General features: G+C 46.7%; 3 protein-coding genes and 1 long non-coding RNA gene across 7 annotated transcripts; 3 read left to right on the top strand and 1 right to left on the bottom strand.

Moving 5' to 3' along the window:
• Positions 1-30,528: 30,528 nt before the first annotated feature.
• On the top strand, positions 30,529-160,523 carry ALMS1 (ALMS1 centrosome and basal body associated protein). Its single transcript, XM_074951947.1, has 20 exons — positions 30,529-30,748; positions 67,244-67,378; positions 72,313-72,508; positions 86,552-86,672; positions 91,960-94,255; positions 97,557-97,716; positions 98,833-100,098; positions 101,781-101,911; positions 119,386-121,147; positions 122,581-122,706; positions 124,837-125,007; positions 129,988-131,177; positions 135,819-135,936; positions 137,672-137,920; positions 139,120-139,364; positions 140,609-140,789; positions 142,232-142,295; positions 148,997-149,083; positions 151,466-151,565; positions 160,059-160,523. Exons 1-20 carry the CDS (start codon positions 30,701-30,703, stop codon positions 160,101-160,103), a joined length of 8,691 nt encoding a protein of 2,896 aa, XP_074808048.1. The 5' UTR covers positions 30,529-30,700; the 3' UTR covers positions 160,104-160,523.
• Positions 37,999-89,998, bottom strand: LOC141986897 (uncharacterized). Its single transcript, XR_012639388.1, has 3 exons — positions 89,888-89,998; positions 67,890-68,005; positions 37,999-38,849 (listed from the first exon to the last, which is right to left on the bottom strand). It is a non-coding gene; the product is annotated as an uncharacterized LOC141986897 (long non-coding RNA).
• Positions 77,978-86,449, top strand: LOC141986062 (uncharacterized). The gene is made up of 3 exons (XM_074950225.1): positions 77,978-78,527; positions 79,110-79,418; positions 86,442-86,449. The coding sequence occupies exons 1-3, from the start codon at positions 77,978-77,980 to the stop codon at positions 86,447-86,449; spliced, it is 867 nt and encodes a 288-aa protein (XP_074806326.1).
• A 14,154-nt stretch (positions 160,524-174,677) lies between the features above and the next one.
• Positions 174,678-249,432, top strand: ADAM33 (ADAM metallopeptidase domain 33). Of its 4 annotated transcripts, none has more exons than XM_074951943.1 (23): positions 174,678-174,820; positions 179,666-179,748; positions 196,043-196,119; positions 212,485-212,560; positions 217,291-217,367; positions 219,963-220,149; positions 220,773-220,838; positions 230,056-230,127; positions 230,704-230,870; positions 230,988-231,072; positions 231,822-231,964; positions 233,823-234,000; positions 234,588-234,677; positions 235,243-235,438; positions 236,847-236,955; positions 239,641-239,845; positions 240,735-240,812; positions 241,834-241,942; positions 242,608-242,755; positions 243,675-243,777; positions 246,161-246,394; positions 247,083-247,237; positions 249,248-249,432. In XM_074951943.1, exons 1-23 carry the CDS (start codon positions 174,700-174,702, stop codon positions 249,297-249,299), a joined length of 2,811 nt encoding a protein of 936 aa, XP_074808044.1. In that variant the 5' UTR covers positions 174,678-174,699; the 3' UTR covers positions 249,300-249,432. The 4 variants fall into 4 exon arrangements, with proteins under 4 accessions (XP_074808044.1, XP_074808045.1, XP_074808043.1 ...); XM_074951944.1 differs by having other exon boundaries at positions 212,482-212,560; positions 247,083-247,225; XM_074951942.1 differs by having other exon boundaries at positions 212,482-212,560.
• Positions 249,433-268,614: the final 19,182 nt, after the last annotated feature.

Raw genomic sequence — 268,614 nt, 5'->3', positions numbered from 1 at the left:
ATGGTGGAGAAGCACTGTGAGGTGAAGTGGCTTGACCGAGGTCACACACACGGTTAGGGCTTGTCTACACCAACATTAAGCTTGCAGCAAGCTGGGGTGTGAATCTACCCTGCCACAGACAAACGTATGGACCCTGCTGGTGTATGTTAACAGTCTATTAATGCGCTTTGATCTAGTCCTCTTTGAAACATGACTGAATCAAAGCGCATAACTAGCTGTTAATGCACATCAGTAGGGTGCAGGCTGGTGGGGGGTAGATTCACTAGCACCCAAGCTTGCTGCCAGCTAAATGTTCCTGTAGACAAGCCCTTAGTCATCTCCAGAGCTGACAATACAACCTAGAGGTGAAATCCTGCCTCCGCTGAAGTCAATGGGAGCTTTAATATTGATTTTAACGGGGTCAGGATTTCACCCCAGGTCTCCTGTCTCCCACTGTTGTACATGGTTGTTGTGTAAAGCTACTGTGTGGTTATTTTGATAACTACCTGGTCTGATAGTAATAATCTTTATGCATCTACCTATATCGCTATCATCTAGAAGGCTACAAAAGAGCTTTGCAGGTTATAGGCTACATTCTGTGCTGCTGTGGACCCAGCGTGACCTGATTCCTGACTGCCTTTCAGCCTCTGGGGGGGTGTGTGTGTGTGTGTGCAACCAGCTCTATTGTGGAGCATGTTAGGTTTTCTTCAATCTAAACAGTGCATAGTGATTTTTTTTCTTTTGTGAAGATCTATTCAATTGGTTATAATATAAGCTGTAATAAACATACACACACAAAATCTCTGCAACTGTGCATTTCAGAGCACAATGACATTTATTGGAGGGAGGGAATCGGTAAATTTTTGAAAAGCGTCTGAAAGGAGATTACGTTTTGCTGCTGTTGTTGTGACTTTTCAGGGTGATAATTCAGGCAATGCCCAGAACATACATTGCATCAGCAAATGTGGCTCCCCGCCTTCTTTTTATTCTTCTCTGTGATTATAACCTCTCGTTGGAACTGCTCCAGCTTCCTTGGTATTCATTGTACACGGTGATTAATATTATTTGATACTTTTCTGATGTGTGAAAAAACAATCCGTTTTGTAAATGCCAAACTCTTGCCTGAGCTGAGTTGGGAATATTTTCCTCCGTTTGTCAGATTTCACCATATATGTTATCATGATCGCCACAGAATAATTTTCTTTCCTTCTGCAACCATGAATTAAACTCTGGAGTCATGAAGTAAACTGCATTTCATTTGCACCTTTGACTTCCTCACTTGCACTTTGACTATTAAACCAGATCTGCTGGACTATTTTTTTCCTTGTAAAATGTTACCCCACAAAAATATGTCCTACTTAATCCCCAGAGTATGGAATCTTCCCACCTCCTTTCTGAAAATTATATTGGCCCAAGGTCTAGGGCTGACAAATTTCAACCCTAGATACTCACCTGATTTAAGATCCTGTAGCCCACAAACCAGACATTTTTGTCTTATCCTACTAGAGAGCTGGGATTCCACTTTTTCTAGGGGTTTTGTGTTTAGCTGCGACAGGATACATCTTGCAGTACCAAACCTTAAAATCTTGATACGTTGATATACAGAGACGCTATTTCAGATCAATCTAGAGGTTTTAAAATATCAGTATGATGTGCAGGCCTCTGGGTGACATCTTTGAACCAAAGGAACCCTGCTTCACCAGGTAGAGGGATACAAGAAATAGTGCTGTTCAAATGACTTAAAATTTTAAGGGCAAAGTCCAAGTTAATGGAAAGGCTCCTAGTGGCATCAGTGGGATTTGAATCAAGCCCCCTAAAACACGGGCAAATATGGGCTATCATTTTTCAGCTGCATGGTAATCCCGTAGCCAGCAAATGTACCTGGAAAAGCTGTCTCTTGCTACAACCTCAGAGGAGGCAATCCCTTCATATAACTTTGCATCGAAAAATAATGATGTGTGTCAGCACCATAGATATGTGCTGAATCAGCCAAAATGATTCAGAACCGTTGGCAAAAGGGAGGTGTTAGTTACTATGAAAGATCGAGAAGTGAATGTTGTCATACTGTGGGCATGTCAAGGAGAAATGGAGACCACCTAAGGAAGAGGGTGATGCCATAGAAGAGCAGCAAAGAAGGGGGCGGAAGTGAATGGAGAAGCTGCTTAGATAATGATAAAGTAGAGTCTGGACTATACACGATTGCAGGCAACACAAACAAGTCACTGGTACTGGCAGATCACGGCGTGACATTGTCTATGCTCAGAGGACAGGGGCAGGTGACAAGGACATGCTGGCTAACAAGGATGCATGCTCCTATGTGTCACAGGGCCCCTACAGGGGTCTTACTCTATGAGAACTGAACCCGGGACTACTGGACCTAAAAGCCTGAGCATCTCACTGCTTGACTTAAAAGAACAGCTGTGGTAGCTTTGGAGACAGTAGCACTCTCAGGCCTGGTCTACACTGAGGGGGGAATCGATCTAAGATACTAAACTTCAGCTGCGTGAATAACGTCGCTGAAGTCAACGTACTTAGATCTACTCACCGCGGTGTCTTCACTGCGGTGAGTCGACTGCTGCCGCTCCCCCGTCGACTCTGCCTGCGCCTCTCGCCCTGGTGGAGTACTGGAGTCGACGGGAGAGCTCTCGGCGGTCGATTTATTGCGTCTAGACTAAATCGACCCCCACTGGGTCAATCACTGCCCATCGATCCCGCGCGTAATGTAGACAAGTCCTAAACCTCTGTATCCTAGCCACTAGAGGGGGACAAAGAACCACACGGCATTAGCGTGGATCACATTTGCACACCACACTCGTTGACTTTTCTACTTAGTAGGGTGAGCTGATTGCTGTGCAGAGGGCCAGCACTTGGCCAAATGGACCCCTTAAGTCCTGTTTGAAGACTTAAGTGCTGCACAGGTATTGCCCTCTACATGGGGATGAATTTTACCTTCTAGACACTTCTACCTAATAAAGAAAAACACTCAGTGGATGGCTTGGGGGACTGCCAGGACAGCTGTCACTTCTAGGTTGCTGATTCATATCCAGTCCATATTGGGAGTGACCTGTAGGGCAGGTGTCATAACCAAGACTGGTACATTTGTGAAAAGATTTCTCTTTCGTGGACTACGGCCATGACTATGTGTTGGGGGTGGGGGAAGGCCTGGCAACAACAAAATACTAATGAGTTGACAATAAAATGTACTTTTACTTACTCATCTTGTTGTATTTTTTCTGTAATAGAAAGAGGAGGGGAAATGGGGGAGGAAGCAAAGCGGTTAAGAAGAAAAAAGAAAACAAAAATGAATCACTCCCCAAATGTGTGTCATTAGCTGGGGGTGGGCTCCACCTTTGCTCCTGAACTTCTCCTGACATTTTACCCAGCACCTGGCTGGGATTCTGGGGATGGCATCGTTAAGTAGCCAACCATCTTCTGGCACTTCTGGATGCTACAGCCACAAAGGCTATGTTGTGGGGTTTTATTTTGTTCTGGCAACCAAAAACTCCGTAATGATTCAGCTTTAAAACAATCAACATCAACAACATTTGAGAACAAACAGATTAGAGATATTTGGCACAGCAAATAGAACAGATGAGCTGGGGTTTTTCAAAGACATAACTGCGCCAGGTTCTGTGCTGATGTAAATTGGCAAAGTTCCATTAAAGTCAATAGAAGTGTCACCAAAACACGATCAGAGAATTTGGACCAGAATTTTTTAAAGGCCTGATCCTGCAAACACTCCTTGTTATATAGCTTCATAGATAGAGCAGTAAGCACTATGGCCAGAAGCCAGCATGCACAGGATGTAGCCCCGAATTGGTAGCAGTTAACTCTGAAATGATGGCTCAAGCCAGCTGCGTACTATGATCCATGCGGTGTAAAGCTATTTAATATTTTATTTGGAGGGCTTTGCAAGTCCTGTGCAAGGGAGAAGTGGTAAATTGCAAGAGCTGAAGAGAAGGATGGTCTTGGGGTTAACTGTTAAAGCCTGGGCAGCTGTGTTAGAGGACTGGGTTCTCTTCCTGGTGATGTTGCAGATTTGCTGTGTGGCCTTAGACAAGTCATTTCAGCTCTGTTGCTCCATCTCTGAAAAGGTGATGAGGCTAGTAATAGTCTAAGTTCTTACCTGCCTCACGGGGCTGTTAGGTTTAATTTATTCATATTTGTAAAGATCCACAGATGGAAGGTGCTAGACATGTGAAATTATTATATCATATTATATAATATGAGTCAACAGTGTGCCCTTGTTGCCAAGAAGGCTAACAGCATTTTGGGCTGTATAAGTAGGAGCATTGCCAGCAGATCGAGGGATGTGATCATTCCCCTCTATTCGGCATTGGTGAGGCCTCATCTGGAGTACTGTGTCCAGTTTTGGGTCCCCCACTACAAGAAGAATGTGGAAAAATTGGAAAGAGTCCAGCGGAGGGCAACAAAAATGACTGGGGGGCTGGAGCACATGACTTATGAGGAGAGGCTGAGGGAACTGGGATTGTTTAGTCTGCGAAAGAGAAGAGTGAGGGGGGATTTGATAGCTGCTTTCAACTACCTGAAAGGGGGTTCCAAAGAGGATGGATCTAGACTGTTCTCAGTGGTAGCAGATGGCAGAGCAAGGTCTCAAGTTTGCAGTGGGGGAGGTTTAGGTTGGATATTAGGAAAAACTTTTTCACTCAGAGGGTGGTGAGGAATCGGTTACCTAGGGAAGTGGTGGAATCTCCTTCCTTAGAGGTTTTTAAGGTCAGGCTTGACAAAGCCCTGCCTGGGATGATTTAGTTGCTGTTGGTCCTGCTTTGAGCAGGGGGTTGGACTAGATGACCTCCTGAGGTCTCTTTCAACCCTGATATTCTATGATTCTATGATTATTTTTATTAAAAGATTTCAAGAGGGTTACTGGGTGGCACAAGAGATTGTTAACGGGCTATAGCATATTTTACTTCTTGTGTGGTAGTCTTACTCCAGTCCTAATGGATAACATATCTGAAGGGTATATCATCCGATGGCTATCAGTGACTTAAGAAGGGGACAAAGTTTGATGGTCTCTGTCCGGACAAGCATCCATATTGCAAAACCTACCAGAACTCATTGATGACCTGGAGTGAAGAGGACTGGCTGATTTAGGACTGAATGTAAATGGAGTCTGCTTCCCATTAGTGAATGTGTTCACATCAGGGGTTAGGCGCTTTGGTGAGGCAGCATGTGGAAAGCTTGCATGGCAGCGCTGCCTATGACTGGACTTGTTGTGGAGAACTCTAGTCTTCAGGGCTTTCCCTTGGCACCTAAAATCACCTAATGTTTTTACAGAAAATGAGAGGCAAACTGCATGCAAGTTTCTCTGGGAAAAAGACCCCAAAGTTGTCATGCTGGGGATTCAACAGGAAGCCCTCTTCCCTGGGTCAGTGCTGAGCCAAAGCCTCAGCCTATGGCTGGTGATCAGTAGTGCCCCAATGGCACTCTTTGCAAGGGAAGGCATGTCCCAGCCAAACTGCAACGTGGATAATTATATTCTGCCTCCTTTAGACTGTAATGCCCTCAGGGCAGGTGATGTCTCTTTTCTGTGTTTGTACAGCACCAGGCATACTGGGCCCTAGATCCTGACTGGGTCTTTGAGCGTTACCAAAGTTACTGTTACTGCTAAAATCCCCTCCTGTGTGTTTCAGCTGGATAAAGTGTTCTTTTCACTCCCTGCCATAAACTGTCCTGTCATGTTTCTGTGGTCTGTTAAAAGGCTGCTACACTGCACTCCAGAGGTGGCTGCATTTCTGCGGTGGGGCGGGTGGATTGATTATCTAATACTTGAAAAGAACTTTGGGATATATACAGGAGTAGAATGAAAGGATTTGCATAGAAAGCACCCATTGATAATAAAACAATCACAACCTCTCTTCAAGGAGAATCCATTCTTCTGCTTAATAATGTGGAACTGACCAACAAGGAGAGTGGGATGCTACAAAAAAATACACCTGCTTTTGATAGTCATCTGTTGCTTTGACAATATCCTGCAAATCTCGTTGAAATTCTTCAGATGTCTGTTATTTGTTACACACTTCAATTTAATTGCTCTGTTTAATTTACTATGCTATTCCATTCTAAAATAGATAACCTGTTTGGCAGAATTTATTCTTAAAATAATCAGGGTTGGTAACATGATTAAGAGCAAAATCAATTAATGCTTCTGCTACTAGACAGTCAACTGAAGAATGTGTGTTTAAATAGACAGCTTCTCCTGTGTCTCTGATTTTTGCAAAGCATTAAAACATAGATCATTTAAATAAATCCATCCAAATATAGGAATGTTTATAAAAAAAACTTCCATAAAATAGGAAGAAACAGAACATAAGAAACGCAAATTCATAGGTATTCATTATGTGACTAATGCAGTAGTGATCAATTAGTCTGTTCAGAAGCCAAATATCAAGGATTCTATGTAATATCAGACTATTGGTGATCATGCAATAAACATGAGTGATGGTTATGATGAGTAGGATTTTGCTAAGATGTTAAACTTATATTACTAAGTTTAGATCTTTCCTTTCTTAAAATACAAAAATTGCTCTGTCCAATTAACACAGTTACCTACCCAACTCTGAAAATGGCCTACCCTGCTATGTCATTAATCTAAGTTTGGAGCTTTTTAATTGTACCTATAAATCATATAAGGATGCTCAGCCAATTAAAATTGAGAATACCGGTATGGATTTTAAACCTCCCACCACCTAGTGAAAAAGGCTTTGCAAATGGTTTTAGAATAATTATCACGATTAACACTTGCATAAGGCCCATTCACATTCTCATTGATGTCAATGGCCAGACTTTCAATGACGTCAGTGGTGCAGGATTGGGCCTTAGTGGTTTACATCTTCAGAGTGCTTTACACTAAAGCCTCGATCCTGAAACAGGATCCATGCAGGTGGATCCTTGCACCTGCATGGAGTCCCATAGATTTTCATAGATTTCAAGGCCAGAAGGGACCATTGTGATCCTCTAGTCTGAGCTCCTGTATAACACAGGCCAGAGACCTGCCCCACAATAATTCCTAGAGCAGAGCTTTTAGAACAATGTCCAATCTTGATTTAAACATTGCCCGTGATGGAGAATCCACCACCAACCTTGGCAAATTGTTCCAGTGGTTATTTACTCTCACCGTGAAAAATTGACATCTTATTTCCAATATGAATTTGTCTAGCTTCAACTTCCAGCCATTGGATCATGTTATACCTTTCTCCACTAAATTGAAGAGCCCATTATTAATTGTTTGTTCTTTATGTAGATACTTACAGACAGTGATCAAGTCACCTCTTAACCTTCTCTTTGTTAAGATAAATAGATTGAGCTCTTTAAGCCTTTCACTATAAGGCATGTTTCAGAGTAGCAGCCGTGTTAGTCTGTATCTGCAAAAAGAAAAAGGAGGACTTGTGGCACCTTAGAGACTAACAAATTTATTTGAGCATAAGCTTTCGTGAGCTACAGCTCACTTCATCGGATGTTTTCCAATCCTTTAATGATTCTCGTGGCTCTTCTCTGAACCCTCTCCAATTTGTTAGCATGTTTCAAGAATTATGAGCACCAGAACTGGACATAGTATTCCAGCAGCAGTTGAACCAATGCCAAATATTGAGATAAAACAATCTCTCTTTTCTTACTTGAGATTCCCCTGTTTATAAATCCCAGGATCACATCAGCTCAGGGGTTCTCAAACTGGGGGTTGTGACCCCTCAGGAGGTTGCAAGATGATTATATGGGGGGGTCGCGAGTTGTCAGCCTGCACCCCAAACCCTGCTTTGCAGCCAGCATTTATAATGGTATTAAATGTATAAAAAAAGTGTTTTTAATTTATAAGGGGGAGTCGCACTCAGAGGCTTGCTGTGTGAAAGGAGTCACCAGTACAAAAGTTTGAGAACCACTGCATTAGCTCTTTTGGCCACAGAGTCACACTGGGAGCTCATAAGAATGGCTATATTGGGTCAGACCAATGGTCCATCGAGCCCAATATCTTCGGAAAGTGGCCAATGCCAGACGCTTCAGAGGGAATGAACAGAACAGGGCAATTATCAAGTGATCAGTCCCCTGTCATTCAGTCCCAGGTTCTGGCAGTCAGAGGTTTAGGGACTTTTGGGGACACCCAGAGCATAAGGTTGCATTCCTGACTATCTTGGCTAATAACCATTGATGGACCTATCCTCCATGAACTTATCTAATTCTTTTTGGAACCCAGTTATACTTTTGACCTTCATAACATCTCCTACATAAGAACATAAAAACGTAAGAACAACCATACTGGGTCAGACCAAAGGTCCATCTAGCCCAGTATCCTGTCTTCTGACAGTGGCCAGTGCCAGGTGCCCCAGAAGGAATGAACAGAACAGGTTATCATCAAGTGATCCATCCCCTGTCGCCCATTCCCAGCTTCTGTCAAATAGAGGTTAGGGACACCATCCCTGCCCATCCTGGCTAATAGCCATTGATGAATTCCACAGGTCGACAGTGTGTTGTGTGAAGAAGTACTTTCTTATGTTTGTTTTCAAACATGCTGTCTATAAATTTTATTGGGTGACCCCTGGTTCTTGTGTTATGTGAAGGGATAAATAACGCTTCCTTATTTACTTTCTCCACACCAGTCATGATTGCATAGACCTCTATCATATCCCCACTTAGTTATCTCTTTTTTAAGCTGAACATCCAGGTCTTTTAAATCTCTTCTCATATGGAAACTGTTCCATATGCCTCCTCACTTTTGTTGCCCTTTTCTGTACCTTTTCCAATTCTTTTATATAAAATAACATATATATATTATTCCCCCATCTCAAATATATATATATGTATCTTTTGTTGCCCTATATATATACTGTACTTTTTCTGTACTTTTTCCAATTCTTTTCTATCTATCTATCTATCTATCTATCTATCTATCTATCTATCTATCTATCCTATCCACAAAAGAATTGGAAAAAGTACAGAAAAGGGCAACAAGAGATAGATAGATAGATATATTTGAGATGGGGGACCAGAACTATATGCAGTAGTCAGGCTATGGGCATACAATGGATTTATGTAGTGGATCTATGATATGTTCGGCTGATCTTTAAAAAAGGGAAGAAGGAGGATCCTGGGAACTACAGGCCAGTCAGCCTCACCTCAGTCCCTGGAAAAATCATGGAGCAGGTCCTCAAAGAATCAATCCTGAAGCACTTACATGAGAGGAAAGTGATCAGGAACAGTCAGCATGGATTCACCAAGGGAAGGTCATGCCTGACTAATCTAATCGCCTTTTATGATGAGATTACTGGTTCTGTGGATGAAGGGAAAGCAGTGGATGTATTGTTTCTTGACTTTAGCAAAGCTTTTGACACGGTCTCCCACAGTATTCTTGTCAGCAAGTTAAGGAAGTATGGGCTAGATGAATGCACTATAAGGTGGGTAGAAAGCTGGCTAGATTGTCGGGCTCAACGGGTAGTGATCAATGGCTCCATGTCTAGTTGGCAGCCGGTGTCAAGTGGAGTGCCCCAGGGGTCGGTCCTGGGGCCGGTTTTGTTCAATATCTTCATAAATGATCTGGAGGATGGTGTGGATTGCACTCTCAGCAAATTTGCAGATGATACTAAACTGGGAGGAGTGGTAGATACGCTGGAGGGGAGGGATAGGATACAGAAGGACCTAGACAAATTGGAGGATTGGGCCAAAAGAAATCTGATGAGGTTCAATAAGGATAAGTGCAGGGTCCTGCACTTAGGATGGAAGAATCCAATGCACCGCTACAGACTAGGGACCGAATGGCTAGGCAGCAGTTCTGCGGAAAAGGACCTAGGGGTGACAGTGGACGAGAAGCTGGATATGAGTCAACAGTGTGCCCTTGTTGCCAAGAAGGCCAATGGCATTTTGGGATGTATAAGTAGGGGCATAGCGAGCAGATCGAGGGATGTGATCGTTCCCCTCTATTCGACACTGGTGAGGCCTCATCTGGAGTACTGTGTCCAGTTTTGGGCCCCACACTACAAGAAGGATGTGGATAAATTGGAGAGAGTCCAGCGAAGGGCAACAAAAATGATTAGGGGTCTAGAGCACATGACTTATGAAGAGAGGCTGAGGGAGCTGGGATTGTTTAGTCTGCAGAAGAGAAGAATGAGGGGGGATTTGATAGCTGCTTTCAACTACCTGAAAGGGGGTTCCAAAGAGGATGGCTCTAGACTGTTCTCAATGGTAGCAGATGACAGAACGAGGAGTAATGGTCTCAAGTTGCAATGGGGGAGGTTTAGATTGGATATTAGGAAAAACTTTTTCACTAAGAGGGTGGTGAAACACTGGAATGCGTTACCTAGGGAGGTGGTAGAATCTCCTTCCTTAGAGGTTTTTAAGGTCAGGCTTGACAAAGCCCTGGCTGGGATGATTTAACTGGGAATTGGTCCTGCTTCGAGCAGGGGGTTGGACTAGATGACCTTCTGGGGTCCCTTCCAACCCTGATATTCTATGATTCTATGATTCTATGATTACCCACCACGACCCCACAATCTTTTTCGGTATCACTGCTTCCCAGGATAAAGTCCCCCATCAAATAAGTATGGCCAATATTCTTTGTTCTTAGACATATATATTTATATTAGCTATATTAAAAACATTGACAGGTTTCAGAGTAACAGCCGTGTTAGTCTGTATTCGCAAAAAGAAAAGGAGTACTTGTGGCACCTTAGAGACTAACCAATTTATTTGAGCATGAGCTTGAAGTGAGCTGTAGCTCACGAAAGCTCATGCTCAAATAAATTGGTTAGTCTCTAAGGTGCCACAAGTACTCCTTTTCTTTTTATTAAAAGCATTGTTTGCTCATGTCCAGTTTACTAAGTAATCCAGATCACACTGAACCAGTGACCTGTCTTCTTCATTATTTACCACTCCCCTAATTTGTGTCATCTGCAAACTTTATCAGTGATGGTTTTATGTTTTCTGCCAGATCATAGATAACATTAAATGGTGTAGATCCAAGAGCCAATCCTTATGGGACCCACTGAGAAACATACTGTTTGATAATGATTCCCTATTTACAATTACACTGTGAAGCCTATCAGTTAGCCAATTTTTAATCCAGTTAATGTGTGACTTCTTAATTTTATATCTGTCTAGTGTTTTAATCAAAATGTTCTGTTGTACCAAGTCAAATGCCTTAGAGAAGTCTAAGTAGGTAACATCAACACTATTATGTTTATTCCCCACCCCACCCCCCACCAAACTTGTAGTCTCACCAGAAAAAAATATCAAATTAGTTTTACAGGTTCTATTTTCCATACATCCATGTTGGTTTGCATTAATTACATTACCCTCCTTTAATTCTTTATTAATCAAGTATCAGCACCTCCATTATCTTGTCTGAGCTCAATGTCAGTCTGACAGGCCTATAATTATCCAGGTGTACCTGTTTGCCCATTTTAATAATTGGCACATTAGTTTTCTTCCAGTCTTCTGAAACTTCCCTAGTGCTCTAAGACTTATTGAAAATCAGCATTAATGGTCCAGTGAGCTTCTCAGCCAGCTCTTTAAAACTCTCTGATGCAAGTTATCTGGACCTGCTGATTTAAAAATATCTAACTTTAGTAGCTTCTGTTTTCCATTCCACTAGTATCTCTGGAATATGTTAGAGTGTTATCATAATCATAGGATGAGACTATAACATCTGTTTTTAACTCAGATACAGAAAAGAAATATTTATTTCACACTTCTGCTTTTTCTGCATTATTATCGATAATTCTACCAATTTCATCTAGTAAAGGACCAATGCCATTGTCAGAACTCTTTTTGTTCCTAATATATTTTAAAAACTCCTTATTGTCCTTAACTCTGCTGGCCACAGATTTTTCCTTGTGTCCCTTTGCTTCTCTTATCAATTTTCTACAATTCCTATCAACTTCCCCTTTCTTCCATTTGTTATATATATTCTTTTTTCAGGTGCCATCACTTCCCGTCTAAATCAGGTCAATGCAAGGTAGATTGATATAAATCAAAGTGATTTTAATCATAATTTAAATTAGCAAGGAGGAAAGCTTGATTTAAATCATTGCTTTTAATCTCATTGTTTGGTAACCATTAAAACATGTTAATTTGCAACTAAATACAGGTTTTACACTAAATTTGGTTCTTTTTGCTAAGCAGGAGGAGTCACTGTATCTATACACATTTATTTAAGCAATTATATAGATTAACATACACTTATCCAGACTATTTTTTCTACATTTTGTATTATGTTAGAAAATGGCGAATGATACATTTCTTATTTACTAGATGATTAATTTTTTACTCATGATTTGTGTCAGACTGTTTGTATGGAAATTGGAATTCAATTAAAACTGCACAAAACAGCATTTTAAAATTGTTTTTTATTAGTTAAATAACTCTACTTGAAATGTGTTGGAAGCATAAGGAAAACATTTGTCAACCCTGATTTGCATTTAAAACAAATTGATTTATCAGGCAAAGAAAGTAGTATCTGAGTTAGTGAATTGAGCTGTTGTTTCTGGTCACCATGTCCTTCAAGATATTAGAACCTGTAGATCTCATGCTCTTTCACCTAGTTTTATTGATAGATTTGGAAGAAGAAAACAAGCGTTTCCTATTCCCAATTGATTTCTTAACTTTGAACTAGTCATTGAACTGAACTAGTTGAATAAACTGAACTGAACCTGCAGAATATGCTACTGCTGTCAAAAGCTAGTTCAACACTTCAACAAAGGCCATGTCTACACTTACTGAGGATTGACACTGCTGCGATCGATGCAGCGGGTTTGATGCAGCAGGGGTTGATTTAGCGGGTCTAGTGAAGACCCACTAAATCAATGGCAGAGCGCTCTCCAGTCAACTCTGGTACTCCACCAGAACAAAAAGAGTAAGGTAAGTTGACGGGAGCGCATCTCCCGTCAACGCAGTGCAGTATAGACACCGCAGTAAGTCTACCTAAGCTACGTTGACTCCAGCTATGTTATTAAAGTAGCTGGAGTAGCGTAACTTAGATTGACTTACCGCGGTAGTGCAGACAAGGCCAAACTCTGGTTGCAAGTGCTTACCTAGTGACTTCCAGCAGGACAGTAGTTTGACTTTCTTTAAAATTTTGGCAGCAAACACTTACTGCTTAATATTATTTTTTTATTTAATTCAAATTAAATTTAGGCATTATCATAGGTTGTCATAAACCTATTTAAAATTAAATTTGAAATTATTTTTAACAAGAAATATGTATTTCATTTCAATTTAAAAACATTCAAATTAAATAAAAATGTGATTTTTTAAATGATTTTTTTTATCCATCATGCTTCAAGGCCTGCAAAGCTTGAAAACTGTTATCATGTCCCCTCTCAGTCTTCTCTTCTCCAGACTAAACAAACCCAATTTTTTCAATCTTCCCTCATAGGTCATGTTTTCTAGACCTATAATCATTTTTGTTGCTCTTCTATGGATTTTCTCCAATTTGTCCACATCCTTCCTGAAATGTGGCTCCCAGAACTGGACACAATACTCCAGCTGAGGCCTAATCAGAGCGGAGTGGAGCAGAAGAATTACTTCTCGTGTCTTGCTTACAACACTCCTGCTAATACATCCCAGAATGATGTTTGCTTTTTTTGCAACAGCATTACACTGTTGACTCATATTTAGCTTGTGATCCACTATGAACCTCAGATCCCTTTCCACAGTACTCCTTCCTAGGCAATCATTTCCCGTTTTGTATGTGTGCAACTGATTGTTCCTTCCTAAGTGGCGGACTTTGCATTTGTCCTTATTGAATTTCATCCTATTTACTTCACACCATTTCTCCATTCAGACCATTTCTCCAATTCCAGATCATTTTGAATTTTAATCCTATCACCCAAAGCACTTGCAGTCCCTCCCAGCTTGGTATCATCTGCAAACTTTATAAGTGTACTTTCTATGCCATTATCTAAATCATTGATGAAGATATTGACCAAACCGGATTCAGAACTGATCCCTGCGGGACCCCACTCGTTATGCCCTTCCAGCATGACTGTGAACCACTGATCACTACTCTCTGGGAACAGTTTTCCAACCAGTTTTGCACCCACCTTATAGGAGCTCCATCCAAGTTGCATTTCCCTAGTTTGTTTATGAGAAGGTCATGCGAGACATATCAAAAGCTTTACTAAAGTCAAGATATACCACATCTACCACTTCACCCCATCCACAAGGCTTGTTACCCTGTCAAAGAAAACTATCAGGTTGGTTTGACGTGATTTGTTTTTGACAAATCCATGCTGACTGTCACTTATCACCTTATTATCTTCTAGATGTTTGCAAATTGATTGTTTAATTATTTGCTCCATTATCTTTCTGGGGAAAAAGTAGTTAAGCTGACTGGTAGATCATGGCAGATACTTGCACTGCTGTTGCTATCCTTATTCTCTGGGTAAAGGAATGACTTCATCTTCCAGACCTGCCAATCAGACAGCTTTCACGTCCACTAAATTCACTTATTTTTTCTTTTTTTAAACTTAGTGCATAACCCAAAGAGTACCATGTTTTAGCTTGACAGGAGGTTTAGTAAGGCAACTGATTTACCAATTCACAGGCTATTCCCTAGAGACGCTTGCCAGAAATGTCAGTTTTGAGTTGTGAACCTCTGATTTCATTTCGGAAAAACTTATATCTTTAAATATTATCTCAGCAGGAAAATCCACAATAAGTTTTACATTTTCTATACAGAACTTTCTCCAATTCATGTGAAATCTGGAGAAAAGCTCTATAAATCTATCATAATTTCCTAACACTTTCTGCTTAAGCATTAGACATGTTGTGTGGGCAGATTTAATAGGCTCTTACTAGCATCCTGCTGAGGATAAAGATTGCATAATGTGTGACTCAAGATATCTGGCTTGAATCTGTCATTGGAACACTCACTGGAGCTGTGTTATCAGATGTTGGTTTAATGTCAATGAAGAAATAGCGAGCCTTTGGAGCCAGGATATTGGCATGCATATTTGGTCACCGGGAAAAACCTCTATAGAATCTCTTTTGCACGCAATCAGGGGTCAACATTTTCAATTCTAAGTATTATGCCAGCATTCATGATCATGGCCTGAGAATTCATCCCTCCAGCCATGAAGAAATCCAAAGCTTTGCAAATGTTAATTCTCATAGTATGAATGTGAGGGAGAGATTAGTCCTCCCTACATACAGGGAACTGAGACACAGATTCATGAAGTGAATTACTTAATTCCCCATAGTGAATCATGAATAAAGCTCAGAATAGAACCTAGGAGTTTTGGCCCCTGCCCTGTGCTGTGATCGCTAGACTACACTACTGCAATACATTTTCACTTATACTGGACAATCCTTTTTTGTATGTGTCTGAGAATAAAGGAAAACTCTTCAGAGAGCAAATTGTCTGTCATGATTTGTAAATACAGGAGATGCTTTGACCAATTTTGAGATGGAAGGTAACTTTACTTCTAAGAAATTCTGCTAAATTCCCACGTGAGGTTTTTATTTTATTTTTTTATGAGCACAATAAAAGCAAGAAAATGTCTGAGAATCAAGTGTCCAGCATTCAAGCCCTCCCTTTTGTCTTGACAGGTATCTTTGATCACTGTTAAAACAGGTTTCAGAGTAGCAGCTGTGTTAGTCTGTATTTGCAAAAAGAAAAGGAGTACTTGTGGCACCTTAGCGACTAACAAATTTATTTGTTAAAACAGTAAGTCAGTATTCTATGGTAATGTCCCAAAACAATTACCTCTTGGTTGCATACCTCACATGAATTAACAAGGCCTTTGTCACCTTCAGACTGGATTGCTGCAATGTGTTCAAGATTATTCAGAAACTTCATCTTGTGCTCGCTAAGGCTGTCTGCTTGCTTAGCATGTTTTTTCTCATATGGAGCAAATTATGCCTGTGCTCTGTTGATTGCATTGGCTTCCAATTTGTTTATAGCTGTAATTTCAGTTGTTGACATTGCTCTATTAAGTCCTATATGGGCTTTGGGTCTGGCTATCTTGTGCATTGAGCACCATCTTTCATAGATTCAAGGCCATTGTGATCGTCTAGTCTGACCTGCTGTATAACACAGACCATAGAAGTTCACCAAAATAATTCCTAGAGCAGATCTTTTAGAATGACAATCAATCTTGATTTATAAATTGTCTGTAACGGAGAATCCACCTCGACCCTTGGTAAATTGTTCCAATGGTTAATTGTTCTCACCATTAAAAATATATGCCATAGTTCTAGTCTGATTTGTCTAGATTCAGCTTCCAGCCACTGGATTGTGTTATACCTGTCTCTGCTAGATTGAAGAGCCTGTTATTAAATATTTGTTCTCCATGTAGGGGTACTTATAGACTGTGACCAAGTCACATCTTAACCTTCTCTTTAAATTAAATAGATTGAGCTCCTTGAGTCTATCACTATAAGGCATGTTTTCTAATCTTCTAATCATTCTCATGGACTTTTCTTGAACACTCTCCAATTTATCAACATCCTTCTTGAATTGTGGACACCAGAACTGGACAAAGTATTCCAGCAGGGGTCACACTGGTGACAAATACAGAGGTAAAACAGCCTCTCTGCTCCTACTTGAGATTCCCGTTGTTACATACTATACCTTGGGGGAGCATCTTGTCACCCCCATATTCCTCATTTGTATATAACTGTGATATTGCATATAAAGCATGCCATGTGAGATATCAGGGAAAAGGCTATGATCAGCTGAAAGTCACTGTTCTATCTAAATATGTATATCATTAATGCACATGAAGTTATGAGAATTTTGTTGTTTGGTTGTCACCAAAACATGCTGTAAATTGGGGAATTAGCCAGATATTAGCTCTCCAGAGGCAACAGCAAGGAAAGTAACCAACACCCAGGTGGGGTGTCAAACAACCCATCAACAGCCATTGTCCAGCAAGGGAGTTACAACTTAATGACTCACCTGCATAAGGCCACACCAGGGGAATTGCTCAACCTTGCTTTGGGATTCAGCAATGCCCACCAGACCTGCCTAGACTTGTGTTCTCCAAGCACATGGGACTGAGGGTATAAAACAGAACACGGGGCCCAACCTTGGCCTTTCTCATGCCTCCACCTATGCTGCAAGCAACAAGGACACTGAGAAGACTTAAGACTCCAACAGATGGGATTGGCCCAGATTTCAAGGGTGAAACCTGTATACTATGAACTGCAATTTCCAGTGGGGTGAGAAAAACTGCTTAATCTAGATATTGCCCAGTCTAATAGGGTTGAAAATTTAGACTGCATGCTTTATGTTTTCTTTTGGTAACTAACGCTGACTTTTTGCCTATCACTTATAATCACTTAAAATCTATCTTTTGTAGTCAATAAATTTGTTTAACTGTTTATCTTTACCAGTGAGTTTGCCTGAAGTGTGTGGTAAATCTGCTCAGGTTTGCAAAGGCTGCTGTATATTCACTTTCCATTGATGAAGTGGTGAACCAATTAATTAAGTTGTGCAAGATGGTATATTCCTGAGGTACAGTGATAGAAAGTGGGGGGATTTGGCTGGTGCCCTTCTCTATGTAATTCATGAGTGGCTCTGGGAGCATTCATGCAAACTAGCTGGGTGTGGGGCTCCACATGCTGTGGTGCTGAATGATCACAGGGCCTGGATGGGTTTGCTGCTTGTCACTAGCAAGGCATTGTGACAGACAGCCCAGGCAGGAGAGAGTTAAGGGGAAACAGTGGTCCCATGGTCCCACACTGCACCCTGGGGATCCCGTCACACCCCTGTTTTTGCATATAAGGATTGTGTTAGACCTTTTGGCTACACTGTTGCACTAGGAGTTCATATTCAGCTGATTATCCACCACAATCCCCAAATCTTTTTCAGAGTCACTGCTTTCCCATAGAAGGTGGTCCAATGTTCCATGAAAAGATGAAACCAAAACTCTCCACCACTTACCTAGCCAGCAGTTCACTTCCAGAATCTTCTGCCTTCTGTCTTCCTTTGCTTGTGGGATAGGAGGATCTCAGAGAAGATCGCTTAGACATTCTTCTTCTTCAGCACACTTCAAAATTCTCTGAAGTCCGCTACTAGCTGTGAGATATCCCACAATGTAGCATCTTAAGTGTCGATATGAACCATCACCCCTGGCTCCTTTTGCATCAACTTCAAAAGCCTATCCAATCTTTGAATGATGTCTCATGTCTTGGTTCCGGGGGTGAGTGGAGAGTTGAGATGAGATGGCATTGTCTTGCTGGCAGTCCACAGATTAGTATTGTCAGGGACAGGGTCAGGGGCTTCAGTTCTGGAATATGCGTCCTCTGTTTTTTCCTGCAGGCTCTTTTTTTCTTCTTCTTTTTCTTCCTCTCTAGGACACATTGGAGAGCACTCGGATCACTCAGTGATCACTCTCCCAAATGGCTAGATTGCAGGGGAAGATTTAGTGACTGTTGTGGGTTGGGGAATTCTTTTTGCTTATTCGCTCCTTTGCAAACTTCAGTACAGTAAAAGCTTTGTTATCTGGCACTTTACCAACAGGAAAGCTCTATAAACTGGCATTTCTGATTGTCACCATGCCTCCCATGGTTCACCTAATTCAGGACAAACTGCTGAGAAACTGGTGGTTATTCTCCCATAAGATATACCAAACCAGCAACAAAAGTAAACTTCTATTTCACCACACTGCCTAACAAGAAGTCAGAAAAGCAGTCTCCTTAGGCATTCCAGTCTTGTATCACCACCAAAAAACACTAGACTTAATGATGAGTGGTTATTTAAAACCAATTTAATCAAACAAAAGGGTTCTTCTGATCAGCCACATACCCAGGTCAGTATATAACTCAGGTCTTACCCAATAATCAGGCTGTTGCCAATCCTTTAGTATCTAAAATCTAAAGGTTTATTGATAAAAAGAAAGAAAGAAAGGTGAAAGTTAAAATTGGTTAAAGGAATCAAATACATACAACAATTGCAAAGTTCTTGGTTCAGACTTGTAACAGTGATGGAATAAACTGCTGGCTTGTTAAGTCTTTGGTTGCTTCCAAATCATTGGAAGGTTCTCAGTCCCTTGGTTCGAATGCTCCCATTAGCGTAAGTCCATAGTCCAGAGGTTTGAGCAGGAAAGAGGCAAAATGGAGATGTTTCAAGGGCCTTTTATAGCTTCTGCCAAGTGAAGGGAATCCCACTGTTCTCACTGTGGAAAATTACAGGTAACAAGGTGGTGTTTGAAGTCACATGGGCAAGTCACATGTCCATGCATGATTTTGCTTAGTCATAGCAGAAGCCATTACCCGTACTCCAATTAGAACGTTCACAGGAAAGTCAATTAAGTGTAGATAGGCATCTTCCATGGTCCACTGAGAGTCAAGTGTTTTTTGATGGGCCATTCAACTTGCATAGTTCCTTCACAATGTGCTGGCTAAACACCTTGTTGGTGTTTCCACATGAGCAAACATTTGAAATACAGGTACATAGTTAATACTCATAACTTCAGATACAAATATGGTACAGGCATAGAAATAGCATAAACATATTCAGCACATCATAACCTTTCCATAGACACCTTACGTGACACACTTTGTGTAAGATTTGTTGCAATTATATAACAGGGGTAGCAACAGTGATCTACATGGCCATATTTTAATCAGATAATGTCATAATGATCTTCACTTAAAGTCCGGTTTAAAGTCTGGGTGCCGCGGGGCTGGCAGGCTGCCTACCTGGCTCCGTGTGGCTCCCGGGAAGCGGCGACATGTCCCTGCTGCTCCTAGGTGGCGGAGCGGACACCAGGGTTTTGGAATGCGGGAGTGGGTGTGGGGCACGGGCTCTGGGAGAGAGTTTGGGTGTGGGAGGGGGCTCAGGGCAGGGGGTTGGGGTGCAGGAGCCGGTGTGGGATGCCGGATCCGGGCGGCACTCACCACGGGATTTGAAATAGGTTATTTAATTTACCATGGAAACTTAGTAATTTGTACTAATCACGTCAATGAAAAGTTCTGCTTCAAAATCAATGGCACAGTAAGGAGACGCATTTCAAATGACAGTAAAAGCTTTCTTATTTGGCATGTTGGGGGAATGTGGGGTGCCGGTAAGTAAAAAAATTCTGGTTTACTAAGAGGGAGTGAGTTTGGGTGTGGGAGAGGGCTCAGGGCTGGGCCACGGGAGGGGGTGCAGGCTCTGGGAGGGAGTTTAGGAGCAAAGTGGGCTCAGTGAATGATCCCAATGAAATATATGTTGGCGTCTCCTGGAGACAGAGGCTGGTTCCCAACGCCTGTGATGACTTTGCCAGTCTCTTGCACCCAGCAGCAGAGCCCCTGGGTCCCCGCAGGATCAAGCCCTTAATACAGTGCATGACCTATTGTGCCACATTTATTAAGCATGACCTCAAAAATTAGATTTTACCCTGATTCTTTCTTTATATACAAAGGGCAGGGGGCCAATGCCCCCTGTGCTCCTGCTGCGGGTTACCCCCCAATGCTGCAGATGATCTGGCACCCATGTCCCCAGGCCATACTCACCATGCCGGGTACAGCAAGCTGGCTCAATGAATACCTTGTATAAATGTTCTGCCTTGTACTTCAGTGGAGTAAGGGGAGTGATTTTTATATATCAACTGTGCACTAGACCTTGGTTATGCACTGACAATGATTGCTTTGTGCTTTCCATATTTTACAGCTGACAGTGTGGCCTTCACCTCATCCTCCACATCAGTGGAGAGGCTGTCCCAGATTAGAAGAAGACAAAGGAGAACATGTGATGACACGTTTAATGAGATTATGAAGGCCTCTGGGACAGCCGACACCAAGCAGAGAGTGTGAAGGATTTCTCTCTCTGAAAAACTGGACATGGATACTGCAAGCAGGAGAGAAGCCCAGGAGCAGGAGCATGGCCTGCAGCAGGAGATGCTGGAGTTTCTGAGGGAACAAACAAGACATGTTGAGACGTCTGGTCAACCTTCAGGAGAAACCACTTGAGACTAGACTCCCTCTGCAGCCCCTCAACAACAGCGTTCCTGCATCACCGTATTCCCCCTCTGGACAAGGTATTTTGCTTTGAATGTTTTGAGATACCTTAATAGAGGCTCACAGAAAAACCTCACACAGCAGTGTGACTACCTGACAGATTAGAAGGACCATAGACGAAACAAAAACTGAGTGCGAGTGGTAGATATAATTTTCTATCCATTAAAGGGTGCCTGAGTTTGTTTGTAAATAAAGCTTGATGCCTGTATTTGAGTGAGATCCACCCCATACATCCTACAACCGCTCGGCCAGCGTTTACAGGATGTTAAATACTAAGTGTTTGATATTAACTGTTAATTGTGTGATGGTTTTGGGGATGATGTGTATAAACAGGGACTAGGATAGGATGGACCAGCAAATTTATTTTCACTTGTTAAAAGAAATAGGTTCAACTGTAAAGATGAAATGTCATGTCAGCTAGTTCTATCTTTGTAATTCTTTTAAGGAATGTTGTCCTGTATAAAACTTGGTGTTTTTGGTCTACCCACTGTAGAATAATAGTAATGTCCAACTTATTCTAGGACATACATAAATAAAATGGACACATATTGCATTGGCAGGCATATCATATACTCAGATGCCAACATATACCAAGGGGAAATGAGATGATTCAGAAGACAGGAAGTGGGATTGGGAGTCTTTCACCTTTAAACTTTCTAGTTTAAGTCCAGTTTCTAGTGGACAGTTGCATACGTCACTTACATCAACATCACAGCCGGCTGCATAGGAAAAAAAGGCATGAATGCAATTATCTTGGAGAGTATGAACCTGATTCACAGCTCACTGAAGTCAATGGAAAGACTCCCATTATGTTCAACAGGCTTTGAATCAGGCCTAAACTACAGCCCTATACCTAGAAGAGATCCCTAGATCAGAGCTGAAGCACATTGGCAGAGTAGTACGAGGAAAGCATGCATTGCTATTTCCTGTGATGTACAAGCTCTATGGATAAAAAGAGGACTTAATTCTCCAGGGCTGTCAGGATAGAATCATAGGATTGGAAGGGACCTTGAGAGGTCATCTAGTCCAGTCCCCTGCACTCATGGCAGGACTAAGTATTATCTAGACCATCCCTGACAGGTGTTTGTCCAACCTGCTCTTAAAAATCTCCAATGGTGAAGATTCCACAACCTCGCTAGGCAATTTATTCCAGTGCTTAACCACCCTGACAGTTAGGAAGTTTTTCCTAATGTCCAACCTAAACAGCCCTTGCTGCAATTTAAGCCATTGCTTCTTGTCCTATCCTCAGAGGTTAGGGAGAACAATTTTTCTCCCTCCTCCTTGTAACAACCTTTTATGTACTTGAAAACTCTTATCATGTCCCCCCTCAGTCTTTTCTTTTCCAGACTAAACAAACCCAATTTTTTCAATCTTCCCTCATAGGTCATGTTTTCTAGACCTTTAATCATTTTTGTTGCTCTTCTCTGGATTTTCTCCAATTTGTCCACATCCATCCTGAAATGTGGTGCCCAGAACTGGACACAATACTCCAGCTGAGGCCAAATCAGAGCGGAGTGGAGCAGAAGAATTACTTCTCGTGTCTTGCTTACAACACTCCTGCTAATACATCCCAGAATGATGTTTGGTTTTTTTGCAACAGCGTTACACTGTTGACTCATATTTAGCTTGTGGTCCATGAAGAACATAAATCCACACCGTGTAGAGGTCAAGCACAGGAGTTGATTACGTACAGCGCTGTCACCTTGCTTATTAGGCTCAGAGACACTGTCGATCAATTGATTACAATGGAACATATGGATTTTCCATGGGCGGGGGCAAGTGATGGGGTAGGCAGTCCCACAACCCCGGACAGGTCTACCAGCAAGACATGATAGCACAGTAGCCAATGGTCAAAGGTTACATAATGTCTCCGTCCATAGTCTCAAGTTGACAATTTAACATTTAACTAGTAATTTAATAAATGAATTAGTATAAAATATATTGCTGAATTCTGATTTGGGGTCCATAGGAATGAAGTAGCTCCTTTGATTGTCCAACAGATACATATCTAGGGGTAAAAGCAAAGAAACAGTAAAAGTATATGGCAATAAAGATTGTCTTTCAAGTTGTTCATTTGTGTTTTAAGGCATGCATTGGTCTCTGGGAAAGGGAGATGGGAGGAGGTCATATCTTATACTGACATGCTTGAACCTTTCATAAACTCAAGGTTGGATGTGTGGGAAGAACATCTCCCTACAGAAGAAACTAACACAACAGAAACAGGGCTTCTTTGTTCTATTTGCAACTTTGAATAAGACACAATTATTGCCCCCAACATCTGGTGTTTTGCTGCCTAGGCATATTTTAGCAAAAGCAAAATTAACTTTGGTTATTCTGCTTTCTCTTAGCTATTCCTAGGCTTCTGACCTCTTGGCCAAACTCTGGACTTTGGGCCTGTACACAAATCCATATACCAGGTTATTACATCAGCAATGGATTTTAACCCTTCAGTCCACTATGACCCCAAGATCCCTTTCCGCTATGTCTTCCTAGGCAGTCATTTCCCATTTTGTATGTGTGCAACAGATTGTTCCTTCCTAAGTGGAAGACTTTGCATTTGTCCTTATTGAATTTCATCCTATTTACTTCAGACCATTTCTCCAGTTTGTCCAGATCATTTTGAATTTTAATCCTATCCTCCAAAGCACTTGCAGTCCCTCCCAGCTTGGTATCATCTGCAAACTTTATAAGTGTACTCTGTATGCCATTATCTGAATCATTGATGAAGATATTGAACAGAACCGGACCCAGAACTGATCCCTGCGGGACCTCATTCATTATTGCCTTCCAGCATGACTGTGAACCACTGATAACTACTCTCTGAGAATGGTTTTCCAACCATTTTGCACCCACCTTATAGTAGCTCCATCCAAGTTGCATTTCCCTCGTTTGTTTATAAGATCATGCGAGACAGTATTAAAAGCTTTACTAAAGTAAAGATATACCCTGTCTACTGCTTCCCCCTATCCACAAGGCTTGTTACCCTATCAAAGAAAGCTATCAGGTTGGTATGACACGATTTGTTTTTGACAAATCCATGCTGTCACTTATCACCTTATTATCTTCTAGATGTTTGCAAATTGATTGCTTAATTATTTGCTCCATTATCTTTCCAGGTACAGAAGTTAAACTGACTGGTCTGTAATTCCACAGGTTGTTCTTATTTCCCTTTTTATAGATTGGCACTCTATTTGCCTTTTTCCAGTCTTCTGGAATCTCTCCAGTCTTCCATGACTTTTCAAAGATAATCACTAATGACTCAGATATCTCCTCAGTCAGCTCCTTGAATATTCTAGGATGCATTTAATCAGGCCCTGGTGACTCGAAGACATCTAATTTGTCTAAGTAATTTTTAACTTGTTCTTTCCCTATTTTAGCCTCTTTTGATCCTACCTCATTTTCACTGGTATTCACTATGTTAGATGTCCAGTCACCACCAACCTTCCTGGTGAAAACCAAAAGAAAGAAGTCATTAAGCATCTCTGTCATTTCCACATTTTCTGTTGTTATTTCCCCCACCCCTTCATTGAGTAGCAGGTCTATCCTGTCCTTGGTCTTCCTCTTGCTTCTAATGTATTTGTAGAATGTTTTCTTGTTACTCTTTATGTCTCTAGCTAGTTTGATCTCATTTTGTGCCTTGGCTTTTCTAATTTTGTCCATACATACTTGTGTTAGTTGTGTATATTCATCCTTTGTAATTTGACCTAATTTCTACTCTTTGTAGGACTCTTTTTTGATTTTTAGATCATTGAAGATCTCCTGGTTAAGTCAGGGTGGTCTCGTTCCATACTTCCTATCATTCCTACGCAGTGGGATAGTTTGTTCTTGTGCCCTTAATAATGTCTCTTTGGAAAACTGCCAACTGTCTTCATTTGTTTTTCCCCTTGGACTTGCTTCCCATGGGATCTTACCTACCAACTCCCTGAGTTTGCTAAAGTCTGCCTTCTTGAAATCCATTGTCTTTATTTTGCTGTTCTCCCTTCTACCATTCCTTAGAATCAGGAACTCTATCATTTCATGATCACTTTCACCCAAACTGCCTTCCACTTTCAAATTCTCAACCAGTTCCTTCCTATTTGTCAAAATCAAATCTAGAAAAGCCTCTCCCCCAGTAACTTTCTCCACCTTCTGAAATAAAAAATGGTCTCCAACACATTCCAAGAACTTGTTGGATAATTTGTGCCCTGCTGTGTTATTTTCCCAACAGATGTCTGACTAGTTAAAGTCCCCCATCACCACCAAGTCCTGTGCTTTGGATGATTTTGTAGTTGTTTAAAAAAAGCCTCATCCACCTCTTCTTCCTGGTTAGGTGGTCTGTAGTAGACCCCCTACCATTACATCACACTTGTTTTTTACCCCTTTTATCCTTACCCAGAGACTTTCAACAAGTCTATCTCCTGTTTCCATCTCAACCTCAGTCCAAGTGTATACATTTTTAATAAATAAGGCAACACCTCCTTCCTTTTTCCCCCGCCTGACTTTCCTGAGCAAGCTGTATCCTTCTATATCAATATTCCAGTCATGCATATTATCCTACCAAGTGTCTGTGATGCCAACTATGTCATAGTTGTGTTTATTTACTAGCATTTTGAGTTCTTCCTGCTTATTCCCCATACTTCTCACATTAGTATACAGACATCTGAGATACTGATTTGATTCCCCCCCCACAAGTTCTGTCTTGTCTCTCCTTTTTACCTGCTATAACAGCCTATGCTCCCCTCAAATTCTGAAATTTTTCCCAGGTTTCCATGTTTTTAACTTACCTGTGGGCTTTGGTCACCTGCCCCCTTCTAACCTAGTTTAAAGCCCTCCTCACTACATTAGCCAGTCTGTATCCAAATATGCTCTTCCCCTTCCTAAATAGGTGGATCCCATCTCTATTTAGCAATCCTTCTTCCTGGAACAGCATCCCGTGGTCCAGGAAGCCGAAGCCCTCCTGGTGACACCATCTTCACAGCCAGGCATTCACCTCCAGGATGCATCTGTCTCTGCCTGGGCCCCTACCTTTGACTGGAAGGATTGAAGAGAACACCACCTGTGCTTCCAACTCCTTCACCCTTAGTCCCAGAGCTTTGTAGTCACTTCTGATCTGCTGGGGGTCATACCTCACATGATCATTAGTGCCCATGTGGATGAGTAGCATGGGGTAGTAGTCAGAGGGCCAGATGATCCTCGACAATCCCTCCGTAATGTCTTGGATATGGGCCCCTGGCAGGCAGCATACCTCCTGGGATGCCATGTCAGGGTGACAGATTGATGCCTCCGTCCCCCTCAGGAGACAGTCACCAACCACCACTACCTTACGTTTCCTCCTGGGAGTGGTGGCTGTGATCCTCCCAGCCTTGGGGGTACATGGCTTCTCCTTCTCCACCTTTGGGGGTGATTCCATATTGCTTGTCACCAGGGCAGTATATCAGTTTTCCACCATCATGGTGGGTGGGTTGGAAGTAGGGGTGGAGCACTGTCTGCTGCCAGAAGTAACCAGCTGTCCTCCGTGTGACAGAGCTATATCCTCCTCCCCGGTGCTGTGACTGCAATCCTCTGCAGCTGGATAGATTCCTCAGCCTTGGACGTCTCCATATGAATATTCTTGAGGAATTCCTCATGGGCACGGATGCTCCTCAGCCGAGCCACCTCCTCCTGTAGCTCTCCCACCTGCTTCCTGAGAGATTCCACCAGCAGGCACCTTTCACACTGGATGGTCCCCCCAGCCTGGCTTTCTGTGAGTAGGAATTATAGGCCACAGTCTCTGCAAATACATACCGGGGTAGAGGCATCCATGGTTATGTTGTCTGTCTGGATACAGGTGCAGGTGGAGGAGACAGGAGCAGTGTTGGCACTGGCAATGCTGCCCTTCCTAACCATAGCGATTATATTATGTCTCCCTCCCACAAGCTCCCCTGTTTCTGGTCCCCTATTCGCTAGCTCCCCTTGGTCACTTAGCCTCTGGCTTTTAAGGCCTTCTCTCTTAGGTCAGCCCTACCCCTCATTAATCACACGGGGTAGAGTGATCACAAGGCTGATTGAAGCTGATCAAAGATGATGGAGGATTATCCAGGGAACAAAGGCTCAAACAGTCCCCAGGCACACATTCCCAACTGACCAGTAACTGAAATAACTGAAAATAACTAAAATAACCTGAAAGAGAAGGAAAAACACAAACAGCCAAACAAACTCACATGTCACTGTTCACTAAGTTCACCTCTACTTTTTTTTAAAAGGTTATTATTAGGGATATTTGGAAGGAAAAACAGGGACTCCACTAAGGTTTGAGTTTGCTTAGAGGGGCATTCCCATGTTTTTCACCCAATATTGGTATATCACAACGAAGTGCGACTTTTTAGTGCAACATTGTCATGTAATGTCAGAACACCCCACAGAGATGTATGTGGGCTTCCTGGCAGAATTTTGCCACATTGCATCCTGGCATTATCTTGTTACATGATAGTAGTACAACATGAATGAGTTATATCAAAACATCATCAGATAGCATGAGGTAGTGTCTCTGGGGGCAATGAACTGTTATTTACTGTATCTTTGTACAGTGTCTAGCACACCAGGGCACCAATCCATGTTTCTGATTCTGAAACATCACCACAAAGCAATAATAGCAGTATGAGAAGACCATGTTGACAATGCCAATATGCAACAGTGTTGCCAAAAATTGTGATTTTATCATTGTGACAATCAGGATTGAGACACCCCAAGGGGAGAACAGGAGATCTGAATCCTAAAGAATAAGCAATCGACTCTCAACTGGTTTTATACAATGTTATCATGTATAATTATGTCAGGTAAGGACTTTTATGAAAGATTGTAATGTTCTGATAGGTTATGTTTATGAATGTATGTGTAGAAAATTGTAATTGTAACTGTGGTGCAACTACAGCATCACCTCTCAACTGGGAGGAGGAGGGAGTGAAGTAATCAGGCAGGGAGGGGCACCGCTCAGGCTAGCTGTTTGCAGGAAACTAACTGCAAGCAACTAGCATTGTAACCTAAGGAAAGACAATGGTGGACCATTAAAGATAATGAAAAGACGTTAAAACAGAAAAGAAACCCCCAGTCTTGGAGAATTAAGACTGTGTAAACATGAATTACCAGTGTGAGAAAAAGGGGAGGGGGAAACAAACTGGAAACCCTGTTAAAAGGGAAGAGGGTTTGTTGCATGTTTTTTTGTTCATTTCATGCTCAATATAGTCCTTATGATGTTTATCACAATGTTCTATGCACTTTTAGCTGTTTGTTATTACGTTTACTGTTATTAGTACATTTTAGACAGGTTACCGCATTTTCCAAAACGGAGTTCAGGTGTCCATCATGGCATCCGAGGCAAAGGATAACTCAGATGCCACACTGGGGAAGCTTCTTTACGGAACTTTGGCATGAAAGAAGCCAATGGACATTTGGAATTAGTTCCAACTGGCTCCTGTAGAGCTACTTACCTCAGAACCTAGGCGTGTGCGTCTTTAAAAAAATTAAATTAGTCTGAGCACCCGTTGCTAGGGAGCTGTCTGTTATAGAGACAGTCAAGGTGCAGTCTTTTTGTGTGGCGTCGGATCTCCGGATCAAGACCACTGGATGAGGCAATCGGATCAAGATCACCAGCAGCTGTAAAGACATTAAAGACTGTTAACAGCTAGCCACTTACCTTAAACATCGTGGTGTTCCTGAGTTCCAACATCTTCCCTTTGGGACCAGTCGCCAGGATCCTGAGGGCTCTCGCCTTTGGGCCCCACTACTTCAGCTTCTAGATCCTGTGAGCCCGTGGATCACCTGTGAAGACAAATGCATCTTAACCTCATTCTTGCTGGTTAAGAAAACCTAGAGACAGGAAAGTATCTTGGGGTATTCTTTTGTTCTCTTTTGTTTAGTTGTTGCCACAGTTTGGGTTAGTTGGGGCCTGAGTTTTATACTCACCTCCGTTAAACCACAACTCACTTGTTATCTGGTTATAGTTCATGATTCTTCCCTGTTCCTGGTGTTACTTCTCTTAAATAAATCTTCTGTTTTTGTTTTGGAAAAATCCTCTATCTCTTTTGTCCACTACACACACAAGGGAGGTGGGAGGCACACCAACTTCTATCTAACCCCAGATGATAGATCCTGAGGGATGAAAAGATCCTGCTGCTGAAACCAGAATTGTAGCTGGCCTATTTACTCTGAGTTTCAGGTTAACAGGTTTGGAGTGATGGCTGTCTAGAAACTGAGGGCCAGCATCTACGCAGACTGGTGTTTGTGAAACACTGGATCCCCCTTAAGGACAGAGGGCACACAGGGAAACTGTTCAGAGGCAATAGGCAACTTGTATTAGAAAAGGGAATTTAGCTACTATAGAAATGTGAAGCTGAGATTGCATCTTTGTTTATTTTCTCTGTACCTTGTATGTTTGCTCTTCCTTACTATTTCATCTTTGAATCTGTGATTTTTTCATTAAATTTTTTATTTTTTCCCTAAGCAGGCCACTGGTGTGCAAACTGTGGGAGTGTGTCCTCCAAAGTGAATTGATAATTGGTGCCAGGTTTTACTCCTTCGGGGGTGAGGATCCAGAAAGAAAAATTCTGTGTCTGGCAGTTGAGAACTCAGCGTGATGGATTTTGGGGTGGACTCAGGACCAAAGGGGCTGTGGGGTCACCCTGCAAGCAGCAACTAGGCTGCTGGAAGTTAGGGTTGAGAGACATTTATGCTTGTAGGCTGGCTAATGGTGTCAGGGATGTGAACATCAGGACATCCAAAGTTACAAGGCAGATGGTGCCAGAACCTCTTAGTGGTCTGGGTGATCCCAAAAATGTCAGTCACGAGTCTCACGCTATTTACTGCTTTTCTTAAAGGTCAAGCACCTAGTGCTGAGAATTTCAGCTATTGCTTTTTGGAGTAATATTTTCGCTCTAACACTTCTGGAACAAGGCCTGCCCATGTGACCTGAGAGCACCCTAACGGCTCAGAAACCAAAGACTCCAACAGTTACTTATTATTAAAATCTTATCATTTTTCTGCTGGCTCTCATGACTTTTTGAAGGTGTGGGGTTAGCCCGGCTGCACAGAATGTCGACAATCCCAAATTAGCCGGAGCTTGGGTGGAAAACGGTGACGTGCCTTTGTGATTTTTTTTTTTTAATTTCTGTGGAGAAAAAAATAGTTGACATTTCAAATTTTGTTGGCCACCTTGGAGTCGTCCCGTGGCGCCAGGTTAAGAAGCGCCACCATGTGGCACCCTCATAACCCAGGGCGAGGGCAGGCCGTGTCGCTGCCAGGGCGGCACTGGGCACGACACGCAGTCCCCAGGCTGGGTGCCCCAGGGCTTTGCGAAGGGGACAGATGCTCATTGGCAAGCAGCTGGAGAGGCCGACGGGGCGAGCGCCCTTGTGTCAGCAGGGCCACGGGCACTACCACTGCGCGCGGCCGCCCCTGACATCCGGGCATTTCAACAGCAGCGCCAGCCACCGCCGCCTCCGCACCTCGACCCCCTCAGCGGCGCGCGCACGCTCAGTCCACTGCAGGGACGGAACCCTCGCGCGCGCCCAACGGCTCTTCCTCGCGCTGTTGACAGAATCGCGCGCTCTTCTCTCTCTCTCTCTCTCTCTCTCTCTTCAACGGCTCCCGCGCTGACGCCGGCGCTCGCGCCGCTCGTCCCCGCTCTCCCCTTTTGCTCTGAGCGAGTCCCTAACAACGGGCTGGGGAGGTGGCCGCGCATGCGCAGCTGGTTGCCGCCTGCTTGCCTGTGTGTGGCCCGAGTAGCGGGCCGCTGCGTGAGGGAGCACGGAGCAGCATGGAGCCGGGCGAGGAGGAGGGGACGGAGCGGCCGGGCCAGGCTCCTGTGAGTACACGGCGAGCCAGGCTCGGCCCTGCTGGCCTGGGGGCAGGGCAGTGGTCTCTGGGCTGGGGGTCATGGCTTGCGGGGGCGGGGGGGTTTGCACACAACACAACAACCAGCGTCGCTGCCAACCGTCCCCTGCAAACGCTTGGGGCTCCTGTGTAACAGGGCAGCCTATAGCACTGACCCATGGCCTGAGCACTGGCCTCATGCTGCCCCTGCGAGGTGCCCCCCTGCTCAGCGAGGCTGCCGGGAGCTGGGCCGCTGGGGTGGTGTGGAGCCTCCTGGCCTAGCACGAGGTGGCGGGCTCCCGGGTGGTGCCCAGACGCTGTGAGGATGGGCCTGTGGGAAGTGCGGCACCCGCAGCTTCCAGGCGGGTGGATCTGGGAGGCCGTCCTTGCAACAGCATTATAACCAGCGGCTGCAGCGTGGCCAAAATGTGGCTGCTGGTTTGGGGCGCCTCCGTCTTTGGGCGCCCAACTTGCGACATCTGAGGCCTGGTTCCCAGAGGTGCAGAGCACCCACAACTCAAGCTGAAGTCAGTGGGGTTCAGAACCACAGCAAATTGGGCCCAAGGTGTCTCAGATTGGGCACCCATAATCCATAGGTGGTGTTGGAAACTTCAGCATCTGTGTTTGTGGATGGGTATATCCACATTTATTACTGTATGGGATTGTTATTGCACAGAAACTTAGCCTGCAAAGAAGAGATGTAAATGACACCTTAGGTTGCTACAATCCAAGGAACTTTTAAAAATCTAATTTACTTTTCACTGTCCTGGTATTTTACTTTTGATGTTCCTTTCAGCTTGGCCAGTACAAATAGATATGTGAATTTCACTTTCTGTCTCTCATGCACATAAGAGGATCACGTAGGGCCCTGTTCTGCAAAGACTTCAAACATTTATGCACCTGAGTAGTTGCATGCTTTTGCAGGCTCAAGAACCCTCAGTGTTTGGGCTGCAGATTCTGCAGGGTGATGTTTAAATCCTGAAGAAAACACTTTCTCTTAATGTTTGGTTTTGTAACTTTGTAAAAACAAAATCTAAATTTGGGTCCTAAGGTATCTGACCAATGTTCCTTTAATTTTAATCCCAGTGTAAACTTTGGGTCTGGGGGAGAGAGGAATGAGCATTTGCCCAAAGGAAGAGGGCAACTAGGGTAGGATGACCAGCATTATTTTTTAGTTTACGTGTGAGTGATATAAATAAACTAAAGAAGTTATAGGCTTGTTTCATTATGTAAAAAGGACAATGAACTCCAAGCATGTCGGTATTTGTGTTGGAGTTGTGATCTGAAGGACAAGCAATTAGAGGCTCTCTGAATGGGAGTAAAAATAACCAGCTATATCTGTCTGTCTGAAACAGGTAGTTTTAAAGTCCTAGGCAGTTTCTTTTGTTAAGTTTGCTTGTATCTGGAACAAGCAGAGATAAAAATAGGTAAACGGTTGGTTCTGGTTACCCATTGTTATACTATAGGATTGTGGCAGTTATGCCAGTGATGAGCAGTAGGGTTTCTAGAAAACTGCAGTAGATCTTCTAAAAGTGGAGATCAGAATGCTTGGGCTTGGATTAGTACAGCAGCAATCCATTCTCTAGACTGAGAGCTCAGTGCTAAACACCTATGGTTCATTTATTCAGAACTCCTTATTCAGTCAACTTTTTTTTTTTTTTAAGGTAGAGCGTTTTGAAATCGGTGAGTATGGAGCACTGAATAAAGCTTCTGGTCATACTTTGAGCATCAGGGCATATTACAGCAGTCAGCCATAGACAACCACAGAGTGAAGTAGACCAGGGGTCTGGCAAAGAACAGAGGCCAGTAAAGATAGGTAAAATTGTTGTGGGGCAGAAATATGTAACTTTTTGCCTGTTACTTTGGGAGCTTTCCCTAAACTATTCCTCCTAGAATGGATAGTGGGTTGTAATCTTAACTGTAGAAGCTAAGGCTGCTGCATATTTTTCTTTTAAGATATGAAATGATGCTCTTACAGCAGTTAGAATGTCAGTGTATATTGAATAACTATATGGATCTCTTTTCTGGCACTGAATAAATATTTGGTATATGTGTTAAGGTGTTGGGGGCATGCTGACTATGGCTTAATAGATTATGAATTATCTGTTGTTTCACCTGAGACATGCTACAGGGACCTTGAGTTAACTGATTAATTGACAGCTCTAATACTAATATTTCACAATTTATGTAATGCTTAATCCACTTGTTGGCCATAGTCTTCATGCCGTAAGCAAAGGTGAAGGGGAACGAACTCATATACATAAATACTTAATAATAATAAATAATAATAAAAAAAAACTTGCTTAAGCAGTGTCTCCTAACATCTCTGAGTAGTAAAGAACAGAGTTCACTATGATTCTGTTTGCGGCTTTATGAAGTTACTGTATCAAGAGGTTAGAGGCTGTGGTGATGGGTTATTTAGAGCAGCAGTTCTCAAATTATGGGGCGGGCAATGCAAGGAAGGTGCAGGAATGTGTCAAGGAGGCGTGAGCTTTCTGCTTTTTTTTTTTTTTTTTAAAAAAAGCTCTGGTTGTCAGCCCTGGATCACTGGGACTCGCGCAGAGTGGCTGTGCACATCCAGGAGGTGAGCATAAAGGCGACAGCCAGAGCCCCACTTCCCTGGGGCTGACAGTTGGAGCCCCGCCACCCAGGCTCCCCACTCTTCCCCCAGTCCATCACCTGGAGGCAGCAGGGCTCTGGCTGTTAGCCCCGGGTGGCAGCAGCAGCACAGAAGTAAGGGTGGCAATGGGGCACTAAATCTTCTGTGAAAAGTGATATTGACAAATACCACTTTTCACATTGCCACCCTTATTTCTGTACTGCTGCGTTACACTGCAGTGCAGCCATTTAGGTGGAAGCAAAGTGATTTCTCTGCATATATATAATCTGCATAATGTTTTTGGATGAAAGGTATCCCTAAGAAACTGACTGCTAGCAGGCCTTTAGCACCTATAACAAGACGGGCTAGGAAGAAAAGGAGTACTTGTGGCAACTTAGAGACTAACAAATTTATCCAGTGAAGTGCGCTATAGCTCACGAAAGGTTATGCGCAAATAAATTTGTTAGTCTCTAAGGTGCCACAAGTCCTCCTTTTCTTTTTGTAGATACAGATTAACACGGCTGTTGCTCTGAAGACAGGATAGGTAAAGCACTGTTGTAAAGATTTGATTTAAACATTTATTTTAAGTTTAATTATAAATATATATACATTCATAAAATATCTATAATTTTTAAAAAGTCAAGCTATTTTCAGTAATAAATGTTATAAAAAAGTGCAACTAACTTCTTCTGTTACCCCAAAGGACAGTTATTACCATCTTTCATACCATCTAAGAGACTGCCAAACAAGGTCCCCCCCCCCCCCCGCCCCCCCAAATATTCTCTCCAGCTGAAGGGAAAGACTAACTTCGTCTTCTGGAAAAGGAGGGACGATTCCTGAGGGATTGCCTGCAACCTGATGAGGGCCCTCATCCTCCCTCAATCTTCTGAGGCCTGTTTGCCAGTCCTAAATTTTCTTGAGAGTTAACAGCTGCCTGCTCCTTCATGTTCGTTCTTCAGAAAGGGGCTGTTCTCGCATATCCACAAAGATATTTTTCCTGTGGCAGTGGGATTCTGACCTAGTCTATTACTTAAATTAGATCCATGCTCGGGGTGTGAAAACTTTTGCACCCTGAGTGTTGTGGTTAGGTCGACCTAACCCCTGGTGTAGGTGCAGCTTCTATTGATTTAGCTCAGGGGTCGGCAACCTATGGCACGCGTGCCAATTTTTAATGGCACTCTGCTGTCTGCTGGACCCCGGGCAGACAGCAGCGTGCCACTAAAAATCCTGCCTGGCCCGGCCTGCTTTTTTCCGTCCCCCGCCCACTGCTCTCTCCTTGCAGGGCAGGCAAGCTTCCCCCTCCCCCCGCCTCTTCCCCCAGCATGCTGGGTTCCTGCCCCTCCTCCGCTCCCTCCCTGTGGCCGATCAGCTGATGACCCTTGCTACGGAGGGGGAGAGGTAAGAGCGGAGCCGCAGCGTGCTCTCTGCTCCGGGGACCTTGGGGAAGGGGCTGGAATCAGGGCATATCCCCTCCAGCCCCCTGCTGTGAGCCGCTCAGGGCAGGGGGCTTGGAGCACCCCCACAACCCCAGCCCTCTGCCCTGACCCCTGCACCGCCTCACACAGCCCGGCCCTCTGCCCTCACCCCTGCAGTCCCCTCACATGCCCTCAGCCCTCTCCCCTGAACCCTTCTCACACACTCCCTGCCCTGACTCCTGCACCCCCCACACATACCCAGCCCCCCCCACACCCCATGCCCTGACTCTTGCACCCCCCACATCCCCACTCCCACCCTGAGCACCAAACGGGAGCTCCTGCACATCTTCTCCCCCCCCCCCCCCCAACCCCACACATTCCCACCTGCATCCCTCGCACCAAATGGGAGCTGCCCAGGTAAGCGCTCCACACCCAAACCTCCTGCCCCAACCCTGAACCCCCTCCCTCATTCTAGCTCCTGGCCAAACCCTGCACCCCAACCCCCAGCCTGCTCCTTCACCCCCAGCCCTGTTCTCAGCACACTCCCACCCTCACCTCAGTGCAGAGAGAGGAAGAGAATGGCTAGAACCAGGGAGAAGGTAGGTACCTACTCTATGTGGACAGGGCCGGGACTCCGGGCCGGACTCCAGACCGGCAGCGGGCTGAGCGGGGCCGGCAGCCGGGACCCTGGCTGGCAGGAGCTGGCAGACGGAATCCCAGACCGACAGCGGGCTGAGCCGCTCAGCTCGCTGCCAGTCTGGGGTCCCGGCCGCCGGCCCTGCTCAGCCTACTGCCAGTCTGGGGTTCTGGCTGCCTGCCCCTTGCCAGCCGGGGTCCTGGCCACAGGCCCTGCTCAGCCCGCTGCCGGCCTAGGTGAACGGAACCCCAGGCTGGCAACGGGCTGAGCAGGCTGGCAGCGTAAGATCAGCATTTTAATTTAATTTTAAATGAAGCTTCTTAAACATTTTGAAAACCTTGTTTACATGCGACAATAGTTTAGTTATATAATATATAGACTTATAGAGAGAGACCTTCTAAAAAACGTTAAAATATATGACTGGCACGTGAAACCTTAAAGTGAGTAAATGAAGACTCAGCACACCACTTCTAAAAGGTTGCCAACCCCTGATCTAGCTACTGCCTCCTGGAGAAGTGAGTTTACTAAAGTGACAGAAAAATCCCTTTCATTGATGTAGGATGTCTCTCCAGTATGGCACTGTGGTAGCACAGATGCACCACTGTGCTGTAGTGTAGACATACCCTCTGCCTTGAAGTGATGAGAGTTCTGTATTTCACTTCTATATATATGCAGGTTTTCCCGGAACACTGCCAATCAGCTCTTCCCTATTCAGCAGGATTTTCCGCAGCCGAGCTGAAGCACTGTCATATTTAGAAAGTTTAATAAAATTTTTGAGTATGGCAACTTTTGATTTTTTTTTTAAAGCATTAAATAGAGTAGCAGTTAAGAAAAGTTCTGTTTTATGCTCAGATATAAATGGGCTTCTTTTTAAACTGCAGACTTCTGATAGGTTTAGTCCTCATTGAGGACAAGTGTCTGATGTACTGTAAATTGAAAGCAGGTAAATGGAAATGAATCACATTCACTCAGTGATCACACATTCAAAAACATACATGCTGGGTGTCTGTTTGAATTGAATTAAACATGAAAAGATATGTGCATATGCAAGATTGGTCCCTCCCTGTATCTGTGTTCAAATCTGACATTCCACATACATATATTTGCAGTAAATGCTCAAAATTTGCATTTATCTGAATGTGATTGTGTTTGTGATGTCACAATTAATATGTCCTTACATAGTACATGAATTCATTCTCCTCTCCCTCCCCCAAGCCTAAGGAAATAAAACACAAAATATTACATGAATGCATATTTCATTATAATAAAGCATAAAATTAACCCCATCTCCAGTAATGCAATAAAATCAAGGGACATAATTCCATATTTTATAGGAATGATAACTTTGGATTTCTAGATGTGGTTTTAAAATCCAACCATAGCACTATGCATTTAATAAAGACAAACTAAATTGAGTTCTTTTAGAGTCTTTCCTGATTTTTGATGTTCTGGGAGATGCACTTGTTTACTGTTTGAAATTTGAACACTTCACCTGGGAACTGTATTCTGGCTAGGTCCCTCTAGCTTTCTCTCTTTGTTGTGCTCTTTTCTGTTTGTTTGTGATTCATTCAGTAGACTCTGGTTCAGAACAAGGATATATACAATTTGTTTTATTACCTAACCAAATTGAATGAAATAGTTTCCTTGGTGCCATTTTTCCTTTTACAAAATATAGCAGACACTACAGATTTCCAACAGAAGTTGGTATATAAATCTCCCCACTGTATTTTCCACTGAATGCATCCAATGAAGTGAGCTGTAGCTCATGAAAGTGTATGCTCAAATAAATTTGTTAGTCTCTCAGGTGCCACAAGTCCTCCTTTTCTTTCAACAGAAGTTACTCTCCCTAGCAAACAAATCATCACAGATGTGATGCGTTAGTTCAGTTACTGAGCCCTTTCTTTTTTTTCTCAATGTGGAGAGAAAGGAAAATCATGAAAACTTGACAGTTTTTCTCCTCCACCCTTGATAACTATTCTAGTCTAAATTTATTTTCTGCTTGTAATTGTTTTGTGCATCACAGCTAAGATGACATTAGCTTTACACATTACTGGTATCAAATGGTAGAGCTTCTTGATCGCTTTAGTGTTGCTCTCTGGTATCTGGTATTTTTTGAAACAACCAGAATGTTATCTTGCCTGTTTCTTTTGATTTCTCCAGCTGCTACCCTATGAGACTATTTAATTAGCCTACTAGGCTGGGAGGCTTCTCAGGAAAAGCCTAATGCTGCAGGAAGTAGTAGTGATCAGTAGGCGGCGCTCTTCTCTGAGAGTGAATATTAATTCAATTCCCCAAATTTGATGACTCTATTTTTTTAAAGGTTTCAGAGTAGCAGCCGTGTTAGTCTGTATTTGCAAAAAGAAAAGGAGTACTTGTGGCACCTTAGAGACTAACAAATCTATTTTTTTAAAGCGTCCCTGTCTCAGTGTGATGTGGCTTTATTCTCTTCTCATTGAAGTCCTTCCTTAAAGCACATTTTTCAAGAAGAGCTGTGGTTTATGGGCCTTCTGCAGAAAAGTGTTACCAAACAGGTAACTGGAAATCATAAACATTGAAATTAAAGTGGAAGGGGATCGGAGCAGGAAATCCAAACAGAAACTGTGGAATTAGCAAGATGGGTGGAGGATGCCATTGTACTGTCAATTTTTTTTTTTTTTTTTGCTGCTCCCTTCCCTCCCCATCCTCCTTTTTGTATGTTTTGTATTTAAATTGGGAATTTTCAAATTGTTTCACAATGTGGATCATATCTTAATAGAGAATCATAGAGTCACAGAATCACAGAACTAGAAGGGACCTTGAGAGGTCATCTAGACCAGTCCCCTGCACAGATGGCAGGATTAAGTATTATCTGTAGTTCCCCAGGCTGTCCTTATTTCCCTTTTTATAGATTGGCACTATATTTTCCAGTCCTATGGAATCTCTCCCATCTTCCATGAGTTTTCGAAGATAATCGCTAATGGCTCAGATATCTCCTCAGTCAGCTCCTTGAGTATTCTAGGATGTATTTCATCAGGCCCTGGTGACTTGAAGACATCTAACTTGTTTCAGTAATTTTTAACGTGTTCTTTCCCTATTTTAACCTCTAATCTTACCTCATTTTCACTGCCATTCACTATGTTTGACATCCAGTGAAAGTTTGACTTGTGAACACCTTTTCTCCTATTCATCATTGAGCAGACCACTTCTTTTCCCATTCATAATCACATAACATCATGGTTACATATACAGTTATATATACAGCAATTGGGACATGCAATATTAAAGTTAAGGAACTGTTTTGTACACTTCAGCTATCTTTAATTCAATAAGTATTTTGTTCTTTTTGAAAAAAATTAATCACATTGTCTTCTGCTCATTTGATCTCCTCTTCCCATCTTATCCTTTCATCTCTTTTTGCCTGCTCCCAGGCTTCTGTACTGGCTTGTCCCCCTCTCCTGGACACCTAAGGCAAAAGGACAGACCACTTTTTAGAAATGCAAATAAGGAATACAGTACTATCTAATAGGTTTCAGAGTAACAGCGGTGTTAGTCTGTATTCGCAAAAAGAAAAGGAGGACTTGTGGCACGTTAGAGACTAACCAATTTATTTGAGCATGAGCTTTCGTGAGCTACAGCTCACTTCATCGGATGCATACTGTGGAAATTGCAGAAGACATTATATACACAGAAACCATGAAACAATACCTCCTCCCACCCCACTCTCCTGCTGGTAATAGCTTATCTAAAGTGATCATCAAGTTGGGCCATTTCCAGCACAAATCCAGGTTTTCTCACCCTCCGCCCCCCCCACAGACAAACTCACTCTCTTGCTGGTAATAGCCCATCAAAAGTGACCACTGTCTTCACAATGTGTATGATAATCAAGGTGGGCCATTTCCTGCAGAAATCCAGGTTCCCTCACCCCCATCCAAAAACCACACACACAAACTCACTCTCCTGCTGGTAATAGCCTATCCAAAGTGACCACTCTCCTTACAACCTGCATGAAAATCAAAGTGGGCCATTTCCAGCACAAATCCAGGTTTTCTCACTCCCCCACCCCCATACACACACACAAACTCACTCTCCTGCTGGTAATAGCTCATCCGAAGTGACCACTCCCCCTACAATGTGCATGATAATCAAGGTGGGCCATTTCCAGCACAAATCTAGGTTTTCTCACCCCCCCCCCCCACACACACACACTCACTCTCCTGCTGGCAATAGCTCATCCAAACTGACCACTCTCCCCACACTGTGCATGACAATCAAGGTGGGCCACTTCCAGCATAAATCCAAGTTTAACCAGAACGTCTGCGGGGGGGGGGGGGGACAAGGGGAAATAGGCTACCTTGCATAATGACTTAGCCACTCCCAGTCTCTATTTAAGCCTAAATTAATAGTATCCAATTTGCAAATGAATTCCAATTCAGCAGTTTCTCGCTGGACTCTGGATTTGAAGTTTTTTTGTTGTAAGATAGCGACCTTCATGTCTCTGATTGCGTGACCAGAGAGATTGAAGTGTTCTCCGACTGGTTTATGAATGTTATAATTCTTGACATCTGATTTGTGTCCATTTATTCTTTTACGTAGAGACTGTCCAGTTTGACCAATGTACATGGCAGAGGGGCATTGCTGGCACATGATGGCATATATCACATTAGTGGATGTGCAGGTGAACGAGCCTCTGATAGTGTGGCTGATGTTATTAGGCCCTGTGACGGTGTCCCCTGAATAGATATGTGGGCACAGTTGGCAACGGGCTTTGTTGCAAGGATAGGTTCCTGGGTTAGTGGTTCTGTTGTGTGGTATGTGGTTGTTGGTGAGTATTCGCTTCAGGTTGGGGGGTTGTCTGTAGGCAAGGACTGGCCTGTCTCCCAAGATTTGTGAGAGTGTTGGGTCATCCTTCAGGATAGGTTGTAGATCCTTAATAATGCGTTGGAGGGGTTTTAGTTGGGGGCTGAAGGTGACGGCTAGTGGCGTTCTATACCTTCAGATCAGCGGCACTGCTATGGGTACCCGCATGGCCCCACAGTATGCCAACATTTTTATGGCTGATTTAGAACAACGCTTCCTCAGCTCTCGTCCCCTAACGCCCCTACTCTACTTGCGCTATATTGATGACATCATCATCATCTGGACCCATGGAAAAGAAGCCCTTGAGGAATTCCACCATGATTTCAACAATTTCCATCCCACCATCAGCCTCAGCCTGGTCCAGTCCACACAAGAGATCCACTTCCTGGACACTACAGTGCTAATAAACAATGGTCACATAAACACCACCCTATACCGGAAACCTACTGACCGCTATTCCTACCTACATGCCTCCAGCTTTCACCCTGACCACACCACACGATCCATCGTCTACAGCCAAGCTCTGCGATACAACCACATTTGCTCCAATCCCTCAGACAGAGACAAACACCTACAAGATCTCTATCAAGAAAAAAGAAAAGGAGTACTTGTGGCACCTTAGAGACTAACCAGTTTATTTGAGCTTGAGCTTTCGTGAGCTACAGCTCACTTCATCGGATGCATAGCATATTGTGGAAACTGCAGAAGACATTATATACACACAGAGACCATGAAACAAAACTTCCTCCCACCCCACTGTCCTGCTCGTAACAGCTTATCTGAAGTGATCATCAAGGAGGACCATTTCCAGCACAAATCCAGGTTTTCTCACCCTTCCCCCCCCCCCCCCCACAGATACACATACAAACTCACTCTCCTGCTGGTAATAGCCCATCCCTCTTTGAAACGTCTCTTTATAATGCGCATGATAATCAAGGTGGGTCATTTCCAGCACTAATCCAGGTTTTCTCACCACCCCCCCCCCACACCCCCCTCCAAAAACCACACACACAAACTCACTCTCCTGCTGGCAATAGCTCATCTTACAATGTGCACAGCAATAATCCAAGTTTAACCAGAACGTCTTGGGGGGGGGGGGGGGTTTGTAGGAAAAAAACAAGGGGAGATAGGCTACCTTGCATAATGACTTAGCCACTCCCAGTCTCTATTCAAGCCCAAATTAATAGTATCCAATTTGCAAATGAATTCCAATTCAGCAGTTTCTCGCTGGAGTCTGGATTTGAAGTTTTTTTGCTTTAAGATAGCGACCCTCATGTCTGTGATTGCGTGACCAGAGAGATTGAAGTGTTCTCCGACTGGTTTATGAATGTTATAATTCTTGACATCTGATTTGTGTCCATTTATTCTTTTACGTAGAGACTGTCCAGTTAGACCAATGTACATGGCAGAGGGGCATTGCTGGCACATGATGGCATATATCACATTGGTGGATGTGCAGGTGAACGAGCCTCTGATAGTGTGGCTGATGTTGTTAGGCCCTGTGACGGTGTTCCCTGAATAGATATGTGGGCACAGTTGGCAACATCAGCCACACTATCAGAGGCTCGTTCACCTGCACATCCACCAATGTGATATATGCCATCATGTGCCAGCAATGCCCCTCTGCCATGTACATTGGTCAAACTGGACAGTCTCTACGTAAAAGAATAAATGGACACAAATCAGATGTCAAGAATTATAACATTCATAAACCAGTCGGAGAACACTTCAATCTCTCTGGTCACGCAATCAGAGACATGAAGGTCGCTATCTTACAACAAAAAAACTTCAAATCCAGAGTCCAGCGAGAAACTGCTGAATTGGAATTCATTTGCAAATTGGATACTATTAATTTAGGCTTAAATAGAGACTGGGAGTGGCTAAGTCATTATGCAAGGTAGCCTATTTCCCCTTGTTCCCCCCCCCCCCCCCCCGCAGACGTTCTGGTTAAACTTGGATTTATGCTGGAAGTGGCCCGCCTTGATTGTCATGCACAGTGTGGGGAGAGTGGTCAGTTTGGATGAGCTATTGCCAGCAGGAGAGTGAGTGTGTGTGTGTGTGGGGGGGTGAGAAAACCTAGATTTGTGCTGGAAATGGCCCACCTTGATTATCATGCACATTGTAGGGGGAGTGGTCACTTCGGATGAGCTATTACCAGCAGGAGAGTGAGTTTGTGTGTGTGTATGGGGGTGGGGGAGTGAGAAAACCTGGATTTGTGCTGGAAATGGCCCACTTTGATTTTCATGCAGGTTGTAAGGAGAGTGGTCACTTTGGATAGGCTATTACCAGCAGGAGAGTGAGTTTGTGTGTGTGGTTTTTGGATGGGGGTGAGGGAACCTGGATTTCTGCAGGAAATGGCCCACCTTGATTATCATACACATTGTGAAGACAGTGGTCACTTTTGATGGGCTATTACCAGCAAGAGAGTGAGTTTGTCTGTGGGGGGGGCGGAGGGTGAGAAAACCTGGATTTGTGCTGGAAATGGCCCAACTTGATGATCACTTTAGATAAGCTATTACCAGCAGGAGAGTGGGGTGGGAGGAGGTATTGTTTCATGGTTTCTGTGTATATAATGTCTTCTGCAATTTCCACAGTATGCATCCGATGAAGTGAGCTGTAGCTCACGAAAGCTCATGCTCAAATAAATTGGTTAGTCTCTAACGTGCCACAAGTCCTCCTTTTCTTTTTGCGAGTACTATCTAATAGTTAGACCAGGGTACTGAAAATCAAGAGAACTAGGTTCTAATACTTGCTCACATAGTGTCACATTAGGCAAGTCATTTACCTCCTTTGTGCCTCAGTTTCCTGATCCGTAAGATGAGGATGATAATACTCATACCCCACAAAGTGTATTGTGAAGCCTAATGTCTGTGAAACCCTTTGAGATCCTTGGATGTAAGGCTCTGTGTAAGTATTCTTTATTATTAATATCTTGTCTTAATGTATTACTAATCTCATTCCTCAAGTTAAAGCTTCTAAAATTATCGCCTTCCTTAGTTTTGGGCCCAGTTGTGACTCTTATAGGCTACTATGGGTATTTGTAGTAAACAAATAATAATTCACTGAGCTTTCTCCTCTATTTCCAGTTCCATGAGGAAGCAGCATGTATAAATTTTAAGTATCAAAGTAAACAATATATCTGATATTAGCTGACAAACATGTCAGTTTTCCATGGTGCATCTATCTCTGATTCAGCTTCACTCTATTTTTCCCCACTGTACAGGATCAAACTAACCTATTCCAAGTTCCATACCATTCATTTGAGATTAGTATGTCTCAGGGGAATAATGTACCTGGGGAATAAAAATTTCAGGTACTTTGGTTTTTGCTCCAAATGGAGAACTCAGATATGCTTCATCTTTCTATATTCTCTTTGTTTTTTATGTTGTTTTTGCATTATTTTGGGGCTGTCACAGTTTTGGGGTAATTGTACCTTTGACCCTCCTATTGTCTCCCTATTTGGTCTGTGCAAAGAATGCCCTTTCAGGCCTCCTACCCACATCCCTCTCCCTCCTGACCACAAGTTTAGGCTTGAAGTCCCTTTGCATGTTGCTGTGATTCTCCCAGCAGGTCTGACTAAGGCCTGGTCTACACAAACAAGGTAAGTGGATCTAAGTTACCCTAGTTAAGTTACATAAAATACATAACTTAAGTCGACGTAGCTTAGATTGACTGACAGCGGTGTCTGCACTGCGCTATGTCGACGGGAGACGCTCTCCCATCGACTTACTGCGTCTTCACCAGACCCGCTAAATCGATGCCTGCTGCATTGATTGCAGCAGGGCTGATTTAGTCCGTAGTGAAGACAAGCCCCAAAGTCCGGCACCTGTGCTTTGTTTTCTGTCCCTGGGCTGTGAACAGTGTATGCCAACAATTACAAATAACCAAACAGCTCTTTCAAAACAGAATACATTTATATTAGGGTAAAAGCCTTACAGAGAAAACATATAAAAAAAATAAAAAGGTCTAATCGTGTATTTGAACTTACCAGTGGCATACGCTGCAGGGTTAATTGATTTAAACTGATTGAAATCACAAAGTGGAAAACCTCGATTTTTAATGAACTTTTCCATTAGTACTTCAGTTATTTTCTCTGAAAGATGCATTCTCATTGGTTCATCTAATCATTAAAACTTGTTGATTTACTAAATATAGCCTTTATACAAGATTTGGTAATCTTTTTGCTACATAGGTGGGCACACTGTAACTATATATATTTATATAAGCAATTATATAGCTTAATATTTTCAGATTCTTGTACATTTTTAGTGGGTTAGAAAATGGTGAATGATACATTGCTTATTTATTACATCTGTGTCAAGCTACATTAGGATAGTTACTGAAATTTAATTAAACACAAAACAACATGTAACATTTATTTATATAAAGCAAAACTTAAATGTTTTGAATACATAAACGTCTCTTATCAAAACATGTTTCATATTCACAACTAAATAATTTATTAAAGAAACAGAGTAGTCAATTGTAGTCAGTGAATTAAACTGATTTCAGGTCAGCGTGGAAAAATATTCAAATATGCCTAAGTGAAAGTGACTGGAGCTTATTATGGTCCTACTCACCTCAGTCTCTTGAAAATGAGACAGTATTCTAAGTTACTTAGGCTGTTCTTCAAATTTTTAAACCTAGTAGATCTCATCCCCTCCTTCCTCCTTTTTATTCATAGACTGGAAGAGAGAGGCAAGTTCTTCTTTGAGTGCTGGTCCCTATGTGTATTGCACTGTGGGTACACGTGTGGTCCACGCACCGGGAGTGAAAGAATTCCTGAAAGCCATGTATGTTGGTCTGCACATGTGCCCCTGCTCTCCTCATGCCTGCAATTGAGGAAATAAAGGGTGGATTGGACCGACCACCTGTCCAGTTCCTTCTTACCACTGCCTGACCTGTGTCAGAGCTTTGTCTTAATTTATTCTTCTGTCTGTAAATACATGTGTACGTATTTTGTAAATAGTTTTAGAATTTTATCTGGTAATTTTTAGTTAAGTTTTTCTGGTTCGATGGATAGATAAATAGTTTTCCTATCCAGGGGAATCCCTGTGTTCTCCTCCTCCTCCTCCTCCCCGGTACACTGTTACGTGTATTGGACTATGCCCAGGACTAGGCTTCAAAATCTGTGCTTCTTGTCCATGCTCCTTGGTCAGCGACCATCAGCGCTATCTGTACTGCCTCTGGGAAGTGCATGTCATGCCAAGGTGCAGGTTCTTTACCCAGCCATACCTGTGAAGGGTGGGAACTTTTGCCTCAAGAAGCACTTGATAAGACTATGAATCTGCATTTGGCTTCAGGCCAGGGGACGACATCTCCCTTCCCCTTCCCCTTCCCTCCTTTACCCCCCGCCCCCAGCCCCGGTATGTCAGCCTGACTCAGGAGTGCATCTCCTGCCATGCGGTCCAACTTAGGAGTGAGGGAACCTACCCCCACAAATCCCCCTTTGGGGTTTTGTTGGGAGGTTAGGGAGCATTTTCATAAACATGATAGCAAATCCTCCTCTAAATCCACTTCAAAAAAGTTGTATTTAGCCCTGCCTAAGTCAAACAAGTCTTCCTGCTCAGCCCATGAGCACTTGGAATGTCCCAAGTCTCAGGGTCACAACAAGAAAACCCACAAATCCAGGGCTCTGTCAGTACTATGCTGTGCTCTGGTTGCAGCACTACCTCTGGCACCCACTGAGCCTAAGCTCCGAGAACCAACAGCACTGACAAAAAGGCAACCATCAAGAGCCTCAGCCATTGATGGTACTGGGTCTGCCTTGCCCTAGTGTGGTACAAACAGTAACTGATCCACTCCCTTCCGTTCAGGCAGACAGGATCTCTTTCACTCCATGGAGAACAGAATGTAATGCTCCACCTGATGACATTTTTGTTCTCCTGGATCCCCAATCTCCACTTTCATCCATTCCGTCCCTTCCAAGAGAGGTCCTGACCACACTAGAAGATTCAACTTTTGGAAGGAGTCTGGCTCCTAGTCAATTATCGAGCATTGGTTTCCCTCCAGTGTGACTATTGGTAATGTCGATGGATACAGCATTGGGGACTATGGGACCCGTACCACCTTGCAGAGTTGGCATGATCTACTAGGGGGTCAGCCCACCTTTCCTCTCCAAGAGGACAGCCAGAGCTTCCTCCTGACCCCATGGAAGGTGAAGAGTATGAGTCAGATCTGGCAGTTTTGCTAGTACTGGTGAGAATGTCTTTGTCATCTCCTGATGAAGCAGTTGCCCCAGTGTCTCCATCTCCCCCTGATCACCCAAGACAATTCCAGGAACTGTTACATGGGATTGCAGAGGAGCTACAGATCCCCCTTGAGGAAGTTCAGGATCCCAAACACACAGATGTCCTCCATTCCTGTGTTTCCAGCCAAGTAGCACTTCTTGTTAGTGATGCCATTTTGGAACAAGCTAGAACAGTCTGACATTCCCCTGCTGCTTGTGCCACTACCCATAAGGGGGTGAAAAAATGCTATTTTGTCTCAGCCAAAGGGGTGGAATTTCTTTTTTTTTTTTTTCTTCATCTTGCTCTGAAATTTTTGGTCATCCAGGCTGCTGTTGAGAGATTTAGACAGCAGCACCCTAGTTCTGCTCAGTCAATAAAGAAGGTAAATGACTTGACTTATTGAGGAGGAAAATACTCACTTTTACTTGCCTTCAGTTTTGAATAGCCAGTCACCAAGCACTGATGGCTAGATATGACTGCCTGAACTATTCTAAATTCACAGACTTTGTTTCACAAGTGGATAGAGCCCAGTTTCAGGCTCTCATTGAGGAAGGCAAGTTGGCTGCCAAGACGGCTTTTCAATCAGTGGTGGATGCAGCAGATACATCTTCTAGGGCAATGTCTACTGCTATTGTGCTGTGAATCATCTCTTTACACTTCAGGGTTTATCAGGGAGGTCAAGAACCACTCTGGAGGACCTGCCTTTCGATGAAACTCATCTGTTCAACCAGAAGACAGAGATGAATCTGTACATACTTTAAAAGACTCCAGGGCCACTCTCTGCTCCCTGGGAATATATACACCTGCCCTGAAGAGAGTTCCACAGGCAATTATACAAAACTAGGCTAATGGCTCAACAATTTTTACCACAAATGATCTTATGAGGCACCTCTAAAAGGCAAATGGTTCAGAAGTCCCATTTCCCTGTACCTTCTGTGGCAACATTATCATCCTGATCCCAGCCTCCATCAAAATGATGATGTCAGTGCCTTCTGATTTGTGCATATCCTTTGAGAGTCATCTAGCCCTCTTTCCACCTCTGGAAGTAACAGTAGTCAAGTGGGTACTAATCATCATCTATTCTGGCTATGCAATTGAATTACCTCCCTGGCTCCTCTAAATTCCCAACTCCACTCCTTTTCAGGGGCTATTCTCATGAGGAGATTCTCAAACAAGAAGTAGAATCCCTCTTGCAGGAAGGAACAATAGAACTGATACCTCTTCAGTGCTAACCTTCGATATGAAGGATGAGTATTTTTCATGTGGACATTCATCTCACTCATAAACACTTCCTCAGATTCATGGTGGGCCCAGACCATTTTCAATACAGAGTGCTCCCATTCAGCCCCCCCAGGGTCTTTGCAGTAGTAGCAGCTTGTATCAGACATGGTGGCTTCACAGTCTTTCCCTATCTTGGTGACTGGCTTCTTGTTGCCAGGACACATCAAGAAGCTCACAAAGCCATTTCGTCAGCACTCCAAGTCCTCTCTTCCCTAGGAATCAGCATAAATTTGGAAAAGTCTGTACTCACTTCAGTGCAGACTTTAGAATTCATGGTGTATCCCTAAATTAAATCATGGCAGGGGCCTATCTGCCCAGGAACAGATTCCACATGATGAACGCCTTCATAGATCAGATCATGAGTCCTCGAACTCCAGTTAGAATTTCTCTCTCTCCTGGGACATATGGCTTCAAGTACCTATGTCACGCTATTTGCCAGACTGTCTCTGTTGTCTGGAAGTATAGCTTCAGGCAGTGTACTCACCAAGCAAACAGTCCAGGAATGCTATAGTAACTGTGTCCAGCAAAGTAACCTCATCTGTACTATGGTATGCAATCTTTATGGATTCGTCCCCTTTAGCACAGGGCATTTGGACTTCTTGAGAGACCAGGATGCACATCAACATTCTGGAATGATAGGCAGTCTGGGAAGCTTGCAAAGCCTTTCTCCCATTAATTCAAGGTCACCATGTCTTCATCATGTTGGACAGTGTGACGACAGTCTTTTACATCAACAAGGATGGAGGAGCGAGATCCATTTCCCTTTGTGCAGAAGCAGTCACCCTGTGGAATTGGTGCATCAGCAATTAAATCACCCTGTTGGAAACTTATCTTCCAGGGAATCAGAAAATGCTGTCCGACTCTCAGCAGACGCTTTGCTATTGACCACGGGTGGGAGTTGCACAATTCAGTAGTATAGACAGTATTTTTGCTCTCTGGGGAATCCCCACAAGAGATTTGTTTGCCTCTCCAAAGAACAAAGTGCAACATATCCTGCTCCAGAAGGACTCTGTCTTCACTCTCAGGGCAACACTTTCCTCCTCCTCCTGTGGTCAGACCGTCTGAACTATATCTTCCCTCCCTTACCACTCCTACCTCGGGTCTTACGAAAATTTGTCAAGATAAGGCATGAGTCATTCTCATCACCCCCAACTGTCCCAGGTAGTTTTGGCACCCAGATCTTCTTCTCATGTCATCATGGTTGCCGATCAACTTGCAGTCCTTTTTTCAATCTCCTGACTCAGTGGAAAGACAGATTCAAGCATCCCAAATACTCCATCTCAGCGCTTGGTTTTTGGATGTGCATCAACTCTAGAATATACTTGTTCTGAATTTGTGCAAAACGTTGTTACTAATAGTAGAAAAAACTCTACTAGAAAATGCTGTGCAGCCAAGTGGAAGCATTTCTCTATCTGGGCACAACAAAAACTTAGTCCAGCATGCAGCCTCTGGAGATGTCTTCTTTCATTCAAAACAGTGGGTCTTTCCATCAGCTCTTTATGGGTTCACATGGCAGAAATCAGTGCATACCACCCATTTTCACGTGGTTACCCTGTTTTCACTCACCCACACAGTAGCAGATTCTGGAAGGCCCTAATCAGAACCTTTCTGCCGGTAAGGAAACCTATTCCTCAATGGGACTTAAACCTTTTTCTTCTGGTGTTCACTCAGCTTCCCTTTGAACCACTGGTTATATGTCTTTCCTATCTATGAATATTGCATTCCTGGTGGCCATTACCTCAGACAGGAAGGAGGGTGAGTTTGGAGCACTGATGGCAAATGTACTTTACACTGTATTCCATAGAGACACAGTCTCATTGTGTTGACACCCGAAATTCACCCCCAGAATAGTTTTTCAGAACTAGTGAATTAAATTACTTGTGATTTTTCCAAAAAGTCCACACATCTGAAGAAGAAAGGGGATTTCATTCCCTTGATACGCAATGAGCCCTAGCCTTTTGCCTGCAAAGGATGAAGCCAATCTGAAAGTCTGATTGTTTATTGCCATAGCAGAAAGAGTTTGAGGTCAAGCGGTATTCTCTCAGAGGTTCTCTAAATGGATATTGACAGATTTCAGAGTAGCAGCCGTGTTAGTCTGTATTCGCAAAAAGAAAAGGAGGACTTGTGGCACCTTAGAGACTAACAAATTTATTTGAGCATAAGCTTTCATGAGCTGCAGCTCACTTCATCGGATGTGATGAAGTGAGCTGTAGCTCACGAAAGCTTATGCTCAAATAAATGTTAGTCTCTAAGGTGTCACAAGTACTTCTTTTCTTTCAATAGATCTTGGACTGAATACTCTGCTGTAAGCTGTCTAACGTTCTTCCCCCACATGGGGCCAAGGGCTCATTCTCAAGGGCACCAGCGATGTCAGTGGCATCTCTCTAAGAAGTACTTTTGATTGACATTTGCAGAGGAGCTACGTGGTGGTCCATCCACACATTTTGGAAGGCATTGTGCTTTAGTGAAGGCTACTTTGCTGATGCATGCTTTGGGATGGCAGTCCTTCAAATGGCTCTGCCACCTGCATCCTCGCACCTACCTCCTACTTGACTACAGCTTGTTGGTCACCCCCAGTGGAATACAAATAGGGACCAGCACTTGAGGAGGAGGAAGAAGAGAAAGTTACTTACCTTTGTAAATGGGGGCAGTTCAAGATGTGTGGTCCCTATCTGCATTCCACTCCCCACCCTCCTTCCCCTCTGCTTTGGACAGTTCTTTGTGGTATAGAAGGAAATGGAGAAGTGGTCAGTCCACTCCGCCCTTTGTCTCCTCTGTTAGAAGTACAAAGAAACCAGACCAATGGACACTGCTTTCAAGAATTCTCCAACTCTGGGTGCATGGAGTGCATGCATACCTATAGTAAAATTCCAATAGGGACCGCACATCTCAAAGAACCTCCAGTTACAAAGTAAGTAACTTCTATTTTCCTATTTTTTCAACTCCCAATCGATTTCTCAACTTTAATGAATTAGTCCACATGAAGAAAATGTTCGTTTTGTGCCTGCAGAAGAGGCTACTGCTGTCAAAAGCTGGTTTAGCACTTCAACAAATTCTGGTTCTAGGTGCTTAGTTAGTGACTTCCACCAATTCAGTAGTGTGACTTTCTTTAAAATGTCATCAGTAAATGTGCTGCTTGAATGGTTCACCTCTAGCCTTGAAATTTATTATGGTTGGCATGATTTAGATGTCCATTAGTCATAGCAGCAGCATCTTCTTTAGCAATTGGGTATCTACCCTGGTACCTTGGGTTGGACATATTGGCAAAAATATGGGGTGGTGTAAGTGCTTCTTTTCTGCCTGCAATTTACCTTTGTTGTGGGGCATTTCGTTCTTCAATATCTCTTGAAGTTCTTTCCAAATTTCAGTGGTATCAGCAGTACAGCAGCAATCTCTCTGCAGTTTGTCCAAGGCTATGGAAATAAGTTTCGGTATATTCAGCATATCTTCTACATTTCTCTTCAGTCCCATGTTGACTACTTTGGCTGTGATAGTTCATCTATTTTCTCATGGTTTTCTTCAAAACTTGTGATCAGAATAGGCCAGTTCTTCATAAATATCAAAACAGTCAACCACTGAATTCCATCGTACATCTTGGGGGAGAAATAGTTTGGATCCTCCTGCTTTCTTCAGTGATGCTGAAGCAAAGTGATTGTTTATGGAAGTTTTAACAATTTCAACATTTTCCTTGATTTCGGGAGTTTTACTTAAGCCTTTGATTAAAAGATGCATCAAATGAGCAAACATAAGTTTTAGGTTCCCTCCATTATCATCGTCTAGATTTTCTCTTTGCTACATTTGCAGTATTGTGTGTGACAAAGCTATGCACTTGACACTTGAATTTTGCTCACAGTTTGTTCGAGCTTTTACTGCTACTTTTAAGTATTCTGCTGTATAGGCATTTCCTGATTTATCAGTTGTTTCTGTATGATTGACAACCCGATCTTCTGTCTCACTAGCATCCATTACTGGACTGGATCATTGTGTACATTGGATGTGCTCCATCTATCAAGATTCAGATTAACAAATTTCCCCTTGTGTGTTTTGCACTGTCGCAGGGTAGGCCCACTCCGTCAGGGGGGTTTTGAGTTGTGGAGGAATTGAAGTAGAACTGGGGTGGCCCAAATAGCCTAGTCTTCCCAGCCACCACAGCAGCCCTGGCTCCTAAGGCAGTGTGGCCTAATGGTGAGGGTCAACGTATAGTAGCCCTTTGATGAGGGTTCATGGGCTGATGGCCTGAGTCACTAGGGCTACCCTTGTAGGTATGGCAGTGCAGCCTAACAGCTGAAATCAGTAGAACTACCTTTTGCGGCAGGGCAGTGCGGCCTCGTGGCCAGAGTCAATAAAGCCACCCTTTGCAGCAGGGCATTGTGATCTAGTGGCTAGAGTGGGGTGGGCAGCAGCTGGGGCAGGGATATCTGCTACAAACTCAGTGTGCTTCGGAAGGATCCCCACTGAGTCAAAGCCCGGTACCTCAACTAAAGCAGTGCTTAGTCCCCCTGGCTACTACTTACCCCTTCTTCTGTGGCTGGTAGTCTCAGAGGTTCTGCAGTCTCTCCTCCATCTGTGGCATTGGGTGGCTGGGGTTCAACTGGAGCCGCAGCCTGGATGGCCTCTATGTCCTAGAGTGCCGGCAGTCTCTCTGCAGGAGCCTGCAATGCACCTCTGCTTCCTTCGGTGGTCAGCCCAGACTGAGCTGAGCTGCTTCATTTATATCCTGGTTCCAGCTGGAGTATGCCCAGCAGGCACGAGGGGATGTGGTCTCCTCGGTCCACAGAATGTGATTAACCCCGGCTGAACCAGTGCGTAGTAGGTACGCCCGATCACATGCACACTGTTCAGTTTCCTTCTCATACACTGTATCCAGCACTCTTCCAGCAGTGTGTGATCTGTCAGATGGAGTGTAGCCTGGTTGTAACGATTGAACTACAGTAACTCCTCACTTAATGTTGTAGTTATGTTCCTGAAAAATTGGTTTGAGTAACAGCCGTGTTAGTCTGTATTCGCAAAAAGAAAAGGAGGACTTGTGTCACCTTAGAGACTAACCAATTTATTTGAGCATAAGCTTTCGTGAGCTACAGCTCACTTCATCGGATACTTTCCACAGTATACATCCGATGAAGTGAGCTGTAACTCACGAAAGCTTATGCTCAAATAAATTGGTTAGTCTCTAAGGTGCCACAAGTACTCCTTTTCTTTTTCCTGAAAAATGTGACTTTAAGCGAAACGATGTTAATCGAATCCAATTTCCCCATAAGAATTAGTGTAAATAGGGGGAGTTAGGTTCCAGGGAAGTCTTTTGTCTGGTGAAAAAAATTACCTTGTATGTACAGTATAAGTATTAAACAATTTAATACTGTACACAGCAATGATGATTGTGAAGCTTGGTTGAGGTGGTGGAGTCAGAGGGTGGGGGATTTCCTGGGGAATGCCTTAGTGCTAAATGATGAACTAGCACTCGGCTGAGCCCTCAAGGGTTAACACACTGTTGTTAATGTATTTTCACATTCTACAAAGCAGCACAAATGGAGGGAGGGGAGAAAGCATGGCAGTCAGAGACACACATCCTGTGTGTGGGAGAGAGAGAGAAAGAGATGCGCATTGCCCCTTTAAGTATACCAACCACACTCTGTGTACCTTGCCTTTTTAAGTAGATCAGGAAGTTGAGACAGCAGCTGCTACCAGCAAGCTCCCTCTGCCCTGAGCCCTGTCCTGTCGTCCCTTCCCGTCCCCCTCTATGGAGATGGGGTAAGCAGGGTGCAGGAGCAGGGGGACATCCTGACATTAGCCTCTGCCCCCCCCAGCAAGCAGGAGGCTCCTGGGAGCAGCTCCAAGGCAGAGGGCAGGAACAGCACATGGCAGTTGGGGGAGGGACAGCTGAACTGCCGGCAATTGATAGCCTGCTGGGCGACTGCCGCATAGGGAACTTAGGGGAGCAGGGAGTTTATAGGGGGCTGCTGGTCCACCCTGTTCCAAGCCCCCACCAGCTAGCTCCAACAGGCTGCTCTTTCTGCAAGCAGTGGACAAAGCAGGCGGCTGCCAAACAATGTTATAAGGGAGCATTGCACAACTTTAAGGGAGCATGTTCTCTAATTGATCAGCAACGACACAACGTTAACTGGGACGACTTTAAGTGAGGAGTTACTGTATATCAATGAAATGTTTGTTCTGAACAAGATGAAAGGGAGAATTTTTTGCATAAATGAACTGAGCAATCTGTTTGTTTATGGAATCTTGCTGGAATTTACTGGTTCTGATTACGAACTCATCCATGGCTTGATTGGATGATGATGATGAAGAAAGTCTTTTTTTTTTTGGTATAGGTAATTTAATGTCTGATGTATATTAGTTACAGCATTGCTGGTGGTACCAGCAGAAGACTCTGAAGTTGTAGACATTGCAGATGTTGGACGTTGATAAAATACCTTATGTCTAAGCTTGATTCTGAAACAAAATGGTGGTAAAAAGTCATGGTGTCACTGAATATTATTCAGTGCACTGCTTTGAAAAAACTGAGACTGTAAGTGAAAGATTCCTTTTACTTCAGCTGTTTGTACCACTGTTTAAATGATGTAATTTATTCTTGACCCAGTTTTATAGGGAAAATAATAAATCGTAAGGATTGTTCAAATCTATTTAAATCCTTATCTCTAGCAACATACCAAACAACTTGAAAAAAATTTAAATGATTAAATTCATAAATACCTAATAAAATATTACTTTTTAACAGGAAATCTTGACCTAGGATGTTTGTTTTATTGTTCAGTGTAATCATTCATTTCAGAAGTCCAGAAGTAACAGTAAAAATGCAATTGATAAAGACTCCTACAACAAACTAATAGCTCCAGGGCTGACAGCTGACAGCATTTTTCACAATGTCGTTTCAGTACGACAACCAGGACTTACCTCTGTTTGTTGCACTGCGTACATTTGGCACGTGTTCCCTTTTTACCCAGAGGTACAAGAATTTCTTAAAAATATTCCCAAATAAGGCCCTTTTTACGGCCTGCGGCCATGATTTTTTTCCCTCCAGCTCCCTTGTGTTGATAGAGGCTTCACTCTGAAGAAAGTTGTCCCTTCCTTTTCCCCATGGTGTCCTGTTATGACTCCAGAGTTGCTCCTTTTTGGTTGCACATGTTTGTCTTTTTTCCTTGTTACATAGCTCCCCCACCCCCAGAAAAAAAAAGCACTAACAACAATCAAAGACTTCTGCTCGTGTAACTCATCTGCCTTTTTCACTGCAGTATTTTATTTGTTGAGAGACAGAGAGGGACTCTAATGAGAAATTAATGGGTTTCTGTTTATATTTCTGCCTGTACACGTGCAAGTAGAGCAAGGTCATTTACTTGGAGGCCCCAGAACCATCCAGAAGCATGTACTTGTAGTTACTGGGCCAAAAAGTGTTTTCCTCATCATCTGGAGTGTCAGTTTCCATCGTAGGTAGAGTCAGAAATATTCATAATTTGAGAACTGAACCAATCGGAGCTCAGGTAGGGAGAAGCTATAACAGCAGTTCAAACTTCATTGTACCATGACTCCCTTCTGACAACAAAAATTACTACACAACCCAGAAGGGGGGAGTGAAGCTTGAGCCGTCCGGAACCCCGCTGCCCCAGGCAGGTGGGGTCAAAGCCAAAGCCTTCAGCCTCAGATGGGGATGGCTGTAACCTGAGCCCCACTGTCCAGGGCTGAAGCCCTTGTGCTTCGACCCTGGGTGGTGGGGCTCGGGCTTCGGCTTCAGCCCCGGGCCCCAGCAAGTCTAACACCAGCCCTTGCAATCCCATTAAAATGGCGTCACGACTCACTTTGGGGTCATGAGCCACAGTTTGACATCCGCAGAGCTTTAAAATAGGAGTATGAGACTACCAAAGTGGGCTCAGTGGATGGTCCCAATATTATACATGTTGGTGTCTCCTGGAGTCAGAGGCATGGTGCCAATGTCTATGCTGACTTTGCCAGTCTCTTGCACCCAGCAGCACAGTCCCTGGATCCCCCACAGGATCAAGCCCTTAATACAGTGCATGACCTATTATAATTTTTCTAAAGCTTGACCTCAAAAGTAAGATGTTTTCCCCCTGATTCTTTCTTTATATAGAATAGCAGCCTTTCACTCAAGGCTTTTGATAGAGGCTCATGGATTCAGCATATGTATTTTTTTTATTTAGTATTTTAAGGGATTATAACAAGTTTAGTCTCAACATATTTTGTATTAAATTCAGATTTGACTTGAAACAGATATGTTTTTAAAAAGAAAAATGTATAATCATTTAAATAACAATTTAAAAATCTGATTTAAATAAGAAATCGTAAGTTTTTAACCACTCTGCTTTAGTCATGTTGAATTGGAATGTTCCCCTTTTCAAAACTTTTCCCAGGGGCGTGGTTGAAAAAATGAGTTGATGATCTTGGTCCAATTCTTAATGGACAGTTCTCCCAAAAGGTGGGGCGTGGGGGAAAGGGGCACTTACTCCCACTTATTCGAAGAGGGCAATGAATGAGTGGGCTTTGGAGACTCCTACCTTGCATTGATTTTAATGGAAGTTAGGATTCTAACTACCTTTGTGGATCTGGCCTTGAATTCTCCCCCCACCCACCCACCGTTGATTCCTCCCTGGTTATGGGTGGAAGAATGTGGAGGAAGGAAATCTGCAATTCCACAACTTGATCTATAGACAAAGTCTTCAAGGCTGCCAGGCTGACATATTTATAAATAATAAAATAACTTCAAAAAGTAACAAATTTCACCATAGACATAGGAGGTTTAAATTAAACAGAGAATCACAACCACTGCTCTTTTGTTTCATCTTACTCTATTCATTACATGCATCTTTAACACATGCCCTTGTTACTGATCTGTTCTAGTACCATTCAGAACACCCAGCCAATTAGACATACTTAACATATCTAAATAAAATCAATATCTATCACATTTAATGCTTCGTTAATTATTTGTACTATTTTGCTCATGTCTCATTACACTTTTTTTATTAGCCTCCTAAGGGCAGTATGTGTCCCATACTCAAGACGATTCATTTCCAGTGGGATTAATAAAAACTCCCCTGTATTGAAGATGTATATTATAATACCAAATTGTAACCTTTTTCAAAATCTAAATTTTAAATAAAAGGCCCCTTATTTAATTATCAAACAGCTGCTGGAATGTGTTTTTATTCAAAACCATTGTCAAGTACCCTAGTGTTGCTTCTTCTAATGACTGATTAATATGAATAATGGAACATATGCATACAGGATAAAATTAATTTCCTCTGCCCTAGCACAAATCCCAAGCAAACTGCCATGTAGGGGTGTTTGGAATGGACTTCAGCCCCAATCAGTAGCCAAAGCATGGAGCAGCTTCTCATTGTATCTGTTGCTGTGCTTCCGGCATCTGGACTGAACAGAGCGGTGACTGTTGCACACACTGCCGTGCAGAGGTTCATGGCCACTGGTCTATTTAATTGCAGATTCAGTGGCCTTGTCCTGGCCTACCTCAAAGTTCCTATGCAGGGGTTACACAGAATAATCATTCCACTGGTGTCAGAGAGTAGAGAGTCACCCTGTTCACCTACTTTCAGAGTAACAGCCGTGTTAGTCTGTATTCGCAAAAAGAAAAGGAGGACTTGTGGCACCTTAGAGACTAGCCAATTTATTTGAGCATGAGCTTTCGTGAGCTACAGCTCACTTACTGTGTTCGCTGCCCTTCCCCAGTGCAGCAGAACAGCTGCTGCAACAGCTGTTCTGCTGTTACCAGTTTTAAGTGGCCCCTGTTGTTGTGGGTGAATTTCATCCACACTTAAATACTGCTTTAGAGAATGATTTTATTGCATAGATTGCCTGCTGTCAGTTGAGCATATGAAAGTTTGATTTTAAAAAATTATTCAGTAATGTCTATGAATGCTTAAAAGTTTAAATAAACATTTAGATCTTGTTTTGAGTGACATGAAGCTGTTTGCCTTTATCTTAGCAACATTGTTCCATGCACAAGCACTAGGTAGCACAGCGCAGGTTTTCAAAATGATGCCATTAGCCTTTTACAAATACTGATTCTTTTAAACTGGTTTCAAGCGATAGCTTTGGAACAGATATTTTCAAGGAAGAGACCCCCTGTGTTGTACACCCACAGTTGTTCAGTACCAAAGAACAGCCACATCATGTATATATTTCAGTGATCTGATTTCCTGGAAGACTTGAGGAAGGCAAAATGAGCAATAGAGCAAATTTTGGTTCTATTGTTACGCCTCCAGAGCTAAGATTTCTGAAATTAATTCATGAAGTGGCTTTTTTTTAACTGGTGCTGAAGAAATGTGGGTGTAGGGTGCTGGTGGCATCTCTCTTTAAAATCAGCCATTTGGGCAGGCCGGCTTTTCTTAAAGGGGCCATTGAGCACTCAAAGCCCCAAATTAAATTTGCCATTCTTAAAATTGAAGTGGGTTGTGATTTACATCCCAGGAGAGTGACCTCTTCCATTTATTCACAGATGGGATGTGCGGTGTAGATGATCAGGTTTCCCAATGCTGTTTGCCATTGTGTCCCAATGCTAACCTGGGGAGAACACCATTAAGGGCGAGAGGGGAATTCACTCTTTATGATCCATTCAGACTTCATTGTGTCAGTTGAAACTACGGCCAATAACGTAATGAGAGTCTAATGTATTGGTGGCTTTTGTGATGTAGACCTCTGTCCATTGGGAGCTAGTTTGAGACCCTAAACTCATTTCTTATAGGCCAGCAGTCAGCCATTGGATGGCAACAAATTTCAATTTGTTAGCAGTTTGAGGCATATCTGGAAGTGTGACCTATAACTGAAAGGATCTTTATGCCATTATTGATCCCTGAATGCCTCTTTCATCAAGGTTGCCTCATCTTTATGCCTGAATTGATGGCTTGCCAGGAGCATGAGAAATATATAACTTGTGTATGCACTTATGTATTTTTATTATTAAAAATAAACAACCATCAAATGTGCTTGAACTTAAAATTCTTTGTTAGATGAACTGAAAATACTTGTTATGAGTGCCAGTATGAGAGAAATTAAAATATAAACAAACAACGTAAGGGAAAAATAGATTCCACTTTTAAGTTTTTCAGATCTAATAAATATAAGATGCAATTAGTTACATATTAGTTACATAGGTAAGAAAATGTTTATTTAATGAGTTACAACATAAGTTTCCTTTTAAGCTTGATTTTTGTTTTACTGCATTTATTACATTAAATTTTTTTAAAATTTTTTTTACTTTTTTAATTTTTATTTTAAGCATCAGTTAGGGTAAATTCTCAACCTTTGTATTAGACTGACTCTTATTTTATACTTACAGAATCTAAATAACTGAATTTCATGTATTTGTTTTTCACATCAAATCTTCATTCTGGAGTGGGGTCTGCCAAGATTGAATGGCTTACCTCGCATGTTGGGGTACAGAGACTCTCTATGAAATTGCCATAGCATTTTTTGCGATTCATATAAAGGTAAATGGAAAATACCCCACAATGTATGCAGATCTATGCAACTAAGTACAACTTTCCAAGTGAAGACCAGGAATAGGTTATGTATGACTATAGAAATGTCTATAAAAATGATTCACTGGAAGATTTTTAGCTATATTGTGCCCCTAAAAAAACTATTGTAATTAGTCTACAAGGAAGGATCTCATACGTAGTAGGTTTCGTGTCTTGTTGGTTTTACTCCTTTACCAATCCATTCCCTATTTTAGGAGAACCTGTTACGAACACCTCGAATGGAGGTTGTTTGTAACTCTGAACAAAATGTTATGTGGGTCTTTCAAAAGTTTAAAATTGAACATAGACTTAAACGTGAAGCAGGCTAGAAAAGCTGTATGTAAGCAGGCCTGGCAGTGCTGCTCCCCAGGCAGTTTCAGACAGAGATACTCCTTTATCCGTCATGTGCCAACACATCATGTGTCATGTAGTAGTTGGGTGGGAGAGAGAGGACTTTTCCCTGAAGCTGCTTGAGGAATGGAGCTACAAGACCTGCTCTACAGCTATCTTCTTTAAACAGCAAAGCACAGGTTTGCTACACTTTCCACAGTATGCATCCAATGAAGTGAGCTGTAGCTCATGAAAGCTTATGCTCAAAATAAATTGCCACAGGTACTCCTTTTCTTTTCAGGTGGAGAGAATGAGCATAGACCTGACAAGCCAAAGATGGCTTGAGGGCAGGGCAGTCCTTAGGCATACATGGCTGCATAGGGCACCTGAAAATTTGGGGCACCCCGGGTCTTCGTGTCCCCCCCCCCCCGCCTCTTCCTATCCCTGTTCTGACCCTTCCTGCAGGCTCCCGTCACAGCTGGCTGCTGCAGCCTGGTAAGTCTTCCTCCAGAGGGGATCTAGTACTTAAAAGTGAAAAAGCCACCAGCTTGCCAGACCTATTAGCACAACATTGAAACTGTTAAAGAGCCATTCAAGTGATGATAAAAGGAGTACTTGTGGCACCTTAGAAACTAACAAATTTATTAGAGCTGTAGCTCACGAAAGCTTATGCTCTAATAAATTTGTTAATCTCTAAGGTGCCACAAGTACTCCTTTTCTTTTTGCGGATACAGACTAACACGGCTGCTACTCTGAAACCTGTCAAGTGATAATGAAGCCATTTAACAGGCATTTGCCAACCCCCCCGGTGTACATGGTCAGTTTCTGAATTTACTGACAAAAACAGTTGTGCATTACTGTAATATTTACTCAGAACATGTTAGTCTACAGGACCTTAGTTTAAAACTTGCTTTAAAAATATTTCATTAGTGTATTACTGAAGATTATAAAATCGCATCTCTAAAAAATCCTTGCATAGATTTTTAAATGTACAGTCTGAGTATTCATCTTTAGCCTTAAATGCTTGGCTCTTCAGACATATAGTTTTTTAAATAAATCCTTCAAAAGACCACCTTTGTCTAAAATACACATGCGAGCCTGGGCTGCCATTGGGCATAGGGGCACCAGTTTAATAATACTGCATAGGGCCTCATAAATCCTAAGGACGGCCCTGCTTGAGGGTGTGGGGGTATGGCATAATTACAAGAGGATTATGGTTGGGGGTGGGGTGATAGGCAGAGATGACCTCCTTGATATACTCTTGTTATACTCTTGTTATACTTGATATACTTTTTGCGAATACAGACTAACACTGCTGCTACTCTGAAACTTGATATACTCTGTGGTGGTGTGAAATATGGAATGAACAGTGATTGGTGGTTAAGGAGGATGGAGATGCCATGCACAATTCCCTATTGCTGTAGTCCCTCAGACCCTCAAGTAGTACTCCTAACACTCAGTCGGGGTGCTCCATGCCATGCTGAAGATGTGAAACATTGGTTCTCTCTTTTTTTGAAGATCATTTCCTGGTGCCGAGGTGGCCTGTATCTGTGGCAGACTATGGATGAGAGAAATGGGGGAATATTGGGAATTTGGAAAGACATCCTTTCATTGATCCCGAGTGTGGATAGGGGACAGGTTTCATCTTCCACAAGCAGGAATCTCACTCTTGCAAGTTTTGTTGGAGCTGTTATTCCTCAGAAAACAACCAAAGAGGGTGGTGGTTAGAAGGAAAATCTGCTTCAATAGTGGAGCTCATGGTGTCACTCTAGAGTTGTGTCCAGTTGCTGTTGTGCCCATCTCTGCAGTTACAGTAAAAGGAGCCAGGGAGAAGAGAAGAACAGCATCTGAATATGGCTCCAGAGCAGAGCTGTGAACTCCACTGCAGAGTCAGTTACAAGCTTTTTCTCCTTGGTTATAATTGATTGTCTTAGTGTGGAGGTGTTTATCCTCCCCCCGCAACCCATTTCCCATAAATCTCAGTGAAGAGGCTAGGTCAGTTTCATCCCTGGAATAATTCTTTACTTGAGTTACACCAGAGGTGAATTTGGTCCTGAATGTTTACATAACATATAAGTTTCTGTAGGAGTTGCAATTTTCCCCATCTTTCTGGCACTTTCTTTAGACATTTTCTCACAAGGGCACTTTATAAGATTCCACAAGGTCATTGAGAGCTTGTGTTTGCGTTTTTATCTTACCAGTATGAAGCATCTGCTCTGCTGTCCCCTGGTATATCAGGTGACTTTTTTTTCTTCCTACTGTCGGTTGCAGAGAAAAGTCAGGCTTGCTCGACAGGGAATAAGTTAGTAAATGCTACTACGGAGCTTCACTGTCCCTCCCTACCTTTCAGCTGAAATGTTATGTGGCAGACTCACTTATCTCTTCAGAAGCAAAGAAAATCACTTTGGATATTGAAAGAGAAATTAAAGCCACAAAAGAGCACATAAGCCATCCCTGTCCATATGACCAGTAGCTCTAAATTAACATTGTTTTTGAGAACTGTTTCACAGACATTTAATGTAGATGAACTGCTCTTAGAATCGGTGTAACACGTCTCCATTACCTTTTCCAGGACTTAGGTCAGCCATAACTCTTGCTTTGAGATTAAGCCTATGTGATGTTATTGACAGAATCTCTAACCGTATAGATCACTGTTGCAACCACTGTTATATATTTGCAGCAAATATTGTACAAAGGTTGTTGTGTGAGGTGTCTGTGGGAAGGTTATGATTTGCTGTTTATGATTATGCTATCTGTATATGTGTATCTTTTTTGTAGTTGAAGTTATGAATATTGGCTCTAAACTGTCTGTATTTCAAACTTATTCTATGCTTCTGGGTGACACCCCAGACAAGTTGGTGTCAGCTCTGCCTAGCCTGCTTGATGGCCCATTAAGGACCATCAGCTATACAATTAACCCATTGAGAGAAGGCAGATACACGTTGTGACTCAGCAAGGTATGCAGGGCCTTGCCTGTGGACAGAACTCTACGGTATTTTTTTGCCATGTGCTGGAATGATTGATTGTCTTTGGAACAAAGAAAGAAAGGCCACATGACAAGAGACTATAAAAAGCTGCTGCAGCTCCTCCATCTTGTCTTCAATCCTGCTTCTTACCTCTGGAGGGACTTTGCTACAAATGGAAGCTCTACACAAAGGACTGATGACCCATCCCAGCTGTGGATGTACTCCAGAGATTTGATTTGAACCTGCAATTTATTCTATCACTGCTACAAACCTGAACCAAGAACTTTGCCATTACTGTATGTAATTGATTCCATTTAACCAATTCTAGCTCTCATCTATATCTTTTTTCCTTGTATGAATAAACCTTTAGATTTTAGATTCTAAAGGATTGGCAACAGCGTGATTTGTGGGTAAGATCTGATTAATATATTGACCTGGGTCTGGGGCTTGGTCCTTTGGGATAGGGAAAACCTTTTTTCTTTTATGGGGGTATTGGTTTTCATAACCATTTGTCCCCATAATGAATGGCACTGGTGGTGATACTGGGAAACTGGAGTGTCTAAGGGAATTGCTTGTGTGACTTATGGTTAGCCAGTGGAGTAAAACCAAAGTCATAGAATCATAGAATCATAGAATATCAGGGTTGGAAGGGACCCCAGAAGGTCATCTAGTCCAACCCCCTGCTCGAAGCAGGACCAATTCCCAGTTAAATCATCCCAGTCCTCATAAAGTCCTTTGGGATAGGGAAAACCTTTTTTCTTTTATGGGGGTATTGGTTTTCATAACCATTTGTCCCCATAATGAATGGCACTGGTGGTGATACTGGGAAACTGGAGTGTTATATAAATCATAAAGTCCTCTCTGGCTGGCTCATTTGGTTTGCCTTGGTGTGCAAAGGAACCTCAGCCTTGAGCTGTAACTGCCCTGCTCTGAACAATTAGTCCTGAATTGGCACTCTCAGTTGGGTTCCACCAGAACCAGCATCGTTACAGCCTACTAAGGAGAGAATCAAATTCAAACAGTGTTATTTCCTTTTTGTTTTTGGAATGTAGTCTACATGGCGTGCTGCATCAGGAGCCATTTATGTTGCATCTTTTCACGGTAGCTCAGTCCTATTGATGTTTTGCTCACACTCATTCAGCTAGTACCAGGGGTTTGGTGACATGGTGCTGTTGGACAGTTTCTTCTCCTACTCTTGAGGATGGGATGAATTCTTTTTTCACTGCTAAGCCATGAAATGACCACTTAGCATTTTTCAGCCTCTTTGCAGCCTTGGGTACCAGTTGTCACTCATCTGGCAGCCCTATTACTCAAGCCCTGGCTTAGCCTGAATGTCACACATTTGGCTAAATCCAGTGGTTCTCAAGCTGTGGGTCAGGACTACGTTTTAATGGGATCGCCAGGACAGGCATTAGACTTGCTGAGGCCTGGGGCCAAAGCCCAAGCCCTACTGCCCAGGGCCAAAGTCCGAGCCCCACCGCCTGGGGCCAAAGCCTGAAGGCTTCAGCCCTGGTCAGCGAGGCTCAGTTTACAGTCCCACGCGTGGGGCTGAAGCCCTTGAGGTATGGCTTTGGCACCCGCCTGCCCAGGGCTGTGGGGCTCCGGAGGGCTCAAACTGTGGTCCCCTCTCCTGGACTTGTGCAGTAATTTTTTGTTGTCAGGGGATCATCGTGCAACGAAGTCTGAGAACTGCTGGGCTAAGCAATGGGCAGGACCTGCAGTTGTGCATTCTGGAAACTAGAGACCACCGTGACATATGGTTTTTGGACACCCTTGGATGCCTGTGTGCTTCCTCTCTGGTTACTGACACTGATGGATTGAAGCATCAGCGGCAACAAAAGGAGTTGCTGGCAGTGTCTGGTGAGGACAGTAGGTGAGGGGTCTCAGTACTATCCCCAAATTTGTCTCCCAGCTGAACCTCAGATCCCTTATCTTAGTCCCAGAGAGACCTCAGCCAGACCCTAAACCCCCAGAGACATGCCCCACTCCTCCACTGGGAGTGCCTCCTTCCAATCCCCAGTCCTTCAGAGATCCCAGCTGGACCCCAAACAACTGCCCTTTTGGCAGAACCTTGCTTCCCAGACAGACCCTAGCTCCCCTCCCAGATGGCTTCTATCAACCTACACTAGCTCTCCCAGATGTCTCAGCCCCTCCCTAACCCAGAAAGAACCCAGCAACACCTAGACAGCAGACATGCACTTCAGCTACCCCAGACACTCTCCAACAGCACTCCCCCTACACTACCCCAGCACCCCAATACACTGTCTAGATCGGCTTGGGTTTGATGCTTCTCTTCTGGACTAGTGCTTTTCTTGTCTTAAGGAGTAATTTTGTTTCAGTTGAATCTCTGTATAATACACTACAGATTTCATTTTACACTTTCATGCTGGTGTGATTGGAACTGGCTGCCTCGCCTGTGAAGCTGGCTCCAGGATTACTAGGAGCTTAGACAACTACATGGATTCCCTCTTTATACTTGGTGTACTATAGAGAAGAAATGTGACTCCAACCACAAAATAGCTTCATCTGATGTCTCATGAAGGCAAAAGCCCTGTGACAGGTGTCTTTTGCAGGCGCAAGGCAAACTTATTTTTTCCCCAAGAAATACCCTAAACATTTTTCAGGGTCCTAAACTTACATATATAAACTTCAAAAAGAACAGGAATATTTGTGGCACCTTAGAAACTAACAAATTTATAAGAGCATAAGCTTTCGTGGGCTACAGCCCACTTCTTTGGATGTACAAAATGGAACATATAGTAAGAAAATACACACACGCACACACACAGAAGGTGGAAGTTACCATACAGACTGTAAGAGGCTAGTTAATTAAGATGAGCTGCTATTAGCAGGAGAAAAAAACTTTAGTACTGATAATCAAGATGGCCCATTTAGACAATTGACAAGAAAGTGTCAGGATACTTAACATGGGGAAATAGATTCAATATGTGTAATGACCCAGCCACTCCCACTCTCTATTCAAACCCAAGTTAATGGTATCTAGTTTGCATATTAATTCAAGCTCAACAGTTTCTCGTTGGAGTCTGTTTTTGAAGCTTTTCTGTTGCAAAATTGCCACCCTTAAATCTTTTACTGAGTGGCCAAAGAGGTTGAAGTGTTCTACCAGTTTTTGAATGTTATGATTCCTGATGTCAGATTTGTGTCCATTTATTCTTTTGCGTGGAGATTGTCCGGTATGGCCAATGTACATGGCAGAGGGGCATTGCTGGCACATGATGGCATATATCACATTGGTAGATGTGCAGGTGAACGAGCCCCGATGGCATGGCTAATGTGATTAGGTCCTATGATGGTGTCACTTGAATAAATATGTGGACAGAGTTGGCATCGGATTTTGTTGCAAGGATAGGTTCCTGGGTTAGTGTTTGTGTTGTGTGGGGTGTAGTTGCTGGTGAGTATTTGCTTCAGGTTGGGGGGCTCTCTGTAAGCGTGGACTGGTCTGTCTCCCAAGATCTGAGAGAGTGAGGGATCATTTTTCAGGATAGGTTGTAAATCTTTGATAATGCGCTGGAGAGGTTTTAGTTGGTGGCTGAAGGTGACAGCTAGTGGCGTTCTGTTATTTTCTTTGTTGGGCCTGTCCTGTAGTCGGTGACTTCTGGGTATTCTTCTGGCTCTGTCAATCTGTTTTTTCACTTTAGCATGTGGTTATTGTAGTTTTAAGAATGCTTGATAGAGATCTTGTAGGTGTTTGTCTCTGTCTGAGGGATTGGAGCAAATGCGGTTGTATCTTAGAGCTTGGCTGTAGACAATGGATTGTGTGGTGTGTCCTGGATGGAAGCTGGAGGCATGTAGGTAAGTATAGCGGTCAGTAGGTTTCCGGTATAAGGTGGTGTTTATGTGACCATCGCTTATTAGCACAGTAGTATCCAGGAAATGGACCGCTTGTGTGGATTGGTCTCAGCTGAGGTTGATGGTGGGATGGAAATTGTTGAAATCATGGTGGAATTCCTCAAGGGCTTCTTTTCCATGGGTCCAGATGATGATGATGTCATCAATGTAGCACAAATAGAGTAGCGGCGTTAGGGGACGAGAGCTAAGGAAGCATTGTTCTAAGTTGGCCATAAAAATGTTAGCGTACTGTAGGGCCATGCGGTGTTTTCTGGAAGATCACCGATGGATTGTAGTTTCCTCTACACCAACATTCCACACACAGATGGACTATAAGCCGTCAGGAACAGTATCCCCAATAATGTCACGGCAAACCTGGTGGCTGACCTTTGTGACTTTGTCCTCACCCATAACTATTTCACATTTGGGGACTTTATATACACCTTCAAGTCAGCGGCACTGCTATGGGTACCCGCATGGCCCCACAGTATGCTAACATTTTTATGGCTGACTTAGAACAATGCTTCCTTAGCTCTCTGTGAATTGCACAAGGCTGCATGAATAGGGAAAGATAATCTCCTGACTCATGCAAGTAATCATCTTATGCACAGAACATGATATTTCATTGCTACTATTTTAGCATGTAAAACTAGAAATGTTATGCACAAATTAACTTTTCCCCCTTTGCACCTCCAGCTACAGCATGTGTTTCTTATCTCATTAATTTGGGCCAGCAACTATCTGCTTTTACTGATATTGCATAGTACATTACAACTTAAATGGCTCTGTACCTCGAAGGATCATGAAAATAAATTTTTACTTCTCTCTTTAAAAAAATGATTTTAGCCTATTGCTACAACACCACCACACCGTGGATGGAAGGAAGAGTTGTTAAGCCAAAGCAGCAGTGGGACCCAGATTTCAACTGCCAGTGGGATCTCCTTGGGAGAAGCAATCCGACAGAGATCTGCCGTTAATCAGGTATTTCAAATACACCTTTAGTAGATCCTTGTTTATCCCAATAGAATCAGACAAGGGGTTCACTTACCTGAAATCCTGTGTATCCAGGTGAGAGATCTGTAATGCAATTGATAAATGTTGGGAATACAGCCAAAGACTGTGATCCTGCAAACATTTATGCATGTTCTTAACTTCACATAATGTTAGTGGTCCCATTGAAACTAATGGTCCTCTTCACTGTGTAAAATTTAGCACATGCATAAGTATTTGTAGGATAGAGGCCCATTTTTGGTTATTGGGGGTTTTCTGATGAGAAAATCGTTAATTTTTAGTTTTTCGTTATCTTAAATTAGTTTGTAAGTTCTTCGTGTCAAGCATGATGTTTTTAAATGTTTGTTGAGTACCAAGTACACTCTTGATTGGTTCCTCTGGGTGTTCCACAATACAAATAATGAGAAAATTAGTTTCCTTACTTACAGCTTTTATTTCTCACAAAGGAGAGCATCCACTGGTCTAAATATGACTTACTTACTCATTCTACCACGATGGAATCAACTTCAGCTTTTTCCCCTCTGCTTCTTTCCTTCTTTGAGTTCAGACTTTTGCTGGTGGATTGATGTAGCAGCACACTTTAATGCCATATGATGACTTCCAAAGAAATACATGAACAAGTAGAAAACAGTTAATAAAACTGTAGTAAATTATAAGATAAATAGAAAGAAAGGAATAACACCAAAAAAACTCTTAATTTTTATCAGGGGCATTTTGATTTATAAGGCAAGTCTGTAATTTTACTTTATTAAAATAAATTACTCAATACATTAGCCTAATACTTCTATTAGAGAAGGTATGGGGAGTATTACATTAAAACACAGCAATGTCTTAAATATCTCTGTCAAGTCCCTATTTTAAATTTAAAAATAAAACACTAATTTTTCAAAAGCAATAATTTTTTTCCAATGTTTGCCATTAGAGGTATGATCTAGATAGCCATCCAAAAATATTTTTTCCTACTTTGTTGATTTGTGCATATGTCAGTCATGATCCTACAGATGTCAAAAGTGGCTCTGGAGTTTCAGATAGGTCAGGTGATGACCAGCTCGCACAGTTGAGAGATCATGTGGAATTTTTTTTATTACAGAGCTGGCTGTTTGTTTCATGCAACATATTACAATAAAAGCTGTTTTATCTGGCACTTTGCCAACCAGAAAGCTCTATAAACAAGCATTTCTGATCTTCATTGAAATTCCGGTTTATAGTCCGGTTGGTACAGGTCTGGCAGAGTTTTAGGGCACGGGAGGGGGTGTGTAGCGCAGGCTCTGGGAGGGAGTTTGGGTGTGGGAGGGAGCTCAGGGCAGCGGGTTTGGGCACAGGAGGGGGTGCAGGCTGTTGGATCTGGGGCGGGGGCGCTGACCTCAGGCGGCTCCCTGCAAGTGGCGACCTGTCCCAGCTGCTCCTGGGCAGAGGCGTGGCAGGTGGCTCTGCACGCTGTCTTCGCCCACAGGCGCTGCCCCCACAGCTCCCAAGGCCATGGTTCCCAGCCAATGGGTCCTGTGGAGCTAGTGCTTGGGGCAGGACGGGGGCACTGTGCAGAGCTGCCTGCTACGCCTCCACCTAGGAGCAGCCAGGACAGGTCGCTGCTTGCGGGGAGCTGCCTGAGGTGAGTGCCCACCGCATCTGGCACCCCAACCCGCTGCCCCGAGCCCCCTTGCGCACCCAAACTCCCTCCCAGAGTTGCACCCAAACCCCGAGCCCCGCACTCAAATTCCCTCCCTCTTAATTAACTGGCATTTTTCACTTACTGGCACCCCCCATTTCCCCAACATGCCAGATAAAATAGCTTTTACTGTAGTATGTTTCCTTAGCAAAGCCATAGTGGTATTCAGGTGGGGGAGGTTTTTTTGTTGATTCTGTGACATACCCAGTGTACAATCCAGACTAATGAGTACCTGTGTGTCCCCTGCCCTCTAAACTGGGGTGCCCTTTACACGGCTTTGCTGCTGTAACCTCCAGTCTGGAATGCTCACAAACAGCCTCCCGCATGCAAGTCACTCCCAGCTATGTCAGAGTATGTGCTGTAGCCAGCCAGCCACACCTTGGTTCTTACCAGCCTTTGGTTATAATATGGGGTGACCCCAACACACCACCAGTCCTAGATTTCCCCCCAGCAATGTATGTCCTGTATTGCCCAGCCCTCTCCTGGACAATACAAATTCATATAAAGTCTGTATTTCTTTAATAGAAATAATATGCACACTTTGTTACCCCAAATTGAGTTTCCCAGACACTTCCATTCAAACACATTGGGTTAGATAAAACACTAAACCAACTTTATGAACTATAAAGAGAGAGATTTTAAGTGTATACAAGTAATAAGGCATAAAAATCAGAATTGGTTACAAGAAAAATTGACGAGCTAGTCTAGTGAAACTTTGAAGTGGATTCTTCTGAAGATTACCTCTCAAAGCAAAGTTCATTCAAACAGTGAGGAAGGCGACATGGAGTATGGTGATCAAGGAGACACCGTGCTCTTTCTCCCCACTTGTTGCTAAAATGCATATTTGATCTGCTCTGCTTCCCCTGCTGTCTTACTGGCCATGTTTACTACTTATATGTAAATTGAGGTAAATACACAGTACTTTGTTTAGGACAGATCTGATTTAACAACGGTTGGCGATGTAGTGTAGTTGTAGCCGTGCAGGGCTGTGTGGTTTTCAACATGTGCTAATAACATCATACAGGGGGATTTAATTTTACATATAATGTTGCTATATATATATTTCATCATGATATTATTTACCAGTGAGTTATGAGTTTTCAAGTGGTACCTCACAAGGCCTGTTTTGTACAAAGATGATTACGGTAGTCTGTAGGATGTGAATACAGGGGTGTGTTCAATCACAGGGGAACTTTAGCTAGCCTCTAACAAGAAGGAATCCAGGTAGTTCCCCAAGGCGATATAATCTTCCATCACTTACTGCCGTCCTACCTGATTTACACTGCAAACTTAACGTTGCCTTCCAATAAAATATATCCAAAACTATATACCAGGGTCAAATAACAAATTATTAGAAATTGATGTCTTGAATAAGAACTAAGATTTATAATCCCCCAGTAATTTATTTTTTGACCTTTTGCATATATTTTTTTTTTTTTCAAAATTTTATTTGGAGGCAGAGTTCAGTTTGGGTGGCTGATATTGAGTGATGAGAGACTTGTGGTAGTGGGGGAAATGACTGGATACTTCAACTGTTCATTTGCAGGTTTTGTAACTTTTTTTAAAAATATTTTTGTGTAGAAAGTGTATTTGAGGGGGAGAGTTAACTGGGCTCCTTTGAAACACATTTTCAACCTTTAATTTTTTGGGGGCAAAAGTTTTTGGTTTACAAAATTCCCTGGATTCTTAAAATAAAAAGTGCCAATGTTTAAAATGGGCTGGCATTCAAGATTTGCTGGAGGGGACCTTTGCTCAGTCAGGTAATATGTGGCCCATCAAAGCAGGGTGCTGTCCTCTAAATGTTTGCAAATCTGTAGGAGGTATGTTGGTGGAGGGAGTTGTACCTTAGTGGAATACGGGGATGCTGGACATTGGAGAGGATTGGAGGCTTTTATCCAGATGGAAAACTTGAAGAAAACTTGTTGTTCCTCTCTCCCTTATCTTCAGGTTCCCTGTGTGCACTCAATATTTTGCTCCCCGCACTTACCTCCCATGCCTTTTCTTAAACCGTGGACCTAGCAGTAAGGGGTTGAAGGCTAAGTTCACTGTAAGCTGTGTGGCCATGCAGCCGGCTATCAAGGGCCATGCAGGCGGGGAGAGGCGCCTTTTCCCCCGGCCCCAGTTCCGGAGCTGCTGGGGCTGGGGAAAGGCTCCTCTTCTTCCCCTGGCCCCGGGCTGCTGCAGCGAGAGATGGCTGGGGAGAGTCCTCTCTCCCTGCTGCAGCCCCCAGACAGTCTGCACCCCAAACTCCTCATCTCCGGCCCCACCCCAGAGCCCCTCACCCACCCCATCCCAACTTTCTGCCCCAGCTCTGAGCCCCCTCCAGCACCCCAAACCCTTCATCCTCAGCCCTACCCCAGAGCCCTCACCCCCCTCACACAAGAACCGTCTGCCCTAGCCCTGAGCCCCTTCTCGCACCCCCCAAACCCTTCATCCCAGGCCCCAGCCAGAGCCATCAGCCCCCTGCACCTCAACCCTCTGCCCCAGCCGTGAGCCCCCTCCCACACTCCGAACCTCTTGACCCCACCCCTGCCACACATCAACTCCATATTGGTGCACATAACAAAATTCATTCGCACATGGATGTAAAAAATTAGAGGGAACATTGGTTGAAGGCCTTTCTTAACCCCTTTCCCTCCTCTGCAATTCATGTTGCCTTCTGTCTTAGCCCTATGGAGGGTCTGTCTTCTACCAAGTACAATGCTCATTGCACGCTTTAGTAATTATGAATGAACATTGTTGGTGACTTTTTGTCAGACTTCTGGTGCCTTCTGTTACCCACACTTGAAGGGTAGGACATTCACCTTGTAATTCTTGATTGTGCAGTTGGGAGATCCTTTGAAAATGTGACATCCCAAAAGGGCTTTCCTTCTCTTAAAGAATCATCCTGCAAGGAAATTGACCAGCGTTGGCTGGTACGAGGGCCATATTTGTAATGCTGTTGAGTCACATTCAAAGTTTATATCGGCGTGAAGTCTGTTTTTAATGCACCAGTGATATTGCATGCTTCTCTTTACCACATTTGGATTTAACTGTCTTACTTTGGTTGGGGCCTTTATTTATACCTGAGTAGATAGGAATATATTCAAGACATTTAAATAGAAGAACAGTCTGTTTATACTATAAAATACATTTTAATGCAATAATAATACAAATAGCTTATTATTAAACTTTTGATTTTGGAAGCAAAAGTAAGACTAATTAAAAATTAAAGAATTTTTCTTCCAAATTGTTGTAGGGAATGGAGTCATGGTATCAGCTTCCAGCAGAAATGGATGTCAGCCATCTAGAGGCAACATCAGGGATGAGGCTGGGCCTGACTGGTGGTGGAAATGACTTGACAGAGTTCCCTACTCTGGAGGAAGGCTTGTTGACTCCGACAGAAGAGCTTGGAAGGCAGCATACATGTGACATGGCACACATTCCGCTATTGGGTATATTGAATAATCTTTTAACAAGATAAGCTTAGTTGCTTACTGAGCATTCACAATCCTTAGCATGGATTTAATTTACTACAGCTCTGATCAATGGTTTTTCAAAATAAATCCTATGTAGTTTTGTTGTCAAGGTCCATCTTTGGAATGAGGAACCTGACCACTTGTATCTTACTTTAGCAAGAGAACCTGTTATCTTTAGCGTTTGAACAAAATTCCAGTCTTGGTAACTATAATTAGAAAGGCAAGGATAGTATAGTTGAGTGAACTCAGAGTTGGGGGTTCCTAACTGGATGATATAATGGTTCCTGCAGGCCTTAAAAATGTATGAGTTGTAATCCTGCTTCTGCAAGTGGCTTGCACTGTGACCTTGGGCAAGTCACTTAACCTCTTTACCTCACTGTCTCCACTTGCAAAGGGGGAGTAATCCTTAGCAAGGTTGAAGATGAAGTAGTCCAATTTGTATAGTGTTTTGATAACGTAAACCACTAAGCGATAAGCGTATATAATTCCGTATGTAAAAAATCGTTCTCTTCTGAAGTGGGTAAAGTATTCTTCGTTTTCTCTGCAGTTGTTGTGCAGTGTTGTAATACATTTCACTGGTGGGAAAAATAATCTACATTTATAGTGTTTTGAAACTTTCATTGAAAGGTGCTGTATAAACATAAGTTGTTGTTATGCTTCAGCTAGGTCAATGACTTAATGTTGCATAAGATTTTTATTTTCAGTTACAAAAGGCATCTGAATAATTATTTCTGAAGAATTTTAGCTAGAAATACTTTATCATGAAAAGACTTATACAAATCTTTTTATTTGAATGTATCAGATTCCTCTTGGATATACAGTAAAAGCTTTGTTATCCGGCATGTTAGGGGAGTGGGGGGTGCCAGTAAGTCAAAAATTCCAGTTAACTAAGAGAGAGGGAGTTTGAATATGGGAGGGGGCTCAGGGCTGGGCGTTGGGGCACAGGAGGGGGTGTGGAGCGTGGGCTCTGGGAGGGACTTTGGGTGCGGGAGGAGGCTTGGGGCAGGGGGTTGGGACACGGGAAGGGTTTTGGGATACCGGATCCAGGCGGTGCTCACCTCAAGGCATATCCTATTGCTAGTAACTCAGTCATTGCACGCATGCAATCAAAGAGACTGCTGTGGTAGAAGAATGCATTCAAATGAATTCCTTAAATGACTTAAAAAGAAAAGGAGTACTTCTGGCACCTTAGAAACGAACAGATTTGTTTGAGCATAAGCTTTCGTGAGCTACAGCTCACTTCATCGGATGCATTCAGTGGAAAATGCACTGGGGATATTTATATACATAGAGAACATGAAACAATGGGTGTTTCCATACACACTGTAAGGAGAAGTTTCAGAGTAGCAGCCCTGTTAGTCTGTATTCGCAAAAAGAAAGGGACGACTTGTGGCACCTTAGAGACTAACCAATTGCCACAAGTACTCCTTTTCTTTTTACTGTAAGGAGAGTGATCACTTAAGGTGGGCCATTTCCAGCAGTTGACAAGAACATCTGAGGAACAGCGGGGGGGGGGGGGGGGTAGGGGAGGAAATAGTTTTACTTTGTGTAATGACCCATCCACTCCCAGTTTCTATTCAAACCTATTTCCCCATGTTTATTCCCTCTTCCCTGCGCTCCCTCCACCCCCTCCTGCTGGTAATAGCTCACCTTAAGTGATCGCTCTCCTTACAGGGTGTATGGTAACACCCATTGTTTCATGTTCTCTATGTATATAAATCTCCCCACTGTATTTTCCACTGAATGCATTCGATGAAGTGAGCTGTAGCTCACGAAAGCTTATGCTCAAATAAATTTGTTAGTCTCTGAGGTGTCATAGAGTCATAGAGTATCAGGGTTGGAAGGGACTTCAGGAGGTCATCTAGTCCAACCCCCTGCTCAAAGCAGGACCAAACCCCAACTAAATCATCCCAGCCAGGGCTTTGTCAAGCCTGACCTTAAAAACTTCTAAGGAAGGAGATTCTACCACCTCCCTAGGTAACACATTCCAGTGTTTCACCACCCTCTTGGTGAAAAAGTTTTTCCTAATATCCAACCTAAACCTCCCCCACTGCAACTTGAGACCCTTACTCCTTGTCCTGTCCTCTTCTACCACTGAGAATAGTCTAGTTCCATCCTCTCTGGAACCACCTCTCAGGTAGTTGAAAGTAGCTATCAAATCCCCCCTCATTCTTCTCTTCTGTAGACTAAACAATCCCAGTTCCCTCAGCCTCTCCTCATAAGTCATGTGTTCCAGACCCCTAATCATTTTTGTTGCCCTTCGCTGGACTCTCTCCAATTTATTCACGTCCCTCGATCTGCTCGCTATGCCCCTACTTATACATCCCAAAATGCCATTGGCCTTCTTGGCAACAAGGGCACACTGCTGACTCATATCCAGCTTCTCGTCCACTGTCACCCCCAGGTCCTTTTCCGCAGAACTGCTGCCTAGCCATTCGGTCCCTAGTCTGTAGCGGTTCATTGGGTTCTTCTGTCCTAAGTGCAGGACCCTGCACTTATCCTTATTGAACCTCATGAGATTTTTTTTTGGCCCAATCCTCCAATTTGTCTAGGTCCCTTTGTATCCTATCCCTGCCCTCCAGCATGTCTACCACTCCTCCTAGTTTAGTATCATCCGCAAATTTGCTGAGGGTGCAATCCACACCATCCTCCAGATCATTTATGAAGATATTGAACAAAACCGGCCCCAGGACCGACCCCTGGGGCACTGCACTTGACACCGGCTGCCAACTAGACATGGAGCCATTGATCGCTACCCGTTGAGCCCGACAATCTAGCCAACTTTCTACCCACCTTATAGTGCATTCATCTAGCCCATACTTCCTTAACTTGCTGACAAGAATACTGTGGGAGACCGTGTCAAAAGCTTTGCTAAAGTCAAGAAACAATAAATCCACTGCTTTCCCTTCATCCACAGAACCAGTAATCTCATCATAGAAGGCGATTAGATTAGTCAGGCATGACCTTCCCTTGGTGAATCCATGCTGACTGTTCCTGATCACTTTCCTCTCGTGTAAGTGCTTCAGGATTGATTCCTTGAGGACCTGCTCCATGGTTTTTCTGGGGACTGAGGTGAGGCTGACTGGCCTGTAGTTCCCCAGATCCTCCTTCTTCCCTTTTTTAAAGATTGGCACTACATTAGCCTTTTTCCAGTCGTCCGGGACTTCCCCCGTTCGCCACGAGTTTTCAAAGATAATGGCCAATGGCTCTGCAATCACAGCCGCAAATTCCTTTAGCACTCTCGGATGCAACTCGTCCGGCCCCATGGACTTGTGCACGTCCAGCTTTTCTAAATAGTCCCTAACCACCTCTTTCTCCACTGAGGGCTGGCCATCTACTCCCCATGCTGTGATGCCCAGCGCAGCAGTCTGGGAGCTGACCTTGTTCGTGAAGACAGAGGCAAAAAAAGCATTGAGTACATTAGCTTTTTCCACATCCTCTGTCACTAGGTTGCCTCCCTCATTCAATAAGGGGCCCACACTTTCCTTGGCTTTCTTCTTGTTGCCAACATACCTGAAGAAACCCTTCTTGTTACTCTTGACATCTCTTGCTAACTGCAGCTCCAGGTGTGATTTGGCCCTCCTGATTTCATTCCTACATGCCCGAGCAATATTTTTATACTCATCCCTGGTCATATGTCCAACCTTCCACTTCTTGTAAGCTTCTTTTTTATGTTTAAGATCCACTAGGATTTCACCGTTAAGCCAAGCTGGTCGCCTGCCATATTTACTATTCTTTCGACTCATCGGGATGGTTTGTCCCCGTAACCTCAACAGGGATTCCTTAAAATACAGCCAGCTCTCCTGGACTCCTTTCCCCTTCATGTTAGTCCCCCAGGGGATCCTGGCCATCTGTTCCCTGAGGGAGTCGAAGTCTGCTTTCCTGAAGTCCAGGGTCCGTATCCTGCTGCTTACCTTTCTTCCCTGCGTCAGGATCCTGAACTCAACCAACTCATGGTCACTGCCCCCCCGATTCCCATCCACTTTTGCTTCCCCCACTAATTCTTCCCGGTTTGTGAGCAGCAGGTCAAGAAAAGCTCCCCCCCTAGTTGGCTCCTCCTGTTGCCACAAGTACGCCTTTTCTTTTTGCGAATACAGACTAACACGACTGCTACTCTGAAACCTGGCATTAAATAACTTACACCTGTTTGGGGGAAAGCATCTCATCAGAAATCATGTGGTGATTATGAAGGATGTAAAAGAGTACATTCAATGAAAAAAATATATTGTGTGCTAGTGGGTAGAGGGACATTTATCGTAATTGGATGACATGTTAAAAGAATCCACTTTTGTGATATTCCAGGGATCTAAAAGTGCTTAGTTGAGTAAAATTAGCTCTCATAGTGCAAACTCAGCTTGCCCTTGCTTACACGGAGAGGTGGTCTACGCTGAGAAAATACATCATGTTAGAATATGACCTTGAGGAGCAGTGGTAAATAAATGCAATGATGAACACAACTTAGCACTCATTGTCAGCAAGTACGGTTTTGTTTAACATTGTGTCAGTTGGTCTGGCTTAACTCTAGGGTATTCAGTATACCCAAGTTTTGCATTAAATGGATATAAGGTAGAGATTATCTGCTACTGACAAATAAAACTTGGCACTATGTTAACTTCAGTAGCTGAAACACTTCTGGTAAAGCAAATTTAAAAATGATGGCTGCCTCTTTATCCTTCGTAGAAAGAAGAACCAATATTTTGTTTGGTCTTCTTCAGCTGAGGCGGGAGAAGAGCCTTGGAAATTGTCTGAGGGTAATTTGTTTGTTCAGTATATTACTGATGTGCCTTAGGGTTAACTATGATCACTTGTCAAGATGTTAAACATGGCATTTGGTGTCCACACTGTGTAGTAAGCCCTGTTCAACTTCTTGTTAGTGACCGTGACGCCTTAGGATGGTATTCTAGTGCAATGTAATTTCCTAGGGTAAGTAAGCCCTTACTTCTCGGCATTGATGCAGCTATACTGATTACTGAACATGGACTTTGAGTGGTTTCAGAGTAGCAGCCGTGTTAGTCTGTATTCGCAAAAAGAAAAGGAGTACTATTGGCACCTTAGAGACTAAGCCCTGGTCTACACTAGGACTTTAGGTCCAATTTAGCAGCGTTAAATCGATGTAAACCTGCACCCGTCCGCACGATGAAGCCCTTTATTTCGACTTAAAGGGCTCTTAAAATCGATTTCCGTACTCCACCCCTGACAAGTGGATTAGCGCTTAAATCGGCCTTGCCGGGTCGAATTTGGGGTACTGTGGACACAATTCGATGGTATTGGCCTCCGGGCGCTATCCCAGAGTGCTCCATTGTGACCGCTCTGGACAGCACTCTCAACTCAGATGCACTGGCCAGGTAGACAGGAAAAGAACTGCGAACTTTTGAATCTCATTTCCTGTTTGGCCAGCGTGGCAAGCTGCAGGTGACCGTGCAGAGCTCATCAGCAGAGGTGACCATGATGGAGTCCCAGAATCGCAAAAGAGCTCCAGCATGGACTGAACGGGAGGTACGGGATCTGATTGCTGTACGGGGAGAGGAATCCGTGCTATCAGACCTCCGTTCCAGTTTTCAAAATGCCAAAACCTTTGTCAAAATCTCCCAGGGCATGAAGGACAGAGGCCATAACAGAGATCTGAAGCAGTGCCGCGTGAAAGTTAAGGAGCTGAGGCAAGCCTACCAGAAAACCAGAGAGGCGAACAGCTGCTCCGGGTCAGAGCCCCAAACATGCCGCTTCTATGATGAGCTGCATGCCATTTTAGGGGGTTCAGCCACCACTACCCCAGCAGTGTTGTTTGACTCCTTCAATGGAGATGGAGGCAACACGGAAGCAGGTTTTGGGGACGAAGAAGATGATGATGAGGTTGTAGATAGCTCACAGCAAGCAAGCGGAGAAACTGGTTTTCCCGACAGCCAGGAACTGTTTCTCACCCTGGACCTGGAGCCAGTACCCCCCGAACCCACCCAAGGCTGCCTCCTGGACCCGGCAGGCGGAGAAGGGACCTCCGGTGAGTGTACCTTTTAAAATACTATACATGGTTTAAAAGCAAGCATGTGAAAGGATTAATTTGCCCTGGCATTCGCGCCTCTCCTGGATGTACTCACAAAGCCTTTGCAAAAGGTTTCTGGGGAGGGCAGCCTTATTGCGTCCTTAATGGTAGGACACTTTACCACTCCAGGCCAGTAACACGTACTCGGGAATCATTATACAACAAAGCATTGCAGTGTATGTTTGCTGGCGTTCAAACAACATCCGTTCTTTATCTCTCTGTGTTATCCTCAGGAGAGTGAGATATCATTCATGGTCTCCTGGTTGAAATAGGGTGCTTTTCTTAAGGGGACATTCAGAGGAGCCTGTTCCTGGTGAGCTGTTTGCCTGTGGCTGAACAGAAATGTTCCCCACTGTTAGCCACGGGGAGGGTTGAGGGGGTAGCCACGCGGTGGGGGGGAGGCAAAATGCGACCTTGTAACGAAAGCACATGTGCTATGTATGTAATGTTAACAGCAAGGTTTACCTTGCAAGACTGTAGCCACTGTTTTATAAAATGTGTCTTTTTAAATACCGCTGTCCCTTTTTTTTTCTCCACCAGCTGCATGTGTTTCAATGATCACAGGATCTTCTCCTTCCCAGAGGCTAGTGAAGATTAGAAAGAAAAAAAAATGCACTGGAGATGAAATGTTCTCTGAGCTCATGCTGTCCTCCCACACTGAGAGAGCACAGATGAATGCGTGGAGGCAAATAATGTCAGCGTGCAGGAAAGCACAAAATGACCGGGAGAAGAGGTGGCGGGCTGAAGAGAGTAAGTGGCGGGCTGAAGACAGGGCTGAAGCTCAAATGTGGCGGCAGCGTGATGAGAGGAGGCAGGATTCAATGCTGAGGCTGCTGGAGGACCAAACCAGTATGCTCCAGTGTATGGTTGAGCTACAGCAAAGGCAGCTGGAGCACAGACTGCCACTACAGCCCCTGTGTAACCAACCGCCCTCCTCCCCAAGTTCCATAGCCTCCACACCCAGACGCCCAAGAACGCGGTGGGGGGGCCACCGGCCAACCAGCCACTCCGCCACAGAGGATTGCCCAAAAAAAAGAAGGCTGGCATTCAATAAATTTTAAAGTTGTAAACTTTTAAAGTGCTGTGTGGCATTTTCCTTCCCTCCTCCACCACCCCTCCTGGGCTACCTTGGTAGTCGTCCCCCTATTTGTGTGATGAATGAATAAAGAATGCATGAATGTGAAGCAACAACGACTTTATTGCCTCTGCAAGCAATGATTAAAGGGAGGAGGGGAGGGTGGTTAGCTTGCAGGGAAGTAGAGTGAACCAAGGGGCGGGGGGTTTCATCAAGGAGAAACAAACAGAACTTTCACACCGTAGCCTGGCCAGTCATGAAACTGGTTTTCAAAGCTTCTCTGATGCGTACCGCGCCCTCCTGTGCTCTTCTAACCGCCCTGGTGTCTGGCTGCGCGTAACCAGCAGCCTGGCGATTTGCCTCAACCTCCCACCCCACCATAAACGTCTCCCGCTTACTCTCACAGATATTGTGGAGCACACAGCAAGCAGTAATAACAGTGGGAATATTGGTTTCGCTGAGATCTAAGCGAGTCAGTAAACTGCGCCAGCGCGCCTTTAAACGTCCAAATGCACATTCTACCACCAGTCTGCACTTGCTCAGCCTGTAGTTGAACAGCTCCTGACTACTGTCCAGGCTGCCTGTGTATGGCTTCATGAGCCATGGCATTAAGGGGTAGGCTGGGTCCCCAAGGATAACTATAGGCATTTCAACATCCCCAACAGTTATTTTCTGGTCTGGGAATCAATTCCCTTCCTGCAGCTTTTGAAACAGACCAGAGTTCCTGAAGATGCGCGCGTCATGTACCTTTCCCGGCCATCCCATGTTGATGTTGGTGAAACGTCCCTTGTGATCCACCAGAGCTTGCAGCACTATTGAAAAGTACCCCTTGCGGTTTATGTACTCGCCGGCTTGGTGCTCTGGTGCCAAGATAGGGATATGGGTTCCGTCTATGGCCCCGCCACAGTTAGGGAATCCCATTGCAGCAAAGTCATCCACTATGACCTGCACATTTCCCAGGGTCACTACCCTTGATATCAGCAGATCTTTGATTGCGTTGGCTACTTGCATCACAGCAGCCCCCACACTAGATTTGCCCACTCCAAATTGATTCCCAACTGACCGGTAGCTGTCTGGCGTTGCAAGCTTCCACAGGGCTATTGCCACTCGCTTCTCAACTGTGAGGGCTGCTCTCATCTTGGTATTCATGCGCTTCAGGGCAGGGGAAAGCAAGTCACAAAGTTCCATGAAAGTGCCCTTACGCATGCGAAAGTTTCGCAGCCACTGGGAATCGTCCCAGACCTGTAACACTATGCGGTCCCACCAGTCTGTGCTTGTTTCCCGAGCCCAGAATCGGCGTTCCACAGCATGAACCTGCCCCATTAGCACCATGATGCATGCATTGGCAGGGCCCATGCTTTCAGAGGAATCTGTGTCCATGTCCTGATCACTCACGTGATCGCGCTGACGTCGCCTCCTCGCCCGGTATCGCTCTGCCAGGTTCTGGTGCTGCATATACTGCTGGATAATGCGTGTGGTGTTTAATGTGCTCCTAATTGCCAAAGTGAGCTGAGCGGCCTCCGTGTTTGCCTTGGTATGGCGTCCGCACAGAAAAAAGGCGCGGAACGATTGTCTGCCGTTGCTTTGACGGAGGGAGGGGCGACTGACGACATGGCTTACAGGGTTGGCTTCAGGGAGCTAAAATCAAAAAAGGGGGTGGCTTTACATCAAGGAGTATTTCAGGCAGGACTTCACGGAGGGTTCCAATAAGAAATGGTGCACCTAAGTTATTGTTCTTATTGGAACAAGGAGGTTAGCCTGGCCTCTGATTGATACATGGCTAGATTTACCTCGCTGCACCTTCTCCATGAGTGACTGCAGTGTGACCTAGAGGAATGAGTCCCCTAGACAGGAGGGGGGGGAAGCAAATGAGTACAAAACAAATCTGGTCTATTTCTTGTTTTGATCCACTCCATCTATGTTTTACATCTTTGGCTGGCAGCAGACGGTGCAGAAGGACTGCATGCCATCCACATCTCAAGGCTGCTCGGCAGAAGATGGTGCAATATGACTGCTAGCCATCCTCATCTCTTGCCTGCCCGGCAGAAGATGGTGCAATACGACTGCTAGCCATCCTCATCTCTTGCCTGCCCGGCAGAAGATGGTGCAATATGACTGCTAGCCATCCTCATCTCTTGTCTGCCCGGCAGAAGATGGTGCAATACGACTGCTAGCCATCCTCATCTCTTGCCTGCCCGGCAGAAGATGGTACAGTACGACTGCTAGCAATCCATATCGCCTGCCTGCTCAGCATAAGATGGTTCAATAGGACTGACTGCAGGACTAAAGAGAATGACCTGGTCAAGTCACTCCAAATTTAGTCCCTGCGCCCATGTCTGCCCAGGCGCTCCTGGCCGATGTGGCCAGGAGCACCTTGGACATGACGATGACGGCTACCAGTCGTATTGCACCGTCTGCTGCCAGAAGGCAATGGGTTGCTGCTACTGTGTAGCAATGCAGTACCGCGTCTGCCAGCACCCAGGAGACATATGGTGACGGTTACCTGAGCGGGCTCCATGCTTGCCATGGTATGGCGTCTGCACAGGTAACTCAGGAAAAAAGGCGCAAAACGATTGTCTGCCCTTGCTTTCACGGAGGGAGGGAGGGAACGGGGGGCCTGACGATATGTACCCAGAACCACCCGCGACAATGTTTTAGCCCCATCAGGCATTGGGATCTCAACCCAGAATTCCAATGGGCAGCGGAGACTGCAGGAACTGTGGGATAGCTACCCACAGTGCAACACTCCGGAAGTCGATGCTTGCCTCGGTACTGTGGAAGCACTCCGAGTTAATGCACTTAATGCACTTAGAGCATTTTCTGTGGGGACACACACACTCGAATATATAAAACCGATTTCTAAAAAACCAACTTCTATAAATTCGACCTAATTCCATAGTGTAGACATACCCTAAGCAATTTATTTGAGCATAAGCTTTTGTGAGCTACAGCTCACTTCAAATAAATTGGTTAGTCTGTAAGGTGCCACTAGTACTCCTTTTCTTTTTGGACTTTCTGAGTGAAGACCAGACCTGAATTTCTTTGCCTCAGTTTTTTCTTCTGTAAAGAAAACTCTTCTCTACCTTGCAAGGTGGTGTGAGGCTTAATTAAATGTTTGAGCAGCCTTACAATGAAAAGTGCTATATGTTTTCAGCGTTATTACTGGTTCACTATAACCAAAGTTGCAACTTAATGTATTGAATAAATATAGGTTTCAGAGTAGCAGCCGTGTTAGTCTTCGATTCTATTTTGCTGTATATGGAGTTTCATTGTAAAGTCATAGAAGTTAGGGAAGGACAAGACCCATTAGCTTATATTATCCAATTCATTTCCCTTCCCATTCATCTTGCCAATGCAACATTTCCCTCTTGGTACTTTTCTAGAGCTTTGTCCAGTATAAATGTCCAAAGATTCTGCTACCTTTGGGGACTATTGCATCGTGAAGAAAACCTCCTGATACTTGGCTAAATTTTCTCTTTCTAAATTTCATCCTGTTACTTCTATTTACACTGTCCATAAGAGAGTGCAGAGCTTGATTTTGATGTGATATTGAAGACTCTCGAGGTACTTTAGGAAGCAGTGACTAAAAAACTGCATGTGTAGAGAGTGCATAGGTTGATACAGTACACGTTAAGCAGTAGCTCAACACACAAGCTTGAATTTTCAAAATTGTTTTATTGAGGGGGAAATACTGGTTCTAACAACATTGACTTTCTCTTTTAAAAAAAGTGTTTTGAATCTCTAACTCTGCCTTGCAGCTTCTTTTTAAATGCCATTATGAAATTTGTATTGAGGTCACCTGATCTACATACAGAGCAAACTGACAAAGCCAAGAAAGTTCTGTTTTGTTTTTGCCTTTCTCTTTAATCTTCCACGAACAGCAATTTGATTCTGGCATTCAGATTTGTCAGTAGACTGTAAGATAAAGTAGCATGCCCATGTTTGCTTGCTCTTTAAATTCAACTGTGAGAAGGCTTTTGACCTTTAGAGTGACAGCAGGAAGAATTACTGTTTTGACACAAGATGCTCAAAGAGTGTTGCGCTGACGTCACTTGCTGCTTTGAGCATCATGCACCTGCTTTTCTGCCCACAGAACCTAGGGTATATCTTGGTGTAATGAACCCTTAAATCATCATAAGCAGCCAGAATATGATATTGATGATCTTTCTGTTCCTGATGTAAATGAGTGATCAAAAATGTGATGATTCAGGCAGCATAAAATTAGAAAACCTTAAAAAATACTGAGGGGAGAGGAAGGTGCATTTTTTAAAACTGATAGGACTGTGTGTGTGTAAGGAATTAGTTCTGTAGCCTTAAACCCTTAGAACACTGGCTTAGTGCAAGGTATTTAACCCCTTGGGGCGTGTTTAACCAGCCAGCTTCCTTGGTTTCCAGTTAGCCTCTAGGGGGCACTGTATTGAGGAAGGAAGGGTTCAGGGTGCTGGAAGATGGGTCTAAGATCAGACTATACTAAATTTGACCGGCTCCTCTTCCTCTTTGCTGAGAATTTCTCCTTCCTTTGCCACTTGTTCTCCAGCTTGCCTCCCTGACCCACTAAGTTGTTTGCTGCTGGTCACTGACCACTGCCGTCAGTCCCCTAAGGCTGGACACCTATGGGGGAAATGAGATGCATTGGTCATCCAGCCCAGGAAAGAACTGACATGGAGCGAAGAGTCACTCCATGCAGGGAGCAGGCCAGTAGCTCAGAGGTGGCCAACTGCTTTAAGGCAGGGGGTGGGGAGGTAGGAAGCAGAGAGAGAGAGGGAAGTTGAGGACTTAGAGGTAGGGAGAACAAGACAGAGTTTACTTTTCTGTTTAAAACAACTGTTTGGATAGAGTAGTTCATTTTCTCCACTGCAGATCTCTTGCTCCTCTCATAGTAATAAATTGAGATGCCTCAATGCAAGGCCAATTTAAAGAAAATGAAAGTTTATTCCAGCTTGTAGACTTAATAATTAGTCACAATAACGTTAAAGCCAGGGAAACAGACATGTACGGTGAGATGTTTTGGGACATTTCTGGTGATCCCCCACACACGGATCCTTTGCTGTCATTACATGCCCTTTGCCTTTTTCACTGCCATTTATTCCATATCACCTCTCCCTTCTCACACACTGGTCTTGCCTTCTTTCAAGCTGCCTTCTGCACCTGGCATTCTGTGCTATCAAAGAGCACCAAGCACATACCCACTGTACTTCCAGATGCTATCTCAAAAGTTCCTACAGTCACACACAGAAAACCATGGTAGAAAAATTGGTATTTCTTAACATTATACTGAAAATTAGGGTGAGAGAGAGAATGGAGGGGGCAGAGGACAGAACTTTTCTGTGGGTGTCCCAGTCTAATCTATTTAGACTGTAAGCTCTGAGGCATGGACTGAGGTGTTTAGTGTCTTGTACCGTGGTAGAAACAGCAGCTGAGATAGAATGAATTATTTGAAATTGCTTTGTGATCACATTATTATTATGGATGGGGGGAATGACCCATATTCTGGGCCGCCTTTGGTATATGATTTTGTGGCTGTGGAATTATCTCAGTCCATATAATCATCTCCTCACTGCATAATGGAGCCACCCTTGCCTCCACTTCTCCTCCCCCCCCCCCCCCCCCCAAAAAAAAAATTAAAATCCCTACATCAATTCTAAAATGTATTGTGATGGGTTGTCACCCCCAAGGTCCAGTCTTGGAGCTGTGGGAACCACTGTGGGCTCTAACCCTCCAGTTGTGCTGGCCCTTTTCTCACACTGGTGGAGATTCAGACAGCCTCACCATGCCCTTTTATCGTAAGTACATAAGAATGGCCATACTGGATCAGACTAAAGGTCCATCTAGCCCAGTATCCTGTCTTCCGACAGTGGCCAGTGCCAGATGCCCCAGAGGGAATGAACAGAACAGGTGGTCATCAAATGATCCATCTCCTGTCGCCCATTCCCAGCTTCTGGCAAAAAATCAGCACAACAGCAGGTGGCGCCACACACCCAACTGAGCTACCTCAGGTTTCAGAGTAGCAGCAGCGTTAGTCTGTATTCGCAAAAAGAAAAGGAGGACTTGTGGCACCTGAGAGACTAACCAATTTATTTGAGCATAAGCTTTCGTAAGTTACAGCTCACTTCAACTAAGTTCCCCCTGTAGTTGTAGTAGCTATTGTTTACTTTCCTTTGCAAAAATGTATTGTGGTGGTGTGCTCTGTCAAGCCGGAGTGTCTCCAGAAGTGGGTGCATATTAGTTTGGGTGAGTGATCTGATCCTTTGTGCAATTTTTAGAGCATTTTGAAATCATTCAAAGTGCAGACTGTATCAATAGAAGTTTAAATATTGTTTGTCAAACTTGGTATTTTCTTGTAATTTAGATCCTAAATCAGAGACATAGGTGCTATTTTTTTTGAAGATTAGTGGGATCTTGACTGTCCTTTGTTGCTCAGTAAAGCAAAGCATCAGCCTACTATAGGGACAGATCTGGTAAAGTGCTGAGCCCTTTCACTGGGAATTGAGGGGGCTTGGCATTTAGCTGGATTGGATCTTTGACCAGGATATTGAAGCTGCATTGACAATTGGGCATGCTGGGTGGGTGGGTAGATTGATTTATGAGTACTTTTCTAGCTCTACTTTCTAAGATTCTAAACATCTAATTTCTGAAATTCCATCATCTATATAATTGGATGTCTGTATAAAGAATCATAATGTGATCTTCCATACCAACTTCTTTGAAATGTGTATTATTTCTTTTTGATTCACCTACTTCAGTCACTAGCATTGCTGGATTATGTAATTTTTTTTACCATAATTGGCATTTTTTAGCCTTGTAAGCTATGCCAGATGGCAGGGCAGTTGGATTAGTAAGGGGTTGCTTAGCAAGCCATGACTATTGCATTATTACCACATCATCATGATATTTTTACTCTTAACAGAAATTCAGGACAGTCGCTTCTCTCCCTGTCTCCCATTACTGATGACATATTCAGTGCAAGGTCAGAAGTTTTTGGATGATACCCTGTTTCAACAAACTGAGCTGGATTTTGCTCCTCTAAGGTGGGATGAAGTTACTGTGTGTTGTTTGAATTCTCTGCATTATATGTTCTCTGTGTGCCTGTGATTCAAAGAATTTCCAGATACAGTAGAATCTACTTATTAGCAATCCCCAGACAATGGTATCTTTTTGCTAGCAACAGAGGGGTTGCTAATAAGTGGAAGGCAGGTTTGCGAGGTTGCAGCTAGGGAAGGAAGTGCTGGGCTGTGCCATCCCTGCCTGCTAGCCGGGCAGTGGCAGGGTAAGAGGCTTCAGCCCAGATGTTAGGGCTTTCTACAGGACGTGGGGGTGCTAGGGGCCCCACGAAGCAGGGTGGGGGGGCACTTTAACCATGATTCCAGGGGCTACTTAGGCACCTGAAAACTTTTTTTTTTTTTTTGCAGATAATAACTTAAAAATTATTATCTGACAGGAGAACTGTATCTAATTCCTATATAAAGAAAATTAAATAAATATTAGACTCTAAAACTAACATATTCTGACATCTTGTCAACTCACTTAAGGGACATTGGTTAGGTTTAAAATTGTAATATATATTCTTACTTTGTTACTAACTCTTGAATACAACAATTATAGAAAAATCTAGCTTACTTTCTATCACTTTTTTGAAGTTCACCAAGCTTGGAATAGATCATTTAACTTTTGGAAACATCCTACTAGGGCAGGGCCCCGTGAGTTTAAACTGCACCTGCCTGGGGCTCTAGGGGTGTTACGCAACTATAAATAATATACTAGAAACTGACTTTAAACAGGAGTGAAGCTGATACTTTCACATTAACACTATTGCCAATCCCAAATGTTCAAAAATCATGAATCAGGCTCACCAAAAATCATGAGATTAGCTTTAAAATCATCATATCATGTAAAAATAATAGATTTGGTGGTGTTTTTATTTGCCTTCTGCTTTGAGCGCACTGGGGTCATATTTTGAAGCTTTCTCCACAGCCACCAGGGCTAGAAACTTCATTTTTCTTTAAGAGTGACGGCTGAAATCATCACATATCCACTCGACTCCAGGAGCTGGGGCTTCAAGGAAAATAATAATTATCATGGAACTCATAACAAAATCATGAGAGTTGGCAAAACTGCTTTCACTTCTGTTTAAAGGTTAGTTACTTTCCAGAAGGCTCTTAAACACAACATTATAGTGATTTAGTTGCAGTTCTCACAGGAGAATATTTAAAACCAAACCCTAAGAAAATTTCACGTTTTAAAGTTGAGAAAAAAATTGAGACTTCTGAGGTATGTCAGGGACACTGCAGACAGGAAAGGAAAATAAATAGGCACAGGTGCTCTGGGCAGCTCTTCCTCTTGAAAGAAAGTTGGATGGTCAAATTTTCTAGTTCTTAATCAAGTAAAATTTCAATTGCCATCAGCGCCACCACTCATAGATGTTAACGTCACAGTGAACATGTGATAACGTGGTCAATAACTATACGCTTCGTAATTAAATATCTGAGCCATCTTATCCAGAGTTACACATCCTATACGCATTTACTCAGAGACTACATTTTCTGGCATATTCTGTACAGTGCTGAGCACACAGATGGTGCCCAGTGAATAATACAAATAATGACAATAATCGTCGACTTTATGGACTCCGTGGATGCAATTTCTGTTTTTTGTTCTGGAATTGCCCTGGATACAGCTGAAACCCTAAGAATTTGAGGCATAAACACATCTGATACTCATACGACACTTTCTCATTCCTTTCTTTTCTCGAACTTAGAACAAAAAATGACAAAACAAAATAGTTTTCAGTTAAAATCTAAAATTGCACAGCAGGCATTGCTCTACAACCCAGCATGGGGCAGAACCTGCCCCCCCTTGGCAGGTAAGTGCTCTCCTCTCATCTGACTCTCATTCTCTCTTTTCTTCATCCTTCCTGACCGCTGTGCTACTTTTCATACTGTCAACCATGACATCCTTCCCAATTGCTGGAGTCTCGGAGAACTGTCCTCCTTGGTTTCGCTCCCATCTATCAGAGTCCTCTTTTTTGCAGCATGAAGCCGAGAGATAGGCTGGTCAGTGGATAGGGAGTTAGCCCTGAGAGACCTGGGTTCTACTCCCCCAATGGAGTTCCTGTATGACCTCAGGCCAGTGCCTTATGCACAGTGTTTCAAAGATTTTTAGAAAAAAGAAAAGGAGTACTTGTGGCACCTTAGAGACTAACCAATTTATTTGAGCATGAGCTTTCGTGAGCGACAGCTCACTCGAAGTGAGCTGTAGCTCACGAAAGCTCATGCTCAAATAAATTGGTTAGTCTCTAAGGTGCCACAAGTACTCCTTTTTGCGAATACAGACTAACACGGCTGTTACTCTGAAAGATTTTTAGGAACCCAGAGATGCATCTAGTGGGTTTACAAAGCACCAAGCCTCCTAGGTGCTTTTGAAAATCCCACTAGGTGCCTAAATACCTTTGAAAATCTGGCCTTTAGTCTCTCTGTGCCTTGGTGCCCCATCTGTGCAATGGGAACAACAGCACTACTCTACCTCACTGAGGGGCTGTGATGTGAGGCTCTCAGATATTATAGTGATGGGGCCACATAAGTACCATAGGTAGAGTGGGAACTTCTCTATACCACTGCTAGCCCTTCCCTGGGTTTTGGCCCCTTCTTTTCACCTGCGCCCCTCACATCTCCCTCTTTTCTGAATGTAAACTTGGCTCAGAGGACTTGGCTGTATTTCTTCTGAGTCCCCTGCAGACTCGGGGCGTGGGGGGATTTCTTCAACATCCCCCATCCCCTGCAGTGGGATTCCTGTTTTACAGGTTCATCTAAAGACTTCCAGATCTTTAATTTAATTACCAGCCCTTTCTTATCTTAATCACCCTGCCTCTGTTTGGCTTCTTGCCCGAGGGGCACAGGCTGGGAGAAGCACCTCTCTGCAGAACTCATATTCCACAGTAATGCTGTGCAGTTAAGAGCTCTGCCTGGGAGCATACCTCCTGTACGAAACTCAGAGGGGGGCAGGAGCACCCCCTTGTTCCAACCTAAATGGCGCCCCTACCATGGAGCTACCTGGTACCTCTCCCTGGACTCTCCAGGGGTCAGGAGTCAGCTCGACACAGTGCTTCCTTCCCTGTGTAAAGTCCTCCGGCAGGGTGGAACCTGGAGAGGGCAGGGAGAGATACTGTGCAACTCTGGCACCTGGGCTGCAGCCCCACTCCCACCATTGTCTTGCCCACAGTGTCTCCTTGCAGCCCACAGCTCCTTACCTCCTATGTGGTCCTTTGCACAGGCAGGTTTGCAGGGCTGCCGCACCAGAAGGAAACTCCAGGAGTTGCTGAGCACTGGCTGCAGGCAAGGGAGGCACATCCCAGCACTTCTTTTGCTGGGTGCAGCCTTGCAAATCTGCCTGTAGTTGCGGTCTTTCTTCCACAAGGTGTTCTTAATAAACGCATGCTGTTGCCAGTATCCGAATCCATTAACATTAAAGTCATTGGGACAGGACTAGTTGTTAGTATCCAGGTTGCTATTAAGTAGAATCTGCTGCAGATAGTTTGTATTAATGGCACAATGAATTAAAGTGATCACATTAGTAGATGGACAGGACAGAAACTGGATAAAATCTGATTAGATATCCTTGAGTTCTGTTTGGGGAAAAGCCTGTCCGTTATACTGGTCCTTCCATTTTCTCCTCATTTTAACCCCTTTCTTGAGGATGACTGGCCAAAACCCCTTTTGAGTCATTCTGTGTCTCCTTAATCATTTGAGAGAAATCACAGTTGAATGGCATGAGGCACTCTCTCGTTCCCCAGGGCCCTGTCTGATATTCCAGCCCCATGGACAATAATATGGATTGATCAATCTTTATGAGTAGAGCTGGTTGTGAATTTTTCAATAAGACATTTTTTGTCAGAAAATGTTAATTCTTGAAAATTGACATTGGGAATATTTCTTGGGTCCAGGATGTGATTTCTGGTGAGTGTGTGAGACCTTAGTTCCTTAGTAACCTAGTGACTAGGGCACTCACCTGGGTTGTGAGAGATCCAGATTCAAATCTCTGCTCTACCTGAGTTCCATGCATGGATTTGAACCTGGGTCTCCCACATCCCAGGTGAGTGCCCTGGCCACTAGGCTACTGGCTATGCTGGAATGGAGATGTCTTTCATGTTTTTTGTATTAAAGTGTAGAAAGGTCTTGTTCTTGTTCTAATGTGAAATAAAACATTTTGAAACTTTGAATTTTTTTCTAAAACTGAATGAATGGTTTTTGGCTAGCTCTACTTTTGAGCAGTTATGATTGTGTTGTAGCGATGAGGTCTTAATTCTCTTTTCACTAAGGCCAGTTTACATTGTTCTGGCTATACAAAGGGGCCTTAAAATTTTAGCCTATTGCATTTTATATTTCACTAAAACTCTTGTCCTAGAGAGTCTTTATTCAGAAGGAAGACAAATGATTCTTCTCGTGTGATGTTGGTAAGGAGTGTACTCTGTTTTAAGAAAATGTGCGTTTCAAGACATAGATGCATGCAGTCTCCTTGCAATGTTGTCAGTGTTTAGGTTACATGACACAAGAATCCAGGCATGAGGAAGGAAAAAAGTATGTTGTATCCCAGTGCCAAGTGTCACTGTTTCATTACTGGTTAATAACATGTGATTTAAGACTTTGTGGATTCAGCTGGAATTGATCTTCCAATGAATGTTGAAGAACTATTGTATGCGCAGTGGAGTGAAGCTCATAGAAGAATGATTATCAAAAGCAAATAAGGCATTTAATAATTCAGGGTGAAGACAAAAATGTAAGAAATCTGTGGCAGTCTCCTAACTATTGCAACCCCTGGTGTTCATTTCAGGCCTGGCCTATTTTATATCCTCGTTGAAAAATATTTGAAGTCCTAACTTGGAAGATTTTTAAAACAAATACTGTGTAGGATATTCATTTTTAAACAATATATAGTTGTCACATTTTTTAGCTATTAACAAAAATGAGACCTATGAATACAAAGAGAGTTAGAGGGTCCTAACTGGTGGAAAACACTGACATGCTCATTAGAACCATAGTAGTTATATTTCCAAACCATTATTTATAGGGATATAGTAATCATTTTTTTAATGTAAATTACCCCGTTTTTAAGGATTTAAAATATCTGCTTGATCTATTTGGGTAATACCTTCAGATGTATGTGTTGCTAAATCCTAGTTGTTTGCTCTCATGTAGAAGTCCTATCTTTAAGCTTGTTTCTTTTAGGCGGAAAATAAGCTTGTTTCTTTTAGGCAGAAAATGTTGGTGTTGAAAATAAATGTTACCAGAGAAACATTTTCTTTTCTTTTCTTTTTTCTTCCAGAGGAACCCCTGATGTTTCTGATGCTTCTGAGCAGCATTCAAAGCCTTTGCAGATCAGTGAAGCTGTGCAGCTGGCAGCTACTGAAATACCTTCAGACGTAGTCAGTGGCTGCTTGACCCTGTCCGAGCACCCACTTGCAGTCAGCACTGTAGAACCTTGTGATGTCAGCTGCACCAGCTATTTGTCTCAGCACCCCATTTGTCTTTCTGGACAGATACCTGTGGAGAGGAAGGAGAAGGCTGAAGATCAAAATTGTAAACTTGATATTAACAAGTCTTTCATCCCTAATAGAGATGAAAATTTAACAGACCCAAATAGAAAAATGCTGCTAAATGAGCCAGAAACACTACAGCCTCCAGAAGTATTTGCTGCAAAGGAAGCCACTAGTGGTTTTGTAAATAATAACTTTTTTTTAGACAGCAATGTGCCAGCTCCTCTCCTCCTTGAGCTTCTGGAAAAAGAAATAGGATTATCGAGCCATGGTGGGTTCTCCTCTTCAGAAAGCTCTTCATGCAAGAGCATATCGGCTAGGGACCCAGGGAAAAACAAAACAATGCAGCGAGTAGGAAATATTGAGCTTTCTGACAGGGAGTCAGAAGTGTTTGTAAGAGAATCACATCAGAAGCTGGAAGAAGAAAAGCGTGTTCCTGAGCTTGACTCCTCCAATATGTTTTCTGATGTTTTGAGGAGAGAATCTTTTAAAAATTCCAATGCCCCAGATGTGTTTTCTGCAAAGCCTTCAGAAATGTTCATGTTGTCCAAGGGACATAGTTCAAATCTGAATGACTCTGGCAGATTGTGGTTCTCTGGTGTTACTATGGAGCCCCTGGGAACCATTCTAGATGAGCAGCAAAAACAACTGTTTTCTAAAATGTCTGGGAAACGGGAAGAGGAGCCTCTCTCTGCTATGTCCAAAACTAGTGTCAAGAACAGCACATCTGACCAGCCAGTCACAGCTAGTGTAGAATCTGGTGGAACATGCAGTGAGAAGAATACTGTTGTGGAAATCCCATCTGGAGTTAACAGAAGTGAATTAACTCTTTCAGACTTCACCATAGAAAGGGGACATAAAAATACAGGCATTTCACCTTTATTTAATCTTCCTGTAGATGATGGTTCATTCTTTGGACATTTAGCTCAACCAATCTATCAGTCCACCCCGGGGATATTTGTAAGCAGAAGTGAGAAGCAGGAAGTACCTGGTAAGCCCCTTCCTATCAAATCAAATCTTCAGGCTTCTCTTACTTGTTTAAATGAAGAAACTTCTAGGAACTCATCTACAAATACACTTGTTTCTTCTGCTGAGAAGCATCATGCATTCCAGAGTGGACAGGAAATAAACAGTGAAAGTTGTGAGTCCTTAAGAACAGTGTATCCTCGTACTGGAAGAATCCAGTCTCTCCCTACCCTTAATTTCATGGAAAAGGTAGGAGCTTGGAACGTGAACCAGCCAATGGAGAAGATACCTGATGCTTTGGCTTTATGTGGTTTGAGTGGAGTTTCTCCAAGGAAGAAAGCCTACAGTGCAATTGCTGATTCCTTAAATTGTATTTTATCAAAGCAGAGCAGCAGCAGTGGTAACCTCAAGAGTGGTTTAGCTGCACCCTTTGGTGGGATGGGTTCAAAGACCAGTTTGCATTCCTGTGATAAAAAGTCAGCAGATGCTACACCACTTCTCAGGTCTCAGTCTGACAACTCAGTACATGTTATCAGCAGAGAGGCTTCACAGATTGAAGTTGTTCAGGCAACAAACCCAGATGAAGTTGTTCAGCCTACAGAAGACAAGAGCAGAGTTTCTGGAATGCCTGAAATTAGAGAAAGTGGTGCTCAGTTAGGAGACTCCACAACCCCACAGTTTACAGCTGTTCTTGTCACTACTGAGTCCAGTGGTGGTGGTGATGATGACGACAATAGCAGCATAGGACAAAATTCAGATCAAAATGTCTTCATTTCCAGTGAAAGGGTTGCTCAACTTCTCAGAGAGGAGGAATGCTATCCAAGTGATGGGCAAGAGAAACACAATGGTCTTGAAAATAATACCAGACAGTCACATGGTCCAGAACTCTCTACTAGCCAGATCGGTATGGATCATTTCAATGACATTTCTCCAGATAGCTTAAACCTCCTGGCTAGTTCACAGGCAAGTAGCCATGTTGACTTGACCTCTGCAAGTTCTTCTTCAGTAGTTGCCAGGGATTTTTTCACCAGTTTAGAAGGGGATAATGTCATTCCTTTCTTGGCTCCTACTTTGAAAACTCCAGATAAAAAAGACATAAATATTGAAGAAAGAATACCGGTAAGATATTGCTTGTAATTTTGCCACTTCTCTTTAGGTTTGGTCATAGGAAGACTGAGTGGCCTCAACTTGTGTTAAAAGCAATAGGAGTTGAAGGTGCTTGGAACATCACAAGAAAGGGCCCATTGTATGGAGAGACTGGTGTAGTTATAGAAGCTTTTAATATCCCATGTGTGGTAAGAATATTTGGTGCTACAGCTACAGACTTCTTCAGCTTAGATGTTAGCTAATATGATTTAGTTTCTAAATAAGGTAACTGAGGCAAGTAATTTTAAAGGACTCCTTCACTGAAGATAACTTTAAAATATATACAGCTAAAATCTTCTAAACCCACTTTCTCCTACAGTGTTTTCTTACACTCTTTCTGCAGTCAGAGTAAAATTTATTACTGACTAACATGGCCATGGCACCATTGAAATGGAGTTGTGCCTGTTTATGGCAGTAGTGAATTTGTCCCATAATGTTGAATCAGTATTTTAATTACTCATTGTTGATCTGGAAGTAATACACTTTTAGGGTATATTTCAACAAGACAGTGGAAATGCCTGGGCAATGGGTTTAGGGAGGATGGTCCATGTGTAGAGGGTAGCATGGAGGCAGGAGTGGGAAAAGGATATATATGGCGTATTAAGGCTGGTGACAGTGGCTGAATGTAGAAGGTAAGGATAAAAGCAAAAGGAGACAAGGTCAGTGATATAGGTTGGGGTTGAGTGAAGTAGAGCCTTGAAATAAAGGACAAGGTGCTAGAATTTCTGATTGCAGTGCATTGGCAAGCCATTTATGACCTTCCAGTCTCTTCCACATAAGCAGACTGTGATGTCCCAAATGTCAGGTTTTGATTCCACCACAGACCCTGGGGAAAAGCTAGGATGTAAGAGAGAGAACTTTTCACACACCCACACATCTTCAATAATAGCAAAAGCAACACAGAAAATTCCTGGCGAAGCAGATGGCTTCTTCTATAAATATTATTTCTTTTTTAAGTTTGCCAGTGTAAAAGTCTTCAACAGCTGATGATTAATAAACACACACACAAACACACACACACACACACACACAAATGAAAGCCATTCTGCCTACAGTTCCTTACATAAAGACCAATGGGATCTTATTTTGTTAATCCAGTCTCCCCTCCCTCTCTTTTCAGAGTCGCTAGATATAGGATGGCTGCCAGATTAGGTGGCAGCCATGTTGACACTTGCCTTTGCTGATAGCTGATGAGTGTTAGTGAAAATTAAATGCAGATGTATGTTACTGATGGACTTTATAATTCAGAATAAGTGGCTCCTCTTCTTGCAAAATGATTTCTATAATAACAATTTAGTCTTTGGAATCAGACTTTTACTCTTATTTTCCTTGAAAATTCCTTGAAATTTACACTGGGAAAATAATCTTAGAACAGCTTCTGTGTGCATATAAAGCTATTCTCAGTTGCCTAGGAAGATAAATATTGAAAGAAAGATGTGTGAAATTTATTAAAGGTAAGAATCAGAGACTACAAACTATCTCTGTTATAAATAGAATTAGCATTTCTCCTTTAATATTCGTTTTGAGGAATTCTCTTCTCATAAATCACTGACAGGACTCAGGAGGTTTGATCATGCATTTGGCTATTAATATGTATGTCTATAATACAATAATAGAAATAGAGATGGAAAAGATCTATAAAGTCATTTCGTTCATTCCCCAGCCAGTGCAGAATGTATAATACAGATGAGGCGAAATTTAAACCGTTCTTATGAGAAGGAATCAGATAAAGCTTTGCTTAACTGGCAAGTGTCTTCACTGGTGTTGCAGACTTTGTGAGAGAGGGGGAATCATTTTCCTAGCTGATCCGGGGAGGTCCCTTGAATCTATGTTATAGAAGCATATTCAGAATATTTGCTTTTTCTTTTCTCCCTTTATTTGCGGTAGGAGCTGGAGTGACAAGGGAATTTGATTTCTCCTCTAATCTTTAGGTTGATTAGGGAAGAGAATTGGTCAGTTCCTCTCCAATTTGAATTCAGTGTGAGAAGGGGAAGAAGTTATTTAAGGTAAATCTGACTTTTCATGAGTCACTGATCTGATAAAATCACTTAGAATGGTGTAGAGCTGCAGACAAGGGATTAGACAAATGTGAAATATCAAGTCAACAGATTTACAAAAAGTTTTAATAAAAAACCCCAACAGTTTCTTCAAAAAGCTTTTGTATTTTCTAAAGAACAAATCCAAGTGATGATCTTGAAGAAACTTTCCAGCAATCACAATGGGTATGCTGCTGGTTCGATATAAAAATGGGGTTATCATCTCAAGTGCTCTCTTTAGAGTCAAACTGTTCTTGTTTAGTAGGGACAGAACAGAAGAACATCGTAACATAAGAACATCATGAAGAAAGAAAGAGATAATAGGACAGAAAATATCGTATTACCTTTAAATAAATCCATGATACGCCCACATCTTGAATACGGCATGCAGATGTGGTCTCCCCATCTCAAAAAAGATATTTTGGAAAAGGTACAGAAAGGGGCAACAAAAATTATTAAGGGTATGGAACTGCTTCCATGTGAGGAGAGATTAATAAGACTAGGACTTTTCAGCTTGGAAGAGAGACGAGTAAGGGGGGTATGATAGAGGTCTATAAAATCATGACTGGTTTGGAGAAAGTAAATGAGGAAGTGTTGTTTACTCCTCACAACACACAAGAACTAGGGGTCACCAAATGAAATTAATAAACAGCAGGCTTAAAACAAACAAAAGGAAGTATTTTGTTGCCAGTGCAGGCTTGTACCGTGTAATGCTTTCACAACTGCTTTGTCCAATAAGACATTTAAACAGTTCCAGCAATGGGGCTTCCATCACTTTCCTTTGGAGACTGTCCCATGGTGTAATTGGAATGTTAAGGAATTTTTCCTGATGCCCAGCCCAAGTTTTAAGGTATTTTTTGGACAGGAGGAGGGTATGTTCCCTTGTGCCATGTTCTCATTTTGATAGAAAGGGCTATTAAACCAAAGCCTCATTTTTTCCTTCCAGATTTTAATTAGTAACCATTTTAAAGGAATACTATCAAGGGAAGGAGGCCTAAAATTAAGACCAAGTGGAGGGATAGCTTGATGTGTAATAAATCCAATGGTCTTGGTTTGTTGTTGGTACATCTGCTGGAGAACAGGTTGAAACAAACTTTTCAAGGGCAGGGGGATGTTGAAAATAGAAACTTGGTGTGTTTTGGAGATGGTGGTTGGGGTAGGTTAAAATCTGAGTTCCTTTATAATAGTACCATATATATTTATTGCTTTCTTTGTTCCATGTCCGCCCTTTGTGTCAGATGTATCTTCGTAATCTTGGCATTGATCAGTCACCTTCAGCTATACTGACTCCATTTGTACCCAGAGGACCAATCAGGGAGGTTGAATTTTCCCCATCAGAGCTCAGAACATTGAAGGAATCCACTGACACCTTAACAAAGCATGTCCAGCTATCTGAAGGTATGGGGAAAGGCAGAGGCATGCTACAAAAATCTTAGAGAACAGAACACTTCATGCACTTGGTTATTTCTCCTCAGTGAGGGGTGTTTCCATGCCAATTAGCAGCTTTCTGCCTCCAGTAGTTTTGAAAGTAGAGCTGTTCACAAAAGTGTTACAAGGATATTTTCATAATGGAAAAAGTATATCTTTGTTTCTCTCTTTCTTTGGTTTCTCTGGTGCAATATGTGACTAGGGTACAGGTAGACAGTCATACCCAGTTATCTAAATACAACCAATCCAGAGGCCCAAAATTGGGGATATAGCCAGGAGTGAGTCCACCTCAAAACAAAAATTGTTCAGGACTAATAAATACATGATTCTATGACCTAGTACGTGGGGCAAATGAAAGCACATTCAACTAGATCTATGGCAACTTCCATAGCATGCCTTCACAGTGAATTGTTCGTTGAAATATACATTGCTGCTGGTTAGAGAACTGCATAAGTCTTTATGCAACATTTCCTCTTTGATCTGGCATCCAGATCTCGTACCCAATTCAGGAGAGCAGTCTTGCAATCTCTTTACAGCTAATACTTTTCAGACCAACTCCTTGAAGGTCACTACTGCTTGTCTTCCCAGGAGTCTCTGCATTGAGTTGATTTGCCTTTCTGAGCCAAGGTGGCTGGATGCAACTCTCTCCCATGCATATATCAATCAGGCACTCTGTTTTTATTTTACTTATTTTTTAAAGTATCATGAGTGTTTCTCTACATATCCTTAGGATTTCAGATTTGATGAGTACTCTCATTTTATTGCTCTGCAAAGAATACACATCGAATTAGAATATCTCAGCACTTAGACATTTAGGTTCATAATGTTTCTAGTTATTTGAAAGTTTCCTTAGTGTACATAAATCCTAGAAGTTTGTACCAAATGATCAAAAGGCTTTATTTCAGTAAACCGTGATCATAAACAGTTTTAGTAGAAGCCATATTCTTGTATATTTTCTTATATAGGTTCTTATATATTTTCTAGAATAATCATTTTTTAGGAGGCCCTTGGAACAAGGCAGATATTCTACACTGAGGTGAATGTTTCCCATAACCCTTAATTAATCTTTTTTTCCCCCCTCCCCAGGTTCTCTGTCTGCATTTGACATTACGCAGATAAGCTTTAACTCTGGTGCTTCTACACTCGGCATGTCTATACCAATGGGTTCAGAAGCTGGCCCTGATACTCCATTACCCACTGAGCTCTCACTTCAGTTCTCAAGATCTTCCAAAGACAAACCACTGAGTCAGTGCAGTATTGCCTGCCATCAACTGGAGCTACCTGCCGCACACTCCACCAAAGGCGGCTCAGAATCTTCTGTTTCAAAATCTGTTGAACTGAGCCAGATACTTCATACAGTTCCAGCTGGCTCTGACTTTGAGGAGGGTCACACTCTTGTTTCAAAACATGTTCAAAAGCTGATAGATAAATTTGAGTCTAGGGATATTGGCCTCAGCCTAGAGAAGTTGTCTGCTAGTCCTTTGGCTGGAGATGCAGATGAAATAGATGTCAGTGGAGAACCACTGTCTTCAAATGTAGATGCCTCAGTTAATGATTTAAATAAGGATCAAGGAAATGATTCCTTCATTGGATGCAACACATTGAAAGAGATCCAGAAACTTTTAGTAGAGGCAGAAAATATAGCTCTGACTCAGTTTGATCCTGTCCCTTCCGTTGCCCCTTTCCAAGAAGTCAGCAACTTTTCATCAGTGCCAATTGAAAAGGATGGTTCTGAAGATTCCAGATTAGCAAAGGAGATCAGTCCAGCACTTCAGAGAATGTTATCATGGGATGAGTCCTTGACCAGAAGAAGCATGCAAGAAGATAGTTCACTAATGAAGACCCTGAATCCCCACAGGCGCAGTTTAAAATGGGAAAGCTCTCTTGCTGTTGATTTACCCACCAAGGAAGAAATTGTTGAAGAGACGACTAAACCAACACAGCAGGGAGCTATGGAAGCTTGTGGGGTAGCAAAATCCATAGGGAGGTCAGAACCGGAGGGTTGCAGTAGTGCAACAGTAGATAAAAACCTGCCTGCTCTCATGGCTCTTACAAAGAGTAGTACGAGTAGTAAATCAAACATTGAAAGGGTTTTAGAACTGCGGAATCCTTCTGCCACGGAGCCCTTAGGCAGCATCACCAGTGACCTTGGGGATTTTCAGCATGCCTTGGCTAAAACTAAAACTAGTGTGGCTGGCAGCGAAGAGGGAGATGGCATTCGAGAGAGCGATGATAGTAGCAGTGTAGATTCACTAGCTGCCCGTGTCAAAAGTCTTCTGAAAAATGAATCTCCTGTGCTACATGCAACACACATACTAAAAAGTGCGGAGGAAGAGGAGAGAAAAGCTCGTGGTAAGAAGCAAATTACTATCTAAAATGACTTGAGGGGTTTTACGCAAGACACGAGAACACTGAATCCTACTTTGATGAATATAATAGAGGCTGCTTTAAAAATTCTTTTGGGATGCAGCAGATTGGTAATGGGATATATGGAGCTTTCCATTTTGGTGTCACCATTTTGAATTAGGCATTGGTGATGGTGACCGAATCTTTACCCTCTGAGATTCAGGTATCCTTATCACAATTTGCACTAATTGGCACCCTTGTTGGCTGTCTGGTCAGAGAGGCGAAGGACTGAATGGCTATGAAGACTATTACTTTTTCACACCTAGAAAGGCCATTCCAGATCAGGATTGAGTTATACTGGCACAGTGATGTGGGGAAGCTTGCATCAACTCTGCCCTGTGGGTACGTGAGGCTTGTGTCCAGAGTTTTTGATCTGCAGTCTTCTTACAGATTAATAGCTTTGCACTCTGTCCCAGCTTAGAATAAACTATAGTATTACATAGATTTAAAATTATATGCAAAACTCCATGGAATTAAAACACTGAATTTGCCAGGTAAAAATGCCATATTAGTAAACTATAGAGGAAGGTGGTCTTCCAAAACCAGTTGAAAATAGTCATGCATTTGCTATTGAGGTTACTTTTCATGTAGTTTAAAGTTAGAGACTTCCCCTTCCCTTGCTCCTTCCTGGAAATTGAGATAATTACCCTTGAATACGTAAGTGTCAAAATATTTCATAGACAGCACCAAATTGATGATACTAGACCATTGGGCTGGATCAACTTAACTTGTGATTTGAACTCTTAACATGGTTGTTGATTCTGTATATCTTTAAAGGAAGCTATTTCATCTGTCTGTTTTCTGTTTGTGTAGATAGATATTCTTGCTGTCCTAGGTTAAAAGACATTTGGTAGGAAAATGTTACTTGACTCTGGATCGAGAGATGATTGTGTTATGAGGATTAGGCAGTGGGTAAATGAGAAAGTGTATGGGAAAAAGGTTGATATCCCTTAAAGAGATAGACAGGAGCCTGCAGCCTGGGGATAAATAACAAGACCCTGCCTTGGCCTAGGGGCTGAGTTATATAAACAGGAAGTAGAGCTGGGGCGAAAGAGGGGAGAAGAAGCCAGGAAGGCTGCACTGGGTGGTAATTGCTCCCTGAGGCGCCTGGAGCCAAACTTGGCCCAATTCTGAGACTTGGGTGTGTACTGTGAGATTGGGAGCCCTGAACCTGGGCTTGATGAATTTATTGTTGTGGTAATTCCTGGACTGAGAACTGTTTGATGTAATGATACCTGCCCTGAAGCCTTATTAAAATGTACTTAATGTATGTTGGCTTCTCCTTGCTCTGGGTTGTTAAAGTGGAAGCTATTGCTGCTCCACTTGGGAAAATTACAGGTGGGGCCCCGCTGCAGCAACACATTAGGTTGCAAGGGAGTGCTCAGACAGTATCTGCACCTTTACAGTGCATCATTCAGGTAGGTTCTCACTTACTGTCATTAGAAGTGTCATAATAGTCAATTTAAATTTAGTCCTATTCCTAGTCATTCTATCTTGTATGGTATTTCTGATACTAATGTATGTTCCCACCCAATCCTGATAATTAGTGTATAGCACACTTCTCTCTGTAAAATTAAAATGGCATCATAAAGGGATTGGCTCTCTGTTTTTATGTTTTCTGTTCACAGCATGGGTGAAGCTGAAGCTGACTAGCCAGCCTCAGGGTTCTGTGTCAGATCTGAATGAAGAGGACAGGCAGAGAATAGACGAGATCAAGACAGAGCTGCTTCTGAGTGCCAGGAAGTCTGTGTTAGCCAAGGTATAAAGGAGATGATAAAGCTAATTTAGGGGAAATTTTGGAAGGGGACAAATGCTACAGATTTTTTATTTTGGTGTGGTGATTGTATTATATCCACTGACTCAGTGTATTTTACAGTGATATCTCACCATCAATGATGATTTACCATATAAGTGTTGGTGACATTTAATGAAATGTAATTCTCCATGTAGCTTGAAATGGAGAGGAAATAGTGTGATAAATTTGATGATAACTTGCCATTTACTGAACTGTCACTGCTGTATATTCTGTTCAGAACATTTCTGATTCATATATTTCCGTGTGCTGCATCCTGAGTGGAATTGATGAGTAAGCTTGACAGAGTATATTGTCTCCAATCTGCCCTTGAATTTCTATTTGTTTTCAGCGTTTGTCTGAACTAGTGTTAGCTATGCCATGAGGAACTTGGAACTATGAGTGGCTGCCTGTGTGTCTGAAATCTTGATGGATCATTTAACGGAAAGTTTGCAAGCAAAAAGGGCAGAACGGGTGAAAGTATGGAGATGTTTGTCTGAAAAGCTAACAAATGGGTTGGTGAGGTTTGCTTGTTGGCAGAATGGAGAAGGCCAGGTTGATATGGGAATTGACAATAAATGACAAGTAGGGAGGGGCAGAATTGGCGACAGCCTTTAAGGTGAGCACAAGAAACTTTAATTTGAATCTGTGCTGATGACTTGTCCTTCACCTGCTGTCTCCCCAAGAAAAGCTCACATTTTTTAGTAGTCCACAAAGGCGTAGCTACAGTTACCTTATTCTGCTTTCTGATAAATTTTCCTGGGCCTGAGATCTCCAGTAGAAAAGGGAGCTGTGGGGGGCAAAAAATCACACAGCTAATATAAAAATAATTGATTGTGTCCTGAACTAAAGAATGTCATGGGTAATATTATCTATGTGTTCTATGGTTCATTAACTATTAACAGTGGGGATGATGCAGGGAACATTAACCTGGAAACGCTTGTTTTTCTGGTAACTCTCGAAGTTTTTCTGATTTTGATATAAACCTTATATGGAGAACCTGACGAAATAAAATTCCAGACTTTCTCATAAATACAGAGGAAAGAGACCTCTGTGTCTCAAACTAAAGGTTAAGAGGGGAATCATGCAGATGTCCAAACTATGAGAGGGAGCAAATGGATGGATGATAAAAGATCTGTTTACTACCACACATAAGTCCAAAACTAGAGGTATTAGGTTGATTTCTTCAAGGTGCTGATTCAGCAAAGTACTTAAGTAAGAAAGTGCTTTGCTCAAATGTGGCCTAAAACACTGGCATAGAATAACAGTGTAGTTTTTTTTTTTTTTAAATCACAATTCTCCCTGAAAATTATCTGGCATTTCAATTAACACCTAAGCCTACTGTAACTGACAAATCCGAAAGACCAGATATTTTCTGTACTTTTTACTTGATGCATTTGGCTGCACTCTGTACAATCAGTTTCTGTGCTTTCACTTATATTCAATCAGCTTGTTTCCCCTGTCGTTTGTGTGGATCCTTCATACAGCAACAGATGAGAGAAATAGTTTGTTTAAAAAAAAAAAAAGACAGTATGATTGTAAACTACAAAAATAGTCATGGAGAGTCAGGCAGGTGTCACGCCTGGAACTTTCAGCTTACTTTGTGAAATTTACTAGATTTCATATTAACAGTGTTCTCACTGGATATTTGCATACCTCCATAAGGTCATGAGTAACCTATTGTGGGAGGGAATGTGCAATGATTTTCCCTCTTATATTTTCTTCAGACTCTCATCTCGCCAGGATGTAACTCTGACTGGGCAAGGGGGCTCACAAGCCGTTTACAAGCAGTTTTTAAGTGTGAAAATGTTGGGGAAAATAGCAGGTTTGGGGGTTAGTTTTTTTTTTTTTTTTGCTTTCTGCAGTTCTAGAGCAGTGATGTTTCCTCACTGGCTTCAACAATGCTGCAGTTTGTGTGTGGGTGGGTGTGGGGGTGTTTTTTTTTTACACAGCTGTACATTTGATCTATACATCTAACAATGTCATATTCACTCCAGTGACACTACTGGAAGTAGGCACCTCGTTCCCTGAACTCTGAACCTCTGCTACTTTGTCATAGGTACTGTTGCTCTTTTTTACACTGAGAAATACTTTCAGGTTGATTTTGAAACAGAGAAACCAGTCTAGAGAGAAGGTTGCGAAAGAGATGTAGAAATGGGTTCTTTAAAAAGATAATGGTTATAGGAAAAACTGACGGTTTGCAGGAAGGGTATATGGAACCTAGAAAGCATAAAATATCTAGAGATAGAAGAATGTACCTGTTCTGAATTTCTTCTTCTAGATTTACTTTCATTATATGAATATTCCCATTGCAAAGCTCTGTAAGTGGATGTTTACAATTCGGCAATAAATATTCACTGTCTAAAACTCCTGTTGCTAAGCCAGATTGTGCTTTAAAAGCAAGGGCCTGAGATGAGGATGGTACAGAGCTTCCCTGTCCTAGGGAGAGCTCAGAGAGTCATAAAGCAACCTGGAGCTCCCCAGCATGCAGGGAGAATGTACATTCTTGTACCATCCTTTAAGAGTATTATGTGCATCCAACTCCGACCAAGGCGGGGAGAGACTCAAGAAGGGAGACCATGGCTTTGCATCCTCCCAAACACTTTGCTGTGGCTTGTGCCCCAAGTGAGGGTAATAGGAAACAGTCTCTGTGTTTAGGAAAAGGCAGGTACTGCAATTGTTGCTGACTCCTGTGACGCTTCCTGGGGGTACGCAGGGTTTTGAGGCATCTTGTTACCGCCTGCCTTTAAAGTGAGGAAGCCTTGCCCATGCCTTCTGGGGTCAGCTCCCCAACTCCATGGGCAACACAAGCACTTCACCCTAGGTCTCCAAAGGTCCCACTGCTTCTCTACAGGTTAGCACACTTAACAAACCACCGAGCCTTGCAAGCATCTCCCTTGAATGTCCAGCCCCTGTTGCACTGGACACTCTCAGTATTCACACATCTGCTGCTTCCAAAGAAACACCAGGTACACCTCAGATCACTGCTCTGCTTAACACACACCAGTTATATATGTTTACAGAGAAATGAAGTATAAGCTTATGTAACAGATCAGAGATTCAAGTATTATCAAGAAGTAGTATTGGAAACAAATGGCTACATATGAAATAAAATCATAACATGCATTCTAGAACCTAGACTTAATTAACAAGCTACTTTCATGTCTAAAGTATTGCTCACCAGTGCTTTACAGCTAGGCTGGCTGTGACCCTTCTTCCATGAGATGCAATATGCTGTCACCTCCACAAGTGAAGGATCCTGTGTTTCTTTGCATTCCCTGACATACCAGCCTAATCCTTTGATTTCAGTCATAAACAGGACACCCATTCTCCCCCTCACCAACTGATATATATATATATATATATATATATATATTTATATATAATTAATTTATTTTATTCCCTGTAGATTTTTCTCTTGTAGATTTCACAATCTTTTGACTGATATCTGGTTCAGTATGCAAATAGGCATCCTTTTTTGAGGCATACAATATACAATACTCTCGTGTCTAAACAGAGATAGAAACATCTGTTACCTCCTGTTGGAAAAGAACATGTAATGCCAGGTGGTGACATGCCTCAGACAGGTTCTGTTCAGGCATCTGTTCAGGTAGAGGCTTGTCTCTCTGTGTGGTCATTGTGTGTTGCACAAGGTATGTCTGTTTGCATAGGGAGTCATTAGCTAACCAAGACTGCAAAATCGGCAAGCGATGGTGAAATCTACAGGAAGGAACACACTGCAGGAGTCTGTCCAGCTTATGAATGAAGATCAGAGACTGTTTTGATATATCTGAGGTTTTGAAGAGATGTGCAGTATTCTTTACCTACGTGAAAAGCTGGAAGCATGTTCTCTCATATGAAAAAAGGATCATAGCCAGGCCGGGCTGAAAAATGTTGGAAGGACTTTAGAGTTAAGTTTGCTTGATACGACATAAAAGTATCTAGTTAAATAAGTCTAGGTTATAGAATGCATGTAACAATCTTATTTTATATGTAATCATTGGCTATTAGGAAAAACTTTTTCACTAGGAGGGTGGTAAAGCACTGGAATACGTTACATAGGGAAGTGGTGGAATCTCCATCCTTAGAGGTTTTAAGGTCAGGCTTGACAAAGCCCTGGCTGGGATGATTTATTTGGTGATTGGTCCTGCTTTGAGCAGGGGGTTGGACTAGACGACATCCTGAGGTCCCTTCCAACCCTGATATCCTATGTTTGTAATCAGAGTAATAGCCGTGTTAGTCTGTATTCGCAAAAAGAAAAGGAGTACTGGTGGCACCTTAGAGACTAACCAATTTATTTGAGCATGAGCTTTCGTGAGCTACAGCTCACTTCATCGTATGCATCCGATGAAGTGAGCTGTAGCTCACGAAAGCTCATGCTCAAATAAATTGGTTAGTCTCTAAGGTGCCACCAGTACTCCTTTTCTTTTTATGTTTGTAATATATTCTGTGATTTGTTTTGAATATTTTTATATGCTATCATTTAAATCTCTTCTCTTTGTTGAATAAATTTTTCCTTGTTTTCACTATAAACACACCTAAGTGCTGTGTGTAAAATGGAGTGGTGATCAGATATGAAGCTGGTAAGCTGGAGTGTACTGCTTCTCTGGAAGCAGTGAATCTGTGAATACTGTGAGTGTCCAGTGGAGCAGGGTCCGGATACTCCAGGGAGATGTTCGGGGATTGGAGTGTGCCTATCGCTAACCTGCAGAGGGATATTGGAGTCTGTATATGTTGGGAGTGGAGTATATGTGTTTCCCATGGTTGGTGGAGTCAGGGAGCTGATCTCCAGTAGGCACAAACAAGACTTCCTCACTCTGAGTGCAGGTGGTAGCAAGGTGCCTTACAATCCTGGGTACCCTGGGAAATGTCACAACAATGGATTCCACTTTCAACAGATTCTGGAAAATTTGGCCCCATCCTACGCAGTGACCAAGGTAAGGGACTGTGGCTGCTCTTATGTTACATTTTGACTGCAAGATCTGCATCTTTGATCTTCTTCAGGACAATCCCAAGTGGTTTTTATGATCTGTCCAGAAGATGGCAATGTCATCTATGTAGGCTAAAGCAAAATCCTGGACCCAGCTAACATCTGGTTAATGAGCCTCTGAAATTTGGCTTTTGTATTAATTAACCCAAAGGGCAACACTTGGGACTTTTTGAGTTCAGAATTGATCATGGAGGCATTTTTATTTTTTGCCCTTCACTGTGTAAGGGAATATTCCAGTACTCTTTTGTTAAATCCATGGTGCTCAGGAACTTTGCCTTATGTAGCACAGGGGTGGGCCACATCTGGGAATGAGAGCCACATCTGGGAATAGAAATTGTATGGCCAGCCATGAATGCTCACAGAATTGGGGTTAGGATGCAGGAGGGGATGAGGACTGTGGTTGGGGATATGGGCTCTGGGGTGGGGCTGGGGAGGAGGAGTTTGGGGTGTAGGAGGGTGCTCCAGGCTGGGACTGAGGGTTTTGGTGGGAGGGAGGGGGATCAGGGCTGGGGCATGGGGTTGGGGTGTGGGAAGGGGTGTGGGCTCTGGGGTGGGGCTGGTAATGAGGGGTTTGGGGGCCAGGAGGGTGCTCCGGGCTGGGATTGAGGAGTTCAGAGGGCAAGAGGGGGATTGGGCTGGGCAGGGGGTGGGGCACGGGGAGAGACTCAGGGGTGCAGGCTCTGGGTAGTGCTTACCTCAAGCGGCTCCCAGAAGCATCGGCATATCACTTCTCCAGCTCCTACGTGGAGGAGCGGACAGGTGGCTCTACACGCTGCCCCATCCGCAGGCACCGCCCCCGCAGCTCCTTATTGGCTGTGGTTCCCGGCCAATGGGAGCTGCGGGGGCGGCGCTTGGGTGGGGGCAGTGTGCAGAGTGGAGCCCCCTGGCTGCCCCTACGCATAGGAGCTGGAGAGGGGCCATGCCGCTGCTTCCGGGAGCCGCGTGGAGCGGTCCCGGACCCTGCTCCCTGGCTGGAGCGCAGGAGCAGGGACATGCCTCTGCTTCCAGTAGCCGTGTGGAGCGTTCTCCGACCCCGCTCCCTGGCTGGAGCGTTGGAGTGGGGCAAGCCCCAGACCCCGCTCCCTAGCAGGAGCTCGAGGACCAGATTAAAATGGCTGACAGGCTAGATTCGGCCCTCAGGCTGTAGTTTGCCCACCCCTGGTCTAGCATGTCATTGATTCTGGGCATAGAATGTGCATTAGGAACAGTGACAACATGAAGCTTTCTATAACCAACAAAAATCTTAGACCCATTATTTTTGGGAACCATAACAACTGGAGATGCCCAGGGATTGTTTGACTCTGCAATTATTCCTGTTTCCAGCGTGCTTGTTATCTCCTTACGTACCTGCTCCTGCCTTTTACCAGTCATCCGCTATGCTCCGCCGAGTTCAGGCTCTGCTCCTACAGTGTTAAATTTATGGACCATTTTGTGACTCAGGCCTGGCCTGCTGGAAAATACCTGCTGGTGACTTTGCTGCACAGCCTTAATCTCTTGATTTATCAGTCCAAGTTAACCCTTTATATAGATCAGCGCTCTCTAGTGCGGTGTCACTATGGCATTCAGTCACCAAATCAATAAGTGGAGCTGTCTTCAAGTCCTCCTCTACATTGCATATCACGTTTATAATGGCTTCATATTTGTGATACACATTTAACTGGTTTACATGCACAGTTTGAGGTGCAACGCTGCTTTGGGGCCTTTGTATGTTGTAAGTAACATCTTTAACCCTTTATACCACCTCACGTCTGCAATTTGTCCTTTATTACAAGGAGTAACACCAGTAACAAATCCCCCACATGAAATGACATGAACACAAGTATTGCGATCGTAGCATTCTTTCTGACCTGCCTGTCTTTTTGTGAGGTTTTGCTGCACTATCCCCTTCATGGATTTTAAATCTTCCCATAACCACTGCATATACTGAGCCACCAGTTTCCCTTCTGTTTCCGTGCTATCTTCCTAGGAGTCTCTAATTCGACCCAGGGCACCTCTGACATTTCTCCCCCACTGGAGGTCAAATGGGGCGAACACTGTGGATTCTTGGGGCACCTCCTGGTAAGCAAACAGGGTAGCATTGTAGCCCAGTCACTTGCCCTTTTGTTTACATACATTCTCAGCATAGATTTTTAAGGTCCTGTTGAACCTCTCAACTAAACAACTCTATTCTGGGCGATATGGGGCAGATGTCAGCTGTTTTACCCCTCCATAATTCACCAAGTAGCTGGGACATGAAATTTAATGCCTGATCTGATAAGTTCTGTTTTGGGAAATCCACCCTGCTGAATATGAACAACAGTGCTTCAGCAGCTGTTCATAGATTCTAAAGCCAGAAAGGACCATTATGAGCATCTAGTCTAACCTGTATAATGCAGGCAATAGACCTTCACCAAAATAATTCCTAGAGCATACCTTTTAGAAAAACATCCAATCCTGATTTAAAAATTGTCAGTGATGGAGAATCCACCATGACCCTTGGTGTAAATTGTTCCAGTGATTAATTATTCTCACTGTTTCAGCTTCCAAGTTAGACAGAGAAACTGCTTCTGGATACCAGGTGGCAAAATCAACAACCACTAATGTCAGGGTTCTCCCCCTCCCCCAAACTCTGGGGTACAGATGTGGGGACCTGCATGAAAGACTCCCTAAATTTATATTCTACCAGATTAGGTTAAAACTTCCCCAAGGCACAAATTCCTTGGGAGGTATTGTTGCCACCACCAAGTGACTTACACAAAAATTCAGGGAAGGGTCACTTGGAATCCCTATCCCCCCAAAAATATCCCCCCAAGCACCTTCACCCCCTTTCCTATCAACTAGTTGCCTTAGCAATGTGAGCACAGACCAGACCCTTTGTCTTCAGGACACTGAAATCAATCAGGTTCTTAAAAGAATAACTTTATAATAAAGAAAAAAGTAAAAGAATCACACCTGCGAAATCAGGATGGAAGGTAACTTTGCAGGGTAATAAAAAGATTTAAAACAGAGAGGATTTCCCTCTGGGCTTAGCTTCACAGTTACAAAAACAGGAATAAAACTACTGTAGCATAGGAAAATTCACAAACTAAAACAAAAGATGATCTAATGCATTTCCTTGCCCTGCTTACAATTTCTGTGGATTTAGATGGATTATTCCAGGTATATTTTCAGGAGCTGTTGTACCTGCTTGGCTTCTCCCTCTGTACCAAAAAAGAACAACAAGCAAATCCTTCCCCTCCAGGTTTGAAAGTATCTTCTTTCCTCATTGGTCCTACTGGTCAGGTACCAACTAGGTTATTTGAACGGTTTAACCCCTTACAGTTTAGGCAGTTCAGTACAGCTGCCATGGAGGGATTTTATGTTACTCTTCCCTCTATATTTATGACAACTAATATCAATCTTTTTCCATTATGGGTTGGCCTGGGTCTGGGCCCCATGTTATCCATAGCAACTCTGTGAAATGCTGCTTTGATCACAGGTAAAGGATGCAAAGGAGCCTTGCAGAGACCTACAGGCTTTTTCCACTTGTGACATAAGTCTTGCAGTGTTCCCTCATCTCATTTTGAATATTGGGCCAATAGAAATTTTTCTTTTGTCTTTCATATGTCCTCTCCATTCCTCAGTGACCTGTGGACTGGGAGTCATGAGCTAATAGCATTGATTTCACACGATGCTTTGAAGGTCTGATCAATTGTCCTGGGGAGCCCTACAAACTTCTGTTTTTTGCCTCCCTATAAATCCTCCCCTCTTCTATAAAGAACCTCACCCTGTTGTCTTTTTCTGAGGCATTGCTGAGGATGGCCTCCCTTATGCTGTCCATGGAGGTGTCTGCACTTTGTTCTGCAGCAAACTCCATTTGTTTTTTTTCTTGCACAGAGAGCTGTTTTAGGCAAGGGGGGGAGTGACTCCTTCCTCCCTTTCCCTGGAGAGACATCGCTATTTTCTGCTAATAAAGGTGTTGAAGACTCCTCTCCCGTCTCAGCTGCCTATTCTTCCCCAGGCTTACCTTTGGAAATTTAGGGACATATTCCTCTCTCTACGGGTCACAATATTAACAGCTTTGGGTAGTGATAGTATGTCATTTCCCATTAATAAATCAGCTGGTAAAATTTTAAGAACCCCCATAGTCAAAGTACCTTGTAAGCCTTCCCACTCTAATTCAATGCAAGCTAAAGGCACCGTGGTTCTAAATTGCCCTAAGGCAAGGAGTTTTACCTCCTCCCCTGGGGGCATATCAGCCTACTTAATCACATCCCTCCTGACTAGAGAGATCTGGCCACCAGTGTCTCCTTCAAGCATGCTTTACCGTTTGCTTTGGTCTCTTTAATGAACTCATTGTCTACCACTAGGAGGTCAGATCAGATAAAATTACTAGAACCTCCTCTGAGACCACTGAAGTCTCTGACTCTCGAGGGTAGCTGGATTAATCTGCATGGACTGGGCATTGTCTTTGGACTCCCAAGCCTTGGGGCATTGTTTCTTCTTGTGTTCAAGGGACCCACATAAGAAGCACTTTCTTGGGCCAGCACCTTGGGCTGGGGTCCAATAATTAGGGCTACCAGAATTGGACCCATGGTGGGGTGATGTGTGTTTAGTGCCCTCATCTCCCTCCTTTTCCTCTTGAACAAACCAGGGACCCCCTTTTATGCCAGGCTTTTCCCCTTCCCTTTGGGACTTGTCCTCTGTGAATGGTCTTGTATGCAAAAGTCAGCTGCTCTGGCTGCCTCTTCCACAGTTGTTGGGGATTTTTCCCATACCGTTGCCGTCATCTCATCAGAGCAGATTTCAAATAACTGTTCCTGAGCAAACAGATCTACCAATTTGTGATTAGTTTCTTCCCCTTTATACATTTTCTCAAATAATCACCCATTTATGAAACACATTCCCTGTGACTTAATTTATCAAATTTTTGATGTTTGTAAACTTTAGGCGATATGCCTCTGTAGTAATCTGAAACCTTTTTAAACACAAGGCCTTTAAACAAATTGTACAGCATAGTTTCATTTACATCATTATATCATTAACCACTTTTAAGGCTTTACCAGTCAGTCTGGGAAGTAAGATGGTCATTCTGTGAGGTCATCAGGGATTTTGTGTGTCCTGTGTATCCTTTTGAAGGCGGTTCAATAGTATTCAATGCTATCCGTCTCCCTGTTGTTCGGGCACAGTCTCTCCCAGTTGTGTGATCCCTTGGGAGCAATACCTGTGGGCTGAGGGTTCAGTCCTTGTATTTCCAGCTTTTTAAACTTGTGCTGCCTTTTCATCTCCCTTTCTTGTGCAGCTGCTACCTGCCGTAGTTTATCTGCTACCCCTGTTGCTTTACTCGGGCACTGTGCTTACGGTCTTCCAGTTGCAGTAATCTCTGGGACTCCTCTGGTGCTGCTTTCTCTGCCTCACGCTACTGCTTCTCTGCTAGTATCTCCCTTTCCTGGGCGCTCTCTCCTTTGCTTCCTGCTCTCTGCCATTTCCAGTTTTTGGAGCTCTGTTCTGGGCAGCTCTAACTTTGAGGCTGCCGCCCAACTGGGAACTGTGCGAGGCTAGTTTCCTGAGCCTGCACCCTGCTCAGGATCAGGCACTTTCAATGGATTAAACAGTTCTACCTGACGCTTATCATATTCCATGAGTAAAGTTCTCATCCCCTGTCCTGTTTTCCCTGTAGTTTCCAAGCCATGGTCTGCACAGAGTTTTTCCGTCTGCAAATTGGTATGTTTAGCATATGTCTCTGGCTTACTCATCCTGTCCTTCCCTTTGTTCTATTTTCCTTACCCAAATAAAACAAATGGAAAATAACAATCTCTATAATCTTTTTCTTTACCTGTTTCCAACCTTCTCAGTATTTATATAATCTGATATATAAGTGCCTGGAGTGTGACCTTTGGCTAAACAGCAAATGGGTTGTAGATCCTGTGACTCCGCCACTGTGATGCTTCCCAGAGGCACCCAGAATTGAGGCACCTCACTACCACCTGCCCTTAGCGTGATGAGGCCATGTCTGTGCCTGCTGGGGGTCAGCAAGCACCTCAGCCCCATCGGCCACAGGCAACACAAGCACTCCCCTCTAGATGTAAGCAGGCCCTGCTGTCTCTCTACTGGTTAGCAATAGGAACATCCCAATCTCCAAGTGTCTCCCTGGAGATTCCAGCATCTGTTCCACTGGACACTCACAATATTCAGATCCGCTACTTCCAAAGAAATGGTACACCTCCAAGAAACCCATATCTGAGGGTTAGCCGTGTTAGTCTGTATCCACAAAAGCAATGAGGAGCCCAGAGGCACCTTAAAGGCTAACAGATAAGCTTTTGTGGGTAAAAAACCCACCATGCGTCTGAAGAAGTGGGTTTTTTACCCACGAAAGCTTATGCCCAAATAAATGTTAGTCTTTAAGGTGCCACTGGACTCCTCATTGTTTTTGTGGATACAGACTAACACCGCAAACCCTCTGATACGGTACACCTCAGCTCATCACTTCCACCACAGATCACCACTCCCCTTAAAACACCACACTTACATGTTTATAGAGAAACCAAGTATGTAGTTTATTTTACAAAGCACAGAGATTGAAGGATTAGTAAGTAGAAGTCATGGAAACAAATGATTATGAATAAAATAAAATCATAACATGCATTCTAGAACCTAGCCTTAATTAACTAGATATTCTCATGTCTGATAAAATATTGCTCACCAGCGCATTACAGCCAGGCTGACTGTGGTGACCCCTCTTTCAACACGTTGTCAGCTTGCCTCCACAGTGAAGGGTCCTGAGTGTTTCTTTGCATCCTGATATATCAGGCTAATCCTTTGATCTTAGTTATAAACAGGACACTCCTTCTGGTTCCCATCACCCCCATAGATTTTTCTCTTGTAGATTTTGCAATCTTTTGACTGTTACCTGGCTCAGTATGCAAATAAGCATCCCTTGTGAGGCACGCAATACATAATACTCTTGTGGCCAGACAGAGAGAGATGCCTGTTATGAGGGACATGTTCCTTTCAGAGAGGAGGTATGTCATGTCCTAGGGACCTGCCTTAACTCCCGAACTTTAAGAACGTACTTTTTAGTATACATACATAATTCCTTAAATATTATCCATGCGTACATTTCACAGTGATTATGATGACCAGTGGACTCTTGGCTCTCACTAGATACCTCACACGCCACCCTTTGGTGAACTATTACACATATATCTGACCCAGGGGATCTCTCTGAAACCCTGTGCATCCTCTGTGTCCTCTGCCAGTTGGCACCAAGGCATCCCTGGGTCACACCACTTGTGCACCCACAATCTGGTTTATAGTGTGAGAGATTATTTTATAATTTAAAAAAATCAATAGAGCAGTTTTAGATTTATATTAGAAGAATTTCTGAAACAGTTTTCAAAATTTGTCACCATTAGAAAGGTTTGAAAGACACTTATGAAAATGTGATTTAAGGTCCTGATTCTGTAAAGCACTTAAGCATGTACTTAAGTATCATTGTATTCTGTGGGACTTAAGAATGTACTTAAGCCCTTTGCTAAATCTAAGCCTATATCTTCTCTGTTTTTCAAAATACACAGTCATTGAGATTTAGCTTTGAAAAGTGGCTGTTTCCTTTACATGACATTTTATATGAATTTTTATAGTGTATGTTTGTGTATCCTATAGGAATATGCATTTTGTTTAGGAACCAATCCTGCTGTCCTTACTTGGGCAAAAGCTCCCCTTGGGCATTTAAAACAATCAAATTCCAGGGCATTTAGAGATAAGGTAAAAAGAAAAGGAGTACTTGTGGCACCTTAGAGACTAACCAATTTATTTGAGCATAAGCTTTCGTGAGCTACAGCTCACTTCATCGGATGCATACTGTGGAAAGTGTAGAAGATCTTTTTTATATACACACAAAGCATGAAAAAATACCTCCTCCCACCCCACTCTCCTGCTGGTAATAACTTATCTAAAGCATTTGGAAAGGAAGATGATGTCTGTCTGTATCTGTACAAGTTTTTTCATGCAGTTGATAGATTTCCACTCCATACGGCTAAATGCAGTGTCTTGCATAATGACAGGTTTCAGAGTAACAGCCGTGTTAGTCTGTATTCGCAAAAAGAAAAGGAGTACTTGTGGCACCTTAGAGACTAACCAATTTATTTGAGCATAAGCTTTCGTGAGCTACAGCTCACTTCATCGGATGCATACTGTGGAAAGTGTAGAAGATCTGGAGTAAATTCAAATTTTGCTTTCCTCTGAAGTTAGGTTTGGTATGGTATGTAAGTTTACTCACGGCTCAGATTTTTGGATACTTAGGCACAGTGGGGAAGAGTTTATGCATTTCTGCTTTTAACTATTTTCTTGCCTTTACTAGTTTAATTTGGGCAGTCATGGTGATTTAATGTATTTTTAAAGGAATATCATTAAAATAAAATTTAAAAAACCGTTTATTTGTTACTAGCAGCACTTCAAATTACTAAAATGGAAAATTTTAAAAATCTGATTTATATTTGGGATTGTTTGTTGTAGTACTGTGTTAATCACCATGGTATCTGAGTGCCTATTTTTCACCATTTTGCATTTTGCTTAATTTGGGCAATGAAACTATACTGCTAGTCAGTTTATTTCTGGTTCTCATGCTCTAGCATATATTTGGCTTCACAGTACTGCAAGATGTTATCTAAATTGGAGATAAAAAACCTTTGTTAACTTAAATACTTCTATGAAAAGATTTTAAAAAAACATTTGTATTTATATTAGATTATACATTTTGTAAATGAAGAGAGCAAGATAAATTTTGGGCTGAATTAGTTCACACTATCTTTTATTTATTGATTGGGAAAGCATGCATGCACTCTAACATGTTCTTAGATTTTGTCTTTGATTAGTCAGTTAAAAATAACAGCAAAAACGTACTGTAGTTAACTTGATTAATTTTTCTGATAAGTAAGATGATTTGCCATGTAGGAAAAACCTGTCCAGACATGCCACCTTATAACTGTATTTTATTAAGGACAGTAAGAGGAAATTTAAAATGGCTCATATGGGTTTTTGGTGCCTGGAGCTGTAGCAGAACCTTGGCATTCCTGTTCAAGGGGGGAGTCGGGAGTCTAAGAGCTCCTCTCTTCTAGAAAAGTGTACTAGTTTAACTAAACAGATTTTTAAATTTCTCTGGTTAAACTGGTGTAAACCCTTTTAATATGACACACTTAAATCGATTTATTTCTTGCTTAAGTTGGTTTAGTCTTGGTAAATTACTGACTGAAGCTAAATTGATATAGGTAAAGGTTAAACGAATTTAAATGCATCTGTTAGGGCTTTTTATCAGTTTAACTTGACTGACTTTTAAATCAATGTTAGTTAATTGCTTGTACTTTTCTAGCATAGATAATGCCTCAAAAGGTGTGGTTTGGAAGAATGAACCTAATGCTTATCTTGAAGGTTTTCTTGATCAAATGATCAAAGTATTTAATTTCCAGTGACATTTTGGACGTCAAACAGATTGTCCAGGATTATCTATTTAACTCATGGTTTACACAAGACCATTTCCAGTTCTACTGTGGCTGGCTTTATTTGCTCATTCCTTTACTCTAGCTGTTGGAACAGTACGTGTTCAGACGTCCACATCGCCTTCTACTAATGAAATGTAAGATTACATTTTCCCCAGTTGTACAGATCAGAAGATAAATTAACAAACTGCATAGATTTTCTAGGCAAAAACAGGACTATCTAAACTTTGTCCAGGTCAATATAATTTATTTCACGTTAGCTCTTCACAGCATCAGCGGAAAGTCCGTCAATTTTGAATGAATCTAAATTAAAGGAATGCAAATACTGGTATCTTAAAAATAATACACTTTTGTCCCTGTCAATGAAATTCTCTATTTCTAAAGAAATTGGACAGGGATTGAGGTTTTATGGAGCAAATGTGGGCTCTAACGAGATTGATGTAAAATTTGCTGATCAAAAATGTTTCTTGTCTATTTCCAGTATGTGGTGATCATGGCACTGCTTCTGATGCTAATTTGTAACTAAAGGTGATGGGATGAAGTGATGTAAGAGAGCGGTTTTCTAGCATGTTGTGTGGAGTGTGGTTGATGCATCTCAGTGCTGTCTGCAATGGGGTTAAACAGTGTGGCCTCTCTTTAGTTAGCATACCCCTTTGACTTAGGGAATTTTAGACTGCTAGTTGAGACTCTTCTGCATGCATCTGGGAGTCTGGTGTTTGTTTACTTACCTATCGACTTGTTTGCAGTGTGATCTGCTCTGTAGAGGTGTATTTTATTTCTAGTTTTTCTTTTAAAGATGCCACCTGTTAGATCTATCAGGTAAGCTGCTGCAGAGAGAAGCTGTTTGTTTGGTGCTCCTTCCCTAATAAAGATATTCTTGGGAACCTAGGTTTTATTCTCTTCTATTAAACAAAACAAATCAACAAACCTGCAAGAGACATATCTAAAAACAAAAAGCCTTGTTTTGAGTGGTGGTTATCCTTGGTAAGTCTGCACATACGTTCACTACAATATAGGGGTAAATGTAACACCCTAAAATGTCCATTATTTATCATGAAAGCTTGAAAGAGAGCAGAGAGTCTGGTATGTTCAAACCTTATATCGGCATACTTGTATGTGCATTGTTTAGTTCTGCATTACAGTAAACAAATTTGGCACAGTAACCAGAGCTGCCTAAAGTATCTTTCAGATCTGTGTCAGCATATTGTGTACTTGTTGGTATGCAACTGTCCGCAAATGACTGTGTACCAAGCTTCAGTTTGTTGTTTAGAAATTAAAGAGCAGAATATAGAGGAAGATATAGTCTATACCCAAAGGAGTTAACAATTGAAGGGCAAACTCCTGCCATTTGAATTAATGGGAATTTTGCCATTTACTTCAGCTGCCCATGTTAGCAAGATAGCACACTAATAGATGAAAGACAAGAGATCTGACAAACAGAACATCATGTGACCAGGAGAAAGAATCATCAGAAAGTAGGGCAGCACTTATTTTCTGATTAATTGATGGGCTATACCATGTTTTATTTAGTTTTTGTTTTATTCGCCTGCCAAGGCGAGTCTGTTTTTATCTCTGTGTCCTAAATTATTGTGCAGTTGCACATTTCATACCAGAGGTGCCTGTGTTTCAGTGGTGGATTAAGTAATTCCTGTGTATAGTTTCAATGTTAATTTTACGTTTGTAAAGTGCTTTGGGATTAAAGGTGTTCTATAAGTGTAGGATCATTATCACAATTAACATCAACTTTTATACGTGATTGAAAACATTAAAAATGCTGACTGAGTTTTTTACCTGGTGTCTTTACTGGTAAGTAACTGGTCTGGTTTTAGAAATCTAAAGATTTCTCCCCTAACCCTCCACTCTTACTTCCAGTACAGTTGCAAGCAGTCTTACCCGTTTTTGTAAAACAAAAGAATGTTCTTATGGAATACATGTATATTTTAATAGGAAAAAAGATGACATATGTCTGGAGAGTGAAAAGTTATTGCTAACTAATAGTGGCTTCTTAAGCTCTGGATATTTTTTGAATTCTGTTTTAATTTTCTTGTCAGTTTGACATTGGCTTGCAGAAAGAGCACTATTGCAGATCTAATGCTTAGACTGCTGTTGGAAAGATTTGTTTCTTAGTCAAAAAAAAAAGGAACTATTAAATGTGAGAATTAAAATCACCAAACTTTAATTGAAGACTTTTCTCATGTATCAGTTTCAAGAATAGCTTTTTGCTTTGCTTTTATCAGTAATTGAAGCTTTCTTTGATTTGTGTGTGAAGCATACGTGCACTTGGCTTCTTAAACTCTGTTGGAGAGGAACAAGGGAGAATTTTTATGTGCCCCGTTTTATTTCTTACAGTGACAGCTATGGAATGCAAGATGTCTGACAGCAGTAGTGTCCCATAGTATTCAGTCAGGTCCTCTCATAAGTAGCTAATGGCCTAACCATATCAATATATGTCATTTCTTAATGTCTAGAGGCCCCAGTTGGGGATCTGAGTCCTGCTGTGCTAGACACAGTACAAATGAGAAGTAAGAAGACAGTCTCTGTTCCAAACACTTTATAATAACAAGATGGGACAGGATGGATGAAACAAACAGCTGGTGGGGTAGCGAAGTGGGAGAGCAAGATCCCAGTGAATGAAGTGAGCAAGTTTTGTTCAATAAGAAGTACTTACAGCATGCCTCCTCCCTATCTCAAGAAAATCTATATATTGTCTATTTTATTACAATAAAACCAAACCCTGAAGAATACTGTTAGAAAGGTAAATTACAGTGATGGTGTTGTATATTGTGGCATTGAAACTGACTGCTTTTCTGGCATACATGAAGGCCAGTCTTGTTATGTTTACAGTCATATTAGCAGTTGTGTTCCAAAATGTTTGTATTTTCTGTGTGATGGCAAAAATAGGGTTATTGCCAACTTTAGTCCTTACTTGAATTGTTAAATTCTTATTGCACAATTTTTTTTTTTCAAGAATCTTTGTGGTTTTTTTGCATTTACAGGATCCATGGGGAAACAATTCAGAGGCTATAATGAGTCACAGCCATAGTCAGAGGCAGAACACAGGACACTTCAAATCTCCAGCTGGCAAACAGTTGCAGATTGACAGCCAGACACAAGATTTCAAACTTAATGAGTCTCCAGAGTCAAACACAAGACCGGTCACACCAATATATAGAAGTGACCCTGCTGATTATTCACCACTAGATGATGCACAGTTTAAAGCTTTGAATACCATCCAAAAACATATCTACCATCAGCTGCAGATGCTCAGACCTAATCCCTTTGATGCTAGCATTGAGCTCCACACACCCTTGTGTAAAGATATGGATAAATTTTCATTGGGATTGGTGGATGGCTCCTGTGCACCAACAGAAGAGGATGTGATTCTTTCATCTCAGAAGAGGCAGTCTACAGAAAAGCCTTCTGTAGAAGTTGCGAAGCAGATTACTTCCATCACTTTTGCATCCTGTAAACGTTCCCAGTCTCCATTAGCTTCCACTGTCCCTAGTGCCAGTCTCAGTGAAGATACTCTTCATGGTATAATGCCTTTTGAAATTGTATCTGTTAGTGCTAAAGACCAGAGACCTGGCAAGCAACAAGTGGAAAGTCCTAAATCATGTCCTTCGTCAAGCCCAACAGCCACTCACTCACATGATAATGATTTTAAGTTTAGTGCAGATAAAGACAGGTTTCAACATGTGCCCATTGCTGTTGGCAAACTTGGAACTTCTCAAGAAAAAGAAATTTTATCAGGTCAAGGTTCTAAAACCCCATACACTGACCAAGGACTGACCCTAGTTGCAGATAGTGTTGAGGAAGCTGAATCTTCCACTCACGATACTCTTGGGTTGGGCAGACATAGTTCCAAATTTTCTGGGGTTGATCATGATATGAAATTTGATCAAGAAGTAAATATGTTTTATCAACCTCTTTCCATGAGTCCTCATCAGCAGGGAAAGATGAATCTGTACAACCAGGTTCCATTTGCAGATAGCTCAGAAGGTCCAGTTCATAGCCTACGAACCCTTTTGCTTAAAGACCATGGTAATTTGTTGGAAAAGGAGGATAAACTTTCTTCTGATATGTTCTCTGTCAGCCAGACAAATGTTGAGACTGGACATGCCAATGTGATACATTGTTCTTCCCCAGATAAAACTTTAACCGCCATGCCTGAATCTCCTTCATCTCCAACCAGGAAAGCACTGTCTTGTGTCCACATAACTCTCTCCCCAAAACTTAATAATTCAGAACTGTTCAGTATATTGGATGCTGAAGCTGAAACAAGATCTAATGACAGACTTAAGACTGATGCTCAACAAATTCTTTCAAGCTCTCCCCCCAAAATTTTGTTAGAATCTGCCTCTAAATTATTAACTACTGAATCTATCCCAAAGGATCAAAGTTCTTCACACTTCCCAAAACCAATATCTTCACAAGATTTAAGATATATGCCTCTGGAAAGTAGCCAGAGGGTACCATTCTCAAGTCAGGCTCACACCAGAGGTTTGGATTCATGTGGACATAATCTGCAGGATAATTTCAAGATCACAGTTTCTGCACAAACTGGAAAGGCAACATCTGATGCCATAACTCAGATAACAACAGAAAGTCCTGAGAAGACAACATTTTCAGCAGAGATATATGTTAGCACTGAAGATGGTGAAACCAGTTCCTTTGGGTCCTCTCATCAAAGGGCATGTGAAATCACTAACCTAGCTACTTCATCTCTGAACCACATTTCGCCTTCCCACAGGCCAGCTGGTGAGAAAATCAAAGTGTCTTCTATGAATCTACAATCTTTCCTCTTCCACACAACCTGTCAAGTCAAATGTTTTGATTCTTGTGCACTTAGTGGGAGAAACAAAGGGTTTTTTTTTTAAAATGAACTTATTTTTAAAATTGTTATTTAAAATGATGCATATTAGAAATTATGAGGATGCTCACAGACCTTTGAGTTGGCAGGTAACTAATCGTATATTACTCTGTGGGCAAAATAATTTATTTACACAGCTACTGAGAGAGAGAATGTGGTAGTGATAATATATACCCCAATAAAATCTGAACTCACGTGGCAGATTAACTCACATTGGTGCAGACAGTGCAAATTGTACCTCTTTACACCAGTGATTGCTGCTGCACAATGCAAGTGTATGTAGACTCATTCAGTTTCTATAATATTTCCTCTGTTCCAAACTCTGGGTCTCTCTCCTCTTTGAGGTGTTGTGTAAAGCAACATCAGTCAGTTGTGTGCATATGGGGTGAGAAGAGATCAGATGCCTTCAATATGTGAAGACCTCCAGCTCTGTTTAAATGGGAATACAAAGATATCCTTTCAGCTACTTGAACAATTGTTTATCTTCACTATTAAGAAGCACTAAGTGCTCCAGCCCTTGCCACCTGCAGCAAACAGAATCTTCCAGTGGAGTTGCACCATAGTTGCACGTTGTATTTGTTGACCTAAACACAGGCAGGTGATTTCATTAGTTATTACTCACAGTGAGCAATATTGGTATGTGAATGAGCTTTTTAAATTTATTACAGGTCTCAGTAGTCACACATTTTATTAATCTTTAAGGAATGTTATAAATGATTAAGCCATCCTTTCTAGCTATAAGCGGGTCAGCTTTCTAACTAGCAGGTAGACTCCTTTCTGATCATTCTTTTTAATGAGCGTATTCTCTAGGGCAGGGGTTCTCAACCTTTTTCTTTCTGAGGCCCCCCCCTACATGCTATAAAAACTCCACAGCCCACCTGTGTCACAACAACTGTTTTTCTGCATATAAAAGCCAGGGGCAGTGTTAGGGGGTAGCAAGCAGAGCAATTAGCTGGGGTCCCAAATCACAGGGGGCCCCACGAAGTTAAGTTGCTTAGGTTTTGGCTTCAGCCCTGGGTGATGGGGTTTGGGGCCCCAGGCTTCAGCACTGTGAGGCATGGCTTTGGCTTTCTGCCCTGGGCTCCAGAGCGTCTAACACCGGCCCTTGGTGGACCCCCTGAAAGCTGCTCGCGGTCCCCCAGGGGAGCCCCAGGCCCCTAGTTGAGAACTGCTGCTCTAGGGAAATAGTAAGTTGCAAACTGAACACAATCTATGCAGCACATCTTCCAGGATCTCTTTGGGTCCTTATCTGTGACCTCCACTTATTACAGTTGTAGGCTTTGCTGATTTCTGTTAATTGCACTGCTCTCCATTCCTGCAGATCAGCCTCTGTTGTTGCCATATAAGCCTTCTGGAAGTTCCGAGATGTACTATGTTCCCCATCCGATGAAAGGACCCAAAATATCTCCTGTCAGGTCAGAGACCACTATTGAGAGCTCTCACTCAGGTATTTACATTTCTAAAAACTTTTACAAAACTGAGCCAAATTCTGTCCTGAGTCTGAATGCATAGTTCTAAGCTCTTGCTGTAGTCAATAGGGCTAAGTATGCATAATCCAACTGCAGGATGTTCTAATGAGTTAAATTCAGCTGTTACAACAAGCAGATCTTGAGTAACTCCACTGATTTTTAATAGTTACTTTATCTGGATTTACTCGGTGTAACTATGAATAGAATCTTGTCCCAGTATATTTATGCCACTTATGTTTTTTAGCTTTGTAACATAAAGATGTGACATCCTGGATTTGAAAGATGTGGTCTAGACTTCTCTAGTCAGAGACTTCATTACCTCTGTCTGTTGGGACTGAAAGGAGAAGTGTGTATGTTTTTCACACAACCTGGCAGATTTTCCTTTAGTTCTTCTCTTTCCACTTGGAATTGCTTCTTCATTTGGGCCTGTTTCGTTTCTTCAGCGGTCCTCCCATCCATCCTGATCTAGTTCCCTGCTTTAAATCTCCTCTTAAAATGTTCCTTTTCTGTTTAGCTTGTTATGGATGCATTCTGAAGTGTAATATGATACCATGTATTAAGGAAGGTATATCAGAGTTTTTAAGGTAGCCCCAAGTTAGGTGATTTCAGATTAGAAACTTGTTTTTTCTTAAAGTGGTTTATAGTTGTGTTTCAAAAAGTGCTAGCGGAGTGGAAGAAAGAGAATGACTCATCAGCATATTCTGCCCTGCTTCTGTCTAAATATGGTTGCTATGTACAGCATATGCTGCTCATAACAGACATTATAGGCCTGATTTTCAGGTATACTTCAACCTGGTCTCCCTTTTGGCACCCACAGAAATTTGCAGCCACAGTTAATGTTATGAAGATGTTGTCTTAACTCCCTGGTATACAGGTACACTGGATAATAATTACAGCTACAACTGTGTCCACAGTAATCTTATCTGAAAAATTACAGAAGTAAAAGCAAAGGTCAGGCTTCCAAATCTGTCTCCACATGTTTCCTAATCTTCACCCATTCTGTCTGCTGTAATGTAAGGGAGAAGAGAGAGGTAGATTTGATGCGTGGGCTTTTTAGGAACCAGGGTGCTAACAGTGCAAATGCAATGTAGACATGATGTAGCTCAGGTTCTAGAAAACACACACCAGTATTTTTAAAAATCTGATTTTAAATTCCCTGCTGCGGTTAGGACTCGTAGTTCATGAGAACAATCTGAAGAAAATGGAGTTGAATAAGGCCACTGAATGTAACTGGATAGTGTTGCCAAAGAATAGAAATCCGTTTACTGTCTCTTTAGGCTTTCAGACTCGTAGGACACAGAAATGTGGTGCTGTGGGAGCTCTGCTGGAAAAATGTATTGTTGTTGTCTTGAGCTATTGTTTAGAGGCTGTGCAGACCTAGTTGTGTAGCTAAAGAAGCATTCACTAGGACTAGAAAAAAAAATCCCTCTAACTGCTGTTTCATACGTCTGTCAGCTTGCTTCATCCCTTCCCTGTACAGATCCCAGAAAATAACTGTTTGCATCCGTCAATGAAAATATCTAAAATTGAATATGAAGATCAGCAGGAGGGAGTCTGGACCTCTGAGCGTGTGACCTTAACCTCTATGTGCCTGTCTGTAGTAAAATGGGTATAATATTTGCCTACCTCAGAGGGAAGCATCTTTTGATCGTGGGATCAGAGGCGCTATAGAAAAACTAAGCTGCTGGTATTATTTCACTAGAACTATGTTGTTCATTAGTTGAATGCACTATTAATAATGCCTTACTCAGGCAATAAATTAAACTCCCTATGTTAGCTGCCTTTCAGTGATTTGCTGTGACATGAAAGCTCTAGGTCAGTGGTGAGCAACCTGTGGCCCATCAGGGTAATCCGCTTGTGAGCCGCGAGACAGTTTGTTTACATTGACTGTCGGCCGCCCACAGCTCCCAGTGGCCGGGGTTTGCCGTTCCCAGCCAATGGGAGCTGTGGGAAAACAGTGGCTTGCACATCCCTGCGGCCCACCACTGCTCTAGGTTGTGGCCTGGTTTGGCCTGTTCTTAAAACTGTACCTTCTCTGTGCTGCTTCGCTTTAACCTTTTATTCGTTATCATAAACCTCTGTGACCATGTTGCTTGCTTTCTTTATAGGATCAAATGATGCTATTCCTCCAAATTTTCCAGCAAAGGTACTTGGCTCCATGGATGAGAATCCTCTAGACATTGTAGCTATTAAACATAAAGAGGGTGTCTACAGTAAGAGATCTGAGCCTAAGGTAGCCTGGGCAAAAGAAAAAAAGACATCACTAGAAGCTACTACAGGTAATTAGATTATCCATGTGCATTTTTCTTTTCTATATCTCTTACAGGTATAGCCTTTTATTTTATTTAAAGTGAATTTAGTGATGTTGTATTATACCACCAGGGGTTTGGCTCTGGTTGCTACAGTTTCAGATTTAGAGCCTTTAGGAACACATGAAGACCAAGGATAGTGACCACACATACATTCACAAGTACAGGATCTAATCTGTTTTACAAGTTGCATTAAAGCAATAAGTAAATCACCTATGCATATAGAAATCCTATAACAAACTATGCAATAATTATAACTGTTGTCATACTCACATCCTCAACGATATTCTGAGGGTCTGATGGATGGCTTGCCAATTGATCCACAGGAGAGAGGTGGCTCCTGCTGGAGTTTTCCTATAGGTAACTCATTTTACCCAATCCAGGCACCCTCTCTTATCATGTGATTCTGTCCACACCTAATACTGTGTGCATATGCATGAAGGTGTCAACACTCATTTTCCTTATCTGTATTGTGCCCCCCAAGAAAATTGGGGTAACCCATTTTTCATAGGTTGTTTTATTCTCATTAGCATCTACACACAACATATACCCTGATGTCAGGACATATTTTGGAAGAGAACAGGGTATCAATACCTCATGATTTTAAACAGTACCTTGTAGTCAATTTTTGTAACACCATCTGTTGGCACATCTTTCTCATGATCCTGTGGCATAGGGTCAGTCTTTGGTCACTTACTTACGTCAAGCACTTCTTAAACATATATGGGCTAGTATGACTAAGCTTAAAATCTTACAGGCCTCGGCCTTCAGCCCTGTTATACTTAGATACCTAATGCATTCTTATCACTTCTAAATACTTATCAGTCTTATACTTCTATAATTCTACAACTTAAATCTATTAATTATATGTAACATAGCATATGAGTTAATCATAACATCATACAGTACAACAATATATGGATAAAATGAACTAATTGGCTACACAGGAGAGTGTGTGGTTAGAGCACAGGACTAGGAGTTGTACTCTCACTGATTTCTCGTGATCATGTTATTTGTGTCTCTCTGTCCCTCAGCTCCCCCAATAGCACAATAGATATAATTACAGTTAACAACATGCAAGGGGTGCTGAAGCTCAGTTAAGGTTTAGTAAAATGCTTTGAGGTCATCCAATAAAAGGCACACTTAGTGCAAAGTATTCTCAGTCAGGTGTGGAAAATTATCATGAGGTCGTTGAATAGCAATTTCTCGGTAACTAAAATGTGACAGGATGGCTCCATAGACTCATTAGGCCTTTTGTTCGTGTCCAGGGATACCTGACGTCACATTGTCAGGTACTGATTCATCTCTATAAGTATTGAATATTAATATCTGTTGGGTTTACTGTATCTTTACTCCTTCCCCCTCATAGCTTGGGTTGGCTGATATTAAAACTAGAAACTGATTTCTAGAGGCAGAAGCTCAAGTTTATCATTGCAGCACTCTGCTAGAGGGGACACTGCACCATTGGAAACATTACTCTTTGATGAAATTAAGTGCATTTTTTTATATTGAGATAATGTATGAAGTGTCAATTATCCCATGGCAGTAGCTAAAATTAGTCTTGATTGACATTCCAGATCTTGGTCCTATTTGAGTTGTTGGGAGTTTACCAACAGTACGAGTAGGATCAGGGCTTTCATTGACATCAGTGGAAGCTGCTCCCTCTTATTCCTGGGCAAAATTTGTCCTATGCTTTTTACTCTAAGTGAAAAAATTGCTGCGTGACTGCCATCTCTACTGCATGCAGATATCCATTCCATTAGGGGGAAAAAACGAGGAGTACTTGTGGCACCTTAGAGACTAACACATTTATTTGAGCATAAGCTTTCATGGGCTAAAACCCACTTCATCGGATGCATGCAGTGGAAAATACAGTAGGAAGATATATATATATATATATATATATACACACACACACACAGAGAGAACATGAAAAAATGGGTGTTGCCATACCAAGTGTAATGAGACCAATCAATTAAGGTGGACTATTATCAGCAGGAGAAAAAGAACATTTGTAGTGATAATCAGGATGGCCCATTTTGAACAGTTGACAAGAGGGTGTGAGTAACAGTAGGGGAAAAAATTAGCATGGGGAAATAGTTTTTACTTTGTGTAATGATCCATCCACTCCCAGTCTCTATTCAAGCCTAATTTAATGGTGTCCAGTTTGCAAATTAATTCCATTTCTGCAGTTTCTCTTTTGGAGTCTGTTTTTGAAGTTTTTGTTGTTGGAGAATTGTGACTTTTAGGTCTGAAATTGAGTGACCAGGGATGTTGAAGTGTTCTCCGACTAGTTTTTGAATGTTATAATTCTTGATGTCTGATTTGTGTCTATTCCATTAGAGTTACACTTAGTGCTCTGTACAGCATTATGAAATACTCTTTGTACCAAACAAGAACTGAAAAAGTTACAATGAGGTAATGTAATTATGTCCACTAATGAGGGATGAGCGCAAAGTGGGTTCTGAATTAAGTGTCTGATTTCTCTGGAGCCCATTTTTTCCTCTTAATATCACATAAACTTGTTAAATGAAGATCTTCAATGCAATGAATGTTTATGGAGTACTTCAGTGTAATTATTGTATTCCTGAGCTAGTAGACAGTCCAACCGGACTGGGGTGAGGTCATTCCAGGAGACCAGGCTAGCACATCAGTGGACGTTCCTCTTGATCACTTTCACCTGGGGAGGAATCTTCCTTGAAGCCTTGAGTGGAGATTGTTTTGAGTTTTAAATATCCACGTGTATGTTGTAGTAAAATATCCTCTCATGTTTACCTTGCTTGTTTGGTAAGCGCACCTGGGAGCTACAGCTCCCATACATTGAATTTGTGTAGTGTTTCTCTTCTCTCCTACAACATATCATCCTCTCCTTAAAAAAAAAAAAAAAAAAAAAAGTAATAGCTGGCCTCCCAGTCTGTTTTCTGTGTGGTGTTCTTCGTAAAATGCTAGGCTACAGGAGTAAAAAAGTGAGATAAGGGAATGACCCTTTCTCTCTTGGGGAAGAACAATACTAGACAAAAAGACCAGTCTTTGAGGAAAGCCAGAAGTAAACCAACCCTGTTCAAACCAATGGTTCTACTTTCAGCAAAACCTGTTACTCTCCCATTTGGCCACTTCCTTAATCACCTTACAATTATTGTACTAATCCCCACCTTCTCCAGTTGAACTAGTAATTTCCCATGTGGTACCATATCAAATGTTTTACTGGTTTCAGAGTAGCAGCCGTGTTAGTCTGTATTCGCAAAAAGAAAAGGAGTACTTGTGGCACCTTAGAGACTAACCAATTTATATTATTATAAATTTTTAAATTGGTTAGTCTCTAAGGTGCCACAAGTACTCCTTTTCTTTTTGCAAATGGTTTACTGAAATCCAGATAGACTGCATCTACTGCATTTTCCTTGTCTAAAAAATCAGTTATCTTATCAAAGAAAGATATCTAGTCAGTGGCGTGATCTACCTTTAATACACTCATGTTGCATTTTATCCCATTTTCCTTTTACTTCCATGTCTTTAATGATTCTTTCCTTTGAACTCTGTTCTAAAGCTTTGCATATCATTGAGGTCAGACTAATGGATCTGTAGTTTCTGGATCGCTTTCCCTCCCATTTCCTAAATATAGGTACTACGTTTGCTATTCACCAATCATACAGTACCACCCCCACTTCGATAGGTTTATGAAAAATCCTTGCTATCAGACTAACAATTTCATGTGTCAGTTTCCCCTCCTCCTTGACTCCCCCATCTCCCCAGACCCAAGTATATTAAGCTCTTTGAGTTTTGTTTCCACTCCAGATGTAGTAGTTTGTTTCAATATGCTCATTCCCATTAACCATCCTGCCTTTCCCCCCATGTTCTACATCATCTTCTTATTGAAAACAGGCAAAACAAACATTTAGTTTTGGGGCCACGCTCTTAGATTATCCTTAGTTTCTACTCCACCCTCACTACACATAATTTCTTTTTTTTCCTTGCTCCTTTTTATTTATATGGCTAAAGAATCTTTTACTCTGTTTTAATTTACTTTGCAAAGTCTAACTCAGGTTGACTTTTGGCAGTTTTCACTTTAACCCTATATTTTCTGACCTCCAAGATGTAGCTTTCTTTGCTGATCCATCCCCTATTTAATTCCTGTAGGCTCTCTACATACTCATAAATATCCTTTTAGAGATGATTATTCATCCCGTTAAGTCTGGAGCATTTCCTTACAAGCATTTTCTCTTTTGACTTGGGATGCATATTCCTACTGCAGTGCATGCATACAAAATACATTCATATTAATTAAAATCTCATTCATAATACATTGTGTAGTTATTTGAAAACACAGGTCATTCTACATACATCATCTTTTGGTGGGATTTCCTTGCAGCCATTCTACTTTGGGCTGAGTAATCCCATCAGATTTTACAAGCTAAGACTTCGTCAATACTTCTGTGGGATACCTTCAAGACATATACAGGGTGATACAGGAAGTAGCATCACTTATAAGTGGCATTCTTTTAAGTTAGTAGCATGGCACTGTATACTAGGGGTTTCATCCTTTGGAAGAGAGGTAAAACTGAGTTTCTGGCTGCTTGTCATTGAAGATCTTATGGCACTTTTTGAAAGAGTAAATGTTAACCTCAGCATCCTGTCCATATGCCAGTTTGGGAAATTACATACTGCATGTTTAATTCCTCCTGCAGTTTTAATTGGTATGGTATTCCCCTTCATTTCTTAGCCTTAATGTCTGTATAAAACTGCTGTGCACTGTTAATAACTTTCAGATTCCATCCTAGAGGTTGCATTTCAGCATTGTGTGAAGTGACTCATATATACCTGCAATTGGTAAACTGCTTTGGGAGTCCTGTGGAATGAGAGTTGCCCTATTTATAGGAGACTGTTTCTGAAGAAGCCAGTAGCCATCATTTGTGTGTGTGGGGAAATAAAACAGCAGTTTTCTTTCTGTTTCAGAGTCCGTGAATCATTTGGAATCTGTAAAAACAACTCATTCAGTTTTCAAGACAGCCCAGTTTTACCTTCACTATCCAGTGCCCCTGCAACATGAGAGTTACTTCCTCTCTAATGATGAGCCTTCAGAGGAGTGCACTGATATTGGACACACTGGACCTTCTTCAAGAGATTTCTTCCAGAACTGGAGAGCTGCCAAGAAAGATCAACACTCCTCCTCTGTTTATCCTCAAGAGGGTGAGGAGGATGAATTCTCCCCACTAACTGCAGAAATGGATTATAGCAAGGTTGAGGACTTGAGATTCAATGCATTTTTGGGGAAAGAAGCTTCAGGGAAAGAGCTTGTACAAGAGGACCAAAAGAAGGTCAGAGATTATCTGCTATCAAGCAGCCAAAGGACTGACTTAAGCAGGAGACAGAAGATGGATCTGCCACTAAAACAGAGTACCTATTCCACTGGCAGTTTGGATGAGCTTTGGACTAAGTTTTTAGAGCGTCAAAAGAAGCATCACCTTCATAATCTTAAGATCAGCAATGAGCTGTCCCTAGTGGAACGCCTTGATCGACTGGCCCGAGTCCTCCAGAATCCTGTTAGGCATTCACTAATGCCTACAGAGAATGGCAAGAGCAAAATTGGAGAGAAAACTAGGGGAAGAGAGCAGAAGAAAATAAGACATCAGGACAAGAAGGTATATGAAAGTAACCTAGACTCTTATAGAAATGTATTGAACGCTGAAGAAAGATCAGATACCAGTTACGATGAAAAAAGACGAGTTGAGTCTAGACAACAAAGGGCAGGAGAGAGAACTATCAATCACATGAAGAGATTCTTGAAACAAAAATATTTAGATCCTCTGAGTGACACCTCTTTAGAGACCATGCCTATTAAAGACCACGTTGTGGTGACAGATTCTACTGCCTCTGAATCAGACATGGTGACCCAAACAGAGATGGAAACAACTTCTCAGACTGAGGTGAGCAGTTCCATTTCCACCATTGACACTGCCAGGCTGATCAGGGCTTTTGGGCATGAAAGAGTACGCTTGTCACCAAGACTGTCCAAACTGTATTGCACCATCAGTCAGCAGAAAAGTCGCTCTGAAAAGTGGGACAAGGGAAGAAGTAAAGTAGTGGGCTTGAAATATCCTAACATGACTTCTGCTGAGCGACATAAAAAAAGAAGAGATACCCAGGTATGTGATCAGTTAAATCAAGAGGCAACCTAACAGGTTTTTTTTAATAGCTTTGTTGATGCTGTATCATAAACAGAGTGGAAAACATAGTAATCATTCCTTATTTGGAGAATGGTTGATACTGGCCTAGAGAGAGGGTTGTTATAGGATAGGCTTCCCTCACCAGTGAGAAAAGTAGCCCACAAAACAAATCAAGTTCTTCTCCCTTTTTCCAGGGCAGCAAAATCAAGTTCTGTTTTCTCTCTCCCCTTGTCAAGGTGCATCCTTGCCTCTAGGTACACCTTTCTTCCTGGACACAGCATTGCAGGGGTCTTAGCCTCTTGTACCCCATGTGGTGGCTGCTTTCTCTGACACAGTGACCACTCCCATTTGGACCTCCAGCCAAGTCATATAATAGTTCAGTCCTGTTGTGTGGTTTGGCTTCACAAACAAAAGGTCCTTTGCCTCTCCTGGGCTCAACTTCAGTTCTTTCCCCAGTCAGCTTACTGGCCCCCTCAACAGGCTTTTCTCTGCTGGGAGTCCAAATACCATTTAAGCTGGCCTTCTACCCCCTCCCCCGTCCCCAAGCTGAGGACTTCTCTACACTCTAGGGCCCCACCACAGGAATTAAGCCTACTTCTGTAGCTCTGCTTCCTGGCCCTAGCCACTCCCAAACTACTGGACCTTCTTCCAGATCCTTCCCAGGAAGAGAGAACTCTCCCTAGCTTCTCTCTCTTCGGTCTATTCCTCTCTATTGAGCTGTCTCAGCTCCTTATACAGCTTAGCTTCACCTCCTCTGGCCAGGAGGCAATTAGTTAATCACTTCCCAGGTATGGAGCATAACTAATTAGGTTCTTTCCCTTGTTTTACAGGCAGTGGGGAATTAAGCCCCATCACACCTCTTCGTTCACTTCCTTCCTTTGCCTCCTATTTATGTCTGTCAGAGACCCTGTAGAGCAACAAGCTCCAAATATATCTGCTCTCCAAACACTTAAATATTCCCTGCCTACCTCCATATTTCAGCAGATGAAACTGGGAAAGCAGGGTTGTGGAATTTTTATGCTCTTAAGACTAAGCTCCTTCCATTACAGTTGTCCACTACTTGGGAGTCATCATTAGTGGAGTATGCATATGTATGTTTGCTTGAAGAAGAAAGGAAAATTACTTAGCTGTACTGTAATTGGAGTTCTTTGAGCATTTGTTGTACATATAGACATCCCTCAACCTGCTCTCCATCCCCTCTACCTCAGAGTCCTTTACCAACCAGGATTCTGCAGTGGAGAGGAAACAGAGGCAGTTGGTGTGCTCTATCCTTTTATGCCCTTGACTAAGGGCGCAAGGGTGCTCCGAACACAAGCGTGTCCACACGGACACTTCTGGCCAAAGATTTAGAACTCAAATGGATGGGATGTGTGCACATCATTAGTAGAATGTACATATGGACAACAGATCTTTAAGAACTCCAGTTACTGTACAGGTAAGTAACTTTCCTTTTTACTTATAGAAACCACTACTCCAAAGTACTGCACAATATTTAAATTATTATAGAATAAATATGTTGTATAAGAGAGTGGCACCCTTTTTATAATCAGTGTTTATTATATCTGTGTTTTATCTGAGTAATATTGTCAACTCTTCTTCCACAGAACCCTGTTTTGGATAATTTTTTTTATTTATTAATCATTTCAATGCCAATTTTATGCTGAACAGTCTACAAACGCTGGACCCTTTCTCAGGGTGTTTGCTATCTAATATAATTTATCTCGTTCCTAAGGCACCCCTCAAAGCTATATCTGGCGCCAGCTGCAAAACCAAGATTTGCACTGAAGTTGGTCTGAATGGAAATAAGCATGTATATATTCATTGCTGAATGACTGAATATATCTAATCCTTCTTGAATGCTGAAATGCTTGTTTGGATGGGAGGGAAATCACGTTGTTCTGCATATAGAATAAGGATTTTGTTTTCCCAGAATGTATATCTGCATTTTGAATCTGTTCTCTGATATGCAGGTGTGTATCTGCCACATCTGTCTTGTAAAATCTGCCAGAGCAGTAATTGATTTTACAAGATGCAAAGTGACGCATTCCTATATGTGTGAGAATAAAAACCAGGCCTTTTAAATGTGGCGATTGAAATTATGCATTGTGTCAATTTGGTGACAATGAAGGTACAATAGTTCCTGAGCAATAAAATATAGCTCCTGTCGTTCCCATCATATTTAGTATTATGAGTTATAAATAGAATACTGATTACTGTGGTAGGTGAGAAAAATCTGTTTCCTAATTAAAAATGAAGCACAACTAACTTCATTGTAACAGCTGTTTGACGCCACATGGTCAGAATTGACGGCTGTAGAAGCATTGTCAATAACTGCTGTGTTATTTAAGCACCAACATATCCCCATTTAGATACACAAGCTTTGTATTCGGATTAACTAGTTGCATTATATTCACAGACAAAAGACCCTACATTTTAAAGGGCAATAAGATCATTATACAAACTTACAAAGCCATCTCATTCAATGTTAGACTCTGTGAGTGCAGCTAGTTCTATTTTAATATTGAACTAAAAGGTACTAGTGCCTGTGCAATCTCACCGGTACTTAGCTCCTTGTTTCTTATAAATTACTATTTTCTGGACAGGTTTCACCTCAGTAAAGAACACTGATTTTGGGGGGTACAAAAATGTGGGGGAACCTTCACTGATGCCTTTTTGAAAGTCCTTTGCTTTCTCTCTGGTACTGTAGAACCAGAAAACATTACTGAGCAGCAAGAAAACACATCAGAATTCCAGGCTAGTCCCTTCCCCTAACAGGCTCTGCAGTATTCAGGTACCCTTGGCCCAAAGGGTGGGAATGTGTGGCTCACTTTAGAGCAGGGGTTCTAGCAACAAATTTTTTGGTGGCCTCAGAGTGCGGCCACCAACTCTTGCTGGTGGCCACACTGATACTTTTTTTCCTAAAATTATTTATTTTTCCTAAAGTTAATAAAGTAATGTGCACATATACACATCCAAATCCTTGTAATTTATTTATGTAAGGTCTTGGGGTTTTTTTGCAGACTCAATAATAAAAATAGGTTTCAGAGTAACAGCCGTGTTAGTCTGTATTCGCAAAAAGAAAAGGAGTACTTGTGGCACCTTAGAGACTAACCAATTTATTTGAGCATAAGCTTTCGTGAGCTACAGCTCACTTCATCGGATGCATGAATAAATAAATTGGTTAGTCTCTAAGGTGCCACAAGTACTCCTTTTCTTTTTGCGAATAATAAAAATGATGCAGTTATCTCTATTCTTTACTGGACCTAACACAATAGAAATACAAATTAGGTGCTGTGCATGTTCTTGTCTTTTTTTTAATATTCTTTTGCTTTTTTGGTAAAAGTGGTTGTCTGTACAATTCTGAAGTAAATTTAAAAATGATTTGACATAATAGAAGTCCAAATAATAATGAAAAACATATGTGGGTGGCTTGGGTCTGGGGAGGGGAGGCCCGGGGCTCCTCCAGGCAGGTGTGGGGCGGGGGGGGCTCAGAGCTTTGGCGGGCCCAGAGCTCCTCTGGCTGGGGGGTGGGGGGGCTCCTCTGGGCAGGTGTGTGTGTTGGGTGTGGGGTGGGGGTCTTGGGGCTTCAGCCAGCCCGGGACTCCTCTGGCCGGAGGGGGTGGGAGGGGACGCTCGGGGCTTCTCCCGGCGGGGGGCTTGTGACTTCAGCCGCAGGGGGGGTAGGGGGTCTCAGTGCTCCAGCTTCCGGGGGTTGCAGGTGGAACAATTACAGTTGGGGGCTAGCCTCCCCAAAGGGGGGCTCCACCCACTGCCCATCCGCCTGCCACTCACCTCAGTCCCTCACCTGCCGCTTGCCTCCTCTCACCCCCACGCCTGCTGCTCACCTCCTCACTCCCCCGCTCGCAGCCAGACCCCCCCTGCCCGCCTCCTCACCCTACTGCTGGCTTGCTGCTTGCCTCCTTACTCCCCTGCCACTCACCTCACCGCTTGTCTCCTCACCCCTTGAAATGTTAGTACAATAATTATATTCCATTTGATTTTTTTTATAATTGTATGATAAAAATGAGAAAGTCAGCAATTTTTCAGTAATAGTGTGCTGTGACACTTTTTTTTGTATTTTTATGTCTGATTTTGTAAGCAAGTAGTTTTTAAGTGAGATGAAACTTAAGACAAATCAAACTCCTGAAAGAGGTACGGTAGTATGGAAAGGTTGAGAACCACTGTGCTAGTGTATAAAGTTAAAGCTTTAAAAAATGTCATTTCTAAAACAGAGTTTTTATTTTAAGAAAGCAAACAATTATATATGTGAATGGATGTGCACTAGGATTTCGTGGCTGATTTTGTTAGTTACTGGTGGCAGAGCCGTTAAAGCATTGCCATTTTCTCACCTGAAAAATTGGCAGAGTGACGCTCCTAGTTAATCAGGTTTGATGCCAGCAATGTACGTCCGTTCTTCTAAACAAAAGGAAGCCAAGGTTAGCGGAATTGTGTAGAATGTTGTGGAAAGATGTTTGTAGGCCTGTGCTCGATTGTTAATTGAATCATTTTAAGAACTGAACTTGTGACTATTGCTCCTTTGCAGCTTGACCCCTCACCCCTGCCCCCATGCTGACTTGAGTCGAATAGAGATCCCCAAGAACCTGTTATGTTTTTTTCTAGATGTCAGACTCTGTTATTTCATCAGATTCTGTTGCTACAATCAACAGTTCCTGTGGACCATGTTCTGCCCTCAGTAACAAGCGACACATACGGATGTTAAACAAGGGCATCCAAGCAGGTGAGTTTCTTAGGTCCGAACTTCACCTCTGCTTATTCACTTCTGACTTTCATCTCTTCAAAACCATCGTAGAGGGCTGCTTCAGAGTCTAATGCATGTCTTTGCAGACTGGTATGTACACTGGACATTCACTGCCCACAAACTGTACTGCTTAGATGCTTTCACAATCAAGTATTGTGTTAAGATCAGACACTTCCATTTGCTGGCTCCCACTATGCTACTGGCCAATGTCATTGCTCATCTGAGTTCTGCTAACCCAGACCTTTAATCCATCTCAGTATCCAATAAAAAGAACAGGAGTACTTGTGGAACCTTAGAGACTAACAAATTTATTAGAGCATAAGCTTTCGTGGGCTACAGCTCACTTCATCGTTGCATCTGATGAAGTGAGCTGTAGCCCACGAAAGCTTATGCTCTAATAAATTTGTTAGTTTCTAAGGTGCCACAGGTACTCCTGTTCTTTCTGCGGATACAGACTAACACAGCTACTACTCTGAAAAGTATCAAATAAGTGACTTAGCTCTAGCTTCCATGTTATTTTTCTCTTGCAAGAGTTCTAAAGTTCCTGAGGTCCTTTGTCTGTATGTAAGTCACTGAATGTCTTTCTAAGCACTTGCTATTTTATCAGTGTAGTCAGCATGCCAACAGCACCCTTTATCCCTGTTCGCAGTATTGTCCCTTTGAACATCTCTTGTCCTCTGCTTAAGATATGATGTATCCATTGACTGGTATAATTCCTGTGTTCAGGCTCTCCCTCCCCTCCCCCCAACGGCAATTTTCAATTACACCATTCCCTGAAAGCAGGCTTGCAAAATCCTCCTTTAAGGGATGAGTGACTGTTTTTGATGGGCAAACAAAATACCTGTTTTTCATTATCATTATTTTGTGAGTAAACTTTGCATCTGGGATGGTAAATGTTCATGACATTTTTCCAAGGTTTCTTACAGTTTCTTAAGCCTTGGTTAACACCTTCAGTTTTACACGTTTTTAGTTCTCCCTTTCATCCCAACTATTTAAAAATCTTTACAAATAAAATTCAGCATCCGTGGAAAGTGCTGGACTGATCACCCTGAGCAAAGGATTCTGTTTATCCAGTAAAATGTAAGCAGCACAAGCATATGCTGACTTAGCTTTGTGCCTTAACCTGAATACAGGAATCTTCCTCTAGCAGAGAGGTGGTAGTTCACTCTCTCATCCCCTTCAGTGCTTGACCTTTGCTGTAACTGCCAACAAGAGAACCAGTTAGTTCCAGTTGTATTAATGGTGGTGTGATGTAGACACCTTTTGCCCTGGGAGCCAGAATGATGGCACTAAACTAACTTCACATGGATCATCAAATAGTAACAACCGTTGGTCACTGAACTTGAGCTGGATTTGGAGTGATAACTTAAAAGGCGTGAGTCTGTTTTTACCAACGCTTAGAGTCCTCCAGCCCCATATTTAAGATTACAGTAAAATGGCAAAAAACTCTGACAAAACCTGCACAAGTACCACCTTCTGAATCACTAACACCACATTCTGCAGCTTGTAGATCCTCGGAAGTCTTCCATCAATCTTCTGGTCTGGTTCAACCCAGCTTAGTTTATGAGATCTGACATGGTTAGAATACACGGCGGTATGGCAGTAGGCCACTTACTTAGTTTGAAGGACCAGGGAGGGCTTTCCAACATCTTAGCGTATTGAGTCACTGCTGCTCCCGAGTAATGTGTTCCTTTTTCTTTCTTTTGAACTACAGGAGATTTGGAGATTGTGAACAGTGCAACTAAGAAAAACACTCGAGATGTTGGTATGACTTTCCCCACCCCAAGATCTAGCCAAGTGAGGCCACAGAAGCCCTCAAGTTGTGCCGATGGTGGGTTTGGGCAGTTGGATGGTGGGTTTTCAGATTTTCAAAACCCACCAGGCAAGGAGAAACTGAAGGGACAGCCTGGCAATTTTCTCATGGACAAAAAGACAGGAAGTAACAGGCCACAGCTACCACAAGGTCAGATCCAGTATTGCACCTTTGTGAATGGGGAAGTGCTCACATTTCACATCAGCCAGCATATATTACCAGTACACAATGTATATATTCATGAGATCTCTAGCTGGCCCTGTAAGAACAGTCTCTAACAATGGCACAATTATATTTTTTTAAAAGGCAATGGAATCACTAACTTTTATCAAGTGTTTATAGTTGATTATTTTTAGTGCCCCGAAGTGTTAGAGCTCACAATCTAAATTTCAGACATGATATATCAAATGATGGTGACAAATATAGGGAGTGAATGTGGCAAGAAAAGACAAATCAAGTATATGCTCACATGGATACTTTGTTTAGGTATGTGAACATCTTAGCATTTCTGTGAAGCTGCATATATTAAAATGATAATATTCAGTATTTCGTAACTTTACTGATTCATTTATTGAGGGCTTCATGGAATAAGTGAGTTTTCAGGTGAAGAGAAGGTCATAATGTTGGAAGGAAGTGTTCTTGTCTCCCTCTTCAGCTGTGGTTGTATCTTGGGGAAGGACAGGGTCCAGCCTCCTAATTTGAATTTCCCATCAACACTCAGCTACCTGGCTGCTGAAATGTTCTAAAATGTTAGTTTCCATCCCTTGATGCAATTTTTTATCATCTTTTGGTTAGGAACAGATAATCCTACTCATCACAGTCTTGTATATGCTTCACTTGAAAACTTCTAAAGGGTATCTTCTAGTTGTATTTAAATTCCAGAAGGCTGTAAATTCAGGAGGGCCTAGCACGTGAACATAATGGCGTTGGAAGATGAAAAGCATGTGCCTTCAGAAACATCTTTAAGAGCCATAGGACTCTTTGGGATTACAGGTGCTTTAGAAATGTGAAATTATTAGTAATTGAGTGTATAAGTAAAGAGAAATTTCTTAGCTGAGCCATTTCAAAGAGTGTTTTATCCATGTTCGTTGATAGAGACTCGAGGACTTTCTCTAGTGTTTGGCAAATGCAGTTGTTTGAAACAGCCCTGGTGTTAACATGAATAGTCTCATTGAAGTCAGTGGAACTATTGACGTGAGCAAGGACTGTAGGATCAGGCCTCTAATTGTGTTTAGTGACACTGTGTATACATAGACGCTCAAAGGGAGATGGAAAATGAGAAATTGTATATTCTTCAAAATAAATTTCTCTATTTTTTCCTTTTTGGCTCTAAAAAATATTTTCAATAGGAGTTTCCTGGTTTGTTCCTGCTGAGGATTTAAAGTCTGACTCTAGGAAGGAGAACAAATCTAGCTCCTTTTCTGGTCCAGGTCCATCCTGGTTTGAGCCACTGACCAACACAAAGCCATGGAGAGATCCACTCCGAGAGAGGAACTGGCAAGAGCAGCAAGGCAGCATCAAGATTCAACCGGTAGTCCCAGTAAGAGATGTTGAGAACAAGCCCCCAAGGCCATTTGTGAAAATGACATTGCAGGTAAGAACACTCCACTGTAGAGGTTCTTGTTTTACTGTAAGTTTTGGAGGAGAGAGGTGAAAAGATGGAGAAGATTAAGCCATGTTTAGGTGCTCATAGAAACAAAACTTGTGGCCCTGATTTTCACCACTTTGCTTTCACTGCTGTAGGTAGTCAACAACACAACCTATAATACAACACTATTGCTGTTTTTGAAAAAAAGAATTGGATAATTATATACATTTTATAACACCTATGCCTATACAAGCTAAGATAATCAGGATGATCAAATCTCATGTTTTTGGGCTTCAGAAGGAATGTAGCAGCAGCAGTAGCAAGTTGGTTTTTTAATTGCTGCCCTGCAGAAGTATTCATGAATGCTTAGTAATTAAAATGTATCACGCTCTTTAATCTTTAACAGTGAATACAATAAAAACAGGGAACTTACCTATGAAATGGAAACTAAAATGGGGATTTCAAGTACCCACATAGCAAATTATATAGACACTCAAGGCCAAGTGTGAAAAATACAGTTTTATGGTGATGATCAAAACTGAGGAGGGTTGAACAGAAGTTGATGTCAAGAGGCAGTGAGTTTCACACCTACTTCAGCAAGGGCATAATCGCCTGCTGCCTTGAGATACAGGAGTAGAGCAGAGTGAAGGCAGTTGTGTCAGCACAAGCACGCATCAGGAAGTTGTTCAAGGAAGGTGTCTCAGATGCAGCCAAGTCATAGTACTCATTGGCTTTGCATATTGAAAGCTTCTTATTACCACTAAACCTTGGGGTTAAAATGGAAGTGAAATGCTGAGACCCCATTTAAAAACTTTCCTTAGAAGCCAACATAATGTGGACACTAATGAACATATGCTATTTAAAAAGATAACTATAATGGACTTTAGTTTTATTTTGATGGAGGTGTCTAATTCTGTGGTTACCAGTATCTTGTCCTGTGTGTGTGGCTGCCTGATCTTTGGCCTGCTTGTTTAAACTGAAGTTTACATCCTTTTTGCAAATTATTTCAGCTACTCTTTTCCTCAGCCAGTTAGCTTTCATGTTGTTTAAAACCAAAGTATTTGCTAACAAGATCCCCAGAGAATTGCTCAGCATTATGGATGCAGCATTCTGTGCCATGTGAGGATGACTCTTTGAAAGGAATGCTTGCTATGGTTCACTCATGGGGTTAGATATTTTGATCATCCCCTCCCAGGTTGGAGGAACGTCCTGAAACTACTTTACTCTGAGGGTTTTTTTTACCTTCTTAGGAGGCTCTTGCATTGCACCGCCCTGATTTCATCTCCCGCTCTGGGGAGCGCGTGAAGCGCCTGAAGCTCATCATGGAAGAAAGGAAGCTACAGAGTGTGTTGCAGAGTGAGCGAGAGGAGCTGTTCAATCCCCCTGAGAAGAAGGGCTATAAGAATGCTAGTTACCTGCTCTATAACAGAGGTGCCTCATGTTTATGCCTTTTCATGCTCTATAGGAAATACTGAATGTACACTGTTTGTCTACAGAGCATTATTCTAAGTGTACATATTTCTAATTAGATTCTGTAACATTCTTATTCATTTTATATAAATTCATTTTATATATGCATTCTTATAATAGGATAATTATCCATTTTATATGAATAATGAGATTGTGATGGGTTGGGTCACAGAAACCCCCTTGGGACTGCCAACTGATGTGCTGAGACTACCTCTGAGCCTGTTTTCCCTGGCAGCTTGGGACCTCAGTACCCTGTCTTGTTGAGCCAGACATGCTAGCCTGTTGCAAACACGGACCCAGGTCTGAACCATGTCCCCCAAAAGCTACAGGCTTAACAGAAAACAGCTTAAGAAGTGTTCCTGTCTCCAGCACCCAGATACCCAGTTCCCAATGGGGTCCAAACCCCAAATAAATCCATTTTACTCTGTATAAAGCTTATACAGGGTAAACTCATAAATTGTCTGCCCTTTATAACACTGATAGAGAGAGATGCACAGCTGTTTGCTCCCCCAGGTGTTAATACTTGCTCTGAGTTAGTTAATAAGCAAAAAGTGATTTTATTAAATATAAAAAGTAGGATTTAAGTGGTTCCAAGTAATAACAGGCAGAACAAAGTAAATTACCAAGCAACAGAAAACAAAAACATGCAAGTCTAAGCCAAATACAGTGAGAAACTGATTACAGATGAAACCTCACCCTCAGAGATGTTCCAAAAAGCTTCTTTCACAGACTAGACTCCTTTCTAGTCTGGGCCCAATCCTTTCCCCGGTACAGTCCTTGTTCCAGCTCAGGTGGTAGCTAGGGGATTTCTCATGATTGCAGCTCCCTTTGTTCTGTTCCACCCCCTTATATATCTTTTGCACAAGGTGGGAATCCTTTGTCCCTCTGTGGGTTCACACCCCTCCTCCTAAATGGAAAAGCACCAGGTTAAAGATGGATTTCAGTTCAGGTGACATGATCACATGTCACTGTAAGATTTCATTACCCACTTGCCAGCACACACGTATACAGGAAGACTTACAAGTAAACAGAGCCATTTACAACCAATGGTCCTGGTTAATGGGAGCCATCAAGATTCCAAGCCACCATTAATAGCCCCCACTTTGCATAATTACAATAGGACCTCAGAGTTATATTTCATATTTCTAGTTTCAGATACAAGAATGATACATTTATACAAATTGGATGACCACACTCAGTAGATTATAGGCTTTGTAATGATACCTTACAAGAGACCTTTTGCATGAAGCATATTCCAGTTACATTATCTTCACGCTCATTAGCATATTTCCATAAAATCATATAGAGTGCATTAGAACAGTTCTCTGATCTAAACAAACTTGTTCACTGTTTTTGTAAGCTTTAAAGTTTTATCAGGCTCAAAACTTTGCCTTTCTATTTAGACTGCCTGGTTAAACAGAAGAGAAGGACAATTCTAAAAGGTGAAATGGTTCAGAGATCAAAACGGTAAGGCTAAGAAAGACTTATTTCAAATAGACTGTAAATCAGGTGACCTCAATGGGTGGTGAGAATAGATAAATCACTCTTGCAAGTGACGGTTTTGGACGTTTGGGAAACATCAGGTGGTTTAGGTACAAAATGGAAGGTTTTCTGTCAGAAGGTGAGCATGACTTGTTATTAATAGAAGTTTCCATGGTTTTTTTTTAATTTGGGGAAATTTGTTTCTTTTAGCTACCTCTGAACATTTCACGGCAATGTTTCCAAGTCAAACATTGCAGAATTGTGGTGAGCACTAGAACTGAAATGGTCTAGGAACATAAGCCTTTGGTCAGTGAATAGCCTAGCCATTGGACAAACTGAGTGAAATGCAAAAAGTATCAAGCACCACAAATAGTGAAAAGTAAATCAGAGTTCTTCGTCGAGTAGTGTTCCAATGGGTGCTCCAGTTTAGGTGTCTGTGTGCGGAGATTTTTGGTAGCAGTGTCCCGTTGAGTCCGCGCATGTGCTCTCCCTCCCTTGTGGTCTGCCTTGAGGCTATTTAGCACTGCACGGACGAACCCCCCTCGCTTCCTTCTCTACCGCCTTTGGCCTCTGACAGAACGAGCAGTTGTTGCTTCCTTATGTGTGTCATGAGCATATGTAGTGTTTCTTGTGTTACTTTTGTTCTCCCTAAAAGTACTCAGGCTAGTGTGTTTTGTTTTTATTTTAATTTTATTTTATTCCTTTGGTTTAAAAATAAAAGAGAAAAAGGAAAAGAACTTCACTTTCCTTCCCTGTCTGGGGGCATTCTCCCCTCTCCCCAGGCATCTAGTAGACTCATAATTATTTTCTTTTTCAGTTAAAAAAAAAACCCACACACCTGAAGAGGAAGCTGCCTCTGCAGCACACTTCTCCTCATCTCTCCCAGATGAGACTGTGCTGCCCACCCCTCATCACTAGGTGAAGATTTAAGAACTTTCTGGATCTTACCAAGAGGGTGGCAGATGAGCTGCAGATTCCCTTACAGGAGGTGGCAGATACACATCACAAGTTGGTGGAAATTCTGCACGCTACCTTCTCATCTAGAACTGTCCTCCCAATTAATGAGCTGATTCTAGATCCTACCAAAATCATCTGGCAGAGCCAGCCTCCATTGCACCAACCCGCAACAGAGTGTAAACAAAAACAACCCTACATCTCTACCCAAAGAGGCAGACTTTGTTTTCAACATCTGCAACCCAACTTCATCATAGTGGATGTGGTTAATGCATGAAGCAAGCAACATAATGCCAAGTCAACTCCATATGATCAGGCTTCGCAAGATGTCGTATTCATCGACAGCATTACTGTTTAGAGTCATAAATTACCAAACTTTCATGGCTAAAACAATTTTGTTAATCTTGGGAAACCCAGGATGTTTCTGAAACATTACAGGAAACACAAAAAGAACAGATTCAGACCATTCTTAGAGAAGGTCAGTTAATAGCCAGACCGGTCCTAGAGACACGACCAGATGTAGGTGTTACAGCGCCTGTCTAGTCTCCATGACAGTGGTACTGAGGTGGGTTGTGGGGTGTTTTTTCTTTTTGTTCGCTACACCTCTCTAGATTGCCCAAAGAGCTACAGACTTCCAATTTGAAGGGCCAAACTCTTTGCGGAGAAGACAGATTTTCTCTCCGCATCCTGAAGGATTCTCGGACCGCACTACACTCCTTAGGAATCTACACTGTGGAACAGAGGAGAAGATATACCTCTCAACCAGACCACAGATCACAATCTTCTCAATACTCACCATCTCTGTGCTGTTATAAGCCACAGTGTAAGAGACCCAGGGCTCAAAAGTGAGAACAGTCTGCACCCCAGTTCATGACCTCTCAAACTGCCTCTTATAAGCACTTTGATGAACTGGTCAGGGGCCTGAACAATGATACCTTACAGCATCAGCTGCCATCTATACACCTGTCACGCCACTCAGAAGTCACCTTACCTTACCTTCACAGCAGTTAGGACCAGCTCTAGAGCAAAGAGATTGATTTCTAGCCCTGAACCTACAGGGTGCCTACTTCCATATCTCAATACAACCATCATACAGGAGATTTCCTATTGCTTACCTTTGGGGCAGGACCATTATAGGTACAGACTGCTCCACACAGGGTAGTCTCCAAGGTTCACTTCATTGTGGTAGCATACTAACCCCGGTACAGTGACTGGACTTTATCAGCACCAACCTGATGCAGTACAAGCAAGAGCGCTCCTCTCACTACCCACATTCACCACCCTGGGACACATGTCTCCCTAATATGCTGGGGAGCTCACCTACACAACAACAAGGTTCAGGACAAATGGCCTTCCACCGAAATGACCTTCCATATCACTCTTTTGGGACTAGGGGCTGTCAGGAGTGCCTGTGCACAAGCTCTGCCTTTCATCAAAAACGACACACAAAGGTTACGATGGACTTAATGTGACCTGTATGTTTTGTATAAACTGCCAAGGAGCTGCCAGATCTCCCTCCCTCTGTAAGACAGCATTCAAACTTTGGAATTGATGCACCCATCACAATGCTCATCTCAGCTGTCTGTCTACAAGGGATACAGAACGGGATAACCAACAGTCTCAGTTGGAATTTTCTCACGAGAATGAGTGTATACTGAATTCACAGGTGCTGCAAGATATAGCCACCCTTTGGGGAAACATTCACTGGCAGTTGCCCTCATCTTCCCAGCGGACAGGGCCCACTTGTATGTCTTTTCCCAGTTTCCTACCCTGTCCCAAGATTCTGTTGAAAATTCAAAGAAACAAAGCGAGAGTTATTATGATTGCCCCTCTTGACTAAGACAAGTCTGGCTGCCTTACCTGATGCAGATGGCAATATGCCCTCCTGTTCCTCTGATGTCAGCCCATTCCTCACCTGCTCTCTCAAAACAATGGGCTGACCCTTCATCCCAGCCCATGGGTCCTCCGCCTCCAGGTTTGGATCTTTCTTTGTTCCAAGGCTAAGAAACAGAGTGCTCTGACAAGCTGAAACACATGTTGCAACACAACCACAAGTTGACCACTCCACATACCTATCTACAAAATGGAAATGACTCCAAGTTCGTACCATTCGAAGCGGACAGACCCAACCTCATCTTTCCTCCCTCTGATTTTGCACTATATTTTAAACTCACTCAGGTCCCTTAAGGTACATCTCACGGTGAAAATGGCTTTCCACTTGGAGTTTGCTCAGCCACTAATGCGTAGACTCTTTAAGGGCATTGGGACTCTCTTCCCCCATGTGACACCACTCGCTCCAGCCTGGGACTTTAATCTAGTTCTCAGGGCTTGGACTAGACCTCCCTCCGAGTCCAGAGCAACTTGTTCTCTCTTACACCTGTCCATGACGACAGCATTTCTAATTGCCATCACCTCAGCTAGGCACATAGGAGAAATAGCGGCCCTGATGGCACACCCATCATTCACGGCCTTTGTCTTTAAAAAAATAAAAAAATAAAATAATAATAATAAATAATAATAACTCTAAGGCCATATCCCAAGTTTCTCCCTACTTTTTTTGCACTTTCCATATGAATCAACAGCTCCATCTCCCTGTTTTTTCCCCAAAACCACATTGTGACAACTGGGAGACAATTGTGCATATGCTAGATATTAGAAGGACATTAGCATTGTACTTGGACAGGACTAAGGACTTCAGGAAATCCCCTAAAGTCTTCCTTTCGTCCACAGAAAGATCCAAAAGCTCTGTGATTTCTCCTCAAAGACTATCCAAATGGGTCTCTAGTTGCATTAATCACTTAGCAAGGGCGCAACTTGCTTCTGTCCATATGCACTCCATGAGATCAATTCCTACCTCAATCACATTCCATAGGGATACCCCCTATCTCCCCAATCTATAGAGCAATGACTGGGGCCTCTGTCCATACTTTTGCAGAACATTATGCGATCACTGAAGATTTGGCCGCTGACACCATCTTCGACTCCACAGTACTCTCTGTAGTAAAAGACTCCGCTCCAAAGTCCCAGCCTCCAGTGGTGGGTACTGCTCCGGAGTGGAGTGCTCCTAAAGTGCTCCTAAAGTGGAGCACCCATAAGGACACTACTCGAAGAAGAAGAAGAGGAGGAAGTTGCTCACCTTTTGCAGTAACTATGGTTCTTCGAGATGTGTGTCCCTATGGGTGCTCCACAACCCGCCCTCCTCCCCTCTACTTCGGAGTTCTCTATAGGGCTCTGTGGTAGAGAAGGAAATGAGGGGGGTTCGCGCGAGGCAGACGATGAGGGGAGGGAGAGCACATGCGCGGGCTCAACGGGACACTGCTACCAAAAATCTCCGATTAGAGGTGCAGGGGCACACAGACACCTAAAGTGGAGCACCCATGGGGGACACATCTCGAAGAATCATCGTTACTGCACAAGGTGAGTAACTTCCTCATCTAAAACTTTTACGGGTGTGGAATGTAGCAGATGTCTAACAGCACATACCGCTACATGATCATTTGGGACAAGTATTTATATATAGGATATGAAATTGGGTAGATATTGCGGGGAGAGTGCATAATATTTGGATAGTGAATTAAGAATACACAAATAAATGGTGAGATAGGGACAATAAGTGAAGCGGTAGATATGAAAAATGTGATAACTTTCAGTTGGGTCTTGAAATGGTGTAGGAGGAAAGAGGTGAGAAAAGAAGGGAGAGGTATTATATCTACATGATAGTCTGTAAAATATTTAAAGTCTTTTGACATGACAAGTGCTACAGAAGCATAAGATACTTAAAGAATCAAAACAGCAGCCACAGGGATATTGGAGTCAATGGGACTTAAACATATGGCTAATTACTTTGCTGAAGTGGGACTTTAGAGTGTAAGACTATATATAGGGCAAATATATGCCAGAAAGATTAGGTAATATACAAAATAAACCCTGTGGTTTAATATAAAGGCTGGAGGAGAGTGAGCAAGATGATAAATTTGATTTCAATGCTGTTTGGCATTTCAAAAATTGTTTTAAAGGCCATACATTGAAAATTTATAGTAACTTTGAAAGTTGCCACTTGCCCCGGGAATGCAGATGCCAAAATCTTAAAATACTCATTACTTTGGGGAAAACTCTAATCACAGGTCAGTAGTACTCCTTGATCTGTGCCATTAACTGCAGCATCTTCATGAACTCAGAGTTCATATATATCTGAATTCATAGCATGTCTGCTGATTCACCCAACCTGGATCCAGTTGTGATATTTTTATTGCCATTTACTTGTTCATGCTGCACTTGTAACTTTTCTCTCAGTTGAAGTTGGAAAGTAATTTATCACTTTCACTGGCCTTTTAAAATCTGCCCATTTAATGAGCACAGTTTTTTGTGGGTCATTCCCATGAGGTGACTCTTCCATTTCTCCTTACACCTTGTTAGAATTATAAATCAGCCATGGAACAGGGTGCTGAATTTAGCTACAGTCGTGTATTCCCTACGTAAGTTAAATGTCTCCATGAATGGGTGAGCCAATGGCCTAATACCTGAACAGCAGATTACTTTCTAGTTAATGAGGCACCTCCAACCATCCTGGAAGGAGCCTTGGAGAGTAAGTGGGATGGTAGTCTGAGGGAGTCCTAGTAGACCTTCCCACCTCCATCCAGTAGATCATTTGTAGGTCTGAAGAGGCTTTGATCCCCTTTCCAGTGGAGAACTTGTATGGCCTGAGGTAGAAACTTCAAAATGGAGTATGTGCTAATGTCTAATAGGGGATCATGGATGGTGATAACTCTCATGCCTTGAACTGATTGTTTTACACAGAAAAGCTCCCTCAGATGGAATACATGTTGTTACAGAATAGTAAGATGAATACGAAATCTAGGCAGTAGGTCTTAGTAGGCGAATGCTTCTGCTCTTCCTGAAAATACATGGTAGTTTTGTCTCTGGGTGAATGTTTCAGTGTGCAGTGGTGAACTGAGCACATTGGCCAGAGGTAAGGCAGTTTTGCTGGCAAGTGCTCCGCAATCTCTTCATGCGGCTGAGCCATTGCACCTCAGCTCTGACGTGCAACACAGTCCTCTACGGTTTTGGACCCCCCGTCAGCAAAGGCAGCTAGTTGTGCTGTTATAAACCAGATTGGGCCATGGTTTTATGGGGTGGGATTTTCAAAAGTGTTCAGCATCAGCCTCATTCTACTTCCTCTGAAATCGTATGAAAGTCTTACCTTTGACTTCAGTGGAAGCAGGGTTTGGCCTGTGCTGAAAGCTTTTGAAAATCCCATCCATGATGATAGTACCTTTCTGTTGTACACCACTTTTGATTGGTAATTCTCAAAGCGTGTCACAATATTTAATGTCTTTAATGTATTTATCCTCACAACAGCCCTGTGAAGTAGGTTGGTGCTATTATCCCCATTTTCTAGATGATGAACTGAGGCACAGAGAAGCTAACTGACTTGCCCAAGGTCACACAGGAAGTTGGTGTCAGAGTAGAGAATCAAACCCAGATCTCCCCAAGTAGTAGGCTAATGCCCTAACCACTTCAGGCACCCTTTCTGATGAAGTGGATAAAGCATCTACCCAGAGAATGAAACCACCAGTAGCCTTTTCACTTATGAATGGATGCAATTCTACACCTGTGACTTCAGAGGTGAAAGACCAGTGTATCAATCCAAGTACTGCCTAACTCCTTCAGTTTAAGTCTTAGTAGAAGTAAAATTAAGAATCCAAATGTTACTCATTTTGTCTTCTCTATAGAGGTAATGCTGCTAGTGAAGTTTTTAGAAATGTTGGGCGTCTGGGAGCAGCCACAAACAGAGTAGGAAAACAGGGACAAAAGAGAAGGTATGTCTGTGAGAAGGTAGTAGCAAAGAGCTCTACATTAAGGGAACTGTTAATGCTGTAGTGGCCGTGTTCTTATTTTTATAATGGAGTTCTTTCTTTAAGTACCCTATTTTAATTTGTATATGCCTACTCCCACAAGAATCAGCCTCATTGGGTATATCTACTCTAGAGTTTAATTCAGGTTAACTGATTACTAATTCAACATGTTAACTGACATGTTTGTACATGGTAGTCTGGACTCTCTACAAATGTGTGTGGTTTAATCATAGTCTGCGCTTTAGGATATTGCATAGGAATCAGGTACAGCATTGGTCAAATTCATTCCCTGGGACCATTGGGGATGGTGGAAGGGTAATTTAAAGTAGGGAGAGTCTGCTTTATCTAATACCCTCCCATTTCTTTTCCTGCTAACTTCCTTGCCCCTGTTTTTTGACCATCTTATGTCCTTGCTGAAATTAGCACAGAGACTTCCATGGGAGATGCACCCACTTACTCTCAGCTACATTTGATCCTATTGTGACAAAGCTCTGTCCTTGCCTCTGTGGGTCCCGTGTTTCCTGGCGGATTTTGCTAGCCTCAGAGGCTCACTGTGACCCTCCACGTAACCCTTCTCTCTCTAGAAACAAGGGTCACAGTCTACTGAGCTATTTTCATCATAAGCCAGCGAGGGAGGTGAGGAGAAGTTATCCTTCCTTGCACAGTCTCTGTTGTCTCCCAGTCTCAGTGATTAATCAGGGGGCAAAGGACGGGGGGGGGGGGGAGCCCGGGCCCACCCTCTACTCCGGGCTCCAGCCCAGGGACCCTAATAGTATCAGCTATGGTAGCTGACCTTTTAGAAACATGACATGTACAATTCCCTGGGCTACTTCCCCCACAGCAGCCCTCACCTCCTCAAGCTCCACTTCACCCTTACCTCAGGGTCTCCTTCCTTGTGCCTGATATGGTGTGTACTGCTCAGTCTCTCCAACAGCGCAGCTTCCTTCTACAGCTCCTGACATGCACCCCCACCTGACTAACTGGGAGGCTTTTAACTAGTTTCAGCCAGCCCCTGATTGGCTTCAGGTGTCCCAATCAACCTAGCCTTCTCCCTGCCTTCTGGAAAGCTCTTACTTGGCCCCAGGTGTCTTAATTGACCTGGAGCAGCTGCCATTTCACTTATCCTGGTACCAGGGATTTGTTTAGCCTGGAGCTAATATATCTGTCTCCCACTACTTTTCCATAGCCATCTGGCCTTGCCACATCACACTGTGTATCCCTCATCCTCAAAACAGAATAAACTGAAGCCATTTCAAATGATTACCAGTTGAAGGAATAAATGTGTTTAAAAGAAAATCTGCTTCCAGTTCCCTCTGGCATTGTAGGCCGTGATCTGATGAAATCTATTGCATAAAAGAGCAAAGCAATCAATCTCTTAAAACAATATATTTTAGGTACAACATGGTTTGTGTAGAAAGTTTCTACTGTATTCACTCGATCTCGAATCTGTGTGAGAAAAGAAGCAAGGTACAGTTTCTCCTGTTTAAGTATTATACAAGGCTGACCATTCAGAATATGGTAGTGTCTCTGCTCCAGATATTTTTTTTATTATTGGAGGCATTCAGTCCTATGTGAACTTGGCAGCCATTTTCATGAAATTAGCAGTTTCCAGTGTTAAAGCAGACACAAGACTCAGAGCTTTGGGGAGTGTGGGCTGAGCACAGCTCCTGTGCCAACCCTAGGAAGAGGGTACAGTGTCTGTTGCCTTCTGTGCCTAGCCAGTGTGTAGAAGGGAGACTAAGATCCTGATCACTGTACAGAACTGGCAACAGCAGCACTGGCTTTGCAGAGGTCCTAGTCCTTATGCTTCCTGAGTTCAAGGCTTCCCATTATTCCTGGCTCCTGCCTGGGGGAGGCTCAACAGGAGGAGAGGGCAAAATCTGGCCCTAGATCTTTGGATATCACAGATGATTCTGCCAAATTTGGCCCATTTCAAGTGCTTTCTTGCCACAAAAATATCTACCATTTACAGATAAACTTGGTATTTGGAACCCAACGTGCCTATCCACTGGTGGCACCATTTTCTGCTGGTGATCCTGAAAATTGCACTTTTTGGAGAGTGCTGCCATATCATTGACATTACTCCCAAAAATACTCTTTTAGGGGGTGATACTTCAATGAATGGCATTGTGGGATATGGAAACTTCCAGTACCATGGCTGGCTGTGATCGTGTATTCCACGTTTGGCCTCCATGACACTAGCTACCCCAAAAGATAATCTTTCTCTGCTATATTTGGCCAGAAGCCTTTGAGAGAACGTTAGTGAAAAAAGCATCCTGCTTTTTATCTTCAAGGTCCTTTATTCCCAAGTAACTTTTTTTGTCTTTATTTTGTATTTACACTAAGAATCTATGAACAGCTGCCTGAGGTGCAGAAGAGGCGAGAGGAAGAGAAAAGAAAATCTGAATATACTTCATACCGATTGAAAGCACAGCTTTACAAAACGGTAGGTGTTCTGTCTCATAAGCCGGCCTTCTACAGGTCATCAAGGAAAAGAGAATTCCAGGCAAACAAGTTAGACTAGGATATTCAAGATCTCTTACTTTGGGTCAAATTAATTTACTCTAGATTAAATCACTATAAAGTAAATGCAAAACTGGTTGAAAAACTATTTTTAAGAGTAATTATCAATGATTCACGGTCAAACTGGAACCTTATATCTAGTGGGGTCCTGCATGATTCTGTACTGTTCAATATTTTCATTAATGTCTCAGATAATGGAGTGGAGAGTATGCTTATAAAATTTGCAGATGACACCAAGCTGGGAGGGGTTGCAAGCACTTTGGAGGACAGGATTTGAATTCAAAATGACCTTGACAAATAGGAGAATTAGTCTGAAAACAACAAGATAAAATCCAGTAAAGACAAGTGCAAAGTACTACACTTAGAAAGGAAAAAATAAAATGTCCAGCTACAACTTGAGGAATAACTGACTAGACAGTAGTACTGCAGAAAAGGATCTGGGGGTTACAGTAGATCACAGATTGAATATGAGTCAACAAGACAGGTTTCAGAGTAACAGCCGTGTTAGTCTGTATTCGCAAAAAGAAAAGAAGTACTTGTGGCACCTTAGAGACTAACCAATTTATTTGAGCATGAGCTTTCGTGAGCTACAGCTCACTTCATTGGATGCATCAATGAAGTGAGCTGTAGCTCACGAAAGCTCATGCTCAAATAAATTGGTTAGTCTCTAAGGTGCCACAAGTACTCCTTTTCTTTTTATGAGTCAACAATGTGATGCAGTTGCAAAAAAGACAGGGATATTAACAGGATGTTGTATGTAAGACACAGGAGGTAATTGTTTTGCTCTACTGAGCACTGGAGTAGTGTTCCAGTTATGGGAACCACATTTTAGGAAAGATGTGGATAAATTGGAGAGAGTTCAGAGGAAAGCAACAAAAATGATAGAAGGTTTAGAAAACCTGACATAAGAGGAAGGATTTTTTTTAAAAAATAGAGCATGTTTAGTCTAGAGAAGATTGAGGAGGGGGACCTGATAAGTCTTCAAATATGTTAAGGACAGTTGTAAAGAAGGTGGTGATCAGTCGTTCTCCATGTAATCAGCTTAGTTTGCAGCAGGGGAGATTTAGGTCAGATATTAAGAAAAACTTTATAAGGATAGTTAAATACTGGGAATAGGTTACCAAGGGAGGTTGGGGAATCCCTGTCATTGTAGGTTTTTAAGAACGAGTTAAACAAACATCTGTCAGGGATGATCTAGGTTTACTTGGTCCTGCCTCAGCATCAGGGGGATGGACTAGATGACTTCTCAAAGTCCCATCCTAGCCCTACATTTCTATGATTCTATTATATTTATGTGTTTTCTACAGTATGCATCTCTGTGTGTGGATGCTGAACAGAATATATATACAACACTTAAACCAAGCTGCAGGGACCCAACTTAGCCACACTTCAACAGACCAACCTCTGCCCAATGTGCACACTCAATACATAAAAATGAAAAAGAAAATCTGTTGAAAAGGGAGGAAAAATGGTCCCAAATAAATAAATATGACTAGAAAGGCCTTGCCCCAATCCCTGAAGACAGAACAAAGAGATTCTGGTGGGCATACTGAAAGTGTTCCATTGATGACGTCTTTGAACTCTGGTGTTTAGCCCTGGTGTATATTATAAACACAAGAGCTTTCAGAATTCACAGTGGGATTTGCAAAGCATGTTTGACAAGTTTAATAATGAATCACTGTCCTTGTTATAGCTTTGGTTGTATGATTTGGGAGGACTTTGAAAAAATGACTTGTTAACCCTCTGGAGACTGGACAATAGATTCTTGAGTGTTCATTTAGCTGGCAGGTTGGCTAATGTTAATGTACTAAAGAGTAATACTCAGAATTCCATATGCAGTTAAATTGTGATTTAGAGGCAGCTATAGTAAAAGATACATCATGCACAGTTCCCTAGATACATCTATGTTAATGCACCTCCCTTTTATTCTGTGCAGCAGTCTTACCATTCCAATACCAGTGATCTTTCTCTTTAGCAGAGATTGGTGGTGGTTTTATGGAGTGGACCAATATGCTCTAGAGACTAATCTGAGTTCATTGTGACATGGTACATGGTAACTACATTGTATTCAGTGGAGAGAAGGTGTTTTTCTGGGTCATGGCATCTGGTGATCTATAACAAGGAGGTTGCAATTATATATAATGTACTGTGACATGATTTAAAAATATTTATACCACAGAAGTGCTCCATAAATTCTCTTAATAAACGTATCTCTGAGACTGGCAATTTATCACTTTTACGATATCAGTGTTCTAGACATCCATATATGTAGTTCTTACATTGTGACTTAATAAAAAATAGAAATTACTGCTTGTGACCTTCATTGATGTCACAACACTGAAGTCCCAGACTTTATCAAAACTGGTTCAGCTTCTCACTTCCGTTACACCCCCACCTCAGACCCTATAAATCAGTCTTCAGAGAACACTAGATTCAGGGAATAATCCACCGTATGCAGAGACAAAGTCGGTGAGATAATAGCTTTCACTGGACCAACTTCTGTTAGTGAGAGAGAGAAGCTTTTGAGCTTACATAGAGCTCCTCCTCAGATCTGGGAAATGTACCCAGTGTCGCAGATAAATAGAGGTGGAACAGATTGTTTAGCATAAGTAGTTAACACACATTTCAAGGGACCATTCAAGGTGAAGTGGCTTGTTAACACTTCTCCAATCATGGGTGGGCGGGGAGCTGAGGGAATGTTTAGTGGATTATAGATTGTTGTAATAAACGTTAAATCCAGTAAAAAGAACGAGGAGTACTTGTGGCACCTTAGAGACTAACAATTTTATTTGAGCATAAGCTTTCATGGGCTAAAACCTACTTCATCGGATGCATGCAGTGGAAAACAGTAGGAAGATGTGTATATATACACAGAGAACATAAAAAAATGGGTGTTGCCATACCCACTATAATGAGAGTGATCAATTAAGATGAACTATTATCAGCAGGAGAAGAAAAACATTTTGTAGTGATAATCAGGATGGCCCATTTCCAACAGTTGACAAGAAGGTGTGCGTAACAGCAGGGGGAAAAAATAAGCATGGGGAAATAGTTTTACTTTGTGTAATGACCCATCCACTCGCAGACTTTATTCAAGCCTGATTTAATGGTGTCCAGTTTGCAAATTAATTCCAATTAAATCCAGTGTCTCTGTTCAGTCCATGATTTTTAGTGTCTAGTAAAGTTATGAATGTAACGTCCTAGGCTTGTCTTTTGAAGGTTTTGTGCTGGTTTCCTTTGAGGATGAGGACTGAGAGATCAGACGGTCTCCCTCAGTATTCTTGTCAGCACGTTAAAGAAGTATGGGCTGGATGAATGGACTATAAGGTGGATAGAAAGCTGGCTAGATCATCAGGCTCAGCGGGTAGTGATCAGTGGCTCCATATCTAGTTGGCAGCTGGTATCAAGCAGAGTACCCCAAGGGTTGGTCCTGGGGCACGTTTTGTTCAATATCTTCATTACTGATCTGGAGGATGGCGTGGATTGCACCCTCTGCAAGTTTGCAGATGACACTAAACTGGGAGGAGTGGTAGATACGCTGGAGGGTAGGGATAGGACACAGGTGGACCTAGACAAATTAGAGGATTGAGCCAAAAGAAATCTCATGAGGCTCAACAAGGACAAGTGCAGAGTCCTGCACTTAGGACGGAAGAATCCCATGCACCGCTACAGACTAGGGACCGAGTGGCTAGGCAGCAGTTCTGCAGAAAAGGACCTAGGGGTTTAGAGTGGACGAGAAGCTGGATATGAGTCAACAGTGTGCCCTTGTTGCCAAGAAGGCTAACGGCATTTTGGGCTGTATAAGTAGGAGCATTGCCAGCCGATCGAGGGACATGAACATTCCCCTCTATTCGGCATTCGTGAGGCCTCATCTGGAGTACTGTGTCCAGATTTGGGCCCCACACTACAAGAAGGATGTGGAAAAATTAGAAAGAGTCCAGCGGAGGGCAACAAAAAGGATTAGGGGGCTGGAACACATGACTTATGAGGAGAGGCTGAGGGAACTGGGATTGTTTAGTCTGCAGAAGAGAAGAATGAGGGGGATTTGACAGCTGCTTTCAACTACCTGAAAGGGGGTTCCAAAGAGGATGGCTCTAGACTGTTCTGAGTGGTAGCAGATGACAGAACAAGGAGTAATGGTCTCAAGTTGCAGTGGGGGAGGTTTAGGTTGGATATTAGGAAAAACTTTTTCACTAGGAGGGTGGTGAAGCACTGGAATGGGTTACCTAGGGAGGTGGTGGAATCTCCTTCCTTTGAGGTTCTTCAGGTCAGGCTTGACAAAGCCCTGGCTGGGATGATTTAATTGGGATTGGTCCTGCTTTGAGCAGGGGGTTGGACTAGATGACCTCCTGAGGACCCTTCCAACCCTGATATTCTGTGATTGCTCTGTGAAAGGTGTTCACCCACAGGGGATATGGTATTTATCTTTTATCGTTTTTCTGTGAGAGTTCATGTGAGAGCGCAGTGATTGGTTTCACCCACTTAGTTATTATTGGGGCATTTAGTGCATTAGATGAAGTACACCACATGTAGTGATAGGCATATATAGGACCCACTGATCTTGAAAGGTGTGTTGTGGAGGGTGTTGATCATCATAGCAGGGGAGGTATGTCTGCAGGTTTCGCACCTGTTGTTTTAGCAGGGTCAGGTGCCACTTTGAGTTGATGTGTCCCTCGTCTGTGAGGAGCTTGCTTCTGATGATGATGTTGGGGCGTTGTCTGAAGGCGAGAAGAGTGGGTCCAGGAAAGATTTCTTTCAGGATGTGGTCCCAATCTGGGACCAATACTGTTACAGCAACGCTGCATACACTGTATAGTAAACAGTCCCTCTGGATATACACCTAAATTACAAACTGGGCTCCTGTCTCCATACTTCCAACATGTTCCAAGTTTTGGTGTAATGGCCCATTGCATGCTGGGGCATCCCACCAAAGCAGGAGCTGGCCGGCCACAACAGAGATTAATGTCTAAAAATAAGGTTATGGTTAAGGTTTGTTTATTTGTTTAAATGTGGTACCATTCTGAATGCCCTCTTAACCTGCCAGATGGATACATGTTGTTTAAGTTACTGGAATTTGGTACTATCCTTTTGCTGACTACCTTCAGAATATTTTACCAGTCTGAAAAGTGCTTCATAAAGAATATTTTGGATATGTTTCTTTGATTTTCTGTCTTAGGATGGTAAATACTGAACCATAATAATGATCCAATTTATATGACTACAACAAGATTCTGTATATAAATATTATTTTTATTAATGTCTTAAATGTACACCTTGCTGTGCAAATGGTAAATGGCCAAGAGCTTACACTCTTAAGGGCTAAAGTCAGCACAGAACAGAATGCCACAATTCAGAGAGAGAGGGGTGTGGTTTTTATTAATGGTCATAGCCATTGCTGGATCTAAAGTACAGTTAAGTCTTACAATGTTAATGAACACTTTCTGGAGTTGAGATTGAAGTCGTATAGTTAGCAGGAGACATGAGAGAGAGAGATGAATGGTGCAAAGCAGGACATTTCAGACCTGCATGTGTCCTTGGTTCAGAGGAAGGGTGATTCATTGCAATAAATAGAGTATATCTTTATTTTCTTCTGTGGCTGCACAGAATAACTGCAAACAGAATTGTTTAGCTGTTGTTGTTAACATGCTATTGATATAAGTTCATAATGTAAGGGGATTCGACCATACATAAAGAAACTAATTCCATGGAGTGGCTCTGGAAATGGCATAAACCATTAGGATTGCAAGACTCAGGTGATTTTTCATGTCCCCCTAATATGAAAGATGGATTAACTACTTTATGTATATGTGCATAAATTATATATCATGTATGTTGTTGTAGCCATGTTAGTCCCAGGATATGAGAGAGAAAAGGTAAATGAGGTAATATCTTTGACTGGACAAATATCCTGGGACCTTCCCAGCTCCTACAACACTTTAAACACTGATAGAAGATATTGAATTTTGCCATTTAAAATGGAAACTTCCCATTTGAAGAAGGAAGCCAGACTGTACAGCCTGTGGCTGAGCAAGAATTTCCCTGCATTGCAGCTCTGAGCTGCTGTAGACTCTGTCAGAGCTGGGTTGTGGGCACAATAACTGGGAGCAGGGACCCTATCTGTTGTGTTCTCAATGATGACTCCCTTCCCGGCCCAGAAAGCGTGGAGGAGGAAGCTCTCGGATTTGAATGCAGACAGGACAGGTGCCAGACCTGCTGGGTCAGTAGTTTGGAACAAGGAGCATTGTGTGTGTAGAGGGAGACTAGAACTGGAGGCTGGCGCAGGGAGAAAGAGAAAATGGGAGCTGGGTTAGATGAGACTGGGAGGGGCTGGGCAAGGAGACTGGAACTGGGGCGGAATTCCAGGTTGACTATGTAGCCTTAATTGGAACTTCTTGTGTGTATGAGTTATGATACAGTCTTTAATTACATGATCACTTACTGATTTTTTTCCCCACGGGCCTCCTGTCTCATTCAGGGCACAGGATGCATGTTGCTCTGTTGGTGACTGAGAGTTGGGTATCATAGGAAGAAAATCCCACAGGTGTTGGACAAATTAATTTGATTACATATTTTCCCTTTTAAAGATCTGAGCGTCCATGCATGCATTAAAAATCAGAAACAATGAGCCAGTTTTTGAGATTAGATGTCACTTTAAGGGTGAGGAGGTGGTGGGGGAGGGAGGCTGTAAGTAAGATATTGGCCAGTAGGTGTCATTACACCAGCTGGAAAGGAAGAATGTTGTTTCCAGAGGCATATAGGCATATAATAATCTTCTCAGAGCTGTGATTCCCACTTGCTGCTTTAGTGAATCTGTTCATCTGATTTTTGACCTTCTTGTTGCCTCCCACCAGCGACTTTTAAACAGTTTTTTTAATTGTTAAGGGAGAGGTTGTTAAAGTTCTTATCTTCCATCTTTGGGACCAGAGTTCAGTTCAGTCTGGGGCAACTTTCTGAGTCCAGAGTAGTCAACATTTCTACAAAACTGCCAGTTAGAAAACAGCAAGGCATAACCACTGGCACCAGTGCCATGTACTGTGCAGCTGCACATGGCAAATGTAATTTGTTCCAGTCAGGGCTGTTCTTCAGTAGTTGTGCAAGTATCTTGAGATCGCAGGATGGAATGGGGCAGTATGTGTGCAGTATTGAGGGGCAGATTCCATACCGAGATGGATGATGATTGTTCTGTTGCTTACAAAGTTTTCCATTATACTGTAATGAATATACAGTATAATTATTATACTTTAATAAATTGGATCATTTGTTTGTGTGCATCTGCTTCCTCTGTCGTGCAATAGATCAGATCTGCTAATGAGCATATCAGTTCTCTCTATTAGTAGATTATATAGATAATCCTGTGTGTTTACACTGCACTTTACAAAGCAGAGTAAGACTTCTCCGTGCTTCAGAGATACCACAACCTGCTGACTGAATCAGCACAAAGGTGTGGTGCTTTTATATCTGAAGCTTGTTCACTTAATATCAGAGATCATAAACTGGGAGACACAAGGCCACTGGATGCTCAAAGAGAAGAGACTTAGTATCCAGAGAGAGATGTGGAAAGTGAGAGAGACTTGAACTTTCAGAAATAGTAGAAGTTTTTCCACTAAAATGTGGGGAAGAAATTCTGTGCACTTCCTTGGGCAAAGGGTAAGAGTTGTCGAAACAGCCTCACAATAAGGGACAGCCTGTCACTGAATCAGAAAAGAATAATAATACAGAACAGATATTTAATAAAACCCCATCATCAGTGGAAAATCTGTTCGTACACACAATTACTTGATTTATTAACTGTCTTGTCTACCTTGTCATGACAATACAATTACAGAAATTGACAAAAGAGAGTTCTGTTCCCAAAGCCACATGTTTTGCCAGTGGTCCTGGTGTCTTTGTGTATGTGCAGCCACAAAGCATTGTTAGGCAAGAGGAGTAAGGGAGTTTTTTATCTTATTCAGTGATAGACAGCTAAGTCTCTGATCTAGCCTTCTGGAAGGCCGCCTGCTTAATTTTCTTTGTTTACTCAAAGGCAACTAAAACAGTGGAGTAACAACTGTTGCTTTCATCACACAATAAGTCCATTATGTCAGTGAAAACAAGTTTGTGAGTTCATAATTGAAATATCAACCATTATTTGGAAGATGATTGTTGCACATTAATCCTCCATTTGCTTGTGCAATAACAATAGGCACTTGCTCCCTCTCTTGTTCTCTGTTTGTGCCATTCCACCAGTGGGAAGTGTGTCAACATTCTTGTCTCCTTATACCTCTACGGGGGAAAGCACAGTTGGTGCAAGATATATGTTAAGGGATTTATCGGTATTTACTTATTTTTGTGTTTTGAACAGTTAAATGCTAGGTAGTAGCATTGTTAGAGAAATAATACTAATTAATCTGTCATTTATCTTCATATTTCCCCACAGAAAATCACCAATCACATCTTAGGGAGAAAAGTACCTTGGAACTGATCGGAAAAACAATCTTCTGTTTCGATAAGGTGTATTGCATGTAGTGAATTTTCATGCGTCTTTCCTATGTACATTAATTTATGACATGAGAATAGAATACACAGTAAATATTCCAATGTGCAGAGTATGTTTGGTGTAATTCAGTAATGTCGTATTCTCTTCACCTACTGAAAGTTTGGATGTATTTATAATTGAGGATCAGTGATTTTATGTGGATGGCAGGTTTTTAATTTAAAAAAAAATAAATTACTGGTTTCAGTAATGTTGTTACACCCTTCCCAGATTAATTTAGTTTTGTAGTATTTATAAATACTTAAGAATCAATGATCTCATGTGGACAACAGATTTTAAATATTTATTTTTAATAACTTTTAACAATGATTTTTTAATTTTTATTTCATAGCTCACTGTTTGTAATTATTTTGTACTGCTGAAAAAATTAAAGAGCTTCAGATTGATTTGCAGTAACTGTCACTTTACTGTAGTCCTTTTTCTAGGGTTTTGGTATGTATGGCATCCGCAAAAGTGAGTTAAATAGCCATGAAAGGTTTCTATTGGGTAGGATAAGCCTGCAGACTGTAACTGATTTCATCTTTAAGGTGGGGCAATTTTAGCACTCTATAGAGTGGTTTAGATTTGTTCCTTCCATTAATAATGACTCTACAGTTGTACAATCCTGTTGTACTCACCAGTAGAGGCCAATGGAAAATGTATTTTTCCATTTTGTTGGGAATTCACTGTTTCCATTCCCAAAGTGTTATCCCATTCCCAAACTATATCCAGAGAGAACAATAGTTTTAATTTTTTTGGCACTCAAACCTTGAAGGCCTAAAATGCCTCAACTCAAAAAAAGTCAAGGTTCCAGTTACAAATAAATGCTAACCAGCGTCGTCAGACGTCACCTGTGTGCTACTCTGTTCAATGTTGATAACAGTTGGCTGCGTGCGTGTGTGCTGTCCCAGCTCTGCGCAGATCGCTAGCACAGCAGATCTTGAGCGAACCACCCAATGACCACAGACTCCAATAAGGTATGAAGGCACCCGGCCAGGTTTATTGCCAAACGAAACACAGTCTCTAGCTCCCTGGATCAGATGTCTACAGTTCTTCTAGTACAGACAAAGACATCCACTCAGGGATGCATTCTTATACACAGGTACAAACAAGTTACACATCACTCCTGACACATCAAGTACAACCCCTCTATGCGTTAGGGTGCTACCTCTCTCCTGGTACATGTTGGTTTGAACAAACAAGTCTATCCATCATGTTATCCTTTTGACCCTTTCTTTAGGATGGGTCAGCCTGTTCCTTATCTCTGTGGAATGTGTTCGTACCAGAATGTTCTGGTGCCATCCTGGCACCTATTCATCCTACTAGTACTTGATACCTTTTAACTATGTGTATACATGCAATTAGCAGCCTTCTTCTTGCCAACTTCTGTGAGCAAGGCCTGCCTCTGGCTCAGCTTAACTTTGCTTTATGTTAACAAAGTCTTGACCATTACTTTAGCTCAGGCCTTAGGTCTCATACTGGGCCTCTGATACAAGGGATAATGTTTCAGGGCCTCATCTTACCACATTCAGCATGAAAAAAAATCCCTGTCCCCACCACCCCAACAATGTTGAATTTTCATTAATGAGCACAAATTATACACATCAATTGTGGAGATGATTTTTTTAGACTCATGCCCTTTGAAGAGAATGCCCTGCCCTCCCATCCACTAGGGAGTCTATCTTGAGATGATCAGCAAGTCCATTCTCAAGTGTCATAAGAGCAGGTAAGGCAGCAAACTGTCCCCATGGTACATTGGACTTGTGTTACAGGAAGATGATGATGATGATAAAGAAGTCTAATTTGGTAAGTGTTCAGTGGACAGAAAATTGTTGATGCAAAATTTTCAACCAGTTCTGGTTGAACTGATCTTTCTTTCTGTCTCTAATCCACCTTCCGTTAGCTGGATGCCCTCTCCAGGATGTTTGGTTATACACATAACTGATGTTCCAGTGATAGAATACAAATTGTAAAGGCTGTGGTTCTCAGTGTACAGCTGCTTTTTTGTAGGCTTTTTTCCTTACCGCAGAGGAGGCTGTATGAATGTATAAACAGGAAAGGCATCTGAGTAAAACAAGTACATGCAAACTGTGAGTTGTTATAATTGCAATATTTCCTGCTTCACTGTAGTTAAGGTGGAGATATTATTTATTAATTACAAAGAATGCTCTTGGGTGTAAAGCTTTACTGTATATTTCTGTATTCATTTACTCTAGAAGGGTGAAATATAAAAGGGGGACCTCTTGTGATCATTAAAAATTTCACAGCACTTTTCATAAAAGTTAGAGATGAAAGCCCCAGTGTCCTGATTAATTACAGTCTGCCCAGCTAAATTCCCCCTGAAGCTTCCATTGCATATGATGGACCAGATCCTCAGCTGATGTAAATTGGTGTAGTTTCAGTGAAGTCAGTGGAGCTACACTGAATTATCCCACACGAGGATCCAGTTCAATATTTTTCACCTCTGCTAAACTAGTGGTACCATGTGCTTTAAGCAGCTGTCATGTCCTACCCCAGAGTCAAGAGGAAATGGGACAGAGTGAAATCATCTCTGTGTGTAGTTTTAGAAAGGGCTTTTATTATTACTTGTTTGTCACAATAGCATCCAAAGTGTGGTAAACGCTGTGAAGAGCTTACAGTCTAAAAAACTGTAGACAAAGGATGGGGAATGTGAAATAGCATGCAAGGATGGAGCATCAAGGTGGTGACTAGCAATCTCTCTAGGCCCTTCTATGTTACTAGAAAGAAAAGGAGTACTTGTGGCACCTTAGAGACTAACCAATTTATTTGAGCATAAGCTTTTGTGAGCTACAGCTCACTTCATCGGATGCATTCAGTGGAAAATACAGTGAGGAGACTTATATACACACAGAACATGAAAAAAATGGGTGTTATCATACACACTATAGGGAGAGTGATCACTTAAGATGAGCTATTACCAGCAGGAGAGAGGGCGGGGGGAGGGGGGGGGAGAACCTTTTGTAGTGATAATCAAGGTGGGCCATTTCCAGCAGTTAACAAGAAAGTCTGAGGAACAGTGTGTGTGTTGGGGGGTTGGGGGGGAATAAACATGGGGAAATAGTTTTACTTTGTGTAATGACTCATCCACTCCCAGGACACAAATCAGATGTCAAGAATTATAACGTTCATAAACCAATCAGAGAACACTTCAATCTCTCTGGTCACTCGATTACAGACCTAAAAGTCGCAATATTACAACAAAAAGACTTCAAAAACAGACTCCAACGAGAGACTGCTGAATTGGAATTAATTTGCAAACTGGATACAATTAACTTAGGCTTGAATAGAGACTGGGAGTGGATGAGTCATTACACAAAGTAAAACTATTTCCCCACGTTTATTCCCCCCCACATACACACACTGTTCCTCAGAGGTTCTTGTTAACTGCTGGAAATGGCCCACCTTGATTATCTCTACAAAAGGTTTTCTTCTCCCTCCCCCCGCCCGCCCGCTCTCCTGCTGGTAATAGCTCATCTTAAGTGACCACTCTCCTTACAGTATGTATGGTAACACCCATTGTTTCATGTTCTGTGTGTATATAAATCTCCTCACTGTATTTTCCACTGAATGCATCCGATGAAGTGAGCTGTAGCTCACGAAAGCTTATGCTCAAATAAATTGGTTAGTCTCTAAGGTGCCACAAGTACTCCTTTTCTTTTTGTGGATACAGACTAACACGGCTGCTACTCTGAAACCTATGTTACTAGACCTGACTAATTATTACTGCTTGGGATCCTCTGGGATGGAAGTTGCTGTTAATGACTTTCCAAGTGTCCATTTGGAGTCATTTAATCACCTCCAAATGCTGCAGAAGAGTCTACAAGTGCTTGCTATAGCTTTTGCCTTATTTATTGGACCCATTCCTATGGTATAAATGTGGGTGACCTTTTCCCCCATGAAAACAAATAGAGCTCTATGGAATCTTCTTGGTTTTATGTTCTCTCGCCATAGATGCTAATAGCTTCATTGTTCGAGTTTTTTTTAAGTTTTCAGCTGATGAAAAGCATATGTCCACAGTGACCTTTAATAGTCTGTTAATGCCCAATGGTAAACTTTAGGAACCTTCCTGTTTTCAGTTAGTTCTTCTTGGTTTGATTATATTTAGATTTCTACATTATACCTGTCTAGCTGCCGAAGAAACTACAAGCGTCATAAGAATGGCCAAACTGGGTCAGACCAAAGGTCCATTCAGCCCAGTATCCTGTCTACCGACAGTGGCCAATGCCAGGTGCCCCAGAGGGAGTGAACCTAATGGGTTATGATCAAGTGATCTCTCTCCTGCCATCCATCTCCACCCTGTGACAAACAGAGGCTAGGGACACTATTCCTTACCCATCCTGGCTAATAGCCATTGATGGACCTATCCTCCATGAATTTATCCAGTTCTCTTTTAAACCCTGTTATAGTCCTAGCCTTCTCAGCCTGCTCAGGCAAGGAGTTCCACAGGTTGACTGTGCGCTTTGTGAAGAAGAACTTCCTTTTATTTATTTTAAACCTGCTGCCCATTAATTTCATTTGGTGGCCCCTAGTTCTTATAATATGGGAACAAGTAAATAACTTTTCCTTATTTACTTTCTCCACACCACTCATTTTATATACCTCTATCATATCCCCCCTTAGTCTCCTGTTTTCCAAGCTGAAAAGTCCTAGCCTCTTTAATTTCTCCTCATCAATCAAATTTATTGCAAGTCAAAAGGACATTAGAGGCTGTCCGTTAAACTGTTTGAGGCTTTCCTAGGTGCTACCACAATAGAAATAAGAAATAACGAGCAGCTAGCTACATGTTGCACCACCTGTAAAGAAATGGATGACTTGGACATGATCTCTTTCTGAAAGAAACACTCACAGTCTGGTTCTTAAATGATCATGGCTGACATTGCCACTTGGGCTTCCAGAAGCTGCTGGAGCCTTAGCAACAAACAGCCATAACCCCATAATTGGTGGTCTAATCTGATGAACAACTGAGAACCAATTCTGCTGGTGGAACTACTAAATGTTCAAGGAGTCTACAGTACAGTTTGTGTTGCATCTGGAATTTATGCTTGGTCCTTTTACAGCATCATTCATCAAGGAACTTGAGCCGCTTAACCATTGTTTAATATTTACAATACTGCAGGGAGAAAAAGGAATATTATCTCTCTCTTCCAGATGAAAAAATGAGATGTGGAGAGGGTAAAGGCATGATTTACAGAGGTTCTGAGAACTTCACCTGAAGTCAACATAAACTGCAAGTTCTCAGCACCTATGGAAATTGGGTCCGAGTGATTTGTAAGTCACACAGCAAGTTTGTCGTTAGAATATAGGTCTTTTGTCTCCCCGATCCTGTGGCTTTAACAACAAGACCATCCATCTTTCTTCGTGCTTCTTCATGGAGAGCAGTGGTGTATTCAAGACATACTTCACTATTCTGTTCCATATTGTCACAAATAAGGTGGAACTCATGCTTGGTGCAGAGCATCTGAGGTTCGTAGTTCTTTACAATAGTCTTGTTCCAATTTTGTAAACACATATAGGGAATTGGAACCCACAACTCCCAGCCTCCAAAACACATGCGTTTCCCGAGAATTTGTTTTAATTATCAGTCCTTGTGTGAGATCCATGTTCCTCTTTTTTTCTATCTTGTTTTATTTGCGTGGTAAATAATTACTCTTATTTTAATGATTTGTACAGCACCCTGATGGGAAAGGCAGGCACTCTAGTAGATAAAATAATTACTCAGTGAGGTAGAGGAGCAACTCCTTTGGTTTGAGCAGTAGGGGGAATTTATTATCAAGAGTCGGGCCCAAACTGCAAATTTCAGATCCAGACTTTCCAAACACTCTGATCTGTTTGAATTCAGGATTTTACTGGGCCCACCTCTCTTATGAACCTTCTTTCTGCTCTTTGTACTTTCTTCTGTGCTGCCCCCTACACCTGGAACTCCCTTCCTCCTCCCAATCCACCTGGCCTCTCTCCTCTCCGATCCTTGGAGCAGAGATAATATCTCCCCCATGCTTTGTACAGAACCAAGTACACTGAACAATCAATGAATACTAATGGACTGTCTTGTCTCCAGCTAAGGGGGAAAATGCTGAAGGGCCAGGAAACCCCATGAGTCCCACTGTGCAGTGTCCTTCAGATCATTTCCTCAGGGAAATTGTAATTGCCTGTGAAAACAGCAGGGGACATGATTTTTCTAACTCCCTGTCATGCGGCATTATGAGAGGAATTCCCACAGATTTCTGGACATCTGTGGAAGGCAGAGGCATTTGTGTGGAGGCCCAGAGACTGTGCACAATTTCTCCGATCTCTTATTTTGTCTGAGATGCTTTGCTGTCTGCTTTTTTTGGAAGATCATGAATAGTGTGGAGAAAGTGAATAAGGAAGTGTTATTTACCCCTTTCCATAACACAAGAACCAGGGGCCACCCGATGAAATTAATAGGCAGCAGGTTTAAAATAAATGAAAGGAAGTACTTCACACAACGCACGGTCAACCAGTGGGTTCAAAAAAGAATTAGATAAGTTCCTGGAGGATAGATCCATCAATGGCTATTAGCCAAGATGGTCAGAGATACAACCCCATGCTTTGGGCGTCCCAAGCCTCTGACTGCCAGAAGCTGAGACTGGATGACAGGGGATGGATCACTTGATAATTGCCCTGTTCTGTTAATTCCTTCTAAAGCATTTGGCACTGGCCACTGTCTGAAGAAAGGATACTGGGCTAGATGAACCATTGGTCTGACCCAGTATGGCCGTTCTTATGTTTTGCCAGAACTGCTACTACCAATGTGCAGAGAGGGAATGTGTTTAAACATCACTGAGACCCTGGGTATCATAGTCACCTATCTCAATTTGCTGAGTGGAAGCACTGTCTTGTGATTTAGAATCCTGTCACTAGAGTCTGAGAGAAGCCTCGAGCTTTTACTGTTATCACGTAGTGTATATTTGCTACCATATGCTTTGCTGAGGGGATAGTATGGGAACTGGCACCCTGCCATAGATACCTAGCAAACCCAATTCAAATTTGCTGTCTTATCCCCCTTTGGAGGATAAAACATGTACAAGGCTGGAATAGAGGTGATAGGAAACTACATGTGGTGCATGTTGGGGAAATGATTGTTTGGGGGTGGGAAGCAGGTTTATAGGAAGGCACTTACGCTTGGAAGGGTGCCCTTTTCCTGTACCAAACAGCTTTCTTTTCCTTCATTTCCTCCATGTAGTCTTCAAGGCTGATCTTCTCTTAGTTACCACCACTTCTAGAAACACCATCACATGGGGGCTCTTAAGCCTGTGGTGTCAAATTCTGAGGTGCTTACTCAACTTTTGAAAGGCCTTTCTAAGGAAAAAACCCTTTTGAAGTCAGTGACAGTTTTGCCTGAGGAAGGGATTAGTGAAAACTGAGTAAAGAAGGACCTCAGGATTTGGCCCCTAGTCTATACTCTTTGAGCCAGATTATCCCTTTACAGTAGTATATATTGTGAGTAACACACTGAAGCCAATGGAGTCGCACCAACGTAAGAATGGTATGAGTGAGAAGAGAATCAGGGCCTCTGAATCTGAATTAGACTGTAAAGTCCTTGGGATAGGGCCTGTCTCCTCTACAATGTGGAGCACGTTATCCTCCCTCCAAGGTAATGCTGTTATAGTCTGTAGGAGCTTTAAGGTTGTTGGTAGGAGTCAGTCTCTTCTGATGAATGGGCAATCTTAGGAGAGAATCTCTTTTGGGGTTTTTTTTGTGTTCAAGCCATCTCACTACATGACTGAGAACTGTCAAAGAGGAAGGGGAGTGGTGCCTCCCGCATCTCAGATTCTAGGAAAACGGTAGAATTTTTAACTTCCCCAGATCCCAGGCCCTTTTAACCACGACTCCTTTTTTTCCAGCGGCTAATTGTCCTGCAGCCTGCTTTCCTACCGGTGTGTTCCCCCTGACACACCCCGTCAGCCACAATGCTGCATATATGCTCTTTAGAGACCTGTGCCTGGCGGGCATAGAGCAGAAGATCAGTGGATTAAATACTGGCCCCACTGAAGTGAACAGTAAAACTTGTACTGGGAAGGGGCTTTCCACACCAGCTAGTTGGAAAGTGCTGGCTGGAACTACTGTAGTGAAAGACGGAAGAGGACCAGGACGGAGGCAGCAGGCCCTGGATTTCAGGGAAGAAACGGTTGGGTCCAGTAAGGAGTTGAGGCCATGTACTATTATACACACTGGAAAATCCTCATATATAACTAATCATGCAATCACCTCTCCAGTTGTGGACTGCTACTTCCCCACATCCCGGACGGTAGGATAGGGACCCACAGAGTTGTAGGGAGTGCTCAGCGTGAGCATGCTGAACAGGTTCTGCTGAGCCGCTGTAAGTTGGAAAAGTGCAATTCCTTAATGCAACATTTGAGAATCAAGCTGGTTTCCTTTCTCCTCATACATCACCAGGTAAATGAAAAGGCTAAGTGAGGCCCTTGGGGAAAAGGAACAAATGACACATGAGAAATGCTGGTCATATTGATTAGTATAGTTCTAGATACCACAGTGATGAGGGAAATAAAAGAACCAGTGTACAATCCTGTTGTGTTCATATCACGCTATAAGTGACACCTCTGCAACCCTATTACTTTCCACAGCTAGCACCGGTGTAACTGCTTGGAACTTGATAGACTATGTTTTGATGATGCAAAAAAGGGAAGAGAATCCAGCTCCTTCCTCTGTAGCTGTGTTGGCTTCTACAGGGCTATCGGATCAAAAGCAGTAATGTTTTATTGGAGTTCCCAAGGTTAGCAGATCTGGCCCTGAATACAACCAGAGGACAGAGCTGTTCTCTAAGACAGTGTCATTTCTATATTGCCACTTTTTGGATGGTCCCCTTGGGGCTTTTTGTAGAAGAGTCAGCCTTGGTGTGTCTGGCCAGAGTTTCCATTCCAGTCCTACAGCAGGTCACTGTGGCTGCATTAGCATGGTGCTGTGTAGCCTGTTTGCAGTGTTTTGTGATGAAAGGTTTGGTACATAACATCACTGAAAGTTTAGATTCTGGGGACTGTTTGTGGACACACCCTCTATCTGCTGAGCTTGTGGATTTCCCCTGCCAGAAAATTCCCCTTGTTCCACCATGGCCAGTGACTTCTGCCTGCATATTCAGCCAAGGATTGTAGCAAGTGCCTGAGTAAACCCTACACCTAGTACCACATAAGAGCTTTTTCTCTTTATTCTTTGCAGAACCAGCTGCTAAAGGACCAAAGTGGTGCTGGAGATGTGCTGAGGGCCAAGGAAGTGGCAGCCTGTGTCAAAGTGGGGGTGTGAGGCGTATCTTTCTAATATCCCTGCCTAAAAATTGCCTCCTGCGTGATTACAAAGAGCAGCAGAGAAGTGGAGAGTGAGTGACATGGAGGACTTGGGAGGTTGTTAGGTCCATCACTGAGTCTGTTGTGGAGAAGCATTAGTGCCAAGGGAGTGCTTCCCTTTTCTGTGTGCAACATTTGTTAATAATCCCTCTTTCCGCTGCCCATGTGCTACTGTTGGCTCATGCATGGATATGTGAATCCGCACCATAGCTGCCTGGCAGCGTGATCCCGCTGCAGAATGTACTCGGTGGCAGTAGTTTTTGTAGGTTTATATCAGTACTGATGTCACCCGGTGCTTAAAGCCAAGAGGTTAATGGGACATGGAGGTAGAGGGCTTGGTTCTCATTTATACAAAGGCCCTTTATGCTGCTCTGGCTTTTGTGGGCCTGGTGCAAAACATAGTTGTGGGCCCCCCTGGGAGCAACGGAGCATGGCGCAGGGAGATTGGTCCCCAGAGTGAGGGGCCGGCCAGGGTCCTGTCATGGATGGGGTGGCCCCGCTCTGCCCCGCCCAGTGCTAGGGCACTATTTACAAACTGGCTCCGCCTGGCCCTGTGCTGCCAGCATGCCCCTTCCCCTCAGGGGTAGGCCCATGCTGTCCCCGCCCCCCCCCCACCGCCCAACACTGGAACACCCACCCCTCCCATTCCCTATGGCCAGAGGGGCCCCCCCGACCTCTTCCACAAATGCACAGTACCCTGCACAACAACACCTCTGTTCACAGCCCCACTGCAACTGCCCAGCACCCTTCACAGAACCCCCACTCCCTAGTCCCCCAACACACACAGATCTTCCCTACCCCCACGCAGCCCAGCACCCCCCCGCCAGACTCTCCAGAGACCCATCTCCCCCAGGCCCTGCTTCCTGGCCGCACTCACCTGCTGGGAGGCGACTGTGTCTGCCGAGCTGAGCCACCAGTGCAGCCACGGCTGGTCCTGGAGCAGAGAATCACTCTGGCCCCTCAGGAGTGGCACAATCAGCCAGGCCAGGGCCTGCCCCGGCCGGGATCCCTCAGGACCCACTTGCCTGGAGGGGCCCAGCCAAGGCCCCTCCCCCCCCCCCCCCCCCAGCTGGCTAAGACTGGCCAGGCTTCTGCACCAGTCCCAGGCAGCTCAGCTACAGGGAAACAGGCAGGGCCTCGCAGGTGGTGGGAAGCAGAGACTGCCCAGAACCGGAATTGCACTGGGGCCTGGCCAGGGGATAGAGAGAAGCCGGCAAGTAGGGCCAGGGGGTGGAAAGGAGCCCTCAGCTGGCTAGTGGGCCGGCTGAGAGAAGCAAGTGGGCAGGGAGGTGGGGGAGCCAGTGAGCTGGCAGGGTTTCAGGGCACAGTGCAAGCAGAGCAGGCTGGGGCCCCTTCTGAGCATGGGCCCGGCTCCATGGTGCTACTGGCACCATTGTAAACCCAGCACTGTAAAGGGGTCTCAAAGTAGGTGGAAATGGCCCCTGAGAATGCCCTTGGTATAGATGATTTCCCTGGCCTAACATATACCAGGGCCAGGCAGTGCCCTGCATAGCTCGAGATTCGACCCACGGCCTGGCCACAGCTGGCTCAGGCTGTGGGGCTAAAAATTGCTGTATAAATGATAGGGTTCGAGCTGGAGCCCTAGCTCTGGGACCCTCCACCCTCACCAGGTCCCAAAAAATCTACAAAGATTTTTTTTTTTTTTCCAGCCTCTAACCTGAGCCCCGTGACTCCCGCGAGCCTGACTCAGCTGATCCGGGCCAGCCATGGGTATTTTATCCCAGTGTAAACACAGCTAAAGCCATCTTTGCCCTTTGCTGTCCCTGCCCCAAGTGCTGGAGCAGAGTAACTGAAAATTGGGCCTGTTAAGTTGCAGGAGTGGTAGAGGCACTTAAGGAGGAAGCCAAGGAATGAGAGAGAACTGAAACTCAAGTGGGTATTGCAGTGGTGTAGCCAGGTGTATCACCGTGGCTTGGCAGGCGATGTGCATGAACACACTTAGGAAACTTGCCGCTTCCCAAGTGGTTAATTCCTGGGTGCAGGCTGCTTCTGAGGCTTTGTGATCCTCTCCTAGAGGCTGCTGGAGACTGGAGTGGGAAGTCAGAGAGGCTTTGCAGCAGTGCGGTAAATGCCTGCAGTGAGTCTTGGGTCCCCCGCCCTCCACCTCTGGCCTGTGATCCTCATTTATCTAAACTCCACCTCATTAAGAGTCCCCAGAGCCATCCAGTCCCTTGGCTGAGTGGGAACCTCTTGAGTTCGTAAGGCCTAGCCTCCCCACACCAATCTTGACCATGGACTCTGCCGTTTCTTGTGTGTGTGTTTGTGTATATATGCAACGACAGGAGGAGTGACACACTCTCTCTCTCTCTCCCTCCTCTCCTCCTGTCATTGTTATATTGTGTGTTTCTCCAGTGGGTGGAATGGGAAAACCCTTCTCATCTGTTTGAAACAGTGACTTATTGCTGATTTATAGCAGCATTATATTGGATTTTCCATGCCTGTGTCCGGGAATTAATTATGTGAGATGGGAAGCTATTTTCCGTCTTGTTCTGAGAAGACTCCCATGACGTTTACACAGGTTTATTACTTAGGGTAACTTTTAAGCCAATGAACTGGTGGGGGTGGGTGGTGAGTGTGTGTGTGTTCACATCACTGCCCCATATTGGAGAGGATTTGAACTGCACAGCTTTGTTTTATGGTCCCTATACTGTAAAGTGCTAATGAAGATTTTCCTTTAGCTCAATTTTTTAGAGTAGCGGATTCTGAGTTCCATCCCTGACATGACTGTGACAGCTATGTGCTGCTAAGTGGCATCCCATTTATCAAATGAGAATCTCAAATAAATTGACTGTCTCTTAATCCTCCAGAATTATTAGACCCAATTTACAGATGGGGAAATGGAGGCACAGAGATGACGTGAATTTCCAAAGGTCACCTAGTGAGTAGCAGATTGAGGCCTGGAACCCAAGAGTCCTGGCTCCCCGTTCCCTCCTCCAACTTCTAGAGCATATTGTCTTTTGTGGAGGCGAGGGTGCTGGAACAATATGTATAGTGGGGGTGCTGATAGCCATTGAACCAAACCGTAAACACTGTATATGATAGAAACCATTTCAAGCCAGGGAGGGAGGCAGCACCCCTAGTTCCAGAGGTAGTTACATTGATTCCCAGGAAGGAGGTCACCGTTGCTGACATATTGCTTGGGTATCCTCTCTCTGAATGTGACGGGGTACCTCAACCTGTTTTTATTTGTAAAGGTTGGGAACACTTTAAAAATGAGGTTTGGGATTAACAGTTGATTTAAACTCTCCACCTTCTGTCAAGAGGCCAGAGGGTCCTCAGAGAGCAGGATGTGGTGGGGATTGGGGATGACCTTTTCTAGAGCAGGCCGTTGCTTCCCTTAGACTCTTCTTTACTCTGAGGGCCGGTTTGTGTACTGATTTATCTAAATCTATGCAGCCCTCTGCTACAGCACAGATTTAAACAAAAAATAGCATTCTGAAAGTGCCAGGGGATCTCTCTGTTTTTACATCTCAGCAATGTGTAGGGGACATTGCTCCATCTTGCTCTTCTAACACCCAACTGGGGCATTAAGTTCAAGAAAGGAAGGTGGGGGGGACCAGGAAGCTAAAGAAAAATATATTCCCTTCATCCTGAGAAAAGTCCTGACATCAGCTGACCCCCAGGGGAGGAATATCTGTGACCTTTCAAAAGCGGTCAAGTCATTTGTGGCGATGAACAAGACTCATGTGTATTTTTTTTGGCAGGCACATTTGGAAAGGAAAGCGAGAGGCACCCAGTTTGAATGGTTGCTGCAAGCCATCCATGCTTTTGCTCCACCCTGGAGAAGAGCTGTAAACTAGTCAAAGACAGGAAAAGGAGTACCATGTATACAATGGGAACTGTGTGTGTAGAGCAGGGGTGGGCAGACTTTTTGGCTCGAGGGCCACATCTGGGTATGGAAATTGTATGGTGGGCCATGAATGCTCACAAATTTGGGGTTGGGGTGCGGGCTCTGGGGTGGGGCCAGAAATGAGGAGTTTAGGATGCAAGAGGGGGCTCTGGGTTGGGGCGGGGGGGGGAGGGCTCATTTGGGTGTAGGAAGGTGCTCCTGGCTGGGAGGGCTCTGGGGTGGGGCCAGAAATGTGGAGTTCAGGGTATGGGGGGGCTGGGGCAGGGGGTCAGGGGTGCGGGAGGGGGTCAGGGGTGCAGGCTCTGGGCGGCACTTGCGTCAAGCAGCTCCTGGAAGCAGCAGCATGTCCCCCCTCCAGCTCCTATGTGGAGGTAAGGTCAGGTGGCTTACGGGCTGCTCCATCTGCAGGTACCGCCCCTGCAGCTCCCATTAGCCGTAGTTCCTAGCCAATGGGAGCTGCAGTGGTGATGCATGGGGCAGGAGATGTGTGCTGATCCCCCTGGCTGCCCCTAAGCATAGGAGCCAGAGGGGGGACATGCTGCTGTTTCGGGAGCCTCTGCACAAGCGTGCGGAGCAGCTTCCGACCCCACTCCCTGGCTGGAGTGTGGAAGCAGGGCAAGTCCCAGACCCCACTTCCCAGCAGGAGCTGGAGGGCTGGATTGGAGTGCCTGGAGGCTCCCATAGTTTGCCCACCCCAGTGTAGAGACAAAATCTATAACAATACATCTACATCTATAAACCTATGACGACCTGAAACAGACCCCTACCTTTAGTGTAAAAAGTGAGACTAAAGGGAGACCATCTCGGATCTCTCCTGGCCTAGCTTCAGAAGTTCCCCATAGGAGATGAACCCTTTTATTTGTATTTTTTCCTTTTTTGGAGGTTGAAATTTGCAGCAAAAGAAAGTCACAGCTGTTCGCTTTGTGCCCCAGCCAAACACTATCGCACCTGGGCCATTTGGAGCAAGACAAAAGGGCGGGTCGGGGGGACAATGTATGGTAGATAGGGGTGTGTGTGTGCGTGTGCATGCTGGGGCCTTTGTGTTCCTGGCCCGGCCTCGGGGCCTGGGCTTCTGAGCCTGCCTGTATCACAGAGACCAGGCCGAGCAGCTGCAGCCAAGGGGGGCGCTTAGCGGAGCGTCTGGTTCTCATTATGCAGCCGGGCCAAGCGCTAAACCCGGACCGTGCCGCCCGCCGCCTACAAGCCCCAGGCTGCAGCGGGGCGCCCGGGACCGGCCCCAGCTGCCGGCGAGGAGGTGGGGCATGGGGAGGCCGGGCTGTATAAGACCCGAGGCAGGGCAGCGGGCGTGCCGGGCAGAGGGCAGCGCGCTGCGGGGATGGAAGCGGGCGGTCCCCGCACGCCCTGCCGCCGGAGGACGCGCACGGGGCCCTTTGCGGAGCGTTTCTTCCTCCTTCTCCTCCTGCTCCCCGGCCCCGCGGCCGCCTCCGAGGCACCAGGTAAGGGAGAGCGGGGCGGTCGCAAGGGCAGAGCCCCCGAGGGGCCCCTGGCCTGGGAGAGGGGCCTGGGCCACGCCGGGGGGGATGTTCCCATAGGGGCCCCCCGGGTCTGGCTGGCGGGGATGGGAGGAGGGTGCACATGGGGTGCAGTCCCCCCGGGTGTGGCTGGGAGGGGGGGGCTGCCCCCGGGCGAGGGGTGAGCCCCCCGGGTCTGGCTGGCGGGGACGGGAGGAGGGTGCACATGGGGTGCAGCCGCCCCTGGGTGTGGCTGGGACGGGGGGGGGGGCCCGGGTCTGGCTGGCGGGGACGGGAGGAGGGTGCACATGAGGTGCAGCCGCCCCTGGGTGTGGCTGGGACGGGGGGGCCCGGGTCTGGCTGGCGGGGACGGGAGGAGGGTGCACATGGGGTGCAGCCCCCCCCTGGGTGTGGCTGGGATGGGGGGGGCTGCCCCCGGGCGAGGGGTGAGCCCCCCCGGGTCTGGCTGGCGGGGAGGGGGATGCGCCCGGGTGCACATGGGCGAGCCCGGTAGGTTGACTGGAGCCGGCAGACAGCTGGGCAGGAGCGGGGACTGTGGCTGGCGATGTGCCGGAGCGGGGGTCCCCTGCACTATCGTCCTCCTGGTAACCCAGCCGGGCTGGCGGCTCCCCAGCAGAGCGGCTCCCGCTTTGCGGCCCCAGGCCAGGCGGGCTCCGCTCCATGCCTCTATATGGTCGTGCTGGGGGATCAGGCGGCGGCTTGCTGCTCGCAGCCAACTTCCCTCTGCCCTGGGCTGGGCTAGCGAGCCCTCGCCCTGCAGACATCGGCTCCGGGGGCCCCTCCATCGGGGGCCCCTGTCGGACATCGCAGCCAGTGGCCCCTTGCGCCTCTACGGGGTCCCCACCCCAGTGACCATCAGTAGCTTGCGGTGGAGGGGCTCACAGCCTTCACTCAATCCACAGCTACCCCAGCCACCACTCCCAGGGGGTAGGAGCTAGGTTTCCTTGTGCACCCTCTTTAAGATGAAAACCAGCTTTTTGGAAGGACAGGAACATTTTCTGGGAAAATTTTTGTTACCTTGAAAGTTTTCTGCTATTGACCAAACCAGAATGTTTGTCTCTATTTCTGGCATGGGGGGAGGGTTCCCTCCAGAAAAATGAAATTAGATTTTTCTGCTTGAAATGAAACAAAAGCAATTTTGTATCCTTTGGATTTTTTGTTTTCTTTCTGAAAACACACCACATGGTTTTGAGCAGCTGCATGTGAAAAGGACCCTCAGAACTGAGTGCATGGCGGGATCCTGGCTTGGCAAAAATAACTGATCAAGTTTCGGGGCAGGCGGGAGCTGTGAAGGGGGAGCGGAAAGCTTACTTCGAGCGGGCAGGGACTGCCTTTAAGTGTTTGTACAGCACCTCGCAGGGGGCCCTGTTCTGTGACTGGAGATTCTAGGCGCTCCCCCAATGCAAATAAATAATGACAGCTCTATCAAATGCAGGAAAGGTGCGCTCCTGGAGAGCATGTTTGCAGAAGAGGGTGGGGCGTGTATGTAATTCCCTGAAAAACAGGGAGATGGATGGAAAAAACATCCCATTGTAATTTATTTGACTTAGATTTTAACAAGGTCCCATGTCAGGGTCTAAGCCCCTCCCATTCACTGCCAGGACAGTTTTCAGCACAGCTAGGATCCTAGCATAATAAGGAACTGCCATTATGATATGACCACAGGCCCCCCCAAGTAATCACTATAAACAACTCCCCGTGTCCCATCCTATCTCCAAACACCCCTGGAGAAAGGTGGGCTTTGCAGCATATCCAGCAAGGGTCGGACCCCTGCTCAGTTGGATGAATGGAAAGGCCCCGATCCTCAAAAGGTAATCAATTTGAAATCAATCAAATATCCTTGAGGCTCTGAGGCCCAGATCCTCTTCTGTAGGTTCCTGGAAGCTTCCCTAAACAGCTGGAGGTTTCAAACCTGGGTATTGAACTTGTTCGTTCTTTACATTGTTGTTTGGCCTTTTCAGTGTAATGATTATTTCTGCCTCCATCAAAAATCTGAAGCCACAGATTGCCCCCAGTTGTGACAGGAATCCGGACCTTCTGAGCAAGGGCAGGAGCAGTATAGAAACAGTTCTGCTTTTCCCCTTCCTTCCCTTTTTGGGTATTCTGTAATGAGACCTTAGAAAACCACAAAGGGAAATGATTCCTAGGGGTTGGGATGCTGGCCTGTAGTTCCAATTCGAGCTCTGGCAGCATCTCCTTTTGTAATTTGAGGGTAAATCACTTCACCGCTCTGTGCCTCAGTTTCTCTGCCTGGGAAATAGAGAGAGTGATTTACCTCCAGAGGCTTGAGGCTTAATTAGTGTTTGTAAAAACGCTGAGATTCTCCCACGAAAGCTGCTCATAAATTTGCCGCCTTATTTTAGCTCTTCATGCAATCTATTAAGCTGCCGTTTGAGAAAACAAAAAAATCTCAGACCCACCCAGTGTCATATTCATGTTACAGAACAAGACTTCAGGGCTCTTCAGTCTAGGTCCTGGCTTACACTTAAAAGTTCAGTCAACGTAGGTATGGCGTCTGGGGGTGTGAAAAATTCATACCCTGAGTGCCGTAGCCATTCTGATCTAAACCCAGTGTAGGCGTGGCTAGGCTGATGGAATAATGCATCCATCAACCTAGCTACCACTGCTCGGGGCGGGGCAGGGGGATGGATTACCTACAGCGACAGGAAAAACCCCTTCTGTCGCTGTAGGAAGCGACTACACTATGGCACGATGGTGGCATAGGTAGGGCATCATAGCTGTGCCATTGTAATGGCTGTAGTGTAGTCCCTTCCTACAGCAATGGAGACAACGATCGAGCAAGATCCATTGGTCTAGCTTCAGCTTCCCAGCCAATTCAGACTAGAAATAAGGTGCAAATTTTTAACAGTGGGGATAACTAACCATCAGAACAATTTGCCAAGGGTTCGGGGTGGATTCTCCACCGCTGGCAATCAAGATTGGATGTTTCGCTAAAAGATCTGCTCTAGTTCAAACAGGAGTTCGCTCAGGGAAGTTCTGTGGTCTGTATGATGGGGGAGGGCGGGCAAGATGGCCTAATAAAGTGAGAGTCTGTGCAACATTGACACAGCTACGCTTCTGATAATCTTGTTATTGTAGCCTTGGTTTTAATGTGTATGTAGTTTCTGACCAAATCTTTAGCTGGTTTTCGACCAAACCCTGGTTTTCAAATACTCCACCCTTCACATCTCCCCCAGCCCAGTCTGCTTTCAGATATTCGCACTGAGGAACTGAACCAAGCAGGTGGGACCCTGAAGTAAGGAGCCCTGCTGTTCGGATCCTAAACCCTCCCCTCTGGGCTGTGACTAAATCCAATCTTTGACTGAAAGTGTGTTCGTTTGTACAGAGTGCCCGTCACTTGAGGTTTTGCAAGATCTTGTGCTGTTCTGCAAGTTTCACGTGTTTCTTCAGCAACAACAGATTTGTTTGTGTTTAAAATTGAGTCATCAGTCGCTATTCTGCAGTCAAATGCAGTGGAATTTTTATGAAAACTTGGGGTACTTGCATGTCTCTAATCGGGTAGGGGGGCTACACGCATTGCCTTGTCTTGGGGAGTTGGGATGGGTCAGAGGAAGTGGTGATGGGTTGCAGGTCCTTTCACCGCTAGGCTGCAGGCTCTAATACAGGTTGGAAATCAGTGAAAGTTGTTACTTTCGGCTGTTTGGTGACCGGTGTGAAATGAAGTGGAGAGACTCATTCCATGGGCCAAAGTCCTTGCTGGTGTATAGAAGCCAAGGATTGCACTGGGTCATGGTGAATGCTCTCCCCTCTGGCCTCTAGATGTGGCCCCAGGATAGCAAACTGATGCAGCGGAGTCAGCGTGCGTTCCCTGCTGCTGCCAGTGCTGTGCCTGCTGGGTGATTTCACTAGAGCATTGTGGTCTCCAGGTGGGCAGTCTGGCATCGTTCACCAGCAATACGCTTGTGTTCAGGGTGCAGGCTTTGTGCTGGCACTAGGTACAAGCTGTGAGTTTGGATCCGGCACAGAGCTCCACCAGATTATTATAATGTGCTGATTGTTACATTCATGTAGCACTTTTTGGGGGGTGGGGGGGTGCTCTGCCTGAGAGGAAGGATGGGCCAGTGGCTAGAATGGTAGCTTGGGAATTGAAGGACCTGCGTTCAATCCCCTTTTTCACGATATTTTTCCCATGTGACCTCAGGCAAGTCACTTTAGTCTCTATGTGCCTCAGTTCCTGTAATCTATAGAATAGCACTTCCCTATTTCACAGGGGGAATAAATACACACATTTGTGGGTCCCAAGGCCAGAAGGGACCACTGTGATCATTTAATGTGACCTCCCAAATAATACCCGCTAGAGACCCTTGCTGAAGTAATTCCTGTTTGAAGCAGAGCAGATCTTTTAGAAAAATACCCAGCCTTGATTTTAAAATTGCCAGGGATGGAGAAACCACCAGGACCCGTTAAATATTGTGAGACACTCAGACATTAGGGCCTGTGTTATCACTAGAGTGACCAGATGTCCTGATTTTATATGGACAGTCCCGATATTTGGGGCTTTTTCTTATATAGGCTCCAATTACCCCCTCCCCCCATCCTGATTTTTCACACTTGCTGTCTGGTCACCCTAGTTGTCATATAAGAGCCTGAAATAGATGAGAGAGTTCTCAAAGGGCTTTGCCAGGCTGGATTCCTCAGCCACATTCTGCCAGTGCGGTCGGAGGGGAGTCCTACTGTCAGCACATGAATGAGAAATGTTCCTCTCTCTTGATTTTGTTCTCTTGCGGGGAGGAGAGAACCCCTGCCCGTGTTCTCTGCACCTGTTCACCGTGACGTTTTCGCTTGCAGGGCTGCCACCGCACGGAGAACTGGTCATCCCTCGCTGGCTTCTGAGAGGACGCAGCAGGCGAGCAGTCAGCGTGGCTGAAAAGGTGGGTGAGATTCAAAGCGTGCGTGTTTCTTGGTTTCCCCCTCCACCCTGAGTGGCCTGGGACATGAAGGGTTAAGCCAGGGCTTGAGCAACATGCTCTTGTATTGTGAGTGGGAAGCTCTCCTTCCCCAGTGTCCATGTGTGGGGCTAAGAAGTCAATATCTGCACAATCTGAGCTGTGAGATATATTTTTTGAAGAGATCTTTTGGCCCTGTAGGTTGCTGAAATAACCTTCTCCCCACTGTGCAGTGTAAGGCTGTCCTCCTGCCCCTACAGATCGGCAGCCCCAGCACCTCGGCTGCTGCTCAGAGCTTTGGCCAAGGCCAGTTTTTATTTAGGATGTGAATTTCCTGCTGGCAGTAGGTACCAGCTGTGAGTTTGGATCTGGAACAGAGCTCCACCAGATTATTGGGTCAGTTTTCACAGCTGCTGTTCAGCCAGGAAACTGATGAGATTTCTGTATAGCTCACGCTGCTGCTGCTCCTTGCGGAAAAGGGCTACTCTGAGGAGACGGGCACCTCAAACACGAGAGGCTGGGTAAGGGGCAGAGTAGCAGACTCCTGGCTGTCTGTGGATTTTGCAGTGGCAGGGGGAAAAGACTTCTATCCTGTTCCAGCAGGCAAGTGGTAATGAAGATCTGGCTCTCATGCAGTTGTCTCTCTGGTGGGGAACCCCCTAGAAAGCATCAGTTGTCTCAGCAAGATTGCTTCTGTCATGTTACTGAACCTTTGTGGCTAAGCTGCCCGCTGCTCCTGCCATACAAGGAGCAGTTGTGAGGAGGAGGCCTTGGGTTTCAGACGGATGTGCACGTAGCCTGGAGGGGCTGGGTGAGGCCGCAATTGTGTAAATAGCCTCCTTAATATAGGGCCTTTCATCCCGAAGGATCCCAAAGCACTAGAGACCCTGTGTGCGGGGATCAGTAGCATGCAGCTGTTGGGTGAGTGGCACATGGGATCTGTTCTGTAGTGGCTACGTGGTGGTCTGTAGGTGGGAAGGGGGAGGTGACATCTTTGAATGCAACCCCAGGCGGACTCAGGAGGATGGAATGTAACTTTTGATTGAAGTTCGGCCAGGACACACGGGGAGACCCTTAAAGACCACGGTGGTTCAGGTGACCTTGGAGAGGTGGACACAGTGCTGAGCAGTGCCTGGGGCAGCCCCAGCTGGCTGGCACGTGCTGCTTGCGTGGCAGGTGCAGCCTTCATTTGCAAGGCTGCCTTTGCAGTCACCAATTCTTTCCTTTATTAAAAAAAAACGTGTTTTGTGTGATGTTGCTCTGTGACCTTCCCTGGTCCTGCCAGGGCATGGATCCCGGATCTCGGGTGCTGCCACTCTTCTCAAACAGCTGGCCTCTCAGCTGCTTGGTATGCTCTTGTGCTCACCATCTTGGTTTCTCCCCTCCCCCACCCCCACCCCCCGGCTCCCTGGTACAGGGGTCAATTGTCTCATGTCCCCTCCACGTGCCTCAGTTTCCCCCCCTGTAAAATGGGGGCAATGTTACTGACTCACCCCCTGGCGAGGCTGTGAAGCCTGATTGATGTCTCGTAAAGCACTCTGAGGCCTTGGGGTGATATCACCCGGCTGGAACACTGAGCTTGTTAGTGGCTATTGAATTCCATGGTGAGACGCCTTCATCCAGCAGCTGCGTTCCATGACTGGCTCCTCGCCCTGCCTGTAGCAAGGGGGATCAGCACCAGGCGCCCTCCCACCTTAGCCCGCGGGGTTACTATGGCTCCTGTGGTCCATTCCTAGGAAGGGATCACTCCATTCCCAGTGAGTTACAGCAGCGAGGGGGAGAGGGCCCAGGTCTATATATAGGCCAGAGGGCGGTCGAGGCGGGGAATGTGGGATAGCCGGGAAGTTTATTTATATTGCTACGTACATTCCTCTGCCCGGAATTCACTCACAAGATGCTGGGAGAGACCGAATCTGAATCGGGGGGTGTGTGTACAGGCGCAGGCTGGGGCCCTGGCTTTGCACAGGGCATCAGCGGCAATGTTAAAACATCACTTACCAGCGGGATTACAAGGAGGGAGGGGCGAGACCCCCATTCATTTCCTGGCATCTGTTCTGCCTCAAGTGACTCCAGGCAGCTCAAGACAAGAAGGCGGCTGTCCTGGCGGGGAGGGACAGGAAGGGTGTGTGGAGGCAGGGGGGTGGACTGTGGGAACCAGACTGGGGCTGGGGGAGGGCAGATCTGCATTCTTGGCGATCTCAGGGGATCAGAATTTCCAGGCGCTAGATCTGAAGTGAACTTCAGCACTGTGCCCATCACCGGGGGATCTTGGTGAATGGCAGTTGTTTCAAGGCAACCCCCTGCTTACACCAAGGACAGGGCTCTGCATATGCTCTCCTATACCCCCCCCCCCCCCCAAAAAAAAAAAATCAAACAGCCTGCTTAGACTCAACGAGGCCACGTGAATGGTCAGAACCCACCTGTTTTATGAAGGACCCCTTTGGAGCCGGCATGGCCCCACCCCGCAGGCTGGCACTGTAAGCAGCTGCTCGGGCAGTCAGTGCCAGCCTGGCTCCATTCGGCAGCCAGGAGAGTATAGGCCCAGTTGCCTGGGTGAACTGCGGAGTACCCACTGTGTTGCACAGCACCCCTAGCTCTGAGCACCCCAGTTCTTGGCCCTATGCTATTTAACACCTGTATTGATGACCTGGAAGGAGAGAGAGACCCATCACTGCTCTGGTTTGCCGAGGAGATGCAGACTGGGGGAGTGGTGGTGAGTAATGAAGAGGACAGGCCACTGCTGCCAAGCAATGCAGATTGCGCCGTAAGCGGGGTGCCAGCAAGCACTGTGCTAAATGTACGCATCTGGGAACCCAGAATGCAGGTTATCCCTACAGGATGGGAGACTCCGTCGTAGACAGCAAGGATTGAGAGAAGGACTTGGGGTCGTTGCAGGTAATCGCCTCCACGTGAGCTCTCCGCACAATGCTGCGGCCAAAAGGGCTAACGTCATCCTTGGATGTGTAAACAGGGCCATATCCCAGAGGAGTAGGGAAGTGATCTTGCCTCTACAAGCTGTATTGACAAGACTGCCACGGGGATGCTGGGTCCTGATCTGGTTCCCATGCATCAAGAAGGCTGTGGGAACACAGCAGAGAGTTCAAAGGAGGGCCATGAAAATGATGCAGGGGCTGGCAAACAAGCATGTGACGCGTAAGGGACTTGACCTATTCAGCTTCTCGAGGTGAAGGTGGACTTGGTCGCTGTGTATAGGCCTGTGTGCATGGCAAAGATATCTGTTGCGGGGGCTGATCAAGGCATAACAAGATCCAATGGCTGGAAGTTGAGGACACCCAAATTTTAACCTTGAGATAAGATGTAGTTTCCTAGCAGCGAGGGTGATTAGACATTGGAACAGCTTCCCCGGCGGGTGGGGGACTCACCATGGCTTGGAGTCATTCAGATCGGTTTCTAGGGGCAACTCCGCAGCCTGTGTGCGTGCGGGAAGAGGGGTGTCGGACTGGATGGTCAGGGTGGTCCCATCTGTCAATCTGTGAATCCCCCTGTTCGTCCCCTTCCTTCCTGGGCCATGGGGAGAACAGGTCGCCTGCCTGTCCTCAACCTGCTCATCTTGACAATTGCAATTCTGCATTAACACTGTGCCTATCACCAAATCTCCATCTTCAGCCGGTCACCTGAAGGGGTCAGGAAGGAACAGTTTTTTCCCCCCCAATGCACAAATGATCCGATGTGTTGTCTCCCCCGTCCTATCCCCAGCCTCAGGGGCTTCTGAAGCATCCGAGATTAGCTCGGCTGGAGACAGGGCACCAGAACCGGTGGACCCACTGCTCTGAGGTGGGACAGAGAATCCACTTATTAGATGCTGGCTGCTGTGTGTTGCTCACGTGCTCAGGGTCACGCTGGTGGCCAGATGTGGGGCTGGGAAGGGATTTCTCCCCGGGGACCTTCGGGTGGATCATCTGGCCACAGCTCACCTCATCAATTCCCTGCCATGGCACTGGTGGCGCCTCACTGGGCTCAATCCAGGGGTGTCTGGGTGACGTTTAACGGCCTGGCAGGCACAGGAGGTCAGACCAGAGGAGCCAACCCCCCCTTGGACCAGCTTGCCGAGGCTTGTGGTGATCCCCCATTGCTGGGGATCGGATGATCTAGGCAGGAAGATCCACTCTCGTTCAGCCAGAGCGAGTGGCCTTGGGAATTAATTCAGGGGAGGGCTGTGGCCTGTGCTGTGCAGGGAGGTCAGGCCGGATGATCACAGCGCTCCCCTCTGGCCTTAAGCTCCATCCTAGGAGCACAGTGACGGGATCTGCCCAAGGCCAGGAGGGTTTGCTCTGTTCCCCATGTAGCAGCTTGTGCAGGATCCTGGGGGTTGGGGAGAGTAGAGGCAGGGAGAAGCACTAACCCTGCCACCATTTTGCTGGGGTCCCCGCCCTGGAGCAGGTATGTAGGTGGCCTCGTGTTCGCTGTGGTCTCGCCCCCACAGACAGCAGGGCGGACGTCTCCTGTATCCTGTTTCCTTTCTCTCCCCCTTGCTCTGCGTGCATCACAGAGCTGGCTAACCCGCTGGCTGCTCTTGCCAGCTGCCACCCCTCTGCTGTGGGGGTGACACGGGGAGAGGGGCCGTACATTGCCGGAGGGTGGGCTCTGGGACTGGCCGTCCCGGTGGCTCTGATCAGATACCTCTGTGTCAGCCACCACCCTCTCCCTAGACCCATGAGCGCTCTGTGCTCCCAGACTCGGGGGAGAGCGCGGCAGGCTGGGGCAGCCAGAGCTCTGGCAGGAGGAGCGTGGAGCAGTGACTCTGCATCTTGGGGCAGGTGGGGGCTGCATGTGAGTGGCAGAACAGGCTGAGGGAGGAGCTAAGAGGCAGCGTGGCCCTGTAGATGAGGCACTGGGCTGGGACTCTGGAGACCTTGGTTCAGTTCCCTGCTTAGCTACTGCTGTGTTGTGGGCCTTGGGCAAGTCCTTTCCTCTCTCTATGCCTCAGTTTCCCTCCCACCCTTTGACTGTGCAGACGGTAAGCTCTGTGGGGCAGGGACTCTCTTGCTGTGGGGCCCCAATCTCAGCTGAGGCCTCTGGGTGCTACTCCTGATGACAGTGGTATCCCAGGCTATGTGGTTTTTCAGGAACCAGCCTGGATCTCCTCTTGATGACAGTACAAAGCGAGAGCAGCCTGTGTGACCGTCCTGGCCTGTGCCCTGGCACTGACAGCATAGGCAGAGCTGGGTGCTGGGTCAGCGTGTGTGAATGTCTCACAGCAAACCAGACCCGGCTTCGTTCTGAATCATCGCACAGTCGTTAGGCTGACGAAGCTAGAAGTGGCTGGGATCTTGCCCGTGGCTCTAGGTACTCTGCCTCAGTTTCCCCATCTATACAATATGGAGAGAGAATCCCTTCCTGAAGTAGGGGTGGGGAGGATTAGTTAGTGCCTCTAAAGTTCTTTGAATAGGAAAGCCCTCTAGAAGGGTTAAAGGTCACGAAGACCTGTGGCCTGAACTGGATTTTAGAGCCAAGTCCTAGTTCATTTGAACATTGGGGGCCAAAAACCCAGAGGAGAAATCTAAGGTGGTGAAAGTTATCCTGTTGGAGGGAAGGTATAAATCACATCATTCTAGATTGTTAGATCCCCTTCGACCGACACCCTCTTTCCTGTTATGTGTACTCCAGCACCACCCAGAGGCCCGGATCAGAATCAGGCCTCGTTCTGTGGGGTGCCGGACAACCCCTTAGTAAGAGATGGCCCTGCCTTGAAGGACTCATTGTTGGTTCTGAGTCATTTTAAAAGGTGCTGGGCTCTTTCCCCCAAACACAACAGCAGGATCGGCCCTCCTCTATCCCAGCAGCCCTGCTCTCTCCCGGCCCCTCGGGCCGAATGCTGCACCAGCCAAGACACCTGTCAATGCAATGAGACGACATCCAGAAACATTGTGTAAGGGAGGACGTCAATTGCATGTCAGCCCATCTGAGGCTGGTGGATTTTATAGGTAGCCTCTTCCAGATCTTCCATGGGTTCGCTTGGTACAGGCTGCTGAGCCCCGTCTACCCTGTGCCCGGCACTGCTTAGAAGGCTGGCACGCAGCGGGCGGGACATGCTGCCATTCTGACTGGGAAAGGGTTTATTCCCACTTTGCACTCGCTCTGTGCTGGTGTCCATGCCTGTTCTAGGCACAGGGCAATGCACAATCAGACCCCGGAGTTTTGTCCTGCTTCTGTCTTAGATCTAGGTACTTACATGGCCCCCCCACAGCACCGCAGTATCTGAGCACCTCCCAATTCTTAAGGTATTTACCCTCCCCACGCCCTTGTGATGTAGGGCAGTGCCATTGTCCCCATGGTACGGGGAGGCTAACACCCAGATCATCCAAGGTATTTAGGCTCCTAACTTGCATTGAAATCAATGAAATACCTCCATGACTTGGAGGATTGGGGCCTTAATGACTTGCTGCCTGTGGGACCGTGGGCCTGCGGTCGAGCAGGGAATTGAGTGTGGGTCTCCTGGACTAGTGCCCCAATCGCTGGACTGTCCTTTCTGGGTGGGGAGGTGGGTCCATGTCATGGGGAGCCATACAACGATCTCTCTCAGCCGAATGACGTTCCAGCTGAGAATTCCAGCGTGCAACCAGCAAGATTGTCTCTGTGGAGCTTGCTTTGATCTCTCTCTGAGTTCCAGGCCGCAGAGGGGTCCCAGGAGCTAGACCCACCCATCTTGCCATGCGTTAACGCTTCCATGTACCCTCCATGTGGGCAGAAGGGTGTTGATTTCTCCATCGCGCCCATGGCAGCCTCGGTGCCTAGGTTAAGGCACCCAGCAGCCGCTGATTTCACTGGTGCTTGGCACTGCCTGAGCTGGTGCCTCTGGGCAGGGTCGATGGTTGCTCTTGGGTTTGGCGTCATGAGCCATGCAGCGAGGGTGCAGGTGGCCTGGGCGAGGCCGCGGGCTGCGGAGAACCAAAGATCATTTCCCCTCCAAAGGAAAACAAAAGGCTTTGGTCTTGGCTCCTCCATCAACAGCTCTGCGGTTTTTCTCATCAGCAGATTGAAAAAGAAAAATACTCTTGAATTTCACCCGCCGGGGCTGGGTCTCCGACACCGCGGCTCCTTCCCCAGCTGCTGTTAACTTGGCTGCCACTGATGGATTTTGGACGTGCTGCTGGAGCCTGGAGCTGGAGTCTTGTGCAGAGCGTGCCCCCAGACAAGACCCCTTGCCTGCCCTCTCTGCAGGCGCCATGGGGAGAGAGGATTCCCCAGTTTGCTTCTAGCCCCGGCAGTGGTGGAAACGCCAGCGTCTGCTTAAGCCCCCCGGGCTGGATGGCTGGGAAGTGTCTTGCGGCAGATGACAGCTGGCGGGTGGGGCTCACTGCTGCATGGAGGCGAAGGGCTTTGCCGTGATGCAGAGGAGCATCAACCTGCCACTAGCTGAGATACGGGCTGTCAATCCTCATGCTCCAGGGCATGCGCCCAGTTCAGCGACGAATTCCCAGTATGGCGCGATTATGCCCATTCTGGATGGGAGTCTTAGAGCTCCCTCGGTCTCCGAGCTTTGACCCCTGTTGGAGAAGCCCCAGGACTAGAGACCTAGCAGGGGAGACTGGTTCTGTCTGCTGCTGGGGGAGGGTCTGTGGCCTGTTACACTCTGGCACCATGAAGGGGGTGGCAATTAGACCCCAGACACAGCCGCGCCCCGGCTCTCCACCAGCCAGGCCCCCAGTGTCGGGGGTGTGCTAGGAGTGGGGGTGGCTGGCTGGTGTGCAGGGCACTTGGGCTATTTCTCTGCCTCCAGGGGGAGTGGGGCTTAAAGCCACCTTTGCTCCCCCTGCCCCCCGGTCTGTGCCAGGTGCAGGAGCTGAGAATTGGGCGAGGACTCCGAGCTGCAGCTCCGGGCTGTTGCGGGCGGCAGCTTCCTGTGTCTGACTCTGCCCGACCAGATGCAGGGCGGTGACCTCGGCTGGTTGCTTAAAGGCAGGTGCTGGCTCTATGTCCCGTGGATAAGCCGGTGCGCCGGGTTGTGGGGCTCTGGGGCTGCAGGCACAGCCCGCCACTCCCTTCTCTCTGCTAGGCCATGCTGGCCACCCAGGAGCCCTCGCCAGCCGGCCCTGCGACATGGGGACAGACCCCGCTGCCACCTCCACCGACGCTCAGTCCCGTCCCCTTCATTTCCACGGGCATCTTGGGATAACCCATCTCCCGGGTGAACTAAACATCCTGGGGGGGAGTCGACATCTGCTTGGCTTGAAGCTCAGTCGTCTCCCCCAGGGACCTGCAAGTCCATATGGCTTCCCCGGGGCCTACCTGGGTCCTCTCCTCACTCCACACCGGAAGTGCAGGGGCAGCTGGCTTTAAAGGGGCCACCCCAGTGTTGGAGGGTTCCCTGCTGACCCCCCCTATTCTTTCCCAATATCTCTATTCAGCAAGGATTTGAGGAAGCCCTGTGAAGGCTGTTGGACAGTCGGGGCTGGTTGGCTGTGGCGTGCAGCAGATAAGGGCCCAGTCCGGCCCCACTGAGGGCAATGGGAGCTCTTCTGTTGGTTTCACGGGAGCAGACTCCAGCCCCACGTGACTAGATGGACAGAGCAGGCGGAGAGCGGTTCCCTGTGCGTGGCCAGAGGAGACGGTAATCTTCCTTTGTGAGTGACCCTCGGCCCTTCTCATCCGAGCCCCAAGGCACAGAAGGGGAAACTGAGGCCCAGAGTGGGGAACTCTGGCAGCACCAGCATGCTAGTTCCAGGCCTTAATCACCTTCTCTGCCAAGGGCTTTGAGTCTAGTGTGTGTGTGTGTGGGGGGGGGGGGGCGTTTTTAGGAAGGGGAGCATCAGCTTTGTGAGCATGGCCCTTTAAGAATTCAGTTTGACAAGAGCATCCTGCCAACAATGCGCTTATGCAAACACACAATGTAATTGCTGGGGAATTTGAAGGAGCCAAACTCCACTGAGGAAGAGACCAAGAGGGTGCTGGGGAAGGGGAAAGCAGAGGGGGATTTGAGAGGGAGGGAGGCAGGAAGAATGGGGGGAAGAACTGGGACCCAACTGGGGGATAGAAGGGAATTGAACAGAAGAACACACAGACCATGTTTGGCCAAGGCAGCGCTGTTTGTATAAGATCATGTGCTAAAAATACAGCCCATTCCCAGCATCGCCCAGGGAGAGACCCTCTGCTTCCCTGCCTCCCTCCCCCTGTGAAATCACCGCAGCGCTGCGCCTGGCTGGCTGGCGCGGGGAGCTGAGTGACCATGTTTTGGGAATGACTAAGGGACTCCCAGGGAAATCGTGGATTTTTTTTTTTCCTGTGCTCTGGTCTCCTTTTTTGGAGCTGGGAAGATCTTCTGGTGGCGGAAGTGGGGCTGGTGCGATATCCCGCCTGGCAGTTTCAACGCTCCCCATGTCCCCTGCCCCACGCGGCAGTGAGTCTGGCATAGATGTGTATAGAGGCTAAGCCCCTCTGTCTTTAATTTATTTCTTCTGCCGGCTCCCCTGTGAGACAGGGCAGTGCTGGGATCCCCACTGTGCGGACGGGAACGGAGGCGGGGAGAAGCCAGGGGCACCATTTTCACAAGCATGGGGGCCCAGATCCTCAATGGCTCCCGACTTCTGTGGAGGTTCGGCACCTAAATGCCTTGGCCGCCTCATTTTCACAAGGAATTCCGGCACTTGGGGGAGAGGTTTTTCAGAGGTACAAATGGCAGCTGGGCACCCAACTGCCCCTGGCGTTCAGGTGGAGTCTGGCTTGTGCCTTTGGAAGTTCCCCCTTGGCAGCCTGAGTGCCTCTGACTCGCAGTGAGACGAGGCAGGAGAGGGCGTCTCTCTTATTGGACTAACTTCTGGTGATGAAAGAGACAAGCTTTTGAGCCACACAGAGTGCATGAGGCTCCTAAACCACTTAGGCCTTGAGGAAAGGAAAGGGGATAATTGTACGAGAGCTCAGCCTCCCCCCCCCCGCCCCCAAATTGTACTTGGGGGCCCAAATTTCTCCTGATGAATCCCAGTCCCTGGAGTGCCTGAGTGCCACATCTTGTTCCCTTAGTGTTTTGTCTCTGGATTGGGCTACTCCGTGCAGATTTGCGCCTGCCTTGAGGAGAGCCCTGCCTCTGCCCAGTTGGCCTGGAGCCCTGCAGGCGACACCAAAAGTTGCACAATAAGGAACAAACTCCAGCCTCGCTAAGGAGATGGAGCCTGCGGATCCCACTGCTGCCTCTTGGGTGTGTGGCCTACACGTTTAGCATTGCTGGTCTGGCAGCCTGGAGCCCTCTGATGTGGCAGCGCCCCCTTCCTTGCCCTGGCATAGAGACCACGGCCAGGTCGCTCCGTTACTTCCCTGTAGGGGCTGCCCATAATTAGCCTCACTTGTGGGCGTGGCTTTTTCACCTCCCGGGCCACCAAAGAGCTAGTCACTGCTGGCCGGGATTTGAACCCACGGCCTGTCCCGGGGGCTCACGATGAAGGCCTGTACGCTGAAGCCTCGTAGCCGCCACCACAGCGGGCCTTGTGGAGCTGCCTTGGACAAGCAGGGCTTTGCAGGTTCCCGAGTCAGAGTCTGAAGTCTCAGGCTCCAGAGCAGCACCTGTGGGCTGCCCAGAGCCATGTGCTGGGACTTGGGCTTCCCCAAATGCCAGACTGGCGGTATGCTTTATCCCGGGAGCTGGGGCTGTCTTTGATTGGGAAGTGCTGGCTGATTAAAGAGGGGGAAGGTTGCCACTGGACGTGCGTGGGCCTTTGAATTGGGGTGAAGACGTGGCAGTTCCTCTGGCTCGTCTTGCCTCCTGAGTTTTAACCAGCGTCCGTGGCGATCAAAGAGATGGGGAGGCGAAGCCCTGCATCGGGAGTGGATTTCGCTCTGACGGCTGATTCTTCCTTGTACAGGCAAAGTCCCTCCTGGCCTGCGTTTTGAGCGTAAGGTGGGACCCGTTATGAGCAAAGCAGGGGTGGGAACGGCCCCATGCCAGTGGGGCGATTCTCGGAGGGATACGCGGTGCTGAGGGAGAGCCGTATTTACTTGTCTAAGTCTTAATCTCCGCAAGAGCCTCCCCAAACCAAGTGTCACTGCAGTCCCAGGACATGCAGTCCGGCCCGGCAGCCAGCTCTGAGCAGCGGCCGTTCTATGGGGATGGAGGCTATGTAGATCTCTAAAGCCCCCATCACAATGCTTGGCACCCAGGGCTTCATTGCAAATGTTCTTTAGACTGCCTAGGAAGGAGTCCTGCAGAAAGGGATCTGGGGGTCATAGTGGATCACAAGCTAAATATGAGTCAACCGTGTAACACTGTTGCAAAAAAAGCGAACGTCATTCTAGGATGTATTAGCGGGAGTGTTGTAAGCAAGACACGAGAAGTAATTCTTCCGCTCTACTCTGCGCTAATAAGGCCTCAACTGGAGTATTGTGTCCAGTTCTGGGAGCCACATTTCAGGAAAGATGTGGACAAATTGGAGAAAGTCCAGAGAAGAGCAATAAAAGTGATTAAAGGTCTAGAAAACATGACCTAAAAGGGAAGATTGAAAAAATTCGGTTTGTTTAATCTGGAGAAGAGAAGACTGAGGGGGGACATGATAACCGTTTTCAAGTACAGAAAAGGTTGTTACAAGGAGGAGGGAGAAAAATTGTTGTTTTTAACCTCTGAGGATAGGACAAGAAGCAATGGGCTTAAATTGCAGCGAGGGTGGTTTAGGTTGGACAGTAGGAAAAACTTCCTAACTGTCAGGGTGGTTAAGCACTGGACTAAATTGCCAAGGGAAGTTGTGGAATCTCCATCATTGGAGATTTTTAAGACCAAGTTAGACAAACACCTGTCAGGGATGGTCTAGAAAATACTTAGTCCTGCCTTGAGTGCAGGGGACTGGACTAGATGACCTCTTGAGGTCCCTTCCAGTCCTACACTTCTATGATTCTCCACCAACAGGCAGTTCTCCCAAAAGAAACAAAGCTTCTCTCCTCCCCCTTTGTGAGGACCTCTCACTGGAAGGGTCAGAGGCCAAGGGACCCTGCTGGTCCCAGTAGAGTAGAGGAATCTAGAAGTGGCCGCCCGTCAATAGGTGGTGGGCTGTAGCTGAGTTCCTCGTGCACAGGTGCTCCAGTGAACTCTGCTACTCGGGAGCAGTCTCAACAGAGGCCAGAGATGGAATGAGCCATGGAGACTGAGGTGGGCCAAAAGCTTTGTTACCTTTGCAAACTCCAGAAACTGCTTCCCATGAAGCAGCTGGCTGGGAATCCTCCGGGCTGGGATCACTGGGTGCCTTTCTCAGGCCTGGCTTGTGAGGGAGGTCGCACCAGATGATCAGGATGGTCACGTTAATCCATGTGTCTACAGACTGGCAAAGCACCAAGCCCTCGCAATGAGCCCTGGAAGGGTGTTCTGGCTCGGGGAGTCTGGCAGCCCCCCCGGGGGCTCTCCTTCTGCTCTGCCTTTAAGCACATGGCTCTGGAATGACAACAGTCGTGCTGGGAAACCGGAGCCTGACTCAATGTGTCGTTTGGCTTGCGAGGGCCTTGTTTACCGAAGGGAAATGTTAAGCCGTTGTCTGTGGGGAGAAGTGGAGAGGAGGGGCAGATTGCAAGAGAGACATAAACCAAGTCAGTAACATCAGGGAGAGACATAAACAGAGATTGAGACACACGCCCAGAGAGAGAGAGAGAAAGGATCCAGCCTTCCGGCCCTTGTGTACACACAGCGCAGCTCGGGCTGATGTAATCCCCTGTTAGATGCACTTGGTGCCCAGGTAGGGTGACCAGCTGGACCTTAGCCCCCCCTTGCCATGAGGCCCCACCCCTGCTCCTCCTCTTCCCCTGAGGCCTCACCGCCAGCCTGGAAGCCAGAGCCGGGAAGCGGTAAGAGCTGCCCAGGGAGCCCAGGCTGCTGTGGGGAGCCCCAGACCCTCCGCCCGCCCTGGGTGGCGGGCCATCGGGTGCAGGGACATGGGCTGGGGGCTGTTTTCAGGCACCCTGCTCCCACCCCACCCAGGGCAGATGGAGGGTATGGACCTCGACAGTGGCCTGGACTCCCTGGGCGGCTTTTACCCTGGCCCGACTCTGGTTTCAGGGGGGGCGAGGCCTCAGTGGTAAGAGACGGAGTAGAGGGAGGGGCCTCAGGGGAAGAGGAGGAGTCAAGGGTGGGGCCAACACGGGGACGGGGTATGCATCCTGCTTTTACCTTTTGAAAAGGTGGTCGCCCTATGCCAGCGGCCAGTTCCTGGCTCCCCTCTGGCAGCGTAGAGGAGGCCTGGAGAAATGCTGCACTCCTCTCTGTTACTTGCTGTCACCAGGAAGATGAGTGCTTTAGAGCTGAGACAGAATTTGGGAGCCCCCAACAGGGCCCCCCCGGTGCCTCTGCCCCGGCACAGGTGGTGGGAGTTTTTGGAGTCACTTCAGCACCTGAAGATGGCGTCTGCACTGATATTTCGTTCAGATCTGTTCTGTGATCAAGTCCACTTGGCAGAGTGCTGGCCAATCATCAGACAAATGCACAACGCAGGGGCACCCCGGGTGAATGCAAGCTCTTCGTTCCCGCCCCGGTTCTGGGTCAGAGCCTCTGCGTTGGGCTGCTTTTCCCAGCTGATGAGCTGAATCTTATTGTCTGGCCACTTTCCTGCAGCACTGGGATCCTGGGGCCTTGGTGTATAGGCAGGAATTGCTGGTTCTAGCAAGATGTGGGAGCCGTATGGGCAGCTTGAAATCCCAGGCACTGCTCCAGTTGGAGTCCAAGGCGCTATGTTGAAGTATTGATCCCATGGGGTGGGGTCCTGGACACAAGTCAGAGAAAGAGTTTTGGTTTTAGCCAGTGGCCCCAGCCCACAGAGCATGGGTCTGTGGGGGGGAAGGGCTGCTCCTAGCCAGGCAGAGCTGCTGTTAGGTCAAGGATTTGTACCTTGGTGCCAAGCCCCTGTGGAGATGGGGCACCCTGGTGTGAAGCAGGGTTGGCTCCGATGGGATCTGTGCCAGACAAGGCCCTGGACTGTGGGCCCGGCCCAGAAGCCTGTAGCGTCCTGGGGAAGCTGAGTCAATCATTTCCTCCCCTTGCACCCGGTATTTTTACCAGCCGTGTGTTAGGCAGTGCCCGGAAGCTGACATTTCTATTTATTCCCCTGCCGTGGCATGACAAACCCTGCAGTCACCCGACTGCACCGCTCGGATCCCAGCCTGCGGAGACAGGGACGCTGGGCCCTGCCTGGACAGCTGGCAAACCAGCTGGAGGTAGCTGTCAGGGTGCAGAGGAAATGAACAGCAAAGGCCCAGTTCTCCATTGTCTCATGCAGCCGTTTACTCCAGTGCAAAGCGCCGGGGGGCTGTTTCACGCTTGCTTTGCACTGGTGGCTGTGCAATGCAGAATCGAGCCTCAAGGTGTGGGAGGCTGAGCTGGTGGGGAGGAGAAGGGGGAGGAGGGAAGTGGCAGGGCTTGGAGGTAGATAAAAGCAAGAGCTATGGGTTGAGAGGAAGAGCTCTTTGTGGACGGGGGGGAAGGGAGGTTGTCCTCCTTGCTCTCCAGCTGTAGTAGGGCCCAGGGAGCAGAGCTGCTGGCTCCCATGCTGGCTGCAGGGAGCCTCCGCTGGCATGAGCTTGCCACTTGGATTCCTCTCTTGCTCCTCCAAATTGCCACGGTCCCCTGGGCTCGTACCCTGTGGGCTGACAGTCGCTTGCCAGCGTGGGTTGGAATGGGGCCAGCCCCAAGGTCTGGGGGTGCTGGCTGGGTTGCTGTAGCTGTGATGTCTTGTCCCACCCCAGGATGGGGGTCTTAGCTCCTGGGGACAGGAGACTTTCTACTCAGGGCTGGAATTCAATTTTCAGGGAGGAAGGCTGGCCTAGTGGTTAGGGAGTTGGACTGTGACTTTTAGAGACAGGGGTCAATTCACTGCTCTGCAACAGACTCCCTGTGCGTTCTTGGACAGGCCCCTAGTATCTCTGCCTCAGGTCCCCATCTGCCTGGCGGGGTAATAAGCCTGGCCGCTTTCAGTTCAGTTCTTTGGGGCAGGGACGGGTCCCTTCCTAGCACAGCTGGGCCTGGATCGTGGTTGGTGTTACTGCAGAGCAAACACTAGGAACTACTTTTGTCCCTGGGGAAGAGATGTCCCATTTCTGATCTGGGGCGGGGATCCCGTCTCGTCCCTCTGTGTATTCTCTGGGATGTTTCCAATTCATTCTTGCACGCATGCGTGTCTCTGCAGAGAGTGGTCATGCATCCACATCTCAGAAGTTCTTTGTCTCTCGTTTTCCTCCGGTGGGTGAGGCGAATCCATGACGGGGGTGGTTGAGCTGGATCCAGGCTGGGGGAGGAGCCCAGCGACGGTGACAGAGGCAGTGGTCACGCCGTCCGGGAGCCGGAGAACAGGCTGCCCTGGCCTGACAGCGCAGGGGCTGGAGAGCGACCTTGGGGTGGGGGTTGCAGGTGTCCAGGTGGGAAGCGGTGAGGACCCAAGCAGGGATTTCAGGGGAGCCAGAGCCCAGATCCTGGCAGCGTTACGGAGGCAGAGCTGCGTTAAGGACGAGTTCGGCGTCTGGGCTGGGGTGAGAAGCAGCGTTACCGAGACGGAGGCACAGGGAGGGTATCTCAGCCTTTCCCTTGCTTTCTGGAGGCCCTGGCATGCTGCCCATCCGGAAGCTGGACCCGGGGGTGGGGAGGACCCAGCAGAGGCAGAGCGTGCAGGCAGTCGGACAGCGTGAGCTGCCGAACACAAGAGCGGGGCCAGCACAGCCTGGGGGTTCAGCAGCATGGGGGGAAGGCCTGTGAAGTCAGCCAGCCAGCCCATCACCTGGGAATGCAGGATGGCCTTTCCACACCGTCCGCCCACGTGCCAACCGATAAAAACGGGGGGCGGTCGTGACCCCCTGACACTTGGTCGTGCCCCCTGGGCTGAGGCCCCATCCCTTCTCCAGTGGTCTTAATGCTCCCGGCAACAGAGCCTCCGCCGCTTCCCGGGAGAGGCCATGCCACTCTCTAGGGACCCTGGCGACTGGATCTGCTCTGGGAGGAACCCACGTTAGAGGGCAGCATATGTGGTCACATCCCTCTCTTGGGATACCCCCCGAGAAGCTACTCCTGGTGCCAGCGCTCCGCCTAGGGGAGATCTCTGTTAGCTCGGGTGGGCAGGGCCTGCCTTTTTGCAGCAGCTGGAGCAGGGTTCGAGTCCCGGCTGCCCAGGTGTGGGGCGGATCTGTTCATTGGCTGCATCAGGAGGGTTTGTTACACAGGGGAGCTGGGCATGGCCCGTTCCCAGATTCCCCACCCTGCAGATCTCCTGGCCTGGGGGGAGCTGGTAACAGAGGCAGAGCTGTGCAGCAGTTTGCCCTGTCTCCCCGGCTTTCCCTTGTGACCCGATTCCTCCCTTGCTCTCCTTCACAGGTGCCAGCGCCCGCCAGGGGGGATGTGGCCGTGACTGCTGAGGGCAGGGAGCTCATCCTGGCGCTGGAAAGGAACCAGTAAGTATCCACCTTGGGACACGGGGGGCTCTGCAGGACTCTAGCTGCAGGGTTGGCCTTGGATGTGTGCAGCAGGTGTCCGGGGTGGGGGTGTCTGCATGGACCACCTGTCTGTGCAAGGAATCATCTCAGTGTTGCCCCAAGCATGACCATGTCTCGTAGATTGTCACGCCCTTGTGTCGCCGCTCAGCCACCAACGCTGTTGACTGTCCGCTCCCTGGTTCACCTGCCCATCGGCTCCCTCCCTCTTTCCCCTGCCCAGTCTCCTGCCAGCCTGGAACGTGCCTCTCACCTGGCACGCTCCCTCCCTGCAGTGCTGGTGCAAACACATGCCGGAGGCGTCATTGCCCTGCCCCCGGTGCAGTCATTCACACAGCAGGAAGCCAGCGTGAGCCGGATTCAGTGGCATGTTATGCTCCGTTGGCACTGGGTGTGAACGACGACATGCGCTGCCAGGGGGCTGGGCATTCCTATACGCCCCCGCTCAGATACGTGGGCACGTGCCTGCTCTCAGGCAAGCTGCACTCGCCCTGTAGACGGGGCGACTTGCGAGTGCTGGGAGAGTGAGCCGCTGCTGGCTCACCGTGGTTTCTCAGTGACTCACAGCCAGAACGCAGCAGTTCCTAAGCTGCGGATTGCTTTGGTATTGTCGGGGGGCGCGCCAGGGCTGGCCTGTTGGTTCTTCTCAGGGGGTTTGTGGGGGCTGGGCTGTGTGCCGTCCGTTGTTCCTGCAGGGCTGTTCATCCGTCCACACTGGTTTGTTTTTACAGGCTTGCTCGCAGGGATGGGGCTGAGCACCGTGGCTTGTTATTGTAGAGTCTCTCAGAACTCATCTGCTTTGATTGATTTCCTTCCCCCTGCCATTTTGGAATTCAAAAAAGCTGTGAAACCGTTAACCTCTTGATCTCCGTGGTGCGCCCAGCGCTGTAGTGTCTGCGGGCCCTGCTCATATCAGTGAAGTTAGCCTTCCAGTGGGGCAGGGCAGTGCTGGTAACCCTATTGCACCGCTGGGGGAACTGAGGCACAGAGAGGCTAAGTGACTTGCCAAAGGGGCACAGGGACCGCTCTGCGGCAGAGCAGGGACTTGAACTGAGGTCTCTGGAGTCCCAGTCGGTTCTGTAACCACATGCCCACTCTTCCTCCCATGCAGAGCTGGCTTCCCCCGCCGGTCTGTGGAAATGCCTGGCCCTGTGAGCATCCCAGTGACTCCGTTCCCTGTCCCCCCTCTGACCCTGTGCTCTCCTGTGCTGGCTGAGTAACTGGTGTGGAGCGGTCCTGACGAGTTGCCCGCTGATGGAAGCTGAGCTCTTTGGACTCTGCATGGAGCTCGGTGGAGGAGAGCCCGCCAGACTGTTTTGGTTTCTGCAGCCGGAGGCTGGCAGGCAGGGGGGTCAGTGGTGCCGGGGGCCCCGCTGGGACAGGGATTTGTTTGCAGATGGGCTGTGCCCTGGCGAGGAGTGAAACCAGTGAAAGTTCAGGCCAGAGAGAGCGTTTTCAGCTTCCCTCCTAAATGCAACAGCAAAGGGGCAAAGCTCCCGTTGGATCAAGCTGTGAAAGATGCCCAGGGAGAGGGGTCTGGGGTTAGAGAAGCCCCGAGAGAAGGATGTTGGGGAGCAGGGTCTGGTGAGCAGGAGGGGAGTGGTGAAGGGAGCAGAGAAGCAGTAAGAACTGCTGTGCCGAATTGGGCCATCTGGTTCCATATCCCACTGCCTGGCGCACGAACCGGGCTCAGCCTGCCGGCCTGCCTCCTCTTGGTGCACGAACCGGGCTGGCCCTGAGCCAAGGATTCTTGTTATCTCTCTGCCCCATCCTGAGCCCTAACATAGTATCCAACTGCCTTCCATACTGACCGTTCGTCCATCTAGCCTCCCTCTTACTGCCAACCTGGTCCAGACCCTCCATCCACCTGCCCGGGTCCAGGATCCCACCTACAGCAGTGGCCAGTACCTCTGGCTTCAGTGGAGGGCACACTGTTCCCCTGTCAAATACAATTGGTTGCTCTACTGGAGCAGGGTGAGCCGAGGGAGGCATTCCTTCCTGACCCCGCAGGCCATTGGCCTGCGCCCTGAAGCATGACGTTTGCCGATGCTCGGTGGTATCTTGGCCTGGGAAGAGGGCAAGGGACGCACTGCGGCGGCAGAAGTAGCCCATGTGGGGAGGGAAGCTGGAATAAGAGGAGAGTAAGACATAACCTTAGGGATGGGGAGAGGGATGTCATGAAAAATTGTGGTCCAGTGGTTAGAGACCACGGGCCTGGGAATCCAGGGGTCTGGAGTCTCACCCTGGCAGGAATCCAGCTGGCGCGGGCACAGGAGCTGTCAAAGCAGCACAGCTCAGGTTTCCGAGTGGGTAGCTCTCCCTGGCCCAGGCCCCGAGTATGTACTCGGCTCGCTAGCCCGCTCTGGCTTCGCTGCTGCTGCCCGTGCTAGCTGGCATCCAGCTCCCTCGGGCCGGTGAGCCATTCACGGCTTTTGCCGCGTGGAGATACCGGGTGATCTGAGCATCAGCCTTTCCCTAGCTGGAGATGGGGACGGTGAGCCAGTTACTCCCTGCAGTGGCCTCTGGTCAAAAGCTCAAGTGCTGATTTTCACTAGCGAGTATCAGAGCAGTAGGGAGGATAAGGCCCCGATGGGGGTCCGATGAGCACCTAAATCACGAGGGTGCCTGGGCGCTTTCCTTGGCAGCTCTCCGGCTGCTCCTGGGGACTTGGGGGTGGCTGCAGTGCATGCCGAGAGGCGTGAGCTGGGGCATTGCTTGGGGTCGTAATTAACCAGAGGAAGCTCTAACCTCGTGTGTAATGCCGGCTCGCGGCGGATCTGAGCACGCCGGGAGAGCACGTTCCACCCCAGCACCACAAAGCACTTGACTGCTAGGCTGGGAGGCAGCCGGCCCAAGGGCCATGACAGACGCTCCATCGCTGGGGACATTTAAAACTGGACCAGCCAAACACGGGAAGCCAGGCTGTGAGGAATCACCTGCTTTGCTGGGGGGAACAGGCTCCACAGCCTGACCGGGGCTTTCCCTTCTATGGTTTCCACCATGAGCTGCCCTCAGCATTAGCACTGGGCCGATGTCTCTCCTGCCTCCCTGACACCCAGAGTGGGGCGAGTCACCGCCTGCGTCCCCACCACTGGGCTGAGATGCTCCCGAGGCGTCTCCGCATGGCGGCAGTGCTGCGCTCACCCCGCCGTAGAATTCCTGTCGCCCCTGGGTCCCCTGCAGGACGTTGGTCCTAGGCCTCCCTCCCGATCGCCGAGCAGCAAGTGGAATGTTCTCCCTGAAGAGCGCGTCGGCCCCCGTTTGGGCCGTGGGAGCGAGGCGGGCGTTTCCCGGGGCGGGGTCCCCTGCCGGCCGCGGTGCTGTCGTGTCCTGGGCCCTGTGCGTGTGAACGGGGTGATTTCACCTTCCCCTACTGAGTCAATAGTACGATTTCTGTCCTGCAAGGGAAGTACCAACCCTGTGAGCTTCCTGCCGATAGCAACCTCCCTGAGCCAGCTGGGGAACTGTGCATCTCGTGGTAGGAGTTAATCTCTCTCTTTTCCATGTCCCACACCCACCCCTCCCTCTCTCCCTCCCTCGGCCCCCACCCCTTAGCTAATGCACGACTCTCCATCAGCCTCTGGTCCTAAAACAGTGATGGACAAAGATCTGGAGGGTCCTTGCAGCTAAACACCCAGGAATCTGTGCAGCATGTGAAGTGTATTGCGTTGATGTGCAGACATTTCCCCAGCATCTCTGAGCGTTAGCTCAGACTGTTAGGTCTGGATATTGGACTAGAAATCTCCCAGGAAAAGGCTTTTCCTCTGGGATTCCTGGCTCTCTTTGGAAATGCTGCCGCAGTTGCCTTTCCTGTGCAGCATCTCGTTCCTCTGCCCTAGATCCCAGCTGGAACGGGCAGGCGCAGGGAGCATAACGAGGGGACCAGACTCAGGATGTTTGGGGCACGTTCAGCAGGACCAGCAGGGAAGGGTGGAGTTCGTGGCTTGTGGCAGCATGGACTGGTCTCTGCATGGGACTGTCGGACGGCCATGAGGCCAGCTCGCCAGAGTGGCAGCGTGCAGGCCCCGGGTAGCGTTTCAAGATGCCAAGGGGTGGGATTTTCAAAAGTGCCTCGCTGGGCCCCCGGTGGAGCGGGACTGTTAGACCCGTGCTGGGGGCTTCGAAGCCTCCCCGGCGCTGTTCTGCGGGCCCCTCCTGGTCCGGGTGAGATCGCACCAGCAAAGGCAGGACCACGCGGGGAAAATCCTGATGGCTCTACCAGCAGCCAGCGTCCGCCTGACTTGACGTGACTCTCCCGTGTGCTTGTTTGCACCCAGCTCCAGCACTAACGAGCCTGGTCCGTCGGTGTCGCTGCCTCTCCTCCGCTCGGAGCTGGTTTGGATTTGTGCTGATGTTGGCAGCATCCTTTCTCCGTAGCCTGTGGCCTGAAACCCTCCTCGGGCCGGGGATCTGGAATGTTGTTTCTTCTACACGCTGCGTCTGCGCCGATCAAAAAAATCGCAGGAGACGACACTACGGCCCTTTCCTGCCAGCAGCCCTGCTCGACATCGTATTTAGCTTGGAGACTGGCCTAGGCAGGAAGTATTTGGAAGGGTAGACTTGATTTTGGAATCCAAATTAAATGAAGAAATGCGCGCTCTCCAAAGTAACCAAGAAGAGAGGGACGGGGGAGAGAGAGAATGTTTCAGGCATCATAATCCTAGCAGGAGCCTGTGCTCATTCCTTTGTCTTTTCCTAACCTCTGGGTAGAATATGGGCAAGGACTCCTGGGGTGGCATCTTCCCCCGGCTGGGGCGGGTGCAGGACACATTCATGCCCCAGCACCTCGTCACAGTCTGGGCATGTCGGTGTTGTCGCCGGCCAGGAAGGCACAATGTCGTGCCAAGGTCTGTACCTCCCCTCGCGCAATGCAACAAGCCAGGTGCCCAGCTGGTGTGAATCGGTCTGTTTGTCTGTCCCTCTTCGGGTTCTACGCGGCTGCCCATCATGGTAGTATCCGAGCTCCTTCCATGTTAAATCAATAGCAACATCCCTAGTGGATTTTGGGGAGTCTCTGGCTCTTCTCCCTTTGCTCTGGTGTCAGTGGATCTTTGCTGATTCACACCAGCGGAGAGTCTGGCTCATGCTTAGCCCTGATTCTCCTCTCTCTGGTTCTGCTCTTCCACCGGCGTGTATCTTCTGACCTCAGCGGAGCTGCTCCGGATTTACACTGATGTCAGCGGCAGGAGGAGCAGGCCCAGTTCCTACATAACAATGTTTGTCTGGGTCGCCTCCTCTCACTTCCGGCTGGACCTGCTGTCACCTTACATCTACCTGCCTGGGCAAAAGTTAGGGAAAGCCATTTGCAGGCCCATTCATGAAATCTGACCCCGGCCCGGCTGGGCCCTTTGTTCTGTGGTCCCTTCCTTGGTGTGTTGGATCTGCAGGACTGGCTGGGATTCCAAGGGCCCCTTGTGATCCTCTCACCCGACCTGCGTTACCCAGACTCATCGGCCTTTGATTGGTGCTGACGTGGGTAGCCAGGTTCGAACAGGTGAGAGCATAAGCTGAAGTGCTTTCCCGGCATCCCTGCCTGTGCTGGCTCCGGGCCCAGGGGAGGGAGGGTCACGAAGGGCAACAAATGAAGAGGAGAGAGCGAGCCCCACCGACCCATACAGCCCATAGCTCACTCAGTGCCCAGAGGAAAGCCCAGCTCAGGAGCTGAAAGTCCTAGGCCAGTGCTAGTACTGTTACGGGGCAGGGAGAGTTAACCACAGAAATACCGACTGAAGGGGCCTTGGGGATGACCTAGCTGGTTGAGAAAGGTCACGTGTCCTCCCCCTCCCAGGCACCGGTTCCAATCGTGCATGGTCTGTAGCTAGACAGGGCTTGAATCTGCAGGGTTTTCACTAGCACCACATGCTGCCTGGCTCTTCTCTCTCTCCACACTCTGCCGCGGCAGGGACTTCCAGCATAGCCAGGCGGCTGCCTTGGGTTTCTCTCTGTCCACTCCCGAACAGCCTGATGCTGGCCCGGGGTTTGCTGCAGGTGCACCCGTGTTGGCACGTCACTGCCCCTGGGAAGCAGCAGGGCCTTGAGCCAGCCTGCAGGGCCCCCGCTGATCGAGGGTTCTCGCCTGCAGGGCGATGCCTTCTGGGGCAGCGAGCGCAGGGGGAGTTGGCAGCAGCGTAAAAAAGTTTAGTATTCGTTCTATGCAGAGTGCCGTCCCCGTGTCTCCCCCCCCCACCCCGCATCCAATACTGGTTTCTGGGTTTAACTCAGGCTTCGCACCTCACACCCTGTTGCTTGCAGGCCATGCCCTATCCCGGGTCAGGCGCTCTGCCCAAGAGGTTAGAGGGGACACAGTGGGGCAGGAGGGCATGGCCTCAGGAAGGGGAGGCCCCTGGGAAACTGAGCAATTGTGGAGCGTTGTGCAAACTGCATTTGGTTATTTGGATATTAAGATCAGTAAAACCCCAGTTTTAACACAGGTCCCTACTCCCGTAGCCCGATGCAGTACAAGGCGAGTGACACACACCAGGGTACATTTATGTACTGTGACATGGCAAGGCCAGATGGCTATGGAAAAGTAGTGGGAGATAGATATATTAGCTCCAGGCTAAACAAATCCCTGGTACCAGGATAAGTGAAATGGCAGCTGCTCCAGGTCAATTAAGACACCTGGGGCCAATTAAGAACTTTCCAGAAGGCAGGGAGAAGGCTAGGTTGATTGGGACACCTGAAGCCAATCAGGGGCTGGCTGAAACTAGTTAAAAGCCTCCCAGTCAGTCAGGTGGGGGTGCACGTCAGGAGCTGTGGGAGGAAGCTGTGCTGTTGGAGAGGCTGAGTAGTACACACCATATCAGGCACAAGGAAGGAGACCCTGAGGTAAGGGTGAAGTGGAGCTTGAGGAAGTGAGGGCTGCTGTGGGGGAAGTAGCCCAGAGAATTGTACATGTCATGTTTCTAAAAGGTCAGCTACCATAGCTGATACTATTAGGGTCCCTGGGCTGGAGCCCGGAGTAGAGGGTGGGCCCAGGCTCCCCCCCCCCACCTTTGCCCCCTGATTAATCACTGAGACTGGGAGACAACAGAGACTGTACAAGGAAGGATAACTTCTCCTCACCTCCCTAGCTGGCTTATGATGACCCTTGTTTCTAGAGAGAGAGAGAAGGGTTACGTGGAGGGTCACAGTGAACATCTGAGGCTAGCGAAATCCGCCAGGAAACGCGGGAGCCACGGAGGCAAGGACAGAGCTTTGTCACAGTACATAACTGGAGTGCTGGGAAGCAGTGGGTACTGGCCTTGGTCTTGAGATGGGGTATAACCTTTATAGCCCTGACCAATGTCTGTGATGGGGGATGGGGTAAAAATCAGTCTCTTCCCAACCTTTCCGTGTATCTCCTCCACTCCTCTTATTACAACATGCACAATTCATAGACAGAGAGAGAGAGAGCAGTGTGTGGAGACCGGTTTAAATTTCATTCTGGCTTAATTTGATGCGCCCTGTTTGCCAGCCCTTGGATGGAACCCCAGTCCTCCTGTTCTTCCCTTGTTAGCATCAGGGCATAAACGTTTGGAAGCCAGGCTCGTTTGTGGCCATCTGGCTGCTTTGGGTAACGAGGGACAAGCCAGAAGGAAACCAGAGCTCGCTCTTGTTGAAAAATGCTGACCACTGAAGAAGTCTGATGAGTAATGATGCCGGCTCTGAGCAGAGAACAGCGGAGTTTCCCAGCAGGGGAGAAAGCATGGCTGTGCATGCAAGGAGGTGGATGTGCAAGAGAGTGTGTGCTCATGCATGTAAGGTGTGTGCAAAGGTTCTGGTGTCCCTGGGAGCAGGGAGGGAGGAGCACAAGACTATGCATGTGTTTGCATTCATGAAGGGACAATGGCACAACACTCTGGGAAGGTGTGTGTCACTTCTCCCTCTACCACTGGTCCCGTAGGTGATGACAGCTTACTACTGCTGCTGGCTAAAGGGACTATTCCTGTAGCTCAAGTGATGGAGGTCTGTGCTGTGGTGGTGAATGTCCCAGGTTCAAACCTTGCTGATACTGTATGAAGGCGGCTGTTCCAGAGAGTTGTGAGCATGCGGTGAGGGGTTTGTCTATCCGATACACTGCAAGGATATATGTGCGTGCACGCACCCGTCCCTCCCCCCCTTAAGGGCTTCTAATAACACCATGGGAACCATGGGTCTGATTGGAAGTCAGTGGAAAGGCTCCTATTGACTTCCAAGTGCTTTGGATCAGACCCGGTAAGAGCGAGGATGAGCTGGCTTGGGGCTGTTGACCTGTAACGTGTGTAGCCTCGTTTTTCCTCCATCCAGCCCCCTGTTTTCTATATCCAGAGATAGTAAAGGTGGCACTGAGGCTTTCCTCTTGTCTTGAGTTCCTGGAGCTGCATCTCTGCTCCCAAACCTGCCAGCTTCCTTCGCTCTTAAAACCACAGAGGAAGCTGTAGACGTTTGTGATCTCGTCGGCAAGCGAAAGGGAGGCGCTGAGCCCTGAACACAGCCCTGGCGGGGGAAGTAGAAGATGGACGGACTTCACCAGCTTGTTTTAAATGCGTGTGCAGTTCTTGGGCCCTGCAGGTTTAAATCAACACAGCGGCATTGACTTTGGTGGGGCAAGGTCAATTTACACCAGCTGGGGATCTGGCCCCCGTCTATCTACCATGTACACATTCATGATCAGGAATTGTAAACCTTTTAATTAATACTTTTTTTAAAAATCGTGTTTGTGATTCTCCTTGAGCACGGGAAAAGAAGGGGATTGAATCCTGTCCTAAATAGAAAAATGAAAGGTGCGAGGGCTAAGATGCTGTTTGCCAGAAAAACATGAGGGAAAGCTCACGGGAGACTTCTTCAGGCTTTTTTTGGTTGAAGTTTCCCATTTTGATTGCAATGGGAAAAGGCCTTTTTGCAGAGGTAGGACCCTGATTGAGGTAATTCAGCCAGTCCTCTGGCAGCCCACTTTGCATACGGCAACCCAATGGCTAAACACTGTGAAAGTTGTTGTGGAAACAATATCTCATTTGCACCAGTGCAGTACCGCCATGCCCCTCCTTCATGAGGTCAAATTCTCTCAGGAGCTGGCCTCAGATGAATTGCTTCCCTCTCAGGGCTGCCAGGCCATAGGGAGAGATGGATGCATATAGTGCATCGACTTTTCAAAGCAGCTTTCGTAGCGTTTGCCCATTAGCATTATATTAGGTGAATGAATGAGAGCATGTTAGTGATTTACGCACATTGTGCAACGCACTTGCTCAGTGTCCTAACAGCCTTCTACTGCTGCTGGCTAATGGAGTTACTCCTTTAGCTCCGGAGGGCTAGGCCTCAGGTGCTGAAGGCCCTAGATTCGGTGTCTAGTGCGGACCTGGGGTAGGAGCTGTTGCAATCCCAGGCAGTATTGTCCGGTGGCTAGAGCAGAGCACTGGGAAATGAGAATTCTGAGTTCTGTTCCTGGCCTTTGCCATTGAATCGCTTTATGGCCTTAGCGTCATGTGTTTTCATGTCTCTGCGCCTCGGCTCGCCAGTCTATGCGGTGGATAACCATGCTACCTCCGAGACCCCGAGCCTTCATTCGTTGTACCGTGGCTTGAGAGCTTTGCATGACGGGTGCTGTTGGAGGACACAGGATAATTACCCCATAGAGCTTGAACGGCCTTTCAAGGATCATGTGTCCAGGGGAAAGAGCTCAAGCGATGTTTCTCATGATCAAAGTGGCTTGGACTGTCTGATGCATAGCTGCTGACTTTTGCTGCCACCGGTGGGTGCTCGACCCCTCTCTGCCCCAGCTCCGCCCCTGCCCTACCCCATTCCAACCCCTTCCCCAAACCCCCGCCCTGGCTCCACCTCCTCCCCGAGCGTGCTACGTTCCCTCTCCTCCTCCTCCTTCCAAGCATGCCGCCAAACAGCTGTTTGGCGTCGGCCAGACGGGAAGCGCTGGAAGGTAGGCAGAGGAGCGCGGGTGCGACGCACTCAGGGGAGGAGGCGGAAGAGGAAGTGGGTTGGGGGTGGGAGGGGAGAGCTTGGCTGCTGATGAGTGCAGAGCACCCACTGATTTTTCCCCGTGGGTGCTCCAGCCCTGGAGCTCCCACGGAGTCAGCGCCTATGGTCTGATGGGACAATGGGTGGCTGGTGGCAGCTGTAGCTACGGAGTTCTTACTGGGAACTTCAGAGCGAAGCACTGTCCAGCCATGGTCACTAGGGCTGCTTTCCCCGTGCTAGGACAAGGGATCGCCAGACATCTAGGGACCTCCAGCCCTGTGCAGAGGTGCTGTGGAGTGGGATCATGACAGTGGTGGTTCTTAATTCTCTCCCTGCCGAACGGGATTGTGACCCTGAGCGGTGTTGGTATCGGGAGCTTTGCTTTAAATGCCAGGCACCCACTGAGCACTGCATGTACTAGCTTGTTCCCTCTGGAGTGATTAGTGCTGACAGCATTGTGATATCTAGCACAAATCTGGGACTGTTTCATTGTCCTGTGAGTCAGAGGGACAAGAAGTGGGATGGATCCAAGGAGATCGGAGGTACCCATGATTTTGGGGCTGGCCACTGGCCCCAGTGGGTGAAAGGGGAGGGAGAGTAAAGGTCAAAAAGAATATCAAGCAGGTCCATGGGTGGGCTAAAGTCTTGTTTGTCTTTGTGGGCATTAAAGATCTCAAGGAACTTTCATAACCATAGGGGTTTGCTTTGCTGTACTCGGCCAAAATGTCCCCTATCTCTGCTGCCCTCCACCCCAGAGGTGGCTGAATTTTGGTGGGGCTCTCGTGGACGGTTTGTGAAGAACATCACGTCGTTTTTGATGGCAGACGTTCCTGTCGCCAGGAAATTGTCTCTGTTCAAATCTCGCCCCCGCGCTCTGGACTGCACTTGGCTCTAGTTACACTGGGGTAAAGCTGCACTAACCGAAGCCGGTGGAGTTACGCCTATGCTCCCCCAATGAGAACAGAGCACGGCCCCCGCTCTTGACACGTGGGGCACTAAAGGTCACACTGCCCGATTTAGGCTCCCTTTTAATTGCCAGGCGGTACATGAGGTGGGAAGCCACAGCTTGGTCAATGCCAGCTGATTGGCCCAGGCAGGGGCGGGGCGGGCGAGGAGTGGGCGGTCCCAGAATCCACGAAAGAATCCACAAATACGTGTTACAACTCAGCTGGTTGCAAAATAAGAAACCGGGAGCGAGGGAAAAAGGTGGCTGCTATTTTTGCTGCTGTTTGTTTTTTTCTCTTTCTGCTTTTCCCTCTTTTACTGTGGTATAAAATAGACCAGGTGGGGCCCAAGGGCATGGAAGTAACCTACGGATTTAGGACGAGGTCTTCAGCCGATGTAAATCAGTGCAGCTCCGTTGACTTCGGTGGAACCGCACTGATTTACACCCGCTGGGGATCTAGCCCTCAGGGTCTGATCCTGCAAGGTGCTGAGTCCCCTCAGCTACCACTGAACTCACTCTGTGGGATCGGGCCCTTAAATAGCATCATCCTCGTTAGGATGTGTCCCAGGTGCCCAGCACCATGGTAGAGGGTCTGGATGGGAACTCCTCATGGATCGCCCTTCTTTTGGGGATGTGGCCTTGTGGCTGTGACTCGTGAGAGCTTAGCTCCCTGCCATCCTTGGAGAGCCCCGGTGCATTGGGTCCAGCCTGTCAGAGCAGAGGGAAGGGCCCAGGACAAAGGTGGAAGAGGCAGGAGGAAGGTGGGGGAGGGCAGAAGTGAAGGAGAGGAGTGGCTGCTACAGGGGGAGGGGGATGAATGGAAGCAGGCCAGGAGACGCACGCGCTCTGGGTTCACGTCTCCTGCCACAACGTGATGGTTGCCCTTGTCTCCCGTCCCCTGTTACTGTGCAATGGTCACTGTTCATAGCGCTGCCCGATGGCGGTCACCACACACAGGCAGGGCCCCGCCGGGAGGACCACTTGGGCCAGAGCCCGGCGCCGCGGAGTGCTGTTCCTTGCATCTCCCCCTGCTCTCCAGCCTCCGCTGCCTCCCCTGAGGGCCCTGCCCAATACCCAATTGCTCTTGCATGTTGGAGCCTTTTCCTAGCACTCACCTCAATTCCTGCCTGCTGCCCGAGAGGGTGAGTCACTGCCACCCTGGAGGAGTCTCCAGACCACGTCCTCCCCCATCTTCTGGGTGGGTGCAGCGAGCCGCCTCCTGCCAGCGTGCCTAGGGGAGGATGGGCGTCCGTCGGCATCTTCTATCTGAATCCCAGAGATGGGGAGGATCTCGGGAGCTCTCTAGTCTCTCCCCCATTCCAGCCAGTGCATGAAAGTTATCTCTGAGCCCAAGGGAATTACTCAGTGGCCTAAGCAGGAGATTCCAGCTCCATGGATTCCTGGGAAACAAACATTCAGCCCCCTGCAGAGCCATCTCCGACCTCCTAGGCGAGTCTGGTTCTGTGCCAACTGCTCTGCATGGCTCTTTCAGAGGAGATCTTAACCATGGCTGTTCTCTCTGCACGCTAGAAATCCTGCGGGGCTTCTGGCGAGCTGCCCGCTGTCTTTGAGTAGTGTGGATGCGCCCTGGCTGACCACGTCACAGCTCCCCCAGAGGTGGCTGCATTTCAGTGGTGGTGAACGTAATTTATGTTTTTGGGGCCAGGCCAAGGCCCCATGTACTCAGCAACAAGCTGAATTCTGTGGCAAGAGCCCTCGATTCTGCAGTAGTTTTGTTTTCATTCAAATCCAGATGTTTGAGATACAAAAATTCATATTGTGAGATCAGTACAGCAGCTCCTGGGTTGTTTATCCTGTTGCTGAATTCAGCTCACTCATTGTCCCCACAGCTGCAGTTTTGGATGCCAAAGACTTTTCCATGGACCCATGTGTGGCTGCATCCCAGAAATGGCTGGAGGGATGCTGGAGGTTTGGGTCACTAGGTGAGAGGCAGATGGGGCTTTTGGCACCTGGAGAGGCAGTTTGGGATTGTGGGCATAGCACGGTAGCTGGATGTTTCTGCCAAACTGATTGGTGGTGAAATAGCTCACAGGGTTAATATTCAGACTGCCCTCTTCGGCTCTCAGTTCAAACCTCTTCGATGGTTTCAGGCTCTCTGCACACTCAGGCAGGCATCTCTGCATTGGGTCACATTGCCAAGGTTTCCTTCGAAGCCAGGAGGGCTAGAGGGTGTTTCTGAAATGGAAGCAGAGACTGTGGCACACAAGGGGTGGATTCCACTGCTAGAGTATGTGGGTCCATGTGCGCAGAGCTTGTGCAGCCCTTGGGGGTCCTGCAGGATGACAGTGCTGCGGCCAGAGCAGTGTGGCACATCAGAGCGTATTCTGCAGCCTCTTCTAAGTGCCCCATGAGATGGGGCCTCCATGTCCTGGAGAGACGATTCCCCAGGCTAACAGGCCGGGCCATTAGCAATTTTGCTCAAGCTCATCCCATTCCTCCCACCACGCTCCCTCCCGCTTGGACCACCCTGGCTGGCTCCTCTCCAGGCTTGGAGCTCCTCCGAGGAGCTCTGGCCTGTAGGCTGCAAGGGGAGGAACTTGGCCATCTTTGCTCTCCCACCTCCAGTGGGGTCATTCCTGTCTGACCCCCTTCACTTCGCTCCCGGAGACGCCCGTCCTCCCCCGCGCAGGAGCCCCCGAAAGAGGCAAACGCCGCCTTCGCTCGGGGTTTTAACACGTTCTGTCTCTGTTCCCGAGTCTTGTCGTCCGTTCAAACAGCAGGAAGCCATTTGTCAGCGCGGGGCTGGGTGTGTGGCAGTTGCAGGGCTGCTGAGAGATCGCAGGCAGCTGTGGGAAAGTGACTCACTGGGGGGGTGTATGGGGGGGGGGGAGTTTTGCTGCTTCTCAGAACCAGCTTCTTCTGGCTCAGGGGTGTAGAAAGCTGCTGTCAGTGTCTCAGTGCCTCACAGTCTTTATGGGCTTTCGCCTCACGCCTCCCTTTGCAGGTGAGGTGAGGTGACTTGCCCAGGGTCACCCGGGAGGTCTGTGGCAAAGCAGGGCAATGAACCCAGGTGTCCCAAGGCCTAGCTAATGCCCTAAGCACTGGACCCTCCTTCTGTTTTGAAACATGCCACTTCTGCCTACTGCTTGTCAGCGGGGGTCTGGGTCCTGCACACAGGCCCCCTCCCTATGCCCTGCCGGTAACACAGAGACGGGGAGTGAGCCGACCCCCGAGCCCCAGGCCCCCTCCCCCACCCAAAACTCGAATCCTGGTTTTGTTCTGAAAAGTTTGCTTCTCTCCCCCCTACTCCAGTGATATGTAAATGTTTGGCTCCCTCTGCACGTTGGGGGTTGTTTTCTTGTTTGATTCCCACCCTCCTGCCCCTCTGCTGTGCAGCGCGCGTTCGCAGGGACAAACGCACCGTGATGCCCTACTGCAAATCTTGCCGGCTGCTGCTGCCTCAGTGATATTTCATGCCTGGCAGTGGCGGATCCATGGCAATCAAGGGGTTAACTCCAGCTCAGCTTCTCCCTTCTGCTCCTCGGCAGGGCTGTAAATTTGGCTGTTTGTGTCAGAGGCCTGGGCTGCATATCCCCCCCACATCCCTCTCCGCAGGTAGAGGGTAATAGCCTACTTCTGCTGCCAGCTAAGGGCATTGTTCCTGTAACTTAAGTGGTAGAGGTTTGTGCTTTGGTGCTGGGTTCAAACTCCGCCCGGGCCCTGTGGTGGAGATCGTGCCCGTGGGGAGACTAATGGAGGCATGAAAATTGGGGGAGAGGTGAGCTTCACACCCCAGGCCATGGCCTGGGGTGTGTTCTTGTTGGGACCTCTCGCTCTAAATGCTATGCCTCAGGGAAGAGACCTCACTGACTCTGACTGTGTTTTGTTTTATTTCTCCTGACTCATCCCATGTGGCCCCCGGCATAAGCCTACCTGAGTCTGTCGTGCCCCAGGTCCGGCAGCTCCCAAAGAAGGGGGGCAGGCAGATTTGGATTTGGGCATCCTTGACAATCTTCAGCCCCGGCCTGCATTGGTCAGGGACGGGTGGCGGGTATGTGGGTGGGTGGGGGAATTGTAGGAAGTCCAGCGTCCCTGGAGTTAGTTCTGAAATCCCCTCTGGCCTTAGGAGTTAAAACCCGGACAGCCCCTTCTCTGCAGCTCCCTCCGAGTTCCTGCCCCGTTTCTCCAGCTCTGGGGGGGGGATCACCCACTGCCCTCCCGCCTCAGATCTGGCCCAGCAGCCCGGATCTCCGTTCCCCTTGCCTCCATCCCCCCAAGGACGTTACGGGAGTGTCCCATCAGCAGACAGCCTGTGCTGAGATGGGAACCCGAGGGGAGGCCAGAAGGGGGCAAAGCACTTCTGGCTCAGAGGCCTTTGGAAAGAAGCCAGAGGTTGTGATCCATGCTCAACGTATGTCTCCTAATCCCAGAGCCAGAGAGGCAGGGGAGCGGGGTCCAGTCAGCAGCCAACCCTGGGGCCGAGCCGCGCTCCTCTCCACGCCAGGCATGTCTGTGAGCAGGCCCCGGGTCTGCGCCCCTCTCTGGGCTAACGATGATTGGGGCCAGGGGGGAGACAGGGAAGCCCACAGCCTTGGTTTTGAATGGCTCCCTCTGTGCGGCTGCCTCAGTTTCCAAGACAACAGCACTGGGGCAGGGGCTCAGGGTTTGGCTTATGCGCTCTAGGCTCCCCTAGCCCTCTCCCCTTCCCCAGGCCCAGCTCTCCTCTACCGGCCTACCCCTGCCCACCCCCCTACTCCCCGATTGACCCCTCCCAGCTCCAGCTCCCCTTCCGTTTGCCTGGGTGTGTCTAGTTGTGCGAACACATAGCGAGGTGAGCGCACGCACAGAGGCGCGTCTGCGCGTATGGATGCGGTTGTGGCCTCGGTGTGTTGTGTGGATCTTCACGTGTGGGGTGTGTGTGTGTTTGCACGTGTGTGTGTGTCTGGGGACGTGTCTGTGTGCAGTCCGTTGGGGCGTCTGCCTGCTGGGACGGCCGACGTCGGCGCTGGGATTCGGCGGGAGGGGCGCGAGGCCAACGCCACGTGCCTAGTGGGAGGGGCCTGCAGGGAAGGAATCTGCGTTGCGGCTCTCGGTAGAGCCACAGGATCGGTGCAGCCAGAGCAGCGGCCAGACAACCCTCCACTGAAGCGGCCCTGCTCCCGCGGCCCAGCCTGTGCCAGGGGCGGCCACCACCGGGCCGAGGCGGGAGCGTCCAGCCCAGTCTGACTGGCCAGGCGGCCATCAGTGCCAGCAACGGCCGTGTTTTCTGTGCCGTGGACGCAAGTTGGCCTCCAAGCAGCCATCAGGTGGCCCTGGGTGTCAGTCACTACTGACCTGGTTTGCACTCGCCGGGAGCAGAAAGGCCCCAGATCTGATCCTCCAGCCCCCACCTTTTACTGGCTAGTCCTTGCCCCTCTTAGGCAGTAAAATAAGGAGGGGCTAGGAAGACCTGGGCCTGCTCACCAGGTTCTCTTGTTCTCTCCCAGCAGGCTGCTGTCGCCGGACTACACCGAGACTCACTACTCAGCCGGCGGGCAGCCGGTGACGCTGTCTCCCAACGACACCGTGAGTAGGGTGCCCAGCATTGCCAACGGCAGAGATTTTGCAGTGGTGCTGGTGACTCTCTTCCCTTTTGAGTCAGCGCTGGCCCACCGCCCAGCTCGGGGTGATGTGCTCCTGGCGGCGCCGTCCCTTGAATGACCTGTAAAGCTCAGGATCTGTCCCGTTGTGGGCATTAAGGGTCCGGTGGCTCTCTTTGCAAACCTGGGCGTGTTTGTCCCAAGCAAATTCCATCCAGCTCAGGTTATTACATTCTACCTGTCTATAGCCCCCCTGTACAATATGGCATTCTTCACTTCCTGTCCCAAACTATCGTGTGGTGCTACTGTTAAACAGCTGCCATGATCCACTCCAGAGGTGGCTGCATTTCTATGGTGGTCAAAGTGATACCTGTGTAGCGCTTGTACCTAATCTGGGGAAGGGGGTGGAAAAGAGAGATTTTTACGGTGTGTGCCTAGACGGCCCATCTGGACTCGGGGAATGTTGTGGGGTGGTCGGATATCATGATGAGTATCTTGAGAGCTAGCTGGACAGCTTCATGGTTGTACAGTGCTTTGGGGTCTTGTGGGATGAGAGGAGCTGGGCAAATGTAGAGGTCAGGTAGTTGTCGTGTCCGCCCAGTCACTAATGGAAGAGACTGTCCTTAGCAGGTGTAAATCAGGATCATTCCATTGAAATCACTGGAGCTTGCTGATTTACACCAGCTGAGAATCTGGCCTCTATCTCTCTAGACTCCCTGCCGCCATCATCTTTCACCAGCACTGCACTAATCTGTGACACTCCACCTCTCACACCTCCTCCCTCTCACCAGCTTGTATCCTATCGCCTCCAGATGGGATCTGGTGACCCTCCAGGGGTGCAGGCTGGTAAGAATGGAGGACAGCACTGGCTGTGAGGGTCACCCCTTCATTGTAAGTCACAATACAAGTCAAACCACAGAGAAGAAGGATGGTCCAATGGCCAGAGCTCTAACCCAGCACTTGGGAGACAGGGGTTCAGTTCCTTGCTCTCCAACAGCCTTCACCTTGGGTGACTCACTTAGCCTCTCTGTGCCTCAGTTTCCCCCCCTCAACCATGGGGATAATAGTACTGCCTGCAAGGGGTGTTTGGGAGGGCTAGATATCTGTTCGTGTCGGGGGAGCTGCTCGGCTCCCGCCCTGAGGCAGTGCCCATGGAAACACCCATAAACCAACACGTGCTGTGGGAATGGAAACAGGCACTCAGCGATTGAGCGACTTGAAGCAAAGCTGGCGAGTGTAGCGGCAGGAATAGAACCCAGGAGTCCTGACTCCCAGACACCTACTGTGACCACCGGACAGCACACCCTGCCCGTGTAGTTCCACAAGGCTGACATGGCTGTTCTGTTGGGGGGCCTCCTCTTCGGGAGCCTCCGAGGGCTGTGGCTGGTTTACGGCACAGATTCTCAAAGGGTGTGAGTGCTCCAGCTGACTTCACCACCGCACTGGGGTGTTGTGAGGATACGTGCATTAAAGACTGTCAGATTCGACAGTCACAGGGGCCATCCAATCCCCTTAGACCAACAGTCTCCTTACCCAGAGCTGCTCTTTTCATGTCTTGTCTGCGTAGTGCTGGGAACTCTGCTCTCCTGGCTAGATTCCCTTTTCATTCTGTCTGCCTAACCCCCAGACCTTAGGCGCTATATTCTTCTGCAGATGGCTGACGATGGCTTTCGAACCTAAAACGTCTCCTCAGCATTTCAAACTTTGCAATTCAAACAACGCAGGGAAAACACTTACAAATTTTGTGACATCTCCCCCTGAGTTTTTAACCAACTCTAAAAGTAAGAAAGAAAGAAAGAAACACGCCACATTTTGTAAAACAGAGGAAACATTGGGGGGGAAAAATTTCACCAAATTCCCTCTCCTGTTTGTTTTGCTTTTTGACCAGCTCTCTGCTTTTCAGATCCTGTCCTAAATTTCTGGGCTCTGTTGATTAGCAGCCCCATTCCACCCCAGAGGTGGGCACAGTGCCCTTTGCCGTGTATCCCTTACCTGCACTCTGGCATGGCACTGTGAGGGTCGCCTGTCAGCTAACCTCGCCCAAACTAGGGAAGAGGTGGGTGTAGGAAAGACAGCTTGATTTAACAGACGGAGTCCCTCTCTTTAGGCTCCCACCAGACAGGCTGGGCAAACAGCCCTGAAGTGAAGCTGTCATAGTGAAAGGAAGCGGGTGGATGGATGGAGCCAGGGGGAAATTCAATCCCTCGCAGAAAGCCTGCTGCACCGATTTTGCAAGTTGTCTGGTGTTATGGGCACAGATTCCAGGGCAGGGGACCTCAGTCTAAATACCTCAATAGCCAGACCACAGCGCTGTTGCTGGATGCCTGCTGGGCAGCCAGCCTTGTGCTGACTAAAGAACCAGGCTTAAAAACTTGGTTTATTATTACTGGTATGACAGGAAAGCCCAGGGGGCATAACTGGGATCAGGGTCCCATTGTGCTAGGTGTTGTACAAACCCAGAGCGAGAGAGAGTCTCTGCCCCAAAGGCAAGCCAGACAAAGGGTGTGTGTTTGGGGGGGAAACTGAAGCACAGAGAGGGGGAAGTGACTTGCCCAGGGCCACACAGAAGGTCAGTGGCAGAGCCAGGAAGAGAAACCAGGACTCCGGCCTCCCAGACCTTCCCCCAGGACCACACTGCCATCTAAAAACAAAACTGGATTCTGTTACAAGCCTGGATCCTGCTGTCTGGTTTCAAGCCCCATTGATTTCAGTGGCGAGCTCCGTTTAGCAGCCGGTGGCACAAAGCCATTGCTGTCTGGCCAGGCAGCATTAGTAGGGGCCAGGCTGAACTAAAGATATTTAAAAATCACGCTGGAGCCCCAGTGCACCTCTCGTCCAATGCATTCAGGTCCATTTCTCTACGGGCGGAGGTGATCGTAAATCCCACCCACACACTCCTACCGGCCAAGCGGGGTGTTGGAAACCAGCTTATCTGGCACCAGGCTTGAACTGTGGTTACAGCCACGGTTCTGTGGCCAGGGGAGATGGGGCTACAGGCTTCAGAGGAGCCAGCGAGTCTGCCCCATCCACCACGCCCTTGCTGTCATTTAGGCTTTTGTTCTTTCAGCCTACCCATCTATCGGAATCGAATCTATCGCCCCGGGAGGTTAGAGCCTCAATATTAAGCCTTTTTTCTTTTTCTTTTTCTCTCTCTTTTTTTCTCCAGTGATCCCACAACCCCACTTTAAGATATTCTGTCACCAGGGCACCATCCCTCCATCTCTAACGTGTGATAGTCTAAGCAGCCTGTCCTCAGGGTATCTGTCTCCCACTCATCTCCCACACCCCAAATCACAAAGCTGGCCCAGAGCATGGTTTCTCCAGACCCATGGAACCCTGCTTCTCCTCCCTTCCCTGGGCCAGGCTGCTGGGGGCAGGCTCCTCCGGGCTCGGGCTGTGGTCTGAGGACATCGGGATGCCAGGTCAGCGGAAAGCGTGTTCCCCGAAGCTCAGGTTTGCTTTGCCGGGCCCGTGCAGATCCCGCGGAGCTAGTTTTCCCTCCACTGTGGGTGCAGCTCTCTCAGGGGCAGCTCTGCCCTGTCTCCCCAAGTCCCCCGCGAGTGGGCACAGTTTAGCCCCCAGACAGCTTTGCACTGAGGGTGCCTGCTTTGAAATGGTGGGCCCCGATGTGCAGACGTAGGCCCCCTGAGGCTGATAACTGGACACCCTCCCCTCCCAACGTGGCTCGCCATGGGCCTGCTTGTGTGAGGAGCTGGGGTGACCTGTTTTCCCTGGCAGTGGGGCTGACGCATGTATCGTTAGGAATGTGAGCAGCACACGGCTGCTTGTGTCTCTTGGACGGGATATGGCACCTCCCATCCCAGGGAAAGAGAAACACGCAGCAGAAGGCAGCTGCTTTCCTCCTGCCCCCGTTCTCCTGCCGCCTCCCCCATCTGGTCTCCCCACACAGCCCACCTCAGGCCTTCCTGCCCTTCCGATGGTGTCTCATTCCATCCCTCCGCCTCGTGGGTATCCGCCTTCCCTGTACCGCACGGCAGCTGGCCTTCAAATTGTCCTTACTGGCTGCACCGCAGCTTGGTGGGAGATGGTAGTCAAAGCAAGGGACAGGAGTTGGAAGCCCCTGGTTCTGTTCCCGACTCTGTCACTGACCTGCTTCGTGACCTTGGGCAGGTCACCGCCCCGCACCTCAGTTTCCCCATCTGTAGAGTGGGCATAATGATACTCATCCACTTTCGTAAAGTGAAGTGAGAATTTAGTCCAGGACTCCCGAGTCCAGTGAACTTTGGGATCCAGACTCATGGTCAGTCTGGCTTTGTTCTAGCAGCTGTGTGGGGTTTATTCTCTGGGGCGGGGATTATTTCCCCTATGGGCTGCCTGACGTATGCCCAGAGCTACAGAAGCAGGGTGCTCTAAGTGAGAGAGCTCTGATCTCCTGGGCCCCCGGTCCAGCTCACATGGAAGTCATGGCGAAACGCTCATTGCCTTTGATGGGAGTGCGATCGGGCCTGGACAGGACAAGTGGCTGAATTTGGTACAGTCCCTCACACAGCCTACGGGGGGTGCAGATAAGGTGTGTTGAATTCCCTGCCCTTAGATGGAGTGGGTTGGCGGGTGACATGATTTAGTCTTGATTTAATCGGGGCCACAGCAGGGTTGGTTTGTCACCGAGCAGTGGGTGGGAGTAGCAAGCAGCAGGGTCTGTCTGTCTGATGGCCAATGGTAGCCAACCACTGCTGTCTGTTTCCCTTTCCCCAGGATCACTGTTATTACCACGGCCACGTGCGAGGGTACCAGGGCTCCTGGGTGGTTCTCAGCACCTGCTCGGGGATCAGGTAAGGAGGAGAGTTTGGCATGCGGGTGGGGGGGGAACTGGGGACAGGGTGTGGGCTCGGTGTGTGACACACAATGGAGGCGGAAACTCCTGGCAGGGAAAGCACAGTTCATACATCGTAGTCAAGGCCCTTGTTCATCCTGGCCAAGCCGTTGAATAGCCACATGGCCTGCAAAGCCTGGACCCCCCTGCCCGCCGACTAGACCACTGCTCTTTGCGTTCACACAGGGAGCTTCTCTGGCCTGTGTTGTGCAGCACATCACACTCCCAGCGGTCCCTTCAGACTGTGAAACTATAAAACATCCTGCTTCCAAACCCCTTTCGACCAGGGGCCCAATCAACCCCCCAACTCACAGCAGCCATAACAAAACCAACAAGGAAAACTCCAAGTGAAGCCAACACACCTACCGTGCCAAGTGCGTTCTCCGCTGTTTGTCTGTGGCAGACGCAGCGCTCGGGAAGCAAGCGAGGTGCTTCGCTGCACTTGATCTTTCATCGCTTCCCTTCCCCAGTCACGTGCACTGGTGCAAAGGACGCCGCTGTAGACAAGACCGTCAGATCATCTGGACGCAGTTGCCCTGATGCCTCAGTGATGGGCACAGCATAAGAAGATGGATGGCTAGATAGAGACTTTGGGCCCATTTCTCCATTGCCTTGTGCCTTCGTGCGCCATTCTGACCTGGGAGTCTGTTACAGGCGCTTCGCCCTGACGAAATTGACGACGCAAAATGCAGGACGGTGGAGCACTGGGCTCTTTGTCTGTAAAATGCCAGATACACTATAAACGATCTCCTCCAGCAGCAGCTGGTAGGATGGGTCTGGAATCGCCTGTGGAACTGGCTCGCTTTGCGATTTAACTCCCCTCTGCCATTTTGATGTAAAAGGCCAACGTGCCAGGCGCGGCCCCGAATGGCAGAGCCCGTGTAATTGGCTAGAGGTAAGGACGGAGCTGTCTCCCAAAGCTGGAGTCCTGTGGCAATTTACCAACAGATCGAATAGCAATGGCTGATGCTGGTAGCGTTTTAGATAAAGTGAGGAGGGTTGAGGGGGAGGCTGTCTAAACAGTTGGTCTGTCTGTCCAGGTCTTTGCCTCTCACTCGACACTGGGAGCATGAAGGCAATGTGGCCTAATGGATAGAGCACTGGACTGGGGCTCAGGAGACCTGGCTATTCCTATGACTATTTCTATTGCTGGCTCTGCCACTGGCCTATAGGGTGACCCTGGGCGAGTCACTTTCCCACTCCGTGCCTCAGTTTCCCTATCGGTACAATGGAGCTAATGATACTGACCTCCTTTGAAAGTGCTATGGAAGAGCTGGGGATCAGCGTCCAAATGCCTAGGTGGTTAAATAATGAAATCTGGCAGGGCTGCCAGCTCGGGAGGAGGAGGAGAAACTGTACCCTATTGTTCAGCGCTGTCCTTAGCTCTCTGGTGACAGCAGGAGGATTAAGGGTCTGGCAGATTCTGAGCCACATGTTAAACAATCCAAGCAGGTGAAGTAATCGCCCAGCTATGCGCACATGTGATTTCGATTTGATGGGGGAATGTTATGGATGTTGGGGCCAGCCCCTCAGCTGGACGGCCTGGGTGTCAGCTTTCATCTGACACAGGATTCCTGCCAGAGGCTGCAACTGACCGAGACAGCGGTGGAGGATTTGTCAGCTGGGGGTTTCATTTGATGTTTGTTCTCCTTTGTGCCATAAAGATGCCAAGGTCTCTGGTGTCTGCAGGGGTCTGTTTTCCAGCACTCTGGGCCCGCTCTCCTGCTCAGGCATGCGCCCTGGCTTGCTGTGGTTGCTTGGGGTAAATGGCTTTGCATGAGCACCAGATTCCTGGTTCAGGCCCTGCATTGCCAGCAGCTCGGAGTTTGCATGATCCAGCTGGGTGTGCAGGCTCCCTGGTGGGGAGTGCTGGGGCAGGGCTGGGGACGAGCTAGCATGAGAGACCTTTGTTACTGCCGGTGGGCCAAAACGGTTCAGATCAAATCCGTAAGGAGCGAGCTAGGCCCCTAGCTACAGAGTGAGCTGATCCTTTCCAAGGCATGAAATTGCTGGATCCATTTATTCACAGCTGTTTATTCGCTGGTCCATCGGCATCTCTTCTCCCATCTCTCTTTCTGTCTGTCTTCTATCTGTCCCACCTCTCCAAATGCCTGCCCTTCACCCTAATCCTCCATCTGAATTTCTCTCGCATTGTCTCTCGCACCCACTTCTGACTCGTGCCACCCTTTCCCCTAGGAACAGCGCCGGGGAACGCTTGCCAAGCAACTCCTGCCTTCCCTCTCAAAGTCTACCCTGACGCCCCCCCTTTCCTGTAGCAGCTGTAAAGTGCTCACGCCGCTCTGTGCCTGGTCCGTACTAATCCAGCGAGTGCCTCCAGACTGCACTCCAACAGGCTGTTATGTTGGGCCCCGTGTAATTAGAAGTCAATGGAACTGCTCACCTTCTACAACTAGGCCCATGCATAAGTGCTTCGCTGGGTCATGGCGTCTGTCTCTGCTCTGCTCCCCTGGTTAACTTGGTCAGAGTTGCCCTTTAATTCCTCGTGTGCATGAAGTTCCCTTTCCATTCACAGCTCTCCTCTCTTTATTGCCAGCGGCCTGATCGTGCTGAATGTCAATGACAGCTACTACTTGAAACCCCTGGGGACCCCGGAACCTGAGCATCACATCCTCTTTCGGGCAGAGCACTTGCCAGTCGAAGGCGGGACTTGTGGGCCTAGCGGCCTGTTAGGAAGCAGCATAGCTGACGTTGCCAGACTCGTCAAGCCGGTGCATCAGCGGGTAAGTCTTTGCTTTCCTTTCACTGTCCTGTTAAAGGGTCCTTACCTGTGTGGAGGCAGGTGAGAGCTGTGGGCAGCTCCCCACGTGTGTCCGTATAAAGCAGGGTGTGATAACAGCTCCCTCCTGCAGTCATGCCACCCTGGGCGGCGGAGCTTGTAGGAGCTAACCGTGGTCAGACCTGGCGTGTGCTCAGATGGGAGCTCTCCAAGGGAGACACCGGTGTTGCAGGAGCAGTGCTCGTGGCTCAGCAGGCGGTGGTCTTCCCTCTGGGCTGGGATGAAGCCTGGTGCCCTAGCACGGTGTTGAAGGTTGCCCTGGTTTGGACGAAACGTGATACTGAGTATTGGTCCAGAAAGATACCATAACGGGTTCCGCGAGGTACGGGGGGGCTAACGTTGGTGTCACAGTCCTGTTCCAGATCAGCAAATTGCATCTGAGCCTCCAAGATTTTTTTGGCTGCTCCGTGCCTCAGTTTCCCTTTCTCTGACTGTTTCCCCATTGCCATTCAATGCACGTGATCTTGAATGTCAAGATTGGGGTTGCTGAGAATTTGGACTGATTCCTGTCTGTTGCACTGGCTTCCTTTTCCTCCTTTCTGGTGACGCTTGTGATTTGTTGTGCAGGCAAAGAGAGACACCTGGAGGACCCTGAAGTACATGGAGCTGTTCATTGTCGCTGATTACACCCTGGTGAGCACTTAACTCTCAGAAACTGGCTCCAATTGACCGCCAGCTGGAGGAACACGGACGACTGTCAGGGAGGGAGGCTGGATGCTGGGACAGCGTGGTCTTTGTCTGTCATTCAGAAGAGCCAGGATCCCTGTCTTTCTGTCAGGTTTTTATTTTTTATCTGTTCTTCGGAATGGCCAAGATCAATCATATCCATCCATCCATCCATCATAATTATATCCACTCTTAATCTTCCAGTGGTACCCAGAAGGTACCCGTCATTATTACTTCATAGGGCCCACAAGTGTGCTGGGTGACATGCAGAGAAAACAGGTCTCTGCCCCCAAGGAGTTGATCTGTAACCAAAATGTCTGACCGATGAGTGGGGCAAAGGCATAGTGCTGGGATAGGAATGGGGCTGCAGAGGAAACGGGAGCCCTTTGTATTAAAGTTTCCTTTTATAAAGGGTTAATAAATGCTTAATGGATATTGTAATAAATGGTTAATTGTTACAGAGGTTTACAGAGTCCAGCAGGTCAATAGGTTGCTAATGACCAGGGCTTACAACCATGTAAAACACACACGCAGGCACAGATAATGCAGACTCAGTTAAAACAATGGGAAAACAAAATAGGGAACTGGAAAAAAGAGTGATGGCTTGGAAAAAAAATTAAAGCAGACAAAGATAAACTAGACCATCAAGTCATAGAAATGAAACAGTTAATTTGGGATTTGACTAAGGAAAAGGAAGAGAAAATCGCAAGCGTTTCTCACAGTTGGTGCCAGAAAACTCTAGCGACATTAAAAAAGCAAGTGAAAATACAGGAGCTGCAAGTTGTGTCTGTGTCAAAAAGAAAAAAATTTTGATTTGGATTTGGATTCCAAAATGCTATTTGGTGTGAAGAAAATCTGCGAGGGGGGGGTCAAAAGAGAAGGGAATTTGGCCAACCTCGAGAGGGGCTTTATACTAAGTTAAGAAAAGAGATCAGAAACTGGCTGGAAGAGCCTAAGCCAGAGAAGCCTGTAGCAGCAACAGACCAGAGATCAACCATTAAGGATGCAGCCGGGGAGATACGGTCAGAGCAGACCCAAATAATTCCTGCGAGTTCGTCAGACTTACAGTTGGCGGTCAAGTCACTGGGCCCAGTGAATATAAAAAATTTAGCTACATGGCTGGTACAGTGCTCCGAATTAGGAGGAACAAAGAATTTAAATATGAATTAATCTTATAGGTTCATCGTGGCAGCTGCAGGCAGTAAATCGAGTGAAAACTGCCTGGGACAGGCAGCCAGAAGCACAACAACTGATACCGCGATTTATGATGCTGTTTTAAAAAAAAAAACAGAGAGGTCAAAGACCCATGAAGGTGTTGTCCAGTGCAGATTACATGAAGCCTGGAAAGTCACCCAGGGATTACCTGTTAAGGAAAATAACGCTGGGATTATGGGTTGAAGAAATGCAACCGGTGACTAATCCCAGGGCAGAGGTCACCAGACATGTCACAGCTGATTCTTTGATGGCAGCTGATTGGAGTCCGAGGGAATTTTGAAATAATGTGTTGAAAGGACTGAACAAAAATGTATTTGCTCTGTCTACTAATTTGGTGAGCCAAGCAGCCCAGGACAAGGGGTTACCTGTTATGGATGCACTGGAGCACTGGGTCGTTTGCCAACGAATGATGACGGGGAAAGCCAGGTGAAAGAATGGAAACCCAGAGTACCTTTTGTTAAAGCAATAACATATGCAGATAAGAGTGCTTATAAATCAGGATACTGAAAAAAACAACCCCCCCAAACTCGTGGTAAAGAACAAAACACCCCATCCCAAGGAGGGAGAGGGTGAAATAATCAAAATGAGCCCCCAAAAGGAGTAAATGTGATTCAAAATATCACTTGGAGGTATTTAAAATTAAGGAAAGTAAAATGGAAAACGGATGCATGAATTAATTAATTAAAAAAAAAAAGACAAAGAATAAAAAAAATTTTAAGGAGCAAAAAAAGGTCGCAGCTCTGGAAGCCAAGGGTTCAGAAACGCCTGCTCTGTAGGGAAGCCCCGATGACCAGTTGCTCCCACCGGAAACGGGTCCTCAGGAGTGGGAAATGGTCACTAAATTAAAATGGATTCAAACGGGAGGCCTAGGACAACTGTCCTTGTCAAAAAAATAATGAACCCAAAGATGCCTGATTGAATAGTGGGGCTGGTATAAATATTGTAAATAAAAGCTGTAATTTAACTCGATATGTGTCAGAAATTATTACAGCAACCTTCTTTCCTGGGGAAACCGTGACAAAAAAAAAGTATCCTTCAGTAAAAATAGCTCTCCCCAGAGAGAGAGAGTGGGGGATTTTTTTTGTAGAAAACAAATGCGTCAGACAGATCAGGCGGCTGAGCCAGCAACATTGGGAGCTCCTTTTTAAAAAAGAAATCGGTTAGTTTTGAGTTTAACTAATAAAGTTCTGTGGCGTGTGCCGGGCTGAACGGAAAGTGTCCTGACAGCGGGGTACGTTCCCAGCATATGTGCTGCAGAAGCAGTGTAAAAGACTATACTGGATCACCTTCCTCTGCAGCGTGGGGCACGGGTCACTTGCTGGAGGATTCTCTGCTCCTTGAGGTCTTTAAACCACGATTTGAGGCCTTCAATAGCTCAGACAGAGGTGAGAGGTTTTTCGCAGGAGCGGGTGGGTGAGAGTCTGTGGCCTGCGTTGTGCAGGAGGTCGGACGAGATGATCATAGTGGTCCCTTCTGACCTTAGTATCTATGAATCTATGAAAAACGGCATGTGAGGGTAAAGGGGTTTCCCAATGTATACATGAAAAATAAAGCAAAATGTGGTAAATCAAAGCATGTGTTAAAATCATGGGGAATAAAGGGCCACCACAGAAACAATATAAATATCGTGTGCAAGCAGAGGCAGGAATTAAAAAAATAATAATAATAAAGTCATTAGAAGAACAGGAATTAATTAAAAAGGGAAATTCCGCATACAGTAGCCCAATTTGGCCCATATTAAAAGCCTCAAACAATTAAAAATTGATCGTGGATTTTAGACAAATTAATAAAGCTTCCCCCGCCGCTCCCCCCCCATGGCACCAATAGTAGCAGATCTACCTCAAGGAATGGCAAAAATACAGGGGGGCCCTAAATGGTTCTCTGTCATAAATATGGCGCATTGTTTTTTCGCCATCCTGTTGCATCCCGATTGTTGGGTCCGCTTTGCGTTTACTTTTAAGGAACAACCGTGCTTATGAAAACCATTCCCCAGGACCTACGCTGCGCTCCGGCTATTGCGCTCCAACATGTGGTGCGACTGCTGGATCAATTCTCCGAAAAGAATTAAAAGTCTCCTCCTAGGTAAATAACATAGTGTGTGTGTGGGGTGGGGGGGGGAACACGAAAGAGGAGGTGACTGAGCGAACTGAAAAGGTGTTAAAACTCATTCAGAAAACGGGTTTCAAGGCTAAGGGGGAAAAAAAAAAGCCCAACTAGTGCAAAGAAAAAAATTATTTGGGGGTGACCCTAGGGAAACAAAAAATTCAGGTAAATCAACAAAAGGTAAAATCATTATTAAATGTACCCAGGCCAAAGAATTCTCATGCGTTAAGGGTGATGTTAGGCGGGTTTAACTATTTAAAAAAACACATCTGGAATTTTGCCGCAATCACTGGACCTTGGTGGCATTTACTAAAAAACGTTTAGGGAGGGGGGGCCCTCAGCAACAACAACAAAAGAAGCTTTCTGTCATTTAAAACAAGCCTTAATGCAAGCTCCAGCATTGAAATTCCCAGAGATAAACAAGCCGTTTGTCAGTAAGTTGGCAGCAACCCAGCACAGTCTAGCAGTGGTATTGATGCAAAAACTAATAAAAAGTTAATACCGGTCACATACAAGTCTAAAAAATTAACCCCTACGAAGCAGCAGTTTGGAGTCTGGGGGGGCGGAAAAGTGGTTAATTGCTGTGTGGGTCATCAAAGCTTTTGCTTTGACAACCGGCACAGCCCCTACAAACACCTCGCTCTCCCCTGAGGTATGTTTTTATCAGAAAAACAGCAGGGAAAAAATATCAAATACCAGAAGGGCCCAATGGACCTTAATGTTAACGAGCAAAAAAGTTACTTGTAAAAATAACAAACAAGCCATAATGTTACCATATGCCCTCCTGATGGAAGGAAAGAAGCATAAATGCCCACTTTCAAAAACTGAACCAAAGTTCGTTAAAAAAGCACCCCCGGTAAATAAAGTGTTAAGCCTCGGGACAAAAGGGGAAGAAAAAAAAGGGTTGGTTTACAAGTGGCAGTTCATACCATAAGAGCTCTAAAAAATGTACAGGGTTCTGCAGCTGCACAAACTGATGGGGAAGCTATTTCTGGTTCTATAAGTAGAACTTCAGCTCAGGGAGCAAAGGTCAAAGCTCTTAGTGATCTGCTTGAACAAAAAAATTATGTTGCAGACTTTCTTTATGTCTATATACATTCAAACTTTGTGGTGCAAGACCCTGTTACTTTCCACTGAAAGTTAAAAAGAAAAAACATTGGGAAACAGCTGAGGAAAGAAATGTGGTCCAAATTTCTCTCTTTTTTTTTTTTTTGAAAATCTATCTATAATTGGTTTAAAAAAAAATCAGAGAAATTAAAAGTAAAACGTATTAAAGGGCATCAAAATCAATAATAATTAATAAATCGGATGCTTTAGCTAAATTAGCAGCAAAAAACCTTTAAAAGTTATGATAGTTACTAAAGCTCAAGCTATAAAACAGGAGGTTAAACCTAGTGTGTGTGTGTGTGTGTGTGTGTGTGTGTGTATACACACACATACATGGTGGCTTTGCGGTAAATAAAAAAAACGGAAAAGGTAAAGTGGGTACCTAACAAACTTCCAAAAAATAATAAAAATTATTAACCTGTGTCACTCTATGGCCTAAGGTGCAAAAGAACATAAAAAACTTTGTTAAAACCTGCATAAGGTGAGCAGCAAACAAAAATAAACCACTGAATTCGGGACCCTTTTGAGGTAAAATTTAAAACAGGGCAAAAACATGGCGAAAATGTAACATGGGAGTATCTCAAGCCAAAAATTTTTAAAAAGCAATATGTACTAATTTAGTTACCATAAAAACAATCTAGATACAAGTACTCTAAACTTTACCTTTTAAAGTTTAAAATTTAATGTAGTCACCCTAAATGTAACTAATAAAAATTGGCTAATACTCATGTAAAATAAAATGTCAGTGGCTCTTAAATGATCAAAATATGGTGTAATAGCAAATCCTTCCGTAATAATAAAATTAAGTTGCTTTAAAAAAATTAATAGGGAAATATATTTTCAAAAATATGGTCAGTTTTTTATGTTTATTAATCGAATACCAGTAAACCAAATTGCACCAAAAATCATGGCAAACAAGCACCTATATATAAATGTAATCAAAGCCCCAACTATTGTAAATCAAACAATCTGGTTAAAAAAAGCGCAAGCAAACATGAGTGCACAACATCCGCCGTGTACGCCATCTGCCTCTAGTACAAGCATGGCAACAACAATAAAAAACCAGAACTAAACAAAATAAAAAGTGTATAAAAATATAGTGTGGGCAGTATTGAAGCTGAAGCTAAAGTTTTAATCTCATTTAATATTAAAATGTTACCAAAAACAAGTCAGCGTTGGGTAAAATTTTGGGGGCTATACAAACACGTGTCAAAATTGTGATGTATTATCGGAACAAAAAAGGTGTAAAACTCCAGTTAAAACAAGCCCAAGCCTTAGAAAAGTCTCTAAATGCAAATCTTTTTGGTCTGTTTAAAATTAACAGTAAAACGGTACTAGGAATACAATGTGTACAAATGCAAACTTATAAAATACAGTGCGTAAAAAAAAATGGTTACTCTGATAAGTGATGGGCAATGGCCTTTTAAAGGGTTCAAAAATCCTCATATATAAAATCAACAAATTACAAAATTCAAAAAAAAATATAACGTAAAAAGGCGAAATGCTGTTACACAACACAAAAACCAGCAGCAGTCGCCCGGGTGTTGCCAGAAATTATTAATAAAAAGTTATGGCAAATAAAAATAAGTAAAACACACGTAATTCAAAAGAAAATGATAAATTAGTAAAATTTAACAAAACATTGTAAAAAGTAAAAACAAAGCAAACGGGTATGCCCACAACGAACTTGGTCCCTGAAAAAATGTCATTCAAACCATTCAAGCAAACACTGTACCATGCAGTACTTAACCTCTAATGGCACAACCATGTTTAATTTAGGCAATGGGTGTATTTGTGTGTTTTAAAAAAGGATAACAAAAGAAGACCCAATTAAGTCATGTAAATGTAACGTAACAAAGATCGTTATTCAGAAAATTATTTACCAACGTCCTCTCTTTTTAAAAAAAAAAAAATTGTTTAAAAACCAAAAAATGTAAACTGGTCCTTTAATTTAAAAATACATTAAAAACAATAAAAAAATAAATTGGTAAAAGCAAAAAAATCAGGAAATATGCAAAAAATGTATCTATCTGCTCAGCTAAAAAAATAACATTTTAACTCACGGTGGTCAAATTTTAACATAAAAAAAATTTGGTAATTTCTCATTGGTATAATGTTTAAAAAATGGTCTCCCAGTGTCCCAGCTCTTCTAAATTGAATGCTACATCCTATTGTTTCATTATTTGCATTAATAATTTTGTTAACCTATGTTTATACTGCCAAATAGAAAGTTTTAATGCAAGTCATATATACAATTAAATTGCTTGCAAAATTATAAAGTGATGCAATAATTAATAAAAAGAAAAGGAGTACTTGTGGCACCTTAGAGACTAACCAATTGATTTGAGCATAAGGTTTCGTGAGCTACAGCTCACTTCATCGGATGCTCACGAAAGCTTATGCTCAAATCAATTGGTTAGTCTCTACGGTGCCACAAGTCCTCCTGTTCTTTTTGCGGATCCACACTAACACGGCTGCTACTCTGAAACCTGCAATAATTAATGGCATTAATCATGTATCAAGAAGGGGGAATGTTGGGAGATATATAAAACTCAATATACGTTGTGATTCATATATAGCCATGTAATATGTTATAGGTCATTGAGGCTTGGTATGAATGACGTGTGTTTGGCATGAATGCGTGCGTTGCAAGTTAGCAACTGAAGCAAGGACTTAAGGTCAAGGACTATTAGAAATCTTTGTGTAAAAACAATCTTATGTTCCGAGAAAAATACGGGGAAAAAAAGCATTTAAAGTGTTGTATACCAACACTGTCCGGTATCTGCTTGCTCCCCATCCCGTAGAAACACCTCTATTGCGGGTCTAACACTCCAATGATTAGGCTCACAAATCGGTCCTGGGAGAGACGGGATGACTGCGGGGCTATGTAAAAGTCAGCGTGAAAGGACGGGCATGTGGCTCGATGAAGCACGGCTGCCGGTGCCCTGTTCCTGAGTCACTGCCTTGGAAGAGCTCAGAGTGGTGGTTTTTATATAGGACTTTCCATATACAAAGCACGTGACAGATATGAGCAAATGAATCCTCACCCAAGGTGAGGCTTTAATCACAGGTGGGGAAACAGAGGCACAGAACGGGCCAGTGACTGCCCAAGGGCACAAGGCATGTCAGTGTTGGAGCTCAGGAGTTCCTAGCCCCCAGTTCTGAGGTGCTGAGAGCACAGGACCTCATCTCCCTCTCCCTCTTTGTGAGGAATCCTGCTCACCCACCTCAGCAGCTGCAACAAATCAAGTCCTGGGAATCCCGTTTCCTTTGCCCTACTTCTGCCCTCGTGTTTGTCCTTCTCAGCTCGGCCGCTGGAACTCAGCGAGGTCACTTTCCCTTTGACTTGCACTCAGTTTCACACTGAGGTTCCCAGGGCCACAGGGCTTGGGCTGCAGCTGCCACCGGCGACTGCTCGCTTGCCAGGCAAAAACACCCTTTTATTTGAAATTGAAAAAAGGAGTCGTAGCAGTGTGCCTGTCGCTGTGTGGTTCTGTAAGACCTCGTTTATGCCAGGTCCCTATTTCAGGCCACACGTATGCTGGTGCTGCTAACCCCCCCGCCACACCCCCTTTGCGTGGGAGCTGAGAATGGGACACCCAGCACCTGATTCTTGCCTGGCTGTGAGTGGCCACTAGGGAATTCCCCTGGCTTCTGTAGGGGGCATGGTGGGGAGGGGTTTTGGCAGAGCAGGCCTCTGTCCTCCGCTGGCTTAGGGTCCGTTAGAGACCCAGTGCCAGTAGCGTATTAGGGCAGCTCCTTGGGTACTCAAGCCTTCGCCAGGCCCGGGCAGACTAGTCCTTGGGATCAGGGAGCTGTAACCGGTTCTCTTCCCCTCCCCTCTCCGCTCAGCCTCAGCTGAGAATCAGGCCCAGAGATTTAGATCGCAGGTTGTCAAGCTGCACTGTGCAGAGGTCAGCTGGCCCTGTGGTTCTGGATCCTCCCGCTGGCTTTCCATTGCTAAGTCCCGTGGCAAGCCAGCTAAAACGCACGGACTCCTGTCCTGGCATTGCGTCGCCAGCCTGAGCAATGGGCGGTAGCGTCGCCCGGCAGTTACGGGAGCGGAAGTGGGCAGCCGGTCCCCAGCGTGGTCCCCGAGACACTAATCTGAGGCCTCTGCTGTGCAATAGATCCAGGCACGACCTGGGTGAAGCACAGGAGGAAATCTCCCGGCAGTTCAGCTCTCCACAAAGGAGAGGCCTGTGAACACTCATCCCTTGTCTGTCGGACGCGTTGGCGCAGCTAGGGTCCTGCTGCAGTGTCGTGTGTCTGGGTGGGGCACCGAATAACAGGACGCTCCTCTAACAGACAGGAACCCCTCCCTTCCGGCTGCACGAGCTGGAGGTACTAGCGTGGCAGGAAGTCGTCGAGGAAGATCCGCTCCTGAGGGTAGCTAACCTAACCTAATGATTTCTCACACGTGCACCGACGGCGTCGGTCTAAGCGCAGTGCCACTGCTCCGGTCAGAGTTCATTTGGGCCAACGGCTGCTGAGGTCGATAGAAGTAGCTGCAGCCCCCTGTTGCTCCATGCGCGGAGCCCCTCAAGCCTGAATGCTCGGCATGGCCACCCCAGACGCCCCATCGTGGGTGATGGTAATGGGCACCATCTCTTTCGACCATGGCTGAAGTTATTGTGAGATCCACCCCCACCAGTCCCGTATGGTTGTCGAGCAAGGTCCCTCAGTAGCTTTGCTTAAGATGGGACTTAAATATGCCCTCCCGCCTAGCCTAATCCCTCTTTTGTTCCCCTCTCTCCAGTTCCTCAAACAGAATCGCAACCTGGGCCAAACAAAGCAGCGGATTCTGGAGATTGCCAACTACGTGGACAAGGTAACGCCCGGGTGCCCTTGGCAGAGCAGGTTGCTCTCTGCGTGGCATCACGTGTGTACAGCACCTAGCGTCCCCGGGCCCAGGCTCACAGTGCTGAGACTTGAGCTGAGGCCCCCGCTCCGGACAGGCAAACCTTTGTCTTAGACAGTGCCCCTGGCCTATCCCCAAGGTTCCCAGCATTGTTGTGTCTTGATTAAGTCACAGGGCCACTGAGTCTGAATCCTTCCTGCGCCATCCAGCATGGCTCAGGGCAGGAGCAGGGTAAGCGGAGTGGCCAGCGGCCTGATCTTCATCTGGTCCCTGACCTTTGGCCTGTCCAGTTTGGGTGGCTCCCACTGGCACAAGCCTTGCTTGTGGGTGGAGACTACTAGGGGGCTAAGATTCAGCCCTTCCCTTAGGGGATCTCTGCAAATAGGACTCACAGTACCAGTGTGTCCTCGAGCAACATGAGACCTGAACGCATGACGGCCTCTGCCCCATGGGGTGGGGAGGGAAGTGTGGCAGAGGTGATCGGAGTCCACCGGAGGCCCAGCTGTGAAGCACTGTTTGGTTGTCTTCCCCCCGCCCCCTGCTCAGTTTTACAGGTCTCTGAATATCAAAGTGGCCCTCGTCGGCCTGGAGGTGTGGACGGAGAGGGACCAGTGCATGGTCACCAGTGACGCCAATGCCACCCTGTGGTCCTTCCTGCAGTGGAAGAAGATGCTGAGGTCTCGGAAGAAGCATGACAACGCCCAGCTGCTGACGTGAGTCCCCTGGCTTCTCTGTGGGTGTCTCCCCAGGCGAGCGCTCTGCCGCCAGGGCACACTAACATGAGCCCCCCACACCCCGTCCCTTCTCGTTTCCGGTGCGTGTCTGGACAGCGGCAGGACCTTCCGAGGGACGACCATCGGGATGGCCCCGCTGGAGGGGATGTGCAGCGCAGAGAACTCGGGAGGTGTGAGTGCGGTAAGGAGAAGGGGGTTCCCATGATCCCTTCGCTCTCTGGGGCACCCTCCTCCCCCCCGTGGCTCCCTCCCACCTGCTGGGGTTATGTCATTGCAGCTCCCTCTTCTCCTGGGCCAAGTTAGCAGCCTCCAGAGCCAGTGCCCGTGGAATCTGTAGGCTAGAACTGCCTGGCCTTGTGTTTCCTGAGCTGCTCGCTCCTCTGCCGGCCCAGGCCTTCTTGAGCAGCGTCAGTAGCTGTAGGAGCTTAGCGGACCTTGCTCCTCTGTCAGCCGGAGCCCTTTCCCTCTGTGGTCCGAGGCCTTTGTGCTTGTTCACAGGGTGGCCAGATCCTGGGGTCCCCCTTGAGCTGCGCGACACAATCCCACCATTGGAGCCTGAGCCCTGCCCCGGAACTTGGGGGAACTCGGAGCTGGGGTTGCATTTCATAGGGGGCTGAACCCCGATTCCAGGTCTGACACCACCTCATGGGAAGCTCTGGGTCCAAATCTCGACACAGGAGCACAGGCCCTGATCTCTGACTCTGGCTCCGTTCCGCATCTCGGTTCCCCGTGCCCCTCGGAGCTGGGATCCCAGGCGGAGACCAGCCTTGAGGTGCCACGGGCATCCTCTGCTTTCCTCACCATCGGGGACACGATCCCAGCCCTTCTGAGCCAAGTGGCACCAGCTCCTTTACCAGGCGGAGCTGCTCTCCCCAGCCTGGACGGCGGAGGCCCTGATGCTGTCTTCGTCCCTCCCCTTCTCTGCACCAGGACCACTCGGACCTGCCGATCGGAGCTGCCGCCACCATGGCTCACGAAATCGGGCACAACTTCGGCATGAGCCACGACAGCGAGGGCTGCTGCGTGGAGGCCACCCCGGCTCAAGGAGGCTGCGTCATGGCCGCTGCCACTGGGTGAGAGGGTGTCGGCGGAAGAAGTGGCTGCCCGCGGCTGCCCCGCGTGCATTGTTCATTGCAGGCCCCAGGGGTGCTGCCCTTACCAGAGTCCGGCTTAGCGATGAGCGCCGTGTCTGAGTTATCACGGCGCGGCTGGTGCGTGTTTTACCGCTACCCTCCATTCAGGCCTGCACACACGTGTGGTCACGTCTCTTTCCAGTGGCTGGAGGGTGTTTAACGGGAGCGCTGCTGTTCTGCAGAGCCGGAGTCTCTGTTCGCTCCTGTGGCCGAGGCCTGTGTTTCTGTGGTGAGGCGGGGCACGCTCTCCCCACACCTACCTCGGGTGCTTTCGCTGACGCCGGCGGTTTCTGTACGGACCCAGCCACAGAGTCACCGAACGGGCAAACTCACTAGCCGTTCCCCTCTGAAGACCCAAGTTCCTGCTTCACGGGTCTCCTCTGAAAGGGGTTTCTATCGCTCTGCTGCTCCTGAGGCAATTCTGCACCAAAAAATTAAGAATTCTACGCACAATATTTGCTTTGTCAAAACAGCACAATACAATCACATCGTTTTCAGTTACGTAGGTCAGCGTTTCTCAGACTGGGCTCCGTGGACCCCTAGGGGTCTGCGAGGTCACTCCAAGGGGTCCGTGGGCCCCTCTGATCAAATCCCCTCCCTCCCTCCCAGTGCCTCCTGCACGCTGGGGAACAGCTGTTCAGTGGCGTTCAGGAAGTGCTGGGAGGGAGGGGGAGGAGTGAGGGTGGGAAGAGGTGTGGTGGGGGTGGGGCCTTGGGGGAAGGGGTGCAGTGGGGGTAGGGCCTGGGGCTGAGCGGAGGCTTTGGGGGCTCTGCAAAATTTTTTAAATCAAAATGGGGGTCCTCAGGTTGCTAAAGTTTGAGAACCGCTGATTTAGGGACTCTTCAGGGGATCCAGGTGAAGGTGGTTGGGGCTCAGCGGGGGGGGATCTGGGTGCTGGGGGAGTGAGGCTGAGTGGGGTGGGGGTCTGGCTGCAGCTGGTTGGGGTTCGGTGGGGTAGGGGTTTGGATGTGGGGGGGGGGGGCTTGGTGGGGTGATCCAGGTGCAGGGAGGGTGGAGCTCGGCGTCGGGGTTCTGAGTGTGGGGTGGTCCAGATGCATGGGGGTTGGGCAGTTCCTCATACAGTGACCCCTCCCCCCCCCCCATAGCTGGGGAGTGATTGGTGCAGGAAGCTGGGGGTCCTTGGGGAACTTCCTGCAGCCGGGGGACATTTCCAGAGGCAGGTCTGATTTTGACCTGGCCCTGGCCCTGAGGCGCACAGTAGGAGCCACCAGCCATGGCATCCCTAGCCCTGCCCCTCCCCAGCTCCGGGCTCTCCACGATAGTGAGCGAGAGGGACAGAGAGAGCCCATCCCCATCCACTGAGGTGGCAATTTATGTCTCTCCCGGCTGCTCCCGATGCTCAAACCAGACCCACCCCCTGCTGCCCAGGAGGGACGTGTGAATCAATTTTTCTGTGGGGAAAGAGTAAAATCTGCAGTGGTGCAGAATTCCCCCAGGAGTAATCTACCTTAGGAACTTTTCTGGCTCCCATCACTGTAATACCTGAGCACCTCACAGGCTGCTTGCCCGCGTGACCCTGCTCTGGAGGACGCTTTGGTCATTACTGTCCAGTACTATGAAGTCTGGCTACAGGGCCTGTTTCAAAACAGGGATTAAGTGGGGCCTAGGGGTGGATATCACCGCATGTGCATTGAAGACCCTGTGCTCTCTAATTCCTAGGCATTTGGGCTGCCAAGCTCAGATGTGTTGGTGTCTTCCCTTCTCCCCTTGGAACTGGTTGCTCCGATTTAAATATCTCCCTGTCTTTTTCTCTCTCTCGCTCTCCCCCCCTCCGCAGCCACCCGTTCCCTCGCGTGTTCAGCTTCTGCAGCAAGAGACAGCTGGAGAGTTACTTCCACAAGGGAGGCGGGATGTGTCTCTTCAACATGCCCAGCACCAAAGACCTGGTGGTGGGCAAGAAGTGTGGAAATGGCTTCCTGGAGGACGGGGAGGAGTGTGACTGTGGGGAGCTAGGGGTAGGTGCCCTGGCTCTGCAAGGAGAACTGAGCCATGCCCTTGCAGGCACCTGGCGCCCCATTATCTGCTGTGCCCAATGCGGGGCAGCGCAGGGGCAGAACACCTCGTGGATGGAGGGGGAGTGAACAGGGGACAGAAGGGGGGGATTCAGTTCAATTCAGTGGGCTTTAGATCAGACCTTCTGACTCTGAGTGCTTACAGTGTGTTTGTGCGGAACCTAGCACAGTGGGACGCTGATCTGGACGAGGCCTCTGGGTGCTACCTGTCGTCAGTGAGAAATCAGTGTGAACCATGGCGAGGTTCTGGCCAAAGGCTGTTAACCCGGGGGTCCTCCTGCTCGCTAGGTAGGGCAAGTTGTGCCCCACCTCGTGCCTCAGTTTCCCCATCTGCAAAATAGGGGTAATGATACTGACCTCAGTGAAGTGCTTCCTCCACTAAGGAGGACTGAAGAGCTATCTCGGAGAGGGGGAGGGTCCCCAGAAGCCAGCCCTGGGGTGGTGGTGGTGGGGGGAAAGGAAATGACCAGGGTCAGCTTGAGAAAGGCCAAGTAGCCAGCTGATCCCCGTGGCTGGCTCTCCCCGTACAGGAGTGCACCAACCCCTGCTGCAACGCACACAACTGCACGCTGAAGGCCGGAGCCCAGTGCGCCCACGGGGACTGCTGTCAGAGCTGCCAGGTAACCTCGGCCGGGGGCTGGCCGGACTCGGTGCTGGGGGAGGGAGGTGGGAGCAGACGGCTCTGTGTAGGATCGGGTTTGAGGAAGAGAGCCCCCCTCTGGGCCTGATCCTCAGCAAGGGGCTGCGGATCCCAGCGTAATCCTCTAGCTCAACCTGTTCTTGTGTTGGCTCTGGAGGGCCTGGGTTCAGTCCCCTTGGCTACCACGATGGCTGGCTCTTGCCCATTAGCCCTCCGATGGCCAGGCTCCCTCGGGAATCCCTGCTGACTGATCCTGTGGCTACCGTATGGGGCTGGGAGTCAGGAGGCCTGGATTTCCTGTCCTCATCTGGCCCTGAACATGTTACCGCGGCTGGGCCCCAGGGGAGAGGATCAGGAGGGAGTAGATCTAATCCCAGTGCTGATGGAGTGGCCAGTCCAGCTGCGAGTCAGCCTCCAACCCACCCCACTGGGGGCTCAGGGGACCAGGCTACCTGGTGTGGCTACGAGGGGGGCACGGCTAAAGGGCTTTTTGCAGCTGATGGGACCGAGGTGCAAATGTCTCTCTTCTCCTCCGGCTCTGGCAGCTGAAGACAGCTGGGACCATGTGCAGAGAGCCGGCTGGATCCTGCGACCTCCCTGAATACTGCACGGGGGCCTCGCCCTACTGCCCCGGCAACGTGTACCTGCTGGATGGCTCGGCCTGCGCCAGCGGGGACGCGTACTGCAGCAACGGCATGTGCCTGACTCATCACCAGCAATGCGTGCAGCTCTGGGGCCCAGGTGAGCCCGGCTCCCTCCCATTCCATTCCTCGCTCTGTGTACAGGGCTCGCACCTGGCTTTGGCGGCGGGGAGGGACACACCGAACGGCTCTGAGCTTGCCCAGCCGTTGGCCTCTCTGTTGCCAGCCCTCGGGCCCAGCCGGTGCGTCCGCCGACGTTCCCCTGCAGTCGGGACGAGCCTGTGATGTTCAGGCCCAAGGGGCAGCATGTTTCCAGGCTGGGGCCGCTGCTCCCCAGGGCAGGTCTGGCTGCATTATGCCTGGGGTGGGTGTTTGGGCAGCCCCCTCCTGCCGTATGCAGGTTCTCTAGCTCCTGTGTCACTGGGATGGGAGTTAAACCCGCTCAGCCATGCGCCAGCCGCCTCCAGAAACACTGCATGTGCGCTTCTGCTTGCACGGCATCCGTATCCCGGTGGTCCCTGAACTTTTTACTTCCTCCCCCCCGCCAGCAGGGGCCGAGAGTGAGGCCGCAGCTCCGGGGGGGAGGGGAGACTGTGGACAGGGGTAAGGGGGCCACAGCTGGAGCCGGGGGTGGGAGCGGAACACTGGACACAGGGCCGGCAGCTGGGGCCAGGAGGTGGCGCTCTCTCCCCGCCCTCTGTGGGGTCTGGCCCAGGCCCCAGTCGCATCCCCCAGGGGAGCGTGCCCCACAGTGCGGGGAGCTCTGCTGTATTCCCCTCCCCTCTTTCGCCAGCCCTCAGTGCACACACGGCACCCCCCAGGCAAGACCCACTGCACACAAGACACCCGCTGCCCACCCACCCTTCAATCCCAGTGCACGCTGCATCCCCCCGCACACGCGCGCTGCCCACGCGCACCGGCTCCGCACGCCAGTTCAGACACGCTAGCGATAGGCAGCCAGGGCACCCTGGTCATCTAGGTCCGGGCAGAGCGGTGAGCCTTGGGGGAGCCTGGCTCATAGGCTACAGATTAGCTGGTGTGAGACTTCGCACGTGGTCTGTCCCGTTTTCCCATACCGATGGAGAATCTTCCTGTTAGTGTGGTGTTAGTGCCACCTACTGGACTGGGCTGTGTACTGCGCAGTGCAGCAGGGGAAATGGCCCTGGAGACTGAATTCCTCCGCGAAGCCACAGGGCAAAAGTGGCTCCTTTTTCTTCCCCCGAGTCTCCCTGCCACCCCTGTGCAGCCTGGGTGCAAGCGCGGCCTGACGCTGGAGCTGCAAGCGTCTCCGGGGAGATCCCGCACCCCGGGCATTTCCAGCCCCGCATGGCAAACCCAAGGGTCTGTGTGAGCAGCTGAACCTCGAGCGTGCTCCACACGGCTGCAACCTCTGAGCCTCCCACCCTCGCTCTGGCTTTCCACTCCACCCCCACCGGTCTCCGCCATCCCCACAGCGTGGGGTCTGCAAGCAGGGTTGCTCAGGGCGCGTTGATTCTTCTCCCCTGCAGGTGCCTGGCCGGCTCCCGACGCCTGTTTCCAAGATGTCAACACAGCCGGTGACACGTATGGGAACTGCGGCAAGGACAGCCAGGGGCATTACGTGAAATGTGACCGGAGGTGGGCGCTGGGGATTCACACCCATATATGTAACACACCAGCTTAGTGAGTGTGATCACAGCTCCCCCGAGCAGCTGGCCTCCTGTGGTAACAGCCTGCTGCTCACTCCTAGCTCCTGGAGATCCCCAGCAGCTCAGGGGGAGGCCCCATGTGCTCCCGGTGCCGAAGATCTTGAGTTCGATCCTCACACCAGCAGCGTCAGTGTCTGAGTTTCCCTTAGCCAGAACCTCGTTTCTCCTTCCCTCCCTCCTGAAGGCCAGACTCAATTCCTCCTCCTAGCAGGTAGCACAGTGTCCGATTTCCACTTAGGAAGGAACAATCAGTTGCACACATACAAAATGGGAAATGACTGCCTAGGAAGAAGTACTGCAGAAACGGATCTGGGGTCATAGTTGACCACAAGCTAAATATGAGTCAACAGGGTAACGCTGTGGCAAAAAAAGAGCAAACATAATTCTGGGATGTATTAGCAGGAGTGTTGTAAGCAAGACACGAGAAGTAATTCTTCCTCTCTAGTCTGCGCTAAAAAGGCCTCAACTGGAGTATCGTGTCCAGTTCTGGGCGCCACATTTCAGGAAAGATGTGGACAAATTGGAGAAAGTCCAGAGAAGAGCAACAAAAATGATTAAAGGTCTAGAAAACATGACCTATGAGGGAAGATTGAAAAAATTGGGTTTGTTTAATCTGGAGAAGAGAAGACTGAGAATGGACATAACAGTTTTCAAGTACATAAAAGGTTGTTACAAGGAGGAGGGAGAAAAATTGTTCTTATCCTCTGAGGGTAGGACAAAAAGCAATGGGCTTAAATTGCAGCAAGGGCGGTTTAGGTTGGACATTAGGAAAAAACTGCCTAACTGTCAGGGTGGTTAAGCACTGGAATAAATTGCCTAGGGAGGTTGTGGAATCTCCATCACTGGAGATTTTTAAGAGCAGGTGGAACAGACGCCTGTCAGGGATGGTCTAGATCCGCTCTTCTCAAGCTATCTGATGTGGGGGACCGACAGTTTTTTTTCCCAATGTGCGCACAGACCGGCAGCCGATGGCTCGGTCCGTGGACCACCACTTTGAGTAGCACTGGTTTAGATAATTAGTCCTGCCCCAAGTGCAGGGGACTGGACTAGATGACCTCTCGAGGTCCCTTCCAGTTCTACGATTCTGTGATTTAGCAGCTGTAGGTTTGTCACCCTCATGTACCTGCCGGTTGGTGGGCGAGAGGCCAGTGATAGTATCGGAGCGTGAAACGGGTGACTGGAGAGGAACTGTTCTGCATTGATCCATTGGTAGCATGTGTTAGGGGGTTTACTCCTTCACCCACTTACTTCCCTGGTCCTTCTCGCATGAACAGAGAGCAACAATACCCGAAGTCCAAAGGTGCAAACAATTCTATGTTTATTGGGGTGAACTTCCAGCAAGCATGATTCCAGTTTCCTTCCTTAGTGTCCCCCTTCCTAACTCTGACACCACAATGCCTTACCTGTGTCCCTGTTACTATTCCTGCCCTTAGCTAAACATGATTCCAATTTCCCCACCCCTGTTCCCATTCCCCCCCGGCCACCCATCCACACACACACACTTCCTGATTGACAGCAGACTATATAGTAAAACTTGAGTTCTGCTTAGCTATACCTTAACCAATCATTTTCCTGAAATTTAACTAACCAATCCTAACATATTGTAACTTGATTATTTAACCAATTATATCCCACAACTTTAATTAGTTTACACCAGCAAAATTAATTCTACAGCAGACAGAAACAATCACAGAACCAGACGGAGATTATACAGACAAACAATAGGGAAATGGGGACTACAGTGATAGAACAAACACAGAAGTGAGGATTTCACACCTCAGCTATTGATAAGTGAGTTCTTGCCAGACAGGATGCTATCAAACTAAGTTTTCTTTTACATCTTCTAGGCACTTCCCTTTCTCTGGAGGCGATGGGCACTATCAGGACAGGCTTGTATCCTAGCAGCCCAATAGCACCTTATTTCAATGTGACTGGGTTGGAATGTGAGGAGGTGACCGGTCGCTTCCCAGCTTATGGCTGCCTCTGTTGCTTAGCCAAAGGCCTTAGCCTAAGCACAGGGCCTCAGACTGTCACAGTAAGAGAAGGCCCTTACACCGGCAGACAGTGATTTTGATTCTTTCTTTTATACCTCTAACTGGCCAAGTGATAAGAATACACCTAAATTCTTAGAGTATAGGCCTTCACAGACAGGCCTGAATATCTATATTCTAACAGCATGCAACCTCTCCGTGAAGACATTCATGCCGCCCTGGGGCTGTGTCTGGTGCAGAGAGAGAATCGTTTGTGGTCCATGCCCTCAGCTCCCTGGCAGACAGGTACTAGAGGTGGCACTTAGGCAAGTGAGGGGGTCTCACAACACTGCAGGGAGAGGGGTCCAAATGAAAACGCTCTGGGACCTGAGCGTTTCTGGGGAATGGGCAATTGACTTCTCTGGAATTGGACCCTGGGCCTAGCAGGCGGTGTCATGTGAGACAACAGCTGCCACGTGCTGAAGCAGACAACTCATGAATTACCCAGAATCCCTTGCTTTGTTAAGCTCCTCCTACAGCACGTCCTGATCCTCTCTGATACCGAGGTGGGGGGGCCAATAACGCGACGAGTTCAGCTCGACCAGCGATGGCCCGTTAGGTAACCTTGGTGCCTCTCTTCCTAGAGACGCCAAGTGCGGCAAGATCCAGTGCCAGAGCTCGGCCAGGAAACCCAAGGGGACCAACACCGTCTCCATGGACACCACCATCCGCTTCAACGGGCGGGAGGTGAAATGCAGAGGCACCTTCATGTACGCCACCAAGGACGACGAGGGGGACCTGTCGGACCCCGGCCTGGTGATGACAGGGACCAAGTGTGGGGACGGGATGGTAAGCGCCCCCTCCCTCCCCCCCACTTCCTGAGCGGTTGGAGGACGCTGTGGTCTTTGGTTCCTGGAGACTCACCCAGCAGAGCCTTGGGCAGGACGATGCAGGACACAGAGGGGCTCCTGACCCCCTTCGCACCTGCAGCTGAAGGGAATTGGCCTGATTACGGGCTTCAGAGATACGGTGCCTGCACCGCCACAGGGGGCATGAGTTAGCCTCCTGCTTGGCAGGCAGGACTGGCTGGGCTATGGGGCTGAGCTCCCTCCAGACCCAGAGGGATGGTCCCTGCAGGTCAGGGTGGCGGCACGGTGGTGGGAGAGATCAAGGCTGGCGGGGGTCCCTAGCCAGAGAGGACTCCAGTGTCTGGGCTGTCAATGTGATCCCGTCCCTCCAGTGCTGAATTCACCTCAGAACATCCCAGCACAACCCACACGTCTGTACATGCGGGGACGGGGATATGAGGGGCGAAGGGGCATTGCTCGCCCTTGTGCAGCATTGCTCACCCCGCATCTCCACACGCTTCACGAAGGAAGTCAGCCAGGTCAGTTAGACTAGGAATGAGTTTCCAAAGTGGAGCAGTGGATCTGTGCTGCTGGCGTACCGGGAATATCACCCCGACTGATCCCTTGGGAAGGCGCTCTGGAGTCCCAGCTGACGCTTGCGGGGAAGGGAGGAGGCAGGGTGGAAGGGACTGGATTCGCTAATCAGGTCTGAAGTGTCTGAGATATTATTGGGGTTTGCACATTACAACTGCGGAGTGACGGGTTGGAGGCTCCATCTCCCAAGTTGTCTAGGTGCCCAGGGGTCCTAGCTGAGGAATGCAAGGTTACATTTTCCTATCTGAACTCCTAGGTCTTTCCTCACTAACTCCCCCCTCGCTCATTTCACTCAGGTCTGCAAGGATCGCAGGTGCCAGAATGCTTCCTTCTTTGAGCTGGAGAAGTGCATTTCGCAGTGCCATGGCCACGGGGTGAGTAACCATCCCAGAGCTTTTGTGGAGTCCTGAGGTTGGCTCAGGTTCTCCAGTGAGGTGAGCGTCTCACAGCCAAGTGGTCACCTGCCCTTTGCATCCATGTCGAGTAGAGATGGGGCTGAGTTGGTCTGTTTGAGTCTGGGGTCGAATTCAAGGGGGGACAGGTTGGATCACCAGGGTTCTAAGGGCCTGGGTTCTAGATCTGAACTTCGCCTCAGTTTGGGAGTGGTCAGAGCGTGGTTCAGATGCCTGTCAGCTTAGCATCCAGCTATGCTCCGAAGCCTGGCTGAGATCTTCATGCAGGAGGGAGAGTCGTAGGCCAGAAGGAGCCATTCTGATGAAAAGTTTAAAGGGGATGAAGTTTTGGTCTCCAGAGGCAGGGCTCCCTGCGATATGAATCCAGAGCTTCTGGCATCGTAGGTCAGTGTCTTCCCAGCAGGTCCCCAAGGGCTCCTGGGTGAGTAGAGGGTGAGTGAACTTGGAGCAGTTTGGGTGGAGTGCAAAGTTCTTCAGGAGACAATCCCCCCTCCAGAGCATGAGTGGAGAAAAGGGCTTCCAGAGCACAGTTGGTTTAACGATGCCATGTCAGAGCATTGCCTCGCCCAAGTCCACGGAACTGGACCTGCAGATGTCCGGGTGGGCCGCTAGATGGCTCAAGCACTTCACCCCGCTGGGAGGGGGAAAGGGACAGCCAACAAGGACGTTGGTTTGATTACAGACTGGCCTGGCCAGAACCGTGGGTGCTCCAAGGTGGCTGTGAGAGAGGCACCTAGACGGATGGTCCGGAGCTCTTCCAGTACTGCTGTCACTGCTCTGAGAGCTCTCCTGGGGAGGTGGAGCCTGGGAAGGCTGAAACTAACTATGGCTATGCCTCCTTTCCCAGTTGGGCCCTCTCTGGTGTTGGTTGCCTGTGGGAGCTCGTCACCGGCTTTTCATCTCCTTGCACTTTGTCCTCTTACCAGTCTGCTATTGACCATTACCCTGCCCTGGCCCTGACCCCCTCTCCCTGCACCTGTAGGTTTGTAACAGCAACAAGAACTGCCACTGCAGTGCCGGCTGGGCCCCCCCGTACTGCGAGAAGCCGGGCCTGGGGGGCAGCGTGGACAGCGGCCCCGTGCAGCACGACAGTGAGTTCTGATGTCAGGCCGGTGGCCCGAGGTGGAAGGGGGCGGGGCACTGGCCCCAGGGCTTCCATACACCCCCCCTCAGCTCAAAGCCGGGCCACTCCCTGGGATGGGAGGTCGGAGTGAAGCATGGAGCTGCTCTCTTTGTTAACATGCCAGAGGCTCAAGAACGGCGAGGCGGAGAGAGAAAGCAGCTGATGGGACAGTTCCCAAGTGGGGAGGTTCATTAGGCATCTCCCCATACATAGGGAGAGCTGTTGGCAATACTTCCCCACAGCTGCCTCTTTAGCAGCTTCTCGGGTCCCCGGTGGCTGGGCAGGAGCTATAGGCTGTTTGCAGAGATGTGCCTGCAACTCCAGCTTGCCCTGTGTGGGGGGCATACATTGGGCACGCCATTTTGCGTGTGCAGGTTCGGCCCACACCAAAGGTATCGGGGTCTGGGTTTGCAGCACTGGCGGTCGGAGACTGGTTTGCTGTGAACCCCTACGAGGTGCAATGGAAAGGGATGGACACAGATCGCTGTTTTCTACGCAGCCGCGCTGCAGAGCCGAACTGCTCTGATGTCTGCCTGTCAAATGGGAGGGGGTGTTTTCCACCCCCAATGTAAGGGGCTGATGCAACTTCAAGCCCCCTCCTCATTTCTCCATTCCCCCCCTCCCCCTCCCCAGACCATGAAGCCATCTTGATAGCCCTGCTGCTCGTCTTCCTGCTGATCCTCCCTGCCACAGCTTTGGGGATCTACTGGTGCTACAGACGGAAGAACTCGCTCCTGAGCAAATGGATAAAGAGCACGAGGAAGAGCCAGGAGACGCGCAGGTGAGCGACTGATGGAGCCAGAGACCATCTCCCCCTTGAGGACCCAGCGACACCCACAGTTATTTGATTCTGCGCCTCGACTCACTGGGGGAGAGAATGGGTGGGTTAGAGGTATAGGGCATAGGGCCCAAATTGTTAAAGGCATTTAGGCACTGCTGCGCTCAGCATTGCAATGTCTACCTGATTTAAGAGACTAAATCTCATTGTCAGAAGGGATTTAGACACTTAGGAGCCACAATCCCATTGACAGTCACCTGCAACTCCTAAATATCTTTAAAAATTTGGGTCTACCTCTGATCTGATCTAATGCCAGTTTCACATGGTGTCACTTCAGTGGAGTTACTTGCAATGTACACTAATGTGAGATCAGAATGTGTGATTCTTGCTTGCATGCATTGAGTTAAACTGATAGCCAGATTTGAGGTTGGGAAGGGATTTTCCCCTGGCTAAATTGGATTTTGCATCTCTCCTCCAAAGCACTGAGCAGGAATGATCCACTAGACTCAGGTGTATCCTACATGAACACTGCCTACCTCCATCCATATGTCATCTTCTGTTCCTAGGGGACTGCAAATGTTTTCGGTGTCAGACCAGAACTAGATCAGTTCAGCATTTCATGTGTTCTGTCTGGTCCCCATCCTCTCCTCTCTGAGCCACACCCAAATATTTAAAAACACGGTTAACAGCAAAGGAAACCAGCCCCATCTGTCGATTTTAAATCCCGGGCACATTCAGAATATGCCTCAGTGAAAATACTACCTTCCCTTGGGTATTAAAAGCAGCCGTGTAACCGTACTCTCTTCTCCTTATGGCTCACTTGTCCATTCCGGGGTCTGACAGCCAACACCCGTGAGGGCAGCTATTGCAAAGCATTTGATTTTCTCTATAGCTTGTGTTTTCTGTTTGTGATTGGGGGCAGGAACGGAGCCATCCACCAGAAGGGAACCGGGGGCCATTCGAACGCGGCTTTCACCTTGCAGGATGTTTCCTCCTCTGATAAAGCTGCCAACAGCACTAACAAAGTAAGTGGGGGCTTCAGATTTTTGCATGACCGATTACTCCAAGTTTACGTCTCCTCTTCCTAGAGTGGTGCTCTAGCTTCCTGTGTTTGTGCTCACGTCTCTCTCTAGCGGCTGGCTCCAGCACCTCCAAATCTGCTACCCAGCAGAACCTAGTAATGTGATTCCTGGAGCTCAATAGGCAGGGCTTGTAGTTTTATTGGTGCTGGAGGTCCTGGGTTCTACACCCGCTAATAACCTTGATGGCTGGGTGTATGTGGCCATGGTTTATTTCATTAGCATCGTGGCCGAATTTCACTGCTCTGCATTTTACTGCTCTAAATCCAGAATAACTTCCACCAAAGCCAAGAGTCACTCCAGATTTACACCACAGACTCCAGGCCAGAAGGGACCGTTGTGATCATCTAGTCTGGCCTCCTGTGCAACGCAGGCTGGGGAACTGCCCCACAATAATTCCTAGAGCAGAGCTTTTAGAAAAAAGCAGCGTAACGGAGACCAGAACTGGGCCAAGAATCTGCAACTTGGCTGGTGCTTGACTGACTATTACATTAAATGAAGGCTTCCAGTCACTCATAACCCAGCTAAAACACGTTATGCTCTCATAAATAATGACAAGACCCTTATAATCCAGTCACATGGCTCCTTTTCCCACCAAGGCCTCTTCCTCCAATACTGATTTGCTTTTCACCCCTGCCCTTCAAACAGTGGTTCACTTTTTGAACCATTCCCCTAAGTCCCATCTTCTCCTGGACAACCTGGCAAAGGGCCGGGGGGGGGGGCGGGGGGTGGAGGGGGGAGGCGGGGGGTGGAGGGGGGGGGGGTGGACAGTTGTAGCAGGTTCGAACTACATCCCGAAGGTGCAGCTTAGCAGAGGTTGCAAATGACTCTCCTTTAATGGTTCAAGGCCAGGAGTTGACACTGAATCTCAGCGACTGTGGACAGCTTCGCTTCTTGTCGTTCTGTTCCAGCGCTGGCTCTTGGAATCAATACGATGGAAGGAAGCCTTGGGTTTAGTGAGCGTGTCCACTCTGGCTGGAGGGCTGCACGGAGTCCGCAGCTCTCCTGTCCTCTGTCCCCTCTAAGCTGCACAGCTGGGCGGCCGCCCAGGAGAGATTCAAGTGCCACGCAGCTGATTAGCAGAGCGCACACATCTGGCAGCGTGTGTTCAGGTGCCCCTCCTCCCGCTGCTTGGCAGCCATGTTGCTCCTGCAGCTGCTCCCGGGACCCTCCTGCTGGCTGTGCAGAGTGCGGGGGGAGGGAGATGCCGACGTCAGGGTGTCCCCCCTCCCTCCCACCCCTGTACCGCATCTCCGCAGAGCAGGGGAGAGGGGACAGCCTGGCTCAGGACTTGGAGCTGCGGCAGTCTGAGGTCTGAACTAGGGTGAGTGAGTGAGTGTGCATTTCTTAAAGAGACAGTGCATGGTCTCTAAGCTTTCCCCAGCAGCCAGCTTATCACATAGTCTCTCTCCCTTCCCCTCCCCCTGCCCATGTACCCCATCTCCGCAGAGCCGGGAGGGGAGACAGGGCTCAGAGTCAGGACAGAGCAGGAGAGCTTTTAGTGAGTGCCTCAAAGAGAGAGCACATGGTGTCTCTCAGAAACTTACCCAGCAGCCCCTCTCCCCACACACTGTCTCTGGGTCGGTCGGTCGGGGTCTCTCTCTCTCTCTCTCACACACACTCTCCCACACACACACTCACTCACTCACCTCCTAACACACTTGTGTTATTGTTGTTGTTACTTCTTGGTACTTCCTACAATGCACATATATTCTCTGTAATTTTATTCTTTCAAGGTGTGTTATTTTAGTGTTTTGACTGGTCTATGCATTTCATAATTTTTATTTCTCTTACACTTAAATTTAATTCTTTAAGTAGTGAGTTCTATAAAGCCTAACCTGTCCTGGCTGGAGTAATTATCCCTATGGTAAACTTTTTAAAAAATATATATATTATATCTAGGTTTTTTGTTTCTCCTAGTGGCGCATGCCCACACATACCTTGGTGTGCATAACAAAATTTATTCTGCACATGGATGGAAAAAATTAGAGGGAACATTGGTCCTGTCCTGTCCCAGAATGCACTGGGTCTGGTGGAAAATCTGGGCTGGATACTTCCAAGGTAGTCGCTATTCCTAGTCCCTCTCCTGGGGCGACAGTCCCAAGGCACTATGTTCCACTCCACTTGCAAAGAGTGAGCGTGGCCTTGGGTCACGTGAGGGAGAAGGGAAGGCGAAGAGGCAGGAACAGTTGAGCACCAACCCGCACAGAAGCAGAGGAACACATAGGTCACTGGACTCCTGTGTGCCCGCTGAGGATAGTCCCCTCCCAGTGACCGGGGACCTGGGCCTTAGGTTTGACTCCATTTGTTTGTTCTTCCGACCTTGCAGGCAGCCAGGAGCATCTTCCCCCTCAAGCCGAATGGTTCCCAGCCCATCAGCATTGTCCACCCCCTTCGCCAGGCTCCCAGCCCAGCCGCTCAGCCCCACCGAGACCTCAAGCCGTCCAGGCCACCTCCTCCTGGCGGCAAATCCCCCATCGTTCCGGCCAAAACGATCGGCTTCCAACCCAAGCTGCTGCCTCCAAAGAAGCCTCTTCCCAGCAGCCCTGTGAGGACCCCTGTGGTGAGTTTCCCTGGTCACTCCCCTATGCACAAGGGTTCAGTTACTGTGTCGGTCCCTCTTGGAGTACAATGAGGTGTCCTGTCTCACCTCTGTCAGCCAGGCCCCATTCAATGCTGCTAGGACCCAGGCTACTGCTGGGTCTCTCTTTGTCCCACTCTCGGGGTGAGGCCATGCATAGCGGCTTATCTGCCTCTGAGCTGACACTAGCTCCAGCGGTAGAGGCTCATGCTTTTAGATACCAAGGTCCTGGGTTCAGACCCCGCCTGGTGCACACGGGGCTGGTGGCTGGCAGCCTCAGAGGCTGCCGTGCTGACGGCCTGTTTGTCTGCAGAACAGGACTCTGCCCCGGGGCCTCCACCCCACCCCTAGCCGCCTCGAGAAGGGATTTCTGCCTCCGTGGCTCTTTCCAATGAGATGCTGGGCCGAGTTGAACAGCCGCTGGGTCCCCCGCAAGAGGTGGCTGTGTTGCAGTGGTGGGCAGAGCTAGCCATGTCCGGCAGCAAGAGAGGGTTTGAAGTTCGCCTGGGTCCCCTGGGGCACAGCATGTACAGCAATACCCCATTTCTAGTCTCCAGTAGCCCCAGCTCTGTCCTGCAGCTGGAGAGGCCGTGTTGTGGGCAGCTGGGGACTGTTCCTGGGACAGAGAATCTGCTGGATTCACACCTGCTTGTACCATGGTCTCCTCTAGATCGTCTCAAAGCACGGACCCCCTCGCCGGCCTCTGCCTGGGAGCCCTCTCCTGGCCAAAACACCTCCCTCGGCACAGGGACGGACCCTGCTGGTCACGGTCCCTCCCACCAACTTCAAGGCGGCAGGGGCCAGCTCTGCCAGGTACCTAACCAAGTAAGTCCAGAGTAAAGCTCGAAGCTCGGCTGCCCCCTTGCCTGGCTGCGTCCTGGCAGGATCCGGTGGTACAGCACGCTGGGGCTGAGGCCACTAGGAGAGGTGCCCCCTTCCCTGCAGCTGTCGAGAGCAGGGTCCCATTCCCTTGCTACAGCAGTAATGGAGGAGCTGCAGGCGAGTATGTAACAACAGTGAGCAGGCGGCCAGCACCTCCTGGGCCAGGCAAATGGTCCGTGGGGCTTGAGAGAGGGCCCATGTCAGCAAGTCTCCCGGGCTGAGGGGTGCCAGGTGACTGGCCCAGGAGGCTGCACTTGGTGGAGATGGGGGAAGTCTGGGCAAAGGCAGCCTGATGGAGTGCCCGAGGGGACGGTCGGTGTGCTGGGGGGGGCGGGGCTGGGGCTGAGCAGGGGCCAGGGGAATAGTCGGGGGGGCAGTCTGGGGGAGCGAGTTGGCTTAAGGAAGCACTGTGGGGGTTAGTAAATGCTCTGTGTGGCTGGAGGGGCACCATGGGGCAAGGGTGAGCAAGTTCTCGCTGCCTGAGAGGCCCCTGGTGGGGAAGGGCCCATTTGGGGCTGCGCTCAGAGGCCTGTGCAAAGGGGCTGTGGCATGGGAAGTTTCTGTACAGTCAGATGGCATCTTCCTTCAGACTCAGCTGCCCGCAACCTGCCAGGCTCTGCCCAAAGGCGTGGGGGGTAGGGGGGCGTGCAGGGTTTCCCTGCAGGGTTGGGGCCTGTTCCCTGCCATGTGCCCAGAGCACAGCCAGCAGCAACAAGGGGACCGGGCTGTTTCTCCTTTTCCTCCCTGCCCACGCCCTTCCCCCTTCCAGCTATCCCGCTGACGCTGCACTCTGTGGCAGGAGCTTGCCTTGCCAGCAGGAAGAACAGCCTTGTGGTTAACAGGCCGGATTGGGGAGCGGGGAACTGCAGGTTCAATCCTTTGCTCTGCCACAGACTCCCTCTGTGACCTTGGGCACATCACTTTCCATATGTCTCCACTCCACGCTATGGGCATGTCTGCACTTGAAAGGCTACTGCTGTAGTGACAGGAGGGGGTCTCCCGTTGGCGTAGGTAATCCACCTCCCCAAGAGCCAGTAGCTCGATCGGAAGAATTCTTCCATCATTACCCCAGAGCTGTCTGTACTGGGGGGTCAGGTCGGCTTAACTATGTCACTCAGGGGTGTGGGTTTTTCATGCCCCTGAGCGATGTGGTTGGGTCGACTTCACTTTTGAGTGTAGACCTGGCCTAAGCCTGGGCTGTGATTCAGGTTTCAGCCAAGCCCCCCTTCTATCCACACACAAATCAGTCTGACTCGGGTCAACAAGCGCTCAGGCTCCAGGTCCCAGGACACTGCTAGAGGGGTGAGTCAGAGACTGAGTCCTCCTGTGGCTTGGGTCCAAGCCCGGTCATTGTGCAGTGCGGATGCAGCGCAATGTGGACACACTAGCATGGCCGTGAGACCTGGGTCCACCCATTGTAAGCCCAAGTTTCCAATGCAGCGTGGACGCTCAAGCGTGGGCTTGGAAACACTGAGTTCACAAGCCCGGGTCCCACAGACCCAGGTTTACAATGCAGTGTAGACATCCCCTTAGTCACTCTGGGCCTCGTTCCCATGTGGTACATAAAATGGGACCTCAGTAATATTGCCCTTCCTGGCAAGGCCATAGTGATCTCTCAGCCCCTGTGACTACGGGCCCATATCAGAGAGCTGGTGTCTCATTGGTAATCATATTTATTACGGCAGTTCCTAAGGGTCAGCCAGGAATATGGCCCCATGCTGCTAGGCGTTGCACAAACACAAGGGGGCGCCCCGGAGAGCTTACGGTCTCAATAGACAAGCCAGACCCCGGCGCCCGCAGGACTTGGATGGTGCCTGGGCCGTGAGCCGTCTTTCTGCACATGTGTGAATTTGAGCTCGATGTTTATGAAGCCCCTTCAGTGCCGAGAGCTGCACAATTGCCGGTTGGTTTCTGCTCTCTCGAACGTGGCATTTTTCTCTTTCTCTCCATTAGGCCCGTCCCGGGGTTCAAGGTCCAGTCCGCCTCCTTCCCCTTTAAGAAATGACAAACGTGGAAAAAGCAAGAGGAATCCTCGCACATGCTCCCCGAACTGGTTCTCCTCATTTGCACTATTGCGGGCGACGGGGCTCTTTTGGATACCAAAGGACTATTTTTATATGAGGGGAAATGTTTCTGCACATAAAAGAGGGAGGGTGTGGGGGAGGGGAAAGTGGTACGGAGCTATATCATTGGGGTGGGGTGGGCAGGGCAGCTTGTGGGGTTAACCATGACGCATCAGCTGCCTGCCAGGGGCATCATCCAGACTCTGCTCCTTCCCAGCCATGCCTGCTGGGCTGGGAAGCAGCAGATCTGGGTGCCCTAAGCAGCCAGCACTGATGGAAGAGGCTGGTGACCAGTCCCGAGGCAGGGCCTAGCTACCTTTGCCTCTCTCGCCAGCAGAATCCAATGCTGGACGTTGTTACCACAGCTGGCACCGGCGATCCACGCGGCCCGGGGGACAATGCAATTGCCGACTCAAACGGTGCCACCTAGCGGTGGGGTGTCTGACTGGCGTGTCCCTGGAGGATCCTTGTTGTCACCCTCCCCGGCTTCCTCCTGGTCTGAAAGGCCGTGACAATCGTGGAGAGCCCAGCAGAATAAGGTGCTCTGAAGAGGAGCCAGCTGGGAGTGCTTCCCTCGTGCGGCATGTGTGTCAACGGGGTTTCAACTGCTCGGCTATTTCAGGGAGCGGGGGGTTCCCCAGCCATGTGCTTTGTTCCCGTCATATGGTGTAAGCCATGTGGTTGCTTTCTGAGCTGCTAATGTTTTATTATGAAAAGGGGGAAGAAGTGTGGACCAGTGGTGAGAGCAGGGGGCTGGGGAGACCCACTCCCAACTCTGCCACTGACTCACTGCGTGGCCTTGGCCAACTCACTGCACCACTCTGTGCCTCAGTTTCCCCATCTGTAAAATGGGGGTAATAATACCTACCTCACAAGGGTGTTGTGAGGTTTGACAAACTGATGTCTCTCAAGGGCTTTACGATCCTCAGATGGAAGGTGCTGCAAAGTATTACGATGTGTTTAATGTCTGAGTCACTTTCCTATGACATGACACCTGACGTCGTCAGGGTCTCTGAAGTGAGAACAATGCCTTTCTCCAGTCTCCTTGCGTTCTTTCGTTTTGCTCGATCTGAATCACCGCCGACCCTCAGGCACTTCAGGCACAAAGTGCAGTTGTCAAGGCTCTCGTTTCTCAACCCGCTCACAGATTCCTAGGCCAGAAGGGACCACTGTGATCAGCTACTCTGACTTCCTGTATATCACAGGCCAGGGAACTATATCTTGTCCTTCAGAAAAACATCCCATTTGATTTAAAGATGGTCAGTGATGGAGAATCCACCCCAACCAGGTCTATTAGCCAGAGGTAATTACAGACTGTGATCAAGTCACCCCTTAACCTTCTCTTTGTTAAGCTAAATGGATTAAGCCCTTTCAGCCTATCACTGTAAGGCAGGTTTAATCATTCTCGTGGCTCTTCTCTGAACCCTCTCCAATTTAGCAACATCCTCCTTGAATTGTGAGTACCAGACCTGGGGACAGTGTTTCAGCAGCAGTCACACCAGTGCCAAATACAGAGGTGAAATGACCTCTCTGCTCCTATTCGAGACTTTCCTGTTTGTATAGCCAAGGATCACACTAACCCTTGTGGCCACAGCATCTCCGTGGGAGCTCATGTTCAGCCAATCATCCACCATGACCCCCTATTTCTTCAGAGACAAGTGGAAATCTGTAGGAGAGCATCTGCAACAGAGCAGGGCTGAGCTGGGGAGCGGACCCCCGGGGAGATGGCAGGGAGCAGCTGGAGTGTGAGGACAGTACAATCTTTACTGTTGAAGTATTGTAACGAAGAAGAGTTGAATGACTGTGGGGACTAGAGAGCAGGGGTTGGCAGAGAGAATCTGAGTCTATGAGAACAACCAGCAGTGTGTGATGAGCTAATGTGTGTATTTGCACCACTGCCCTCTCTTAGTGTTCCTCAGGCCCCACGGGTGGCCCAGCTCTGTGCACAGTATACAGCTTCCACCCTTCTGTACCACAGACAACTGGCAACTGTCAGCTGTGTTCATGAGCCACCCGGGTGTAGCAGACGAGAGGATTGTCTCCTGGTAGGCCTTGTGGGCTGGGTTCCTGTGACTCGGGAACATAAGAACATAACATGAGAACAGCCACACTGGGTCAGACCAAAGCCATCTAGCCCAGTCTCCTGTCTTCGGACAGTGGCCAATGCCAGGTGCCCCAGAGGGAACGAACAGAACAGGGAATCATCAAGTGATCCATCCCCTGTCGCCCATTCCCAGCATCTGGCAAACAGAGGCTAGGGACACCATCCCTGCCCATCCTGGTTAATAGCCATTGATGGACCTATCCTCCATGAATTTATCTAGTTCTTTTTTGAACCCTGTTACAGTCTTGGCCTTCACAACATCCTCTGGCAAAGAGTTCCACACGTTGACTGTGCGTTGTGTGAAGAAATACTTCCATTTGTTTGTTTTAAACCTGCTGCCTATTAATTTCATTGGGTGGTCCCTAGTTCTTGTGTTCTGAGAAGGAGCAAATAACACCTCCTTATTTACTTTCTCCACACCGGTCATGATTTTATAGACCTCTGTCATATCCCCCGATTGATGCAAAGACTCTTGCAGCCATTTGTGGACAGGTGTTTGCTCCTTTAGTCTGAAGACACAAACCCAACTCATCCTCCTCAAACAAAAGTCACAAAGCAATGAAGGGCCTTCCCACCCCCAGCTGTTTAAAACTGGATCACCAAATTGATTTGATTTTTCTGGGGAACGGGTACGATCACCTGCATGGGGCAGAGCCCCTGTGCCCAGATCCCCCAGCATCTGAGGCTCAGGTCCAAAACCCACTCTGCTTTCCCTGCACACAGTCACCTCTGCCTCTCAGCACGTGAGGCATTGAACCTCCAGCCAAGGCTCGGGCTGCTGCTGCTCGCCATGGGCAGGAAGAAGAATCTATCCGAGAAAGGCAGGACAAGGTCCAACAGCTGGATGTTAAAGCCAGACGAATCCAGGCATAGGTTTGAGCAAGGAGAGTAGTTGGCCGTTAATGACTCAGGGAAGTGGTGGACTCTCCATTTTTTGGTGGCTTCAGATCCAGGCTTTCTGGGAGATGCTTTAGTCAAACCCAAGTAACGGGGCTCATTAAAGGGGTGTGCCGGGGAAATGTCAGGGCCTGTGAACTCCAGGCAGGCAGGCTACATGGTCTAAGGGTCCTTTCTGGCCTTAAAATTGAGGAAGCAGCTCCAAGATAACTGGAGAGAAAAAAGTGTGACCAGTCACAGGCTGCTCAGAGAGCAAGGTCCAGGCTCCAGAAGGTGGCTCAGTGGTCTTGACGCCCCATACGAGCTTCCTGGTAGCACGGGTTCAAATCCACTCCATCTTCTTCAGTGCTGGTGGGTGTGGGGGATGGGCTGCATTTTGTTCTTCAGCTGGCTTCCTGCCGCTCCGGAGCTGCCCACTCTGAGCAGAGAATAAATGAGCTTGTCTGCAAGGCCCCTGTCCAGGTTCCTTCCCCACTCTGAACTCTAGGGTACAGATGTGAGGACCCGCATGAAAAACCCCCTAAGCTTATTCTTACCAGCTGAGGTTAAAAACTTCCCCAAGGTACAAACTTTGCCTTGTCCTTGAACCCTATGTTGCCACCACCAAGCGTTTTAAACAAAGAACAGGGAAAGAGCCCACTTGGAGACGTCTTCCCCCCAAATATCCCCTCCCAAGCCCTAGTCCCCCTTTCCTGGGGAAGGCTTGATAAGAATCCCCACCAATTAGCACAGGTGAACACAGACCCAAACCCTTGGATCTTAAGAACAATGAAAAAGCAATCCGGTTCTTAAAAGAAGAATTTTATTGAAAGAAAAGGTAAAAGAATCACCTCTGTAAAATCAGGATGGTAAATACCTTACAGGGTAATCAGATTCAAAACACAGAGAATTCCTCTAGGCAAAACCTTAAGTTACAAAAAGACACAAAAACAGGAATATACATTCCCTCCAGCACAGCTTATTTTACAAGCCATTAAACAAAAGAAAACCTAAGGTATTTTCTAGCTAGATTACTTACTAACTTTACAGGAGTTGTAAGGCTTGTGTTCCTGATCTGTTCCCGGCAAAAGCATCACACAGATAGACAGACCCTTTGTCCCCCCCCCAGCTTTGAAAGTAACTTTGTCTCCTCATTGGTCATTTTGGTCAGGTGCCAGCAAGGTTACCTTAGCTTCTTAAACCTTTACAGGTGAAAGGGTTTTGCCTCTGGCCAGGAGGGATTTTATAGCACTGTATACCAAAAGGTGGTTACCCTTCCCTTTTATATTTATGACAGCCCCCGTTACCCATCTAGCTTCTTCCAGTTCCTCCCTACCTCAGCCAAGGACAGAGCAAGTGGCTGCCCTCTCCGAAGGGAAGGCAGCCCAGCACAACCTTCCAGCAAATGACACCTTCGGCCAGGTAGGTGCGGCTGGAGGAGCCAGTCTCCGTCTGAGTAAGCTGCAGCGCCTCTTGCTCCGGCTGAACCGAGTTCCAGCCAACGTGTGGATCTTTGAAGCTTGACCTTCCAAGCTGAGCCCAGGGGCTGATTCTCTTCTGCATCGGGAGGGAGGGGGGTGGAGGGATCGTAGGGAGCTGGCTCCAGCTTTCTGATTCTGTGGCCTGATCTGCGCTGGTCCCAGGATGAGCTAGAAAAGCCTAATAGCGGCTCTCATTGATGCTAAGTGAGGATTGGATTGGTGTGAGCTCTGCCCTCCCTCCTCAACCGTGGCGGATTAGCCCCGGCCAATTGGGGGCGGGCCCAGAAAAATGGGTGCCCCTGCATCCTGACCCCGCTCCCCAGCAGGAGGAGGAAGCAGGGGCGTGACTGCACTTGCTCTGGTCCAGGGCCCCACAATCCACCTCTGCTCCTCTGACACACCCCATCTGTCAGGCTGGGGAAGGGGCAGTCAGCACAGGAGCCAGCTCTGCCAACGTTATACCAACTGAGCTCTCACCTCCCTCCCCAGAGGATTCTAGCTAGCCAGGATCCAGCTCCTTTGTGCCCTCCCGAGCAATGCAAAGGGGCTGGGCTGCCCTTGAGAACCTGGCCCACTTCAGTCCTGATGGAGCAGGACTGAGCGTTTTCTGCCCTCTGCTGCGTATAAATCCTGGTCAATATCGGTGTTTAGCAGTAGGTCAAAGAGCTAAATGTTTGCTGCTGTGCTTAAGTCTTAATTACAAAGGCTGAGGTGTTGGAGACAGACAAACCCTATTGGGTTCTCCAGCAGCCAGGGGCTGTATCTCCTTGCCAAAGCTCTTTTTGTCAGCATGAACTATTATAACTCTAGCTATGGTTATTATCCAGATAAACATTCAATCCTTTTTAAGTCTTGCTAAGTTCTTGGCCTCAATGACATCTTGTGTCAGTGAGTTCCACAGGCCAATGATGCCTTGCATGGAAAGTGTTTCCTTGGATCAGTTGTGAATTTGCCACCTTTCGGTTTCCTTGAATATCCCCTTGATCTTATGTGATAATACAGGGAGAACAGCAGCTCCAAATGTCCCTTCTCTGGGCCATTCAGTTCTGGGTTAAATGTCCCAAACAATGACTCTTCCACCCCTTCCTCTGGGAGAGCATTCCTCAGCTGGATGGATCTCTGTGCTGGGTGAGCTGCCATGCCCCAAACAGTGCTGCAACCATCAGATTCATCTTTCCTTGCTGTGCAATGGGGAAGAATAGCAACTTCTTCCTGGGGAGCTTGGTACACTGTTCTGCTTTTCTGTCCTGTGCTGGAAACATCTCTCACTCTGTTCTTCATCACTTGATGGAAAATATCCGTAAACAGGGGAGCCACATTGAACCCTGAATGGGGGTAGTGCATTCCCAGGTGCTGCTTTAGGAGCTCCTCCCAAATCCAGTATAACACAGCCCTGAAGTTTAGCCCCCAGAAGCCCCTATTCAGAACAGTACTTAAGTGGGGGCTTAATTGGAATCACATGCTTAAGCACCTGCCAGTGAAAGGATTTAACTCGGGTTCAGTAAACTGGGTCGTTTTCACAAACTATCCACCTGGTGGCGGCAGATGACTGCAAAAGGAAACATTCTGCCGGCAGCCAGCTACACATTGTGTCTGAAGAGCAGCTGGAATTCTGCAGGGACCATCCTAAGTAGCTTTTCCCTCCCATCTCTCATCCTATTCTGCATGTAGGTGGTCATGAAGCACGCTGAACATCTGTGATGACTGGCTGAGACTGAAGTACTCTCCATCCAAGTTCTCCATTCATAAGGGGGTCCGCTGCAAGCTCTGGTACCTCAGAAGCTCGTGGTGAAAGCTCCAAAAAGCACAGCACTTCCCTGGACAGCGGACCAAGATTCAAAGGAGCCTCCCGGGTTGATGAAACCTCTGCCGAGCAGCACATGCTCAGCTGAGTGTAAAGAGGAGGTGCCCCTGGTTTACTCACTTAAACGCCCATGAATGTAAAGCAGGAAGCCGTGTGACACACGAGAACTTGTTCTGCTGATCAAACTTTGAACCTCCCAAAGGGTTACAGATCTGGGGGTTTGGCAAAGGTTCTCTTCCCAGCCAATCCAGTTTCCCCTCTGTGCCTCCTTTCCCCCCATGTATGAAATGAGACTGGTACTCACCCCACAGGAGGCTTACTTACGGTTTTCAGAGCCCTTTGAGATGTCCAGAGGAAAGTCTCTATGTACAGGTCTCCCATCCGTCACACAGATTTGATGATGATGATGACTCTTTGCAGTCAATGATGTTCCACCAGCATGGCATGAAGGAAATAAACTGGCCCATAGTTCCCAACAGTGCCTTAGAAAGGCAGGACGTACGGGAGTAGGCATTGCTAGACGGGATCAGACCCATGGGCAATCTACCCCAGCATCCTGTCTCAGATGGGGGTCAGCACCAGAGGCTTCAGAGGAAGGAGCAAGAACCCCAAAATAGGCAGCTATGGGATAATCTACTCCCCATGAAGAAGATCTCCTAATCCCTTATGGAGATTAGTTTAAACCCTGAACCTCATATCTGCCTTCCAAACTTTTTTGTCAGCACTCATAACTCTGGCCATTCTTGTAATCCATAGAAATGTCCTGTTCCCTCTGAATCGTGCTAAATACTTGGCCTCAGAAACATTCGGTAGCAGTGCATTCTGCACACTAACCCCCACTTTGCATGAAAAAAACATTCCTTTGCTTAGTTTTGAATTTGCCACCTTTCCATTCCATTGAATGTCCCCTTTTTCTTGTGTTATGAGAGAGGGAGAACAGAAGCTCCCAATTTCCCTTCTCTAGACTATTTGGTATCTTTATAATTGGCCTTAAAATTGGGGATTCTATCTTAGGGTTTTAGCCTGCTGCCCATCACCATGGTATCTGGGCCCCTTCCACATAATATCAAGAGCAACAGCCAAGTCCCTAGTGGTCTCCATGGGATCTCTGTCCCATCTTCCTTTTTGGGGTCAGAACTCCGTTTGGGGGGAAATAGAGGGGCTTGGAAGAGATCTGGGAATAGAAGGAGGCGTCATAGATGGTGGAAAGGCCTTTTCAAAGAAGAGCTTTGCAGCATTTCCTAAAGCTGGTCAAACTCTGGATTCACCTGATCTCCTTGGGAAGTTGGATCCACCAGTGGATCCCCTTGACAGAGATTGCTTTGTCCCCTGCTCTCAGGTGCTTTGGGGTCTGCATTATCCACTAGTTGCCAGTGCATGCAGATAAGGTAGATATTGTGGCATGAGCCAAACAGGAGAAGGATGGAGCAGCTGAGGGGATGGGGAGGATAACGGAATAGCTTTAGAGGGACCGACCAGGTGAAGATAAGAGACACCAAGCACAGGGTGGTCTGGGATCAGAGGAAAGGTGATCAAAGCTCTCTAAAGGAGCTGGAGAGGAAATGTTGTGGACCGTGCTCACTGAGCAGTCATGTTTTGATGATAAATGGGGGGTTTCAACCAGACTGACACTCTCCAGAGAAAAATATAGTTTGGGTTGAGCTTTTTCATCTTTTTTCACTTAAAATTGTTTCTTTTGGGGGTTTTTTTTCCTGGAAGTTTTGGATTTTTTCCTTCTTTTCTTTCCTGTTTTACTCCTTCCCCCTTTATCCACTGGAAAGAGTGGGTGTGATGTTCCCCTCTGGTGTTATCCGGACCGGTGATCTGCTCGGCCATTCCAATCCTTGACTCTGGGAGCCAGCCTGACCCTGCTGTGCTGAGAGAGCCCCTGCTCCCGGGCTGGTCACGCACGGCCTCTGGCATGGAAGTTGCTCCTTGGGTGTGCAACTGAATGACACTAGCCAATCTCTCTGATGCAACCCTAGGCGCCCCCGTCTTACAGTGCCCCCGCTGGACACTGCAAGCTTCTATGAGTTTGTCAATTTAACAAAGAAATCGATATGCGCCAGGCTTGTTATCCCAAGGGGAGCCTCCGACACGTTTCAAACCAACCGCACTGCTTCAGGTAGAATAAACAAACACATGTATTAGCTATAAAGATAGATTTTAAGTTATTATAAGTCAAAGCATAACAAAGTGGTTATCAAAATAAAGTAAAATATAAGTGCGCGGTCTAAGCTCTCAACCCTATTAGACTGGGCAGCAACTAGATGAAGCAGGTTTTCTCTCCCCACTGGGTATTGCAGTCCTTAATATACGGGGCCAATCTCCTCTGTTGGAGTCTTGTCGTCTTCTTCTCAGTGTCTTGTTTGCTTGCAGCATAAGTGGGGCAGGAGAAGGGCCCAGTATGTCCACTCTCTCTGTTTTATACCCTCAGTCCATATGCTTGGGGAGCACAAGTCCAGGCATGTCTGGGGGGGCATTGCTGAGTCTCTCCAAACAAGGTTGAGCAATTCACCTGGTGTGGCCTCATGCAGGTGAGTCATTGCATTGTAGCTCCCTTGCTGGACAATGGCTGTTGATGGGTTGTTTGACACCCCGCCTGGGCGGTGGTTACTTTCCTTGCTGTTGCATATCAGGGGTGTGGATTTTTCTAACCCCTTAGCAATGTAGTTGTACCAAAGGAAGTCTGTAGTGTAGACCTGGCTTCTGCGTGTCTCAGCTAAATACAAGATGGAACAGATTGGTAAGCATAGGCGTTACCATGTTGTGAGGGACCATTCAAAATGAAGTGGGCTATTAGCTTCTCTGCAATCATAGGACAAAGGAGAGTTAGTGAGTTACAGATTGTTGCAAAGAGACATAATTTATAATAGAGTATCTCTATTAAATACTTGATTTTTAGTGGCTAGCAAAGGACTGAATTTAAGCTCCCAGGCCAGTCTTTTGAAGGTGCTGTGCAGGTTTACTTTGAGGACGAGGACAGAGAGGTCCGATATGGAGTGATCGCTCTGTGAAAAGTTTCAGAGTAACAGCCGTGTTAGTCTGTATTCGCAAAAAGTTGCATCCGATGAAGTGAGCTGTAACTCACGAAAGCTCATGCTCAAATAAACTGGTTAGTCTCTAAGGTGCTACAAGTACTCCTTTTCTTTTTTCCTTTTCTTTCTGTGAAAAGTGTTCGCCCAGGGGTCATAGGGTTCGAGAGGCCATGTGGCCAGTTTAAAGCCAGACAGTCCTAGATTTGTGCAGCACAATCCCTGTCTGGTAGGGAATTAGCACCAGACATGGCTGTGTCCAGTGAAAATGAGAGGAGAGAGGAGGGAGACGGTGGATGTAGGAGGATGTTGGGGAGGTGGGGGCCATACCTCTGTGCTGAGTGATCCAGGCAGGGACAGGGACAGGACCACACAGGTGGAGGTGGAGATGTCCTGTATTGTGGGGGTTGTCAGCGGCCACCCTAGATAGGGTGTTTTTGTCTTTTTTCATTTTTCTGTATAAGTCTCTCCTGAACTCCGTCTTCCGACCTTCAAACAACCCCCAACCTCACCAAGCTCATTATCAGAAGCAAGCTCCCTATAGACCAGGACACAACACCAGCACCAGACCCGGCCAGAACAGCAGATACAAAACCTGCAGACATATCTCCACTGCTACGATGACCAATATGCCTCAGACACACCTTTCAGAATCCATAGGTACTACACATGCCTATCACAACATAGGAACATATTGGGTCAGACCAATGGTCCATCTAGCCCAGTCTCTTGTCTTCCGACAGTGGCCAGTGCCAGGTGCCCCAGAGGGAGTGAACAGAACAGGTAATCATCCAGTGATCCATCCCATCGCCCAGTCCCAGCTTCTGGCAAACAGAGGCTTGGGACATTCAGAGCATAGGGTTGCATTCCTGACCATCTTGGCTAATAGCCAGTGATGGACCTGTCCTCCAGGAACTTCTTTATTTTTTTGAACCCCATTATAGTTTTGGCCTTCACACCATCCCATGGCAATGAGTTCCACAGGTTGACTGTGCATTGTCTGAAGACGTACTTCCTTTTGTTTGCTTTATAATTGCTGCCTATTAATTTCATTGGGTGATTCCTAATTCTTGTGTTATGGGAAGGAGTAAATAACACTTCCTTATTCACATTCTCCAAACCTGTCATGATTTTATAGCCCTCTATCATATCCCCCCTTAGGTTATGTCTACACCAGGACTTTTGTCAGTATAAACTTGTGTCACTCAGGAGTGTGAAAAAACACCCCTCTGAGCGACGTAAGTGACACCGACAGAAGCGCCGGTGTGGACAGTGCTATGTCGGCGGGAGTTGCTCTCCCACCAACATAGCTACTGCTGCTCGTTGGGGGTGGTTGCATTATGTCGACAGGAGAGCTCTCGTCCATCGGCCTGAGCGGCTACACAGTGGACCATACAGCAGCGCAGCTGCATCAGTACAGCCCTGCTGCTGTCAGGTTTCTAGTGTAGACATGGCCAAAGCCGTCTCTTTTCCAAGCTGAAAAGTCCTAGTCTTTTCCTAATCTCTTCTCAGATAGAAGCTGTTCTATACCCTTAACCACCCTTTGTTGCCTTTCTGAATACCTTTTCCAATTCCAGTATATCTTTTTTGAGATGGGGCAACCAGAACTACCCACAGTATTCAAGGTGTGGGCCTACCATTGATTTATATACTGGCATTATGATATTTTTCTGTCTTATCTATCCCTTTACTGTTGGTTCCTAACATTCCGTTTTGGCTTTTTTGACTCCTGCTGCACGTTGAGTGGATGTTTTCAGAGAACTATTCACAATGACTCCAAGATCTCTTTCTTGAGTGGCAACAGCTAATGTAGACCCCCATCATTTTATATGTATAGTTGGGATTATGGTTTCTAATGTGCATTATTTTGCATTTATCAACACTGAATTTCAGCTGCCATTTTGTTGCCCAGTCCCACAGTTTTGTGAGATCCCTTTGTAATTCTGCACACTCTGTCTTGGACTTGACTATTTTGAATAATTTTGTATCATCTGCAAATTTTGTCACTTCACTGTTTAGCCCTTTTCCCAGATCATTTATGAATATGTTGAAAAGCCCTCTTCCCAGTACAGACCCCTGGGGGACACCACTATATAGCTGTCTACATTGTGAAAAGTGACCATTTATTCCCACCCTTTGTTTCCTGTCTTTTAACCAGTTACTGATTTATGAGGGGACCTTCCTTCTTTTCCTATGGCTGCTTACTTTGCTTAAGAGTCTTTGGTGAGGGACCTTGTCAAAGGCTTTCTGAAAGTCCAAGTACACTATATCCAGTGGATCACCCTTGTCCACATGTTTGTTGACCTCCTCAAAGAATTCTAATAGATTGGGGAGGCATGATTTCCTTTTACAAAAGCCTTGTTGACTCTTCCCCAGCAAATTATGTTCATCTATATGCTAATTCTGTTCTTTACTATAGTTTCAACCAATTTGCCTGGTACTGAAGTTAGGCTTACTGGCCTGTAATTGCCAGGATCGCTGGTGGAGCCTTTTTTAAACAGGTGGTGTACCTCATCCAGTGCATTACATGCCCCAACAACAGCTATGGGGGGTGAAACCAAACAATCCCTCTGCTCTTGCATGAACTCCCTCCGAAAAATAAAAGACAAAAACACCATAGCAATGCTGATTTTTTTTTTAATGTGTCCGCTAGAAGCGGAATAACCAGCTGTTTCCCCATCTAATGCTGCTCTTTGTAGAGCTCCCCGTGAAGTTTAGCTGGGGTGTCTTGTCATTCTCTCGCTTACATCTTATCCTTGTTCTTATCCAATCTCACTAGGCACTTTACAAACAGATAACAAAACCGTCTTTGCACCAGAGAGTTTCCCCTCCAATTTACTGTGTTATTGTCAAGAAGGTCCCATGGGCTGCATAGATTTGTTTCACTTGTAATAATCTCATCTCTTACTTGAAACAATTTGGTTTTGAGACGTGGTGTTTTGGTTTTTTTTAATAAATCTGACAGATCCTCTTAAAATGTTTGGACTTCTTTGAACCTACAATCCAGGATATAAAAACCTACATGGTCCAAAAGCAGGTTCTGCCAAGGAGATCTAGTCAGTTCTGGCCTGCTCTGGTCTTAGAAGGAAGGTGAAGCGATGCATTCTGCAGGACGTTGACCTGAGGAAATGCTAGGGCAGATGAAATCAGGATAGCTCAGCCAGAGACAGAGCTGGGAGATACCTGCGGAATAGCGTGAGACCTGCTATCTTGTCCAAAGCACCAGGGACATCCAGAGCTCTGAGCATGCGTCTCCACAGCTTGAACTAAAGAGCCATGCTCTGTAGCTTGGCACTGAACAAATGCTGCTCCTCTGGAGATGAGACACAGAGTAGGACACATAATACACACTGGCCAGTGGGTGACATACTTCCTGGGATCATCCCAAGTACCTGACGGAGACAGCAGCTCAGACCAGTGGGGAGGCCTGGTCTACACTAGAAAATTAGGTCATTTTAACTACTTTGGTTGGGGGGATGGATTTTTAGGTCAGTAAGCTGACCTCAGTCCCTGTGGACTTGGCTACACTTGCAAGTTAGAGCGCATTAAAGCAGCCCCAGGGGCCCAAACTCATGACCCGTCCACACTGGCAAGGCACGTAGAGCGCCAGGACTCTGCAGCTGGAGCGCTCCTGGTAATCCACCTCCACGAGAAGCATAACACTTGGTGCGTCTCGGCTGAAACGCCCCAGTGTCAGTGTGAACGAGATGCTGCATTACTTTGCCCTGTGATCGGCCTCCAGAAATGTCCCATAATCCCCTTAAGTCAAGTGGCCACTCTTCTCATTGTTTTGAACTCGGGTGCAGGAGTGCGGATATGCCCTTTGATAGCGCCGTTTCTGACAGCCGGCTGCTTATCTGCTCTGGGACAAAGCAACCATTACTGTGGAATGTTGCTTGAGGGGCGGGGGGTGGGGGGGTCTGCTGCTGTCTGAATTTACAAGACAGCATGCTTGTCTCAGCCCCCCAAAACCCACTCTTTTCTCCCCCCACATACACATAACACACTCCCTGTCACACTCCACCCCACCCCCCACTCCCCATTTGAAAAGCACGTTGCAGCCACTTGCATGCTGGAATAGCTACCACAATGCACTGCTCTCTGTGTAGGGGACAATTTCCTGGTGCAAGTGCTGGAGGAACCAGCTAGGGGCAGAGCTCTTCTTGACCTGCTGCTCACAAACTGGGAAGAATTAGTAGGGGAAGCAAAAGTGGATGGGAACCTGGGAGGCAGTGATCATGAGATGGTCCGAGTTCAGGATCCTGACACAAGGAAGAAAGGAGAGCAGCAGAATACGGACCCTGGACTTCAGAAAAGCAGACTTTGACAACCTCAGGGAACTGATGGGCAGGATCTCCTGGGAGAATAACATGAGGGGGAAAGGAGTCCAGGAGAGCTGGCTGTATTTTAAAGAATCCTTATTGAGGTTACAGGGACAAACCATCCTGATGTGTAGAAAGAATAGTAAATATGGCAGGCGACCAGCTTGGCTTAACAGTGAACTCCTTGCTGATCTTGAACACAAAAAAGAAGCTTACAGGAAGTAGAAGATTGGCCAAATGACCAGGGAGGAGTATAAAAATATTGCTCAGGCATGCAGGAGTGAAATCAGGAAGGCCAAATCACACTTGGCGTTGCAGCAAGCAAGAAGATGTTCAGAGTAACAAGAAGGGTTTCTTCAGGTATGTTAGCAACAAGAAGAAAGTCAAGGAAAGTGTGGGCTCCTTACTGAATGAGGGAGGCAACGTAGTGACAGAGGATGTGGAAAAAGCTAATGTGCTCAATGCTTTTTTTGCCTCTGTCTTCACGAACAAGGTCAGCTCCCAGACGACTGCACTGGACAGCACAGCATGGGGAGGAGGTGACCAGCCCTCGGTGGAGAAAGAAGTGGTTCGGGACTATTTAGAAAAGCTGGACGAGCACAAGTCCATGGGGCCGGATGCGCTGCATCTGAGAGCGCTAAAGGAGTTGGCGGATGCGGTTGCAGAGCCACTGGCCATTATCTTTGAAAACTCATGGCGACCAGGGGAGGTCCCGGACGACTGGAAAAAGGCTAATGTAGTGCCCATCTTTAAAAAAGGGAAGGAGGAGGATCTGGGGAACTACAGGCCAGTCAGCCTCACCTCAGTCCCTGGAAAAATCATGGAGCAGGTCCTCAAAGAATCAATTCTGAAGCACGTAGAAAAGACGAAAGTGATCAGGAACAGTCAGCATGGATTCACCAAGGGCAAGTCATGCCTGACTAATCTAATTGCCTTCTATGACGAGATAACTGGCTCTGTGGATGAGGGGAAAGCAGTGGACGTGTTATTCCTTGACTTTAGCAAAGCTTTTGACATGGTCTCCCACAGTATTCTTGCCAGCAAGTTAAAGAAGTATGAGCTGGATTAATGGACTATAAGGTGGATAGAAATCTGGCTAGGTTGTCGGGCTCAACGGGTAGTGATCAATGGCTCCATGTCTAGTTGGCAGCCGGTATCAAGTGGAGTGCCCCAAGGGTCGATCCTGGGGCTGGTTTTGTTCAATATCTTCATTAATGATCTGGAGGATGGCATGGATTGCACCCTCAGCAAGTTTGCAGATGCCACTAAACTGGGAGGAGAGGTAGATATGCTGGAGGGTAGGGATAGGATACAGAGGGACCTAGACAAATTAGAGGATTGGGCCAAAAGAAATCTCATGAGGTTCAACAAGGACAAGTGCAGAGTCCTGCACTTAGGACGGAAGAATCCCATGCACCGCTACAGACTAGGGACCGAATGGCTAGGCAGCAGTTCTGCAGAAAAGGACCTAGGGGTTACAGTGGACGAGAAGCTGGATATGAGTCAACAGTGTGCCCTTGTTGCCAAGAAGGCCAATGGCATTTTGGGCTGTATAAGTAGGAGCATTGGCAGCAGATGGAGGGACGTGATCATTCCCCTCTATTTGGCATTGGTGAGGCCTCATCTGGAGTACTGTGTCCAGTTTTGGTCCCCACACTACAAGAAGGATGTGGAAAAATTGGAAAACGTCCAGCGGAGGGCAACAAAAATGGTTAGGGGACTGGAACACATGACATATGAGGAGAGGCTGAGGGAACTGGGATTGTTTAGTCTGTGGAAGAGAAGAGTGAGGGGGGATTTGGTAGCTGCTTTCAACTACCTGAAAGGGGGTTCCAAAGAGGATGGATCTAGACTATTCTTAGTGGTAGCAGATGACAGAATGAGGAATAATGGTCTCAAGTTGCAGTGGGGGAGATTTAGGTTGGATATTAGGAAAAACTTTTTCACTAGGAGGGTGGTGAAGCACTGGAATGCGTTACCTAGGGAGGTGATGGAATCTGCTTCCTTTTGAAGTTTTTAATGTCAGGCTTGACAAAGCCCTGGCTGGGATGATTTAGTTGGGGATTGGTCCTGCTTTGAGTAGGCAGTTGGACTAGATGACCTCCTGAGGTCCCTTCCAACCCTGATATTCTATGATTCTGTGGCTGTTGCAAGAGTTGCTAATGTGGTCAAGCCAGTGCGCTTGAATCTGACAGTGTGGACAGACTACAGTGCTTTCCCTACTGTGCTCTCCGAGGGCTGGTTTAACTCTCAGCACCCTACATCTGCAAGTGTAGCCATGCCCACATGTAGACAGCACTAGGTCAGTGGAAAAATTCTGTTGACCTAGCTACCACCTCTCAGGGAGATGGGTTACCTATGCTGACAGGAGAACCCCTCTCGTTGCTGTAGTAAGTGTCTACACTGAAGCAGTACTGCGGCCCCCTGGTAGCCATTTAAGTGTAAACAAGCCCTTAGTCACCCTGGGGAATGCTAGCACTGAACATATGCGTATTTTCTAGGGCTGGGCAGGAAATGGTTTTCTTATCCTGTGACTACTTTTGAGAGTTCAACATTTTTCTCATCGCAAATCGGGATGAAATGTCAAAACCTCAAAATTGTTCATGAACCAAAAAATGATTTTTCCCCCCTTATTTTATGTACATTTCAAAACAAAAAGTCCATGGGAAGTGGACAACTGGCATTTTTGTTTAGGAACTTATTCGACAGTTGTCCAACATTTCTTCTGGACCTTCTTTCGAGCCAGGAGATTCATCCAACCTGAGCTTGCTTCACAAACAGTTTCAGTTTTGACGAAGCGGCGTGTTTTGGATAAAAAAAACAGTTGGGGAAAAAAAAAAGAAAGGCACGACTGGTTCTAGTCTCTACAGCTTTCGCTAAGCAGCCAGGCTCCAGAGTCAGGGCTGTAAGGAGTGCCCCGAGCCCAGCCAAACTTGGACAAACTCTGCTCGAGCTAGCATGCCAAAACCAGCTGTGTGGTGACTGCAGCACTGGGAGTGGCCGGCCCGAGCTGTTTTTGGCAGAGGCTGTCTACCCAGGTTGGGAGGCCCGCTCCTGGCTTCAGGGTGTAGACCAGCGGTCCCCAAGCTTTTGAGGGTCATGGCCCCACCTCCCACAGAGCCAGGACTGGGGGTGGGGCCATGGCATTAGAGGACATGGACAGGGCTAAAGGGGCCAAGGTTGGGGGTGGGTCTGGGGCCGGGAGTGGGGCCGGGGCTGAGGCTAAGGCTGGGGGTGGAGCTGCAGCTGGACTGTGGTGGGGTCTGGCAGCTGGGCCTGCGGCCAGGTGCGGCTCCACTCCTGGGTTCCCCCCAGCCTCAGCCCCAGGCTGGGAATAATGCTGCAGCCCGCAGCTGAGGCTGGGGGCAGGGCTGGGAGCCAGGGACACGGCTGGGGGGTGGGACTGGAATGGGACTGGGTGGCACCCCCTCCCTGCCCCCCTGGGGGCTGGCATGGACCCACCGCACCCCCCAGATGTTCTGCTATGCCCCCCTAGGGGGGGCGCGGCCCACAGTTTGGGGACCTCTGGTGTAGATATACCCTGGCAGACCTGCAATCTCTCTAGCTCAGGCCCAGAGCAGGATGTTTAACTCGCTGAGCAGTGCATTACGGTAGCACGCAGGGAATCGAAGTGGGAGGCCGGCATCCTTATGAACTGAGGCTCAGGAGGGGAGGGCTCAGGGAGGCTGACTGTGGCCAGAGGGAAGAGTAGAATGGGCGAGGCGGGGCAAGGGAGAAGGAGCTGGCTGGATTGAGGGGCAGGGAGGGTGATCCGATGGTTAAGAAGCCGGACTGGAAATCTGAAGCTCTGGGTTTGTTTCCCTGCTCTGTCATGGTCTCCCTGTGTGAGTCACTCAGTCTCTCTGGGCCTCCGTGCCCGTCTGTGGAACGGGGCTACTAATCCCACCATTCTCCCACCCTTTGTCTGTCTGTACTGTGAGCTTTCTGGGGCAGGGACTCTTACTTCGGGTTTGAACAGCGAGGGCTGTGATCTCACTTGGGCACGGCCCCCCCACTGCTACAATTACAATCCAGGAAACAGAGAAGAAATGAAGCAGAAATCCATGGCTCTGGGTGAGTGTGATGGGGTGGACTCTCCATGTTGGCTCTGAGAGGGCTGAGCTAGGCCAAGGGGCCCAGTCAGCCAATTAGGCTGCAAACTGGGGGAATTAAGGGTGAGAGGAAAGCCTAATTAGGAGGGAGCTCCCATGAGCAGAGGTGGGCTGGGCCAGCATAAATCCTGGAAGCTGGCAGCAGCAAGGGCTGCTGGGAAGAAGTTTGCAGTCACCCTCTGTAGTAGAGAGGGAAGGATTAACCCAGGGAAGGAGTAGGCCCCTGGGGGCCTGGCCTAGAGGCAGGGCATATACAGAAGAGAGCAGGGTGGAGAAGAGAGCCTGTGGGACATGGGGTCGGAAGGAGGCCATGGAGTGAGCAGCAAGGTTGGGGACTGAACAGATCTTGGCTGGGTGGTGCAGGGTCCCTGGGCTGGAACCTGGAGTAGAGGCAGGGTTGGGTTCCCCTGCCCGCCAGTGGCACCGGATGGACAGTGAACGGTCAGGAAGACTGCCTGAGCCACTGCAGCAGTGATAAGGTCAGGGCACCGGGCATGAGGACTGCCAGAGGCCCCTGGAGCAGAAGAGACATTGAAGGACTCTACCCCGGGAGTGACCTGGCCGGAGGGCCGAGTCACGAGGAGGCAGCAGCAGCTCGTGGAGCGCGAGAGAGTCTGTGAGCTGAGAGCGGGAGACGGGGAGACAGCGTGCAAGCACAGGAAGGGGGGTCAGCCTCACGGAGCTAATCCCCAGAGCAGCCAGGAGGAGGCGCCATTTCAGCAGTGAGCAGAGCACCCCTGTCACAACAAGACTTTGGGGGCTTTTCTGGACCAAACCCCCAGCAAATCTCTTTGCGGATCATCCATCATGTCCCTCCTTAACGTTCCACCCAGGGAAGGAAACTGCAGCCAATACCCAGGCCGAGCCGTGCAGCAGCCACGCGGTTAATGGCCCGACTCCGGCAGCAGAGAAAGTTGAAATATCCATCGCTCTTTTTCTTTTTCATCCGCAGAACACAATCACTCTCTCTGCCCATTACTGACATTCTGGGGCTTGCCACTCTGTGCCCACAGTGGTCCTATTAAAAATGAAAGTATAAAGCACAGCTTGATTTTAATTCACTCCATCAAAGTTAGAAATGTATAAATTTATTTTATATATATATATATATATGTGCACACCCCTCCCTGGGAGAACGCAGCGCTAGGAACCCTGTCGAGTGTTGCCTAAAGCCTGTCTCTTATCTCCCTAATTTCAAAGTGTTTCTAAAGAAATACGTGTCTTTCAAGTCCCTGTCCTGTGAAGTGGAAAACGAGCCCGGCACTGGAACGCTTTGGGGCCTGGGTGTCAAAGGAAGAGGCCAAACGGAGGAGTCCCTGTTCCTTTCTGTGGTAAAGCCCAGCGCCGAGTGCGAGGCAGGTGTAAGAAGCCAGCCCGGGGCTCTGTTTTCCGTTGGAAAGAGGAAAAAATCTTTGCCCCTCAGTCTTTGCTTGAGAAAAATGGGCCATTTAACCATTGTGGCATGTTTGCCACTAAATTTACCCTGGGCTACGTTCTGAGCCTGCCACTGCTGTCGCTGGGCA

Source organism: Natator depressus, chromosome 4 (genome assembly GCF_965152275.1).
Source record: "Natator depressus isolate rNatDep1 chromosome 4, rNatDep2.hap1, whole genome shotgun sequence".
Taxonomy (NCBI): Eukaryota; Metazoa; Chordata; order Testudines; family Cheloniidae; genus Natator; species Natator depressus.
This window is presented reverse-complemented; position numbering and strand designations above follow the sequence as displayed.

Bases quoted from the DNA above. Each gene is read 5' to 3' on its own strand.
- ALMS1 (XM_074951947.1), top strand. From the start codon at position 30,701: ATGGAGCCGGGCGAGGAGGAGGGGACGGAGCGGCCGGGCCAGGCTCCT. The intron at 30,749-67,243 runs GTGAGTACACGG...AAATGATTTTAG, and splicing joins AGCGGCCGGGCCAGGCTCCT to CCTATTGCTACAACACCACC. The intron at 67,379-72,312 runs GTATTTCAAATA...AAATTGTTGTAG, and splicing joins AGAGATCTGCCGTTAATCAG to GGAATGGAGTCATGGTATCA.
- LOC141986062 (XM_074950225.1), top strand. From the start codon at position 77,978: ATGATGGAGTCCCAGAATCGCAAAAGAGCTCCAGCATGGACTGAACGG. The intron at 78,528-79,109 runs GTGAGTGTACCT...TTTCTCCACCAG, and splicing joins AGGCGGAGAAGGGACCTCCG to CTGCATGTGTTTCAATGATC.
- ADAM33 (XM_074951942.1), top strand. From the start codon at position 174,700: ATGGAAGCGGGCGGTCCCCGCACGCCCTGCCGCCGGAGGACGCGCACG. The intron at 246,395-247,082 runs GTGAGTTTCCCT...GGTCTCCTCTAG, and splicing joins GCCCTGTGAGGACCCCTGTG to ATCGTCTCAAAGCACGGACC. The intron at 247,238-249,247 runs GTAAGTCCAGAG...TCTCTCCATTAG, and splicing joins TCTGCCAGGTACCTAACCAA to GCCCGTCCCGGGGTTCAAGG.